The sequence below is a fragment of the Heloderma suspectum genome, chromosome Z (genome assembly GCF_057233095.1).
Source record: "Heloderma suspectum isolate Gila_16-S chromosome Z, 16-S_ref, whole genome shotgun sequence".
In the NCBI taxonomy this organism is placed as follows: domain Eukaryota; kingdom Metazoa; phylum Chordata; class Lepidosauria; order Squamata; family Helodermatidae; genus Heloderma; species Heloderma suspectum.
This window is the reverse complement of record NC_139476.1, coordinates 8288396-8576753: the sequence shown is the minus strand read 5'-3', so window position 1 is coordinate 8576753 and position 288358 is coordinate 8288396. Positions and strand designations below refer to the sequence as shown.

The 288358-nt window shown below is 46.8% G+C and overlaps 2 protein-coding genes across 8 annotated transcripts in view; both read left to right on the top strand.

The window, feature by feature from the left end:
- The first annotated feature begins 58454 nt into the window (after positions 1-58454).
- NFIC (nuclear factor I C) lies at positions 58455-236933 on the top strand. 6 transcript variants are annotated; one of them, XM_084825631.1, is made up of 11 exons: positions 58455-60581; positions 115477-116008; positions 183311-183385; positions 184287-184361; positions 188958-189081; positions 195744-195868; positions 201767-201895; positions 204522-204706; positions 210874-211030; positions 218250-218332; positions 232959-236933. In XM_084825631.1, exons 1-11 carry the CDS (start codon positions 60579-60581, stop codon positions 232974-232976), a joined length of 1506 nt encoding a protein of 501 aa, XP_084681757.1. In that variant the 5' UTR covers positions 58455-60578; the 3' UTR covers positions 232977-236933. The 6 variants fall into 6 exon arrangements, with proteins under 6 accessions (XP_084681757.1, XP_084681759.1, XP_084681755.1 ...); XM_084825630.1 differs by lacking the exon at positions 58455-60581 and adding an exon at positions 60596-66534; XM_084825633.1 differs by lacking the exon at positions 210874-211030.
- A 35202-nt stretch (positions 236934-272135) lies between these two features.
- ABHD17A (abhydrolase domain containing 17A, depalmitoylase) overlaps positions 272136-288358 on the top strand; it is an 18209-nt gene continuing 1986 nt past the window's right edge. For both annotated transcript variants that reach the window (XM_084825860.1, XM_084825859.1), the window contains exons 1-4: positions 272136-272442; positions 276801-277356; positions 286000-286194; positions 287232-287411. In XM_084825860.1, the coding sequence (XP_084681986.1) occupies positions 277043-277356; positions 286000-286194; positions 287232-287411 (689 nt within the window). In that variant the 5' untranslated portion in view covers positions 272136-272442; positions 276801-277042. The remainder of the gene's footprint in view (positions 272443-276800; positions 277357-285999; positions 286195-287231; positions 287412-288358) is intronic.

Here is a 288358-nt window from a genome sequence, read left to right as displayed (position 1 = left end):
GCTTTGATTAGACGGACCTTTGTCGGCAAGGTGATGTCTCTGCTTCTTACTATGCTGTTTAGGTTGGCCATAGCTTTCCTCCCAAGGAGCAAGCGTCTTTTAATTTCATGGCTACAGTCACCGTCTGCGGTGATCTTGGAGCCCAAGAAAGTAAAATCTGTCACTGCTTCCATTTCTTCCCCTTCTATATGCCAGGAAGTGATGGGGCCAGATGACATGATCTTAGTTTTTTTAATGTTGAGTTTCAAACCAGCTTTTGCACTCTCCTCTTTCACCCTCAACAAGAGGCTCTTGAGATCCTCTTCGCATCCAGTCCAGCAACCTCTTTCTAACAGCGGACAGTCAGATGTCCACGCAATAAAGGCAACAACCTTCCTTCATTGCTTGCCCCCCACCCAGCAATAGGTATTCCAGCCTGGAGATGCCACCGGGAGATGCTATTTAGCCACCGTGGCTAACAGCCACTGCTAGACCTCTTCTCAAAATTTGTTTGGCCGTCACTGCATTCTGCAATAGATACTTCTATCAGAGGAGCACATATTGTACAAAGAAGGACTTCCTTTTGGCTGTCCACTGAATTGATATTTTCATTGCTATGGCTAATGTGTAGGGAGGGCCATAGCTCAGTGTGACAGAGCACCTGCTTTGCATGCAGAAGGTCCCAGGTTTGATCCCCAGCTTCTCCAGGTAGGGCAAGGAAAGAATCCTGCCTGAAACCCTGGAGAGCCGCTGCTGCCAGTCAGTGTCGACAACACTGGGCTAGATGGACCAATAAGGCAGCTTCCTCTGTTCCTATGTCTCCTCCATGAATCTGTTGTGCCACAAACAGCTTCCGGAGAAGGACTCATTGTCCTCAACGCTTGACAGCCGCATGTTCAAATATCTTCCTAAAAGGATCAGGAAAATCCATGGAGGAGGCAGGTAGTGGCTGTTAGTCATGATAGCTAAATGGAACCTCTTTCTTCAGATGCAGTCTACCTGACGGCACCAACTGCTGGGCTTCTGGCCACTATCAGAGACAGGATGATGGGGCAAATGGGCCTTTGGTATGATCTAGCATTATGCTCTGAAGAGAATAATTAACAGACCACATTCCCCAAGAAAAGGCCAACCAGCCCAGCAGCTCTTACGCTCCCCCTCTTCATCTAAACCACATCTCTCTCACCACCAGAAATCTACTCCATACCCTCTTATTCATTCAAATATAAACAGGGAGAGGGAAAAGGAAAGAGGCTTCACAAAAGCTCTGAGAAACCAACCATTTAGTATATGTTCTCTTGGTTATTACACCCCCTCAGAGACACAACCTCCGTGTCACACCGCCAGCCTGGATCCTCTGGCCACCCACAAACCAAAACAGGACTACAAAGCCAGTCTCCATCCATTCCTAGGCAATGTCTTTCTTGGTTTGGTTTTTTTTTTTAAACTGCCTTGCTTTTTTCCAGTTTGTTTTTACTAGAAAGCTTTCTAAGAAGCAAAAAGATTAAAAACCCAGGCAGCTAGAATACTCGCAATTAAATTGCAGGCCACTTACTCTGTTATTGTATTATTTAATTTTTGATCTATCCTGCACCATCCCACAACTTGACGATTCACTTGGCTCCACAAAGAGAGCGAGAGAAACCGAAGTCATAGCAATTTTGGTTTTTCTGCCCAAGGATGCTGACTGAAGCCGGCCAGCCGCTAAAGGTGACCTCAAGACCCTCCAGCACAGGGTAGGATTGGTGCACTGGACTGGCCTTCGCCCTGGTTTCATCCAGTGGAATGGAGTTCCCAAGACCCAGTGGGGCAACCGGCCAGACTGGGGAGAGTACTGTGAAATGGCAGCTGTGTTATGACATGGCAGCCAAAACCTGGTGGATGGTGAGTAGGACTGATTTATCTGCAAGGCTGTCGTTCCATGTCGAGAAAAATAGCGTGTGCCGTTTGAATCTAAATCTGGAACGTTTAATGCCAAAAATCAAAATCCATTGATATTTCAGAATTTTAAAAAGGCTAAATGTAAAAATATCCACATGTTCAAATTCTGATTTAGGGGAACTTGTGGAATAGAAGTTAATTCTTAAAACAGATTTTAAAGCCACAATAAGCTTGCAAAATTCAACGCATCAGATCAAGACTTAATCATGCTTAGAGGAGACCCACTGAAATCATGAGTTAATTGTCCCATCGATTTCAGTTGGTCTACTCTAAGCATGACTAAATCTGGATCTAGATTGTTTTATATCCTAAGAGCCCAATCCAAAGAAAGCTCAGTTGTATTTAAATCTCATTAAGATCAATGAGACAAGTTAGTTGCATCCTGTTAATTTCAAAGGAATGTCAGGGTACTTCCAGCTCCCCCATCCCAGAACATGAACCTAACTACAATGCTTTCCACATTTGAAAATGTGTGCTTAAATAAAATAATATATTTTCAAATTTTTGCACACTTATCAGGGTAGGAAAGTTTGTTTGAGAATTCCCCACCCGTATCCCATCATAAAACTATTCAGATGTGACTTGCGTTTTAAACTCTAACTATTTATACAATTTATAAGACAGCCTATAACTGAAATTCTCTGGGTGGTTTACAGGGAAAACCCACAAATCTTTTAAAATAAAAATCTTGCTATTTATAGATATGGGTCTTACCAAAAAAAATTGACTGGCACCAACATTATATTCTTTGCCAAGTTAAAACCCATTTGTTTGCCCAGGCATTTTAAACTGGTTTTATAAGATGGCTGATGTGTCTATTTGATGCATTTCCTACCTTTTACTGCTGAAGTTGATCTTTGTTTTATATTGTATATTGCATTAGGATTTTTTATTGTATAGTGCAGTAGGATTTTCAGATTATATCTACCACACCGATGTCGTGAGATGAAGAAAAAGTGCAAGAATATTTTAAATTCCATTAATTAATAAAAAGATTGGGAAAGGGATAGCAGAGTGTTGGTTTTTTCCCCAGGTGGAAAATAAATATATGCAGAGTATGCAGTCAGGAACTGGGATGGGTTGGGGGAATGCAATTCAATCTGTATTACAGAACATCATCAGGTTAAAGTAGACATGAATGGTAGGCTGAAGATAGGGAAATATTTAAGAGCACTGAAAGGGATTTTAGACAGGGTCCGCTACTCCACGTGTACAGTATCTAGTATACAACATGTAGAATACACACTTTTAGCAGTCTTTAGATATCTAAAGGGCTGTCATGCAGACGATGGAACAGACTTTTTCTCTGTTGCTCCAGATTACAGGACTAGAACTAATGGGTAGAAATTGCAGAGGAGCAGATTTTGGCAAAACATTAGGGGAAGTGTTATAACAGTAAGAGCTGTTCAGCAGTGAAACAGACTGCTCTCCTTCACTAGGTAACCAAGCAGAGGCTGAGCAGCCATCTCTCAGGGATGCTGTAGTTGCAAGATTCCTGCACTGAGCAGGGGGTTGGACTAGATGACCTCCAAGGACCCTTCCTATTCTAAAATGCTATGATTCTTTTGTCCTGTTGTCACCTCTGATTGATACACTTTAGAAGACTTCTAGAAGCACTGCAAAAACCTACCAAAGCTGTTTTACCAAAGGCACTACGAGTTTAAGCACTACTAGCAACCATCCGTATTTCAAGCCACCTTCATCACTTTGGGGTAGGCTGGGATCAGAGATAAGGTGATGCCTCTCTCCCGTCTCCTTCCCCAAGCCCCCAGCATCTAGGGGGAGGAGGTTGGATTGGGGAGGACATTGGGGAGGGGGAGCGACTCAGCCTACAGGGGAGTCCAAGCCTGCATAGGCTGGATTAGGCTCACAGGCCAGAAGTCCCCCCCCCCCCGCCTCGCAAAACTGACACCCAAAACTGTTATTTGATTTATTGCTATTGTATATTTACTCCCAGGGAGACACACTTGCGGGAGTTACTCTGGCAGCATTGCGTACTATGCACCTTGACTGGGGAGAGGAATGCTTTGCAGCTTCAGGCAGGGCTGATCCAATGTCTTAGGGGGGGAAATCGCCCCCACTGCACCACACCCCCTGGGCATCTGTGATTACTTGAAAGAAAGGCTCTTTTTCACGCACAAATTATAACTAAATAATAACTAGAATAAAGTGGCATTCCTCAGCATGGTCGCTCGAAAGTTAATTCCATCACAGTCATCAATAACTTCACAGAAAGTATGTTTAGGATGGGAGCAATAAAGTGAATTAGACCACATTTCTCTTCCAACAAATCTCATATGAGGCCCAATGCTCAGTCTGCCCCCCTCCCCAGAAATGCACCTACCACTTCTCATTTTTAATGGTGCTATATGTTGTCTTTCAGCATGATATAGAATGGGAGAGAAAATGTTTGCAATGGCTTTTAACACTGAAGGATAACATTTCTGTATTGCTGTCAAAAAGTGTGTGCGCAAGAGAGATTTTGGTATCTGCATGTGTGGTTGATGTCTTTTTAAAAGCTTGCCAATTACTTGGTTGATAATTAAAAGGCCCATGATTAATGAACTAAACATTTCTTTAATCAGCAGAGAGTCCAAATGTTCATGGTTATAATCCTTCTTTCCAATTTCTCCCACCTGTGTCTGGTCCTAAGCCCCCTCGCAACCTCATTGTTCCAGCCCTGTCTAACTAAAGATCCTTTTCTAGATTTCACTCTCTTTTCTCTTTCCATTTATTGCTTGTTGATGGATCAGGCCATATGCCTACAGAAACATAATAAAATACCCCTCTTAAACAAAAAGGGATGCCAAAATAAGAAGTATTTAGGAGGGGGATTATGACAAAGCAATTTAAAACATTTCATAGGGGACTATTAAAACCTTTCACAAAGTCTAGGCAATATTTATTGACATTTGGTAATATATAAGCAAGCTTATTCTTCTATACCAGTTGATAGTTTTTGTTTTTCCAAAGCCCGTTGGACAAAGTAGGCAGTCCTATAGGACGTATAGTAGTCTGTGCCAGCCAGTAATAATAGAGTTGTGCTGAGAGAAGATTTGTTACTGTCCCCAACTGTTCAGGGCTCAAGATATTGCTTCCTCAGCTCTGCATACAGGGGACACGCCATCAGAAAATGTGCCATGCCCTCTACCTTGGGACAACCAACTGGGCAGAATCCTTTTGCACCATGGTAGACCTTACGGCATGCCTTTTCTAGATTTCACTCAGTCTTCAACAAGTCTCTAAGCAACATGTTTGGGGATGCGTGGGGGCATTCCCCCATTTGGCTTAAGGCTGTCAGGAAAATGCAAGATGAAATTGCCAGCTGGAACTTTGCATGAACCACTGATCAGCCTTGCCTCTGCTGGGTGGGTGGGTGGGGGGAGGAGAGAAGAGTAATTCTTGCATGTCTCTGTTCTGAGTGCAACTGGATCATTCAATCACAGCCAGCATAGACACATAGCAAAATTACTCCCTCTTCAAGATACTTTTGATATGATACTTTTGATATGATACTTTTCTGGTTTTACCTCCTTGCAGTAACTCATACAGACAGATATGGGAGTGTGGGATGCTCTAAGCATGGGTAATTCTCACTCTTACCTATGCTGCAGTAAATCCATTGGGGTTTCAAAGGCTACAGTGTGCTCTCGCTTTTAACTACGAAAAACAAGAATATGCATTTTGGCTCTCGGACGTTTGGGAAACACTGAGTTAAGACTTTCTGCTTTGGGACTTTCCTGGACTTTAAGGACAATGGAGAAAAAAACAACTACACCCACTTCTCTGCCACAGAAGCAAACAATTTGCTATGAGAGAGGAAGGTTTGTGTGTTCTAATTGCCAGTCTATCAGAGTATGGTCTGTTTAGAGCTCAGCACACAGAAGAGGTCTTGATGGGTGGGCCACGTTCCCGGCTGCTTGACGCACTTACGCCAAGCCAAAACCAAAGCCAAAGAACACCAGACTTGATGGGCACTGCCAGATGCCCCAGCTAAGTGACCCCGAATATCCCAATTGTTTATTAAGAGCATAAGGTGGGTCCTGCTGGAATCATTTCAGTTGTGAGCCTGCGGGCAGCAAATTGTCTTTTTAAAGAATGGACTTGATAGCCCCGAGGAACATTAGGCTCTTTATAAATAAAATACGACATTGATTGGATCCAACTCCCATTTAGTCCAGCATTCTGTCTGTGCCCAGACAAATGCTTCTGGGAAGCCCACAAGGAGGGCATAAAGGCAAAAACACACATCCCAATTATTTCTCTTCCGCCCCCCCCCCCGATCCCCAGCATTTGCCGTTTAGAGATAAAACCTCAATGTGCATATTCAGAGGTGTCTTAAAATAGTCAGTCTGACTGCTCTGTGTGGGGCCAACCCCAAATCAGACCATTTCATATGATCAGAGTCATGGTGACAATCTCCACTGTGCTAAGTTAAGTAAGGAACTGATGTCGCAGCTCCAGAAATGTATCGGTACTCCTTCTTTTTGCACTTTCTGTGGAAAGAAACTGGTGGAACCGCCAGCTGCCTGCCACAAGATATGGAACCACTGGCAGCAAGTTAGGGGGTGATGTCATTAACAGGTGCAAGCTGGAGACACACCATCTTGAAAGAAAGGGGCATATGATGTAGGTATTTTGAAGTGGGGTCTTGGACTACAACTTATTTATTTATTTATTTATTTATTTCAATAGAAATCTATTTATAGATTTCTAAACATATTTTATTGTAACGTATGAATTTTTAAATGCATTGTGGTATGATTTTGGATGAAACGTGCATCAGAAAATTCTGAGAAGTGTGAAATCTGAAGGCTTTCCAACCTGCTATGTTCCAATCCACACATTAGTCTGGGAGGTGCATATCAGATCAGATCAGTTCACAAAGGTTTAATTCCTCAAGCATCCCTAACCAAACTGCCCTTACACAGTTCTGCTGTCTACACCCCGAAATAATCAATAAGCACCCTGGTTTTTTTTAAGTGTTTTTTTAAGAGGGGCCGCGGTGGCTTAGTGGTTAAGACGCTGAACTGCAGACTGGAAGGTCGGCAGGACAGCAGTTCGAGACCCGAGTGCTGCGTGACGGAGTGAGCTCCCGTCTTCAGTCCCAGCTTCTGCCAACCTAGCGGTTCGAAAGCAAGAAATTGCAAGTAGATAAATAGGTACCGCCTCGGCGGGAAAGGTAACAGCGTTCCGTGCACCTCGGTGTTCAGTCACGCCGGCCACATGGCCACGGAAGCGTCTTTGGACAGCGCTGGCTCTTCGGCTTAGAAACGGGGATGAGCACCGCACCCTAGAGTCGGACACGACTGGCTGGGGACACCTTTACCTTTACCCTGTTTTTAGGCTGCGATCCTATACATAAACCTTCTCCATTCTGGTACCATCCAGCAGTGTTAGACAGCAATCCCCATCATCCCCAGCCAGCAAGGCTGGGTAAGACTACTCTACATGCTTAACTGGGAACCACTCTCATACCAAGGCAAAGGGCTGGATGTGCTCGATCTTGTCTAATCTCAGAAGCTAAGCAGGGTCAGCCTTGGTTAGTCCTTGGATGGGAGACCGCCTGGGAATCAGGCTTCCTGCATGGAGCAGGGAGTTGGACTCATGGTCTTGGAGGCCCCTTCCAACCCTGTGATTCTATGATGTCGAGCAAAGGGCTGGATGTGCCCGATCTCGTAAGCTAGGCAGGGTCAGCCCTGGTTAGTCCTTGGATGGGCGACAACCTGGGAATCAGGCTTCCTACATCGAGCAGGGGGTTGGACATGATGGTCTTGTAGGCTCCTTCCCACCCTGTGATTCTATGATTCAGGGGTCTCGCTGCTGAGTATTCATACTGTTATAACTCTGCCAAGCTCTCATGATAAAGTCCTTCAAGGCTTAAGACAAGTAAGAATTAGGCTCCAGAACTTCTCTCATCATGCTGATGGTCACCCCCGACACATGGCTGTTTATAAAGAAACAGGTTCTCTAATCACATGCAGAGTGTCTTTTCCACACCCCAAGACCCACAGGGTTAAAAAAAAAAATTAATTGATTGATTTATTATATTTATATACCGCCCAACAGCTGAGGCTGTCTGGGCAGTTCACAACAATTAAAACTATAAAATACAACGCGATAAAACATAAGACTTTAAAAGTTTAAAAGCGGCATGTAAAGCCAAAGTGAAACCCAGCAGCAGTTACAACCCAGGCTGAATCTACACATAGCAGTTATACCATTATCATATCGTTATCATAACTATTGGTACACATCACACCAATGGGCACCAATAGTTATGATAATGGTATAACCGCTATGTGTAGATTCAGCCACAGGGAAAGCTTGGGTGAAAAGGTGTGTTTTTAGGAGGCGCTTGAAAGATACCACGTTTTCTGCCTCCCAAACTGCACGGGGGATGGGTTTCCAGAGGGCGGGGGCCACTACCAAGAAGGCTGTCTGGGCATTTTGTGGTGACATTCTGTTCGTTTATGAATGACCAGCAGGGCCTCCTCTGATTACCTTACAAGGTCACCTTGGTATGAAGGCGACCTGCTAGGTATGCTGGTCACAAGTTGTTTAGGGATTTTTATGATAATAACATAACCATGTACATGGCTCGGTAGCTAATAGGCAGCCAGTGCAGTTCTTTTAACACAGGGGTTGTGCGGGCATGGCTCCGTGTTCCAGTGAGTAGCCTGGCTGCTGCATCCTGCACTAGCTGCAGCTTCCAAACCTGGCACAAAGGCAGCCCCGCCTGAACGCATTGCAGTGAGGGTACCAGTGCATGGATCTATCCAGGAATGGGCGTAGTTGGCGTACTAGCCAGAGTTGGTAATGGGCGCTCTGGGCCACTGTGGGCAATTCTACACCAGCCTAAAATGGGGCTTTCTGCTTCCATTTTAAATGCAGGATCACAACGACTCCCTTTTTCATGTGCTTCATTTTCCCCCTCCCCTTCCCCCCTCCTCCTCTCTATATCTGAGCCTTCCACTCTCTTTCATGGATCTCGCTCCTCTTCTTGCTGCTTTTCCTCTTTTCACAGAGGGAACTCAAGCGGAACACAGTGGAGTAATTTGACAGCTCACGATCTGTGATCTATTTAAAAACGGAACAAAGGGCATTTTGTGCCAGAGACACCCTGGAGGGTCATGGTGTCCTGTAAAGAGCCTGCAAACTTCCGTGAAGGAGCCATCTCAATCGCAGGATAAAAGCTCCGTGTGATGAAGCCCTGAGTCCATCTGGGTCTCCAGTGATAAAGGTGGATCCAGGAGCACCCCCAAACTACAGACCTGCTTGTTCAGAGGGAGTGCAATCCCATCTAGAACAGGCAAACACCCTAATTCCCTGGGAACTGCCAATTCATAGGGTCTGTGCCTTATCGGGATTCCCCCCTCAGTTTATTGGCCCTCATCCAAACCATAACTGCATCCAGGTTCAGAAGGTTTCCAGCCTTTACAGACCCATAGGCACATCTAGAAAGCTGAGATTCTGTCGTAGGCAACACCCCCACCCCACCCCATGGCTGCTGTAATGTACTCAAGAAACTGAGTAGCGGGCAGAAGTTGGGTTTGGTCCCTAAATACCAAACCATGTATTCGACCCCACGTAGCACAACAAAATACCTGTTTTACAGAAGGCAAACTGTTGATGCTCAGAGAAACATATGTGCATGCCACACAAAAGCCCTAGACAAAACACACACAGTGCACAGGCAACCCCCCACACACACACACACAATCCCTGCCATCCCCCTACACCCAGATCCTACCTACTATCTCTATCTTATTTTTTTTCTTTTTTCTGCGTTGCTGGACATGCTTCACAACACAGGGTTGAGCAGTAGCCACCCGCCATTTTTATTTTATAAATCTCCCTCTGTGGCTCACATGCGACTTAGAGGCATTCTTGAAAATAAAGATGGTGGCAGAGGCTGGTGCTTCACTGGGTGGTATGCTAGCCTCCCAAGTTTCTGTTGGTTTGTTTGCTTTTTTAATTTAAAAGCCAAAAAAATTCAGGAAGGGCAGGGAGTCTGACAGGTTCTATGGGGATACTTGGCTCAATGATGCTACAAGCGAGGAGGATCTTGGAATTGTAGTAAATCACAAGCTGAATATGAGCCAACGATGTGATGTGGCTGCAAAAAAGGCAAATGCTATTTTGAGCTGCAGTAATAGAAGTCTAGCTTCCAAATCCCAGGAAGTACTAGTTTATTTATTTATTTATTGCATTTATACCCTGCCTTTCTCCCTCTCGCGAGGAACTCAAGGCGGCTTACATTATCCTCCTCCTCACCGTTGTATCCTCACAACAACAACCCTGTGAGGTAGGTTGGGCTGAGAGTCTGTGACTGGCCCAAAGTCACCCAGTGAGCTTCCATGGCCAAGTGGGGACTAGAACCCGGATCTCCCGGCTCCCAGTCCGTCACTCTCACCACTACACTACACTGGCTCTGTTCCCCCCTACTCAGCACTGGTTAGGCCTCATCTGGAGTCCTGTGTCCAGTTCTGGGCACCGCACTTTAAGAAGGATGCAGACAAGCTGGAGAGGGTTCAGAGGAGGGCAACGAAGATGATCAGAGGACTGGAAACAAAGCCCTGTGAGGAAAGATGGAATGAACTGGGCATGTTTAGCCTTGAGAAGAGAAGACTGAGGGGAGATAGGATAGCGTTCTTCAAGTCCTTGAAAGGTTGTCCCAGAGAGGAAGGCCAGGATCTCTTCTCCATCATCCCAGAGTGCAGGACACAGAATAATGGGCTCAAGTTACAGGAAGCCAGATTCCGGCTGAACATCAGGAGAAACTTCCTGACTGTTAGAGCAATATGACAATGGAACCAATCACCTAGGGAGGCAGTGGGCTCTCCCACATTGGAGGCATTCAAGACGACGCTGCACAGCCACCTGTCAGGGATGCTCTGACTTGGATTCCTGCATTGAGCAGCAGGGGGCTGGACTCGATGGTCTTATAGGCCCCTTCCAACCCTACGATTCTAGGTGCCAAGAGAGATGACCGTGCCCACGGACATCATGTTGGGTACCCTAGCAGGACAGTTCTTGCATTGCAGCTCTCAAAAGTTACCAGCCATAAATGCTTAACAATGTAGCTTCTGTGTTTGCATTTGCTGGGGAAAGGTAAATAGAGGACATCCATCAGCTTTGTGGGCAAAAACATGGAGTGCACTGGCCATTAGCCACAACACTTAGTGAGAACCTGCAGAAGCATCTGGCTGGCCACTGTAGATGATGGACTGTATGGACCCACCTTGGTCTGTCCAGCAAGACTCTTCACAGTTAAATGGAACCCACATGTTCAGAGATGGTCTGTCTTTGAAGATCAGATGCTAGGGACAAACAATAGTGAAAAAAGATGTTGTCTTCAGGCCCTGCTTATACATTTCTTAGAGGCGTCTCCAGGGTCTCCAGTTTGACAATGTTCTAAATGTGGCACCCCAAATTAGACACAGCTGCATGTAATTCCGTGCAATACACTTTAAACTGGAATGCATCCAGAGGAAAGGTGACCAGGACGGTGATAGGCCTGGAGACCAAGTCCTATCAGGAACGGTTGAAAGAGCTGGAGAAGAGAAGATTATGGGGAACACAGTAACTGTCTTCAATTATCTAAAGGGCTGTCAGGCTGAAGATGGAGCAGAGTTGTTCTCTGTTGCTCCAAAGGGCAGGACTAGAACCAATGGGTTGAGATTGCAGGGTAGCAGATTTGGCTGAGCATGAGAAGTTTCTTAACAATAAAAGCTGTTCGGCAGCAGAACAGACTGCATCATGAGGTAGCAGGCCCTCCTTTGCTAGAGGTATTTAAGCAGAAGCTAGACAGCCATCCATCAGGGATGTAAGGTTCCTGCACTAAGCGGGGTGGGTGGGGGTGGTCTAGACGACCTTCAAGGCACCTCTAATGTCTACAGTCTGGCTGGTCACAGTTGGAGACAGGTTGCTGGAACTGGAGGGCCTGTGTTTGGAACATTTCTTACGTCTGCCTCTCTGGCTTCTCATATTTCCTTCCTAGAACAGTAGTCATACACTGAACCCCCTCCTCCTGAAAGGAGACATCTGGCTTCTGAAAGATAATAGTAATTCACTTTTGCCCTGGGGTGGGTAGAGCAATTGAGGTCATCAAGGCAGTCATTTAATTTTCCAGTGGCTCTCCTGGAGCAAAACCCATCTCTTTGTGCTCCTGTTGAGGAAGAGCCAGGGCATTCTGGGGAACTTTAAATAGGCCCTGAAATATCTGAAGCTTATGTTCCTATTACCCTCTACCTCACCAGCAGTTGCACCAGTAACCTGCTGCATCCTATCATCGTGTGTGTGTGTGTATGTATATATATATATATATATATATGTTTATGGAGTCAAAGCTAATCTTTCAGGGCACTTACTATGACAACGTACAGAGGTGAAGTGCCCTATTAAACCACAGAGGTCTACAGGGAAATGGTGAAAGAACAAACAACAACACTAAACAAAATTCTCATAAGATAAACTTAACACAAAAGAACAAAACCTGAGACAAATTCAGGATGAAAGCTCCGTGACAACCACAATTCATGTAGCAGCCAGAATATTTCCAGTCCTACCTACTAACCTCATTCAGCAGTTTTTAAAGAACCTTGAGCAAAACATGAGGAATTTCCCAGCAGTTTAGAGCTGTTCAACAGTAGAACATATTGGCCCTGACATCACACTAAGCCATGATGGTCAGGAGTTTTGAGCTAACCATGTTGGCTTAGTGTGGTCTCTGAACAGGCATCTGACCCCAACCATGGTGGTTTATTAACCACAGACTAACCACTTTCACTAACCACTTGCTGCAAGATGGTTAGTGGGCTCTACCATGGCTTAGTGTGATGTCTGAACAGCCTCCGTGGTCAGCTGACAGCTGCCATAGAGCTCTGTGGCAACAGCAGCCAAAGAAGGAGTAGCGGCCAAGCACCAAAATGGCTGACAGCACAAAGCAGCCAAATGGCCTGCAACACTGGGCACTAAAATGGCCGACAACACAAAGGTTGCTGGGATGCATGGCTGTGCATCCGGAGGAATCCAGGTTCCTGTGGGAGGGAGGGAGGGTGGCTAGAGAATGGTTAGTCTAACCACATTGCGAAACATGGTTACCTGCACGTGTGGCATGTGTCTGAACAGGGCCATTGACTTCAAAGGTGGAGACCTCTGCTTTGCTGGAGGTATTCAAGCTGTGGCTGGACAGCCGTCTCTCAGGGATACCATACTTGCATCCTGTATTGAACAGGGTATTGATCCAGATGACTTCCAAGGCCTATGATTCCGTATTCCCACTGCACTCCCACCCTAGTTTCCCATGAGCGAGTATAGAGCGGGAGTGTTGAACCTTTCAGCCTGAGGGCCAAATTCCATTTCAGAGACACTCTCCAGGGTTGCATTCCAGTGGAGGCGGGGCCAAAATTCCATTAAAAATTGGGATCTCCTGAATATGGAAGGATCTCCCCGAAGAGGCCTGCCTGGTGCTAACATTGTTATCTTTTCAGCGCCAGGTCAAGACCTTTCTCTTCTTCCAGGCATTCGGCAGCATCTGATGAGTTTTAATCAACCCTGGATTTAATCGACCAGGATTTCAATCAATCCTGGATTTGTCTTACGGTTATGGTTGATTGCCTGAAGTTGTTTTTAGATATGTGTTGTCTTTGTGTATATTGCCTGTTGGTATGTTTTTGTTAAATGGCTTTTAGCCTCTGCATGCTGTATTTTTAATGTTTTAAACTGTCCAGAGAGCTTTGGCTATGGGGCGATATAGAAATATTTATTATTATTATTAGGTTGGAAGGGGCTATAAGACCATCGAATCCAACCCAATAATAATAATAATGTTTTAATTTTAAACTCTTAGGAGAGGCATTCCAAACTTTTAGAATGGGGGGAAAACTGCACAAATCCTGGGAAGCCACCACATGATTGGGGGAAAGGGGGTGTGGACACGTGGGGAGGCCTGGATCAGGCTTTCAAAAGAGAATGGGCCAGTTCATGGAGACGGAGAATTATATGCCCAAGTGCAGAAGGAGCTTGCAGAATTATTTCCAAGTCTCTGTCTGTGAGAATTCCTGAAGGATGGGTGAGGTGCTAGGCAAATGTTGATAGGCAAATGTTGTCCCCATCTTCAGAAAGGGGAAGAAAGTGAATCGGTGGAACTACGGACCAGTCAACCTGACATCAATACTGGAGAAAGTTCTAGAGCAGATTATTGAGAGGCCAGACTGTGAGCGTCTAGAAAATAATGCATTGATTAGCAGGCACCAACATGAGTTTGTCAGCAATAAATCTTGCTGACCAAACTTCTCTAATTTTTTTTAATAGAGTTACTAGGTTAGTGGATTTGGGGAATGCTGTGGACATAGCATATCTTGATTTCATCAAAGCATTTGACAAGGTTTCCCATGATACCCTTACTGACATGTTGATAGAATGTAGGATGGATGCTAGTACTGTTAGATGGATCAGCTTGTGCTAATTAGCACTTGTGCTAATCAATGGCCCGACATCCTCCTGGAGCGGGGGGGGGGGGGTCTTGAGTGGAGTGCCACAGGGCTCTGTCCTAGGACCTGTGCCGTTCAATGTTTTTGTAAGTGTCCTGGATGAGGGTGTAGAGGAACTGCTTATCAAGTTTGTACAGGTTGAAAAGATAGGAGGGTAGTCAACACGATAGAAAACAATCAAGATTCAAAAGTCTCTTGACCAGCTCGAACCACCTTGCTTAGAACCACCTTGCTGAAGGTAAGCGGGTCTGGGCCTGATCAGTGCTTGGCAGAGGAGACCACCTGGGAATCACATGTAGCCACCTTGAGTTCCATGATGGAAGAAAGGTGGGATAGAAATGTAATAAATAAATAAATACGGCATTGTTCCTTCACACACACACACACACTTCCCCCCCAAACCCCATCCATCATACACACACACCTCCCTCCTTCTCCTTCCCCCAACCATCCACCCCTGCTCCATTCTCCTCCACACCCTCATACTTATCTGGCAGTAGCAGGGGGAAAGACATCCTCCCCCCCCTTTCATTTGTTAACATTTTCAGAGGGCAGGTAGGCATGCTGTGACACAAAGTGCCAGCAGAGCCACCAGCCACCCACCATCTTTATTACCCCAGACTGCCTCCAGACGCAGTCCTGAGTAAGGTGCTTGTGTAGGAGCTGTGTTGTTTCAGCAGCGAATAGCATGGAACTGAAGGCTTATGTAGCCTGTTCCTCAGAGAACAGAACCCAGGCCCAGCTGCAACTGTTAACCCAGTCCACCAAGCTTCCTACTCCTGAGGAGCCTGTTTCTTTGGTCCCTCAGGTGCGTGCTTTGCCAACAGGAGGCTGCTGGCGCCTGCATCTTTTGGTACTGATGCTGCCTGGGGCTGGGCGGGGGGTTGCTCGGCCTCCTCCTCTGACTCCAGGGGTGAGATCATTGGGGGTTGGACTTGATGGCCTTGTAGGCTCCTTCCAACCCTACTAATCTATGATTCTGTGATCATCAGGATCCTTGTCCACTGGTGCCTCAAGGACCGCTGTTGCCAGAGAGCCTAGGACAGCCTCTTTCGGGGCGTGAGGGACATCTGCAGGAACGTTGGAGTCGAGGGGTCTCATGGGGCCTTTGGCCTCAGAAACTTCATCAGAGGAGGAGACTTCTCGGCCTGGGCCAGGCACATCAAGCCGCATGCAGCCCCAGAGGCATTCTGCGCAAGTCATGGGCAGCTCGCTGCAGGTGACAAAGGGGGGCAGAGCCCTGCCTAACCGGCCCCATCTAAACTGCTTCCCATCGCTGGTCTCCCAGACCTTGTTTTCCTCAGTGGGATGCAATGCAAAGTAGCCCATGGCAGTAGAGAATGCTGTTTGTTTTTCGTTACTCCCTGTTTTGGCTAGGGGGACGTGCAATACGTCGCACGTGCTCAGAACGTTCCCCCAGGAACTACTGCGCTGGGTTTTCTATGCAAACATCAGTAGGGGGAGAGAAGGCGGGGCCGGGGCCGCCTGTTCTGTCACTGGCCAAAAGCTTGGATTACTCAAGAGCGCTCTCTAGCTGTGAGCTGGAGAGCGAAAACAGATCGGTTGTTCCCCCTCCCTCCGTCTATCGCATGGCTAGAGCGGCGGAGGGGAGCCAGCCCTCAGCCGCTCAGTCTTCTGCAAAATCATTAGGGATGTATGGATGTCAGAGAATTTCACCATGAATCTCAGGGAGGCCGAATGCCAGCGCATTCGCCCCCCCGAAATTTGTGGTGAAATGGTCTCCCCCCCCCCCGGGACAGGACTTACCTTGGGCGAATCCCCCTGGCGGCGGTGGTGGTGGCGGCGGTGGCGGTGGTTCGGCGGCGGTTTGGCAGCGGCGGCTGCGGCGGCTGGTCTTCCGACCGGCTGCCACCGCCGCCATTTCCAGTAAAAAAAACAACAACAAAAAAACGTGATAGGCTACGTAAAGATTTATGTAGCCTATCACGGCTAGATTTTTAAAAAATACCGTGATAGGGTACGTAAATGTTTCTGTAGCCTATCACGGCTGAGGAAAAAAAAAAAAGTGCGTATGCAAATGGCGGCGCCCATGGGCGCCGCCATTTGCATTCCTGATTTTGGCACGTCTAGTCTACGTAAACATTTACGTAGACTATGGCGAAAAAAAGGGGAATGCAAATAGCGTATATGTTTACGTAGACTAGATGTGCCAAAATCAGGAACGCAAATGGCGGCGCCCATGGGCGCTGCCATTTGCATACGCACTTTTTTTTTTTCCTCAGCCGTGATAGGCTACATAAACATTTACGTACCCTATCACGGTATTTTTTAAAAATCTAGCCGTGATAGGCTACATAAATCTTTACGTAGCCTATCATTTGCATACGCGCTTTTTTTTTTTTTTTACTCAGCCGTGATAGGCTACGTAAACATTTACGTAGCCTATCACGGCTGACTGCAGGGACGCAAACAGCGGCGGCTATGGCCGCCGCCTGTTGCAGCCCGGCCGGCCAGGATTCAGGGGGGAGGGACGGAGCGCCTCCCCCCCACCAGAATTTCAGGGGGAAGGACGGAGCGCCTCCCCCCTGACTGCGAATCAAATTTTGTTAAAGGTAAGTGACTTTCGTACATCCCTATAGGGATGTCGGAGAAATCCTCCACAGACCCCAGTGTGGCCGAATTCTATTGAATCCGGCCCCCCGAAGTCTGTGGAGGATCAAATATCTTACCTCCGCCTCCCCGCAAAGTCCTCGCCGGCCGGATCCTGCTTGCAGCTGGCTCCGAAACCCCAGCAATACGGCTGCCGTTGCCATATCATTGGCCGGGCTGCCGGATTGCAGACGCAAATGCTGTCTGCTACGCCATTTGCGTCCCTGCTCTTTGACGTGATAGGCTACATAAATCTTTACGTAGCCTATCGCACGAAGGAACAGGGACGCAAATGGCGTATTTGTGTCCCTGCTCCTTCGTGCGATAGGCTACGTAAAGATTTACATAGCCTATCACGTCAAAGAGCAGGGACGCAAATGGCGTCTGCTATGCTGGATGCCATTTGCGTCCGCAGTACGTCAGTCCAGCCAGCGATACGGCAATGGCGGCCGTATTGCTGGGGCTTCGGAGCCATCTGGCGGTTCTGCGGAATCGCCATGGAGTGGAGCCGTCCAGCGAGGATTCCGGGGAGAGGGATGGACCGCCTCCCCACCGCAGACACACACACCCCGCTGGAACGGCAGGTAAGTAATTCGTACATCCCTAAAAATCACCCCATCTCCATCTTGCCATACCACATGCCTGGAGCGCCATGAAGCCCGTGCAGTGCAAGGTGACGGAGAGATCACAGCCATAACCTCAAATGAGTGCTAGTAGTGTTAGCAACCAGCACCAGTCCAGATGGACCTTTTATTTCAGGAGGGGGAGAAGAGAAGGGTTAGAAACAAGGAAAGACACATTTGCTGAAGGATATGTGCATTGGGTGATTATGTAGCTTACCCAAATCCCCATGGCCATTGAGAGGAAGGGGGAAGTAGGGATATACAAACTGTGTAAAATCGGTTGTGTCTTGTGTTTCATGGAGCCTTTCATTCCATCATCTGCCCGCTGCTGGAATCAGATTTTTTTGTTTCCAAACTTGCGCAAATTTGCATCTGCAAAAATGGGCAATTTCCCCCCAAATATGGATTTTCACACTTTAGACTGTGGGGGAAATGTACATTTTTGGCCAGGTTTTTAAAATGTTGCATATTTTTCTATGACAAAATTTGTGCAAAATTTGGGAAAGTTAGAAAAACTGGTCGGCAAGTTCACAGAATCTTTCCAACAGGGAAAAAGCTGGTCACTATTGGATTTGTGGGTCAGATTCATGAAATCCAAGCTCATTTGGGTCTGTTGCCAGTTTCTCTACCATCCCTAGGGGGGAGTCCTGTGACTTCTGCTTTCGTCGGGGTCTCTTTACGTGGCCTCAGACTTCCCCACCAGCCAATTCCATTCTGTCTCAGTGCCCTTCTGTTGTCGTTGCCACATGCTTTTGCTTCCAGAGTGCCCTTCTGTTGTCTGGAAGTGAGAAATCCTCCTCTTGGTTAGGCTGACCACACGTACCGTTTTAAACGGGACAGTACCGTCTTTTTCACATTTCCCGACTGTCCCGTCGTTTTAATATAAATGTCAATTTTGCCCCGTTTTAATTTTTTTGTAAAAAACGGAACACGTTTATCATAAGGCTCTATGCTAATCAACACGTGCAGTAAAACTACTAGCGGGATGGAAGAAGTTCCGTTTCCTTTATCCACTCAGGGCCAGGCTTCTTGAGCTAGCGACGATCAGACACCGCCCCCTTGCATGTCTGCAGTGGTGGGGAATTCGAGAGGTGGTCGCTCAGCCCCCTTCAGCGTGTGGGAGCCAGGAGGGGGAGTCTTGCTGTTATTTCTACCATCATTCCGCCCATAGAGATTCTTTCTCTAATAAAACTTTTGTTATCGTCTTACCTTTTCATGAATACGGAATATTACATAACCACGTTCCGTTTTTGTCATCCCAATATCCCGTTTTTGTCTCAAGGAAATATGGTCAGCCTACTCTTGGTGAGACATTTCCCTGCACCGATTGCCAAATCCATTACGTCTTAATGTTCTTCTGTTGTTGTTGCATTTTGTATTGTGTTTCTTACAGAACAATCAGCTCACATGGTTTTTACATTTTTCTCCCGAGAGAATACAGCCGATCGACACTCAGAGCAACATGAACGCCGTGGAAGCTCTACAGCAAACATTGTTTGCCAAAAAGTCTCCTGGACCAGGTCACAAATCATCAGTAAAAGAAGGCAATCCCTGCCTGCAGGCTTACAGTCTAAAAAAACACGACGTGCAAGGAAAAAGGAAGAAGGAGGGATGAGGAAGAAAATTAAAATTGCGCCCTAAGTCTTTCTGTAGGGCTGATACAATGGTGCCTGTTCCCCTGTTCATCTCCCGCAGCACAGCCTGCTGGAATTGAATTTTTAGGCCGCCTTTAAAAGTAGAACTTCCACAAGGTGGCGTACGAGTGTTTTTTTTTAAGTAGACAAATAGACAATTTTTGAAAAATGAAAAATTTTCTTCGAACTGTGTGTGTGTGTGTGTGTGTGTGTGTATATATATATATATATATACACATACACACACACACACACACACACATATACACAGAGCGAGTGTCTGGGAGCACGTACACAGTAACAGACACTCATCTTTCTATTTTTATTTTTATATATATATATATATATATATATATATATATATATATATATATATTTAGTTTAGAGAATAATCCAATGCTCCCCTGGCAGCGTCTGGGGTGACACGGGATATTTCGATTTCCTGGCACCTCCCTCACAGCCAGCATGGAGAGAACCACGCTGACTGCTGCTATGAGTGCGCAAACGCGAGCGTGTAGGGGGTGAAAGGGGGCGTTCCCTGGGGCGGGAGGGGAGGAGACTGGGGCATGGAAATAGGAGGTATCCCCAGCTGCCCCCCGCCTCCTTCCCCTCCCCGAAGGCTGCACTAGACGGGCAAAATCGCCTGTCTAGCTTGAATGCAGAGCTGGAGGAGCATTGCACCACCCGCTCTGCACTGGATACTCGCAAGCCTCCGGTCTGGAGGCTTAGGAGTACCTAGAGCGGATCCAATTGGATTGCGCCCTTAGTATTTTAATCCCACTTTCAGTCAAAAAGCCGCCTGGAGCAGCTTACAAATAATCGGTAAAACAGAGCAGTCCCTGCCTGTAGGCTTACAATCTAAAAGGACACGACATGCAAGGAAAAGGGAATAAGGAGGGATGAGGAAAAAAATTAAGGGTACAATCCTTGCCACATTTAGACAGGGAGCAGTCCTACAACTCCCAGCATTCCCCAGCCAGCCATGCTGGCTGGGGAATGCTGTGGGTTGTAGGACTTCTTTCTGTCTAAACATGCCAAGGATTGCACCCTACGTCTTTCAGTAGAGCTGATGAAATGGTACTACTTCTCTCTCTCTCTCTCTCTCTCATTTTTAGGCCGCCTTTAAGGGTGGAACTTTCACAGAGTGGTGTACAGGATACAAAAAAAAAATACAACAGTATAGAAACGGGCAATTTTTAAAAACCAAGAACATATTATTTTTGAAATGTATTATCTTTCTCTAGAAGAAAATGGTGTTTGTTCCAAAGTAAATGTGTTCAGTTTCAGGGCAGGAGAAGCAAATTCCATTTTATTTCTGCAGTCATAATAGTGATATAATTTAAGTGAATTTAGGGAGCAATTCCATGGCTGCTAGTCAGCGGATAGATGGCCATAGGATACATAGGTTTCCAGGAACCGACCTTGGAGCCCATGCTCCAAGGTCAGTTCCCCGAGAAATGACCTTCCCTCCTCTTGCGCTGCCTTGCAGGCACCTTGGAATGACCCTGCTCTCAGAAGAGGAGCATGGAGCAACGAAAACGGGGTGTTCCAGGGGCTGTTCTGGGGCAGGGAAAGAGGAAATGCCAGTACAACACATCCAACGTGTCGTCTGGTATCTACCACCACCCCGCCTTCCTGTGGCTAGATAGCTGAAATTGGCTGTCTACCCACAAGTACAGGGTGGCTGAAGCATGGAGGGGACAATCCCCTCCACGCTTTTCCTGCCCCGCATTGGATAGGTAGTCACCTCCGACTTTGGAGGCGGCCGGCCGCCTATCCCAGCAGGATTGCTTCCTCTGAGTGTAAAACTACACATGCTCAGAGTACTATTATTATTTTAAATCAGGGTCGGCAAACGGTTTTACAGCAGCGGTGGGAACTTGTTCCTGTGTTCCAAAGGCTACTTTTCTGTGTGGCTGTGAGAAGATCACATCTAATCTTAATTATTATCATTATTATTGTTATTATGGTTTGGGGTTTGTGTGTGTGAGGGGCTGCCTGTGTGTGTGAAAGCAGCGGCCTGTGTGTTTTGCAAAGGGTTCCCACTGGCTTCCCAATGGATATAATAATCACCATTGTTATTACATGCAAAGGGCTGACTATACTTTCTCCTGAGCAGTCCAGTCCTTACTTTTTACGAAATATGCATAATCCGGAATTCTGTACTGTGCGGCTTCTGAGTAGGCCTGCTCCGGTGGACGTTTTGTGATGGATATACAAAAGCGTGGATTTTTGGATGGTTTCAGAACTTGTTCCTTTGTTCCGTGTGGCTGATATCACATCTTATTTTTATTAGTATCATTATCGTTGTTATTATGGCTGTGTTGACTCTCCCCTCCCACTCTTCATAGAATCAGAGAATCATAAAAGAGTAGGGTTGGAAGGGACCTACAAGGCCATCGAGTCCAACCCCCTGCTCAATGCAGGAATCCAAGTCAGAGCATCCCTGACAGATGGCTGTCCGGCCTCGTCTTGAATGCCTCCAGCGTGGGGGAGCCCACTGCCTCCCTAGGGAATGGGTTCCATGCTCTAACAGTAAGGAAGTTTTTCCTGATGTTCAGCCGGAATCTGGCTTCGTGTCACTTGAGCCCATTATTCTGTGTCCTGCACTCTGGGATGACCGAGAAGAAATCCTGGCCTTCCTCTCTGTGACAACCTTTTTCAAGTACTTGAAGAGCGCTATCATATCTCCCCTCAGTCTTCTCTTCTCAAGGCTAAACATGCCCAGTTCTTTCAGTCTCTCCTCATAGGGCTTGTTTCCAGTCCCCTGATCATCTTTGTTGCCCTCCTCTGAACCCTCTCCAGTTTGTCTGCATCCTTCTTCAAGTGTGGTGCCCAGAACTGGACACAGTACTCCAGATGAGGCCTAACCAGCGCTGAGTAGAGGGGAACTAGTACTTCCCGGGATTTGGAAGCTATGCTTCTATTAATGCAGAAACATCTTAAAGTAACTTGATTCTCTGTGGAATGGGAGTTGTTGCTGGAACAGGAGGATATGGGTCCAAAGGAGAACATCTGTGTGGTTATGTAATCCCCGCTGTGCACGTTCTGTGCATCAGTTTTCTCTTTCTGTGGTGTAGGTTGCTGATGGTTGGGGATTCAAAGACTGCTCCGCATCTCGTGACCCCATGGCTCCACCTCTCATGACCCCTTGACTCCACTTCTGCTGACCTGCCCTCTACCAGCCTCCATTGGTGCAAATTAAGATGGTGGGAGCTGGTATGAAAAGGTTAAAAGAGCACCACTGTAATCTCAGAATGGGCAGGCAGCAGAGGGGAGCGGCCCTGGAGACACTATAGCAGGTCTCTGCAGGCATTGTATTGGAGAAGCCTATTGCAAGGAACCAGTGAGCAATATTTTTTTCTGTTTAGTCACTGCACTGATTTTAGTTATTAAAAGTTTCATTCTTATATTGACTCATGTGTTATAATTATATTAATTTTGGGTGCAATCCTATGCCTGTTTAGACTAGAAATAAATCCTACAACTTTGTCTAAACAGGCATAAGATTGCACGGCTAGTTACTGGTTTGGAATGGAACAAGTTCAGTCATTTATGAAATTCCTGTTCGTTTGCCACTGATGTCAATGGGAGGCTCAGCCACTCTTTTGCTACCTCTAACTTTGCCATTTTCTGTCCAATTAGCATAATACTTTTACTACCCCTTGAAATTTCAATTTCAGATAGATAGGACAAAGAGTCCCTAATTTACAGGCAATTTAAAAAGATGCCAAGATAATTTGGTTCTTTTTTTTGCAGTGGTGGCCATTTCGATCCTGCCAGCCCACGCATGTGAGAGTGGCACCCTAGCTATTCGACTACAGATTATGAATCGAACTTTTGTGGCTTTGCCACAAAACTACACATGCTCCTTGATGGCTTTGGTTTGATCCTGCAGCGATTTTCTTATGTTCTGTGGGAATATCAGATGCACGGAGTGAACGTTAGAGATAGAGGGAAGGTAGTGGGAAAAGAGAATGCCAGCCAGCAGAGGCCGCTGCTGAATTAGCTAGAAGCAAACAAGGAGACCAACATATGCTGGACCTTGGAAGTATTCGGAATGCAAGTTTGTGTGTGTGTGTGTGTGTGTGTGTGTGTGGAGTTATAGTGATAGCGGCCTAAAGATTAATTCAAAAGAAGTGACCTTCCGCCTAGTTAATGGCAGTTGAGAGATAAAGAGCATTTCTACACCAGGCTAAAATCCCACAACTTTATGGGACTTTCTGCTTCCATTTTAAACAAAGGATCACGACGGGCTCCCTTTACACGCGCTCCCCCCTTTCCCCCCTTATTTGCATGTTCTGTATGTTTCATTATACAGCCACTAGATGGTGCTGTGGTCTAGCACCTCCTATTGCAGGATTTCCTCTTTTCATGTGGGAACTCAATGTGCTGTAATTTGAGAGCTCATTGTCTCCAGCATTTAGCATAGGAGATGCCCTGGAGGTTGACAATGTGATGTAAAGGACCCGCAAACTTCCATGAGTGGCCAATCTCAATCGAAGGATAAAAGCCCTGTGTAGAGAAGCCCTAAGAAGTGAGGGGACAAATATATTCTACTTCATTGGCTATGCACCCAGATGTAGACATTATTAGAATTTATACATATGGACCATTTTTTAATCAAAAGCGGCCAAAACTACCAGAAAGCAGAGATGGGTAACCTGCAAATCAATTTGCACTGATAAGACAACCTCTAAAATCTTATCCAAACAACATCAGGGTTGTAGACCACCAGGATTTTGACAGACCTGTGGGGTCTGAAATGCCAGTTAAAACCCAGATTTGGTCTGACTCCTGATCTACCAGGTTTTATTCCCTAACTACGAGCCAGTTACTCCCTAATGAGCCAGTTTACTCCCTAACTACGAGCCAGTGTCTTGAGAAATGAGTTAACTAAACAATCGAACTCTCTTGAGAGCCCAAGGTATGCCCACTACTCTATAGATGAGTCCTTCCTCTGCTGCCACCTTCCAATCAAGCTGAATAATTCTGCTCTGTCTCTCCATCAGGTGTGACTGGGGCATTCTGTGCAGATATCCAACAAGAATGGCCTGCCCTCAGAGGAGGTTACATGTTGCATCTCTTCATGAGTTACTGCTCTGGCTTCTCCTCCTTCCAATCAATTTCTGTTGGGGGAGGGGCAGTTACTCTTCTATGTTTCTGCATTAGGTGAGATTGATTCCCCCCCCCCCCAAAGGAGAGCTGTGAATAACATAGAGTCTGCCCACTGCATCTCTGTGAGGCACAGCTCTGGCCTTCCCTCCTTTCAGTCAAGCTCTACTGGAGAGAAGGTGATTCTGCCATATGTGTGCTTCAGGTGTAGTTGAAGCCTTTGATCTCCCTGTGCAGAAATCTGGCAGAATGACTTGCTTTCAAGTGAGGCTGCTTGCAGAATCTCTGCAGGAGTGATTGCTCTAGCTTCCCCTCCTTTCGACCACTCTCTGGTGGGGTGGGCAGTTCTATTGGATTGGTTGTGATTGGGCAGGCTTCCTGTCCCCTCTCTGCTTGTGTGGTTGCTCTCTGGCCTCTCCTCTCCTAATAAGCTCAGAACAGCAACTCATGCAGAAGCGCAGGAGGAAGGCTCTTCAGAGAGCTGATTTTTCTTACTCTGACAAACGTTAAACGCATTTTTCCCCGTTGTCATATGCGTGAAGTGGGACTCCAGTTTTAATGCAGGTGGGTGTTGTTAGGGGATCGCAGAGTAAGAAAAGAGTCGAGGGATCAACCTTTTCTTTGCTCGGTTGGATTGAATGAAGAGGAATGCTCCCTTCCCCCTGCTGCTGCATATCCTGTACCACTGGGCACAGCCTCTAAAAACTGGCATTCGTTCAACTTCCTGATGGGAATACACAAAATCCTCAAGTATGACTAGGCCAAGGCCTAGATTGCATGCACTCCTCCGACACGGTGGCCCGCCCCACGCCCCCGGCACACCAATCCCTCCCTCCCTTCCCCTGAAAATCAAGGTTGCTTGTTAAAAAGTATCCAGCAAGATAAATGGTTGTTCAGAGTGTTGCCTCCCCTCCCCTCACATTCGGAAAGAGAGCTTTGAAACATGAACAGCTGTAATTGGAAAGGGGGTGGTGGTGGAAGCCACTGGCGGGGGGGGGTAGAGCGGCGAAGGAGGGAAGTCCGCCTGTTTAATGACTGACAGCTATTGCCAACTCTTTAATCCGTGGAGAGTTTGAGAACAAGCTGTCCTGGTGATTATATAAACCGCCTCTCCTCTGTTTGTTTAATTCAGTGGGGGTTTTAAAAAAAATATTTACCAGTAGGCCAATGGAAGAAGGGGGAGTGGTATAAGGGGGGCAGGGATGGGAATAAAGGGAGCAGCAGTTAACCCCTTTACCTTCCTCTCCTCCCGCCCTCTCCTCCTGCTACAATCTGCTTGTGACCTCTTGTTGCACACTTCCAGGGCTTTTCCACGGAAACCTTGACAGTTCTGTGGAAACCTGCCCTCCCCAGACAATAAACACAGTGGCAGATGAGGGTCATTGGTTTCCCCAGATTGCAACATTTCCTGCCGATGGGGATGGATCCAGATGCAAGACAGCACACACTCGCACACAGGACATTTCAGGGCCTGGCCTCCCTCAAGCATAATCCTGAGAGAGGCTCGGAAGGACATCCATGTTCACGGTGGGCTAAGCTTGCCAACTCTCCCATCCCCATCCCCCCACCTCCCGCTGCCTGGCTCTGCTCCTCCTGGGCATTTGACAACAGTCTGCGGGCATGCCCCAAACAAAACTTCCCCCCTGCTCTCTTGCCTTGCCAGGAAATCATTCCCCTGCTAAATTCCTATGGGAGAAGTTGCTATTCAGTGCAGGACCAGTAAAAACAAGGGGCAACCCGATTTTGCAGCTTGATCCACAGTGCCTATCGCTAATAAGAGAAGAGCTGCCTGGGTGAAGTTAATAAGAATACTGGGTTAATTAACAGGTTTCATCAGGCCCCAAGTTTCAGACAGGTAGTACGAAGAATATTGTTTTTATACTATCGCCCCTGTTCCTGTTTTATGCTAATGTGCTTTGCGTTTTCCTTGCTTGACTTATTTTTACTCTGTTTTATTGTTGCAATCTTTTCCTTGTAAGCTAGACCCAGTTTCTAGACCCATCTCAATCGAGCGTCAGGCCTGGCTTTGGGATGGAAACTGCCTGGGTCACCCTGTGGGATGACCTTTGCTGAGAGAGGGACAGGGAGGGGGGAGTGCGACCCTGTTGATTCTCCTGGACCTCTCAGCAGCTTTCGATACCATCGACCATGGTATCCTTCTGGATAGGTTGCCTGGGTTGGGAGTTGGAGGCTCTGCACTGCAGTGGTTCCGCTCCTCCTTGGATGGCTGATTCAGCTGTGCTATGGGGTTCCACATGCTGTCCAACATCTCTGCTGGGGGAGGTTATCCGGAGGTATGGGCTGAGTTGTCAGCAATATGTGGATGACGCCTGGCTCTGCCTCTCCTTTTCATCCAGTCCAGGTGAGGCTGTTCTGAACCAGCGCCTGGATGCAGCAATGCACTGGATGAGGGCCAATAAATTGAGATTCAATCTAGACAAGATGGAAGAGTTGTTAGTGGGTGGTTTGTCTGCCTGGCTAAGGATCAGGTTCGTAGTTTGGGGGTGCTCCTGTCCAGAGGCACAGATGGACTCGGTGACATAGAGCACCTTTTATCAGTTTAGGATTACTGCAACGTTATACATGGGGCTACCTTTGAAAATGGTCCGGAAACTTCAGCTGTTCCAAAATAGGGCAGCAGCAAGATAGTTAATGGGGACTGGCCAATGTGATCATATTATGCCAGTACTTTTCCATCTGCACTGGCTGCCGATACATTTCCAGGCCTGATTCAAATTGCTGGTAATGCTGGTAATAACGTTCAAAGCCCTGAACAGACTGGATCCAGGTTCCCTGAAGGATCATCTGCTTCCATATATACCTGTCCAGAACCTAAGATCATCTTCAGCGGCCCCTTATACTGTATTTTTAAGCGTTTAAACTTTCATATTATATTTTATCATGTTGTACTTTGTGCTTTTAACTGTGAACTGACCAGAGAGCTTTGGCTGTTGGGCAGTATAGAAATGTAATAAATATCAAATAAGTAAGCTGGTTTGGACAAAAAGATGTTCTTAAAAGTGAGGCATCTATAATAATAAAAGAGGATATATGTCTATCTGTCTGCCCATCCATCCACCATAGTGCGTGTATACTAAAGGGACTCTTGGAGTGTGCACCTCAAGGTTATTTTGTTTTTAAAAATGCATTAATTAATTTTAATTAATTTAAATATGCCCATATGGTTGAAGCCTGCAATAATATATCCAGCCACTGGTGGGGCAAACTTCTTTAGCCAGCACATAACTTTGCAGTCCATACAGTTTGAAGTCAGAGGAGATTAATAGGCTGAGAGACAGAGTAGCATGACTGACCCCTCCCTTCAGGGTCCTATGGGGGTACACTAGTTAATAATTAAAATGGTGATAGTGATAATGCAACAGTGAAACAGCAGCAACAGATGCAACAAATTTATTGGTTTTATCAGAACTCTGTTTCTTTTTAAAAATAGTAATTAATTTAACATGGTTTTTATTCATTTATCCTATCTGCTGTTAACCACTCTGAAATCTTTGGGTGTGGAGTGGTATACAAATATTGTAAATAAATAAAATAAATAAAAAATCATAACAACAAACTTATATAAGAATACAGTAGTGTAAGGCTTATTACTAGAGATCAACCAGACTGATTTTTCTCATTGTTGTTTTAAACTGACGCTTGAACAGTGTAGACATGCAGAAAATTTTGAAACTTCAAAAAAGTTGAAAGCTTGATCCTTGGGCAGTTCAGGAAGGGAGAAGGGAAAGGGATGAGGCAAAGGGGGGGGGTTAATGCATATGCCCCACACTGTGTATGTAATGTAACAAGTGTCACACACTGTGTATGCATGTGTAATAATGCTTACTCCAGTGAGCTCTAAAGTGCTGGGCCAATGAAAGGACAGGCACAGAATGTTGGGAAAGGGGCTAAAGAAAAGCCAGTTGGTGATAGAGGAGGAAGAGAAGCTGAGGAGAAAGAGCTGAAAGGATAGCAGAGGGCAAAGAGAGAGAAAAATCTTACATCACGTGTTTTCAACCTCAAGAAATGGTAAACAATCTCTTTAAGAACATCTTTTTTTGTCTTCCCCTTTGCCAGCCCATTCTTTTTAAAAGTGTAAAGTTGTTCAAGTTGCAAGGGAAATGGGCAAACATATTTTTATTCAATCATTCTCAGACTACTAGCCCCTGTGGCAACATGGAATTTGCAATTATTACTACTACTACTACTACTATAGTTCAAACCCATCCAATCAGTTCATAACTGTGACTTACCCAGAAGTGCTCTACAGACTTTTCCCACTGTACTCTTCAGTGTTAGTAAACCCACATGAATTATCTCAATAACTGATAATCGATACCTGACTACTTATAAGGTAGGTCAGATTGCAGATGGGGAGAACAGAGGCTGGAAGAGAAGAGCTCTCAAAGAAAATACCTGTCTCTTGTATATGCCCCCTGAATCTCTATTATCCCCTTTATTTGGCAATTGTTACTCAGGTCTTTCCTTTCTCCCCCCCCCTCCTTTTCTCATCACTCTGCTTCCCACCACAATACATGCACACGTGGATGGACACACACACACACACACATATATGTTGTGAACTTTTAGGCCATACTTTTCTTGCAGGGACACTCTAAATCACCACATATATATTTCAAAAGTGTTGCATAAAGGACCAATTCCTGAAAGCCATTGTTGATTGCGGTTCTCCTGCAAAGTTTGGTTTAGTTTACGTGCTGTTTTCCCCACAGTGGACTATGTGCCAAGTGGCTTGTAATAAACATCAGTTTTTTAAAATACATCACATTTGAAACAAAGGTATTCTACAAAACATGTCAATAAACTCAAGTAAGACTGCAGAGTAGTCATAAAGGGGTGCTTCAAGCACATGCAGAGTGCCATTCACATACTGTTGAGTAATCTCAGCACCTCTCCCCCGAATCCCCACATCTGAGATTAGGGCTACATGTTTCCAGGCTCAAGGGTGCAGCTTTTGGGGCTAGAAATTCAGCAGTGAGTTTTTCCCCATACCAACTATTTTAGCTTGGCCTTCTTGCCAAGAGCTGTTGTGAGTTACCCTCACTCTTCAATTTCCCCTATCTTTTGATCAGAAAGTTTACACACACACACACACACACCCTTGTTAAAGCCACTATTGATGGAAGTCAAATTTGGAGGCAAGCAGGAGAGGAAATGTTATCCAGGAACTAAGAAATAACTTCCTGCAGTTACAAAATCCACCTTTGTGAAGAGCAGCTTTCCTCAACCTTACGTCCTTCAGATATTTTGGACTACAAGTCCCATCTGCCCCAGTCAGCATAGCCAGTGGTCAGGGATGACAGGACTTGTAGTCCAAAACGTCCTTGTAGTCCAAAACAATCCTTCCCCTTGTTAAAGCCACTATTGAGGGAAATCAAATTTGGAGGCAAGTGGGACAGGAAATGTTATCCAGGAATTAGGAAATAACTTCCTGCAGTTACAAAATCCACCTTTACTTAGAGCAGCCTTCCTCAACCTTATGTCCTCTAGATATTTTGGACTACAAGTCCCATCTGCCCCAGTCAGCATGGCCAATGGTCAGGGATGACAGGACTTGTAGTCCAAAACGTCTGGAGGGCACCATGTTAAGGAAGGTTGGTTTAGAGCACAGGTGAGGAACCAGCTTGAGCTGGGGCGCCCAATTGCCCCCACAGGATCCTCCACAGTTTGGATGAGATCAGCAGGCATGGACACACCCACTGACACCATCACCCTGCCCACCGAGCTCCCAGCTTTATGCAGCATGCGTCACCCCGATGGGGGATGTCTCCTCCTCCCAGCACTGGCTGAGTTCCTGGCTTCGTCCACTCCCACCTATGACCACTCTCAATTGGTAACACCACTTCGACACTCAATTGGAGGAATCACAGACTGGCAAAAACAAGGGGTTTCCTCTTCCAGCCTACTCACCAAGCTGCCCAGTAGCCAAGGCCAGGGGGTGAGGCTTGGGACAGGAAGGGGCCTGTGGAGGCCGCCCAAGAAGAGAATGGCCAATTGTTAGAAATGCTGGCAATTGTAGTCCGAAACGTTTGAAGGGCCCCAGGTTGAGAAAGGCTGCAGCCTTGTTCTTGCAGACACTTGTGCTGCGACCATGAAGGCGATGTACTCTAAACTGGAGCCCATGGAGTTCACTGATAAGGGAAAGGGGGTGGGGTTGCCATCTTGACAGGCAGGCCAAACTGCCAATTTGTTGTTATTATCATTTATTACTTATTACATTTCTATACTGCCCCGTAGCTGAAGCTCTCTGGATGGTTTGCAGAAGTTAAAACATTAAAATACAGACGACAACATTTAAAAGCCATTTAATAAAAGCACACAGATAATGTACACAAACAGCGTATAACTAAAAACAACTTTGAACAGTCAGTTGTAACTAAAGACACATCCAGGACCGATTAAAACTCAGCATGTGCTGCCAAATGCCTGGGAAAAGAGAGAGGCCTTAACCTGGAGCCGAAAAGGTAACAATGTTGGTGGCACCAGGCAGACCTCATCAGGGAGCTCATTCCACAGATGAGGGGCCACCACTGAGAAGGCCCTCTCCCTTGTTGCCACCTTCCGAGCTTCTCTCAGAGGAGGCACCCAGAGGAGGACCTTAGATGCTGAACGTAGAGTATGGGTAGGTTAAGAACATCAGAAGAGCCCTGCTGGATCAGACCAAGGGTCCATCTAGTCCAGCATTTTGTTCACACAGTGGCCAACCAGCTGACCACCAAGAACCCACAGCAGAGCATGAGCACAACAGCACCCTCCCACCCATGTTCCCCAGCAACTGGTGTACATAGGCTTACTGTCTCTGGTACTGGAGGTAGCACATAGCCATCAGGACTATGTTCTCTCTCCAGTACCAGTTCATTTTGGGAGAGGCATGCCATCAGATATTGCGGTCCCAAACCATGTAATTGTTGCTGCTGCCAGAGAAGAAAGTATAAAGGGCTTTTTTATGCTTGTTAATGCGGTCATATTTGAACATCATGCACATGAGAGTCTGCATTCTAAGCTGCATGTGTAGATGACCCATTGCAGGCTTGAGAAGGTGTGTGCATATACTTTCCCTCCTCCTGAGTAGATTGACATGCATATAGCCAGACTCTGGGCTGGCAGCCTGGCACTTGGTCTCTTCCCTTCCTGTGGGTGATAAGGGGAGGGAGGGACTTCTCAGGCTTCTCTTCTCCTTCTAAGCTCAGCTGGACTTCTTACAGCAGCTGCGGGAGAATGGATTTTCCCCAACAACAGTTGTGTGCTGTCTCTGCAATGCAAAGTATCTTAGTGTGGCCTTGTCCCGAATGGCAATGAAGACCCACCAGCTTTTACAAAAGACCTGCTCCCGCTGGAGATGAAAACTGTTAGACTCAGTTGTTGATATGGATGGATGCAGCATTTTTGGACTCTCCTTGCGGGTGTGGCTATGGGGACTGTCGTGAAGAGCGCCCGCACTTCCAAATTTACCACTGCGCCACTGGGCCCACATTCAGCTGTCAGACTTCATGCCATCCATTCGTTTCTCTTCCTGAGCACCCTGCCCTTGATGAGAGCAGCCAAAGGTATAAACTGGTCCCACAGCCATGCACCTCCTCACTGATTTCTGTGAGCATCGAGTTCTGACCCTCAGTGTGTGAACCAGGTCCAAAAGTATATGGAAATCAAGTGACACAAGTGGACTCAGCCTGTTTGAAATATGCATGCCCATGGCTCGATTTCGTATTGACTGGACGCTGAATGGCAGATGGCCAAATTTACTTCACTTACCCCTTTATCCTTCGGAATTTTGCCTGTTCCTCTCCTCCTCGATTTCAGCATGTCTACAGGCGTTTTTGGATGTAGGGCTCCTAGAATTATTGATCAGGAGGTATTGTGCAGCTGTTCTGTCTTTCCCTCCTTAATGTCCAGCCGGAAGCCAGATTCCGGCTGAACATCAGAGAAAACTTCCTGACTGTTAGAGCAATATGACAATGGAACCCATGACCTGGGGAGGCGGGGGGCTCTCCCACACTGGAGGCATTCGAGACGAGGCTGGCTGGACAGCCACCTCTCAGGGATGCTCTGACTTGGGTTCCTGCATTGAGCAGGGGGTTGGACTCGATGGCCTTGTAGGCCCCTTCCAACCCTACTGTTCTATGATTCTGTGTGTGTGTGTGTGTGTTTAATCAGAAAAAGAGAGAGAAGCAGTGGTTAGAACTTGGAAAACATGGGAGGGTTACAAATGGAACATGGGTGGTATCATCTTCTCCCCACCCCTGTAAGATTCTGTGAATGAGACAGGACAATTACACAATAAAAAAACCTCAGCTGAATCCACACATAGCAGTTATACCGTTATCATGCCGTTACCATAACTATTGGTGCCCATTGGTGCCATGTGTACCCATTGTTATGATAATGGTATGATAATACTGTTGGACTCGATGGCCTTGTAGGCCCCTTCCAACCATACTATTCTATGATAATGGTATAACTGCTATATATAGATTCAGCCCTCCTCTGGAAACACCCTATGAGAAAGCCAGAAGTGGAGCATGTGCATTTTGCTGCACCTGTAGGTATCTTCCATGCATCTGTATCTTTGTTCTCTTCTATACCACTGACTCGCAAATCGAACCGGCTTCACGCGGGTGGGGAGAGCCCTTTCATGTTACAGTGAACATGAAAATACAGTGAACTGAATGTTCAGTGAAGGCTGCAAGCAAACTTACACCTGTCGGAGTTGGACACATTGCGCCTGTCCTGGACAGAAGTCTGTTGGCACCTCGAGGCATGGCTCCTGCCATTGTGCACACTTATAACCCCCTGAGGGAGAGGTCTTCTCACTTCATTCCCCATCAGTTCCACTTCAGAAATGAGACTGCGCTGTTCAGATCTGCAAAAATCCTGGGGAGAAATTTGGAGGAGGAGAATTTTGGAAGCATCCCCTACTACAGGGGTGCAAGACCTCAGGCCTGGGAGCCAAATCTAGCCTTCCTGGCATCCCAATCCAGCTGTCCAGTTTTTCTTAAATGGCCACATAACTTTCCTCTTTTCCCCAACCACCAATCATGGTTTGGTGGAGCTTTTGCGGAGTGTTTTTTTTCCCCATTCTAAAAGGTTGAAATGCCTCTCCTGAGGTTTAGTTAATGGCAGTAAGGGCTTTAAGATAAAACAGTCTGGTAGTTTGGTCGGCCCCTTTTGTCTTTGGCCATACCCACCACTGCAATGCAGTAAACCTACTGGATCCCTGATAGATAGGTGGCTACCAACCTCTGCTGAAATACCTCCAGAGAAGGCGAGCTTGCCACTTCTAAGGCAGTCTGTCCCACTATTGAACAGTTCGTGCCATCAGGAAGTTATTCCTAATGTTTAATCTGAATCCCCTTTCTTGTAATTTGAACCCATTGCTTTGAGTTCTACCCTTTGGAGCAACAGTAAACAAATGTGCTCCATCTTCCATGTGACAGCCCTTCAAATATTTGAAAATGACTATTGTATTGCTTCTTAATTGTCTCTTCTCCAGAGTAAACATACCCTACTCCTTCAATCTTTCCTCATATGTCTTGGCCTCCTGTTTTTTTTGGTGTGCCTGTGTGTGTGTGGTCTTTGTTCTGGGAATGGCAGCTCTCTTTCACACATGTGAGTCAACTCAATACCAGATACCACTGTAGTGTGACTGTGTGAGGACCCGTAGCCATCGGAGTGAGACTGTAGTTCAGTGGTAGTAGGAGCACCTGCTTTGCATGCAGAAAGTCTAAGGTTCAGTCCCAGGTACCTCCAGTGAAAAGGGTCAGCTAGCAGGCAAGGGAAAAGGCCGTTCTTTGCCTGAGACTCTGGAGAGGTGCTGCTAGATAAAGGATGAACTAACAGAAGCAGAAGAGAATGGACTCCCAGCTGTCCATGGAGGCTCAGGTGTCAGCTGTGAGCCGGACAGCGCTGTATCAACTCCATCTGATACGGTGGCTGCGCCCCTTCCTTCCTGACCATCTGCTCCCGTCGGTAGTACATGCCCTGGTCTCCTCTCGTTTAGACTACTGTAATGCGCTCTACATGGGGTTACCCTTGAAGACGGTTCGGAAACTGCAGCTGGTACAGAACGCGGCGGCTCGCCTGATTAAAGGCAGCCACTGGCAAGATCACATCACTACAGTGCTGAAGGAGTTGCACTGGTTACCAGTTGTTTTCCGGGCCAAATTCAAGGTGTTGGTTTTGACCTTTAAAACCCTATATGGTTCCGGCCCAGCCTATCTTAAGGAGCGCCTCCAGCAGCACCTGACAGGCCACTTAACAAGATCAGCCTCGGATGGCCTTCTCTCTGTCCCATCAGCCAGGACAGCTAGACTGGTGGGGATGAGGGAGAGGGCCTTTTCTGTGGTGGCCCCCACTCTGTGGAACTCCCTCCCTAGGGAACTCCGTCATGCCCCCTCTTTAATGAGCTTCCGTCGTGCATTAAAAACGTAGTTGTTCAGGCAGGCATTTGGGGTGGGTTAGGGTATTTTAGAAAATGTTTTTATTGTACAATTTTATTGTTTTAAACTGTTTTATTGTATGTTGTACATCGCCCAGAGTGGCTGGGTGACCAGCCAGATGGGCGATTAATAAATTTAATAATAATAATAAGAAGAAGAAGAAGAAGAAGAAGAAGAGATGAGTTCCTGCAAAGAGGATCCTATAATCCAATGTTATTATGTATTTAATGTTATTGTCAGGAGCGCCCTCGCTGCCTCTTGCAGTCCACTCCAATAGCCTACTCAGGACACAGAGGACGAGGATTCTTTCCAAGGCTTTATTCCTTTATTACTTTATGACTCTTTCAGATGCTAATCACTAGACACTAAGCAAGGAACAGCACTGGGGAAAGATAGCAGAGTAGCCTAAGCTCCAGGTAAGACAGTTGGTCCCCGTTTGAAGGAGAAGCGCGGGAAGACTCTGAACTTATGGGCTAGGGAGAGATCCTCCCTCTTTCCCTTGGGTCCTCGGGACGCGACCATTGTTTGCGTGCCAAGCGAGCGGTATGCCCCCTTTCCGCGCCCTCCATCGCTCGTCGCTCCCTGCATTGGCGTCCAGCGCCCAGCAAGCTCCCCTCCAGCACTCTCTCGCTGCCAGGGTCGCTATCCCTCTCAGGAATGCTGGCAGGAGGAATCTCTGCCAGCTGCTGTGCTTGTGAGAGATGAGCGCGCTCCTGTCCCACGGACTGCTGTTCCTCCTCAGAATCAGAACTGCTCTGGGGCTCTGTGGGCTCAGTTTCCACCCTGACAGTTATCTATGAATAGCTTACATTAAAGACATTTCTAAGCAATGTACAAAACTAAGTCTTCATTCAGAGGACAAGATTACTTTCCAGGGAATGCCTGTTGGAAAAAATATGGTTTCACTAGGTGCCAAAAGCCCAGAAGGTTTGGCACCTGCCTAACTATAGTGGTAGGGAGTTCCACAGACCTCGTTTGCATGTAATAACAACCCGGAGTATGGGTTAAGTTTTCAGTTGCTGTTGAATTGTGGGTTGTCATTACATGTGAACCCTGCACTATGCTTTAATTAGGGGTTGTTAACCATGAACAACCCGGAGTTCACAACCCAACAAAAAACCTAACGATTCCCTTCCTGGGTTGTTCATCATTAACAGCCCATTGTTAAACCATATTGCAGGGTTCACACATAATAACAACCCAAGATTCAATGATAACCAATACTCAGCCTATAAGAACATAAGAGCCATGCTGGATTAGACCAAGGATCCATTTAGTTCAGCGTTCTGTTCACACAGTGGCCAACCAGATGTCGACAGGAAACCCACAAGCAGGACACAAGTACAAAAGCACCCTTCCACCCATGTTCCCCAGCAACTGGTGTACATAGGCTCACTGCCTTTGATACTGCAGGTAGCATATAGCCACCAGGACTAGTAGCCATTGATGGCCTTCTTCTCCAATAATTTGTCGAATCCCCTTTTAAAGCCATCCAAGTTGGTGGCCATCATGGCATCTTGTGGAACTGAGTTCCATAGTTTAACCATGCCCTGTGTGAAGAAGTCCTTCCTTTGATCTGTCCTGAATCTCTCACCCATCAGCTTCATGGGAGGACCCCACTGGGTTCTAGCATTATGAGAGAGGGAGACAAATGTCTCCCTATCCACATTCTCCACACCATGCATACTTTTGTACGCCTCTATCATGTCACCCCTTACTCGCCTTTTTTCAAAGCTTTTTTCCAACCCAACCAGAGTGGGCACTACAATATTAAAGACCCTGTTCTGAGCTGTGATGGACCAGACTTCCGAAATCTTGGGTACCACCAGGAAGTGATCTCCTGATGAGCACAGCAAGTTGGCCAATAGGGAATCAGGCGATCTCTGAAGTACCCTGCTTACTGAGTTGTTCACAGCTTTGTAAACAAGAAGAACCAAAATGTCAAACCTGGCCTGGCAGCATATACACAGTTCCCTCCACAAAGGTGTAATATGCCGGTGATAACCCTCTCCCATTACCAACTTGCCCCACACCCCAAATAGAAATCAGCCAAGTGGAAAGAAAATGATAAAGGGAAGGGTGGAAGGCTGATGGTATTGTCAGCAGCTAACTTGCCATTCTCTGCCTAGTTTCCTGAGGGCCTGAGCATGTCATGCCTTGATTAGATTCCCAGGAAACTACATTGGTGACTTACGGCAGGCTTGACATGTTCTGCTGAATTATGGTAGGGATGTCTTAGATGGTCTTGTTCTCTCTCCCACACGCTCACAGCAGCCCATGGAAAAGCAACTAGTTTGGGCCTATCTGTCTTTAGATGAGCTTACCGGTTGTACTTCCTGCACTGGCAGATTCCGCCATTTCTGAATGCTGTGGCAGCTGGCAGCAAAGGGTGGTGAGGAGGGTGGTAGCACTCTCCCTGGCACTGGGTGGGTGCAACTGCTACCCGTTGGCTCAGCGTTCTTTAGATGCCCATTGCTACCAGCAACACCCCTTCTTTCTGGTCATGCCAGGATATCTGGATGCTTGATTTCAGAAGTATTTGCATGTGGTCATGTGGGGTGATCCTGCCTTCCTTCCTCAGAACAACGTGTTCCTTTGAACAGTTTGTGCTACGAATTCCTTGTGTTAAGTAGGAAAATGTTCTAGGTCTGAGGTCCTCAACATGTTGCTCTTCGTTCCTGCCAGAATCCCTGCTCCTCCTCCTGATTTTTATTTTGGTTCTTAAGATTTTAATAAATTATTTATTTATATTTAGTTTGGAGGCTGGCATGCTGCAAAGCAAAGCGTTCCCTTCAAGCATAATCTTTTATCTGGGTTCAAAAGAGTGCTTTATTGTGTTTTAGAACCCAGACCTCACCTTTGCTTCGTACTTAGATTCCTGGCCATGTTAATTTCCTTTTAGTCCCACCATTTTGCCTCCTGGGAAGTGTGTTTCTTGTGACCAGCAGCCGTTTGACGAATGGACAAGCTTCCCTGTAGCAGCCATTTTGTGGGAGCACCCATGACATTCTCAGAATTCTAAATGTGCCCACCAACTCCAACAGTATCATCTGCTGTGACTTACAGAGGCTCTTCAGGGTCTCAGACAGAGAAGGATATTTCACATCTAGGGTGACCACTCATGAATCACTAGAAAAGAGAAAATACATAACGAAAAAAGAGGATAAAAGAGTACTGATATGCATTAAAAATAAGTATGCTAATTTGAATAGGTTGGATCCAGGATATCCTCGAGAGGAAGAGCTCTGGTCACAGAAGGTCCCTTTACCAGATTTTAGGGGATCCCCCCCCCAACACTACAGCTCACCTCATTCAGCAGGGTCTTTTGACTCTCTGTGTTGCATTTTCAGAGGGTTGCAGGACTGCTGTGGGAAGGACAGGGTGGGGACTGACTTCTGTCAGCGCAGTTGCTCCAGCTTAAATCTGGATCTAACCCTATGTATAGATGCAAATTTAGAAATAAGTATTATAATTTAGATAGAAATACAGGATGTCTCACCATAGTGTGGCATACTTAGGGCTTTTCCACATGGGACTTTTTACCCTGCAATTGAGATTGGTCACTCATGGAAGTTTGCAGGTCCTTTACATGACTTTGTCAACCCTCAGGGCATCTCCCATGCTAAATGGCCTTTATCCTGTTTTTAAAAAGATCTGAGATAATGAACTCTCAAATTACAGCGTGTTGAGTTCCCTTGTGAAAAGAGGAAATCCCGTAATAAGAGGTGCTACCCCACAGCACCATCTAGTGGCTGTATAATGAAATGTATAGAACATGAAGATAAGTGGGGGTGGAAAGAGGGTGGCGAAGGGAAGCACATGCAAAGGGAGCCTGTCGTGATCCTGCATTTAAAACAGAAGCAAAAAGCCCCAGGAAAATTGCGTGGTTTTAGCCTGGTGTAGAAATGCTCTATGACGAGGTGAGCTGTGTGTGTGACTTCCTGTTCAGGGTGCCGTTTAGGCACGAACTGTTGATGGACAACATATGTTATGGTTCTTTATCTTTAAACCAGAAGTGGCCAGAACAGCCTTTCAAATAGAGGACTTCAAATAGAGGACGGTCCTCTGCAAAAGAGGACACATGGCCAGCCTATCATCTGTTTACCTGAAATCCTTCTAAGGACTGAACCAAGGACAGGCATGCAAAGCATATGCTCTACCATTTCTCACAGCTGTAGCTCAAAGCAATATCTTCAGATAACGCCAGCATGGCATGGAGGGCGAACACAATTGCTCTTGTCTCCAGTCCAGCTCAACACGCTCTTGGGGGGGGTGTCCAAAAGACCAGAAGCCTAGGGGTGCTGAAATAGGAGACAGATTTTGGAAAGGGGCCAAGAATCTGCGTTGTCATTGGGCTTTTTCCAGTGTCAAACATTTTCAGATGTCTTAGCGAACAAGCGTAGCTGCTAAGAGACTGAGTTACAAATTTTACCTCTGCCACAAACTTACAAAAGGATCGTAGGAAATCCGCCTCCTGTCTCTCAGCTTCAGTCGCTCCATCTGCAATACAGCAGGGATAATAATGCTGGCCTTACAAAGTTATTGCACAACTATAGAACAGAGCACTTGAACGGAGTCCTTGTAAAGTCTATTACATTGCTTTTGATGTTTCATGTGTGTGTGTGGAAAGCACTTTTTTAATAATGTAGGCGTGCAGCTTTATTGATGGATTTTAAATTGCTTAAAATCTTAAAAATTGCTAAAGTGGATGCTTTTTAATACCCTGGGTTTCTCACCCCCTCTAACTCAATCACTTATCCAATTCCCCTTATCCAGTTTGATAGTAAAGCTTGTGAGAAACAGTGATTCAGTGAAAGATTTGTGAAACTGACCAGTAATTTGAGAAGAAATGATCTTGTGAAATGGTTGTCTGTGTGTGCCCCCCCCCGCCCCCCAACACCCACATACACATGCACTGATTCATTTCACTGATTCTTCAGCATATATACTGGGCAGTAGGTCCCATTGAATTTACACAGACATAGGATTACAATGTTAATCTCTGAGTCCCCCCACCCCCAGGAAAAAAGATACAGCATGGGAGGCCTTATAAACCTTCAGGTCTGCTTTCAAATGAAACAACTTTGAACTTTTGCAAGACATTCTTGTTTATTTCATCATTTCCCTGAACAAAACAAATGGAAACAACACGTTTTGATGTGAGTGAAACAGCTTCAGGATTATCATTAGCGTTTTGGACCTAGCCTATAGTGGCTGAAAAGAGATGGGGTTGGTCTGCTTTGCAGGACAGATCTGAGTTTGGGAATTATCCATTGCCTTGAAGAGAGGAGACAAACTGTAAATTTTTATTTTTAAATTTATTTAAGGCACCTGTATGTTATCCCAGGATAAATATTGTGAAGGGCAGCATATAATAACATAAAAGGGTGTCACTAGGAAGGGTGAACATCTTACTGAGCTGGCTTGAGCAGACTTCAGAGTTCAGAGAAAAGATGGGCAGCATTACAGTGGGTAGAGAGTTCTGCAAAAAACCTGAATATAAAATTTAGGGGAAAGTCATTTCCTGCTAAGATACTGGTCCACAAGACAGAATGCAGAATATTGTACGAACTTGAATGTCAGGATCAATTAAGTCTGATCTGTGTTTTGCGTTTATTATATGGCGACTGTCTGAAGCCAAACTCTATCAATGAATTTGTGGGGTGCAACTGTAATTGTGGAATATTACACAGTGCCCTGTGTAGACTGACACACACCCTCACAAAGAGGGGCTATGGACTGGTTCCTAGGAGGAAACAGTCTGCAGTCCTTGCCGAAATCCCCAAATTATCTCCTTAGGGTGCAATCCTATGTATGTTTAGACAGAAAAAAGACCTACAACTCCCAGCATGCCCCAGTCACTGAATTATTGGGGGCATGCAATGCAGTCAGAGATCAGGTCAATTTAAGGTGAGATGGGGTGGGGTGGGGTGGGGTGGGGGAATTGGTACAGGAATGGAGAGATAGTCTGTTTCTGGTTACTGTCAGTTTTCCATGTGTTCAGTCATAGACCCGTTCCATTCCATTTTAAAACTTCTTTTACCTATGAAAGTTCACATTTTTGTATGCATTTTCCTATAAAGTTTTGTACACAATTTCCTCTAAAATATGCATTTTTCTATGCACCCCCCCACCCCCCAAGATACACATTTTTGTATGCATTTTGGAGCCAAGAATTGAATTGCTGGTGTTATATCTGCTGGTGCTATTTTATATGGTTATATATTTTATATTTGACAGTTCAGAGTGTTTTAACTGCTGATGGTTATTCTAAGCCACCCTCTAAGGGCAGACACCATAACAATGTAATCTATACATGCCTACTCAGAGGTAAGCCACACCAAGTTCCATGGGATCCAGGTGTGTGAGTGTAGGGTTGCAGTGTAAATATATTAAATAAAATAAATATATCTTAGGTAGAGTTGAGACACTTGGGAGTAATGAATGGGTTTCCCCACATTCCACTGCTGTATTATCCTGTGGGTTTGTTCTGCCCTGCATTCTGCGCCTCTGAAATTCTAGCTTAACTAGGAGAAACAGGGAGCGATCCTATGACCCCTGGACAGTGTCAGAGGGACCAAAGTATAGTTCGGAGACAGCACTCCCACGTCGGAGCTGGGAGTCAGACTTCCAAAGCTCCTCCACCACACAGCTGGCACAGAAAGAACCATGCCACCTGCCTATCTGAGGTCAGGAATGCGACCTTGGAGAGTGAGAAAATGGGGTGTTTTGTTGGGTGGGGAGAGGCCAGGATACGAGCAATCCTGAGGCCTGTCCATCTTCTTTCTCTCCCTCTCTGAGATGCCCCAGCTAGACGGCGGGGGGGGGAGCATCTAGTGAAAATGCAGGGTGGGGGGACGGGGAGGCATTCCTCCTGCCCTCCATAAGATGAGTGTAAGCTTCCTTTCATTTGAGTGCATCTTCTCCCTCTGTAGGTTACCAATGCACATAAACACTGCAAAACAGCAATCAATGTGATTGTATATATGATTGCATTGAGATCATTGGGGGGGGGTGTTTTACTGACGTGCACATGCACTCTTGAACGTGGGTGGGGGCAGGAACCACATTAAAAAAAAAGAAAGTTGATGCAATCATACCTAGGAGCACACCAAGATTGCTTTTTTTGTAGTGTTTTATCAATGCACATGCATATATAATTTACTTTAGAGGAGGGAGAGGGAAGACACAAAAGAAAGTGAGCACTTTGACAAATGGCACAAGCCAATTTTTTTTAAGTGAAAAAAGGATGCAGTGGGGGATTTCTGATGCATCAGTACCACTTAGTGCAGGAGACCAGGTAACCCTGTGCTCCAAAATCTGGGGAGAAATTTAGAGGAGGAGAATTTGGGGAACATCCTAAGGCTATCCCTCTGAAGCTAGCTGGTGACAAAGGGCTAGGGGGAGGCAATACCTCTCTCTGTGTATTGTCTCCAACCACTACTGCCCCACAGTTTTTCTAATGGAATGGAAGGTGATTTCAGGGTGACAAATTTCAGGACATATAGTATGAAGCTTGCTACCCACCCTTCTGGATGCTACACCCTTCTTCATGGGGCAAGTATGAGGCAGAGACGGCCCTATCCCCACTCCTCCCTCACCCAAGGCCTTGAGTATCTATCAATGGGCGTTTTCTTTCTTGCTGGGGCTTGGTGACTCAACACAAGCCTTGCTGAGTCAGCAAAGCTGCCTCTGGGGTTCTGTGTCAAGACTATGCCTGGGCTGGTAGCAAGTACTTCCTTTCCTTCCTCACTTGTTTCCCTGTGGGAAACATATTTTATTTGATATACAATCAGTTGCTAGGTACCCAAGACAGGGAAGAACTGTGCAATTGCACAGCAACAGCGGGCAAGGATTTGTTCTATCAAAGACAGCTTTATACAGGAGCAGTCTATCTGAGCAGCAAGAACTTGGAATTTCATCACCAGTACCCATACAGCATGTACTCAGAAATAAAATCCCATGCCTGGCACTTAATTCCCAGAAGTTCAATGGAGCTTAATTGCCGAGTTTTCAGTTGCACCCTAACACACAGCACATTCATCTATGCAGTACTGAGATACAGGAGAAAATCAGAGGTACGTGCTGTCTGAAATGAATGGGAAATAGCACCCAGCAAGTGGGGGCAGAGTTACAAAGCTCCCCTTCAGTAGGACCAGTGCATATGAACAGTGAAAAGTTCAGAATTCAGCACCAGGATCTGCCAAGATCCATAGGGGCCATTCAGCGCCATATTCAAACGTTTCGTGGTGAGAGAGCCTAAGGGAAGGAGCGGGAAAGGCATAGCAGAAGAGCCAGAACATAATTACAGGCAGCCTGATATGTTTACAATTATTCAGTTTTATTCAATGTTAATAAAGGAACAGAAGGGGGAAATTGAGAACTTTTTTTCTGCAGTGTTTAACTCTGAGGTTCTCAACAGGCTTCAGCACCCTCCTTATGCCAACGCCCCCAAAACATTCCTGGACAATAAAAACAGTGAGTGGCTAATGCGTCATTCTGAAGTCTGCCAGCCACCCAGAAAAAAGAAAGAAAAAAGTTAAGCTAGAGGGCAGTAGGGAGCATTCAGTGGCGGGGTGGTGGTGTGGGAGCGGTAACGTGGGTTGGCAGGAAGGGACAGGAGAGGTTTTGCCTATGGAGGGTGCTCACCCTGTTCTGGATGGGGTTGCGCTCCCCCCGAAGGAGCAGGTCCGTAGCTTGGGGGTCCTCCTGGAACCATCTTTGTCACTTGAGGCTCAGGTGGCCTCAGCGGCACGGGGTGCCTGCTACCGACTTTGGCTGGTGGCCCAGCTATGGAACAGGGATAACCTGGCTTCAATTGTCTTGTCTATGCTCTGGAAACCTCCAAGTTAGATTACTGCAATGTGCTGTACATGGAGCTGCCTCTGAGGATGGTTCAGAAACTGCAGCTCATGCAAAATGCAGCGGCCAGATTAATAACAGGGACTAGAAAGTCCAAACATGTAAGACCAACTCTGGCCCATTTGCACTGGTGACCTATATGCTTCTGAGCTCAATTCCGGGTGCTGGTTTTAACCTATAAAGCCCTACATGACTTGAGACTGCAATACCTGATGGCACACCTCTCCCGAAATGAACCTACACCTACTCTACATTCAGTACCTGAGGTCCTCCTCCAGTTACCTCTTCTGAAGGAAGCTCAGAAGGCAGCAATGAGGGAGAGGGCCTCCTCAGTGATGGCTCCCCATCTGTGGAATGAGCTCTCCGAAGAGGCCCACCTGGCACCATCATCTTTTCAGCACCAGGTTAAGACCTCTCTCTTTTCCCAGGTATTTGGCAATATGTGATGAGTTTTAATCAGTCCTGGATGGGTCTTTAGTTACTACTGATTGTTCGAAGTTGTTTTTAGTTACATGCAGCCTGTTTGTGTACATTGTCTGTGTGCTTTTATTAAATGGCTTTTAAACTTCATCTATTGTATTTTAATGTTTTAACTTCTGTAATGGCCCAGAGAGGTTTGGCTATGGGGTGGTATAGAAATGGAAATAATAATAATAATAATAATAATAATAATAATAATAATAATAATAGTAGTAGTAGTAGTAGTAGTAAGCAGCAGCAGCAGCAGAAGCAGAAGCAGAAGCAGAAGCAGAAGCAGCATGTTGCATTTTTGGCATGTGTGGTGTGCCTGTGTGCAGCTGTTTCTTTTGTGTGTGGCATTTTCACAAAAAGAACGGACCGAAGGGCCTGAAAGCTGCAGCAAACTGCATGGCGCAGCTTCCGAATTAATTGGAGAAATGCTCCTAATTAAACTGAAATGCAGAAGAGAAACTAAAAGGAATGGAATGCGGGGAAACCCTCTGTTCCCTAGGGGTGAATTTTCAGGTGAGCCCTGGTATCAAGGGTACTGGTTGTTTGGGGAATAGAGTAGTTTTTTAAATGATTTATCTTGGGCCCTGCAATTTATGCTTAGCACGGATAAGCACAAATCGGCAACCCACCCCAGTATTCTTGCCATGAAAACTAAATGGATCAGTACAACCAGAGATATGTCGGTATACCATCGGAAGATGGGACTCCCAGGTCGGAAGATGGTCAAAAAGCTACTGGGGAGGAACAGAGGATAAGTTCAACTAGCCCCAGATGTGATGACGCAGCTAGCTCAAAGCCAAAAGGATGGCTAGCAGCCAATGGTGCTGGTGGTGAACGACAACTCCAATGTTCTAAAGATCAACACACCATAGGAGCCTGGAATGTAAGATCTATGAGCCAGGGCAAATTGGATGTGGTTATTGGGGAGATGTCAAGATTAAATATAGACATTCTGGGTGTCAGTGAACTGAAATGGACTGGAATGGGCCACTTCACATCAAATGACCACCAGATCTACTACTGTGGACAAGAGGACCACAGAAGAAATGGAGTAGCCTTCATAATTAATAATGAAGTGGCTAAAGCAGTGCTTGGATACAACCCAAAAAATGACAGAATGATCTCAATTCGAATTCAGGGTAAGCCATTTAACATCACAGTGATCCAAATATACACCCCAACCACAGATGCTGAAGAAGCAGAAGTAGATCAGTTCTATGAGGATTTGCAGCACCTCCTGGATAGTATGCCAAACAAAGATGTTAATTTCATTACAGGAGACTGGAATGCTAAGGTGGGTAGTCAAACGACACCTGGAATTACAGGCAAGCATGGTCTGGGAGAACAAAATGAAGCAGGACATAGGCTGATAGAATTTTGCCAAGACAACTCACTGTGCATGACAAACACTCTCTTCCAACAACCTAAGAGACGACTTTATACATGGACTTCACCAGACGGTCGACACCGAAATCAGATTGACTACATCTTTTGTAGCCAAAGGTGGCGGACATCTATGCAGTCGGTAAAAACAAGACCTGGAGCTGATTGTAGTTCAGATCACGAACTTCTTATTGCACAATTTAGAATCAGACTAAAGAGAATAGGGAAGACCCATAGATCAGTTAGATATGAGCTCACTAATATTCCTCATGAATATGCAGTGGAGGTGAAGAATAGATTTAAGAGACTAGATTTAGTAAATAGGGTCCTGGAAGAACTACGGACAGAAGTTGGCAACATTGTTCAGGAGGCGGCAACAAAAAACGTCCCAAAGAAAAAGAGAACCAAGAAGGCAAGATGGCTGTCTGCTGAGACACTGGAAGCAGCCCAAGAAAGAAGGAAAGCAAAAGGCAACAGTGATAGGGGGAGATATGCCCAATTAAATGCAAAATTCCAGAGGTTAGCCAGAAGAGATAAGGAATTATTTTTAAACAAGCAATGCGCAGAAGCGGGAGAAGATAATAGAATAGGAAGGACGAGAGAACTCTTCCAGAAAATCAGAAACATCGGAGGTAAATTCCAGGCAAAAATGGGCATGATCAAAAACAAAGATGGCAAGGACCTAACAGAAGCAGAAGAGATCAAGATCTGTATAGGAAGGATAATAATATCGGGGATAGATTTGACGGTGTGGTCAGCGAGCTAGAGCCAGACATCCTGAAGAGTGAGGTTGAATGGGCCTTAAGAAGCATTGCTAATAACAAGGCAGCAGGAGACGATGGTATCCCAGCTGAACTGTTTAAAATCTTGCAAGATGATGCTGTCAAGGTGATGCATGCCATATGCCAGCAAATTTGGAAAACACAAGAATGGCCAACGGATTGGAAAAAATCAACTTATATCCCCATACCAAAAAAGGGAAGCACCAAAGGATGCTCAAACTATTGAACAGTGGCACTTATTTCACATGCCAGTAAAGTAATGCTCAAGATCTTGCAAGGTAGACTCCAGCAATTCATGGAACGAGAATTGCCAGATGTACAAGCTGGGTTTAGAAAAGGCAGAGGAACTAGAGACCAAATTGCCAATATCTGCTGGATAATGGAGAAAGCCAGGGAGTTTCAGAAAAACATCTATTTCTGTTTTATTGACTATTCTAAAGCCTTTGACTGTGTGGATCATATCAAATCGTGGCAAATTCTTGGTGGGATGGGGATACCAAGTCATCTTGTCTGCCTCCTGAGGAATCTGTATAATGACCAAGTAGCAACAGTAAGAACAGACCACGGAACAACGGACTGGTTTAAGATTGGGAAAGGAGTATGGCAGGGCTGTATACTGTATACTCTCACCCTACCTATTCAATCTGTACGCAAAACACATCATGCGATGTGCTGGGCTTGATGAAGCCAAGGCTGGAGTTAAAATTGCTGGAAGAAACATTAACAATCTCAGATATGCAGATGATGCCACTTTGATGGCTGAAAGCGGGGAGGAGCAGAGGAACCTGATGACGAAGGTGAAAGAAGAAAGTGCAAAAGCTGGGTTGCAGTTAAACCTCAAAAAAACCAGGATTATGGCAACCTGCTTGTTTGATAACTGGCAAATCGAGAGAGAAAACGTGGAGGCAGTGACAGACTTTGTCTTTCTAGGCACAAAGATTGCTATAGACGCTGACTGCAGCCAGGAAATCAGAAGACGTTTACTTCTTGGGAGGACAGCAATGACAAATCTTGATAAACTAGTTCAGAGACATCACACTGACAGCAAAGGTCCGCATAGTTAAAGCAATGGTGTTCCCCGTAGTAACCTATGGCTGCGAGAGCTGGACCGTAAGGAAGGCTGAGTGAAGGAAGATAGATGCTTTTGAACTATGGTGCTGGAGGAAAATTCTGAGAGTGCCTTGGACTGCAAGAAGATCAAACCAGTCCATCCTCCAGGAAATAAAGCCAGACTGCTCGCTTGAGGGAATGATATGAAAGGCAAAACTGAAGTACTTTGGCCACATCATGAGAAGACAGGACACCCTGGAGAAGATGCTGATGCTAGGGAAAGTGGAAGGCAAAAGGAAGAGGGGCCAACCAAGGGCAAGGTGGACGGATGATATTCTGGAGGTGACAGACTCGACCTTGGGGGAGCTGGGGGTGGCGACAGCCGACAGGAAGCTCTGGCGTGGGCTGGTCCGTGAAGTCATGAAGAGTCGGAAGTGACTGACCGAATAAACAACAACAACAACGGATACGTTATATGGGGTATGTATATGGGGGGGCACTGCTTTTGGGGTGCAGGATGGTTTAAGGACTGTGAGAGTTTATCAGCATGGCATGAAGAAGGGCTTAAGGGATAGTACTTATAACCTGGTGCCCTCCAGATTTTTGGGATTACAACTCCCATCATCCTTCACCACAGCTGGGGCTGTTGCAAGCTGTAATCCAAGGCATCTGGAAGACATGGGGGGGCATCCTCGTGGGGGATTTACTGCAAATTGGGAACATTTTTCAAGGTCGTTGGTGGCAGATGATGTCGTGGCCAACCCACAGCCACTCCAGAGATTTCCAGTGGAAAAACTAGATTTTCTGAGACCAGCAACCCTTTGCATTTACTTTGGCATGATAGCCCTGCCCAGGGGTGTGTCTTTCACCTGGCCGTGATCTCGCTGAGCCTTTCTGGCCTTCAGAATTGCCCTGCACTCCCATTTTGCCAGTGGGAGTAATTCGCCTCCGTGATGATGCACTTCTCCGATGTTTGCATTATGTCGCTTCTCCACTGTTGCACTAAATCGCATCTCCAAAATTGCATAAAGTCGCTTCTTTGATGTTACGTAAAGTCGCTTCTCTGATCTGGAGAGGTATTGGGCGCCTGTCATTTCAAGCAGGGAGAAAGTGCCCAGAGAAGGTCTGAGAAGGCGGGAACAGAACAAGAAACAAGGGCTTTCAGTTGTGCTGCAGGCACACCCACACACTCAGTGGCAGCCAGCCAGATGTAGGGATTTGATCTGGTTTGGAACAGACCAGGAGGGGTGTGTGGGAGGGGTGTAGCTCAGTGGTGGAGCCCCTGCTTTGCATTCAGAAGGTCCCAGGTTTGATTCCCGGCATCTCCAGGTAGGGCAGGAAAATCTCCTGCCTGAAACCCTGGAGAGCCTCTGCTACCACTCCTCAGTGTCGACAATACTGGGCTAGATGGACCAATGGTCTGACGCAGTATACTATAAGACAGTTTTCTATGTTCCTATGTTCTATTGCTCTACTGCTAAGGACCCTCTGCGGTGCCTTCTTTCACCCCAGCCAAGGACTCAAAGAGGAGTGAGGGGCCTTGCAGAACACACATCCCCTTGCTGTGGAGTCCAGATTGTGTCTCTGTGTGTCAAATGGATATAGCCCTAAGGCCAGAGGTGAACTTAAGTTGCAAAGGAGCTCAGCAACCATTGCTTCCACTCTTCTACCTGTTCTCCCCGTCGCTCCCCCTTTGCTCTTCCCGCTCTTGCGTTCCCCTGTGTTCTGGGCCCAGCTGGTGTCCTGCCCCTCAATCTCTGCTCTGGCCCTTGACAGCTGCCAAGCTCAGCCCGCTGGCTCTCGTGAGGCTGGCCTCAGGCAATCTTCCTTTTGCTTCTCACACTACCAGGGAAACTGGCAGAGTTGTGTGAGGCAGGAGAAGCCTGGTGGGACTCTGCAGGCAGAGTTTGCCGAGCAGACCTCAGGGGAAGGTGTAAGGGAGGAATAGTGGGCCTCTAGAAATTTGGCAAGACTTCAGAACACATCCATTTCTTCCCCTTCAAAAAAAAGCTCCATATGATTTTAATTCTTCAGGCTGGATTTTTGAGGCAATGGCTTTAATCATCAATGATGCAAATGGTTTATCAGTTTGTTTTGCAGTCTATTGGCGCTCCACGGGAGTGGAAGGACATGATGTGCCTGATATTGTCTGATCTCATAAGCTAAGCACAGTCACCCCTGGTTCGTACTTGGACGGGTCGGGAGACTGCCTGGGAATCAGGCTTTCTGCACGGAGCAGGGTGTTGGACTTGATGGTCTTGTAGGCCCCTTACAACCCTATGATTCTATGACGTCGAGCAAAGGGCTGGATGCCCCTGATCTCGGAAGCTAAGCAGGGTCAGCCGTGGTTAGTCCTTGGATGGGAGACTGCCTGGGAATCAAGCTTCCTGCACTGAGCAGGGGGTTGGACTCGATGGCCTTGGGGGCTCCTTCCAACCCTGTGATTCTATGATTCTATGAATCCTTTGCAACACTCCAAGCTCACAAAATGTGCAAAACACTTGTGGGCACTTAAAGCACCGGCTGCCATCTTCACCACCACCGTATCCCCCCCCCCCCCAACATCCCCTGTTCCGTGAGAGCCAAGCCTATCTATGGCAGGAGGGGGGTTGTGTTGAGCACCCAGCTGGAGCAAACTATGTGGGGCCGCCTTTGAGAATAGTTTGGAAACTTCAGCTGGTCCAGAATGCTGCAGCTGGACTGTTACAACAGCTTCACTGGCTACCATCAATTCAAAGTGCTGCTTCTGACCTACAAAGCTTGGGACCAGGCTACCTGAAAGTCTACCTTCTTCCATTACAGCCTGCCTGGGGTTCCAGATCTACAAGGAATGCCCTTGTCTTAGGCCCTCTTTAATCAGAGATGTGTTTGGTGGGGATGCGAGACAGCGGGGCCTTCTCAGGGGCCATTCCTAGGTTTTGGAACTCCTTGCTGAGAGAGGGTCGTTTAGCCCTCTTTCTGTTTTTCTTTCCACCAGCAGGCAAAGACATTTTTCTTCAGGCAGGCCTTCTGCACATACGTTAGTCAGTTGCAGAAGGAGTTTTTAATTGGTTGGGTGCCATTTATTTCTTTGATGGTTGTGTTTTTATTAATTGATTTGTTTTTATACTATGGTTTTAACTGAGTCTTTGTTTTCAATCTGGATTTTAATGCTTGCCACCCTGAGTGCCATTTTTCTGGCAGTGATAAAGAGAAAATAAATACATTCATACATAAATACGGTAGCAAATTGCTCCATGTCAGCTATTCATGGGGCAAAGGTCAGGGACAAGACCGAGGCAGGATACTGGCCGTTCCTGATTCGATCATTGCAGCTGGGGCTGCTTTTTCATTGGCTACAGCTGGGTGTTCCTCCTTGCTCCCCAGTTGACCCTTCCTCATGAGTAGACCCTGGAGCAAAGGGTCTTCTGGCAGCCAGGACGGAGCTTCAGTGATAAATGCCAGTGTCCCACCTGCTCCGTGGCAACTGGTGCTCTCGAGATCCATGTGAGGAGAATCGGGAACCCTGGCAGGACTCAGGATAGGGTTGAAGAGGTTCTTGGTCTTCTGTGGGAGTGGGGTTTCTGGAGTAATCCAGATTCTCCTTCTCCAAAGAGTTCTCCAATGGGCCCAGAGCCTAACAGTGGGGAGGCACCAGAAGCAAAGGTGATGAAGGCGGTGGCAGCAAGACTTCCAGCTCCTTGGCAGAGTTACATATTCCCATTATATATTGCGGGGGTGAAGTTCCCCACCCCTGTAATATATAATGGCAGGATACGAATGAAATTAGCTTAAAGAACCAGTTGAAGCTACCTTTCTCCATCCTGATTCCCACCCAGACTGCAACTCCCATTTCCCCAGCCAGGTGGTCATTGAGCTGCTGGCAGGGATGATGGGAGTTGTGATCCCATCTGGAGGGCAACAAGGCTAACTTAAATAAATACCTTACAAGGCTGGCAGTATGATTATATTTCTTAGACACTGGTTGGGGACAAGCAGCTTTCGCCATCCCATCCCTTTACTGTTCTTCTGCCTTGCATTCCACATCTGGAGAATGGGAATGGAAGCATGCACAGTTTGCTAGAGTTTTCACTTCCCCTAGTTCAGTGGCACCTCTCTCTCCCACCTCCCCCTCGTTCCTGATGCATGAACCCACATGGAGAAAACGCTGCATAAAGAGCATCAGTGGGAGGCAAGATCTTTGAGTTAACATTGGGGCCACATTCAAGTTTAAGCAACCTTGTTGCTGGTGTGTTGTGTAGGAGCCTGCGGGCCAGTGACGTGGGGAGAGAGAGAACGAGAGAGCCTGCATTCAAATTAGCTTGTAAAAATCCAATGTGATTGTGTTAAGATTTCTCCCTCCCATGCGGCAGAACTGGGTGATGCCTTGAAGGATAACCATGCACATTTTTTGCTGAGGCTGGCAATTTGAAAGTTCACGCTAAGTGGTTTGTGTCACCATAAATAAAACTGAAATTCACTCCCCTCTGCCTCTTCATGGTTATTTTTTAAATGAAGTTTTTAACAGATTTATCACTTGGACGACCTTTTCATTTTAATCCGGATGCAAACTTGTTGCTGAAGCAAATAAACATTCACCACATTTCATTTTGCAACTCCCTTTTTTTTGCAAATGTAAACATGTTTACTTTTGCTTTTTTGCACTGATCCATTTCATCATCATCATCATGAGCCAGTGTGGTGTAGTGGTGAGAGTATTGGACTGGGAGCCCGGAGATCCAAGTTCTAGCCCCCACTGGGCTGTGGAAGCTCACTGGGTGGCTTTGGGTCAGTCGCAGACTCTCAGCTCAACCTACCTCACAGGGTTGTTGTTGTGAGGATAAAATGGAGAGGAGGAGGATAATGTAAGCCGCCTTGGGTTCCTTGCAAGAGCAAAAAAGGCGGGATATAAATGCAACAAATAGTAATGATAATGATAATATCATGGCATAAATATCAAATGTTTCAATTGTCATCTTAGCTCCCTAGGTGTGTGGGTATCCTGGATGCATCTGGCTGACCACTGTTGGAGACAGGATGCTGGACTAGATGAACCTTTGGTGTGATCCAGCAGGGCTATTATGTTCTTAATAGAGCACGAATCCCCAAACGTTGTGGGCCTGTGGGCACATTCGGAATTCTAAAAAGGTGCTCTAGGCACTACCACAAACTGGCTGCTTGGGGAGGGGACAGCCAATCCTAAAAATGTTGGGAGCACACCCACCCACTTCTCTATGTTTGTAGTGTCTGTGTTGGGTGGGGGGATGCAAATGTGTGAACCCTCTGTGTGTGGGCTTTCTCTCTCCCTGGCTCTTTTTCTCTCTCTCATCCTGGGTACTCCTTTTCTCTTTCCCCATCCTCCACGCAAATGAATAAAAAAAATGCTTTAAAAAAATGTCTGGAGGAAGGAGGAGCCCTCCTCCTCCAAGGACCCTGTTGGCACTGTTAGGTCATTGGCAGAGGTAGGCTTTTTGGCTTCTCCCTCCTCCAGCTTCTCCCTCCTCCAGCAATTTTGACTTCTCCCTCCTCCAGCAATTTTGGGGTGAGGTAGGCTTTTTGGCAGGGCACCTTTTCCCCTCCTTATTCAAGTGAAAGGAGCAATTCTTCCGTTTACTTCAATACGGAGGGGAAAAGCCGCTGTAAGACGCCTTGGGAAGGCTTCTGCCCTGAAAGACGGATAAGAAATATTTTAAATAAAACAAACAAACAAACAAATGTCTTGCCAAAAAATAGCTGTGGGGGAGGGACAACGCAACATAGATTTATTCAGACGCCAGTCTTATTAGGTACAGTGGAGTGCTGTAACAATCCTATTAAATAAATTTTAATTGATTAACCATATGAATTTTGGTTCATTAATCTATTGATTAGATTGGCATATATTTGCCCAAGGGTCAAAGCAACATTTCCAAAGGAAATTTTAGATACATGCAGGAGGCCTGTAAAAAAAAAAAAAAAAAAGGGAGTAAGGCTTCTTTTTAAATAGGGATCCCATCAAAACGCAAAATTACTTGGTTCCTAGGTCATATCAAGTAGTTTCATAATTCCCCAAGATGTAAAAAGCTTGAACTTTGATCCAACGAACTTTAATACTTTCATAATTCAAACTGAGATTGATTACAATTTATTTCGCTTTTCTGCACTTGCACTGTCTCCATGACTTGGAATGACTTGGACATGAGTACGGATGTACGAAAGTCACATACCTGTTCGCAGATTATGTTGATGGTGGGGGGGAGGCGTTCCGTCCCTCCCCCTGGAATCCTGGCTGGCCGGCTCCGCTCCGCAGGGATTCTGCGGAGCCACCGGCTGGCTCCGCCAGCAGCCGGACATCCAGCCGCTGGCTAGCAGGGACACAAATGGCGGCGGCCATAGCTGCCGCCGTTTGTGTCCCTGCAGTCAGCCGTGATAGGCTATGTAAACATTTACGTAGCCTATCACGTCTTTTTTTTAAAACTGGAAATGGCGGCAGCGGCAGCTGGTCGGAAGACTGGCTGCCGCAGCCGCTGCCACCGCCACCGAACCGCCGCCAGAGCCACCGCCGCCCGGAAGATCTGCCCCAGGTAAGTCTCGTCCCGGGGGGGGGGGCGGGGGGGCAGGTCGTTCCACCACCGATTTTGGGGGGCCGAATGCACTGGCATTCGGCCTCCCTGAGATCCATGGCAGAATTCTCTGACATCCCTAGACATGAGTTCCCTCAATGCCTGCTAGGCTCATGCATCGTGTCTGTTGTTCTTCTCGTTCTGCTTCTGCCAGGGCTGCTGCCACTGTCTCCACATTGCTTGACTATAGTAAACAAACTACATGTGCAAATAACCAATCCTAGAGGGGCAAGTCATGATGCGTGATGTCACGACATGCAGGTTTCAAAAATGACACCACATTATACACCCCACGTATCCAAGATTGACTTTGGTCGCATGGCATGGGCGAAACTTCGGAGGCCCTTCAAATTCTTGAAATAACAGAGCACCATCCGCAGTTTTATTGGGGGCAGCTTTTATTCAATCAAGTTTTTGTTTAATCGGTTAATTAGCAAAATCACTGCAGCCCTAGTTGAATGGGACTGACTCCTAAGTAAGTGTAGTTGGATTGCAGTCGCACTGTTCAATGCACCCCGCATATACGAATTCAGACATTGCTCCCTTACAACTATCCTATAAGTCAGATTAGTATTATTGAGGCAGAGGGTGACTTCGGCTGAGATCATGGCAGCAGCAACATCTGAACTCATGCATTGGCCAGGGGACCCAGGACCACTGGGAGGCCACCCCCCCTTACCTCCCAGAAAGAACAAGGGGGAGACCAACTGCAGCCATCCATTAGCTAGAGAAGGAGCAGCTGCAGGGTGCTTCACCCCTCCAGAAATAACACCTAGAACGAAGACCAGCCTGCCCCCCTCCACCAGCCCAAGAAGGAACTACTGCTTCAAAGATTTCTTTTCTCTCCCCCTCCCTCCTTTTTCCTTCTGTATCTCATCTATTAGAGTCTGATCCTGTGGACAGGGAATGCCGCATTTTTCAACATCTGCGCAGCACTTAGATGTTAGGTGTTTTAGGGAAACTGGCCAATGAGATCACATTATGCCAGTACTTTCCCAGCTGCACTGGCTGCCAGTCCCTTTCTCAGCAGATTCAAAGTGCTGGTATTAACATTCAGAGCCCTAAATGGCTTGGGGCTGGGTTATCTGAAGGATCGCCTCCTCCTATACGTGTGTTCCTGGAACCTTAGATCATGCTCAGGAGTCCTTCTCCGGGAACCCCTGCCAAAGGAAATGAGGCAGTGGCTACCAGGAGGAGGGCCTTTTCTGCTGTGGCACCCCGGTTGTGGAACAAACTTCCTAGAGAGGTTCGCCTGGCATCTACATCGTGCTCCTTCTGGAGCCATGTGAAGACCTTTTTATTCTCCCAGTATTTTAGCATTTTAGCCTCCTAATCTTTTAGCTCTGGTGTTTTTAATGCATTTTAAATCTCTGCATTGCTGCTAGATTTTATTCTGGTTGTACAGTTATATTGTGGTTTTAAACTTTCATATATTGTTTTATGCTGCAGTCTGTGGTTGTAATTTTTGTGAACTGTCCAGAGAGCTTTGGCTATTGCGTGGTATAGAAATGTAATGAAATAAATAAGTAATTTGATAAGTGTTAAATAACAACAACGGGAATTTCCTGATTCCTAGCTCATCTTCTTAAACACTTTGATACACATTGGCCATTTTGTGGAGCCAAGAAGTTTTCTTCTCCAAAAAGCTAGCCCTGTTAACTCCTTGAATTTCATTGAGATGTAATCGGTGTGTTAGAGCCAGAACATTTATACCCATGCCCCCACACCCTGTCATGCTAAATAGAGGTGTACAGTTTTGAGAGAGAGAGAGAGAGAGAGAGAGATTGTAGAATTACTTATCTGATTAAAATCAGAAGACAAGATTTTCCGTTATTTCTTCCTAACGGTTTTCTACCACTAAAAAAGAAAATGATAGGCCTGTTTTTTCAAACTCTTCCGTCATTGCTCTAATTTTTGTTATAATTCATGTTTATTATAATTAGTTGCTTTAGATAATGGGGAAAATCTTAATAATGATGGACAAGGTAGGGGGAGTTTTAGTTTTGCATGTTTAGGATTGTTTGTTTTTAAGCACAGCAAGTTGTGTGAGGTAATTTAACTGTGTAACCCCTGCATACAGGGGACAGGCATAATAAATTTCTCCCCTGTCATCTAGGCATGATGCAGAAATATCGTGAGACAGTATAATCTTATGCATGTTTATTCAGAAGTATGTCCCATTGAGTTCACTGAATTACTTCAAAGTAAGACCCACTGAATACAACGGGGCTTACTTCTCAGGGAACTGATCTCTTAGTCTCTCTTACTATGTATGTATGTATGTATGTATGTATGTATATAGGGCCGCGGTGGCTTAGTGGTTAAGACGCTGAACTGCAGACTGGAAGGTCGACAGGACAGCAGTTCGAGACCCGAGTGCCGCGTGACGGTGTGAGCTCCCATCTTCAGTCCCAGCTCCTGCCAACCTAGCAGTTCGAAAGCAAGAAATTGCAAATAGATAAATAGGTAGCGCCTCAGCGGGAAAGGTAACAGCGTTCTGCGCACCTCGGTGTTCAGTCATGCCGGCCACATGGCCACGGAAGTGTCTTCGGACAGCGCTGGCTCTTCGGCTTAGAAACGGGGATGAGCGCCGCACCCTAGAGTCGGACACAACTGGTTGGGGACACCTTTACCTTTATGTATGTATATAGATACCAAAGGATGGCTTCTGAGGCTTATCCATAAAATGAAACACATTAGGCCCAATTCAAAATGCTGGTGTTAACTTTTAAAGCCTAAAATGGCTTGAGTCCAGGTTACCTATATGTGCCTGCCTCTGCACTCTGCTTCAGAGGCCGTGCTCATGTGCCTGCTGGTAAAATTGGCTAGGCTGGTGAGCACAAAAGACTCATGGTGGACTCAGCCTCTCTAAGCCAGATGGTTTCATATTTAACATCTATATCACACTTTCGAATGCTCAAAATGCTTTACGCACATTTTCTCTTGCAAGCCTTACCATCGCATTGTTAGGTAGGTCAGTAGTAGCATCCCCATAATGAGGCCGAGAAAGAGATGTATATTCCTGATTTATGGCTTAGTCTCCTTGAGACTAAGCTTTGGCAGCTAAGGATAGATGATAATTCCCTGATGGTTGGGAATCTCTCTCTGAATGTTGGAATGGGTTGCCCATCGAAGCTTGGAGAAGGTGATGCCCAACTGAAGAGAGGTGGGTCCATCAAGCAGCTAAAAGGAGTTTGTGGGTGGAACTGAGGGAGAAGAATGAGAGAATATGTGTATGAGAGAAAGCTATGAGTTGGTTGAAGCTGAGGCATCCTTGGGGCGCAGTGGCTGGGGGTCTGATATGCCCTGCTGCTTAATTTACAAATGTACAGGCAGAGCTTATATGGAGTGCTTTCATGTGCAAAGGAAACAAAGGTTGCAGTCCTGGATATGCTTGCTTGGGGAATAAACCCCATCGAACAAAGTTGGACTTAACTTCTGAGTCAACAGAGAGCTTCAGCTATTGGGTGGTATAGAAACGTAGTAAACAAACAAACCAAGCTTTGGGTCTGGATTTGAAGGTGGGGGTGTAATTTGTATGGGTGGACTGGACTATGATTGCTCAGAGGCCCTTTTAGGACTTAATGTGTATTTTACAGTATACCCTCCAGCATTTCAAGGAGAAAAATAAAATAGGGTGACTCTTATGTTCAACATCCTTATTCTTGCAGCAAGGATAATAGCTTAACACCCTGCAGTAGACACACTCACAGACCCCCATTCCACATTGCTAAAGTCTCTTTCTTGCCTGCTGTACATTAAGCTGACCATAGCAATCCTGAAGCATGTTTCAATTGAATATTTCAATACAATATTTAATCTTGCCCTTGGTCTGGCTATAGTACAGCTGCAACCCCAAATGCCAGTCAGGGCACAATCCAATGCATGTTTAGACAGAGAAAAGGCCTACAACTCCCAGCATGCCCTAGCCAGCCATGCTGGCTGGGGCATGCTGGGAGTTGTAGGCCTTTTCTCTGTCTAAACATGCATTGGATTGTGCCCTCAGTTTTTTGCTACCTACACACACAGGCAAGTTATGAAGAGGGGTTGCAAGGGAAATAGTGCCCCGTAATTTACACATATGCACACTAAAGTCAGGATGCATCTCATTATCAGACCCAGATAAAATGTAGACATGTTTTCAGAGAACCAACATTTTCCTCAAAGGCAAAATCAAGATGGTGGTTTACACAGGACAGTTGGGGCATATGCCATACAATTATTCAGGCCTCTCTGGCCCTCGTGTCATTTTGAGGGAGTGGCATGGCAGAGTGGGATGGTGCAGCCTTCTTTGACAAGACTGCTTGTCAAGGTTCCCCTTCTGACCTGGGTCCCCTGAGCAACCCCTTAAGGCTCTCTTGCCTCCTTAAGAGTCCCACCTTCCTTCTTTTATCTTCCCCTTCCCAGTAACATGGGGTTTAGGTTGTACATGTAGGGTGACTGTCACTCTAGACACAGGGTTTAACCACAACAGTTTACTACTAGATTCAAAGCAAACAAATTACAACCAAGGTATTTACACAATAGAGCTAAGTGATACAAACAGCCTTAAGGGAAAATAAAAGTTGCAAAACGCAAGTTCCTTTACCCTTGCTGTGCTTAGACTTCACCAGGCTGCTTCTTCCTGCCCCTGCTTCAGGCTCTGATCTCCCCAACTCTGCTCTGGACTTTCTGACTCTCTCTTTTTATACCCTCCTCCCCCAAAACTGACAGTACTGCTTCAAACCTGAAGAAATGAAACTTAACTGGGGAAATGAAACTGAAACTTAACCAGGGAAATGGAACTACCCATCTCAGGGATACCCTGTCCCAACAAAAAAAACCTCCAGGCCTCTAGACCTGACATTTTTCTTTTCCTTGCCTCTGCAGGCCTCAAACCTTCACGTTGCTACATCATCATCATCTACAGTAGTGCAGCTAGGACTGTACTGCAGGGCCACAATATAGGGCTTCACAACTTGGGGGGGGGGATGACCATTCAGAGAGTGGCAGGTGAAGGGTCCCACACTGCTTGCGCAGTATCCTTATTTATTTTTAAACATGTTATAGTCAGGGAGAGGGCCATGTACATGGTTACAAATGCTCACTTTATTATTTTTTGTATATATACACATACACATGGGACTTATTCCCAAGTAAATGTGAGCAGCAGAAGCAAACTCCGTTTGATTCCTCTAGTCGTAAGGATGCTATGCTTTAAATGAGTTTAAAATGTGGAACTGCACATGCTCAAAGTATTTATTGAATCTGGCTAGGCAAACAGTTCTTTGTTTTGCTTTTCTGCTGTAGCATATCAGGATTATAGAAGCAGTTGTAAAGCATGGAATTGCAAGGGGAAGGGGTAAGAAATGTTAGTTGTATACTTCACAGTTGAAGTAATACATATGGATGTCTAAAGCTCCCCCTCCCCCCTTAAGTCCAGGCTCTAAAATTGTTGATCCATCCACTAATATTTTTCATTGAAACAAAATGTAATTTACATCCTCCCTTTCTGGTGGAGTTTCTTTGTGCACCACCTTTCTGCAAGACTGAGTTTTCCAATCTGGAGATGTTCCCTTGCTCACTCCCTCTCCTGCTTTTACAAAGCTTTTCGCCTCATCCCTGGCCTGTATCTTCTCTCCAGGAAGCTCCCCCCATCCTTCGGCCACCTTTGGGAGCTAGAAGGGGGAGTAGAAGGAGACTCTAAGACTACATCAGCTCCCCCCTTCCCCCCTCTCATTCTAGAGCTGCCAGACGCCTCCAAACAGACGCCTCCAAATTCCCCTCCATCAAGGGGGAGGAGAAAGGGGAGGAGACTGGAGGCTCAGGAGGGAGGGGGAGGAACAGAACGAGAGAGGTCGGTCATGGGTGCCGCTGCAGCCGTGCTAGCCTGGAGGGGGAAGATGTGAAGGTTCCCCCTCCCGTATTTTCTTTGCAAAGGGGAAAAGAAGAGAGATTTTGGTGGTTGTGTATTTGTGTGTTTTCATTTACTGATCAAATCGTCACCACCTCTGTTTTGATAAACAACCTGCTTACAGCTTCCAAGCAGCAAAAGAAGATTTATTTTTTATTTTTTATTTTTTCCACTCTCCCCCACTGAGGGTGGGGCGTCCCAGGAAAAGTGAGGTGTCTCCCCCCCCTTCTCTTCTGCCCCATTTCTTTAGCTTCCACCTCCTCATTATTAAGATCTGTTGTGTCATTAGAGTTACAAGCATCCAGCAGCAGCCCTGGAAGAAGTGAACCACCAACTAACAACCACTGAAGATAAAGGGGGTGGGGGATAAGAAAAAGAAACCACTACCAACCACTTTAAATCTGGGGACCGTGCCAGCGTGATGGGTTTCTAGCTGGGACCAAAACAGGAGCCCTCCTCCCCTTATAAGATGCAAACCCCGCTTGAAGAATGTGCCTGAGAGATGGTCAAACGCTGAAATTGAAACCGAAGACAGCACTATTTTGTCCCCCTTCGTCCTCCATAAATAAATATATATTTTTATTTTTAAAAAACTTGGTGGGACCTTAAAAAAAAAAAAAAAGCACTCTCCTTCTTGCCCTCACCCAGGCTTCCGTTGGCATCAACTCGCTCCTCCGCCCTGCTCAATTTCGTTTGGGTGATGGTAAGTTTCATGTCAGTTTCAATATTTGTGCTTACTTGTTGGGGTGTGGCGGGGGCAGGAGAGGTTTATGGGGTTTCTCGGAGGAGGAGGGGGAAGCCCAAGGCAGGTGGGTTAGGGAAAAAAGGAGGAGACGAGGGAGTTCTGTCAGAAGCAAAACAAGGGGAAAGAGCGGAGACCCTGCGCGCGGGAGGCGATCCATAGTGTGGGGGTGGGGAGATCTACGTGGGGATGCCCCTTTCTCAATCGTGCCCTCATTCGAAGAGGCGTCCCTTTGCCATTGTGCCCTGTATAACTGAAGACACCCCCCGCCCCTCCGCCGCCTTGGTGCAAAGCGTTGGTAATGTCAGAGGCAGAGTTTAAGGGGGGGGGGGTGGAAGACCCAAAGCGCTATACGCCTGCGGAGTGTCTGGGCACTTCGCCTTTCCTGGTGCGCTTTTACGCATGGAATTGGGGAGGGGGGAAATGCGTAAGATCTGCGAAGGGGGAGAGAGAAGGAAGTACGGCAGGTTGGCAGTCGCTCGCTCTGTCAGCAGCTAGCTCAGCAAAGGCTAGATGTAGCGGAAAATGGCCGCTCTGGCGATGAGGGCGGAGGAGGAGGAGGAGGGAGGGCGAACTGAACTTGAAAATGACGCCCAGCGGAGAGCGAGAGTCGCCAGGCCTCCTCCGTGTGCTGCTTTCCTCTTGCCCCGATCCAGCCCTCTCTAGCTCCAGATGAAAATGCACTCCCCCCACCCCACGGAGGGATCCAAGCAGTAACTCCCGCTTCAACCCCCTCCCTCCGCGCCCAAGCTCTCTACGCGTAAAAATTAACTGTCTTTCTCGCTGTTGTTTCCCTCCGGCTAACCGGGCCGGGCCCTGCGGCACGCACAGGCCGCCTCGTCAGCAGAAGATCCCGGGCGCTGCGGAGCAGAAGGTGGACGGCAGAGGGGGAGACCCACATCCCCGCCGCCGTGGCTGCCCCTCTTGCGGCATCAGACCCCCGCCCAGCGCCTTCTCTCCATCCGGCCTTGAGCCTCTTCCGTCCACTTTCCTCCCCGCAGCCCACAGCACATTTCAGATCTAAAAATGAGGAGTGGGGAGGGCTGTTCCATCCTTCTGCTGCAATCTGTCTCCTTGGGAGTAAATCGCATCGAGTTCAAGGGGGCTTCTCGGGAAAGGCGGCTAGAACATCGCTGCTTTTCTCTGGCCTGCTTCTCGAAGACGGATCGCGGGGTTATCAATCAGGACCAATTTTCCCCCATTTTTCTCCCCCTTCCTTTCTTCCACTTCCTTTCCCTCGATACATCTCTAACTTTCTTTTGAAGATCGGCTTCCCCTAGGGTCAAAGGACAACCCAAACCCGTGCGTGTTTACTCAAAAGTAAAGCCTTTGCGTTCAAGGGGAATTGCTTCCAGGTAAATGCGCGCAGGATTGCAGTCGCTGTTTTCAGTAGGACTTCTTGTAGTTCTAGTGAAAGCTTAACGTCAGTTTTTCCCTAGGTGAGGTTCACAATTCTTTCAGACCTCACACTCCAGTCCATTTCTTTCGCCTTCTAAGGCGTTGAGTTCCAATGCACCCTTGGACAGAGAGTAAGCAGGTCCATTTGAAATGAGTGGGACTTACTCCCGAGTAGATATGCCTAGGATCAGGGCTCCCTCCCCCCGCCACCAGGGGAGAATCCCCTGTCCATCGAACCGGAGCGAGAAGCTGGTGCCAATCTTAACAGGGCAGCGGAAACTCTTTTGAATCTACCCTAAAGGGAAAGTGCCGCAGACCCTGGTCTTTAGCGCCTCGGGATGCGCTCCTCGTCCGCGCGCCTTTTCTTTCAGGCTCCTTTCTCCAGACACCTGCGCTCTGCCGAGGTCTCTGCGTCTGCCCCAGGAGACTGCTGGGTTCCCTCCCTCTTGCCTTCGCGCAAACCGAAAGTTGAACGAGTCTCTTTTGAACGCAGCGGCGGCAGCTTCGGAACAGTTTCCCAGTGACTTCGGGAAGTGCCCCGGAGTGCGGTTGAGAGGGGGGGGGGGGAGAGACACTTCTTGAGTTTGCAACAATATGGAATAATAGGAGTTCATGAGGAGGGTGTAAAGAGAAAGGGGCGGAAGCCTGCCTGATTCCTCCCCGTCTCCAACACCCACCCGCACCTAGGAAACACCAAGGTATGATGGATATCCCATGAGGGATATCCAGAAAGACTACCCGAGTCGATTCCCAAAACATATTCACGTGAACAGTGGTCGTCAAAATTCAGGCCTACATCTCACCGGTAGTAGATCTGTATAGCACTTCGGACTAGGGGGCTCTCTCCTGATCGCTGCTCCTCCATGGCAAAAGAAGAAGAAGAAGAAGAGAGAAGATCCCTCCATCTAGTGATCTAGTTTCTGAAGGGGTGGCGGTATTTGTCAATTGCAGCAAATCCAGCAAAGAGTTTTGTGTCACCTTAAAGTCTGACGGATTTATTGGGACAGAAGCGTTTTCAGTCCACTTCAGAAAACTAGATGGCAGAACGAAAGGTTCTGATCCTAACTTTCTCCCTGTCTTGCTACGTTTCTGCATGCAGGATGTGTGTGTTTTCTACCTCCAGTCTAGTGGTACGGTGGAACAACAGACTTACAATGTCAGCTCCTGTTTGTGACAACTTGGCCAAGGAAATATATTGTTCTGCAATCATTTTCCTATTTCCCCTTCATTCTCCACCCATACTTTTTTCGTTGACAGCAGAATTATTTATCCATTCTAAATCGTGGTGGAGTGGAGGCCCTTTTTAAAAAGCCATCCCCTCTACATTTTTTTTAAAGTACACCCGCTTTCTCCGCAATAATTTTACTTGTAGGTACCCCTACTCTTCAGTAAAAATATGGTATTCTATTATGGATTATTACATTTTTCTAGATCCCCTTTTCACTTACGGGTGCCCAAGGCACTTGATAAAGGGGGGGGGGAGCACCAATACCTATTTACTTTAACCTCTGAAGTGCTTACCGTCCGTAACCCATACATTTCTCGTTGTTATAAACAGTACGTTCCTGGTCATGTGTACTCAGATTCAGGCTAAATCGTATTGAGCTCAATGGGGCTTACTTTCACCCGGGAGTAAGCCGCATTGAACTCAGTGGGACTTGCTTCTGAGCAGACACGTACAGGATTGTATTCTTAGGCGCCACATCCCTCGTCCCAGCAGTCCGCTGGTCCTCATGGCGAGCGCATATAAAGATTCCCATTTAGGGCGGGAGAGAATCCAGTAGCCCAGTGATTTAATAAGTATAGCCAGACAGTTCTTTTTCTTCCCACGGAGCAACTGGGAAGGGTTGGCAGTCCAGGGTGAAGGCTTTCGGCATTACCAGACCTCCAAAAATCAGCCTGCCGTTTCTTGAAGAATGCGGAATAGATGAGAAACCATGCGTCTTTGGATGCGTAATGGAGAGCGATGTTATGAAGCACTTTCAATACCCCTCCTCCTTTGATTAACTCCCCCCCCCCCCGGGGAGAAACAGGCGGCTGGTATAGAGCGTTTTGTGTTTTTGAAGTTAGAAGTCCGCTCTGCCTTCTGCTGCAGTGTAAACAGCGACGCATAAAGGCGGGGGCGGGGGGAGAGAGATGAGAAACAACCTGTAAGGAAATCTACCAAGGCTTCTCCTATGTTAATAATCTTTCTTTCCCCCGTTGTAATATGGAGGTGAAATTGACAGACGAAATATAGGTATTTCTTATACCTATGTTTTTAATCACAAATACTGTATGCTATGCCCAGTTGGGGGGTGTATTGAGGTGCGGACCCCAAGACCTAGGAAAAAGCAATGCAAGAATAGGGAATTTTTGAAGAGACCAGTGGAGGGATTTTAAGCACGCGTGTGTGTAAATATTACTAAACGGAGTCTCTGAGATGTGTCTAAGACTTCTGCTTCTATTATTATCTATCCTTTACTGTCTTAGCGCACATAGTTCCATAAAAGTGCCACATCAAGCATACCCTTATTCTCTTTCCAAAGAATAAGGGTATACTTGACGTGGTGGAATACTTGTTGGGAGAAAAAAGTTCTGGCTTTTTTCTTTTTTTTTAAACAGAAAATTTATTTTCTCCTCCTCCTTCCAGGACCTGCGAGAGATGGAGAGGGGAAACTTTCTAGGCTGCAAGTTTTCAGTTCGGATCTATAAAATCCACTAATACCTCCACAACCCCACAATTATTTACCCTAATACATCACGGCTGAAATTCCATGCGCCCTGGTAGCAAGCCCATTTAACTCAATAGGAGTAACCGTACTTAAATCTGAGCAGGAGGGAAAGAAATCAGTTTTTATTTTTCCTAAAATGCCCCTATCATTATGAATACTATTTTACAACAGCATTTTATTATTTTTGAGTACGTGTCTCCCCCCCCCCCCCGGTGAGGGTGGGGTGGGGTGGTGGAGAGAGAAATGGGGGAACTGTAGCTTCTCTGGTCTGGAGAGTTAAAGAGGGTTGCGGAGAGGAGTTCATTGACCATATGGGGAACGTTAACACCCTTACCCTGGGTTCGGTGAGTACCAGGTGTGTGCGTCTACCATCTCTTTTAATTATATCTTTGACAGGAGGAAGATGAATTTGTGAGGGTTTTAGGAGTAGCGATTGCAATAATGGAAGAGAACCTCTCCAAAATACAAGCTGGTGTGCTCCAGCTGCTTGGTATTTTGGAAAGACTTCCTTTATCCTCTATTCTCTAGGGAGGTGACCGTCCCCCGCCCCCGACAGAAAGGTGTGTGTGTCTTGATTGTTGTAATATTTGTTGTAATATTTCCTATAATCCCATCACATCTTGCTTTCTTTCTGGACAACCTTAGCAGATTTCCTCTCTTTCTACTTTGCTCCCTTTCCAGAGGTCTTCCGGCGCAATTTTATATATGTCTATTCAGGAGTAAGTCCCATTGCGTTCAATAGATCTGACTTCCAGCAAAGTGGCTATAGGATTGTAACCTTAGCCTGTTTCTGTGTGTGTGTGTGTGTGTGTGTGTGTGTGTGTATGTATTGGGGGGGGTGTTATATAACTCTAAATGTTTTACCCTTCTGATTTCAGAGTGTGTTCTTTAATTTTAAATACCCTTTGGGGGGACTTTAGGGAGTTTTGTCTCCTAACCCTGGCTTTTGGGGGATTTTTTTTTAAAAAAAGTCTGAATTTGGTTTGTTTTACAGTTTCTATACTTTCAGTTGGTAAACCATTTCAAACTTTTTAAAAAAGTTTGTTGGGGGGGGGAGTCTCCCAACTTTTCTTCTCCCCCAATTCCTTCGTTCCTTCCCCTGAGACGTTTTTTCAACCATTTAAAAACGAATCTGAATTCTCAGGTCCACCTCACCTGGGTCTCATCCCCCACCTTTTAAAATGGGTCTTTTGTGGGAGTTTTTTGGATTTCTTTCGTCTTCTTCCAGAGATGGTGATTAAGCCATTTTAAGAGCCTCTCTCTCTCCCCCCCCCCCTTTAGCGTAGTGTTTTGTTTTGGAGAGCTTCACGTGCTTCCTTACCCAAAAACGTGCCTTGCATTTCATTGGGGTGTGTGTGTCCCCCACTACTTTCCCCATTTTTCTTGAGACGTTGCTTAAATATCTGTTAACCTTAAAATTAAGGTTAAACAAAAATTTGTTTTAAATTAAAATCTTTTGGAAACTTGATGCGCTCCTCGCCCCCCATTTGTTTATTTGAAAGTTGGGTCCTTTAAAAATATTTAAATCAACTTCTCTTTTGGAGGGTTAAGTCTTCTTCCCCCCCCTCCGGTCCCACCCCCTCCCTCCGCCTCTCCCTCCGCCTCTTTCTCCCCTCCCCCGCAACGATCCATCGCCAGGAAAGAGAGAGTGTGAGAGAGGGAGTAAAGAAAACTGTTCCAGCAGCCGAAATGACTCAGTAACTTTTGCGCTTGGATCTGCTTTTTCACCCCCCCCCCTCCCTGTCAACGGTTTGTTCCGCTACAGCTTGGCGATGTATTCTTCACCTCTCTGCCTCGCCCAGGTAATTAAGGCCTCCCCCCCTCACAGCAATCTCCTTTATAATCCCCCCTCCTTCACAGTACACCCCCACCCCTCTGTTTCCTCTTTGCAGCTTGGTTTTAAAATTTATGAATGATGGTGTCATTGCTTTTTTTTTTAAAAGCCCCCCCCCTTTTTTTTTTGCAGGAGAAAAAAAATATTTTTTTCTCCTGCAAGAAGGGGGGGGGGGAGAAAGAGAGAGAAGAGAACGGGCTTTCTGGTTCAAAAGAGGTCTGATTTTTTATTTTTTTTCTTCCCCTTTTTCTGCAGGTCAGTTTAATCCTTGCTAATTAGTTTCTGTTCTCATCTTACCTCCCCACTCACTCCGGAACAGTTATTTCTCTCTCGCTTTTGCGGGTGGGGGTGGATGTTAGTCAGGGTTGTTGTTGTTTTTTAAGCAGGGGGCAGTGGCTGGTTTTTAGGGTGTTCCAAGATGGAAAGATCTCCATAGGGGTTTTCTTTTTCGGTGTGTGTGTCCCCTTGATTAGCATTATTGGGGCACATCCACGCACAAATTCTTTATGGATACTTGAAGGAAATTTGGGAATGACTGATGTTTGCTTTGGCAACTTCTTTTGCCGGGTGCATGTGGGAATCCCCTGACTAGCATCGGGTGGGTGCTGCAAAACAATCAGCTGTTAGGTTTGGAATGGGAGAGGCGGTTAATAGGAACTGGTTTTCCAAAGGCAATCTCTGTGTCCCAAGTTTGGATAACTTCAGATTTCAGGGAGAGTGGGGCGTGCAGGGTGGGGGGATGTGATCGTGTATGCCTGTGTGTGTGTGTATGTGTACACTGAGATGCATAGCAGTGTTTCAGTATATGTGTGTGCAAAAGAATGTGAGTGTTTTGCCTGTGCATGAGAATGTGAGTGCCGTAGAAGTGTTGGAATGTGTTGGAGACTGAACGTGAAAATATGCAACGTTCTAATGTCTTAGGCCCATTGTGCGGCATCCTGCATTAAAGGATGTTTTGGAAACCAATTTGCCTGGGCATGTGTGTGTGAAAATGAGTGTGTGTGCCTGTGCGAGCAAGGAAGTGGCGGTTTGTGTAAGAATGTGCATGGATGGCTGCACAGGACATATATCAGCCATAGTGATAATGTCTGTAGAAGTGTGGTGTGTGTGGTGTGTTCATGACAGTGTGTGAACATGTGTGTAGATGATTGTGCTGATGTGCAGTGCAGCTGAACGGGAGCCAGGTGTGCCAGCACATATTTATGGTGTGCACTGCAGATTGATTCATTCCGGTTGTGTGGCTGTTGCATGCTATAAAATATTCACACACCATGCTGTATGTTTTATGGGAATGACGGTAGTGCTTGGTAACCTGTGCACCTAGTCACTTGATTCTAGTGCATGCATTGAAAAGTTTGAGTGAACACATTTTCTAAAACACATAAATAATATTTTGGGGTTATTGTTTGCTTAAGTTGTGGGATTGTGCGCTGTCCTTTGAATTCTAGATCAGCAGCAAAATACACATTGCAGCATTAGCCAGTTTGGGACGTGTATGTACATACACCATCATAAGCTGATCCACTTGTGTGTATGTGGTGTTGTAGAAGGGATACGTGTTATGTTCTAGATTGCACTGTGTCTGTGGCTTGTGCTGAAGTTTGCCTTGTTGTGTGTTGTACCTGCTAGTTGTTTGGGGGGGGGGGTCACAATTCACTGTGTCTGTTGCATGCACAGGACAAAATGTTCCTCTGTTTTGGCACAGCATTGCAATTTGCACTGTGGACTCTTTCCTTGTGGTATTGCACATTTTGCAGCGTGCGTGTTGTGTTGTCAAGCATTAAGTATTACAGCAGGCTCTTTGAGACTTGTGTAGCATAACTCCAGAGTTTCCGTGGTTGTGTCCCCTGGAGCGTGGCAGGCTGTTCTTTCTCTCTTATCGATTCTTGATATTTTATTTAATTATTGAACACCAAGACTCTTTCCTGGATCTTGTGTAACTCCTTCTTTGCTGTAAACTAAGGGTAAGCCCATGAATATAAGATGTCTTCTAAAGTATATCCCTGTAGAAGTTTCGGTTTGCAGTGCCTCAGTTTCTGGCAGTGCCATAGATGGTAACCACAAAACTGGAGGGGAGGAAGGGAAAAGGGACTGATTGTGATCTAGAGATTTCTTTTCCAGGTTGGGGGTGGGGGAGGATTTAATTCTGCCCACTCCAAAGCATAGTGGAGTATTTAAAAGAGAGAGGGCCTTTTTCATATTCAGGAATATTATTGACACAATCCAGAATGAGGTTTTTGACACTCAATGGCAGGGAAACAAGAAGCTCTGGGCAAACTGAATAAAAATTCATCCCACTTTCAAAATTCAGTGATTTGAATTCTGAAACCTTTTAAAATTGCTTTTGCAATTCCACCTTTTCGAAAGCTTTGAGACTTCATTTTTAAATTTTCTCAATGAATCGAAAAGCCTCCTCCTCAAACTAAAACCACAGTATTCAAAGTCTTGGTATTCAACTCTGCATCTAGCGATTGAGAAGGAGCCTGTACTAAGAAATTGTACACGAATGTGAGATCAGGTCAGAATTTCAGACTTTAAAGTCAGTGTTTTGAGTTTAAATAAGAGAAGTGGAAATTGCAACTTAAATCTTACCCTTGGGCTGGAGTATAATATCAGCTAGCTCAGTAATTTCAAAACTCTTTTCAACAGTTGCAGTTGTGATACAAGAAAAAGATGTTTGAAAAGAATAGCAAACACTCTTGTGAGTTCAAACTGCTTGAGAGGCTGCTCGCTGCAACTCTGTGTGATGTGTTGTCCTGACATCTTCCTTTCTCCCAGTCAGCTCCCAGTGGGCAATGGATGGGTAATTCTGCATCAGGCATTGCTGGATCATTCAGTTGTACCTCAAAGAGAGTCAGAATAGGAGATGCTGAAATGTACAGATGGGATCCTCTGAGGGCGGGTAGCTCTTGCTCTAAAAGAGTGAACTCTGGTTTTAATGCAAGCAAAAAGCAACCCTGTTTGGATCATTTTTACATCTAGTTCCTCCACACACTATCGGGCCTTAAATTCATATATATATATATATATATATATATATATATATACATACATACATACATACATATATATATATTTACAGTTAGGAATGTTTGGATGGGGAAACACCCACCCACACATCTGGAACAAAGGAATATGTTTTTTGTTTTGCAAGCAAGATTCAAGCAAAAGTTTGGCCATTCCTTGAAAAACAATAAAAACAAAATATATTTCAATGCTATGAGACATTTGCGGCCTGGGAAATGTTTTCCTCTTGTTATTGACAAAGGCCTTGAAATTTGCAAATGCTTCGCAGTTGTCCCCACAACAGCCCTGCAAGGTACGGCATGGGGGGGCATAATTCAGCAGGGGAGTAGGTGCTTTGTTTGCATGCAAAAGGTCTCAGGTTCAGTTGTAAGCTACTTAAAAGTCTCTCAGGTACCAGATGGTGTGAAAGGACTCTCTTTGGCAGGGACCTTGAGCAGTTCTTGCCAGCTAGAGTGGAGAATACTGGACTGGATGAACCAATGGTCCGGTTTGAGGCAGCTTCTGTATCCATTTCCCAGGCTAGGGCGCTGAGGCTGAGAAAATGTGGCTTGTCCCAGGCCATGCAATGAGTCAGTGATACAGGTGAGGCTGAAATGCAAATCCATCTGCCTGTTGAGCCACGTTGCACTTGGGCCTGCTGCATGATAAATGCTCCTTCCCCCTGCACCCTCTCCCTCAAAAGCAGTCTGCTGAAGAACTCCATAATGATCGATTAAAAAAAGGTCAATCTGGTGTTTCCAGAAACTGACTGATGTATTGGCGAGGCTCAGTCCTGTTTCTCTCTGCTCTTTCCAGCAAACTGTAATATAATGATGAAGGGCAGGGCCTCTGAGCCATAGCTACTTGGAGATATAACTGCATCCAGTAGGGAAAGCAGGAAGTGCAGCTTTGGAGATACAGGAAATGGATTCTACGGAGGTCTGATTCTCCAGGAATCTTGTATTTTAGAAATTCGCCTCTGGCCCTTTGCACGGAAAGCAAAGAGGGGAGGAAGCACCGAATCATGGGTTGGATCCAGGGTCTGCCTTACTCAAGAAGAAGGGCTCTGCTCACGGAATACCCCTCTGCCCGATTTCTGCGAATTCCCCTCCCACACGGCTTGCTCCATTCGGCAGGGTCTCCTGACTGCGTAGCATTTTCAGGGGACTTGAAGGGCTGCCGTGGGAAGGAGGGGGTGGGGAAGTTTAAATTTGGATCCCGCCAAACATCTTTATTTCCCTTCAAAACGCTTAAGCCTGCATCCATGCTCCTCTCCTTTTGTCCTCACAACTTCCCCATGAGGTTCACTAGGCTGAGAGATGGTGACTTGACCAAGATCACCCAATAGGCTTTGTGGCTGAGCTGGGATTTGAACCCGGGTACAAAACCACTGTACCACACTGACTGGCTGCAACTGCTGGTTTCGTATTGGTAATTGTATGAACATCCTAGCTTCTCCTCCTCAAAAGGCTAGGCTTCTAGCGTCTAAAACTCCATGGGCGTTTGCTGTGTTCTGTGGCCTTTGTATTCCTAAGTCCCAAACCATCTTGATCAGAAGGGAGGCCTGATATTTAGATAAATCGTAATTTGTGCCAGGCAGCTATTTTCAAAAACACCATGGGGATATATATGAAATGAAAATAGTTGAAAATGTCTCTTTGACATTAATGTCCATCAACCAATTAAAGAAATCTTGTGCCATTTAATTGTTTGGGTTTTAGTTGCTTGATCAATTAATTAAATAGATTAAATCAGCATATATTTGCATATGATAAAAAGTAATAATTTAAAGTGGGGAAGTATACTTTATTTTTAGTTGATGCATGTAGGTATAGTTTTAGAAGAGGCAATCCCACCTTCTCTTTCTCACAAGAAGATCGGGGAAAATCCCTCTTCTAGAACAAGCCCCCCCCCCTTTCTTGTAAGAAATGACTCTTCTAAGATCAAATTTACTTTCTATCTGTGGTTTTTATAAGTACTTGTATTTAATTTTTTTAATATGTTGCCTGTTTGAATAGGCAGCCTTTAAAAACAATGATTAAAATTTATTTTAATCTAACCATTCTAACTAGTTCAGTGTTCCACCTCTGATAAAAATAAAAAAGCATTCCTGAGTAGGCGCAGAGTGCATTTCCCTCACCACTGAGACACTGCAGTGGGATTATGATGAAAATCTCAACCAGGCAGTACTTTTTCAAGACAGCCTTAATAGCCCCGTGCATCTTGGTTTTTTTTTCTAAAAAATGAACACCGTGTAAGATTTTTAGGGCACAATCCTATGCATCTTTAGACCGAAAAAGGTCCTACAACTCCCAGCTTTCCTCACCCAGCATGAACTAGAGACATCCATTCTGGATTACTGCAATGCACTGTACATAAGGTTGCATTATTTTAAAGGTGATTCAGAAACTTCAGCTGGTGCAGAATGCTTTGCTGGAGTGATAGTGGGTACAAATGGTCATATTATGTGCAACCTGTACTTGTTGCTGGTGCATTTCCAAGACAAATTTAAAGTACTGGTGTCAACCTTTAAAGCCTTAAATAGTTTGGGGCCATGTTATCTGAAGGACCCTCTTCGCCTGTAACAACCTGCCTGCACTCTGGGGTCATTGCCAAGGCCTTCCATATTTGCCCACCTTTGAAAAAAAACAACATGGACAGGGCTTTTTTGGGAGTGGCACCACACTTACCGAATTCATTATCAGCTGAGGTACATCTAGCTCTGTCTTTGCAGTCCTTTAGAAGGGCCCCTAAAGACACATTTATTCTCAATGGCCTTCCCTGAAGAGTTTTATGGGGCTGCTTGATAGAAATTGTGTTTAGAGCATTATTAATTTTGATTTTTGTATTTGGCTGGTTTCAGTCCGACTGTTTGGCTTTTAGTAGTTATTAAGTAGTTAATTGGATTTTAATGGTGTATTGATTTTTATTAGTTTTGTAAGCTGTCTTGAGAACACTTTTTTGTCCTATATAAACATCCTTATATAAAAATAAATTGCAGATATTGGCTGCTGGCTGCAGAATTCTGCATTCTGCGGAAAATCTCAACTTTCATTGTTGTCTTTAAAAAAGAAAGTTCCTAGGTCCTAAGATTGTAATAACAGGCTTGAAAGTGTGCAGAAAAACACCCAGAGTGCTTGCAATCTAGGATGGGTTGGGAGAGGTTTTTATGAACCAGGGAGGGCACCTGTGTATTGTATTTAGCAGTTATAATTTTTTCTTTATGGAAAAGTGAAGAGAGAGAGAGAAGTTAGGGTGTTTTTAACTTCTTGGTTGTAGTTTTTTGTCTTGTAAGCTGCTTTCAGAATGCTATTTGGTGTAGATATAAAACTTACAAAATAAATAAAACAAGAAACAAATTAAGGAGACTTTGCTTGAGAATTCCCCCCACCCCCCACCCCAATGATTTCAGCTATGTTCTGGGCACAATTCATTAACTGCACCTCTGTGAAGTCAGGTAGCCAGGTCATAAGTTATGCATGTCCCTATTTCTTCTTCTCTAGGCGACAACTCTCCATTTAGAGATTAAACCCTGGCAGGGAATTGTTTAGACACGAATACCCACAGCCTATCTCCAATTTGGGAGCATCCGTCTTCTTGGCGAGGATGTCCAAGTAGCCAGTGCCACTGTAGCAAGAAGGAACCCTCCCCCCGCCTCAGCATGATCCAGCAGACCCAAAAATAGCACTGGCAAACTTTCTTCCACTTCTAGCCAGGACTTCAGAGAGTGACCTGGTTGATTTGCATCCAGGTCCTTTACAGTGATTTCTCACCAGCTGTCTCTCCCCACTCCAGGACTTCCCTCCCTTTTGGGCTCAGCCTTACCGTCTCTAGCCTTGCCTCCTCGCTTGAATTTGCTTTTTAGAAATCTGGACCTTGTGTTCTCCTGTTCCAGTGTTCCTTAACCTTCTGGTAGCTGAACCTAAGAACCTAAGTAAGAAGAGACCCAGAGTCCCGCCAGTCTAGCATTCTGTTCACACAGTGGCCAACCAGCTGATGACCAGGAAACCACAAGCAGGAGATGAGTGCAACAGCACCCTCCCACCCATGTTCCCCAGCAACTGGTGTACACAGGCATACTGCCTCTGAGACTGGAGGTAGCACGTAGCCATTAGGGACAGTAGCTCTTGATAGCCTTCTCCTCCAGGAATTTTTCTAACCCCCTTTTAAAGCCATCCAAGTCGGTGGCCATCACGACATCCTGCGGAAGTGAGTTCCATAGTTTAACTATGCGCTGTGTGTGCATAGTTAAAGAACACATTTTGTTGACTCCTCCTTTTGTTATCTGAATTATTTCTAGCAGCACACTAAAGTCACGGTTTAAATTATGAAGGGAAAGGTTGGGAGGTGGGGTTAAAAAAAATCCAGAAACCCCCACCTCCTTTGTCCCCTAAATTTTAGCCAAATCCTGCCCCCATACTGACAAGTATATGGGGTCTCAACTCAAGCACTGGTCCCACTGCCCAGTTTGGGATTCACTGTTGTATTCACATGAAGCTTATTCGATCAGCAAATACGTTTGTTTGTTTATTCAATTTCTATACTGCCAAAGCTCTCTGGGTGGTTCACAAAAATTAAAATCCTAGAATAAAACATAAATAATATAAAACCTTTAAAAGCTTAAAGAAGAATAAAACCAAAGTAAAAAAAACAGCATAAAGGCCAGCCGTGGTATAAAGATCTAAAAACACAGTGACACATTTAAAAACAAAACAGAAGAGCTCTAAATCGTGGAAAAATAGTAAGGTCACCTGGTGCCGAAAACACTACAGTGTAGGTGTGAGGCAAGCCTCTCTGGAGAGGGCATTCCACAACCAGGGTGCCATCACTGAAAAAGCCCTCTCTTTAGTAGCCAGCCATCTCCCCTCATTTGCGGAGGGCCTCTGAAGGTGATCTTAGGGTCCAGACAGGTATATATGGGAAGAGACGATCCTCCAAGTAATTATTCCTAATAATAATTATTATAGCCTAATTATTCCTAACTCTCCCAGCCCCCCACCCCCCAAACTGAAAGGAGCCAGTTTGAGAACGTGGATGAGCTTCTGGAGGTGGGTCGCCTTGTGGATTCTCAGATGGGGGTGTGACCAGGATAACAACATCCCTTCGAAGAAAGTATTCCTGTCCCTTCCCCTGTTTTCCCTTCAGCCCTATGCACCACTGGAATGTGGACACCAAAATAAAATTCAGTCCTTGGGCTGAAAGAGGTTTTGCACCCCGCCTTAAAATTTATTAGTTAAGGAGCCTTTCTCAGTGGTCTGACCTTGGGCCTGTGATTTGCATAATCTGATACTGCTTTTGATGGTGTTGATGCTGAAGAAGGAAATGTAATTAAAATATAAGTTATTTCCTCCAATTTCTCAGTTGCCTTCCCTGTGCCAGATTTTATATTATAAACCTTGGTTTGTAGAGCATTCTTAAAAAATTTACTGGTCCACAGAGACTCCCAGCAGTTTTCAAGTGGGCAGTGAAAAGATAAAAAATTGAAAATTGCTGGTCTGTTGTGATTGCAAGTGATCTTACGCTGTGGTCCTTCTAGGGCTGTCATTTATGCATTGCCAAAGAGAACACAGATTTGCATAACATTTATATGTGGTAATTTATATGTACAGACCGGCGCTGTGCTGAAAATTTCTCCCACATCTTTTTTCAACCGTTCTCATTCAGTTTGATAGAAAAGAAATTGCTTTTGAAAAGAAATTCAAAGGAGGAGAAATTTCTGAGAAATTCTCATGGGTTGGGTTCGTGGTTCGTGTGCTGATCTTACTTATGAGGTGGCTGAGGAGTGAGCACAAGCATCCTGTCTTTCGTCCTACGGTCATCTCTGTGGCAGCCAGCAGCCTCCTTGGCTTCTCGCACTTCAGTTAAAACCATCCTGAGGAAAACATCGTGAGACAATTCCTCCCATGGGGCATTTTCAGTTCAGAAAGTGCAGATGGCCTGGGAGGCTGCAGAGCAATGGAAAGACGGGTAATAGAGAGGGAGAACACACTCAGCCCCCCTGGCCACCTCACAGTGATTAGGTAAGCTCAAAAACACCACCAAAAGGAATTCAAAATTCTGCCTCAAAGTGGAAGCCTCACCACAGTTGGTGCTGTTGCCGCTTGCAGGAGCAGTGCAAGAAACCAAAAACCCTTAGGGAAAAAAAAAGAAAGAACCTGTGCTACAATCCCCGCCAATAGTGAGCCCTACCTTTGAGGAACGGCTGGAGAATTTCTCCTCCCCTTGGAGAAATTCAGTGAAATTGCCCGCAAATAGGCTGGACAATTTTGAGAGGCCATTTGTGCGCAGCCCTAGTACAGATGCAAATCTGCAGTAATTACTAGAATACAAATAACAGACATCTTGCCCTAATGGGGCACACTCTGACCAGATGACGTGTGTGTGCCTGCTCAGACTAACAACTGTTGAAGGGTAACTTCAATGTCCCTCTCTGCTCAATCTGCTTATGGTTCTTTATCTTTAAGCTGGTCTTGGACGGGGCAGCCCTTCCAGTAGAGCAAGAGTGCTGAACCTCTTTCAGCCAGAAGGTCGAATTCCATTTCAGAGAACCCCTCAGGGGCCGCATTCCGGTGGTGGGAGGTGCCAGAGCCGAAATACTAAAAAATACCGGCATATTTTAGCTTAAAGCTCTCACTGTCAGTAACAAAGCATTCAGAAAGGCATTTCAATCTTTTTGAATGGGGAAAAAGCTGAACAAAATCCACGAAAGCAGCAAATGATTGGTGGTCGGGGTGGGAAAGAGGGTGGGGTGGCCATCTGGGGAGTCTCAGAGGGACAGATTGCATCCCCAGGCAAGCTGGATTTGGCCCCTGGCCCGAGTTTCTGCACCTTGCAGCAGAATGTGGATGTGGAGTGGCCAGTTAGTTACACATTACAGAAAAAGTGGGCATGTGTTGCCCCAGAAAGAGGACACAGGGTTGCACAACAAATTACAGAAGCAAATGTATATGTTTAGATGCAAATTTAGAAATAATTGCTATTATTTAAATAGAAATACAATATTCTGACTGTAGTGTGGAAGACTGTGACCGTGAAACGTCAAAGCCTCTGCTCTCCTTTCTTATGGTTCTTTATCTTTATACCTGAGTTAGACTGGACAGCATTTCAGTTAGGGGACAGGCCTCTGTCAAGAAGGAGATAGGGCCACCCTAGACCCTTCCTGGTATCACCTGAGATGGGGATTGAACCTGGGGCTCACTTATGACTCTAATGCTTGCAAGAGGGTGTCTTAGGACGACTTGGGGAAAGGAAGAGTAGAAGAGGGCAGAGGGATGAGGGAAGGAAGGAGGAAAGACCGGAGGGATGAACCTGTGAGGAAAACCTGGAAAGAAAATGAACAGAGGTGGCCATAGTGTTTTGAAACAACCCGCTGAACCTTGGGCAGCAGTAGGGCATCTTGACGGAGAGCATTTTCCCTTTAATCTATCTGGGACTGAGGTATTTCTGTAGCTGTTGTTACTGGGAAAATATTTTCTAGCTATACTGAAACAAACATGGTGTTGGAAATTATCCTCAACCTCACCTCCAGAATGACCAGGGAATAGAAATAGCGATCAGTGGAGTTATACTTTGTATTCTAGATTCAGGACTAGGCCTTAGCCCTGGAAATTATTATATTTGCTTGATCCTGATGCTAAGTTAACCTTTGCATAACTTCAGTCATTAAACAGCTCCAACTGAAGGTTGTGGAAGCAGACCTTGCAGAATCTCAGGTTCTTTTGCAAAGAAACCGAATCAGGAAAATACGATTATTCTTCTTGGGAATATCTAATACACTTGACTTGCTAAAGCCTAAAACTAAGTGTAACTCACCACTAGACCTCTTTTGTTTACATTACGTGTTTGTAAACCTAAGGTGCTAGGTAGCTCAGCTCTTGGATCCTCTAAGATAAGACCTGAGAAACAAAGCAGGACATTTTGTGGGGGAAGAAAAATCCCACGTTAACTTTCGGTGTGCAATTTTTGGCATAGGAATGCACGGAGATATTCGACTTTTCTTTTTCTTGGTGGCAGGGGGTATTTAAGGTCAAAGTGAGGAGAGCCTTAAAGACTTAAAAGCACACACACATTGATGGATATAAGCGGGAATGGCATTTGTTTGCAGATCTGGAAACAAGAAGGAACATATTCTAATGTAAGGGAGAGAACGAGGAAGGTTATTTGAAAAGAAAGGGCTCAGTGTTTTCTTTAAACAATGCACAGCATCAGACACGAAAGCCGAAAATTGTGCAATCTTATCTTTCCTTTCTCTTGTGTTTTTTCTTACCCCTAGGGGTAACGGGGTGGCAAGAGTGGAGTCAGCTGAAGAAACAGGAGATCTTTGGCTGGGTGTGTGTGTGCGGCCGAGGGTGGCTAACGGCAATCAATAAAAGCAGTATAATCCAAATTGCCCTGAAGGTGATGGTAAAAACAGCCAGTAAAACACACACACACACACACACACACACACACACACAAAACAGTCACAAAAAGCATCTTTAAAATGCCATGAAAACCGCAGGTTTTTCAAGGGCTTTGCTGGTTCCTCAAATCAGGACTTTGCTGGTTCCCCAAAAGTGACGGAAATGGTGTCAGCTGAACATGTCTAGGGGTGTTACTAGAGTGTGAGCAGCGTTGACCAGATAAATATAAATTAATATAATGTATACACACCAACATACACGTATTCATATTATTTATTCATTCAGAAAATTTCTATACCATTTTTCATAAAAAAATAAGATAAAATACTGTGAAACCTTCCTTCCACCTATAAATGCAATCCAAAATAAAGTTGTACCAGGGAGATGTAAGAGCATACTGCAGACCTCCCACTCTCCCTGGGCGGAGAGTTAGGTTCCCCGCAGAGGTCCTCCTTTGACCCGGCAGTGGAAAGTTCCAGTACCTTTGCTGCTCCAATGTTGGTAAGGGCAAAAAAGGGCATTACAGAGATGGAGTGAAAGATCCCCTAAGTCCAAAGCCCCCCCTCATTCTCCAGACATGTTCCTCCAATGGGGGCTGGGGGGTGGGGAACTATGCCAGTTCTGGAGCTGGTGTAGTTTATTTTATTTTTATTTGTTAAAGGATGAAGCAGTGGGGGAAATGGAGGAAAAAATAAGGAAAAAAGCTGTCCCCACCTCTAGGGGTGTCAGAGAAATCCGCAACAGAACCAAATGAGTTCGGATTTTCATGAACCCAACTTCTCGATTCTGCAGCGGACTGGCTTTCCCCTGTCAGGTGGATTCCACAGACTTGTGGAATTTGCACAAAGGCAGAAAAGAAAAAATTCTGGTTCCATCGATGGGCAGACGACAGAGCGAAAGGCACCTGGCTATCTGTGAAAGACAGGTAGAATGGATTTTACATAATTCGTACATTGTTACCTGCTTGCTCTGGCCAGAGCAAGCTAAGCAGTGGGGTTAGGAAGTGGTGATTCCTCTGCCATGGACTCTTCCCACCCCCCACCCCCAGCAGAATTGCTAGAATTCCTCCTTTCCCTTTTTTGACATCAATACAGTTAGTTGGAGCTGTTGGGGACCACATAAAAAGATCCCTTAAGGAGCCTTTCCCATCTTTCAATGTACAGATGAGATACTGAGGCCTAATTAGGTCCAGGGTAACAACATTTGACTAGGCTTTACCTGTTCTTTTATTAAAGACCCGAGCCTAGAACTGAAATGTGTCCTCTATAACAGGGAAGTTGTCTGCAAAATCCAGAGTTTGCTAGCAACAAAGTGCATTGTCTTCTAATATGACCTTTATAAGTGTTATTGATTGTTCGTAATATTTCAGTCTCAGTTATGGAACTGTTGGATTTAATTTACTAGGTTGAGCAGAATCAAGAGGATATAGTATTGAAATTGAACCAGCTGATATTTTGGAGAGGATTAGGGTTCTTAGTATATACCGTGAATATTTGCTAAGTGGCCAGTAATTGGCAACTTGTGTATACCTCGAATATTTGTAGGCCTGTAATTAGCAGCTTCCTTGGTCAGCCAAAGAAGTGTGAGCTTCATTGTGGTGGCACCTAAAACAAATGTTTGTGCTTTAAAAATAAAATCCTGGAAACGTTTCTTCTCTACCTGCTAAAATTGCCAGGGTTTTTTTCTTTCTTTTCAAAAATGAATATTTTTTACATTTTATCCTCCAAACACGTCTGTGAGGTAGGTTTGGCAGAGAGCAGGTGACTAGAACAAGGTGAGTGAACTTTAGGACAAAGTGGGAATTTGAATGCAGCTCTCCCCTGTTCTAATCCAGCGCTCTACCCACTTCCACATTGGGGCTGTTCGCATATTTTGAATATGCCATCCCCACTCAGGGGAGTGTGAACCTGGCAAGCATGGGTTACACGAGGGTCTTGTTTAACCCCCACATCACTTGCACTCACCGGGTTCGCACAACACAGGGGTTGCATATGCAGTGTGGCTTGTTGTGGGTTAAGTAACCCCATGGCAAAGCTCAGCCTGTCATCAGGACCCAGTCATTGTGTGTCTACGCAGAGCTGTGTCGTAGTATTCACAAGCTGTGAAGCTAGAAAGTCTCAGGATGGGTTTCCTGGATTTTCTCTCTCCAATCCAGGTTATGTGACAGAACATAAGAAATTAAAGCATTTTGCTGGACTTTGTAGTCCAACATCCTGTTTCTCGCAATGGCCAACTAGATGCCTCCGGGAAGCCCTCAAGCCCTTCCCTGCTGTTTCCCCTCTTAATTGATATTCAGAGGTAGATTTCCTCTAAATATAGAAGTTCTACTTAGACACCATGGCTAAGAGCCAGTTTTTGTTGCTTTTTATACTCATGGGCACCAGGTCCCTGCTCTGTGGGGCTTACAGTCTATAAATGAACCCAGGGAGACAACTGAGGGAGGGCCGGCAAATGGAGGCAGGGGCGAACACAGAGAGAAGATGCAATTAATGAGGATCTCCTCCTTCTCTATGGATTTGTCAACCCAGTTTTAAAGCCATCTAAGCTAGTTGCTGTTGCTGCCTATTTATTTATTTATTTATTTATTTATTTATTGCATTTATACCCCGCCTTTCTCCCTCTCGCAAGGAACTCAAGGCGGCTTACATTATCCTCCTCCTCACCGTTGTATCCTCACAACAACAACCCTGTGAGGTAGGTTGGGCTGAGAGTCTGTGACTGGCCCAAAGTCACCCAGTGAGCTTCCATGGCCAAGTGGGGACTAGAACCCGGATCTCCCGGCTCCCAGTCCGTCACTCTCACCACTACACTACACTGGCTTCTTGTGGCAGTGAGTTCTGTGAGTTAATTCTGCACTAGGTGATGAACTGTTTCTCCCCCCGCCCCCTGAACCAACGGGCCAGTGGTATTTACAGGTTGGACTGATAAAATATCAGCTGGTTGGCAACCCTATGGCAAAGGGTGTTAAGAATCCATACTTGCTTTTGTGCCACAAATAGATTTATTGGTTAAGTATCCGATATTCTAGAAGTGCATTAATATATTCACCTCCCTGTGTGCCTCCCTCTTTTTCTGAGCCTGAAAACAGTCAGAATTAAAGCCACAAACTGCTCGTGTCTATATTTTTGGGCTGCGTGGTGTGCCTTGAACTCTGATGCATTGCCGTTTAAAAAAATGTGGGGTCATCTTATCCTGAAAGTCTGAAGAAAGTAAGAACAGTTTGTGTGTGTGTGAGTGAGTGTGTGTTGTTAAGCCTGGGCTCACGGAGGCCTGGCCCTGAATCTATTTCACAGGGCCTCGGATCTGTTCCACAGAGCCCTGAGTTTCCACTGGTGTCGATCGAGGGGTTTCCCCCTCAGTTTAATTGCCACACAGAGCGCAGTTTCCAAGGGGGATTGCAGCTGGGGAAAGAAGAATGAACTCTCCCCTTCCCATATACTGCAGCTCAGCCTCCCCGCCCCCCATCTTCCCCTGCATGGCAATTAAGCTTAGAAAAACACTTTTTTCCATTGGGATTATCTGGCTCAGGGTGCAAATTAATGGAAGCGTTTATTTGACATGGTTTGGATAAGAAATGAACTGGCTGGCTTTGCCTCCTGTGAAATGTCAAGTCTTTGTAATCCTGAATTTGTATATGTAGTTAATCAGCATATGCAGACTTTATGTTGATTTTTTGTCGTATGGGCCCATGGCCTGGATCTTTTAAGTTCCTAGTGGTATATGTGTGAATAAAATAGTTCCCCATGCTACCATACCCAAGAGCACCCAGTGAGCTTCATAGCTGAGTGAGGGATTTGAATCCTTGATCCATCAAACGGGTGAGGGCCATCACTCAGTGATGAAGCATGTGCTTTGGATACAAAAGGTTCTGAGTTCAGTACCTAGCATCTCCTGTTGAAAGGATCCTGAGTAGTAGGGCTGGGAAAGATCTCTCTCTCCACCAGAGACTCTGGAAAACCACTTCCAGTTGGAGTAAACAACGCTAGATGGATATAGGTAGGAACACAGGAACTTGCCTTATACAGACTCAGAACCGTGGTCCATGTAGCTCAGCACTGCCTCTATGCTTCCCTTCTCAAACCTGGTGCCCTCCAAGGGTGTTGGACTACAGCCAACACCATCTCCAACCAGCATAGCCACATCTGGAGCACAGCCGGTTGGCAAAGGCCTCCCCTGCTCTCCAGATGCCAGGGGTTGAACCTGGGACTTTCTGCATGCAAGGCAGGCGCTGAACCACTAAACTGTGGTCCTTCCCCTAAAAATAAAGAAAGGTTCCAGCCCTCATGGGTACGAGCATATTTTAGCTTAAAGGTCTCACTGCCAGGAACTGAGCCTTAAGAAGGGTATTTCAGCATTTTAGAAGTGAGGGAAGGGACTGTGTAAATGATTGGCAGTCAAGGAAAGAGTGGGGCTAGGGAAGGGGAACCCCAGAGGTTCAATACCCCTGGTTTACATAGGCTGACACCAGCTCCCCAGGGCTGCAGACAGTAGAGACAATGCAAATAGTCACACAATGACCTGATTTGGTTTACTTGCATACTTGCAAGCATCAGGCCTGGCAACCAATTGCAAAAGCGAGCTGAAGGGCTGAAATGTCTTGGTGAAATGTTGAGGCGTGTGGCGAGGGTGCGGGGGAAGAGGGTGCTTTACACATAGAGTTCCAGTTAGTTGTGCGTGGGCTCCTTCACACGGTATTTCCTGCATGCAATACATGACACCATTGTCCTGCAGCAGCTGTCCCGTGCCTTCCCCGTTTTCCCCTGCTATTTCTGTATGCGGAAAATGCGGTATTATTTGCAGCTGTGCAACAGATCCGCCATCACCTGCCCGTGTATTGCTGGTATTGCGCTACAACACACTTTATGTAGGCGGGTGTTGGGTGGTGCGGTGTTGACGTCACCTAGTGATCAGGTGGGGGTGTCACCCTCCCACGCCTCCCTTGACCTCCAGCCCCTTCACCGTTCCGCTCCTGGGAACAACACTGGGAACTTTGGAAGTGCAGTATAGCAGAGACTGCTGCTGCTCTGAAGGCCCACAATGTTGGAACCCCTTTCCACTCAATCCCCTCTCGTAGTGTATACTCAAACGAGAAAAGAGTTACTGCTTGCTTTTACAGGGACAATACTGACTTGCACACATGGGTGGTGTGGGACAGCAGACGTCTGAAGTTGCGAACATACTGTGGATTGTGTATAGAAGTTGCCAAGGTAGGGATTGGAGGCAGCGGAAGTGAAAAGGGGAGGCAAGGAAGTTGAAATGGAAACATTCATACCGAGAGGGATGAGGTGCTACCCCAGAGGGAGTGGATGGTGGGTGTACAGTGCTGCTGACATCCGATAACATCCCGCCAGGCTCCACCTACCAGTGTAAATGGCAGGTAGCGTTATGCAGTAAAAGAAAAACAGCTGTGTAAAGAACCAATTTAAATCCCGCAAAGAATCCGGAAGCACAAGCCCTGGTATGTTGTAAGGTAAAAAGCCTGATGTGGTGAAGGTCTGTGTTAGATGCTAAATGTGTTACATTTAGAGGCAGTCCTCCTTCCTTGAAGGACCAACTGCTGGGGGCAAAGAACAGGGAAACGATGCCCTGGTCACTGCTTTTGCCCCATTTCAGCTGTTGTGCAGTGATACATGTCTGGGTCACTTCTCAAATAGATTCCTGCAAGGTGCTCTATGTGGGATGCTCCTTGAAGAGTGTTTGGAAACTGCAGGTGGTGCAAAATGCAGCAGCGAGATTGCTTTCTGGTGTGTTTTTCTGACCACGTTACACCAGACATACATCAATTGCATTGGCTCCCGGTTTGTTTCTGGGACAAATTCAAGGCGCTGGTGCATACAGATAAAGCCCTAAACCCCATAAATTCCCTTGCCCTATTTAGCCCTAAACAACTTAGGGGCAGAATATCTGAAAGACCGTCTGCTCCCATATGACTAGATGGACCAGCTCTTAAGATCCAGCTCTTAAGATTTGGGTGGGGAGGTTCATGGTCATAAAAGTGGATGGCAAAGCGATGGGAGCCAGAGTGTGCCATCTGATAGGAATCCAAAGATCCTTCTTTCGCCGGCCGAGACAGTCTGCTCTCTTTACCAGGTCTGGAGTTGTCTAATCGTGAAAAAAGGGCAAGCTTAGCTCATGGCTATAGATAGCTGGCATTCAAAAGCAGCTTCACAAAGAGCCCAGTGCCCCCAGGATGCTCAGAGAATGGCGTCACCAGGCTGTGACTACGCAGGGTTAGAGCCCCATGCGGTGTGGAGGGGGTTCACTGTTGGAAGTGTTCCCCCCTCCAAAAAAGAAACATGAAAAATGCAAAGAACGGACTTGTGGGGGCTTGTCTCTCAATGAGTATCCATCTTTCTCCAGCTCTGTTTTGATTGAAAGCTTTCAAGGCACCCTTCCAAAATAATATCTCACAAATTTTTGGCCTACAAAACATCCCCCCGCCTGCCCCACCCCCCGGCTTCCAGTAATAGTCCTCACAGCTCATAAATGTACCAATCTGTTTCCGAAGATTCTCTTTCAAGGGCTGGTTGAGAATTCTGTTCTTGAAACGCTGCAGGTAAATTTTCCTTTGACCACATTTGGTGGATTTGGGGCAGATGGTGATCTGGACTTGAGATCATAGTTTGATAATTAATCACCACACGGTGGTTTGAAAGTGTCATCTTGAGTGACAGCCTGCCTGGGCTATCAGTGCTCTAACCCCTGGATAAAAACATCAGTGGTATAGTGGAGGCAGAATTTGCAAGGATGCAGTATTAGGACTCTTTGATTGCCAGGGATGCTGATCTCATCTCTCCCCGTCCCCGCCCCACCCTGAATTGAATTCCCTGGAATTTTACAGGAGCTGTGGGGGATATGGATTTTCTCACCAGCAATATCTTGCGTTATCCCTGTTGTAATGCAAACTATTTTGGGGTCACGTGCTTTCCAACGGGCAATGAAGACCCATTCGCTTTTCCAAAGACCTGGTCCTGGGGGAGATAGTTTCAAAATTTTATTGTTTATAGTCAATGGCCATTGCAATATAAACACAAGAAAACATACTGATAGAACACTGAACAATCCATCCGATAAAACACAAACAGGGCCTTGGAAATACAAATAACACGTTTTAAGCATATGTTTGAACAACGAAACTCCCCTTAGCTTTTGTCACTGATGTGATTCAGAAAGGCCACTCCTGTCCTGACTTGGTTGCAGCTAGCAGGAACAGAGCTACTTTGTAACTGACGAATTTGTCTATATCTGCCAGCAGCCATCTGATGTTAAAATCATCAGATAGGCCTTCTAGAGAGGTGTGAGAGAATGAACTTAACCCTAGGTGAATTATATAGAGGGCAGTATAAAATATAGTGCAGTCCATCTCCTGGTGGATATGAAAACTGCTAGAATTGGTTTGTTGATCTGGATCAACAAATCTGCTGCATTTTTGGCCTCTCCTGGAGCCCCGGCTGTGGGGACTGTCACGGTGACCACGTGCACTTCAGAATTTACTATTGCACTACTAAAAAAAGTCCACTTTGCTTCAAACAAAAGTGGGAGTCCATTCGGTGGCTGGTCCTTTGGGCTGGATAATGCACACGCACTGCTTCCTTGGTGCCTGGCACATAGCCATAATGCCGTGCCGAACATTTCTCCCACATTTTCCCCAACTATTCTCGTTCAATTTCATAGAAGAGAAATTGCTTCCGAAAAGAAATCCAGTGGTGAAGAAATGTTGGAGAAATTCTCATGGGTTGGGTTTGGGTTTCTTGGTCTTACCTGACTTAGGTGACCAAGGAAGGAGTACAAGGGTCCTGTCTTTCATCGTACAATCATCTCTCTGGCTGCCTGTGGCCTCCCCAGCTTCCTACCCTTCAGTTAAAGCCCAGTTTAAGGCACCATGAGTAATTCCTCCCATGGGGCTTTTCAGATCAGGACCTGCAGACAGCCTGGGAGGCGAGCTGTGGTTAGGTAAGCTCAAAAACACCACAAAAGTACATTATAAAACATCCTGAATGAGGCAGAACGGAAGCCTCTTTCATGGGGGAGAAAACTTTCAGGAAATTGGAGGACAGATTTTGGCAGAGCACTAAGCCCCCCTCCTCCCTGGAGCTGGACACAACGCTGCCCAGACCTGCACTGTGGTGGATGCAAACGGGGGGCCAGCCTGCCAAGGCAGTGGATGCTGCTGCAGCATGAAGACCCCCAAACCTCTTAGGAGAAAAGAAAGAAGCTGTGCGACAAGCCTTGCCAACGGGGAGCCCTACCTGGGAGAAACGGTTGAATTTTTTTCCTCCTCTTGGAGGAATTTGGTGAAATGGTCTCCCAAATTCCTCTGCCCACAAGTAAGGTGGAGAATTTTGAGAGGCCATCTGCGCACAGCTCTACATGGCCAGCCGCAACACTGATGAGCGAATGGGCTGTTGCTGGCCTGGGACGCCACAAACGAAACTTCTGCAAAACCTTATGGGCGACGGTTTCAAACAGAGCCTGCATATTCCATTGCTTGTTGTCTTGAGGAACCAAGTGATGGATACGTAACCGTGAACCTTGCTCTAGGCCAGGTTTCCGCAAACTGTTGCTCCCCAGATGTTTTGGACAACAACTCCCAGCATTCCTAACCAAGGGGTGTGCTGGCTGGGGCTGAGCAGTGTTGAAGTGCAAAACATCTGCAGGGCACCAAGTTGGGGAAGGCTACACTCCAGATGCCGTAGATCACCGGTCCCCAACCTTTTTGGCACCAGGGACCAGTTTCGTGGAAGAAAATTTTTCCACAGACCGGGGGGGGATGGGTAAATGTAAGCGCATTACATTTATTCTGTACTTTATTTCTATTATTATTACTACCCCCCACCCCCCGGAATCCCCCTGGGATGGAACCTACCTGGTGGCGGCTGGTCTGGGTCCGTTCGCTGCTGTCCACCCACTGCGCCCGGACTGCGGATGCAAATGGCATCCGGCATAGCCAACACCATTTGCATCCCTGTTCTTCAAGCAATAGGCTATTTAAAGATTTACGTAGCCTATTACTTGAAGAATAGGGACGCTCGCCCACCGCTCACCTCCTGCTGTACGGCCCAGTTCCTAACAGGCCATGGACCGGGACCGGTCCGCGGACCAGGGGTTGGGGACCCCTGCCATAGAGGATTCAATCCTGTTGTCAGTGTGGAAGGACCCAAACAGACATTATGTGAAATGTGCATCTATCTGCTATTCTTTCATTTTTACTTTAGCATAGGTGCAGAACCCCCGATCCAGGTTTTAAATGCTCCCCTACCCTCCATGCTAAGGGCCCAATCCCCCTGAGCCTGTTCTAGAGTAACACTGGGGGTGTGGGGAGCCGTAGCTGCTAGACGCATATTTAAAGTAATGTCTGTGCCTTTGATTTAACTTTTGTGAACCGCCCAGAGGCTGTGGGGCCATATAGAAATACAGTAAATGAGATAAATGAAATGATAAATGATAAATGAAAATGAAATGAAATGATAAATGAAATGATAAATGAAAATGATAAATGAAATGATGAATTTAAATTTAAATGATAAATGAAATTTCAGCTACATGGAATGGAGGGGTCGCCATCTTATCCTTTGCATCAGGCCAAGAAATGTCTTGGGCTGGCTCTGCCCAGAAAGTCTCGGTTTCTGTCCTCCTCCCTTCTGATCTCTCTTTCCTTTCGATTTTGTTTTTTTCTTCTTTCCTTTCTTCTTGAGAGAGGGAGGGAGGCGAACTCTTCACCTCCCAGGGATCTAGGGCTTGGTGATTTGTGGTCTCATGACAACCAATCACCTCTGGTACTTGTCTGCGCACTCCCTTGCGAAACAGACCCGGCGCTATTTTTATACCGTGAGTTGCTACTTTCTTAGCGGCCTGGATTTTCACCTCATGGTAATGGCTGGTTTTGCGTGACGGGAGTGAGTGGGTGACGGATGGACATGCAAAAGGTGAGTCAGGGCGGTGATGGCGTGGGCTCAGGTAGAAGTCAGGACGGTGGTTTTTCCCCAGAACGGTGGAGCAGTCTGGCAGGACAATTGCATTTCCTGATATATTTGCTTTCCCCTGTGACTTGCTGGTCTGTGTCACTCTGATCCTGTCGTCTCGGAGCTCGAACATGTGTGTGCGTGTTTAAGAGAAATAGACAATTGCTTCTTAGCAGAGACAATATCACATATTAATTTACAGCACTGTGTCGTTCACCCACTCCTCTGTTATTCTCCTGGGAAACTGCTTTCCTAGGCTTCTAGCAATTTAAAATTTGAAACTGATGTCCAGTACTTAAACCTGGGATCAGTAGTCAGTGCTGGAACTTGTGCAAAGAAAGAGTAATTTGAGCATATGCAGAATGGCTTTCCTTTTCTGCTGGGAAACACAGACAGTTCCCACCCATCTCTGATTATGAGTGAGGGCTTTTGAGTGTGGCTGCTAGGTCTGCTTAAGCATCAGAAACTAACCTCGGGTGTGGGGATCTTCCACACGCCTTTTCTGGAGAAGGGAACCCACTTACAGTTTATCATTGAACACGTGAAAACGTTATGTCAATTTACTTGTTTGTTTGTTTGTTTATTGCATTTATATCCCGCCTTTTTTCCTCTTGCAAGGAACCCAAGGCGGCTTACATTTAAAAGCTTTTATTTATTTAACATTTTAACATTTTAAATTTAAAAGCTGCCCTTGTGAGATAAAATTAATTATTATGATAATTATCATTTATATAGTGCTTCATGTACACTTTCTTGCCAGTTACAACAACCTTGTAAGGTAGGTCAATATATTATTATGCCCATATTGCAGATGGGGACGATTGAGGCGAGGAGAGTTGGTTTTCCTCAGACTTACCTAGTAAGTAAAGGGCAGAGGTGATACTCAAAACTGCGGGCTTCCTGATTTGTAGCCGCTCTGCTCTGCCATCTTTATAGTAGGGTGGCCATCTTTATATTATAATATAAATATAATATATTTATTTATGAAATAAATTTGATTCTAAGAATAAAAGATTATGGCTTTTGTTATTATTAGAACCAAATTTTTTTTTGATAATTATTAATAAATAATATTTCATCCCACTCTTCATCCAGGGAGCTCTGGATAGTTCCCCCTCCATGTTGATTCTCGCAACAGCTCTGTGAGGTAGGCTAGGGTGAAAGATAACACATATTCCAAGGTCACTCAGTCTTATAGCTGGGCAGAAACGTGGACCCAGGTCTTCCCATTTCAGCCTGATGATCTAACCACAATATCACGCCGGAGCGTGTGCATGCACATGTGTGTGAGTGACTGAATGGCTGCTATTTTATCTAGTAAAATGAAAGCACCCCGTGGTCTATTTTTAGCTCTGGCAGCTTGGTAAATCTTGGGTGGGCGCTCAAAGAAGAAAGGTTAATTGTAGCCAGGCTGTAATGGGTTTCTTCCCCAACCTGGCACCCTCCAGGTATGCGGCTCCTTACTTCCAGCTGAGTAGTTCCACCGTGGCAGCCTTTCCCCGCCTGTGCAGAGCTGTGGTTGTATGAGTGCTGTTGCCACTGCTGAGTAAGCAAGCCAGCTCATCCTGGAGGCTAGCGGCTGGTGCCACAGCTACTGAGAGCTCAAGCTGCTGTCCGATGATGCTGACCCTGACTCAGTAACAGAACTCAGGCCTTGCAGAAAGTCCCAGAATCTCTGAAGGGAAGGGAAGAGCGGGTCCACACTAGGGATGCCGGAGAAATTCGAGACAGACTAAAGCGAGCTCGGATTTCTAAGAATCCGACCAGCGGAATCCGCTGCAGAGCGACCCCCTCAGGCCGCATGGAGTCCGTGGATGTTCGGATGATTTTTTTGCTTTCCCGAAATGTTTGCATATATTGCCTCGTAGGAAAATATGCAAGTTTCTGCTGAGGAAAAGTTGATTGGCACTGGGGACTATACATTAAATGTTACGTACTGAGGTAAATGATGTAAATTATTAGGCCAATAGTACAAGGTAGATTTCAAGGTGGGAGGTGTTATGTCTCAGCACATGGTCACTGATGTTGGAAGTCTGAATATGTAAACTTTGATCTTAGGATGTGTTTAAACATTTATAAAAATGTAGGTCTGCAAAAATGTGTTGTAGCTGTAATTCTGTCATGTCCATCAGAAGAGTTTTAAGTTCAGCAGTCTGCCTAGCATTCTAGCTTTACACATACAGGGGCTTTCTGAATTGAGGAAGGATTCAAATCTATAATGCCCTTTGCATTCTAAAGTAGCAGAGCTCCATTTACTACAGAGCTCTGCTCTTACTACAGTTCTGCTGAGTCTCAGTTTCCTGAGTTGGTATCATGAGCTGTGATGTTACACAGCCTGTTTACCCAGCATCTTTTAGTCTTGGAGCAAAGCCTATGTAAAATAGTCAGATGGGATACTTTATGATAGAAGAAGGGGATTGTTAGAAACTAGCAACGTTCCTTATGAATTAAATACCTTGTCCTGGAGGGTGTGTGTGTGTGTGTGTGTGTGTCTGTGTCCCCATGTCCCCACTCAGTGCTGTTTGGGGGGATGCCACAATTTTTGTAAGATTTTTAAATAGAGAAACCTTTCGTTCCTTAGGAGGTAAATATATGGCATGGGCTCCTGGATTATTAAAGGACTAAGTAGAGAGTTTTAGCTTAGACCCCATCTAAATAAAGAGGGTTTGGGGTATTTAATTCATATATGGTTTCTTTTTTCTAATTACGAAACCTCTTATGTAATTATTTGTGTATTTTTCTGCGTGATGGGAAAAAAGAAGTATTCACATCCGTCTGTGAGCGGATGAGGGAACAAAAGGCGTCTGACAGTCCGCAAAACACAGATGGAGCCAATTTTACATACATCCCTAGTCCACACTCGGATCAGTTCATAGCTCTGAGGAGCTGTGTGGGCTGGTAACTGCAAAAAGAGAGGGGAAATTGCAATGTCTTGGTGTCACTGGGCAGCAAAGCGAGGAGCCTGAAAACCACTCTAGGTTGTTCATTGATAGCCGCGACAGCTCAGTGTTAGCTCCCTGTTGAGAGGCAGGCCTCTACGGACCAGCTGCTGGAGGATAAAGAATGTGGGGTGGCCATTCCCTATGGGGGAGCCTGCTTTGCATGCATGAAGTCCCGGGTTCAATCCCTGGTATCTCCAGTTAAAACTATGCGGTTGCAGGTGGTGGGAAACAGGGCGACGTCAAGGATAGGCATGGATGGGCACCTCCCAAGGGCCCACACACGAGCAGGGGCACACTGACAACAGGCCCTTGGAATTACCCCTCCCCTTCACCAGTGCAACCTGCTTGTTCAGCTGCCTGCCATGATGGGGTGGTGAGGAGCAGGAGACGCCACGGCATGCTTGCCTGTCAAGCAAGCCAGTAGCAGTGATGAAAAGAGGAGGAAGAACAAGAGTGGTGGGGACCACGGTGGTGAGAAGGGACCTAGAGGGCTCACCAATGGCTACTAGTCTTGATGGCTGCGTGTTTCCTCCAGTACCAGAGGCAGTGAGCCTATGTACACCAGTTGCTGGGGAAAATGGGCAGGAGGGTGCTGTTGCGCTCGTGCCCTGCTTGCGGGTTCCCAGTCAACAGCTGGTCGGCCCCTGTGTGAACAGAATGCTGGACTAGGTGGACCCTTTGTCTGATCCAGCAGGGCTCTTCTGATGTTCTGATGTTCTTAGAGGTTTGCCTGGTGCCTACGTTGTACTCTTTCCGGCACCAGGCGAAGACTTCTTTATTTTCCCAGGCATTTTTAGCATTTTTAGCATTCCTGGTATTTAGCTCTGCTGTCTTAAATCTGCTATTGCATTTTAACTGTCTGCACTGCTGCTAGGCTCTACTCTGGTTGTATTTTTATTCTGCAGTTTGAATCTATTATATTTTATATTGCATTTTCTCTTGTATTTTTGTGGTTTTTATTTTGTGAACTGCCCAGAGAGAATCATAGAATCATAGAATACTAGGGTTGGAAGGGGCCTACAAGGCCATCTAGTCCACTCCCTGCTCAATGCAGGAATCCAAGCCAGAGCATCCCTGACAGATGCCTGTCCAGCCTCGTCTTGAACGCCTCCAGTGTGGGAGAGCCCACTGCCTCCCCAGGTCATGGGTTCCATTGTCATATTGCTCTGACAGTCAGGAAATTTTTCCTGATGTTCAGCCGAAATCTGGCTTCCTTTAATAGAGCTTCAGCTATTGGGCAGTATAAACATGAAAGAAAGAAATAATAATAAGGGAGATCCATGGAGGGAAGGGGCTCATGGAAGGTGTCTTGCCCTTGCTCAGTCCTGAGCCCAGTGCTCTTCAACATTTTTATTAATGACTTGGAGGAGGAGGTGCAGGGAATGCTGATCAAATTTGCAGATGACACAAAATTGGGCAGGATAGCTAATGCCTTGGAAGACAGAAACAAAATTCAAAGTGATCTTGATAGACTGGAGCGCTGGGCAGAAAACAACAGAATGAAATTGAATAGGGATAAATGCCAAGTTCTGCACCTAGGATAAAGAAACCAAATGCACAGTTACAAGATGGGGGATACGTGGCTCAACAACACTACAAGCGAGAAGGATCTTGGAATTGTTGTCGATCACAAGCTGAATATGAGCCAACAATGTGATGTGGCTGCAAAAAAGGCAAATGCTCTTTTGGGCTGCATTAATAGAAGCATAGCTTCCAAATCCCGGGAAGTACGAGTTCCCCTCTACTCAGCACTGGTTAGGCCTCATCTGGAGTCCTGTGTCCAGTTCCGGGCACCACATTTTAAGAAGGATGCAGACAAACTGGAGAGGGTTCAGAGGAGGGCAACGAAGATGATCAGGGGACTGGAAACAAAGTCCTATGAAGAGAGACTGAAAGAACTGGGCATGTTAAGCCTTGAGATGAGAAGAGAAGGCTGAGGGGAGATAGGATAGCGCTCTTCAAGTACTTGAAAGGGGGTCTCAGAGAGGAAGGCCGGGATCTCTTCTCGATCCTCCCAGAGTGCAGGACACGGAATAATGGGCTCAAGTTGCAGGAAGCCAGATTCCTGCTGAACATCAGGAAAAGCTTCCTGACTGTTAGAGCAATTTGACACTGGAACTAGTTACCTAGGGAGGTGGTGGGCTCTCCCACACTGGAGGCATTCAAGACAGAGCTGGACAGCCACCTGCCAGGGATGCTCTGACTTGGATTCCTGCATTGGGCAGGGGGTTGGGCTCGATGGCCTTGTAGGCCCCTTCCAACCCTATGATTCTATGATTCTAAGGGCCCTCCAAAACCTGGAGCTGGCACTGATGGGAAAGACCATTCTCTGCCAGAGACTCTGGAGTCAATTAGAGTAGACAGTACTGAGCTAGACGGACCAGAAGTCTGACTCAAAATAAGTGATCTCCACATTGCCTTGAAGATTGGTAGCATCTGCCATCATGGAAGAAGCGCTGTGTTCTGAGGCTGTGATAGGAATGGTCAACCTGTGGCACTGCGGGTCTGGGCCATCCCACTGGTGCATGCAAGGCATTGCTGTATGTTGTAGTGATGATGTAACAGATTGTAGTGTCATCTGCAGAGTTGCCCAGGCTCTATAACCTTGGTCCTGCTGGAAGTCGGGCGAGTCGGGCCCTGTCAGCAACCTGAGGGGAGCTGTGATCCATGCGAGTAACCAATAGTCAGGATCAAAGAGTAAGTCTGAAACGGAGGCAGAATTTGGAAGCAATCTTGGAAGTCAGGACAGAAGAATAATCAAGGCTGCAGGAGGGCTCTGGAAGATCTTGCTGGCCAAGCAAGGTGTAACAAAAACAGGAAGCCCATCTAGCTCAGTACTCCTTCCTGCCCAGAAGAATCCAGTGGCCAGTCCTGTGGGTGGAGTCAGTCCAGGGCCTGAAGGTCTTTCACTGAGAAGCTGCCACTGATATTCAGAGGCTGAACGTCATGGGACATCTTCACATAGAGCTCAGCAACTCCTGGCAGGCCTAGGTTCTTTTTGTTCTGCTGCCCCCAACATTTGAACTGTAAACTCAACTCATAGGGAGACATTTTTCTCCCTCTCTCAAAACACTAGAACCCAGTGGGGTCGTCCCATGAAGCTGAGTGGTAAGGAGATTCAGGACAGGTAAAAGGAAGTCCTTCTTCACACAGCACAGAGTGAAACTATGGAATTCGCTACCACAAGACGTAGTGATGGCCACCAACTTGGATGGCTTTAAAAGGGGGTTGGACAAATTCCTGGAGGAGAAGGCTATCAGTGGCTATAGGCTTGATACCTATGTCCAGTACCAGAGGGAGTGAGCCTGTGTAAATGAGTTGCTGGGGAGCATGGGTGGGAGGGTGCTGTTGTGCTCATGTCCTGCTTGTGGGTTCCTGGTCGACAGCTGGTTGGCCCCTGTGTGAACAGGATGCTGGACTAGATGGACCCCTGGTCTGATCCAGCAGGGCTCTTCTGATGTTCTTATGTTCTTAACATTACTTGGGGTGAGTGGTTTTAACTAGGTGAATTTTTAACATTGATTCTGGAATTTGAGCGCATACAGATGGAAGCAGCTTTGGTTCCTTAACATTCGTTTGCATCTCCCCTACTTCTACATTACCGAAGCATCAATTGTTGTTCAGTCATTCAGTCGTGTCCGACTCTTCGTGACCCCATGGACCATAGCACGCCAGGCCTTCCTGTCCTGCGCTCTCTCCCGGAGCGTGCTCAAGTTCATATTCATTGCATCGGTGATGCTATCTAGCCATCTCATCCTCTGCCGTCCCCTTCTCCTTTTGCCTTCAGTCTTTCCCAGCATCAGGGTCTTTTCCAGGGAGTTTTCTCTTCGCATTAGGTGGCCAAAATACTGGAGCTTCAGCTTCAGTATCTGTCCTTCCAATGAGCACTCACGGTTGATTTCCTTTAGGATGGACTGATTTGACCTCCTTGCAGTCCAGGGCACTCGTAAGAGTCTTCTCCAGCACCACAGTTCGAAAGCATCAATTCTTCGGCGCTCAGCCTTCCTTATAGTCCAGCTCTCACAGCCATACGTTACTACTGGGAAAACCATAGCTTTGATTAGACGGACCTTTGTCGGCAAGGTGATGTCTCTGCTTCTTACTATGCTGTCTAGGTTGGCCATAGCTTTCCTCCCAAGGAGCAAGCGTCTTTTCATGGTTACAGTCACAGTCTGTGGTGATCTTGGAGCCCAAGAAAATAAAATCTGTCACTGCTTCCATTTCTTCCCCTTCTATATGCCAGGAAGTGATAGGGCCAGATGCCATGATCTTAGTTTTTTTAATGTTGAGTTTCAAACCAGCTTTTGCGCTCTCCACTTTCACCCTCAACAAGAGGTTCTTTAGATCCTCTTCACTTTCTGCCATTAGGGTGGTATCGTCTGCGTATCTGAGTTTGTTGATAATTCTCCCGGCAATCTCAATTCCGACCTGTGATTCATCCAACCTGGTGTTTCTCATGATGTACTCTGCATATAAGTTAAATAAGCAGGGTGACAATATATAGCCTTGTCGTACTCCTTTCCCGATTTTGAACCAATCGGTTGTTCCATGTCCGGTTCTTACCGTTGCTTCTTGTCCCTTGTACAGGTTTCTCAGGAGACAGGTAAGGTGGTCTGGTACCCCCATCTGTTTAAGAATTTGCCACAGTTTGTTGTGATCCACACAATCAAAGGCCTTAGCCTAGTCAATGAAGTAGAAATAGACTTTTTCTGGAATTCTCTTGCTTTCTCCATGATCCAGCGAATGTTGACGATTTGATCTCTAGTTCCTCTGCCTCTTCGAAACCTAGCTTGTACTTCCGGTAGTTCTCGGTTCACATACTGCTGAAGCCTAGCTTGTAGGATTTTGAGCATCACCTTGCTGGCATGTGAAATGAGCGCAATTGTGCGGTAGTTTGAACACTTTTTGGCATTGCTCTTCTTTGGAATTGGAATGTAAACTGAACTTTTCCAGTCTTGTGGCCACTGTTGAGTGTTCCAAATTTGTTGGCATATTGAATGCAGCACTTTAACAGCATCATCTTTTAGGAATTTAAATAGCTCAGCTGGGATACTGTCATCTCCGCTAGCTTTGTTGTTAGTAATGCTTCCTAAGGCCCACTTGACTTCACTCTTGAGGATGTCCAGCTCAGGTTCAGTAACCACACTATCATGGCTATCAGGGACATTAAGATCTTTCCTGTATAGTTCTTCTGTGTATTCTTTCCACCTCTTCTTAATCTCATCGGCTTCTGTTAGGTCCCTGCCTTCTTTGTCCTTTATCATGCCCGTCTTTGCACAAAACATTCCCTTGAGATCTCCGATTTTCTTGAAAAGATCTCTAGTCCTTCCCATTCTATTGTTTTCCTCAATTTCTTTGTGTTGTTCATTTAAGAAGGCCTTCTTATCTCTCCTTGCTATTCTCTGGAACTCTGCATTCAGTTGGATATATCTTCCCCTTTCTCCCTTGCTTTTTGCTTCCCTTCTTTCCTCAGGTAAAGCCTCATCAGACAGCCACTTCGCTTTCTTGCATTTCTTTTTCTTTGGGATGGATTGAGTTGCTGCCTCCTGAACAATGTTACGGATCTCCGTCCATAGTTCCTCAGGCACTCTGTATATCAGGTCTAATCCCTGAGACTCATATTCTCATATTCTCATATTCATGAATCTCATATTCATGAGGGATATGATTTAGGTCATACCTGAATGGTTTAAGGGTTTTCCCTACGTTCTTCAATTTAAGCCGAAATTTTGCAACAAGAAGCTCATGATCTGAGCCACAGTCAGCTCAAGGTCTTGTTTTTACTGACTGTATGGAGCTTCTCCATCTTTGGCTGCAAAGTACATAATCAATCTGATTTCGATACTGACCATCTGGTGATGTCCATGTGTAGAGTCGCCTCTTGTGCTGTTGGAAAAGTGTGTTTGCTATGATCAGCGTGTTCTCTTGGCAGAACTCTGTTAGCCTTTGTCCTGCTTCATTTTGTACACCAAGGCCATGCTTGCCTGTTATCCCGGTAATTTCTTGACTTCCTACTTTAGCATTCCAATCCCCTATGCTGAAAAGGACATCTTTTTTTGGTGTTAGTTCTAGAAGGTGTTGTAGGTCTTCATAGAACTGATCAACCTCAGCTTCTTCGGCCTCAGTGGTTGGGGAACAGACTTGAATTACTGTGATGTTGAATGGTTTGCCTTGGATTCGTACTGAGATCATTCTATCATTTTTGAGATTGTACCCCAGTACCGCTTTTCCCACCTTTTTATTGACTACGAGTGCTACTCCATTTCTTCTACGGGATTCTTGCCCACAGTAGTAGATATGATGGTTACCTGAATTAAATTCGCCCATGCCTGTCCATTTTAGTTCGCTGATTCCCCAGATGTCGATGTTCAGTCTTGCCATCTCATGTTTGACCACCTCCAGCTTACCTTGATTCATTGATCTGACATTCCAGGTTCCTAAACAATATTGTTCTTTACAGCATCGGATTTTCTTTTCACCACCAGACACATCCGCAGCTGAGTGTCCTTTCGGCTTTGGCCCAGCCGCTTCACTCTTTCTGGTGCTACTTGGGAATTCCCTCTGCTCTTCCCCAGTAGTATACTGGACACCTTCCGACCTGAGGGGCTCATCTTCTGGCGTCATATCTTTTAGCCTAGTGATACGTTCCATGGGGTTTTCCTGGCAAGAATACTGGAGTGGGTTGCCATTTCCTTCTCTAGTGGACCACATTTTGTCAGAACTCTCTGCCATGACCTGTCTGTCTTGGGTGGCCCTGCACGGCATAGCTTATGGCTTCACTGAGTTATGCAAGCCCCTTCGCCACAACAAGGCAGTGATCCATGATTGTCCCATATGATTTCTTTTCATGCTGTGTTTTGCTGATGCACACAGGTGCTTCTGAGCATCAGTGAAACACCATACAAAAACAATCTCAATTCAGCTGTATGTACAATCACATCAAGATTCATTATTTTTCAGTATTTTAGTCAAAACACAGATGCACAGGAGGTCTGGGAGAGGACATGATTGAATCGAATGCTTGTAAAGCTGGCATGCACTGCACTCTGAACAAAATTCAGGATTAAACAATCAAACGATAAATGATTCCTAATGCATCAGTTCTACTTTTGAAAATAAGACCAAGTGATTCAGAACTAGGAAAAGGGGAGAAATTCATCCAGTTCACATTTTAATGTAAACCTACCTAATTTCACACTTTCAAACCACTATGAAAACTGAAACTCAGTTATCTTTCGAAATCTGAACTTTTCTGAATTTTGCAGTGGAGTTCTCCAATCAAAAAATGTGTACAGAAATGTGTATGTTAGAGAAAATAATGTTCATATGTGCATTATATTAGAAACCCATTTGCAAAAAAAAGTGTATTAGGCAAAAATGCATATAAAAATACAAGGTTTAGGAGAAATATACAAAAATGCTTAAGAATTTTCATGCAAACTTCTTTTAAAGAATTATCAACATTTAATATGACAAACTGAGAGAAACAGAAATTGGCAGGTTCACTCATCCCTGTTGAGAACTGCAAAATCCAGGAAGAAATTTGAATGACAAATATTTTAGATGCTCATTCTGTTTGTCTGCTTGTCTGTCCAAAACATTGCAGGATGTTAAATGTTCACTATTGTCTTCCATACAATCCCTCTGTCAGCTCAGTGGAATCCAACAAAACGCCTGGCCAAATAGTCCTGTTGATAGTTTCCTCTCTATCCCACCTCCCACCCCCACTTCATCAAGTCTGGGCCCTCAAAAGCGGATTAACTCGACGTGGCATCTTTGTGCCAGGGATAATCCCTCAGGAGAGAAAGTTGTCAGAGTGGCTGGTCGGATTTCAGGCGCTGTCCTGGTTTGCAGTTCATTACTGATCCATACCTAATCCTAGCACACCCAAACTGGTGCAAAGGCTTCTGCCGGGGACAGTTTTTAAGGCTTCTGACAGACCTGGGAGGGAGAGGATGACAAAGAATGGGTGAGAATTTAATTTCATTCGGTTTTGATAAGAATTTATCAAAATCTGTGAAGTACTTCGCATTTGGAACAAAAAGAATTTGAGATTAAAAATATTCAAATGTGCGGGAAACCAAAAATGACAGATTTGTCCATCCAGGCCCAGGGTTTTGTGTGCTTAGCTCTTAAAAGTCTGGGCTTGAACCTCTGTGAATTCAATCATGTTAGTGCTGAATTAGATTTTAGATTTGCTGCCTGTTTTTTTCTGACAGGCTTTAGCAGCTACATTCCAGGCACAACATGGCTCTCTTCATGCTGGGATTGGCAGTATCTGTTGAACTTGGACAGTGCAGATGGGTGAGGATTTCGTTTCAATTCGCTTCTGATAAGAATTTACCAGAATTTGCTAAATTCTTCATATTCAGGAGAGAAAGAACTTCAGATTTATTTATTTTTTAAAAAAATGAATTCAGGAGAAAACAAAACTGCTAAATTCGCCCATCCCTATGACCAAGTGATGAGCTACAGGTCTAACCGTAGCAGTTTTTAGTGCAACCTCTTCATCTCCTACAGCAGGGGTTGGTAACCTCTTTCAGCTCAAGGGCCATATTCCAGTAGTGGGAGGTGCTTAAGGCAAAGGAGGCAGGGCCAAAAACAAAAGGGGTGGGATCAGAAGTACCCCCCCCCCCCAAGCATATTGTAGCTTATATTGCCAGTAACTAAGTCTTAGGAGAGGCATTTCAGCCTTCCAGAATGAGGGGAAAAACCTGCACAAAAGCCAGGAGACCACCAAAGAATTGGTGGCTGGTGGAAAGGGGTCGAGGCCAAGAGAAGGCACATGGCCTTTTGGGGAGTTCTGTAGGGCCAATTTTGGTCCCTTGACCAGAGGTTCCCCATCCCCGCTGTATGGAAACAAAATCTGAGAAGGTGTAATAATTGGAATGGAAGTGAATCCACCTTCTTTGCCTATTTACTCTCATAATAACACATGGTGAAAAACAGGAATCTTGGTCTGATCTTAAAATGTACTTCAGGAGTAGGCAGCTGTTTTGGGCCAGGGACGCATCTGGCAATTTGAGAAATTGTTCTGAATGAACGAATGAATCCTTTATTGATGGTCAGCCGACCATCAGCAAAAGATATAGAAATACTGAGCAGTAAAATATGTTGTTCTACATCATAAAATTAAGCCACGGTACCCTCCTCTCTGTCCCACCAGCGTGAGACATACACTATGGTGGGATGTGGGAGAGGGCCTTCTCTGCTGTGGCACCCCAGTTGTGGAATGCCCTCCCCTTGGAGGCCTGATTGGTGCTGACACTGGTTTCATTTTGGCACCAACTTAAAACATGGCTTTTTACCAAAGCTTTTGAGGGCTAATTGGATTCCCTGAGTTTGCACACTGTTTTAACTATTTTATTGTTTTAGATTTAAATTGGTATTAGCCAATTTAAATTTTTTTTAGCTAAAAAAAAAAAAAGGTAAAGGTGTCCCCAACCAGTCGTGTCCGACTCTAGGGTATGGTGCTCATCTCCATTTCTAAGCCGAAGAGCCAGCGCTTCCGAAGACGCTTCCGTGGTCATTTAATAAGTTTTAAGATATTTAAATTATTTATTGTTTTATACTGTTTAAATTTATTTTACCTTTATGGAGCCCTGAGATCTTAATGACATAGGGTGGGATGTAAATGTTTTAAATAAATAAATAAAGTAAATAGATGATCTAGTTAAGATAACAACATCCAAAAATTTAGCAACTCTCTCTGTAATTAATCTGTTGGATCCTTCGAGTAAGATACGCACAAGAGATTCTAAAGGCCAGCCTGGAAAACATTGAGGAATTAGAAGTATCAGGGCATCTCTGTCTCCCTGGTAGTAACAGCAGTTGAACAAAACATGTATTACTGATTCTACTTCAGCATTGTTACAAGGGCAACAGCTCTCATTTATTGGTGTTCTGTGCACCACGAAGTGGGAGAAGTTGCAGAGGACAAGTAAGCTGCCTCAAAGACTGAGAACAGTGTGCGGATGACACCAAATTATTTAGGGTGGTTAAAACAAAAAGGGATTGCGAGGAGCTCCGAAAGGATCTCTCCAGACTGGGAGAACCGGCATCCAAATGGCAAATGCAGTTCAATGTAAGCGAGTGGAAAGTGATGCACGTCGGGGCAAAAATTCCCAACTTCAACTATAGCCTGATGGTGGCTGACCAAGAAAGAGATCTTGGGGTTGTGGTGGACAGCTCAGTGAAGATGTCAGCCCAGTGTGTGGCTGCTGTAAAGAAGGCAAACTCCATGTTAGGCATAGTTAGAAAAGGAATGGAGACTAAAACTGCCAATATCGTACTGTCCGTATACAAATCTATGGTGCAGCCACACTTGGAATACTGTGTACAGTTCTGGTCACCACACCTAAAAAAGGTTATTGTAGAGCTGGAAAAGGTGCAGAAAAGCAGAAAAGAACAATTAAAATGATCAAGGGGCTGGAGCATATCCCCTATGAGAGACATAGAATCCCTATAACAGCTGGGATTGCTTCGCTTGGAAAAAAGGAGGGTGAGGGGAGAAATGATAGAGGTCTACAAAATTATGCCTGGTGGGGAGAATGTGGATAGGGAGATATTTTTCTCCCTCTCTCGAAATACTAGAACCTGGGGTCATCCTATGAAGCTGATTGGTGGGAGATTCAGGATAGATAAAAGGAAGGGCTTCTTCACACAGCGCAGAGTTAAACCGTGGAATTCGCTACCACAGGGTGTAGTGACGGCCACCAGTTTGGATGGCTTTAGAAGACGGTTAGACAAATTCCTGCAGGAGAAGGCTTTCAATGGTTACTAGTCCTCATGGCTCCATGCGACCTCCAGTACCAGAGGCAGTATGCCTGTGTACACTGGTTGCTGGGGAACATGGGCGGGAAGGCACTGTTGCACTCCTGTCCTGCTTGTGGGTCCTGGTCGACAGCTGGTTGGCCACTGTGTGAACAGAATGTTGGACTAGATGGACCCTTGGTCTGCTCCAGCAGGGCTCTTCTTATGTTCTTATGTTAACAAAGCAGAAGTGGGGTCCAAGACTCACCACTCTAAGCAATTCCACCAAACCCGCAGTTTTCAGCATCAACAAATCTATTTCACAGCAATTGCAGCTGTCAGTAAGAAATTGTGTTCACTTTTTTCAAAAGTGGGAGGGGGGGGTTCCATGGCGGTCACCATGTTTCCTGCCACTGTCATAATTGCTTCAAGGTTCTTGTTGTGCAATGATGCCCATGTGCATTTTTGTGCATGACTTTTCAGAAACTTATTTATTTATTTAGAACGTTTGTATCCCGCCCTATAATCTTGAAGATCTCAGGGTGGCATACAGATATAATCAATTTAAACAGTATAACTTGACATGATTGTATGTGTAATTGCATCAAGATTCATTGTATGCAGGTGGTGCTTACGTGCACATCAGTAAAACTGCACAAAAAGAATCTTGGTGGAATCATACATACAACTGAGATCACTTTTTTCTCGGGGCAGGAGGAGGGTGCTGTTCTCTCAGTGTGCTTCTTTGTGTCCTTAACGTAGAGGAGTAGGGAATCAAAGATTCCATTAGGGCCAATCCTATCCAGATAGGCAGCTGCCTCCGAACTCAGAGGCGACCGCCTATCCAAAGCAGGGCAGGAGAAGTACGGAGGGGATCATTCTCTCCGCGCTTCTCCTGCCCTGCATTTTCGGTTAGACAGCTGATTGCGGCTGTCTAGCTGCAGGAGGGCTGAGCGAGGGAGGCGGTTTTGGATGTGTCGTACTGGCATTTCCGCCCTCCCCGCCCCAGAATGCCCCCAGACACTCCCTTTTTCGGCCGCTCCACGCTCCTCTTGCGAGCACGGAGGATGGGGTTGTTCTGTCCTGCCTCGGAGGCAGCGCAGAAGTGGGGAGAGGTTGATTCTCCGGGAATTGTCCTTGGAGCGCAGGCTCTGAGGCCAGTTCCAGGAAAACAGGATATCCTTTGGTCGTCTAGCTGCTGTCTAGCAGCCATAGGATTGCTCCCTCTGAGTAGTTTGTAGGCCAGTGGTTGTAACCTGAGGACTCTGGCGTGTTGTAAGTGTGCATACCAAACTCCCTGCACCTCATCAGCCATACTTCCATCTCTCCTACTGCCAGCCAGTTAAGACCTCCAAAATCCGCAGTTGACCCTGAATGGATGTTTTATGGAGCTGGGAGAAAGCCGAAATCCTAGAGATGCAAAGGATCTCACAGGTCATCTAGTCCAGCCCCTGCCAGTGTAGGAAATCTGGTGCTACTGCTACAGCATCCCTTATAGATGGCCATCCAGACTGCTTAAAACCTCCAATGAAGGAGGGTCTACCTCCACCAAAGGCAGTCTGCTCCACTGTTGAGCAGCTAGTACTGTCATGAAATTCATCTTGATGTTTAATCAAAATCCCCTTTCTTGGCATTTGAAGCCACTGGTTCGGGTCTTCCAGATGCTTTGGTAACAACTGTGCATTTGCTCGCAAAGAACAGTGTTCAGTGGGGGGATGAGGACAACTTCATAGAATCATAGAATAGTAGGATTGGAAGGGGCCCATAAGACCATCGAGTCCAACCCCCTGCTCAATGCAGGAATCCCGGTCAGAGCATCCCTGACAGGTGGCTGTCCAGCCTCATCTCGAATGCCTCCAGTGTGGGAGAGCCCACCACCTCCCTAGGGAATGGGTTCCATTGTGTGTTGCTGTAATAGTCAGGAAGTTTTTCCTGATGCTCAGCCAGAATCTGGCTTCCTGTCACTTGAGCCCATTATTCTATGTCCTGTGCTCTGAGATGATTGAGAAGAGATCCTGGCCTTCCTCTCTGCGACAACCTTCCAAGTACTTGAAGAGCGCTGTCCTATCTCCCCTCAGTCTTCTCAAAGCTGAACATGCCCAGTTCTTTCAGTCTCTCCTCACAGGGCTTTGTTTCCAGTCCCCTGATCATCTTCATTGCCCTCCTGTGAACCCTCACCCATTTGTCTGCATCCCTCTTCCTTCTTGCTTATAGTGTTGTTGAGCCACGTATCCCCCATCTTGTAACTGTGCATTTGGTTTCTTTTTCCTAAGTGCAGAACTTGTCATTTATCCCTATTAAATTTCATTCAGTTTTCTGCCAGTGTATCAAGATCACTTTGAATTTTGTTACTGTCTTCCAAGGTATTAGCTGTCCCGCCCAATTTTGTGTCATCTACAAATCTGATAGGATGTCTTATAGGATGCCTCTAGGATTCACCTCATCCTAATTTCTCCTTACAGTTCTGAATCATCTGCTCTGGTTTCCAAAGTGGAACTGACGCATTAGGAAACCTTTACAGTTCCGTTGTAATTTTTTTTTAAATCTGATTTTTTAATACAATGCCAAGTATGTGCAGCTTTTAGTTCCTTTGTGTATTTCCCCACTCCTCTATATTAATAATGTGCTCCCGTGCATTCATGAAACACTACACAAAAGCAATCTTGATGTGACTGCACGTCTGATAGCGTCTCCTTTTTGTGAGGTGTTTTTATCAGTGCTGAGAAAAACACATGTGTATAGCAGCAAAACACAATACAGAAAGAGTCACATGAACATACATACAGCCATATTACAATTGACAAAACACTGCATAAAAGCAAAGCACATAAGGTTAGAATTGTCTGTTCCGGCATGCTAGTTAAACTGAAAGTTTAAAGTTAAACTGAAAGCTGTGGCAATCTCTCATTCTGGAGTTAATTGTAGACGTTCTTCTAGTTTGGAGATAGGCAACATGGTGCCTGTGGGAGCCCACCCAGTCATGTTTCTTGGTACTAATTGAGGTGCCCTACCCCTCTGATTTTTTAAAAAAATCCTTTACTGGCAGCTGAGATGGCTTCAAAGCAAAGTGAAGGCCAACAGCTGCTGTTGTCCATCTTAATTTGCCATGCAAGCCACATGTGTGGCCCAAAGATATCCTTAGGAAATGAAGAAGGCGGGCTGCTGCAGGTTGATTCTTTCCTCAGCACCATGCCGCCAAGCCACCAAGAAAAAGAAGGGGAAGAAGAAAAAGGGACTTCTGTTTAGGGAAGAATGAGCATGTCCTTTCAGTTCACAAATCACTCAAATTCCCAGGTTTGCAATCCCGAATGCAAATGCATTTTCTCCAGAAATGTTCGCAAATTCCCGAACTTGCCTTCACATTCACAAAATGTGTACTTGAAAAGTGCACAGCTTTCTCAAAATGGACAGCTTTCTCAAAATGCACATGTTTTAAATCATCCACATTTTAGTGTATGGGAGAAATTTGCGCAAATTTGGGAATTGTTTGCGCAGCTTTCATGTTCGATAGATGTTTGTTTTGCCCAATTTCCCCGTTTTTGCAAAACAAGCAGCGATCGCAAACGAGAGCACAAATCAAGGAGAGACGAGCAGCGACCTGATGTTCAGAATGAACATGGGTTTGAACGTGGCTCATTCGCCCCTCCCTAATTCTGTCTGGTAAGCTGCTGGGGGTGGGGGGTAAAGATAGCGGGGTGGGGGGCTAGGACGGGCAGCAGTGAGGCGGCTGAACAGTCAGGGAAGGCTTTTGGGCAGGTTATTTTTCCTTTGTGGGTAGCCGTGCGTCCTATGGCAGCCATTTGGTGGTGATGCCCAGTACAGTTTCTCAAATTGCCAAATGTGCCCATGAGCTCAAAAAGGTTGCCTATCCCTGTCCTAGTGAAACTGTAATTGAGGAGGAGGAGCAGAACATAGAGAGCAAAATTCAGAAACAGTAATGGAATGGATGGGGAAAATCTGTTCATTCCTATAGATCAGGGATGTGATTGAACAGATGACCCATCTGTTAAGAATCCTGAGCTAGGGTGTGGTCCTGAGTACAATCCCAGCGATATTTTTGGAACTGCCATGCATTGCAATGGCTCCTGTGTTCCTCTGCCTTTAGCTGCCTTTGATCAGCTCCCAGTGACCAGCTGTTGTGAATTATCGTCTGAACCACTGTGGCCTGGAATCACCTCTTTATTTCTGGTAAATAGAGAGGTTCTGCGGCTTTTGAGTCTTCTCTCGCTTAACTTCCCAAATAACCAGTGGAAAGTCTAAAGCCGATCTTCCGATTCAAAATGTACATTTTCAAACAGACTTTCGAAATTCTGGCTGATTTTTTTTTTTTTAAGTAATAATTTCAGGCCGCCTTTAAAGGTGGAACCCTCTCAAGGTGGTGTACAACATCAAAAACACAAAGTGGATTCAGTGAAAATCAGTAAGAACATATGGAATCAAAATCCATACAAAGATTGTCAGTAAAAATCAATGAAAACCAAATGTACCAATAACACCAGCAGTCTAGACATGATGGTAAGGCCAGAGAAAACAGGTGGGTTTTCAGAGCTGTCTTGAAGACGTGGAAAGAAGGGGCCTGATGAACCCCCAATGGAAACTGATTCCAGAGATACAGGGCCACTACTGAGAAGGCCCTCTCCTTTGAACTCAGCCTCTGCTGATACCCCCAGAGTATGGGCAGGTTGGCATAACAGAGGGTGGTCCTTCTCTCTCTCTCTCTAGTTTGGGGGTGGATTTGAAACTTGGAAGTTTCATAACCAACAAAGTCAGGTCTCTGCCCTGTAGGAGCTTCCTGGATAGAGGGCTGGACTTAGGAGTGTGTGATTTTGCTGTGAGTATCTTTATGTGACTGTGGGCAAATCACCCTGTTTCCTATGTATAAAATGGTGGCCTACCTTTTATTGTTGTGGGTATTGTCATGGTTATATAGTTCTGTCAACCAGTGATTCTTAGACATTTCCGTATTTCAGGCCGCTATTCCGGTTTGCTTGTTTTTTTCATTGTCACCAGCCTCATGGGAAATTTCTTGAAATTATTCCTGCCTAACGTTCTGCTCCTTCTCTGCTCTGACACAGCTGACTTTACTGCAATGTGAATGGAGTGTCGTTGCAAGCATGAAATAATGATACTTTACTTTCATGTTTAAGAACGTGCATGTTTACTTATGTGCACGTTTAATCTTTTTGTTAGTATTGTTTGTATAAACAGTTCTTTCCTGGTCTTCCCCTCCAAAAAGGAATTGCCCACAGCGGCTGACAAAATACAAAAACAAAGCAAAAGTAGAAATTAACAGCAATCCATTTTAAAACCAGATGAAAAGCTTTTTCTGCATAATTCTGCAAATGAATGTCTGGCAGTGTCATACTCTGGACTGAATACTCTTACAGGGCAACCCTTGTTTAGATGGTAACGTGTTTTACTTTACAATGTAGTAAGCCAGGCAAAAGGAGAAGGGGACGGCAGAGGATGAGATGGCTGGATAGCATCACGGATGCAATGAATATGAACTTGAGCACGCTCCGGGAGAGAGCGCAGGACAGGAAGGCCTGGCGTGCTATGGTCCATGGGGTCACGAAGAGTCGGACACGACTGAACGACTGAACAACAACAAAGCCAGTCCTGCTGTGTTTGGGGCACCATCTGCTCCTTCTGTTGAGGGGGCCCCTGGACATCTGCCCCAAAGTCCTTCCCCAAAGGCACCACGGCTTCCAACCTTTGGCAATCTTATTCTGCTGCTTTTTCTGGCATGAGTTTTCAGTGGGCATTCCCTGTGTACTTTGCATTCCTTAGGGCAGAGCTGGCATAGCATAGTTTCTAAGAGAGTGAGCTGAGAAACAGGGATGCTGTAAGGAACGTAACAGATAATTATTTGAACACCTGAAAACACTAAACAAATGTTCATTATTATTGTTGCTGTTTTATTATTATTGACTAGTAACTTATTAGTAGTATTTTTAAAGAAGAAAGCAGATTTTTTTAGCTACCTAGGCCCAATACTCCATTATCTGTGCTTTTATGGATCCTTGGCATAAGAGTGCTGCTTACGTTGCTCTTACGTGAATGATTTCAGCACCATTGGGTAGGTTTGTGGAATGCAAGGACACTCAGCCTTCTGAAGCTGGGAAAAGCAAAAAGTGGGGTGGGTAACAAAGCCCAGGTTGGGTGTGCACAGTTGCTGACGGCTGAAATCCAATCAGGGATTAGCCAAGACTGAACACAGATGTACTCGCCAGCTAATGAATTACTCCCAGTGGAGACCTCACCTGGCTTGACCTCTGCTTACCGTATACCATCATGAGGGAGTAGTGTCCTCTCCTGACCTTGCTTTGGGCTTTGAGACTTTCGGTGCTTTGTAGATGCCTCCGTGAGACCGCTTCCTATCTCACCCCACCCCCAAACTCTCCGCGTTATAGTGTTTCCCTCCTGTGTTGAGCATAAATATGGAAACTTTTGCAAAATCATAAATTTGTGTCTATTAGGAGGGGGTTGTGAACGTGACAAAGGGGGGATGCGATGTTTACCGGGGGTGCTTCCCAAATTCTTCTCTTAATTTCTCCCTGTAGATTAGAACCCCGGAAACGCCTGGTCTCGTTCATTTACAAAATGGAGTGGATGCATTCATAAGTGATGGATTTGGAGCACTAAGCTGCGCCATTTCTAATTTCTGAATTTAGTGTATGTGCAGCTTACAGCTGTTGTTTTCCTTGAGTTCATGAGCATCTCCCCAACCCCAACATCAGTGTGTATTAAAATGCAGCACCTTCTCTATGAAAAAGTCCCCACCCCACAAGCAATCTTGATACGATTGTATGTACTCCAGAAAATTCTTTTCTTCCCAGATTTTTGACTTCCAGATGACCTGACTGTGGGCTAAACTACACAATACTTTAAACAGTAGTATATAGCATACCTCTCTTTCTTACTTACAACTAAGGATTGGGACCACCATGTGTGGGTAGGGAAGCTTTAAATCTTCCCCTCCCAGCCATCCCCCCCCCCCCGCCACGATACATACATGGGGTTAAAGAAAGGATCCATTGGTATGTGGGGTTGGGGGCAAATTTAGAAAAACAAGAGGCTGGGAGGGAAAGGTTTAAACCTCCCTACCTGCACGTCATGGTCCCAATGCAGATCAGGGCCTACATATTTAATGTGTCTTGTAGTTCAGCCCCATGTTTCTGAATTGGATCTAATGCCTTAGGAATTCTCCATTATTTCACTGTTTTATTTCCAAAGCTTGTACAGAAGTGCTGTGCCTGTACCACAACCTTAAGTTCCTTCATAGAGCTGGAAGGAATCCTGGAGGTCTCTTAGGCCCACCATTTGCTCAATGCAGGATGCAACTATAGCATCCCTGACAGGTGGCGTCCAGCATCTGCTTAAATACAGAGAGCCAACCACCTTGGCTGTCTGTTCCGTTATCAAAGGATCTCTTACCATTAGGAAGTTTCTTCTAATGTTTAGCCAAAATCTGCTTCCCTGCAGTTTCCTCCCCTTGTAGTCCTTCTCTCTGGAACAACAGAGAACAACTCTGCTCCATCTTCTGCATGACAGCCCTTCAGATATTGGAAGTCTGCTATCATGTCTCCCCTTAATCTTCTCTTCTCCAGGCTAAACATACCAAGCTCTTTAACTGTTCCCCATTGGACTTTCCCCCTTCTTCACATTCACGATACGCACATGTTAAAATCGATGTATTTATCATTTTATGTTGTGACCTGCCCAGAGAACAATTATTTTGGGCAACCTTATATAAATATAGAAAGTAAATAAACGTGCATTGATAGAACACTTTTAAAAACAAACAAACACAACCCCACCTTTATACAATCGTATATATCACTGCATCAAGATTATTGTTGTATGTTTACCAATGCGTAGGACCCCATCAATAAAAAAAAGCAGAAAAAGTGTTTTGATGCAATCATATATAAGATTATATCAAGACTGTGTTGATTTTTTTTTCAGTATTCAGTCAGTGCACACATGGTAATTGAAAATAGACTGATAGCCCCTTTAGATGAGGCAAACACGCTTCTGGGAGTGGGGGGAGGAAAAAGAGGAGCACGTAACCCCTTTCCCACTTTTTGTTTTTCTGTTACAAATCCTTCCAAACAACCTTCCCCCCTGCAACCACCAAAGGGTTTAATTATTATTTTTAATTGCTGAGTGCACATTCCCCCCCCCAAAAAAAACCTGGTTATACAGATGCCAACAAGGAGGGGGTGAATATGTATTTATTTATTTTGCAATCCTGCATCATTTTATTGAGAGGTTCTGGGATTTTGTTCCCGCCAACTCTGCCGAGACAGGCTTTGTTCAGCCGACATTACACCAGGTTGAATGAGCTGAGTGATGGGTATGGAAAGTGGGGCTGTGTCAGCGTCAAGTTGCTACTTCAAGCCGCAGAAACAGAACTGTTTCCAGTAAATCCACGTGAAGCCCAATTTTCTTGGCACAGGGCTGAAGTGGAGAGGCTGGTTGTCAATAGAATGCTCCGTTACTCTTAAGTGGAACCAGATTTTAAGAAGTAGCATCTGCAACTGCGATGTCCAGGACCAGCCAGCTTTCTTCTGAAAGCTTCTGATTTTCCATTCTCCATTAACAGGCAAGGGAAGTGAGGCCTGTGTGGAACTTCAAAGCCTTGCTTGAGGGTTCAGGCCCCCCCACATGATCCGAATTGTGTGAGACAGATGTGCTGGCTAGCCTCGCACCCTGTGCCCACATCCACATGGCTGCCCTCACTGCTCTCAGTGCATTGGAGGGCAAATGTCACCAGTGGGGAGTCTACATGATGGAGGGCATGGGGTGAGCCAGCACATCCCCTGACTCATTCCCTCATTTTAATTGTAAATGGCTACTAGTCCTCACGGCTCTGTGCTACCTCCAGTACCAGAGGCAGTGAGCCTATGTACACCAGTTGCTGGGTGACATGGGCAGGAGGGTGCTGTTAGGCTCATGTCCTGCTTGTGGGTTCCTGGTGGACAGCTGGTTGGCCACTGTGTGGACAGAATGCTGGACTAGATGGACCCTTGCTCTGATCCAGCAGGGCTCTTCGGACGTTCTTATACTCTTAACTCCCCATCTGTAATTTAGGGGTAATAATACTGACCCACCTTTCATAGTGGGGATGGACAAGTTGTGGTCCTCCAGGTGTTTTGGCCTACAACTCCCCTCAGCATTGGCTAGGGCTGATGGGAGCTATAGACCAAAACATCTGGAGAGCCACAAGTTGCCAACCCCTGATTTCTAGGTTGGTTGTAACCAGTCTAGCTTGTGTAGAGGGTCTCCCACAAATGCCTACTCCCCAGCTGAGGACAGTATTGGACCTCAGCTGAGGAGAAAAGCCCCTGGGGTTAAGCCGTGGGTGTTTGGGGGGGGTAGGACCTTCCCCCAACACCCCAGCATGCCCGTCTTGTTTGTTTGTTTGTTTAATTTATTAATCGCCCATCTGGCTGGCCACCCAGCCACTCTGGGCGATGTACAACAATAAAACAGTTAAAACAATAAAATTCTACATTAAAAACATCATATTTCTAAAAATACCCCACCCCGCCCCAAACACCTGCCTGAACAACCACGTTTTCAGTGTGTGGCGGAAGCTCATTAAAGAGGGGGCATGGCGGAGTTCCCTAGGGAGGGAGTTCCACAGAGTGGGGGCCACCACAGAGAAGGCCCTCACCCTCTTCCTCACCAGTCCAGCTGTCCTGCCTGATGGGACAGAGAGAAGGCCATCCGAGGCTGATCTTGTTGAGCGGCCTGTCTGGTGTTGCTGGAGGCGCTCCTTGAGATAGGCTGGGCTGGAACTGTATAGGGTTTTAAAGGTCAAAACCAGCACCTTGAATTTGGCCTGGAAAACAACTGGTAAGTTGAAGTCTCATTCCAGACTTCACCTCTTTCTCAATGACTGGGGCTGTTCCAAACACACAAATCTGCTACCTAGTTTGGTCCTGACATACACAATTCGGTCTTCATTTGCTTTGCTATAATTAGATCTAACTTCTAATGGACAGAGCTCCCCAATGACAAGCAAGGGTTAAAACCTAGGTATGGGAGGCAACTATAGTCTTTTGGCTGTTTTTTTTTTCTGGTAGCGCTCAAGTTGGATCCTTCCATGTGTCCTACTTTACAGAAGACATTCCCCGATTTGAAGCGCTGTACAGCCCAAGTCCGGTTTAAAGTTAACCCCTAAGAAGGGAGATTGGGGCCTTGAAGTTACCCATCAATATTTACAGGCTGAGCAGGCATGCAAATCACCTGGTCAGAGACTCTTCCCTGCTAGGGTGAGACTATTGTATTTCTATTTAAAATAATTGTCATTATTTCCAAATTTGCATCTAGGCATATACATGAGCATAGGCAAATTTTATGCAAGTCTTCTATGCGACTCAGTGTGAGAGCCAGTGTGGTGTAGTGGTTAGAGCGTCGGACTGGGAGCCGGGAGAACTGGGTTCTAGGCCCTACTCGGCCATGAAGCTCATTGGGTGACTTCGGGCCATTCACGGACTCTCAGCCTAACCTACCTCACAGGGTTGTTGTGAGGATAAAATGGAGAGGAGGAGGGTATGCCGCCTTGGGTTCCTTAAGGAGGAAAAAAAAAGGTGGGACATAAATAAATAAAATAAATAAGTATTTTATGCACGTCTTTTGCAATCCTACCTGAGACCTCTTCCATGGTGAGCTTAGCTACCTAAGATCACTTAGAAACAACTTGCTTCTTCCTGTTCAGTATGAGAAGTAACCTTAAAGCTGCTTCATAGATGGCATCTTACTCCGGTGAAGTCGAGTTTTATGAACCCTTCTTCATTCCGTAATTGTTGGAGAGGATGTATGGAATGCTGGTCCTTCTTTCACATGTGGTGGCTTTGCCCCCACATATCGGATTTTGGGGATCACATTTTTAATCAGATTTCTGTTATTACTAAACAATTAGTTCCCAAAACCCCAGTGGTCGTGCTCCTTTCCCAATTTATAGGTACAAAATTATTACATAGGGAACTTATGATTTGTCTTTTAACAGCAGCTCGACTTACAAAAGCAGGGCGTGTGTGCGGGGAAATCTTCAGATTTTACTTTAGAGATTTGGTACAGTCGTGTATGGAAGCTTGCCCTGGTGGAAAAGCTAACTCACAACTTGCGTATGGCAAAGCGGCATACTCATTGTGAGGCACATGATACCACTTGACTTTCTTTTGCCACCCATGTATCTGAATTCTCTCAATAAAGATGCTAATATTTATTTTTTTAAAAAAAGAAACAACTTGCTTCTATGATACTCTCTGCTGAAGCATGGATTGCCTTTCTGATGCGTGTGTCTGCGTGTGTGCGCACGTGGTTACAAAACACCAGCACATCTCCTTCCCTCCCAGTGCCCACCGCCCTTCCATAAACCTACTGTCCAAGTCAAAGTTGCCAGACGTCTTCTGAGCGGCAAGTTATTTGGGGAGACGTTCCAAGTAGTTCTATTGCGAAATTAAACATTCTTCAGTTTTATTTGGTTTTGGGAAAGGACATGGTTACTGTCCGTTTGCTAACATGGCCTGCTTCAGGGTAAATATGCCACCAAGGCTCCACGGGGTGGTGGTGGTGGGTGCTGTCCATCTCCCTGGTTCAGTCAAGGTCCTTCGCGGGAGCTGTTGCTTCAGTGATGGCACATTTCAGACTGAGGGAATATATAGGAGCCGGAGACTCCATCCCTTCCTAGGTTTCAGCCAGGCCCTCATTCGGGCAGGTGCTCACAGGAGCTTCCCCTCCTTCCGAGTTGATCCACATTGAGCAGGGGGTTGGACTCGATGGCCTTGTAGGCCCATTCCAACCCTACTATTCCATGATTCTATGATTCATATGTTCTTAGTTGGGCACTTTGCCAGTGGCCCAAAAGCTCCTGGCTAGTGCGGTGTCTCTTCTGTGGTGGCCCTCGAGGTGACTGGTGGGTGGGAGGACTCTGAACAGGGGTGCAGCTAGGTAATTTTAGACCCTGGACTGAATGGTCTTATTGGGGGCGGAGGAGCTTTAGATGGCCAGGTGTATTACTTTAATTTATTTCTAGTTTAGTTAGATTTCTCACCGGGCTTCAAGCCCCAGCCAGGTGCCCGAGCCATCCCTATGACCAGATAAAAAAAAGAAATATTCCAAGTATGTGTAGTTTTGCATTTTAAACTCAAATCATAACGCTGTTTCATGGACTGACGGACTTGATTTGATTGTACCCTGCCTTTCTATCAAGAAAATGGCACTCAGGGCGGGTTACAAATATAAATAAAACCTGATTAAAACAATAATAAAGACAACTGCATTAAAACAATTAAAATATAAATAAAACTTGATTAAAACAATAACAAAGACAACTGCCTTAAAACAATTAAAAACACACCAATAACAGAATGAAATTTACATCCAACCCAACAGACCCGGCTATGTGCCAAAGGCCTGCTTGAATAAAAAGGACTTTGCTTGTTGGCGGAGGGTCAGCAGAGGGAGAGCAAACTTAGCCTCACTTTGCAGGGAGTTCCACAGCCAGGGAGCAGCCACCAAGAAGGCCCTCTTTTGCATTGTTCTGAAGGCGGCAATCTCAAAAGAAGGGCCTCTCCAGATCTTAGCAACCAGGCAGGCTCGTATGAGAGAAGGTAGACATTCAGTAGCGTGGTCCCAAGCGGTATATGGGCTTTATAACTCATACCCAGCACTGTGAATTCTGCCGGAAACAGACCAGTAGCCAGTGAAGCTGTCGTAACAAGGGAGTCACGTGCTCCCTGTAACCAGCCCTGGTCAACAGTCTGGCCGCAGCATTCTGGACCAGTTGAAGCTTCTGAACAGTTTTTGAAGGCAGCCCCACGTACAGCGCACATTTAAAGCTTGTTGAAGTTTTTTTGTTTAAAACTGGTTTTTAATAGACATCTAAATGAAAAAAAAAATGGGAGGGAGCTCATCAGATCTTTCTAAGGGAGGGCATGCCACTATATTAGTACCATAGGCCTGCCTTCCTTCCTTCCTTCCTTCCTTCCTTCCTTCCTTCCTTCCTTCCTTATTTAGTATTTGTATACTGCTCCACATCCAAAGCCCTCAGAAAGGTGACAAGCAGACAGGAAAAAGAATAAAAACACCATGTTAAAATAATTTAAAATTGTTTAAAAAGTGACAGAATTCTGAGAAAACCAAGTTTGAGAAACCGAGGTTGGTTACTCGAGGAAGGCTTCCTGAAATAACAATGTTTTCAGGAAGCGTTGAAAGCAATACAACACTAGCACCTGTCTGACCTCCAAAGGCAGGGAGTTCCACAGGAGGGGGGCCACCACACTGAAGTCTCTTTTCCTGATGGATTCCAATTGGGCCATGGTTCCATGTGGAACCACCAGGAACATGCCCTCTGATGACCTCAGTGACCGGGCAGGTTGCTAACGGAGAAGGCGCTCTCTTGGGTATCCTGGTCCCAAGTTGTTTAGGGCTTTGTACGCGAGTACTAGAACCTTAAACCTGGCCCGGTAGCGAATAGTCTTCTACGATATCACTGTTTGTCCATCTTGCCAAGCACTGTCTCCAGGGTTTTGAGCAGAGAGAGGTATTTCATTTCACCTGAGATCCTTCTAATTGGAAATGCCAGGCATTGAACCTGGGACCTTCTGCATGCCAAGCAGGGGCTCTGCCACTGAGCCATGGTCCCTTGCCAAAGGTCACCCCCCCAGTGCCCCATGTCGAATTCACCTGCTCAGGCGTGATGGTGGGACAGAGCGCAGGTTTGTATGGGGGTCAGCGGTTCTTCTCGTGTCCCTCTGTTTGTGTGATGTTGGAGGGTGTTTTCAGCAGGGATCTGTCTCGATCGTCTTTCTCTCTTCTTCCTCGTCTTCAGGATGAGTTCCATCCCTTTATCGAGGCGCTGCTCCCACACGTCCGGGCGTTTGCTTACACCTGGTTCAACCTTCAGGCCCGGAAGCGCAAGTACTTCAAGAAGCACGAGAAGCGGATGACGAAGGATGAGGAGCGGGCCGTCAAAGACGAGCTCCTCAACGAGAAGCCCGAGGTGAAGCAGAAGTGGGCCTCTCGCTTGCTGGCCAAACTGCGCAAGGACATTCGGCCCGAGTACCGCGAGGACTTTGTGCTCTCCATCACAGGGAAGAAGCCCTCCTGCTGCGTCCTCTCCAACCCTGACCAGAAGGGCAAGATGCGCCGGATCGACTGCCTGCGCCAGGCCGACAAAGTCTGGCGCCTGGACCTCGTCATGGTCATCCTTTTTAAGGGAATCCCCCTGGAGAGCACTGACGGGGAGCGGCTCGTCAAAGCTGCGCAGTGCACCAACCCCGTCCTCTGCGTCCAGCCGCATCACATCAGCGTCTCAGTCAAGGAGCTTGATCTCTACCTGGCCTATTTCGTCCGTGAGAGAGGTAGGCTTCCATCCTGATTGTATCCTGGTAGTATTCCGCCCTGCTTTGTGTATTCAAATTCATGGAGCGCTCTACCGGGAGTCCTCAGCCTTAATATTACACGAAGACTCTACAGATAGAGGAAGTGTACCTCTGACTACAATAGGAGAGTTCTGTTACCTTGTGGGCTTCTCAGACAGACCAGTTTGGCAACTGTGGCAAGCAGGAACCTGGGCCAGAAGGACTGTGGGTCTGATCTGGCAGGGCTCTCCTTTTGTTCTTATTAGCCATGCAAGTGAGGAATGCAGCCTCCATGTTCAGAGGTAGTCTATTTCTGAATAAAAAGTTACCGAGAACAGTGAAGGAGGGCTGCTACATTGATGTCCCGCTTATGGGATTCCAGGAGGTCTTGGGGTGCGTACCAAAAAGAAGCAAGATGTTGGCATACATGGAACTTGAGGTGTGATTACAGATGTCCATTGCGGGGAATTCCGGCCTTTGGGGGCATGATAGATCCCCATGACGCCCCTGACCTGGCTTGCACTTGTGAGCCAAGCCATGGCTTAGTTCCCGAAACCTGGGAATTTTATCAGGCATTTCTTTAATTTGCGCTAATCATGGCTGTAAGTAGCACAATTTGTGCAAAAATGCAGGCTTAAAATGGTCTCGTTTGCACAAATTAGACCACGTACGCCTGCAAATTGCGCTATTTACGGCAGCTGTTTTGCACAAATCGTGATGTACACAGATTTTAAAAATGCCTGAAAAACCATGATCAGGGCAGCTCACAGACGAGCAAGCTGGAGTCTGGGGGGCCGAAGTGGTGAAAACTCACCAAGCTGCACCCTCCAAACGGATTTCTCTGACATCTCTAGCGTGACTCAGGAGGGCTGTTAAGCAAACTCATGGAAGACAGCAGCGATTAGCCGTTATAAAATTGTGGTTTCTTAGAATCTTTGTGGGTGTTCCTCAACAATGCCAGTCAATGCCTGTTTTTCTGATAGATGCCTTGACTGTCACTCGTGATCTCGTGCTGCATTGTGCAACGTCAGAGGAGCTTCGAGGGAGCTTTTTTGGTGCACTCAAAGGCATATGTATAGGTGAACTATATGAAGTGGAGCTGTGCGCAAATGGCCTCTCAAAATTCTCCACCTTATTTGTGGGCAGAGAACTTTGGAAGACCACTTTGCCGAATTTCTCCAGAGGGAGGAGAAATTCCCAACAGCTTCTCCCAGCTAGGGCTCCCCATTGGCAGGGCTTGTAGCGCAGCTTCTTTCTTTTTGGGTATGGGTGTTTGGGTTTTTCACGCTGCAACAACATCAACTCTGTTGGCAGGCTGACCCCATTTTGCATCCACCACAATGCAGGTGTGAACCGGGGGGGGGGGGAGCAGTGTCGTGTCCAGCTCCAGGGAGGAGGTGGAGTTAGTGCTCTGCCAAAATCTGTCCTCCAGTTTCTTGAATTTTTCTCCCCCCGTGAAAGAGGCTTCCATTCTTCTGCCTCATTCAGGATGTTTTATAATGTACTTTTGTGGTGTTTCTGAGCTTGCCTAATCACCACCAGGCTCCCAAGCTGCCTGCTCTGAAAAACCCTATGGGAGGAATTACCCCATGATCCCTTCCACTGGGCTTTAATTGAAGTGTAGGAACCTGAATAGGCTACAGGCTGCCTTGGAGGTAATTGTACAATGAAAAGCAGGACACTTGCGCTCCCTCCTCGGCCACCTCCTAAATCAGGTAAGCCCAAGAAGCCCAAGCCCAACCCATAAGAAATTCTCCAACATTTCTTCAGCAATGAATTTCTTTTCAGAAAGCAATTTCTCTTCTGTCAAATCGAATGAGAATGGTTGGAAAAAATGTGGGAGAAATTTTCGGCACAACACTAATATGAACACCTTCGAATGCTCCCTAGAATCCTTTGCTGCTTAAAGTGGTTCTGTGGCAGCATCTCAGCAGGCAAATCGCTGTGGAATAGGTTCCCTGAAGGTAAAAACAAAAAACAAAAAAGTTTGAAAGCCACTGGTTCGTGTCAATGTTCAAAACCCTTTCAGTTGACCATGTACAAGCTGGTTCCAAGGAACTCGTAGCAATGGTTGAACTAAGGCAAACTTTCCTTACTGGAGTAGCTGAATAGCTCAGATCTAAGGCCTTGCAAGCTGTCGTTAATTTATTAGTCAACTGAGCTAAGCTGCAGTGGTTATATTAGAATTGACAAAGAAGGTTGAATAAGGAGGAGAGAGGGCTTACATTTGCAGCCCCCACCATACAGAAAGGTGAATATATTCAGAATGGGACTTCATACCTGTTTCTACCAATCTGTTTCCTTGATTAATTTATCTAATTGCCTTCTAAAGCTGTCAGTGTTGGCAGCCATCACACATCTTGTGGCAGTGAATTCCATAGCCCAATTATATGCTGTGTCGAGAATTTCTTCCTTCTGTCTGCCCTAAATCTCCCATCATTCAGCTTCCTTGGATTACCCCTTTGGGCTTTAGTCTTATGAGAAAGGGAGAAAAACTCCTTCCTATCCACTTTCTCTACACCATGCATAATGTTATATACCTCTATCATGCCCCCCTTGATTCACTTTTTTCTAGGCCAAAGAGCCCCAAATGTTGTAACCTCGTTCTAGCTGCTTGATCATTGGGTCGCTCTTTTCTGCACCTTTCTCAGCTGTTTTGGTGATCAGAACTGTACACATCGGTGATCAGAACTGTACACAGCAATCCAAGTGCGGTGGCACCACAGATTTGTACAAAGCCATTATGATGCTGGCAAATTTATTCTTGATGCCTTTTCTAATGTTCCCCAACATGGCATTTACCTTTTTCACACCAGCCATGCACGGGCAAGGAAGATATTCCACCCTGAAAAGAGGCCTAGAAATAATTTTGGATAGATAGATGAAGGGGGAAATTACAGGGGACTTCTTAATCTTAGTATAGTGAGGAAAGAGCCCGTATCAGTGGTGGGAGCATCTCCAGGTTCAGTCCCTACCATCTCCAGTTAAAAGGCTTTCTAGCAGGAGGCGATGGGAAAGACCCTTCTTTGCTCAAGACTTTGGAGAGTTTCTGCTTGTCAGATGAGAGAATGCTGGTCTATAGATGGACCCATGGTCTGACTCTGTAGGAAGCAACAGAAGGGTCGTAGCTCAGTGGTAGAGCCCTTGCTTTGCGTACAGAGGGTCCCATCTCCAGGTAGAACTGGGAAAACCCCTGTCTGAGACCCTGTGGTGCTGACAGTATTGCGCTAGATAGACCAATGATCTGACTCAGGCTTCCCATGTTTCTATTTAAATCACCTCTTTATTCAGAACCACAAGACTAGAATTTTACTTTTCTTTATGGGAAAGACCAAAGCTCAGGTGTAGAATACCTGTTTTGCACAAAGAAGGCCCCGGATTCAATCCATGGCATCCCAAGTTAAAAAAGGATCAAGTAGCAGGTGATGGGAAAAGACCTCTCTCTCTTTGAAATCTTGGGGAGTTGTGGCCAGCTGGAGTGATCATGGAGCCCTCCAGATGACTTGGACTACAACGCCCCTATGCTGGCTGTGGATTATGATAGCTGTAGTCCAATACATCAAGACAGCACCAGTTTGGGGAAGGCGAGAGTAGACAATATTGGGCTATATGGAACAGTGGTTTGATCCTGTGTAAAGAAGCTGTGGGTGCGAGAGACAAGAGATGCTCCAATCCTTTGACCAGAGGGAAGGAGAAGATGTAAGGTATCGTACATCTGTAAGGTATGTAAGAGCCAGTGTGGTGCAGTGGTGAGAGTGTTGGACTTAGAGTTGGGAGATGTGGGTTCTAGTCTCCACTCGGCCATGAAGCTCACTGGGTGGTTTTGGGCCAGTCACAGACTCTCAGCTCATCCTACCTCACAAGGTGGTTGTTGTGAGGATAAAATGGAGAGGAGGAGGAGGATAATGTACGCCGCATTGGGTTACTTGGAGGAAAAAAGGCAGGATATAAATGCAATAAATAAAATAAAAATAAAAACAAATCCCTGGCAAAGACGACAATTCTGTTGTATCAAATCAACAGTCCTTTAAAAACAACAGGTATGGCCACCACTGGGAAGGCGCTGGGTTCTTTGAAATGCAGCTTAATTTTCTGGTTCATGGTAAAATCTTATTTTAGAACTCTGTGCAGTCTCTGGATGCCAGAAAAGTGAGGTGGTGTGGCTTCTCTCTCTCTTTCCTTCTCTTTCCAGATTCATGCACAGGAGGAAACGCTACTTGAAAAAAATGGGGGGGCGGCAGCTGATGCTGTGTAAGACCTAAACAGGAGGTTATTGCCCTTAGTGCCTTCCACTTCTTTGTCCCTCCCCTTGCCGCTACTCAACCTTGACCCTGGTTGTCTGGGTCTTGGCGGCAGCCTTGAAATCACCTGATCCCTCTAATTGGTAACAAACCCCAGGCAGTAAATATACAGCTGATAAGGGCTCCTTGAGCCTTCACTTTCCCTGTTCCTAATAGAGTTCTTTTTCTTTGTTAAGGTGGATCCTTGCTGCTTTCTAAGGTGGAAAGGGAATTCTTTGGCTGTGGCTTTGGGATGCTTTGCAAACTTCTCCTCGCCTCAGTTTCTCCCCAGGTTCTGGAGTTCGAAGTGAACCGGTGTGAAGCAAGTTTCTGAAGCAAGTGTGGGAGAATGTGTGTGTGTGTGTGTGTGTACATCATGAGAAGCAAAGCCTCTCTCCAACCAGTGGAGTACTAGGACTGGAACTCAGGGCTAAAGTCCAGGCCCCCAGTTAAGTCCCCCCACCCCATGACCATCCAGAAAATGGCAGGTGATGGGGCAATGGCAAACATAATTTTTGTGAACTGCCCAGAGAGCTTTTGCTATGGGGCAGTATAGAAATATAATCACACGTGAGAGGGCCTTCTCTGCAGTGGCCCCACACCTTTGGAATGAGTTGCCATCGAAAGTCCCCCATGCTCTGTCACTGCAAGCTTTTAAGAAGGCCATGAAAACATATTGTTTTACCATGGCCTTCTCTTGATATGACTTCTACTCATAGAATCATAGAAGAGTAGGGTTGGAAGGGACCTATAAGACCATCGAGTCCAACCCCCTGCTCGGTGCAGGAATCCAAGTCATAGAATAGAGTAGTAGGGTTGGAAGGGGCCTACAAGGCCATCGAGTCCAACACCCAAAGTCAAAGTACTGTTGACTTAGTACTGTACTAAGTACGGTCACTGTTACTGCTGTTAACATTGTTGCTGGTTTTATTATTGGCTTTTATTGTTGTTTTATTGTTTTTATTGTTTTATCGCTTTTAATATTTTAACTGTTCTTTATGTATTTTATTGCTATGGGCCGCCTGAAGGGCTTCTGCCCTGAAAGGCGGCCAAGAAATATTTTAAATAAATAAATAATAAATGAAATTAAATGAGAAAGTCACAGGGTTATCCCTTTGGCCTACAAGGGCTGATGTTACTTACCGCAGCATCCTTTATTTTTTATTTTGAAAGACATTTTATGATGGGGTGTGGCAGAGCAGATATGTGCATGGTTACAGGTGCTCTTTTTTTTTTTTTTTTTTTTACAATTATCCTTTTTTTTATCCCTTCCCACCATAAAATGGTGTTTTATTCCCAAGCAAACCAGGGCAGCAGAAGCAAACTCGTGCCCTCATGATTGTGCTATGATTTAAGTGAGTTTAAAATGAAAAACTGCACATTCTCAGAGTATCTGTTTTTATATGAAGGTTGGCAAACAGTTTCTTTCTTTCTCTCTCTCTCACTCACACACACACACACACACACATGCTCACTCTTAAAGGCTCCATCCTGTGCGTACGCGAGGACAAAATTTTACACTGTTGACGCACTTGTTTCTTACTGTGGTGTTCCTGTGCACCATGCTTTGTGCTGAGAAAGCTGTGATGAACTGCGATATTGCGCTTCTGATGTGAAAAATGTACATGTTCTCTTGCTGATAGGTCTCCTGAATAGGGAGCAGCATGGAGGTAGGGCTTCGCTTTCAGCCTCCAAACCCAGTACGCTCCTTTCTGAGTGCACTTCACAGCCAGTGTGTCCCCTCGCTTGCTGCAGTGTCACTTTCTCCCACCCACCTCTATTTCATTTCTCCTGCCAGTCAATCAGGGATCCTATACTAGCTGTGATGACATCGCAGTGCTTAAAAACCAATTGGATGTGCTATGTGAACATAAGAAGAGCCCTTCTGTGTCAGACTAAAGGCCTATCATCCACTTTCTTCCAATGGCCAGGCAGATCTCTCTGGAAAGCCCACAAATAGGACATGAGGCCATCTTTTTTCTTTCAGAGGTAGATCATAGAATCACAGGGTTGGAAGGGGCCTACAAGACCATCGAGTCCAACCCCCTGCTCAGTGCAGGAAGCCTGATTCCCAGGTGGTCTCCCACCCAAGGACTAATCAGTGCTGACCCTGCTTGATAGCCCTGTCCCATTCATGCTCCCCAGTGTCTTGTATTCAGAGGCATGCTATCTCTGTTCATGGAGGTAGCATGTAGCCATCAAGACTAGGAGCTATTAATAGCCTCATCCTGCATGATTTTGTTTCATGCCCTTTTAAGGCCATCAAAGTTGGTAGCCATCTGCTGATGCCCCTAGAAGCAAATGAAGTCCATTTGGAGGGAGGGCAATTCTAGCCAATCAGCGATTGCTCTAGCAATCAAACATTTTCACAGCCATGCCCATGAATGTTGCCAAAAGGGATTGGGGCGGGGGCGGGGGCAGGGGCGGGGGGGCGGACTTGGATGCTGTTGAACATTTTCACAAAATGTCTCCCTGTCATGGCTCAATTGAGAGTATTGCCATTGCTATACAATAGAGGTGTGCAAGCCCTGTGGGGCTAGTGGCCAGTTTCCTCCCCCACCTTCCCCATCACTGTTGAAATTTGGCACTGCAGTGCTAGAACAGCAAAAAAGGGGGCTGATTTCACTTTTAAAGCGAGGACAAACTGGCCCTTTTCTGCTGCCACACCGCTTAATTTTGGCAGCAAACCGCCGCTTGTTTTCCTGAAAAGAAGGGAAAATCGGGTCTTTTTTGCCTCCATTCTGCCAAATGTTTGGCAGCATATTCGACGGTGGTGGTAGTAGGTGCAAAAAAAGCCTGGGAGGCCACAGGTGTTAACCACCCCTGGGATAAAGCCATGACCAAATGCACCGTTAAACCTGCCCCATGGTTTAAATTCAATAATGTGTGGTCCGCCTTTTGGTGATATCTGTGTAGCTCCTCATTAGGGATGTACGGACTGTGTAAAATCCGCTCCGTTCGTGTTCTGCAGATTGTCAGGCGCCTTTCCTTCCATCATCCACCCACAGATGGATGCGAATATATTTTTTTCCTCATGCGGAAAAATACAGAAATAATTGCGTAAACATTCACGTAAGTATGTACATAATTTTCCTCAGTATGTAACATTTAGCGTATTGTCCCCCATTCCATTCAGCGTTTCCTCATCAGCAACTTACGTATTTTTCTATGGATTTATATGCGTAAATTTCGGGGAAGTAAAAAAATCATCTGGAAGTCCACAGACTCCACATGGCCTGAGCGGGGCGCTCCGCAGTAGATTCCGCAGGTCGGATTCTTAGAAATCTGAGCTCGTTTTAATCTGTCTCAAATTTCTCCAGCATCCCTACTCCTCATCCCGAGAAACTTTCTTTGATCTGCATTGTTGCCCAACCTGAAGACGGAGGTCCACCCTGGTTCTTGGGAGATGGGTTTCTATTAGGGCCTGAGGTGAGAATGGTTGCTTCTTTAGCATTTTATTCCTGTAGAGGAGGGGAAAGAATCACAGGCCTGTCGCTGGAGCCGTGTGGGGTGGCTGGCTGGCAAGTGGGTGAGTCATTGTTAAGATGCTGCTGCTGTTGTCTCTGACATTATCAGTCTGGAGCCGTTGCAGCTTCTCCCCTTCCCTGCCCCCTCCTTGTGATAATGCTCTTTTTTTCCCCTGGTGTCAGCAAAAAACATTCTCTGCCGTTTTCTCTGCAACGGGCGACCCCGGAGCAGGAACAAGCTACGTGCCAGACCAAGGCTCATTGCTCCTTAGCATCTCAAATCAGGCACCACTCCCTGCTGACTGGCTTTACTGGCCAGAATAGTCATAATATTACATAAGCACCCCTATCCTTGAAGGTCATCTAGCCAAGCCCCTTTGCAGGAGCAAAGACATCCCTTGGCATGTGTTCCAGACCCCCATACTGCCACAGCCCTAAACATTATTAGCCTGTGCTAAGAACGCATAGAATAAGGACATCCACTTCTTTTTCTCTCCCACCCCTCAAATATTGTGCATCGGGTCTGGCATTGTGACTGCAATGGGGGAAGCCTGGCTGGGGGTGGGGTGGGGGGATGTCTTTTCACAAGCCTTGGTCGGTTGCAGAATAGGAGGTCACTGGTGAAAGTCAAAAGCATTGCAGCGTAATGGTAATCAATCTCCCACCATCGATCAAATCGTATCGCACCTCCATTTAGCACTCTGGCAAGAAAATGTCCTTCTGAGCTGCTGTGGGGGAGAGACGGGTGTGTGTGGGGAAGGGGGGGTTGTTGAGATGGGGGTGGATAGAAAAAGATATTATTTAAAGAGCTACTGAATTGACCACAGTAACTGGATAGGCTTGCTTGCAACAATAAGAGGCAAATTACTCTTGAGTAGGTTTACTTGCCAGTAGGTGCCCCCGCCTACTGTATTATCATCATCATCATCATCATAAACAACAACAACATTTTTATACTGCCTCACAGCCAAAGCTCTCTGGGCAATTTACAAAGATAAAAAAAATACAAATACAATATGCACAATGTAAAAACATAACAAAAACATACAGCAGACAGTATACACAGAGACAACATATATCTAAAAACAACTTTGAGCAATCAGCAATCAGCCAAACCATAAAACCAATCCATGATTGATGAAAACTCATCACAGGCTGCCAAATGCCTGGGAAAAGAGAAAAGTCTTGACCAGGCACCGAAAAGATAATAATGTTGGTTCCAGGTGGGCCTTGTCAGGGAGATCATTCCAAAATTGGGGGGCCACCACCAAGAAGGCCTTTGCCCTTATTTATGTTAGTGAGCCAACACCAACCCCAAGCCAGTCTCCTAGGTTCCTGCACTGAGTGACAGGCTGACAGCCTTCAGTAGTGGGTCTCCTCACAAGTAACTGCCCAATGCTGCAAATTTAGGAGGCCTCTCACAGATTGAGGGGGATGTTTTGCTTCTTGTTTTAGAAGGAAATCAAAATGGACACGACATTGGGTTCAGTCTCATGATGTACTTTCTTGTATCTTGTAGGGATTGGGCAAGGTGGGGTGGGTCAGTGGGGCACCTGTTCAGTGGGTCAGTGAGCTAGTGGTTAGAGTATTAGACTAAAGACAGGGAGACTTGGGTTTGAAACTTGCTCTAGGCCACAAACGCATTGAGTGATCTTGGGCCAGTTGTTCTTTCTGAGCCTCATGTACCTACCTCACTGGGTTGTTGTGAGGATAGACTGGAGGGGGACGAACGATGTACACTGCCTCATTGGAGAAAAGGTGGCATATAAATGTAACAAATAAATAATATAAATAATGTTGAGGAGCAGCTGTGATCTTCCAGATACTTAGCAGTGGAGGAAGGGGGAGCTTCATAGCACTCTCTCGCTCTCGCTGTGGGATTGCACTGAAGATAACATTTCTTCAAGGAAGGAAGGCCAAATGAGTGAGCAAAAGGAGAGACAGGGACCCAGAAGGAAAGTCTGCATCAGGGACTAGATGTGCCCCCATCGCCCCTGCCCCCATACAACCTATGTGTAAAAATGAGCTGCTGCAGACAAGCCCTACACATCCGACATGCATGGCATGAGAAAGGTTTGGGGAGCTGGCATCTATTGTGCATGTTTCCCCCCCCCCCCAAACTGGCAACTAGCTGCCCACATTTACCAGCTCGACTCCCTAGAAGGTTGAAAAGCAGGCAGATGGCAGTAATCTGCCAGGTTTTGTTGTTATGCCAGGCACTGTGTCTGTGCCAGCCTTGGAGAGCGATACTGATCGCTGGTATATTTTGGGTTCTTGCCTTCTGCGATGGCGTGGCTGCCAAGAAGGCTCCCATTGCTGTGCTGGAAGGCCCTAACTCCCCTGCCCACCAAATTTCAGTGCTCCGCCTTTCTGTGGTTTCTTCCTTTTAATGCCAGTAAGGTTAGCATTCTGTTTCTGGCCCCATATCTCCCTCCAACACATACGCATGCGTGCACATACATCTGGCACCCTGGATCACACCTAATGATGTAAGCATGTCCAATTCCACCCCACCCCACCCTATCAAGAAAGTTAGCCAGTCTTTATCAAGGTGGCTTGATTTAAATCGGGGTGATTTAAATCAGTAAGATTAAAACCACTCTTTTAAATCAAGTTTCCCATTGAAACTTTTCCCTATATTTCGTGAACAGTGGTGCAGATCTGACCACTGAGTTGTGTTAATTTACAACCAAGGGCGCAATCCTATGGCCTCTAGACAGCATCTAGACGGCTATAGGATTTTTCATTTTCTGGGAACTGAGCTTGGGGCCAGCGCTCCGAGGTCAATTCCCAGAAAACTGTCTCCCCCGCACTCCTCATCATAGGTGACATGGGTCGTACCCTCCTCTGTGCTCGGAAAGGCAATGCAGAGCCGGGGGGAAGGTGGTGTGCCTAGGGGTGGGGAGGGGGCGGCGGAAGCATGGTTACAACACCTCCTGTGTGCTGTCTGGCCTCCCCCCCTGCTCTGAGGCTCCCCAGCTAGACAGCTGAAATTGGCCATCTAGCTGGCCTCCCCTCCGTGCTCCGCCCACCCTGCATTGGATAGTCGGTAACCTCCAGGTTTGGAGGCGGCCAACTATCCCCATAGTATCGTGCCCTAAACAGAATATTATTTACACTTTCTGTTCTTACAAGCCAGGATTTGCATCTTTGTGCCACTGTATGTATTTTGCACGCTTCCCTTTTTACCTATAGTGGAAACGTCTTTAAAATATTCCCCTATAGCTTCACATTTATCTCCTTTGAGAAGTAAGTTCCATTGAGTTCAATGGGGTTGACTCCCAGGTAAGTGGGTGCAGGGTTGCAACCTTAGTATGAGAATACAGGGAGAGGCACACTGGACAGTTCTTGACTTCTCTTTTTCTTTCCAACGTTGCTCCTTTCCGCTTCACTCTCTCTTGGCCCAGTCCTTGCCCTCACAAAAAGCGAAGTAGCAAACCAAAACGCCTTGCTCATGACTGATAGGTCAAAGCAACGTTTGATCACTTCTGGGCACATAACATCCAACTTCAAAATTTTTAAATTTGTTTTTTTAATTTTTTAACGCATCAGTTTTTATCCACCCTGCTATACCGTCTTTCGGCCTTAACTAATTCCTCTGCCTTGCTTGGCCCAGCTCCGCCGCTATACAGAACAACAGCAATCCATCTAGCCCGTATCTTTGCTCATGTAGCCAGACAAACTGAAAGCGCAGAACTTTCAAGAAGCAAGAGCTGGTAGTTTATGTAGTTCCCATGACAGTAAACCATCTTGGGTGCCATTTTCTTGGTAGAAAGGCGGGGTACATAACAAATCAATAAATAGTTAGGCTGGACAGAGCCGTTTTTGTGAGCTGAAAAGCTGAAATTAATGCCCATTTCTGATTGGTCGGTAACTTCATTTTATGAGACTGTGGGTTCAGCAAGTTTATGACAAGATTTAATTGTCATGAACAACGATGTATTTTTTTTTTAATGAGAGAGAAATTTGGTATTTTATTTATGTTTTTAAAATTCTATCCACATTTTAAGAAATCAATTTAAATGTTAAAAATCCGTGTTTTAAATTATTAAACATTATTTTAAAATGATTTTAAAAAAATGATTTATTTTACCATTTCTTGAATTTTCTCTATGTTAAGATGAAACTCGTTTGGCTTTCCTCTGCATTCATCAGGCATTTTTGCCAGAGAAGATCACTCGAAATTTGCCTCGAATTTTGAGTTCTTAAGAGAAAGGGCAGAATACAAATCTAATGAAAATGAAACGGGGACAGTGTTTTAGCTAGTTGGCTTAAGTTGTTGCAAATGAGGCCAAATATTCCAAATTTGGCTAGGATTTTTCTTTAGGAGAAATTCATGTCAACCCATGCTGAATCTTGCTGCTACGTTTAGATAAATAGAGCTAGTTATCAAAACTTATTTGAGCTTCTTTCAAAATTCCTCTGATGTTTTGCCCAAAGAGCCCCCGCCCCCACCGAAATTGCTTTAAGTCTTGCTTGAGGTGAAATCCAGCATGACACTTAGGTCATCCTTCCCTAACCCGGTGTCCTTCAGATTTGTTGGACTACAAATCCCAGAATCCCCCAGCCAGCTAACCCTCCTACAAAGCTTTCTGGGACTTCCTAAAATGTTCCACCTGTGGAGAGACCCTTCCTCCCCACCCACCCGCAACAAGCATGGTTCTAATTTCTCTTTAACCCCTTCATGGATCACTGCCTTGTTGTGGCGAAGGGGCTTCCTAAAGTAGGAAGTCAAGAAATCACCGGGATAACAGGCAGGCATGGCCTTGGTGTACAAAATGAAGCAGGACAAAAGCTAATAGAGTTTTGCCAAGAGAACATGCTGATCATAGCAAACACTCTTTTCCAACAGCACAAGAGGCGACTCTACACATGGACGTCACCAGATGGTCAATATAGAAATCAGATTGATTATGTCCTTTGCAGCCAAAGATGGAGAAGCTCCATACAGTCAGTAAAAACAAGACCTGGAGCTGACTGTGGCTCAGATCATGAGCTGCTTCTTGCAAAATTTCGGCTTAAATTGAAGAACGTCGGGAAAACCACTAAACCATTCAGGTATGACCTCAGTCATATCCCTTCTGAATATACAGTGGAGGTGAGGAATAGATTTCAGGGATTAGACCTGACAGACAGAGTGCCTGAGGAACTATGGACGGAGGTCCGTAACATTGTTCAGGAGGCAGCAACAAAATCCGTCCCAAAGAAAAAGAAATGCAAGAAAGCCAAGTGGCTGTCTGAGGAGGCTTTACAAGTAGCTGAGGAAAGAAGGGAAGCGAAAAGCAAGGGAGAAAGGGGAAGATATACCCAACTGAATGCAGAGTTCCAGAGAATAGCAAGGAGAGACAAGAAGGCCTTCTTAAATGAACAATGCAAAGAAATCGAGGAAAACAACAGAATGGGAAAGACTAGAGATCTCTTCAAGAAAATTGGAGATCTCAAGGGAACGTTTTGTGCAAAGACGGGCATGATAAAGGACAAAGAAGGCAGGGACCTAACAGAAGCAGATGAGATTAAGAAGAGGTGGCAAGAATACACAGAAGAACTATACAGGAAAGATCTTAATGTCCCTGATAGCCATGATAGTGCGGTCACTGAACTTGAGCCAGACATCCTAGAGAGTGAAGTCAAGTGGGCCTTAGGAAGCATTAGTAACAACAAAGCTAGCGGAGATGACGGTATTTCAGCCGAGCTATTTAAAATCCTAAAAGATGATGCTGTTAAAGTGCTGCATTCAATATGTCAACAAATCTGGAACACTCAACAGTGGCCACAAGACTGGAAAAGGTCAGTTTACATTCCAATTCCAAAGAAGGGCAACGCCAAAGAGTGTTCAAACTACCGCACAATTGCGCTCATTTCACATGCCAGCAAGGTGATGCTCAAAATCCTACAAGCTAGGCTTCAGCAGTATGCGAACCGAGAACTACCGGAAGTACAAGCTGGGTTTCGAAGAGGCAGAGGAACTAGAGATCAAATCGCCAACATTCGCTGCATCATGGAGAAAGCAAGAGAATTCCAGAAAAACGTCTATTTCTGCTTCATTGACTACGCTAAAGCCTTTGATTGTGTGGATCACAACAAACTGTGGCAAATTCTGAAAGTGATGGGAGTACCAGACCACCTTACCCGTCTCCTGAGAAACCTGTACGAGGGTCAAGAAGCAACAGTAAAAACCAGACATGGAACAACCGAGTGGTTCAAAATTGGGAAAGGAGTACGACAAGGCTGCATATTGTCACCCTGCTTATTTAACTTATATGCAGAGTACATCATGAGAAATGCCGGGTTGGATGAATCACAGGTCGGAATTAAGATTGCCGGGAGAATTATCAACAACCTCCGATATGCAGACGATACCACCCTAATGGCAGAAAGCGAAGAGGATCTCAAGAGCCTCTTGTTGACGGTGAAAGAGGAGAGTGCAAAAGCTGGTTTGAAACTCAACATTAAAAAAACTAAGATCATGTCATCTGGCCCTATCACTTCCTGGCATATAGAAGGGGAAGAAATGGAAGCAGTGACAGATTTTACTTTCTTGGGCTCCAAGATCACCGCAGACGGTGACTGTAGCCATGAAATTAAAAGACGCTTGCTCCTTGGGAGGAAAGCTATGGCCAACCTAGACAGCATAGTAAGAAGCAGAGACATCACCTTGCCGACAAAGGTCCGTCTAATCAAAGCTATGGTTTTCCCAGTAGTAATGTATGGCTGTGAGAGCTGGACTATAAGGAAGGCTGAGCGCCGAAGAATTGATGCTTTCGAACTGTGGTGCTGGAGAAGACTCTTACGAGTCCCCTGGACTGCAAGGAGGTCAAATCAGTCCATCCTAAAGGAAATCAACCCTGAGTGCTCATTGGAAGGACAGATAATGAAGCTGAAGCTCCAATATTTTGGCCACCTAATGCGAAGAGAAAACTCCCTGGAAAAGACCCTGATGCTGGGAAAGACTGAAGGCAAAAGGAGAAGGGGACGGCAGAGGATGAGATGGCTAGATAGCATCACTGATGCAATGAATATGAACTTGAGCACGCTCCGGGAGAGAGCGCAGGACAGGAAGGCCTGGCGTGCTATGGTCCATGGGGTCACGAAGAGTCGGACACGACTGAACGACTGAACAACGAACAACAATTTCTCTTTAAAGTGGAATCTGATGTATATGAAGTACTAGTTCCCCTCTACTCAGCCCTGGTTAGGCCTCATCTTGAGTCCTGTGTCCAGTTCTGGGCACCACACTTGAAGAAGGATGCAGACAAACTGGACAGGGTTCAGAGGAGGGCAACAAAGATGATCAGGGGACTGGAAACTAAGCCCTGTGAGGAGAGACTGAAAGAACTGGGCATGTTTAGCCTTGAGAAGAGAAGACTGAGGGGAGACAGGATTGTGCTCTTCAAGGACTTGAAAAGTTGTCCCAGACAGGAAGGCCAGGATCTCTTCTCGATCATCTCAGAGTGCAGGACACGGAAGAATGGGCTCAAGTTACAGGAGCCCAGATTCCGGCTGAACATCAGGAAAAACCTCCTGACTGCTAGAGCAATACGACAATGGGACCCATTACCCAGAGAGGTGGTGGGCTCTCCCACACTGGAGGCATTCAAGATGAGGCTGGACAGCCACCTGTCAGGGATGCTCTGACTTGGACTCCTGCACTGAGCAGGGGGTTGGACTCGATGGTCTTATAAGCCCCTTCCAACCCTACTGTTCTATGATTCTGTGTGGGGGAGGCGGAGAATAAGAAGCACCCTGATGCTTAGTGCAATTAATCTTGCTTCCTTCTGAGATTTGTTTTTAGCCCAAACCACAGTCTGCAGTGGTGAGCTTATTACTTATTTATAGGTGATCCGGGGTGTGCTTGCATGCGCATAGTGACCACAAGCCTGCAGAGCACCGTGTGAGAGAGCTTTAATGCTTTGCTGGTTTGCTTTGATTGCACTACAGGGTGGAGTTATTATTATATATTTTTTAGCAAATTTAAATACTAGAGAGTAAGTGGTCCAGAGGCAGCAATCCTTTTACTGCTCTTAGTGTGTACAGGCATGTAATTTTTTTTTTAAAACCTTTTAAATAAATCATAGAATCATACAATTGTAGGGTTGGAAGGGGCCTATAAAACCATCGAGTCCAACTCCCTGCTGAATGCAGGAATAGGCGTCATCTGGAGTACTGTGTCCTGTTCTGGGCACCATATTTTAAGAAGGAAATTGACAAACTGGAGCGCGTCCAGAGAAGAGTGACCATGAAGAGAAGATTAAGGGGAGACATTTTTATTTACTTTTATGTATTTACAATATTTGTATACCGCTCCATATCCAAAGATCTTGGAGCGGTAAACAGCAGACAGGATAAAAGAATAAAAATATCATATTAAAATAATTAAGCATTTTTTAAAAGAAACAGAGTTCTGACAAACCAAGTTTTGATAAACCGTGGTTGGTCACTCAAGGAAGGCCTCCCGAAATAACAATGTCTTCAGGAGGCACTGGAAACAACACAGCATTGGTACCTGCCTGACCTCCAAAGGCAGGGAATTCCACAGGAAGGGGGCCCCACACTGAAGGCTCTCCTCCTCATGGACTCCAGCCGGGGCATGGGTCCATGTGGAACCACCAGGAACATGTCCTCCTCAGTCATCAGGGCAGGCTGGTAAGGGAGAAGGTGCTCTCTCGGGTATCCTGGTCCCAAGTTGTTTAGGGCTTTGTACACTAGTACTAAAACCTTAAACCTGGCCCGGTAGCAAATAGTCTTCTACCATATCATGATGGCAGTCTTCCAATATCTGAAAGGCTGTCATGCAGAAGATGGAGCAGAGTTGTTCTCTGTTGCTGTTGAGGGAAGGACTAGGAGCAATTGCAGGGAAGCAGATTTTGGCTGAACATTAGGATAATCCTAAGGGGAAGAGCTGTAGAAGAGATTGCTATTGGACTAATTGTCTTCCTTGTGATGTCCCACCAGCAGCTGGTTGGACACTGTGTGAACAGAACGCTGGACCAAATGCTGGACCTTGGCCTGATCCAGCATGGCTGTTCTAATGTGCTTATGCCTTGGAAGGTGGTGAATTCTCTTTCACTGGAGGCATTTAAACCAAGGCTGGGCAAACAGCTTTCAGGAAAGCTGTATTGCAGACCCTGCATTGGGTGTTTCGGACAGAATTGGGATTGTGTTGGTGTATCGCCTGCCCTGTGGCTCAACAGTCTCCTTCCTGAGCTAGCTGAGGTGGTCTCGGGGTTGTGACCAATTTGTGCGACACTTTGCTGATAAAATCGGTCATATCCATGTCGACTTGTATGCCGTAGTTGATACTGGATGGATGTAACTTTGGCTGTTGCATGTAGTTGAAACCGGTGTGGCTTTTGGCTCTTCCTTGTCCAGTTATAATGGATACTTTTCAATTTGTGCCACCTGAGGATGAGGACAGGATCCTTGTGGAGGAGAGGCCTGTCGCTTGTGTGCTGAATCCTTGCCCTTCCTGGGGTATAAAAGCAGCCGGGGGGACTGGCTGAGTGGGTAAGGCTAGTGGTGAACTCCTTTTTACGGCAAAGTGTGATTCCATCTTGCCTAAAAGAGGCACTGGTAAGACCTTTGTTAAAACAACAACAATGTATGTGGATTAGGCCAAACTGAAGATGTAGTACGTTATATTTTATACTTCCATCTATATAATTCACCTAGGGTTAAGTTCATTCTCCCTTTTCAGTCCTTCCTAGAAGGCCTATCTGATGATCTTAAGATCAGATGGCTGCTGGAGGACATAGACAAATTTGTCAGTTACAAAATAGCTCTGTTTGTGCTAGCTGCAACCAAGTCAGGAGTGGCCTTTCTGAATCACATCAGTGACAAAAGCTAAGGGGAGTTTTGTTGTTCAAACATATACTTAAAATGTGCTATTTGTATTTCCAAGGCCCTATTTGTGTTTTATCGGATGGATTGCTCAATGTTTTATCAATATGTTTTCTTGTGTTTATATTGTAATGGCCACTGACTATAAGCAATAAAAGTTGAACCTCCACGTCAAAAGCAAATGAACACCCCTTCCTGAACCCCACCGTATGGGGTAATTTCTCCAGTATTCCATTTTGGGGCAAGGTGCTGGAGCGTGTGGTGGCTTCTCAGCTCCAGGGATTTCTGGATGAGACGGATTATCTAGATCCATTTCAAGCTGGCTTCAGGCCTGGTTATGGGACAGAGACTGCTTTGGTCACCTTGGTGGGTGATCTATGCAGGGAACTGGACAGGGGGAGCGTGTCCTGTTAGTTCTGCTGGACCTTTCAATGGCTTTCGATACCTTCCACCTTCGTATCCTTCCGAGGCGTCTGTCTGAGGTGGGACTGGGAGGCCCTGTTAGACAGTGGCTCTGGTCCTTCTTGGAGGGGCAATTTCAAAAGGTGGTGCTGGGGGACTCCTGTTCGACACTCTGGCTGTTGGCCTGTGGGTCCCCTCAGGGTTCTGCCTTATCCCCCAGGCTATTTAACATACACGCAAAACTGCTGGCAGAGACTTCCAGAGTTTGGGGGGCTGGTGCCTCCAGTATGCTGATGACACCCAACTCTGTCTCCCCTTTCCATCTAAATCCAAGGAAGCCGTTCTGGTTCTAAATCGGTGCCTGATGTCAGTAACGGGCTGGACGAGGGCAAACAAATTGAAGCTTAATCCAGACAAGACAGAGGTGTTTTTGGTCAGTCGAAAAGCAGGTCAGGGAATAGAGATCCAACCTGTGCTGGACGGGGTTACTCTCCCCATGAAGACTCAGGCTCGCACTTTGGTTGTACTCTTGGAATCAGCCCTGAACCTGGATGCCCAGGTCTCAGCGGTGGCCGGGGGGGGTGTTTGCACAGCTGAGGCTGCGTCTGCTCCTACAGACATCTGATCTGGCCATGGTCACGCATGCCTTAGTTACATCCCATTTGGACCACTGTAATGCGCTGTACATGGGGCTGCCTTCGAAAACTGTTCAGAAGCTTCAATTGGTCCGGAATGCTGCAGCCGGACTGTTGACCGGGGCTGGTTACAGGGAGCACGTGACTCCCTTGTTACGACAGTTTCACTGGCTGCTGGTCTGTTTCTGGCAGAATTCACAGTGCTGGTTATGACCTATAAAGCCCTATACAGATTGGGACTGGCCACCTGAAAGGCCGCCTCCTCCTCCCATACGAGCCTGCCCAGTTCTTCAGATCTTCTTTAGAGGCCCTTCTTTCAACACCTTCACCTTCAGAGGCGTGTTTTGTGTTGAAGCAAGAGAGGGCCTTTTTGGTGGCTGCTCGTAGGCGGTGGAGCTCCTTCCCAAGGGAGGCTAGGTTCACTCCCTCTCTGCTGTCCTTCTGCTGGCAGGCAAAAAGACCTTTTTATTTAAACAGGCCTTGGTGTGTAAGCAGGTCTGTTGGGTTGGATGTTTTTATTCGTTTATTGTTGCATTTTTAATTGTGTTTGCATTTGTATTACGGTTTTCATCAATTGTAATTGTGTTGTAAGCCACCTTGAGTGCTGTTTTTTGGTAGAAAGATGGGGGCACAAATCAAACAAATAAAGAGATATGGGAGGAAATGTTCTGCAGGTAACCTGGCCCCAAACTAGCAATGTTTGAGAGCCGTGGCTTTGGAAAACGTCATCTCATTCTGTTCATCAGTAGGTGAGTTTGGAATGGCGGGGCAGGGGGGCTTGGGCACCTGGCTTGGGGGAATCTGTTGTCAGGGAAGGCCCTGTTCTCCATTCAGGATTTCCCTTTGATGGCAACATGGAGACGAGTCTTCTCTGTGCATTTTCCCGCCCCATGGAATGATCTCCCCTCTGAGATAGATCAGGCCACAACGCTGGTGTGCTTCGGGCATTTACTGAAAATGTATCTGTTTACTTTGGCTTCTCCCAGCCGTGCACTATCTTGGAACCAACCCCTAACACAACACTGTTGTGTATTGGGGTGGGGGGTATTCCTTTGCTTCGGGGTTTATTCAGTGACAAGCGTTATATAAATATTACTGATAACGACAACAACGGCAGCAACAATAGGTGTGAGCATGAAGAGGGACATGGTCCATGGCGTTTGGCAGGCTGAGGCCTGATGCTGGGGGCATCTCTGTTGCAGAGAAATCCATGGTCCCCACATTGTGTGGGAGGGGATGCCTCTCAGCTGCTCCCTTGCTTGCTCTTTGTGGCTGATGAATTAAAGATGAGAGGAGAAGTCTGGCATGCACCTGTCCCCTCCCTTCCCTCCTCCCCGCTTTGGCAACCTCTGTACCCTCTAATGGCTTTGCAGTTACCCGGTTGGCAGGATGCCCGCCTTCATTCAATGCCACGATGGCGGTAGCTGCTGGTGCTTCCCATCCTCCCCCCCCCCCACTCCCCACACACCTTCATTCCTCCCTGCTTCATCACACAGATTTTCCCTGCCAGGAAGTCCATTAGAAATCACTCATCCTGTTTTGGCAGACAGAGGGATGCCAGCCTCGAAGTGGGGAGGGGCAATTGATGGGGCACATATAAATAATATCTCTTGGGAGGTTGCTTTCGAACATAAACAGCTGTGGGTTTTGTGGGGGAGGTAGCTGGGAGGGGGATGTCCACACAGCGGTAGCCTGAGGTGGGTGGGTGGGTGCAGCAGGGAGGCATGCACAAAAGGGATTTCCTCAAGAGGACCGATGGGAATGCAAGAATTGCCATGTTGCATCCTATCATAGCCCATTTTGTCCAGCATTCTGTTTCTGACAGGCTGACCAAAGTGCTGTTGAACCAAACTTGCATCATGTTGGGCCTGTGTTTATGCCCTTTTAAATCTGGGGTGTCTGTCTCTGTCTGTCTCTGTCTCTTTCTCTGTCTCTCTGAGCATATATAGCATCTGAGGTTTATTCATTTTCATAGTTTAAAATGTTTAGGTTGGGCTCGATCCAGACTTAGCTATGGATGAATCTGTTGGTTGCTGTTTCTCAATTTTCCGCTCCTCAGTTGGTTCCGTCTCATTTCTGCATTTAGTTGCGGAAGTTTTTTTTTTTTAACAGCCTACATGAAAATTCATATGCATTCCATGTGCATTTCTCCTAATATATGTATTTTTGTACCTATTTTTACCTAATGCTGTTTTACTGTTTTATTGGGGTGGTGGTTAATTGGTTTTATTACATTTTGTTATGGGGGGGGTGAACCACTTTGGGATTTTTAAAAAATATACACATTTTCTGACATAAAATAAATAAATAATATATGTATTTTAATTTTTGCACTGAGGTTTCCCTTGAACCAGCTTTCCCCAACCTGGTGTCCTTCAAATGTTTTCTACTGTGACTCCCATCATTCTGACCATTGGCCATAATGACTAGGGCTGATGGGAGTTGCGCTCCAGATATTTTTGATGACACCAGGTTGGAGAAGGTTGTTTTAATTACTTTACCATACTGGTGCTGCCTTAAATGCTACCACCACCACCACCACCCACCTGCCTCAAGCTTCCAGAAATGACTTGCACGTCCCAGCCTCAACTTTCTTGTTGGAGAGCTGACCAAAAGAACTTTAGGGCTTCTTTCTCTCCCAGTTTCAGTGCTCATCTTTAAAGAATCTCCCTGCATTATTATTATTATTATTATTATTATTGATTACATTTCTATACCGCCCCATAGCCAAAGCTCTCTGGGTGGTTAACAGAAGTTAAAACATCAAAATACAATATGCGGTGTTTAAAAACCATTTACATAAAAGCACATGGGCAATGTGAGAGCCAGCGTGGTGTAGCGGCGAGAGTGCTGGACTGGGAGCTGGGAGATCCAGGTTCTAGTCTCCACTCGGCCATGGAAGCTCACTGGGTGACTTCGGGCCAGTCGCAGACTCTCAGCCCAACCTACCTCACAGGGTTGTTGTTGCGAGGATAAAATGAGGAGGAGGATAATGTATGCCGCCCTGGGTTCCTTGCAAGAGGAAAAAAGGCAGAATATAATTGAATAAAAAATAAAATAAAATAAAATAAACGTATAACTAAAAACAACTTTGAACAGTCAGTCATAACTAAAGACTCATCCAGGACTGATTAAAACTCATCACGTGCTGCCAAATGCCTGGGAAAAGACGGCGGTCTTAACTTGGCACCAAAAACATAGCAATGTTGGTTCCAGACGGGCCTCATCGGGGAGCTCATTCCAGTGTAGTAAATTAGGGCACTGTCATGATGCACGAGTCTTCTTCCTGCAGGGAGACAAAGTGTTTTTTTTTTTAATGTGAGAAGCAGCATAACGCTATGCTTTTTTCCGATATCCAAGTTCAATACTGCTGCTCAGCCACGGAGCATGCAAAGCGAGAATGCCTCTGAGGACGTGCAAAATGCATTTCCTGCAGGTGAAATGTCATCAGCTCGTGTTGATTTCCATGGCAGTTTTTCTGAGTGTGCAACATGCAGGCTCATTTGGGCCCAGTTAAAAGGCTGTCGGCGGCAAGGTTTTGATCCTGGAGTGCCATCGTCAGTTGCACTGGTCTAGTTTGGGGGGTATGGACAGGGGGTCAGATCATAGAATCATAGCGTCAGGAGGGGTCTTGGAGATCATGTAGTCCTACCCTCTGCTCAGTGGTGCATCTGTAATACAGGTGCACCTTACAGCATCCCTGACAGATGTAAGCCCAGCCTCTCCTTAAATACTTCCAGCCAAGGAGAGTGTACCACCTCCCAAGGCTGTCTGTCACTCCACTGTTGAACTATTCTTACTATTCGGATGTTTCTCCTCATGTTTAGCCAAAATCTGCTTTCCTGCAATTTCCACCCATTGGTTCTAGTCCTGCCCTCCGAAGCAACCAAGAACGATAATCCAAGCCCCCCCAATGGCATCTTTTTTTTGTTTAGGCACAATACCCAAGAACATTAAAAGCAAAAACAAAAACACACCCTTCCAGAGTGGATTGGACCACGGGTAACCTCATCCCATAGGCAGCTTGTGGTAATTTGCAAGCATGACGGTTACAGCTGCCTCTTATCTATATCTAAGTCTGGTTCACTAAGTCTGAACCACTTAAGAGATCTTGGGAGATTAAGTAATATAAAAGCAGTATAAATAAATAAAGTTCCCAGTATGAAATTACTTTGGGGGGCTGGTATTGTCACCCGCAGCGACCCTGTGGAGGAGTCTGTTTCGTTTATTGTTTCTAGTTTGAGACTGTGCACTCTTTGATATACAGAATGATGCTGTACAGCCAAATACACCCTTCCCTATTCTTCCTATAGAGTCTGAATCCAGAATTGACCGTATCCCCTTGGTTCTTTCCATTCCACCTGCTTTCCATTATGCCTCCTCTATCAATGTTCTCCCTTAAAACCAAGCATTCCAAATCCAACTCCATTTTAGCTTGGGGGCTTCTAGCATTAGCATAGAACTGCCTGTACACGCTGGCCCTCTCCAGATGTCTCTGGCGTGTGCGTTTTCTGCTATGGCCCTTTGACTATCATGTTTTACAACTATCCTGTTTCACCGTGTGCCCATGGCCTATTTCCTCCTCATCCCCACTTGTGCAAATAGAAACATTCTCACTGTCGCCTCGTAGGGGTGATTGGATGCTTCCCAGCTCCTGTCTAGACATTCTTTCAGGATTCAGTTTAAAAACTACTCTGCCACCTTTTTTTATGGCAAACACCAGCAGTCTGGTTCTGTTCTGGTTCAAGTGGAGCCTGCCCCTTCGTACTGGCCCTGCTTCATCTCAAAACCATTCCTCGGCACCTAACAAATCTAAACCCCCTCCTCCCTGCACCATCGTCTCATCCATGCATGGAGACGCCTTAGCTGGCCTTGCACATGGAATTTCAGAGAAAGCAGAAAAATTGGCAAGGGCTTTTTTGGTGGCCCATTTTCCCAGCAGCAGCAAAGCCACCATGGCTTTTCAGATGGCTGGGGATCTTGGGGGATTGTACAGAAAGGTTTGGGGTGGGGTGGAGCGGGGCTGCCTATGGTTCTAGACCATACTGACAAATTAAAAACAACCAATTCCAGGTGGTATCCATCCTAGCGTTCTTAAAGAACTCAAATGTGAAATTGCTGATCTTCTAACAAGAATATGTAACATTCCTCTAAGAATGGCCTCTGGAGAGTTGCCAATCTTCAAAAGGAATACAGGGGGGATCTTGGAAATTACAGGCCAGTTAACATCTGTTGCAGGTAAATTGGAGGTAAGAGTTATTAAATATAAAATACTCAAGCATATAGAGGGACAAGCCTTGCTGAAAAAGAATCAACATGGCTTCCACAAGGTATGGCCTGTCTCACTAACCTTTTAGAATTCTTTGAGTGTGTCAGTAAAGATGTGGACAGGCCTGATTCAGTAGACACTGTTTACTTGGAAAGGCTTTTGACAAAGTCCCTCACAAAGACCCCTGAGCAGACTTAGCAGTCACGATGACAGGAGAGGTAACTGGTTAAAGAACAGAAAGCAGAGAGTAGGAATAAATAGTCAATTCATTTCTCACAGTGGAGGAATGTAAACAGTAAGGTTACACAAGGATCTGTATTGGGATTAGTGCTTTTTAACTTGTTCTTAAATGAACTGGATTTGGGAGTAAGCAGGGACGTGGCCACTTTTGCTGATGACACCAAATTATTTAGGGAGGTTAAAACAAAAAGGGATTGTGAGGAGCTCCAAAAGGATACCTCCAAACTGGGGAAATGGGCTTTAAACTGCAAAATCTAGTTCAGTGTAAGCAAGTGTAAAGTGATGCACATTGGGGCAAAAAATCCCAATGTTAGCTGTATGATGATGGGATCTGAGCTGACGGTGACTAAACAAAAAAGAGATTTTGGGGTTGTGGCAGATAGCTTCATGAAGATGTCGACCCAGTGTGAGACTGCTGTGAAAAAGGCAAATTCCACATTGGGCATAATTAGGAAAAGAATAAAAAAAATAAATTGGCCAATGTAATACTGCTGTTTATACAACTCTACTTTGTGACCACATGAAATATTGTTTACAGTTCTGGTCACCAAACCTCAAAAAGGATATTGCAGAGTTGTTAAAAGTGCAGAAAAGGGCGATGGCCCATATGGTTAAGGGTCTGGAGCAATTCCCCTATGAAGAAAGGTTATCATGTTTGGCACTGTTTAGCTTACAAAAAGGGTGAGTAAGAGATGACATGATAGAGACACACAAAGTTATGCGACAGTGTGGAGAAAATGGATAGGGAGAAGTATTTCTTCCTTGTAGCAATGGGGCCATCCAATTAAGCCGAATGGTGGGAGATTTAGGACATATAAAAGGAATACTTCTTCACATAAACACATTGTTAAACTATGGAATTTGCTGTCACAAGACATAGTGATGGCTATCTTACAGGGCTGTTGTGAGGATAACAGGGGGTAGGTAGAAGGCCCTCCCCAGAAAGGTTCACCTGGTGCCTAAGTTGTGGTCTTTTCAGTGCCAGGTGAGCATCTTCTTTATTTTTCCAGACTTTTTAGTCTTTTATGGTGCAATCCTATGCATGTTTAGACAGAGAAAAGTCCTACAACTCCTAGCATGCTCCAGCCAGCCATGCTGGCTGAGGCATGCTAGGAGTTGTAGGGCTTTTCTCTGTCAAAACATGCATAGGCTTGCGCCCTCAGTTTTAAAAATGTTGATTTATAATATCCTTGCACTACTGTTGTCATAGAATCATAGAATAGTAGGGTTGGAAGGAGCCTATAAGACCATCGAGTCCAGCCCCCTGTCCTTGACTGTTGGCTTATTCTGTGGCTTTTAAAATTTGTTTTACATTTTACATTATGTTTGTGAATTTTCGTGAACTTCCTACATGGCTAATGAGTGATATAGAAATGCAGTTGATCAATAAATAAAACAAAACAGGCAAATAAATAGAATTACAGTACCTAGAAAGTATGCTCAGGATTGCAAAGTGAGTCGCTTCCATTACCCAGCGGCTAAAAGGAGTCGTCTGTGGCACAAACAGCTGCAAGTTCATCTCTGATCCTTTTCATGTTAGAAACTGGAATTCTAGAATTTTTTCTAGGTGCTCATGAGACTGGCTGCGCTGTGTCTCGTGAGCCAAAGGAACCTATTTTTTCAGCCAGTGCGTTGTAGATACAGATCTGAGCTGCTAGAATTCTCTTCTCGATCATCCCAGAATGCAGGACACGGAAGAATGGGCTCAAGTGACAGGAAGCCAGATTCTGGCTGAACATCAGGAGAAACTTCCTGACTGTTAGAGCAATACGACAATGGAACCAATTCCCTAGGGAGGCGGTGGGCTCTCCCACACTGGAGGCATCAAGACGAGGCTGGACAGCTACCTGTCAGGGATGCTCTGACTTGGATTTCTGCATTGAGCAGGGGGTTGGACTCGATGGTCTTATAGGCCCCTTCCAACCCTACTAGAGAGCGCAGGACAGGAAGGCCTGGCGTGCTATGGTCCATGGAGTCACGAAGAGTCGGACACGACTGAACAAAAATGAAATGTTATTATCTATTTGTTATGAACACACTTACCCTAATCCAGTGGGTGCACCCTGCCTTAAAACACCTTTTTAGTCGGTGCTTTTTATAGGGGTGATTCCAAAAAGAAAAAAAAATCTAGTTGAGGGGGCAACTGTGTGGGCCATCATTTGGGAGAGCAAGGACTTCATCTTTGCTATATAGGAACTTTAATATACCGTGACTGAAAGTTGGGGGAGTGAATTGGATCACTGCAAATATTTGGAGCAGCACCCATTTCTTCCCTTTGGGTTTTTTTTTAAAGGTGGGTTTTATTTAAAGGTGGTTTGAGATCAGTAATCGTACTATTAGTAATGTCCTAAAGCCATACTGTGTCATTTGGTTAGCCAGCAATCTGCACCACCCACCCCAACAAAAAGACTTCTTCTCTGTTTTCCTCTCTCTCCTTCTTGGGGGGGGGGGGACTCGATGGTCTTATAGGCCCCTTCCAACCCTACTATTCTATGATTCTACTATTCTATGATTCTCTTGGCATGGCAGAACACACACACACACACCCGCCGCCTGCAAGGGAAGGGGATCTGTTGCCTGCTGTTGGCATCCTTCTGTGCCACCTTCTTCAAAACAGGCAGACAGACGGCTGCCGCTTGGAGTGACCTGGCCTTGGTATCTCCGCCAGCCGAGGAAAACCCGACAACAGCTGTCGCCCTGGCGCTTGCAGGCATCCCAGTGACAAGATAGAGCAGATGGCAGCGCCAGCTTTGGGCAGATGGGCGGCAGGTGGCAAGGCGCCCCCAGCCCAGCCCCCAACGGGGGAAGAGGGCTGGGTGGTGGGAGAAAAGGGTGGTCCTCCTCTTGTCTTATTTGCGAAATAAATATGGGGTGTCAGTAGGCCACAGATGGTTGCTCTGGGCAATTCTGCCTGCCGTGAACTGGTGTGGCCTCTTTTGTGGCATCCTGGGTAGCTGCACGGTGGCAGTAGGTGTGTTTTGGTGTGTGTGTGTGTGTTAGCATGAGCAGCTAAGTAACTGAATCCACACAGTGAAGGCCTGGCAAAGCAGACTTTGCTTGATTATAAAAGACATACAAAATGCAGAAAAGAAGAACAAACGTTTATATACAAGAACAGAGGTGCAGCTAGGTCATTTTAGACCTCAGACCTACTGGTCTTATACAGACCCCCTTTAGATGGGAGGTGTATTCCTTCGGCTATGAAGCACACACAGAACATATCTCTTTGCCCCCAGCCACCATTCCATGTTTCACAACAGCTTCTACATTCCTGATATGTTAAGAGCACAGAAGAAAACAAATAATGTTTACCATCCCTGATGAAAGACACTCTGTGCGTGTGCAGCTTTGTATTTTAAACTCAGGTTAATCATAATGCTGTTATGGCTACAGGAATAAAATACAGTCTTGCTTCTGCTGCCCTGATGCTCAACACATTTAGCATCATTTTGGGAATGTGGGAATTAGCATCATTTTGTTGTACAGAAGGAGAATATATATTTAAAGTAAAAATAATAAATTGAGCATCTAGCCATGCACATGCACAGTTGGCTGACCTTAACTCTGATTTGTTCTTAAAAACGAGGAGAAAGGATGCTGCAGTGAGCAGCATCAGCCCTTGGGGGTCCAAGTGATGACGCTGTGCCTGTTTGCCACTGCCCCATCAACTGCTGCTCTCTGGATGGGCATCTCCCTGGACTTCAGGTACCCTGGATTTTGGTGCCAAGGCCAAGCCCTAGCTATACAAGAAGCCCAGCTTAAGAGACAAACGTCCTCGGCTCCACCTCGCTCTTAGGCAATATCCCCCACCCTTTTGGCCCCTTTGTGCCCAAGGGACCCGTGCATCCAGGACAGTTAAATTGCTCTCCACCCTGGGTGACCCCTGCTATTACATCTTTAGAACTCTGAGAACAAACTGACCTCGTAGGTGCATCTTTATCCTGGGTTCAGTCACTGGCTGCAGCAGCGGCTTTCCTGGGCTCTTAACCTCGAGGCAGGAGTGCAGAATGCCATTTTGCAAAAGGTTTCAGGGGCCACATTCTTTTCCCGAAGGCAAAAGAGGCAGGGCCAAAAACATTTTCGCTTAAAGCTCTTACTGCTGCTAACTAAGCCTAAGAAGAGGCATTTCCTCCTTGCAGAATGGAGAAAAAAATGCACAAAAGACAGGAAACCGCCAAATGATCAGGAAAGGGGGGTGGGGCCAGGACTCCGAGGAACCCTGAAGTGCTGGCCTGGGACCCCAGCAGTGCTAGATTTGGCCCCCGAATCTGAGGTTCTGCACCTCTGCAATGGAGGAATGTGCAAACAAGGTGATATCAACATGCCCCGCACAAAATGAAAACGCAGATGCTGCGTCAAAGCCGAAGCAACCTGAACTCCACTACCAAAGACCACCCAAAAGAGAGCCGAGCGCCCACAGTGACCTGTGTGGACTCATGAAGATGTTGACCCCTGCCAGGAACAAGTACTTCATAATAGAGCTGTGCACAAATGGTGTCTCAAAATTCTCCAGCCTGTTTGTGAGCAGAGAAATTGGCGGCGGAGGGTGGGGGACACACAATTTCACTGAATTTCTCCTAGGGGAGGAGAAATTCTCCAACAGTTTCTCACAGATAGGGCTCAGCTCACTCCTGGCAGGGGTTGTAGCACAGCTTCTTTCTTTTCTCTTGAGGGTTTTTGGTTTATTGCGCTGCTTCTGTAGGTGGCAACAGCATCAACGGTGGTGTTGAGACTTTTGCGAATGCGCATATTTGTGTATGCACAAAAATGTGCATTTTAGCAGTTGCCATGTTATTTTTCAAAAAATGGCTACTGTGGAGCTTGACAAGGCTGCCAGGGTGAGTGCGGGCTGCTTGCTGAGCATGGGAGGGGCTCGAGCAGGGTCTGGGGACTGGCGAGCGGGGGGCAGGGGCTGGGCGGGCACCCAGAGAACCCGGACGGGGGTGGATTTGCACATCCCTAGGACAGGGTAGTGGACAGTGTGCTGGCAGGGTACCGTGGACAGGATAAAGCAGGGGTGGGGAACCTCTTTCAGCCCAAGGTCCGAATTCAGTTTTGGAGATGCTGTCGGGGGCCACATTCCAGTGGTGGGCATGGAAAACAGCAAAAGGGTGGGGCAAAAACATCAAACATAAGAGCTTAAAGCTCTTCCTCCTGGTAGTTAAGCTTTAGGAGAGGCATTTCAACCTTTTAGAATGGAGAAAAAGCTGTGCAAAAACCAGGAAACCACCAATCGGTGGTGAGGTGAAGGTGGGTTTGGCATAGCCATCTGGGGACCATGGAGGAGGTTCCCCACTCCTGGTATGAAGGGCACAGAATCCTTCAGCCGAAGCCGTGCAAAATCATAGCAAGCTGCAGTGTTTACTTTGATGAGAGCTGGAGCTCAAGCACTATGAAACCAGCCGCTCGTGCTCATGGGAGGGTGTGTGTGTGTGTAAAACGGGGAGGGACCTGCTTTAGAATGAGTGATGATTATAAGCTTTCCCCCGTTCCTGCCATTTCTTATCCTCTTTAATTTAGCCGGCTGGGGGCAGGGAGGGAAGGAAGACAACAAGTATGCTACAGTTATCCAGGCTCTGATCACCTCTCATCTGGATTATATGGAGGGCTGCCTTTGAAAACGGTCCAGAAACTTCAGCTGGTCTAAAACAGGGCAGCGAGTTTGTTAACAGGGACTGGCCAACGAGATCACATTATGCCAGTACTTTCCCAGCTGCACGGGCTGCCAGTCCCTTTCCGGTTCCAATTCAAAGTGCTGGTATTAACATTCCAAGCCCTAAACAGCTTAGGGCCAGGTTATCTGAAGGATCGCTTCCTCCCATATGTACCTGCCCGGACCCTAAGATCATCTTCAGGAGTCCTTCTCCAGGAGCCCTTGCCAAAAGAAGCAAGGCAGGTGGCTACCAGGAAAAGGGCCTTTTTTGCTGTGGCACCCCAGTTGTGGAACAAACTCACTAGAGAGGTTTGCCTGTCACCTATGTTGTACTCTGTCTGGCACCCAGTGAAGACCTTTTTATTTTCCCTGGCATTTTTAGCATTCCAGTTTTTTTAGCTCTGTTCTCTTACTGCTGTTGCATTTTGAGTATCTGTACTGCTACTAGGTTTTACTCTGGCTGTATGTTTTCTTCTGTAGTTTTAATCTGTTATATTTTATATTGTCTCTTTGTGGTTTTAATTTTGTGAACCGTCCAGAGAGCTTTGGCTATTGGGCAGTATAAAAATGAAATAAATAAAATAAGAATGAGAATAACTGCTGAGCATGCCTATTTGAAATTGGCATCCCTTTGTTGTGATGAATGAACTTATAGAAAATGTTCAGTGTAAAAATATATGGAAGTCTATATGGAGCCTCCATATTCAGAGGCAGTGTATCGGGGAAGCAATGGTGAAGGACTGCTGTTGCCTTCAGGACCCACTTGGAGGGCTTGGTGGAAACATCTGGAGCCACTGAGCTTAATGAAACCTCCATGTTCAGTGGCAGTCTACCTCTGCAAACCAGATGCTGGGGACACATAAGAGGAGGCTGTTGCCCTCCAGCCCTGCTTGTGAACTGTTTGGAAGCATCTGCTTAGTCACTGTTATATCCAGGATACTGGACCAAGATGGATCTTTGATCTTATCCAGCTGAGCTTTTTTCCTTTCCTTTCCTTTTCTTTCAGTTTCTTTTTGCCTTTTTTTTTTTCCTTTCTTTTTTCCTTCCAATTCCATTTAGGCATATATTATTACATTTTATAAGCTATCAGGTATTGCATACCATTCCATGTCAAATGTTGTCAAAAAGTAAACCAAGTACTGTGTAGCGATTGTGTGGGGGAGTGTTAGGTTCAAGTTGCACACTCTTGGCCCACCCTACCTCCCAGGGTTGTTGTGAGGATAAAACAGGGTGACCTTGTTTGCCAGCCTAAGCTCATAAGAGGAGAAGCAGGATTGTTGTTGTTGTTGTTCAGTCGTTCAGTCACGTCCAACTCTTCGTGACCCTATGGACCATAGCACGCCAGGCCTTCCTGTCCTCCGCTCTCTCCCGGAGCGTGCTCAAGTTCATATTCATTGCATCGGTGATGCTATCCAGCCATCTCATCCTCTGCCGTCCCCTTCTCCTTTTGCCTTCAGTCTTTCCCAGCATTAGGATCTTTCCAGTGACTTTTCTCTTCGCATTAGGTTTGAGCTTCAGCTTCAATATCTGTCCTTCCAATAAGCAGTCAGGGTTGATTTCCTTTAGGATTGACTGATTTGACCTTCTTGCAGTCCAGGGGACTCGTAAGAGTCTTCTCCAGCACCACAGTTCGAAAGCATTGATTCTTCAGCACTCAGCCTTCCTTATAGTCCAGCTCTCACAGCCATATGTCGCTACTAGGAAAACCATAGCTTTGATTATACGAATCTTTGTCGGCAAGGTGATGTCTCTGCTTCTTACTATGCTGTCTAGGTTTGCCATAGCTTTCCTCCCAAGGAGCAAGCGTCTTTTAATTTCATGGCTACAGTCACCGTCTGCGGTGATCTTGGAGCCCAAGAAAATAAAATCTGTCACTGCTTCCATTTCTTCCCCTTCTATATGCCAGGAAGTGATGGGGCCAGATGCCATGATCTGCGTTTTTTTAATGTTGAGTTTCAAACCAGCTTTTGCACTCTCCACTTTCACCCTCAACAAGAGGCTCTTTAGATCACTTTCTACCATTAGAGTGGTATCGTCTGTGTATCTGAGGTTGTTGATAATTCTCCCGGCAATCTTAATTCCGACCTGTGATTCATCCAACCCGGCGTTTCTCATGATGTACTCTGCATATAAATTAAATAAGACAATATACAGCCTTGTCATACTCCTTTCCCAATTTTGAACCAATCGGTTGTTCCATGTCCGGTTCTTACTGTTGTTGTTGTTGTTATTATTATTATTATTATTAAATTTATTAATCGCCCATCTGGCTGGTCACCCAGCCACTCTGGGCGATGTACAACATACAATAAAAACAGTTTAAAACAATAAAATTCTACAATAAAAACATTTTCTAAAATACCCTAACCCACCCCAAATGCCTGCCTGAACAGGCTTCATTTCCCTCGTACAGGTTTCTCAGGAGACAGGTAAGGTGGTCTGGTACTCCCATCTCTTTCAGAATTTGCCAGAGTTTGTTGTGATCCACACAATCAAAGGCTTTAGCATAGTCAATGAAGCAGAAATAGACTTTTTCTGGAATTCTCTTGCTTTCTCCATGATCCAGCGAATGTTGGAGATTTGATCTCTAGTTCCCCTGCCTCTTCGAAACCCAGCTTGTACTTCCGGTAGTTCTCGGTTCGCATACTGCTGAAGCCTAGCTTGTAGGATTTTGAGCAACACCTTGCTGGCATGTGAAATGAGCGCAATTGTACGGTAGTTTGAGCACTCTTTGGCGTTGCCCTTCTTTGGAATTGGAATGTAAACTGACCTTTTCCAGTCTTGTGGCCACTGTTGAGTGTTCCAAATGTGTTGGCATATTGAGTGCAGCACTTTAACTGCATCATCTTTTAGGAATTTAAATAGCTCAGCTGGGATACTGTCATCTCCGCTAGCTTTGTCGTTAGTAATGCTTCCTACGGCCCACTTGACTTCACTCTCTAGGATGTCCGGCTCAAGTTCAGTGAGCGCACTATCATGGCTATCAGGGACATTCAGATCTTTCCTGTATAGTTCTTCTGTGTATTCTTTCCACCTCTTCTTAATCTCATCTACTTCTGTTAGGTCCCTGCCTTCTTTGTCCTTTATCATGGCTGTCTTTGCACAAAACGTTCCCTCGATATCTCCGATTTTCTTGAAAAGATCTCTAGTCTTTCCCATTCTGTTGTTTTCCTCGATTTCTTTGCATTGTTCATTTCAGAAGGCCTTCCTGTCTCTCCTTGCTATTCTCTGGAACTCTGCATTCAGTTGGATATATCTTCCCCTTTCTCCCTTGCTTTTCGCTTCCCTTCTTTCCTCAGCTACTTGTAAAGCCTCATCAGACAGCCACTTGGCTTTCTTGCATTTCTTTTTCTTCGGGATGGATTTCGTTGCTGCCTCCTGAACAATGTTACGGACCTCCGTCCATAGTTCCTCAGGCATTCTGTCTATCATGTCTAATCCCTTAAATCTATTCCTCACCTCCACTGTATATTCATAAGGGATATGATTTAGGTCATACCTGAACGGTTTAGTGGTTTTCCCGACGTTCTTCAATTTAAGCCGAAATTTTGCAAGAAGCAGCTCATGATCTGAGCCACAGTCAGCTCTAGGTCTTGTTTTTACTGACTGTATGGAGCTTCTCCATCTTTGGCTGCAAAGGACATAATCAATCTGGTTTCGATATTGACCATCTGGTGATGTCCATGTGTAGAGTCGCCTCTTGTGCTGTTGGAAAAGAGTGTTTGCTATGATCAGCAAGTTCTCTTGGCAAAACTCTATTAGCCTTTGTCCTGCCTTATTTTGTACACCAAGGCCATGCTTGCCTGCTATCCCGGTGATTTCTTGACTTCCTACTTTAGCATTCCAATCCCCTATGATGAAGAGGACATCTTTTTTTGGTGTTAGTTCTAGAAGGTGTTGTAGGTCTTCATAGAACCGATCAACCTCAACTTCTTCAGCCTCAGTGGTTGGGGCATTGACTTGAATTACTGTGATGTTGAATGGTTTGCCTTGGATTTGTACTGAGATCATTCTGTCGTTTTTGAGATTGTACCCCAGTACTGCTTTTCCCACCCTTTTGTTGACTATAAGTGCTACTCCATGTCTTCTACGGGATTCTTGCCCACAGTAGTAGATATGATGGTCACCTGAATTAAATTCGCCCATGCCTGTCCATTTTAGTTCGCTGATTCCCAAGATGTCGATGTTCAATCTTGCCATCTCATGTTTGACCACCTCCAGCTTACCTTGATTCATTGATCTGACATTCCAGATACAAATATGCTTAATGAAATGTTTAGAGTGCCATTAATAATCATCTAGGGAATGAAGTCAGATATCAACTGTCACAAATCTCAGATGACTAAGTCTTGCATCACGGGATGTCAAATACAGATATGGACTCTCTGCAAATATTTGAATATGTGCATTTGCTTCGTTGTGCATACGCACTGATGATGCTTGAAAGGCACAGTGGCATGAGAGAAAAATGAATAAATATTGATTGATAAATGAATGAATTAAAGGTCCCTGCAAACTCAAAAGTAGTCACCTATTAAGGAGCTTCCCTGCTCTAGCTCTGTGTGAGTCACTCCTCTGGGCTGCCTCCTTCAAATGCACCTTTTCTGGGAGCAAGTCATTCTACTGCATCTCTGCAACAGCTGTGATTTGGACTATTCAGTTGCTCCCGAAAGTGTCTATCCAAGGAGTATTTTTCCAAAGAGGGCACTCCCCACTGCTTCTCTGTGTGAGTCACTGTTTGGGGACCTCCTCTTCCAGTCAGCCTCTGTGGGGGGAGTATTCACTCACTCCTGATGCAACAGGACTAACTGTCCTGGGAGGAGGTTGTCCGTTGCTTCTCACGTGTTGTGTGTGAAGTGTGTGTGTGAGAGAGAGAGAAATTTAGACACCCTAAAACTAGGGGTGGTTTTGGTGGAGGGGCCTGAAATTCTTCAGACACTTCTGGGGTTTACCACTTGTGGATGCAGTCCTTTGGTTCTTTTCTTTCTCCAGTATATGTTAGGTCTGCTGCTGTGGTGGAAACTCTCTCCTCAGCCACCTTTTTCCCCGGAATGCCCTGGAATGATGCAGCAGCCGATCATTCTGGGGAGAAAATGGCAACTGCCAGCCAGTATCCACAAAGATATTGGCGAGAGGGGGGTGAGATGGGTGCCGACTGAAATTTTTAGCAGAATTGTACGAGGCCCCACAGAAAAATGGCCAAAGTGACTCCCTGAAATTCTCCGCCTGTGAATGGAGTGGTACATTTGTGGCGGGATTTAATATCAGCCCGCGTCTTGCTTTTTCCCTTTCTCTCTGCGTTCGGCTTTTCCATCTCGGTTCCTGGTTAGCTCCCTCGCCCTGGCCAGGAATGTGGGTCAGGCCCGCCCATGGAAGGACTGTGATTGCTGACATCCATGCGCCGGGGTCAGCTGAGGACGAGGCTCAGCAAAAGCTGCACTTAAAGGCACAGCCGCCACAGTGGCGGCCGTCCCACCAGCCCATCTGCCTGGCTCTGCCTCTCCCTTCCCCACTTAGCTAGCGTAGCCCTGTCTGGCAAGGTCTGCTCCCTGGGATCTGCTCTCCGTCACCGCTGGCCTGACTGACGTGGCTTCCCGGCAGCGGGGCCTCTGGCTGCTTTTGCAGGCCTCGGCCACACCGACGCACACACACAATTGCCCCTGTGCAGGTTGCGTTAAACCAGCGTCCAGTTTCCTTACTGGCTGCCTGCCACTACCCGGCTGGGCTAAATGAACAGGAGAGCCTCTTAAAGGAGAATATAAAGAGTTTTATTGTTTAGCCAAGAAATAAATGACTAGTTGGAGTGGGTCGAGATATTAGCATAAATACAGGTGGTCCCTGTTTTGTCCAGGGTGGTCCTGATTTTTTGTTTCTTGTCCCAGGTAATTTGTTGTCCTGGCTTTTTTGTTTGTTACATATATATTCCGCTCTTCTCTGTGGAGCACAGGGTGCCATATGTGGTTCTCCCTCTCCTCCGGCCCAACCTAATTTTATGCTCACAACACCCCTGTGAGGTAGGCTGAGAGAGGTGGTGACTGTCTCAGGGTTACTTTCATGGCTGAGTGACTATACAGACACACACTCTCTCTCTTTCTCTCTGTATTTTGGTGTATGCTTTGTTAAAAATTTTTTTTAGCATATGTACGCACATCTGCTTTTACACCCTCCCTTGGGAGTTTCTATTTATTATATTTCTCCCTAGTCCATTGCTCGAATTATTATGGAGGGAAAGATATAGTGCTCTTAACAAAACCTTCAAGCCCCCCACTCCCGTTTTAGCCAAACTGAGGCCTACCCTGAATGCTGAGGCTCATCCTGCCAAAGGGAGTGAGGGGTGTGGCTGCCAGGAGGGCCTGTTTTGCTGTGGCACCCCAGCTGTGGAATGAGCTCCCTAGAGAGGTTCGTTCGCCTGGTGCCTATGTTGTACTCCTTCTGGCGCCAGGTGGGGACCTTTTTATCTTCCCATTATTTTAGCACTCTACTCTTTTAGCTCTGCTGTTTTAAAACCTTTATCTTCTCCCGGTGTTTTAGCATTTTAGCTTCCTAGTCTTTTAGCTCTGTTTTAAACCTGTATTTTAAATCTCTGCATTGCTGCTAGGTTTTCATTCTGGTTGTACGGTTATATTGTGGTTTTTAAGCTTTCATATTTTATATTGATTTATGCTGCACCTTGTGGTTTTAATTTCTGTGAACTGCCGAGAGACCTAAGAGGCGGTATAGAAATGAAATAAATAAATGAATGAATGAAATCCTTCTTCCAAAAAACTTGGGATGGTTCACTCCTTATTTTATCTTCCCAACAAGCCTATGGGAGCGACTAGGTCTTCAGACACAGCGACCTCAAAAGGCTACCAGTAAGCCTCAATCCTGAGCTGGAACCTGAAACCACATCTCCTTGCTCAAACACTCTGCGGACTGTACCACACTAACTCTAGAATTTAAATGTTGCAAGAGCGGGCTGTGTGGGAGGAATACAGAAACAGGTGCTTCTTATCTCTAGCAAACATATATGCAATTGCACATGCAGAAACTCTACAGTGCAGAGCTGGACAATCACGCAGATATATAACAATCATAAATTTGTGGCAGGGAAACAGGGATCTTGGCAGCGCCCGGATTGCTGCAGTGGGGAGGTTAATGCCTGCCCCCCCCACCCCAAAAGTAGGGATGCACGCATTATGTGAAATACATTCTGTCTGTATTTCGTGGATTCTCAGGTGCCTTTCATTCCACTGTCTGCCCACCCATGGAATTAGATTTTTTTGTTTCCGAATTTGCGCAACTGCGCAGTTGCACAAACGTGGACGCGCGAAAAATGCACAAATCCCCCTGAAATTGGCATTTTCTCAATTTAGCCTATGGGGGCAATGTGCATTTCTGGACAGTTTTTTAATTATCATTTTGTGCATTTTTCCACGATGAAATTTGCACAATTCGGGAAAGTTAGAAAACTGGTCCTCAAATCTGCAAAATCTGCCCGAGAAGCCAGTCCGCTGCAGAATCCATGGGTCAGATTCATGAAAATCTGAACTCATTTGGTTCCATTGCAGATTTCTCTGACATCCTTATACCCCGGCAACCCTGACTGGGATCACTGAGGGAGGTGGAGGCAGCTCCAGAACAGTAGTATTTTCCCCGCTGCCCAGCTGATTGACTAGGCTGCAGGCAAAAGTGGGTGGGACTCCCCAGGCTTCAGGAGGAGCGGCAGAGGGATGCATGCCCCTCCCCCCAGTGTAGTATTTGCCAGTTCTCACATTATAGCATCTGGTCAGGTTCACTTTGGTTGTTGATAAGGCTCTGCTTGTGCTGCCCTGGAGGAATGTGGCCCGTGGGGCTACCCCATGTGGCAGAGCTGATTCGGTGGTGGCACCTGGGCTACGTTGCTTCCAGTAGAGATTCGGCTGTCCCCAACAGTACTGACCTTCTGGGGCCACCTAAAGACATTTATCTATACAAGTGTTTGGGGTTTAGGCAAGTCTTTTGTCTGATTTAGTGACAGTTTTACTGTAATTTATTATGTTTGTAATCTTATGCTTTTAAAAGCATTTATATATTGTATTGTTTTATCTGTGTTGTTAGCCGCCCTCGGGTCCTTATGAGAAGGAGCGGGATATAAACAAACTAAAATAAACTACAACAATTTGTATGGTATATTTGTAACCAAAAGAGCAAACACCTTCTTGGCTTTTAAATTTGTGCAGGAGAGACTTTTGCAAACGAAAGGAATTCTGCAGGTGAAAAAGAGCCTTGAACTGGGTTATTTATAGATAGATAAATAGATGTTAAGAGTGCCCCTTTATCTGGGTTTGTATATGCATGCATGAATGTGCACCCTGTGTGCGTGCTGCTACCTACTCTAATCTCTGTCTCTGTGTGTGTGTGTGTGTCTGCCTCTCTCTCTCTCTCTGGCTATTCTTTCTGGCTTTCTTTCCTTCCTGTCTCTCTGGCTGTCCCTTCCTCCCTTCCTCCCTTCCTTCCTTCCTTCCTTCCTTCCTTCCTTCCATTCTCTCTCCCGCTCTGGCTCCACTTTCTGTCTGTCTCTTTTTCCGGTTTCTCCTCTCCTCTCCTCTCCTCTCCTCTCCTCTCCTCTCCTCTCCTCTCCTCTCCTCTCCTCTCCTCTCCTCCCGCCCCAGTCTCCTTCCTTCCTTCCTTCCTTCCTTCCTTCCTTCCTTCCTTCCTCCCTCTCTGTCTCTCTCTGGTCCCTCCCCCCTACCAAGGACCCAGTTGCCCCAAGGGCCCTTGATGGCGGGGTAGACTTCACCCCCTCACCGTTTAACCATTTTTTGGAAGGGGGCTTTTTTGCTCCCTGTACAAGGCTATGAAGAGTCACTCCACAGGGCCCATATAGGGAGGGGAAAAAGCCTGGCCTTTTCTGTGTTTTTGGCAGTCAGCCTTCTGGGGTCACCTCTAGATCAGAAGAAAGCACATCCAAAGCAGCAGCACAAGCAGAAACACATCAGGGGACCTCCTCCAGCATGAGGTTAATTATGTTTAATGGCTCTGTGTGACCGCCAATAACAGAGGCAGTAGGTCTCCGTATCCCAGTTGCTGGGTAACTTGGATGAGAGGGTGCTGTTGTGTTCATGTCCTGCTTTGGGACATCCCATTGGGGCTTCTGGTTGGCTGCTGTGGGAAAAGAGTGCTGGATTAGAGAGGCCTTTGGTCTGATTCAGCACCGCTCTTCTTATCTCTGCGTTAGGACTATACTGTATGCAAAGTCCTGGCATAATCACCTTCCTTCCCCTCCCAAGCAGAGGCAAGGCCCAAATCATTCAGAGAGGCATTGAGCACCCTCCTCTTCTTGTCTGAGCTCATCAAATGTTACATCTGCTACAGCAACCTTCCCCAACCTGGCACCCTCCGTACGTTTTGTACTACAACCCCCATCACCCTTGACCACTGGCCATGCTAGCTAGGGCTGATGGGATCTGTAGTCCAAAATATCTGGAGGCCACCAGGTTGGGGAGGCCATGCTGCAGGCACATTAGAAGTTCAGGACAGTCTCTGGAAATCCTTAGGTGCTGTTAAGGCACAGGAGTTGGTGAAAAAGTTGACAACCCTACTGCCTATACAATCCCAACACCACCCCCTTCCCTCCCCCCCCCCCCAGCCCTGAAACCTTCAGGCTCCATTAGCCACACCAGCTCTAGCAAGTTCAGCCAGGATTTGCAGCGGGAACGAATTGTTTCATCGGGGTTATTATATAACAGGTGATTATACAAGTGGAACTGTTCCGGGTTTTATGTAAAGGGCTGCTCTGTCTGTCTGTCTGTCTGTCTGTGTTCAGGTACAGACCAACAACAGAGCTGCTTAAAATGTGGACTTACCTCTGACGCACATATACTTCTGCAGTTCTGATTTTCTCGGTCTTTCTGCTACCTTGCTGCCCCTGTTTTGTCCCTCCCTACCTGCGCAAAGCATTAAAAAACACACACCTGCCACCTGCAGTTTGGAGTGGTATAGTCCAGAATTCGACCACCTAAGCTTTATGCAGCCTCATCTTGTGCCGTGTGTTATATTCATGGCTTTAATTTTCCATTCAAGATAGGAAGAGAAGATCTTGAAATACTGTAGCTAAATCCTTGCCAGTAGTAATGAGCAACCTGGTTTCTGCACACTGAATGGTCTTCTGACTGGGAAGAGAATCTCTCGTTTCCAGAATAGTGGGTGGCATTTTCCCTGGGTCAGGAGGTTGATTTTGGCGGGTGCATTATTAAAACATCAGCATGTTGCCTTTTTGTCAGACTTCTGCTCCCTCCCTTAGATATCTATAAATTCAATTTCTGATTGTGGGGTGGATGTGTTTGGACTATAGTGCCAGGTGGACATGTAATGCATGCACAGGAAGTAGGAATGAATGAATCTGCCACTTTTGCATTCCCTCGGCTTCTCATTTTTCCAATCTTTGGTTCACCCCAAATGTTGAGATTTTTTTAAACAGCTTGTATTAAAACATATAAGTATTTTTGTGCATAATTTCTCCTAATATATGCATTTTTGTATGCATGTTTGGCTAGTATAAACAATTTTACAGCAGTTTTCCTAATATTGTGCCTATTTTAAAAAAAAATTTCCCTCAATATACACCTTTTTGTATGCCTTCGTTGATTGGAGAACTCTTTTGCAAAATTCGGAAAAGCGACAGTTTCAGTTCACATACTGATTCGAAAGGGTGAAATTAGGTAGGTTCGCATTAAAAAGGGGACTGAACAAATATCTCCCCCATCCATCACAGGAAGGAACACAGAAGTGCCATCAACCACCAGACCTCGCTTATCGCACCATAAGTGGTATAGTTTATTTTGAAGTTGTGATAATGTAATATGGCACAGTTTTAATCTCTCCCCTTATGCACACACAATATATCTTTCACCCAAGGAACAAATGCCTTCCTTACTTTAAAAAAAAGTGGGGGGGCATAGGACAGGGTATTGTGGATTAAATGAACAGAGTGAGTTGGGGGGTGGGGGTGGAGCTCCCTGTAATTGTTTGTTCTTAATTGCAATTATTTATATATATCCTAACCTATTCCGGCCGAACATCAGGAAAAACTTCCTGACTGTTAGAGCAATACAACAATGGAACCGATTACCTGGGGAGGTGGTGGGCTCTCCCACACTGGAGGCGTTCAGGACGAGGCTGGCTGGACAGCCACCTGTCAGGGATGCTCTGACTTGGATTCCTGCACTGAGCAGGGGGTTGGACTCGATGGTCTTATAGACCCCTTCCAGCCCTACTCTTCTATGATTCTATGATCTTTTTACTGAAGCTTGACTAGACATGGTTCACAATTTAATTTTTTTTTAAAAGACGACAAAACTAGAAATGAAACAGACAATAAATGATAAAAATGGCAGCTGTTAAAATGTGGTAAAGAGGCAGTCATTAACTTTAATGAAGCTGAATTGGATGGTGGGAAGCTTAAGCCAACGTGCCTCCAAAGGGAAGGGTCCTAGCATGAACCATCATAAACCAAATTGTGCAGCAAGCCATTGTACAAAAAAAACCCTCCTGTTTTTTCCTTAATGTATTTTCTGCAGTAAGGAGCAAGATGGAAGAAGTGGTAGGAAAATACAGGAGGGTTATGAATGGAAGACGACAACATCTGGACCCCCTGTGAAATTCTGCGAATGAGGCAGGGCGATGGCATTGTAAAAACCTCATTTGGAAGCGTTCCTGGCTCCTGTTATAAGAACAGGAGTGTTACACCTGAATTATCCTTGATATTTATCTGTAACCTAGGCAAGAGCACCTGTGTAACGCATGTTAAGAGCCGCATTGTTGGCAGCCCTCAAATCTGGCCACATGGAGATTGTCTGTGTGAATTTTGGCTCTACGCACCGAATGTTGGGATCAGGCACCAGGGGACGTCCACTTAGTGTGGCTATTTGTGCATCACCAAAAAAGAGGAAACTCAGGAGGACAAAAGACAACACGCCTTTGCATAAAATCTGCATCTGTGAATGTATATGTGCAGATGACAATTTAGAAATACTTACTATAATTTAAATAGAAATAGAGTGCCTTTGACCCTAGTGGGGAAGTTGCTGTCCCTTGTTATGGTTCTTTATCTTTAAAGCGGACTCGCATTGGACAGTCCTTCAAATGGAGGATATGCTCAGAGGACGGTCCTCTGCAAAGTAGGACACCTGGCCACCCTGTAACTATTCTTTTAGAGGACAGGCATTAGCGGAGCTGAGTGGTAAGAGTGCAGACTTTGCATGCAGAAGGTCCCAGATTTGATGCCTTTCTGCTTGGAGACCCTGGGGAGCTGCTGCCAGTTAGAGGAGGCAGTAGATGGACCAGTGGTCTGAGAAGCTATAAGGCAGCTTCATATGTTCCTGTTACTTTATTTGTGGGCTTACCATTGGGGGGGGCACCGCTGGAGATAGGATGTCAAGCAAGGTGGTCCCTTGCAGTGGGGCCCATGCACAAATATTTTTATGGAGGGCAAGTCTGCCAGTGGCTATTCAGCAATGGAACCTCCATGTACAGCAACAGTCTACTTTTGAATAACCATGTGCTGAAGAACAAAGGTTGTGTGGGGGGGCGGGGGCAGGCGGTGGGCAGGGTTGTGGCTTTCCATTGGAGCATCTGTCTGTCCACTGCTGGAAACAGGACGCCAAACTAGATGGACCCCTTGGCATGACCCAGCAGGGCTGCTTTTACACTGTTAATTTTTAAAATTCAGTTCTTAATAATCCATTTATTTCTTTATTTTAGATCCTACTTTTCAGCCTGCAAAAGGCACTCCCCCATCCCCACTGGGGTAACCAAGCTAAAAATCCAACAAAATAGAGACTGTGCTTTCAGACAGAGAGCTTCTGGTGCTAATAAGCAAAAGTCATTGTGCAATAATCCCCCCCCCCTAATTTTTCTTTGGAAAGGAAAGAGACAGAAGACACACTGGGAAAACACAGGAGGGTTACGAATGGAAGATGTCTTCTAGACCCTCTCCTCTGCACCCATAAAATTCTCTGAATGAGGCAGTGCAATTGCATTTTGCACAATAAATGCCTCCCATTTTAAAGCAATATGACTCAAAAAGAAAAGTGGCTCCAAAATCGATATTACCACAAATTCAGCTATCAAAGGCAAGGCCTATATAGCTCAGGGGTAGATAATGTGCTTCGCCTGGTGAAGGTGCCAGATTCATTACCCAGTTTTAAAATGCAGAAGCCAAATCTTGGGTTGTTGTTCTTCAGTCGTTAAGTTGTGTCCGACTCTTCGTGACCCCATGGACCATAGCACGCCAGGCCTTCCTGTCCTCGGCTCTCTCCCGGAGTGTGCTCAAGTTCATATTCATTGCATCGGTGATGCTATCTAGCCATCTCATTCTCTGCTGTCCCCTTCTCCTTTTGCCTTCAGTCTTTCCCAGCATCAGGGTCTTTTCCAGGGAGTTTTCTCTTCGCATTAGGTGGCCAAAATATTTGAGCTTCAGCTTCAGTATCTGTCCTTCCAATGAGCACTCAGGGTTGATTTCCTTTAGTATGGACTGATTTGACCTCAGTTCAGTCCAGGGGACTCGTAAGAGTCTTCTCCAGCACCATGGTTCAAAAGCATCAATTCTTTGGCGCTCAGCCTTCCTTATAGTCCAGCTCTCACAGCCATACATTACTACTGGGAAAACCATAGCTTTGATTAGACGGACCTTTGTCGGCAAGGTGATGTCTCTGCTTCTTACTATGCTGTCTAGGTTGGCCATAGCTTTCCTCCCAAGGAGCAAGCGTCTTTTAATTTCATGGCTACAGTCACCCTCTGCGGTGATCTTGGAGCCCAAGAAAGTAAAATCTGTCACTGCTTCCATTTCTTCCCCCTCTATATGCCAGGAAGTGATGGGGCCAGATGCCACGACCTTCGTTTTTTTAATGTTGAGTTTCAAACCAGCTTTTACACTCTCCTCTTTCACACTCAACAAGAGGCTCTTGAGATCCTCTTCGCTTTCTGCCATTAGGGTGGTATCGTCTGCGTATCTGAGGTTGTTGATAATTCTCCCAGCAATCTTAATTCCGACCTCTGATTCATCCAACCCGGCATTTCTCATGATGTACTCTGCATATAAGTTAAATAAGCAGGGTGACAATATGCAGCCTTGTCGTACTCCTTTCCCAATTTTGAACCACTCAGTTGTTCCATGTCTGGTTCTTACTGTTGCTTCTTGACCCTCATACAGGTTTCTCAGGAGACAGGTAAGGTGGTCTGGTACTCCCATCACTTTAAGAATTTGTCACAGTTTGTTGTGATCCACACAATCAAAGGCTTTAGCGTAGTCAATGAAGCAGAAATAGACGTTTTTCTGGAATTCTCTTGCTTTCTCCATGATGCAGCGAATGTTGGCGATTTGATCTCTAGTTCCTCTGCCTCTTCGAAACCCAGCTTGTACTTCCAGTAGTTCTCGGTTCGCATACTGCTGAAGCCTAGCTTGTAGGATTTTGAGCAACACCTTGCTGGCATGTGAAATGAGCGCAATTGTGCGGTAATTTGAACACTCTTTGGCATTGCCCTTCTTTGGAATTGGAATGTAAACTGACCTTTTCCAGTCTTGCGGCCATGGTTGAGTGTTCCAAATTTGTTGGCATATTGAATGCAGCACTTTAACAGCATCATCTTTTAGGATTTTAAATAGCTCGGCTGGAATACTGTCATCTCTGCTAGCTTTGTTGTTAGTAATGCTTCCTAAGGCCCACTTGACTTCACTCTCGAGGATGTCCGGCTCAAGTTCAGTGACCAGAGCGTCACTGGCTATCAGGGACATTCAGATCTTTCCTGTATAGTTCTTCTGTGTATTCTTTCCACCTCTTCTTAATATCATCTGCTTCTGTTAGGTCCCTGCCTTCTTTGTCCTTTATCATGCCCGTCTTTGCACAAAACGTTCCCTTGAGATCTCCGATTTTCTTGAAGAGATCTCTAGTCTTTCCCATTCTGTTGTTTTCCTCAATTTTTTGCATTGTTCATTTCAGAAGGCCTTCTTGTCTCTCCTTGCTATTCTCTGGAACTCTGCATTCAGTTGGATATATCTTCCCCTTTCTCCCTTGCTTTTCGCTTCCCTTCTTTCCTCAGCTACTTGTAAAGCCTCATCAGACAGCCACTTGGCTTTCTTGCATTTCTTTTTCTTTGGGATGGATTTCGTTGCTGCCTCCTGAACAATGTTACGGACCTCCGTCCATAGTTCCTCAGGCACTCTGTCTATCATGTCTAATCCCTGAAATCTATTCCTCACCCCCACTGTATATTCATCAGGGATATGATTTAGGTCATACCTGAACGGTTTAGTGGTTTTCCCTACGTTCTTCAATTTAAGCCGAAATTTTGCAACAAGAAGCTCATGATCTGAGCCACAGTCAGCTCCAGGCCTTGTTTTTACTGACTGTATAGAGCTTCTCCATCTTTGGCTCGAAAGGACATAATCAATCTGATTTCAATATTGACCATCTGGTGATGTCCATGTGTAGAGTCGCCTCTTGTGCTGTTGGAAAAGAGTGTTTGCTATGATCAGCGTGTTCTCTTGGCAAAACTCTATTAGCTTTTGTCCTGCTTCATTTTGTACACCAAGGCCATGCTTGCCTGTTATCCCGGTGATTTCTTGACTTCCTACTTTAGCATTCCAATCCCCTATGATGTAGAGGACATCTTTTTTTGGTGTTAGTTCTAGAAGGTGTTGTAGGTCGTCATAGAACCGATCAACCTCAGCTTCTTTGGCATCAGTGGTTGGGGCATAGACTTGAATTACTGTGATGTTGAATGGTTTGCCTTGGATTCGTACTGAGATCATTCTGTCGTTTTTAAGATTGTGCTCCAGTACTGCTTTTCCCACCCTTTTGTTGACTGAGTGCTACTCCATTTCTTCTAAGGGATTCTTGCCCACAGTAGTAGATATGATGGTTACCTGAATTAAATTTGCCCATGCCTGTACATTTTAGTTCGCTGATTCCCAAGATGTCGATATTCAATCTAGCCATCTCATGTTTGACCACCTCCAACTTAACTTGATTCATTGATCTGACATTCCAGGTTCCTAAACAATATTGTTCTTTACCGCATCGGATTTTCTTTTCACCACCAGACACATCCACAGCTGAGTGTCCTTTCGGCTTTGGCCCAGCCGCTTCACTCTTTCTGGCGCTACTTGGAAATACCCTCTGCTCTTCCCCAGTAGTATATTGGACACCTTTGACCTGAGGGGCTCATTTTCCGGCGTCATATCTTTTAGCCTTGTGATATGTTCCAGGGGGTTTTCTTGGCATGAATACTGGAGTGGGTTGCCATTGCCTTCTCCAGTGGACCACGTTTTGTCAGAACTCTCCGCCATGACCTGTCTGTCTTGGGTGGCCCTGCACGGCACAGCTTATGGCTTCACTGAGTTACGCAAGCCCCTTCGCCACAACAAGGCAGTGATCCATGAAGGGGGTGGTGATCTTAGAGCCCAAGAAAATAAAATCTGTCACTGCTTCCATTTCTTCCCCTTCTATATGCCAGGAAGTGATGGGGCCAGATGCCATGTTGTTCAGTCGTTCAGTCGTTTCCGACTCTTCGTGACCCCATGGACCATAGCACGCCAGGCCTTCCTGTCCTGCGCTCTCTCCCGGAGCATGCTCAAGTTCATATTCATTGCATCGGTGATGCTATCAAGCCATCTCATCCTCTGCCGTCCCCTTCTCCTTTTGCCTTCAGTCTTTCCCAGCATCAGGGTCTTTTCCGGAGAGTTTTCTCTTCGCATTAGGTGGCCAAAATATTTCAGCTTCAGTATCTGTCCTTCCAGTGAGCACTCAGGGTTGATTTCCTTTAGGATGGACTGATTTGACCTCCTTGCAGTCCAGGGGACTCGTAAGAGTCTTCTCTAGCACCACAGTTTGAAAGCATCAATTCTTTGGCGCTCAGCCTTCCTTATAGTCCAGCTCTCACAGCCATACATTACTACTGGGAAAACCATAGCTTTGATTAGCCGGACCTTTGTCGGCAAGGTGATGTCTCTGCTTCTTACTATGCTGTCTAGGTTTGCCATAGCTTTCCTCCCAGGGAGCAAGCGTCTTTTAATTTCATGGCTACAGTCACCGTCTGCGGTGATCTTGGAGCCCAAGAAAATACAATCTGTCATCACTGCCTTGTTGTGGCAAAGGGGCTTGAGTAACTCAGTGAAGCCATAAGCTATGCCGTGCAGGGCCACCCAAGACGGACAGGTCATGGCAGAGAGTTCTGACAAAATGTGGTCCACTGGAGAAGGAAATGGCAATCCACTCCAGTATTCTTGCCAAGAAAACCCCATGGAACGTATCACAAGGCTAAAAGAGATGACGTTGGAAGATGAGCCCCTCAGGTCGGAAGGTGTCCAATATACTATTGGGGAAGAGCAGAGAGTATTTCCAAGTAGGGCCAGATGCCATGATCTTAGTTTAATTTTAATGTTGAGTTTCAAACCAGCTTTTGCACTCTCCACTTTCACCCTCAACAAGAGGCTCTTTAGATCCTCTTCGCTTTCTGCCATTAGGGTGGTATCATCTGCGTATCAGAGGTTGTTGATAATTCTCCCGGCAATCTTAATTCCGACCTGTGATTCATCCAACCCCGCGTTTCTCATGATGTACTCTGGATATAAGTTAAATAAGCAGGGCGACAATATTCAGCCTTGTCGTACTCCTTTCCCAATTTTGAACCAGTCGGTTGTTCCACGTCTGGTTCTTACTGTTGCTTCTTGACCCTCGTACAGGTTTCTCAGGAGACGGGTAAGGTGGTCTGGTGCTCCCATCTCTTTAAGAATTTGCCAGAGTTTGTTGTGATCAACACAATCAAAGGCTTTAGCATAGTCAATGAAGCAGAAATAGACTTTTTCTGGAATTCTCTTGCTTTCTCCATGACCCAGCGAATGTTGGCGATTTGATCTCTAGTTCCTCTGCCTCTTCGAAACCCAGCTTGTACTTCCAGTAGTTCTCGGTTAACATACTGCTGAAGCCTAGCTTGTAGGATTTTGAGCAACACCTTGCTGGCATGTGAAATGAGCGCAATTGTGCGGTAGTTTGAGCACTCTTTGGCATTGCCCTTCTTTGGAATTGGAATGTAAACTGACCTTTTCCAGTCTTGTGGCCACTGTTGAGTGTTCCAAATGTGTTGGCATATTGTGTGCAGCACTTTAACAGCATAATCTTTTAGGATTTTAAATAGCTCAGATGGAATACTGTCATCTCCACAAGCTTTGTTGTTAGTAATGCTTCCTAAGGCCCACTTGACTTCACTCTCTAGGATGTCCAGCTCCAGTTCAGTGACCGCACTATCATGGCTATCAGGGACATTCAGATCTTTCCTGTATAGTTCTTCTGTGTATTCTTTCCACCTCTTCTTAATCTCATCTGCTTCTGTTAGGTCCCTGCCTTCTTTGTCCTTTATCATGCCCGTCTTTGCACAAAACGTTCCCTTGAGATCTCCGATTTTCTTGAAGAGATCTCTAGTCTTTCCCATTCTATTGTTTTCCTCTATTTCTTTGCACTGTTCATTTCAGAAGGCCTTCATGTCTCTCCTTGCTATTCTCTGGAACTCTGCATTCAGTTGGATATATCTTCCCCTTTCTCCCTTGCTTTTCGCTTCCCTTCTTTCCTCAACTTCTTGTAAAGTCTGATCAGACAGCCACTTTGCTTTCTTGCATTTCTTTTTTTGGGGGATGGATTGAGTTGCTGCCTCCTGAACAACGTTACGGACCTCCATCCATAGTTCCTCAGGCACTCTGTCTATCAGGTCTAATCCCTTAAATCTATTCCTCACCTCCACTGTATATTCATGAGGGATATGATTTAGGTCATACCTGAACGGTTTAGTGGTTTTCCCTACGTTCTTCAATTTAAGCCAAAAGTTTGCAACAAGAAGCTCATGATCTGGTCCACAGTCAGCTCTAGGTCTTGTTTTTACTGACTGTATAGAGCTTCTCCATCTTTGGCTGCAAAGTACATAATCGATCTGATTTCGATACTGACCGTCTGGTGACGTCCATGTGTAGAGTCGCCTCTTGTGCTGTTGGAAAAGAGTGTTTGCTATGATCAGCGTGTTCTCTCGGCAAAACTCTATTAGCCTTTGTCCTGCCTCATTTTGTACACCAAGGCCATGCTTGCCTGCTATCCCAGTGATTTCTTGACTTCCTCCTTTAGCTTTCCAATCCCCTATGATGAAAAGGACATCTTTTTTTGGTGTTAGTTCTAGAAGGTGTTGTAGGTCTTCATAGAACTGATCAACCTCAGCTTCTTCGGCCTCAGTGGTTGGGGCATAGACTTGAATTACTGTGATGTTGAATGGTTTGCCTTGGATTCGTACTGAGATCATTCTGTCGTTTTTAAGATTGTGCCCCAGTACTGCTTTTCCCACCCTTTTGTTGACTATGAGTGCTACTCCATTTCTTCTAAGGGATTCTTGCCCACAGTAGTAGATATAATGGTCACCTGAATTAAATTCGCCCATGCTTGTCCATTTTAGTTCGCTGATTCCCCAGATGTCGATGTTCAATCTAGCCATCTCATGTTTGACCACCTCCAGCTTACCTTGATTCACTGATCTGACATTCCAGGTTCCTAAACAATATTGTTCTTTACCGCATCAGACTTTCTTTTCACCACCAGACACATCCACAGCTGAGTGTCCTTTCGGCTTTGGCCCAGCCGCTTCACTCTTTCTGGCGCTATTTGGAAATTCCCTCTGCTCTTCCCCAGGAGTATATTGGACACCTTTGACCTGAGGGGCTCGTCTTCCGGCATCATCTCTTTTAGCCTTGTGATACGTTCCATGGGGTTTTCTTGGCAAGAATACTGGAGTGGGTTGCCATTTCCTTCTCCAGTGGACCACGTTTTGTCAGAACTCTCCGCCATGACCTGTCCGTCTTGGGTGGCCCTGCACGGCATAGCTTATGGCTTCACTGAGTTATGCAAGGCTCTTCGCCACAACAAGGCAGTGATCCATGAAGGGGAAATCTTGGGTAGGAAGGGAGAATTCATGAAGGGTTTAAATTGGTGGTGTGTTTGTGTGTGTGCGTGTCGGGGGAGAACCAAAGCTTAATGGTAGAGCATGTGTTTTGCATGTGAAAGGTCCCAGGTTTAATCTCCAGCATTTCCAGGCAGGGCTGGGAAAAAATCCCTGCCTGAAACCCTGGAGAGACACTGCTAGTCAGTATTAGTAATACTGGTCTAGATGGAGCTATGATTCAGTATAAGGAAGCTTGCTATATCTCTGTATTGCTATGAGTTATCAGTGTTGGGCTGGGTGACCGAATAGACTAACTCCTCAGTAGGGATGGGGAAGAAATTTGTTCAGTTTGCATTTTAATGCAGACTTACCTAATGTGGCATTTTTGAACCACCAGATCAAGCAAAACTCAGTTATCCTTTGAACTCCGCACTTCTCTGAATTGTGCAAAGGAGTTTTCCAATCCAACAAATGTGTAAAAATGTGTATATTACAGGAAATAATGTTTAAACCCAAATTATATTAGGAAAACCACTTGCAAAAATATTTTAGGAGATCTGCACAAAGAAGAAGCTTAGGAATTTTCGTGCGAACCTTTAAAAAATAATTTTCAAAGTTTGGGATGAACCACAGTGAAGACTAGAGTAATTCTCGGGGTCTGAGATAAATCTGCCCTAAGACTGGAAAAATGGGCAGCTGAGAGAAACTGAACCTGGCACATTCGTCCATCTCAGAATAAGGCAGCTTCTTATGCTTAAGTGGAGGGCCAGGGCTCAGGGAGTGGATCCCTTAGGTTACATGCAGAAGGTCTCAGGTTCGGTCTCTGGCATCTCCGTTTAAAAGGATCTCAGGTGATGAAAAAGAACTGCTGCCGGTTGGAGCAGACAATACTGCGCTAGAGGGACCAATCTCCTGACTCGGGTTTGTACGATGATAAAATACATCCTGACCACAAGCGGGATTCATCCACTAGGCCGAAGGAAACCCCTTCTGGAGGCAGCAGATCAGGGGGGAGTGTCCCACCTTAAGAAACTCGAGTCTGTTCCCCTCTCCCTGTTCGTTCGCTTACTTTTCTTCCTGCACTTTCCTCTCTCCTCTCTCCACCGTGGCCCTCCCCGCTCTGCTCTTGATGGTAACTGGTGCCCAACTTACTGTAATTGCCTGGGCAGCTGGCCAAAGCACAGAAAGCTCTCCCTGGCTTCAAAGAGATCCTTTTCTGTCTTGCAGCAGCAAAGCCTAACCTCCGAGTCGCTCCCAAAATCAGAGATGGCAAAACGGCGGCCCTCCTCTGCTCACGTCCAGCCTCAGACGACAGATGGTGTTGTTTGGGGCTCATATCACAAAGGGATCAGCCCCACGGTCTCTTTTTTTCTAATGCCACTGTTGAGCCTCTGAGCATGTCAGGAATTAATAATCAAGCAAACTCCTCTGAGCATATGCAGAAAGCCTTGCCCTCAAAGCATGGGGCAGGCTTTGGAGGAGAACCTACAGGCCTGTCACCAGAAACAGTTTTAGTACAGGAATCGTCACACAACAGCCAGGATGTAAATGCAGGTCACCTGATCTGTTTGAAAGTTATTTAATTGCATCCAGCTTTAATAAAATTAAAATGTAATTTATAAAACCGCCACACCTCCTATCGGGGCTGCAGCCCTAGGAATCTGGGAACTTGTGGGCGGAGCTTGACAAAACCTAGCGTGTTAGACCCGAACACAGAACATGGGTCTACTGACAGTGTAGAGTAGTGGTTAGAGTATTGGAGTAAGACTAAGGAGACCCACATTCAAATCCCCACTTCGCCACAAAACTTACTGGGTAGCCTTGGATTGGTCTCTCTCTTTCTCTCTCAGCTTAACCTACCTCACAGGGCTGTTGTAAAGCTAACATTGCAGCGGGATCGCCAAGCGCTGTGCTTAATTGCCAGCACCTCTGTTTAAGACATCTCGCCAACAGGGAAACTGAGCGGAACAAAACTCTTCTTTCCCTTCCTAGTGGGGCAATCATCAAATTTCAAAGCAGCAGAGAAGAGAAAGAGGAGGAGATGGGCCTCAAAATGGCAGGACAAGCCTATGCTGGTTACAGGCAACGTGTGTGTTTATAATATCTGCTGCTCGATAACGGGTGTTGCCAACGAACCGTTCAATCGGTGGCTTTGTTCCAGCTTGTGAGAGACAGGCCTGGGCAGGCCACTGGGGTTCCACCCCTCCTTTCCCCTTACCACCACCCCCGGCCACCCTTTTCTATTTTTATAGAAGAAAACAATGTATTGATTTTGTTTGTTCGGCCATTTATATCCCTTCATCCATCCGCCTGCCCCCACAACATGTGCGTTTAACCCTTTTCTGCCGTTCTGCCAGTGGGAAAGTTGCCAGTGTCTTGACAGAGAATAATCTGGCTCTTCCTCCTGCACCTTTAACAGAAACCTTGAGTGGGAACTCATGAAAGGGCCTTTTCTGTTGCAGTGCCTGGAATGTGGGCTCCCTGGTCTGGCAAGATACATTGACCTCCTGTTTGTTGAGCAGGGTTGGTGTCAAAGGTAGGCATGGCTGGGCACCTGCTGAGGGCTGACAGCCCAGCACGGGCCCACAGATAAACAGCCCTTCTGGAGTTACTCCTCTTCTTCATCAGGAATGTATGAGAATTTCATTTCAGTTTGCACATCACTCGAAAACGCCCCATTTGCAATCCCAGACGCAAACGGGAGCGCATTTTCTCCAAAAATGTTTTCAAATTCCTGGACTTGCGTCCACGTTCACAAAATGTGTACTTGAAAATGCGCAACTTTCCCCAAGATGCGCAACTTTTAAAATCACCCACGCTTTAGTCTATGGGGGAAATTTCCGCAAATTTTTTTTGGGGGGTTGCACAACGTTCGTGTTCGATAGCTGTTTGTTTTGCGCGATTTTCCCGTTAGCGCAAAACTAACAGTGATGGAAAATGCGAGCGCAGATGGAGGAGAGACGAGCAGCAAGTGGCTGTTCGGAGAATCTTGGTGAACTCAAACATGGCTTGTTCACTCCTCCCTTCTTCTGTCCCCTTTGCCACCTGCTTGTTCACCTGCCTCTCGCCCTGTAGTGGTGAGAAGGAGGAGCAGGAGATGCCATGGCCCGCTTGCTCCCTGGCTCTCTGCCTGTCAAGCAAGCAAGTGGAAGCAATGATGAGAAAGAGTGGGAGGAGCAATCATATGAAAGTGGGACATTTGCATGTCTTTACTTTAAAATGGAGAATATGCAGTGTCCCCTAGAATGTTTAAGGTATTTCCAAACCAGCCAGGAAGCTGAAATTTGGTGCACCTCTGTAGCCCCACTAGGGCTGCAACTTTTAATTTATGAATCAGTTTAAGTTGGCCTTCCCAACCTGGCGCCCTTCAAATGTGTTAGACTACAACTCCCATCATCCCCAGTCATTGGCCGTGCTAGCTGGCGATGATGGAAACTGCAGGAGACCAGGTTGGGGAAGAATGAGTTAGATTAACTGAGTTAACCAACTAAAAAGCATCCCTGAATAATTGGGCAACATGTTTTCCTTTCTTTTTTTTTATGTTATATTATGTAAAACTTATAAAAACAGCCAAGAGGAAGCACCATCTCAGAAGAGACATATCACCTTCACTCCTATGCAAGGAAAAGCCTGCTTCCAAGATGGCAACTGCTGCATCTAATATTTGCAGCATCTAACAATGAATATTTCTCCCCCCCCCCCCTCGCTTCAAAACTACTTATGCAGATTTAGGTTGCAATCTTATGCCCACGTACCTGGGAGTGACCCCATGGGTTCTTATTTCTGAGTAAACTTGCATAGGATTGCTGTATGAATTAGCTGATTCATCAGTGGATTACAGCTAACTTGATTCTGGGAGATCACCCAGATGTCTCTGCAATTATGTTCTGTAGCCTTGAAAGCCATACGCCCACGGTGAAGCTGTTCTTGGAGAAGGGTGGCCACTGACTTTACACATCACCAAAGAGGCATCACCGCCCAAAAGAGGACACAGAGTTGCATAAAAAATGCATATGAATTGCTGCTGCCTGTTGACTGACAAGTTCAAGGCCCCTGCCCTGCTCTCCCTTCTTGTGGTTCTATATCTTTAATCCAGACTTGGATGGTCAGTCTTTCAAATAGAGCAGGGGTGGACAGCTTGTGGTCCCTCCAGATGTTGGGCCTACAGCACCCATCATCCCTCATCATTGGCTATGCTGACTAGGGCTGATGGGAGTTGTAGACAAAACATCTGCAAAGCCAAAAGTTGTCCACCCCTGAAATAGAGGACTGTCACACGGCCACCCAATCCTGGAGCAGTGTCTGAATTTAACCTTAATTTTGTATTTGTATCAGCTGCTCTTTTCTTTGTTATTTGATGATTGACATGTGGCTGCCTTCGGTGTTAATGTGTGAATTAGAAAGGCAGAATAACTAGCTATTTAAATTAAAAAAAAGAAAGCCAGTGCCAGGAGTGTCATCACAAGTATGTTCATCCAGGCTTCCCCACCATCGCTACTGAAAATCAGCAAAATGGCCCCCTCCAACTTTGCTGCTTCCAAAAGGAATGGTGAAATTGGAGGGGGTGAGGGGAGACATTGTAACAGATTAACTAAAACCTGATAACACAGAGAAATTTCGCAATTGAAGCTTTTCCCAGAAAGGAAAATGTATTGTGTGTGTGTGTGTGTGTGTGTTGTGCTATATAGAATAACAACCAGAAAATGGTTCCCTGCCCCAAGCAGTTTACAGTCCTGAATTACTGTGTGTCAGGCTGCCGTTTAAGGAGTGGAACAGTGCCAGAAAGAAAAGAGCTGGCAACCTGAGCAGAACACGACCAGACTTCTAAGGGAAAACTTCTTTCTGTCCCCAAAAGCTGCCTCAACTCTGCCCTCGCCTTACTTCAGCATGTTTCTGGCCCTCAGTCAAGGTTAAAAGACTAATAGAAAATGGCTGGCAACTTCTGGCAGTTAGAGAGACTCTGTGTGTTCAGACATCACGATAAATGATAATTTACTCTGATGAAAATAAGCCTCCCTCCCAAATGCTCTGGTGTGGCTACGAGAAGATGTTTGGAATCATTTGCTTCCACTTTATCACGTTATGTCATCTGAATGTGAAAAACCGTGGCTAATATTAACTATGGTTTGTTTGAAACAAACCAATTTCAAACCACACATTAGGAAGCTGGTTTGTTTCAATACACGATGGTTAAGATTAACCACAGTTTCAGGTGTGTGCGACATGCTTTGTTGTTGTTGCTCAGTTGTTCAGTTGCGTCCGACTCTTCGTGACCCCATGGACCATAGCACGCCAGGCCTTCCTGTCCTCCGCTCTCTCCCGGAGTGTGTGCGACATGCTACACTGCGGTTAATTTAAAATGGAAGTGGACGTTTCTGATATCTGCCTTGTGCTATGTCAGAGGAGGAGAGGATTGTTGGGACTGTGTAAGCTGGGGTGGGGAACTTTGCTCGTTCCCATCATGATATAAACTATGCTTTATAGTGGTGTTCAAATGCAGCAGTGTGGTTGCAAAAGGACAATCAGGGTTTAGGAGATAAACTAGAAGTATCTACACTATTGGTTTAATTGTCCGTGGCTTTCTCCGAGGAATCCTGGAAATCGTAATGGTAGGGGAGGTGCTGAGAATTCTGTTAAGGAATTCCTAGTCCTTTATTGAGCAAATGAAAAGGTGTATAAGAAAGAAGAGAGGGGAGTGGAGAGGGCAAAGAGGGAAGGGGATGGGTAAATAGAGAAGGTGATGGGAAGAAAGTACAAAGGTATTAATGAATAAACAACACTATGGATTCCAAAATGATTTGCATCTCAAAGTCTGCTGGGCACCTTAATCTGGGCAGCTCCAGACTTGTTAATCCCAAGCAAAGGATCCTACAAAACGCACCTCGCAACTTGGCAGAGAGAGCAAGTGGCATAATCTCTGTAATGCTGCAGACAGCAGATTAAAGGGACCTCAATGAATAAATGGAACATCTGTCACGTCCAACGCATCTCGCTGTATTCTGACGAAGAAGACAGGGTAACGATTTCAAGCCGCAGGGACACCGCAGCAAGGATGTTGTCAGGTGATTGGATGGATCTTCTCTGTAACCGTTGCATCACTCTGCGCTGAAATATATGGAGTGCTTGGGATATATTACGTTGCTCACTCTGCGTGTGTGCGTGTATAAGCAATTGTTCCACACCATTCAGAAAGCTGAAATGTGGTATGTGCGTACTCCAGTGCGCTAGATAAGGTCCCTACTAGATAAGGTCTGAAAATGGGGCAAAGATTTATATGTTCTCCCCTAGAAATGGGGGATATGAAATATATCTTACAAGGATTCGACAACTTCCACACCAGCCAGAAAGCTGGAATTTAGTGCATGCATATATAGCCCAACAAACCATTCTGATTATTACAGATATCAGGAAATGGGACTCCTGCGTCACTCTCGTAATGTGTGACCCTGACCCAAGTCAGGATTAATTCACACATATATATCCAACATTGTGTCAACTAGAAGAGCTATTAAACCGACATGCAAAATTGTAGTAGTGGATTTCCTGCACTGGGGAGGGTTGGACTTCGAAGTCCCTTCCAGCTCAGGTTATTCTGCCATAATGCAGTGGCTATTCTCCCATAAATCTGCCAATAGTACCTGTTTTTGCTTGGTGAACCTGGGACCTTCCGCACATAGAGCAGGTGATCTACCACTGATCTATAGAGTGATTGTCATAGTGCTTCTCCAAGATCCACGGTTGCTCCTCCTTTTTAAGTATCTGAGGGGGCCAGGAGCTGTTTAGAGTCTAGAATGATATAGGGCTGAACTTGACATGCTCCTTCCATTTCAACATCCCATTTGCAGGCAGCAAAGGGGGGGGGGCATTTTTGGTGAAATGTGGGAGCTTGCCAATAGCAAGCAGAGCTCTTCCCAGAACTCCACCCCCCCCAGAAATCTACCTGGGAATGATGCTACCTAATGACATATAGTTAATAATGCCCTTCTAAGAGGACTTCTAGGAAAAGAAAATGGCAACCAGTGGCCATGGGGTAGAGCCGTCCTTGCCACTTCTGTGAAAGTGATGGTAGCGAAGATGGCAAGGAAAAGGAAACAAGTTCTCTTTCTTATTCATTCATTCATTCATTCATTCATTCAATTTATAACCTGCCGATATACAAATACTCAGGCAGCGAAAAAGTTAAAAACGATTTAACAAAAAACCCAGCAATAAAAACAACACAGCATAAAAACAATAAATAGCAGTCGACAAAGAGGAGTGAGAGTTCTCAAAAGGGAAGGCCTGCTGGAATAACAGTGTCTTTAATTCCCACTTAAAGACCTTCAACGAGGTCAGCAGGTGCATTTCAACCGGCAGGTCATTCCACAATTGAGGGGCGGCGAAGGAAAAGTTCCTCTGGCGTGCGTGGCTGCCAGTCTCACATTAGGGAGCATTTTTGCCCCCTCTGGCACATTTTGAACCTAAAGTTCTGGCTGAGAATTTTCAGCTCGTCCGTACGTATTTTTAGTTTCATTCTATTGGTCTTTCTGCTACGGATGCTCATATTAATATCCCTCCTCAGCGTTGAGGGAGGGGAGTGGGCTTGCATCTCCCAGCACTGCATGCTGCCACACGTAACACACGCGCACACACACACACACACACACACACGCCCTGGCTGTATGTGTTGCAGCTGTGTGTAGTGGCCCTATGCATGTACAGATCTACGTGCGTAGAATTCCATCATGTGAGGGTAATCCTGATTTATCCGTACATATGTACATCATACATATCATGCATATGTATATGTTTATCATGCATATATGCATATGTTTATCATGCATATATCCCCTTCATACTGGCACTGAACACATGGCCAGCGCAAGTGTTGGGACGGATGGGGTGTGGCTAACAGGCATGACTCCTCTGGCCCCTCAAGCGTTTGTGGGGTGCAGGGGGAGCACGTGTGATTCTCCGTCATGTGGCCTGTAGGTTGTTGTTCCTACTCTAAACCACTCCCTCTTCCCCTGTCTCTTAAGTCGAGGATCCTGGATTCACAGCTTCCTTCCTTGCACTAACTGCGAAACACCGCCAAGTCCCTGGACTGCAAGCTTTGGCAGACGTCCTTTGCCAACAACCTCCAGAAAAGCCGGGGGTGTTAAAAAAAACAACCACCACTAAAAACTTTTGCAAACAGCACCAGGAGGAGGGAGGAAGCACCTGTCTGTGCGTGCGTGCCTGCATGCGCACGCATGACAGCAAACCTCTTCCCACCTTCCCCTCTCTTCAGAAGTCCATTCCCTCTCCATCTTTTCAATTTCTCTCTGGATTTAAGTAGCTCACACTCTGGCGTCTGATATTTCTGGAAGTCTCCTTCTCTCTTACTCTTTGCCAGCGATAGTGGCTCATTGCTAAGTTTAAAAATAAAAAAGATAGGGCAGGGGAGAAACGCCACCCACTGCCCTCTTGTAGCCTTGGCATCTTTTCCTTTCCTTGGCTGCGATGCCTCTTTTCTCTGGGACAGCGGGAGGAATTTACAACACTTTAAGAAAAATGGCTGCCAAAGGGGGAAGGAGGGGGGAAATAAACTTTTTGGAGCGAGAGAGTGCGGTTAACTGTGCTTTTCTGCCTTCAAAATGGCTGCTGGTCGTGTGTGTGTGTATGTGTATGTGCAGTGTGCGTGGTGGTGGTGGAGTTGTGGAAAAGGAGCAGCCAGGGAAAGTTGGGGGCCTGGAGAGGATTTTTTTTTTTTTTATGACGAGATTCCACTTCCAAAATAAACAGCCTGTGAACCGTGTGTTATTTTCTTTCGTGTTCCATTGCAAACCAAGCATTTCTCTTTCTTCCTTTTCCATTTTTTCCGCTTCTAATTTTAAAAACATATTTCTTGCCAAAATAAAAATGGATACAAGAAGAAGACTGGATTTGCGTGGGGGGCGGGTGCATGGGCAGTTTGCATACATTCCTCGATGTTTGTTTTTACGTCGTGGGTTATTTCTTCAGTTTCAGTGCAATTTTTGTGCAGATTTCTTTGCTTGTTTGAGACCACTGGGGAACCAAGTTCTTGGTGGGGTGGGGTGGTGGGAGGGATGTGATGGAAAGGAGTTGTTAAAAAAAAAAAAAAGCATGTATTCCAGCGTTGGCATAGCAAACATATCATTATTTTGGAAAGACATGAGAGAACACAAATTTAGGGTTGTTGTTTTTCCTGCAAGCCTCAGGGATCTATTCAGTAACTTCCCTCACTGGGGTTCCAAACTCGGCACAAAATGGCCGCACGGGGGAGTTATGTTGGCAAGCAGAGAAGGGGGGGAAAACACAAAATGGCTGCCCATGCCTGCTGACGTTCATCCGAGAAGCACTGCCTTGAAAAACATTCTTCATGGGCTCCTTGCCGTTGAATTCCCATCCTCCCCCAATGTAATTAGGATGAATTGTCCATGCATATGCTGGCGTATGGTGGGGATAAGGTGTGGAGGGGGAAAGCTCCCACTTTTTCCCTTGCAGTAAAGCAAAAGTGTAGCAGCCGTTTCCAAATCAATCTTTTGGGACAGCATGCGAGAGAGGGAATGCAGGAATGCCGCTGGGCTAGTTGGCAGGCCTGGAGTTCTGTGTTTTGACTGTGGTGGCTTGGATCCTCTTCGCTTTCGCTCCGGGCCCCCTGCCGGTTGCACAACTGGTCACAACATTGGACAGAGGCTGTGAAATGAAATGCCAAAGGCCGTCCTGGCAGGAAGGAGTGGGTGATGGCGGCGCGGGGGAGACGTGCAAGGGGGGGAGTGTGAGTGTGCATGCGTGTGTGTGTGGGGGGTTGAGACACACACAGTGCGAGATGGAAGGAGATAGGAGAAAAGTATTTGGCAGGGAAATATTTGGCTTGGGCCCAGTTTCTGAGGCCGAGCGTAGGCTGGGACAGAGAGAAACAGCGTGCCAGACTTTAAGGGAAAAGTTAGAACAGCTGCCATCACGAGCAGGCCAAGAACCATCTTTTTAGCTCGTGAGCCCAGCTGGGACACCACATCCACAATCCCTTCCAAGCAATGCTCTTAGCATTTATTAACGACGATTTCATGCGGCTGCCATTTGCAGATGAACCTGTTTGCTTGTTTTTGGTTTTAATGAACGCTTCCAGAAGCATTCTGGTTGCTACATTGCTTTGCAGGGAGCTGGGAGAAACATTTCCAAATCCAGGCCTGGAGGAGGTGTTCCTCAACACAAGGGTGTCTGATGACAATGGCTGGAGCACGCTCTCTCTCTCTCTCTCTGTGTGTGTGTGTGTGTGTGTGTGTGTGTTTTAATCCAGAGCAAGTTTTTGAGCTGGAGCTGTGACACGTAGCAAGCTATAGGTGCAGAAAAGGGAAACGAAAATTATCAAAGTGACAGGAGTAACTCCCCTAAGAGGAAAGCTTACAACTGGGACTGTTTACCTTAGAAAAAAGATGATAGAGGCATACAAAATTATGTCTGGTGTGGAGTGGGGGGGGGGACACCTTCAGCCCACAGGTCTAATCCAGCCCTCCTCTCAAGCCCCACGTCCTTGTCTGGGGATCGGAATCACAAGAGGATGAGCCTGCACTTAGCTGGGGCTTGGAGGATACAAGTGTGGTGAGAAGCAGGCGCTCGACTTGGCCAGTCTTCTGACTTCGTGACCTCCACATCACCAGTGCTTTACACAAGCTGGCTCCTTCCTGCCCTGACTGGGACACGAGCTTCAAGGCACATGCCCCGATCTCTCCCCACCAACAGCTCTTTCTTCTTGCTTGAGGAGCAAAGTCTCCCTGAGCTCTGGCATGGTCCTGCATCTGTGGTTATTCTTTGGTCCCGGCTCGCTCCTTGACTGCCTTCTGGCTTGCTATTGGGTCCTGACTACTGGCTTGGCCCATGGCTCCTGGGTCCCAGCTTGTCTCTGGCATGGTCCTGCATCTGTGGTTATTCTTTGGTCCCGGCTCGCTCCTTGACTGCCTTCTGGCTTGCCATTGGGTCCTGACTACTGGCTTGGCGCATGGCTCCTGGGTCCCAGCTTGTCTCTGGCATGGTCCTGCATCTGCGGTTATTCTTTGGTCCCGGCTCGCTCCTTGACTGCCTTCTGGCTTGCCATTGGGTCCTGACTACTGGCTTGGCGCATGGCTCCTGGGTCCCAGCTTGTCTCTGGCATGGTCCTGCATCTGTGGTTATTCTTTGGTCCCGGCTCGCTCCTTGACTGCCTTCTGGCTTGCCATTGGGTCCTGACTACTGGCTTGGCGCATGGCTCCTGGGTCCCAGCTTGTCTCTGGCATGGTCCTGCATCTGTGGTTATTCTTTGGTCCCGGCTCGCTCCTTGACTGCCTTCTGGCTTGCTATTGGGTCCTGACTACTGGCTTGGCGCATGGCTCCTGGGTCCCAGCTTGTCTCTGGCATGGTCCTGCATCTGTGGTTATTCTTTGGTCCCGGCTCGCTCCTTGACTGCCTTCTGGCTTGCCATTGGGTCCTGACTACTGGCTTGGCGCATGGCTCCTGGGTCCCAGCTTGTCTCTGGCATGGTCCTGCATCTGTGGTTATTCTTTGGTCCCGGCTCGCTCCTTGACTGCCTTCTGGCTTGCTATTGGGTCCTGACTACTGGCTTGGCGCATGGCTCCTGGGTCCCAGCTTGTCTCTGGCATGGTCCTGCATCTGTGGTTATTCTTTGGTCCCGGCTCGCTCCTTGACTGCCTTCTGGCTTGCCATTGGGTCCTGACTACTGACTCCAGACTTAGCTGCCCAACACAGGAAGGGCCCAGAGGTAGATCCAGGTGGAGACTCATTTGGATGAGAAGAATTTGAGGAGCCTTGCTAATTGACGGAGGGTGTAATAAACCCTTTTCACATGTTACTCACATTGATAAGGAAAAGATGGTGAAAGGGAGAGCCGGGCCATGTATTTAGCCCTGTTCCCAATATCACTCTCCCTCCACTCCTGCTGTCTGTGTTGAGCATAACTTCTGAAGCCAAGTTATGGAGGTTCCTGGTGTGTTTTAGAACCCTGGTGACAAAGGTGTCCTGGTTGCGCAGGGGTGAGGGCTGGAGGAAGCTCTAGTGAAGAATCAAGAGCAGTCAGGTCAAACCTCAGGGTTCACATAAAGAGAAGAGTAACAGGCAAGGGTGAGTCCAAATGCAAAGCCATAGAGAGCAGTTACAAGTTCAGGCCAGCAAAGTTCAGATACAGAGTACAGTACCAGGCAAGGAAGAGTCCAAACACAAAGTCACCCAGGGTCTACACACAGGAGGTCCAAAAGAGGGTGGGTTAGGCATCACAGCAAGAAGAACCAGAGCTGGTGTAAAGATGCTGTTCCAGCCGCCCATCCTCCTGAGGACTGATGCTTATAAGCTGGAGCTTCCAGAGCCCCACCCAGCACTCAGCTGCAGTACATCAGAGGCTTCTGGAAGAAGTCCTCCTCATGAGGAAGGTCCTGCCTATGAGGTGCCTTTTACTCATGAGGAGCCTTTCTCTGCAGCAGGGCACTTCTGCTTATAGTTACAGTTCTGGCTTGTCTCTTGGGATGGCCCCGCTCTTGTGGGGTAGATAATCACTTAACCTCTGTCTCAGAAGCAGACCTCCTTTTGGGATGAACCCACGGAGGACCTAGATCCTCCTGGTCTGGCTCCTGTTCTCATGGCATGGGTTGCTCCTTGCTATGGTTTGTTTCCAAGAGGTCCTCCGGCAGGGACATGACACCGGGACCATGAGAGCAGAGTTCTAAATCCATAAGAGCTTCTCTCCCTTCTGACTCCCCCCCCCCCCCCACACACACACTGTTTCAGACATTATGCAGAATATGGCAATGACAGAGGCAAGAGTGCTGGCACCACTTTGGAGGCATGCCTAAACATGCTACCCTTTCGCTAAATTTCCCTATTTGTGTGAGTAACGCAGAAATACGGTTACGATGCTGCTGAGCGAATAGGTGGTTCTGTCAGAGTTCCCTAATGTAGGAACAGGGGCGTTAAAAATGCATGAGTGTTTGTGCCTCCCTGCCCCTATTTCCACATGCCACCAATATTGCAGAAATGAAATGATGGACACATGTATTTCTAACACCCCTATTATCACCCTGCTAGCAGAGGGCACCGCTGCTGCACTCGTACGTATTGCTAAAGCCTCCTCTTACACGTTGTACTAATTACGTCACCTGTCCTTTACTAGTTTCTGAAGCAAGGGGGTGTTAGGAAATAGACCACTTCCTAAGATTAAACTCAAAATCACCATAGCCACACTTCCAGTTCTATTTGTTCGCTAAGAAGTGGTTCCCCACCACCTCCAAAACAAACAAACCTGGAGGCAGTTTCAGGGCTTAGAGTGAAATCGTTCAACTATTTTGGCTGCCCTGGGGGGTTTATTGTGGTGGTGGCAGGACAATATCCTCCCCCCCCCCCCCCCGCCGCCGCCTAATCCTGTCTGTATTCCTGTTTGAAGAGAGGGAATAACAAAAATACTGAAATGTATCCTAAAAGGTCTCCCCCTACCTCCTCTGGCAATACTGAGTGTGTCAACCAATGTCCCTTGGTCACACTACAGTAGGATGGCAACTATTTAATAGCACATCGGTACCTGCAATTCAAACGATGTTTAGTTTCTGACTAGGCAATAGTGTCAGCATGGAGGGGAAGGGTTCCACTGCAATTTTATGCCCATCTCAAGTCATGTTCCCCACCACCACCATGCCCACTAACTTTGTGAGACCTGTGGGAGGTTGGCTGAAATTTGAAGAGCTTAGGTGTGTGCTTGCCGCTAACAAAAGAAATGAAAAGGCAGTGCCAGCATGTCCATCGAAGACAAAACGATAACATTTTACTAACTCACTTTAAGTGAGCTTTTTCTGTAGGATCTTGGTTTTATCATTTGCTCTGCTGCTTTTTTCAACCGTTGTTTGATTTGTTGTTTAGCTTCTGGGTGTTTTGTTTCATTTTGTTTTTAAGGTTGTGTTTTTGTATTGCTTTTGTATTGTGTTACATATGCTGCTGTGGGTACTTTTCTTTTGTTAAGGCAGGGTAGGTGAACAAGTGAGAGCTGCAACAAAATCTTGCAGTGTGGGGTACTCTTCAGGGTTCCCATCATCCAGCCATGCCTTCTTTTAGGATACCTTATTCCAATCCATGCCCCCACCCCGACACTCATTACACTGTCACTGAACACACTCAGTCATCATTTTTTTTTAGTCTTCTGCTTAGTTGTCATCTTTTTCTTAGTCGTAGTCTTTTTTCTTTTTTATGAGCATGGTTAGTCATCATTTTTTCCTTAGTCTTAGTCTTATGCTTAGTTGTCATCTTTTCCTTAGTCTTAGTCTTATGCTTAGTCATAATCTTTTTCTTAGTCTTTTTTCTTTTTTCTGAGCATGCTTAGTCATCATTTTTTTTCATGCTTGGTTGTCATTTTTTTCTTTCATACTTCTGCAAACCTTGGGATTTTCCCAAGCCTACTGGTACCTCCCTCTAGTGTGTGAATGGCACTGTTTTGACTGCATAAGGATAGCCAGACAGAGAAATGAGTTTGCTGTTAATGAAGATGATAGGGGCAGGTTTCAGACTTCTGGGACTAGCCTGGGTAAATCAGGAGCATCCCAGTTAAATTGGAGCAGTTTGAGCATCTCTCTGTCTCTCTGTCTCTGTCTCTGTCTCTGTCTCTCTCTCTCTCTCTCTCTCTCTCTCTCACACACACACACACAAACACAAACAGCCTGTCTGTTTGGGACACAACAGAAAGACACTTTTAAAATGTTCGGGCATCAAGAATATGCAGGGATGTGCAGATTCTAGCCAAGCATTGCTGCATAAGAAAGTGAAGGGGTGTGTGTGTGTGTGTGTGTGGAGTAAGGAGAAGTAGTAGAGAGTCTGGGTTGGAAGGGGGAGGGGGAGGCTGGCTAATCCAGGGTGGTGGTAGAAACCTATAATGCTGAGCTCAGCGTCTGCACCGAGTGCCCAAAGAGCCTGAATATTTTTAGATAAGATGGAAAGCAGAGAACGAGGAGTTCTGGGCTGCAGCCCGCGTGAAGCGTGAGTTGTATTTCTGATGAGGAACAGAAAGCAGGAGGCGAGGAGTGGGGAGAGGAGAACTGCTGCAGTGACTTTTCCTTGTGTGCAGTTTTGCTCTCTTCACATAGCGAGGCCCTGTGGCTTTTCCCTCAAGAAACAGAGAAACCCAGCACTTGTACATACCGCAGAATAAGACCATCAAGTTAGAAAGAACTTACATGGTCATCTCCTTGACCACCCTCCATCTATGGCTGCCAAAATATTAAAAAAAATATATTGTGACACCTTGGCTTGAATGCCTCCGAGCACCTGCAGGGTTCTGAAAAAACACTTTTAAAGGGCCAAAGGGCTCCTGATTTTGTGCAAAGTGGTTTTCCTTTGAGAAGGGAACAAGTGGAAACTGTAACAAAATGTTGCAGTGTGGAATGCTCCTTGTTCGGTAGAGTGCATGCTTTGCACAGGTTCAGTCCCGAACATCTCTTTGTTTGGTGGGGTTTTGTTTTTTTTAAGGATCAGGTAACTTTTCTGCCTGAGACCCTTGAGGGCTGCTGCCAGATGCAAAGAGAAAAGTCATTGGAAAAGACCCTGATGCTGGGAAAGATTGAAGGCAAAAGGAGAAGGGGACGGCAGAGGATGAGATGGCTGGATAGCATCACCGATGCAATGAATATGAACTTGAGCACATTCCAGGAGAGAGCGGAGGACAGGAAGGCCTGGCGTGCTGTGGTCCATGGGGTCACGAAGAGTCGGACACGACTGAACAACAACAACAAACATTCTGGAAAAGAAACTCACTGGAAAAGACCCTGATGCTGGGAAAGATTGAAGGCAAAAGGAGAAGGGGACGGCAGAGGATGAGATGGCTAGATAGCATCACTGATGCAATGAATATGGACTTGAGCACACTCCGGGAGAGAGCGCAGGACAGGAAGGCCTGGCGTGCTATGGTCCATGGGGTCACGAAGAGTCGGACACGACTGAATGACTGAACAACAACAACACATGACAAATAGCTTGACCTGGTATAAAGCAGCTCCCTTTTCTGCAAAGAAAAAAAGAAAGACCTATAATAAATACTGGGAATTACTATGGTGCAGGTCTGGCATGATTCTTACATCATGCCAGAACGGATGGCATGGGTGTGGGATCTGCAGTGGCGTGGCGTGGCGTGGATGGCGCCCACAGGGTGCTGAGGTCAGGCGTTGCGTCTTTTTCCTGCGCCTGGGGAAGGGAGGCGGGCCAAGAGGCCGCGTCTGCGGCTGGATAATCACCACGCGGGCAGGGAAGTGAGTGCTGTTGCGGGAGTGAGAGTAGTCTTTACTGCAAAAATTTATATGACATGGAGTTAGTGTTCAGCGGCTGCCATAGCAAACCAGTGTGCCCTAGTCTTGTGGTCAGGCACTGCTCATCTTTACCTCCTTGAGGAAGGGCCGGAGATCTGAACTGTTGCCACATTCCGCCCACCCCGACCGGGCTCCTGTGCTGTCCACAGCCACGTGGCAGGCAGAACTATAGCTGGCATATCTCCAAGCTAGCAGCACTCTGTGTGTGTGTGTGTGTGTGTGTGTGTGTGTGTATGTGTGTGTGTGTGTCTGAACTGACCCACACACCCAAAGATGTTGCAGGCAAGGAGGGATGTGTGAATTTCCACCCACCCCAAGACATTTTCGCACTTCTGTATCAATGCTTTTTTTGGTGTCCTTGAAATTTGGCAGGTGTTTCTCCTTTGGGAATACGAACCGTCAGGTCTGCTTTTGATATTGTGTTGGGCAAAATCCAGGGCTGATTCCTCCTCCTCATTATTATTATTACTGCATTTCTATGCCGCCCCATAGACGAAGCTGGCTGGGTGGCTTACAGAAGTTACAGACCCAGGCCCATTTCTCTCCTATCTTTTCATTTTTATTTTTATTCACTTAACCCCCCACCTTTCAAAACAAAAATCTTGCTGAGGTGCTTTACTATATAAGCCAGGGGTGTTGAACCTCTTTCAGCCTGAGGGTCAAATTCTATTTCAGCAAAACTCTTGGGAGTCACATTCCACTGGTGGCCAAAAGGAAAAGGGCTGGTGTCAAAATACCAAAATACCAGCGTTACTTTAGCTTAAAGTTCTTCCTCCTGGTAACTAAACCTTAGGCTTAAGGTTCTGCACTGTTGCCCTAAATGCTACCTTTATCTCTTTGTTCCTCTCATTTGTATGGAGCAGGGAATGGGGGCTGAAATCAGGAAAACTAGAAGGGGTGGTGAGTGGGTCACATCTGCCCCTGTTAAAATGTCCCAAATGTCTGGGGTGATTTCAAGTGGGAACAGTTGTGCTTCCCCCCCCCCCCAATACACCCCTGGGATTCTGTCATCTGTTGTGGGTCGGAGCTGGCCCTGGACTCAACTCTAGACCTCCTCTGTTTTAGATTTTTGAAAAGTGGTCCACTCATACCAATGAAAGGCCCAATTTTACTGTTCTTGTATTATATTGTTTTTATAATTTTATGTGCGCCACCCTGGGAATTCCTTTGGCAATGAAAGAACAGTATATAATGTTTTTTGGAAAGAAAATGTGTTGGCGCATGGCCAACTCCTACAATGGTAAAACTTACACATGCTTCTTTTCTTTTCTTTTCAGATTCAGATCAGAGTAGCAGCCCAAGGACGGGAATCAGTTCTGACCAGGAGGACAGCAAACCCATCATCACTCTGGGTGAGCAAGGGGATGTCCAAATCCTGAACAATAAAACTCTTGTCACTCCTACCCAGTGATGAGGGATAATGCGGGTTGCAATCCAGCAATATCTGGAGGACCGCAGCTTGCCCATCCTTGATGTGGAGGAATCTATCTGTAGCTCCTGGACCTCTAGTGCAAACCCAAGAAGAATCGGGATAGAGTTGGGATGGAGCTGTGGAGCAGATCCACCGGAAGATGAAAGCCAAAGAATTGCTGACCAAGGGCTGAGTTAAGAGGATAATCCAAAGAAGGGATGGATCTAGAGATGATGGGGCAAACACTCCCAGTCAGACTTGGGACTGGGTTTGGAGATACATAGCTCCCCCTGCCCGCCCCCCCAAATTTGGAATATAGCTTGGCTCTCTCCAAACCTAGATTGGACCCTGTTACAGCCCTGACGATGATATAATGGGGAAGTCTTCATTCCCATTCCCCAGTCTTCCCCCATACACCTCTAAACCCCCTCCTCTCACCTGTTTGATCCTGAGTCTTCTGCAGGATCAGAAGTGTCATCTCTTCTGCAGGTTATTCTTTCTTTTTCCCCCTTATTTGATTTCATTTATTACATTTCTATACTGCCCAATAGCACAAGCTTTTTGGCGACCATCACAATTATAAGTTCCTGGTGACAATCAGGAGTATAACAACAGTTGTTGTTGTTCAGTTGTTCAGTCGTGTCCAACTCTTTGTGACCCCATGGACCATTTTGGAACATTTAGCATTGCACATTGTTTGCCCAATTTAAGCTTAAGAAACTTTATTCTTCTTCCAAGTTGAACTTCAGTATCCAAACTGTTAAAAAATTCCAGAAAAATCCGATCAGGCAGTCATTGACATGGCAGCAGATTCTGAATGTGTGTAAAATCTCTCTTTGCAGATGCAACAGATTTCCAAGAGAATTTCGTCACGTCGGGTGTGTTCAGCGTCACAGAGCTCATCCAGGTTTCCCGGAGTGAGTAGCTCCTGGCTGCTTTTTTCTGTTTAGTTCTTGCTTCTGTCAAGAGCAGCTTGCATACTCCAGGGGTGAGGGTGCAAGGTTTTGTGATGCACACAAATACAATAATTTTTAGACACCTTCCCTCAGCCCAGACTACCTCACAGAGTTGTTGTGTGTGTGGAGAAAAGAATCATGCACACTGAGCTTCCTGGAGGTAGAAGGGAAAAAAATAAAATAACCAACTATAATTAAAATAAACACATTCAGGGCACTGCTGTCCCTTCCACTTGCCCCAACTACTACAAATCCTATGCAGCCAACCCTCTTGAGCTTCTGCAATTTCCAGAGGCATTGCCCACTCATTTTCAAGTATACTTTCATGCCCATGAGGGCTAGAAACTTGGAGTATGTTTTTTTTAATTATTTTCTCAGCTGAATTCTATACCAATTTAACAACATCCTTTTTCTGCCCTCCCATTGAATATTTATTTATTTATTTATTGCATTTATACCCCGCCTTTTTTCCTCTTGCAAGGAACCCAAGGCGGCTTACATTATCCTCCTCCTCTCCATTTTATCCTCACAACAACAACCCTGTGAGGTGCGTTGGGCTGAGCCCTGTGACCACCATTGGGACAGCTTTGCCAGCGTTTGATTAAAACAAATATTTGCCTCCGAGGAGTTGGGGGTAGGCCAGTTATGATGGATCATAATTGGAGGTTGGTGGAATCTGGTGGGTCTAGGTGGAGTGGAGACTAGTGGTGTGTGGCTGTCTCTGAAGCTTATAGCATTTCGGACTCTGGTAATAGTTACCATCCAGATGGTAACAATATTAAAGTACAATATTAAAAACCCAGCATTAAAAACACTTCCAACTACAGTAAAAATAAATAAATCAAGGAGCAGTTAAATGGAGCAGCATAATTGATTTACTTACAGCCCAGGGAAAGCCTGGGTGAACTGTTGTTGTTGTTGTTGTTGTTATATTTTTACCCCGCCTTTTTCCCAGTACTGGGACACAAGGTGGCTACAAAAATTAAAACATATACAATTGAAACATATGAAAATATACAAAAGTTAAAATATAAATTAAACAATATAATTAAAATTATATTAAAACATTAAAACAGCATTCTAAAACAGCATTTTAGCAGCTTATCCCCATGTTCCAACTATGTCCCAAAGGCCTGCTGGAACAAGAATGTTTTAGCCTGCCTCCGGAAACACATCAAGGAGGGAGCCATCCTAGCCTCCCTGGGAAGGGTGTTCCACAGCTGTGGGGCAGCCACCAAGAAGGCCTTCTCCGGGTTCCCACCAAACGTGCCAGTGACAGAGGTGGGACTGAGAGAAGGGCCTCCCCAGAAGATCTCAGGACACGGGCAGGTTCGTAAGGGAGCATACAGTCTTTCAGATAACCTGGACCAGAGCCGTATAGGGCTTTATAGGTCATAGCCAGCACTTTGAATTTTATTTATTTATTTATTTATTTCATTTCTATACTGCCCAATAGCCGAAGCTCTCTGGGCGGTTCACAAAAATTAAAACCAAACAACACACAATAAAACAATTTAAAATATACAGAACATTAAAACCACAATATAACAATACAACCACAATAAAACCTAGCATCAGTGCAGGAGTTTAAAATACAGATTTAGAACAACAAAGATAAAAATTTAGAAAGCTAAAATGCTAAAATGCCTGGGAAAATAAAAAGGTCTTCACCTGGCGCCGAAAGGAATACAATGTAGGTGCCAGGCGAACCTCACTAGGGAGCTAATTCCAGAGCCGGGGTGCCATAACAGAAAAAGCCCTCCTCCTAGTAGCCACCCGCCTCACTTCCTTTGGCAGGGGCTCACGGAGAAGGGCCGCTGATGATGATCTTAAGGTCCGGGCAGGCACATATGGGAGGAGGCGATCCTTCAGGTAACCTGGCCCCAAGCCGTTAAGGGCTTTGAATGTTAACACCAGCACTTTGAATCGGGCCCAGAAATGGACTGGCAGCCAGTGCAGCTGGAAAAGTACTGGCGTAATATGAGCTCGCAGGCCAGTCCCTGTTAACAATCTTGCTGCCCTATTTTGGACCAGCTGAAGTTTCCGGACCGTTTTCAAAGCAGCCCCACGTATAACGCATTGCAGTAATCCAGACGAGAAGCTATCAGAGCATGGATAACTGTAGCTAGGCTATCTCTGTCCAGATAAGGGCGTAGTTGGTATACCAGCCTAAGCTGATAAAAAGTGCTCCGTGCCACTGAGTTCACCTGTGCCTCAAGTGACAGTTCTGGATCCAAGAGCACCCCCAAACTACGAACCTGATCCTTTAGGGGGAGTGCAACCCCCTCCAGAACAGGTTGAATATTACCTAGCCTGGCAGACGAACCACCCACTAACAGTACCTCCGTCTTGTCTGGATTGAGTTTCAGTTTATTGGCCCTCATCCAGTCCATTACCGTGCCCAGGCACTGATTCAGAACAGCCACTGCCTCACCTGGTTTTGATGAGAAAGAGAGGCAGAGCTGGGTGTCATCTGCATATTGATGGCACCTCAGCCCACACCTCCGGATGACCTCCCCCAGCGGTTTCATGTAGATGTTAAACAGCATGGGGGATAAAATTGTGCCCAGAAACAGACTGGAAGCCAGTGAAGCTGTTTTAACAAGGGAGTTGTATGCTCCCTGTTACCAGCCCCAGTCAACAGTCTGGCAGCAGCTCTTTGGACCAGCTGCAATTTCCAAACACCCTTCATAGGCAGCCCCACGTAGAGCACGTTGCAGTAATCCAAACGGGATGTAACTAAGGCATGCGTCACCGTGGCCAGATCAGACATCTCCAGGAACAGGCACAGTTGGCGCACTAGTTTTAACTGTGCAAAAGCACTCCTGGCCACCGCTGAAACCTGAGCATCCAGGCTTAGGGCTGAATCCAGGAGCACCCCCAAACGGCGAACCTGAGTCTTCAAGGGGAGCGCAACCCCATCCAACACAGGCTGAATCCCTGTTCCCTGGTCTGCCTTTTGACTGATCAGGAGCACCTCTGTCTTGTCTGGATTAAGTTTCAATTTGTTCTCCCTCATGCACAAGTGTGTTTTCAGGAGGCGTTTGAAAGATGTCACGTTTTCTGTTTGCCAAACTACACGAGGGAGGGTTTTCCCGAAGGTGGGTGCCGCTACAGAGAAGGCCCTCCATCTGGGCATTTCACGGTGACATTTGGAATGACCACCAAGGCCTCCTCTGCTCATCTTAATGGTCATCTTGGTATGTGCAAGGGAAGGTGGTCTGCTAAGTATCCTGGTCCCAAGTTGTTTAGGGCTTGGTATTACAACAACATAACCTTGTACTTCGCTCAGTAGCTAATAGGCAGCTAGTTCAGTTCTTTTAACACAGGTGTTATGTGGGCATAGGCAAGTGTTTTATCTTTTTTCTGGTATTATCATGATGGTTTTATTGTATTTTATTATGTATTTATAATTTTAGAGTTATGATTTTAACAGTGTGTATGCCTTGTATTGTTTTTATAAGGGTTGCTAGCCACCCCGGACTCCTCGAGAAGAAAAGCAGGATATAAATAAAGGAAGCGCCATATTCCCTGCAGAATTTATTTCTTTATTTCTTTACAATATTTGTATACCGCTCTACATCTAAAAAAGATTTTGGAGCAGTGAACGTAAAGGGTAAAATAGTAAAAGAATAAAGAGATGAAAACACTATATTACAATTATGCCTTTTTAAAAACAGAATGCCAATAAAACCCGTGGCAGGTCAGTTAAGGAAATCCTGATAGGACAGTGCTTGTCAGGGTGGACACTGAGCCCATAGAATCCCAGAGTAGTTCTGATTCTGAGGAAGAGCAGTCGCTCCTGGGAGAGGAGCGCGCTCCTCTTTCCCAGGACCAACAGCTGACGGAGATTCCTCCCACCGGCATTCCTAGTTTAGTTAGCAGTCCAGGGAGTGACCAAGCACAGATAGCAGACTTGGTGGATGCGCGACGCAGACGCAGAGAGCGGCGCCAGATGGAGGGCGCGGAAAGGAGGCGAAGTGCGAGGTTGGCGCGCAAACAACGGCTGCGCCCAGAGGATCCAAGGGAAAAGGGGAGGGACTCTCCCTAGTCCTTAAGTTCAGGGGTCTGCCAGTAATTCCCTTTCAAACGGGGACCAACTGTTCCAACTTAGGGCATAGGTACTGTGCTGCTCAGATCTAGTTGCAATCGGTATAGTTGTTAAGTTGTAAAAGAAGAATAAAGCTTTGAAAGGAATTCCTTTGTCTGTGTCTGGACTTGGCTACTGGATTAGACTGAGAGAAGCCTCCAAGGAGCCCTTGACAGCGCTGTTTTCAGGAGGCACCAGAAACAACACAGTTTTGGTGCCTGCCTGATCTCCAGGGGCAGGGAATTCCAAAGAAAGGGGGCCACCACACTGAAGGTTCTTCTCTGGGTGGGCTCCAGTTGTGCCATAGGTCTATGTGGAACCACCAGAATCTCTGTGCGGGAAGACTGAGCCGCTCCAGTGTTGGGAACTGAGCTTTCCAAAAAGCACATATCATCGCCCCCATGTACACCATGAGTGAGCACCTTTCCTGCTGTCCATGACTCTTTCTCTGTCTGTGTCTTCTGTAGCACCTGTGGTGACTGGCACGGGGCCAAACTTCTCCTTGGGGGAGTTGCAGGGGCATCTAGCCTACGACCTGAACCCCTCGAGTACGGGGATGAGGCGGACGCTTCCAAGCACTTCCTCCAGTGGGTAAGTCCAAGCTTCGTGGTGGGTACTGCTTTGCCAGTTCAGCTGGTGTGTTTGGAAGGTTGTCATGGCTAGGGGTGCACGAAAGCCACTTACCTGGTCTCGCAGCTTGCTTCGCGGTGGGGGGGGAGGTGCTTCGCTGCTCCCCCCGAAGTTCAGGCCGGGGGGGGGAGGCTTCCCTCCTCGCCTGGCCGAAATTCAGGCCGGGGGGGAGGCTTCCCGCCTCACCCGGCCGAAATTCAGGCCGGGGAGGAGGCACCTCGCCTGGCCTGGCCGCGAAATAAAGTTTTAAAAAAAAAAACGCCCCCGTGGTAGGCTACATGACGATTAACGTAGCCTATCACGGCTAGATCTGTAAAGTCAGCCGTGATAGGCTACGTTAATCGTCACGTAGCCTATCACGGGTGACTTAAAAAAAAAAAAGCGCGTACGCAAATGGCGGCCCCCATAGGGAGCCGCCATTCACGTTCCTTATTTGGTCACTGTAGTCTACGTAATCTTTATGTAGACTACAGCGATCAAATAAGGAACGCGAATGGCGGCTCCCTATGGGGGCCGCCATTAGCCGTACGCGCTTTTTTTTTTTTTTTAAGTCACCGGTGATAGGCTACGTGACGATTTACGTAGCCTATCACGGCTGACTTTGCAAATCTAGCCGTGATAGGCTACGTTAATCGTCACGTAGCCTATCACGGGGGTGTTTTTTTTTTTTTTACTTTTCTTGGAATGGCGGTGGCGGCAGCTGGTCGAAAGACCGGCTGCTGCCTCTGCCCCTGTCGAAGACCTGCCGAACCGCCGCCAGGACCCGCCGCCGGGAGGGACATTCGGGAAAGGTAAGTCCCATCCCGGGGGGGTGGGGGGCGGGGGGGCAGAGAATTTCTCCCCGAAACTACTTCGGGGGGCCGAATACGTTCGCACTCGGCCCCCCGAAGTTTCGGGGAGAAATTCTCCCCCATCCCTAGTCATGGCAGGGCTTTACCTGAGCTGGGGCTGTGCCCTAAAAGCAGTTCTTCAAGAACTCTTAGGCCAGGCATTTCTGCAGACCAAGGGCCTCTGAACATGTGTAGACAGTGTTTTATATTCTTCTGCTTGGAAACTATTTTATTCCCCCACTGAGAAGACACATAGGCAGCCGTAATTTTAACAAGCATTGCGTCTTCCTCCAGCTTAGATTAAGGTGTTTCCAGGTAGGAAAATTTAAATTTATGCTCTGGTACCACTCTTTTTAAAGAACCCGGATGCACGATCCCAGTTTGGTAACCACATCTCCATGTCCCAAGCATCAGGCATTACTGGGGGCTGGGGTGGGGAATCAGGTGGGCTTTGTCTCATAACCAGTTGGTGTAGTGGTAAGTTCTGAAGTGCAGATGTTCATCATGACAGTCCCCACAGCCACACTTTCAAGGGGAGTCCAAAATGCAGACACCTGGTGGTGAAAAGAAAGTCCGATGCTGTAAAGACCTAATGCGAAGAGAAAACTCCCTGGAAAAGACCCTGATGCTGGGAAGGATTGAAGGCAAAAGGAGAAGGGGACGGCAGAGGATGAGATGGCTAGATAGCATCACCGATGCAATGAATATGAACTTGAGCACGCTCCGGGAGAGAGCGCAGGACAGGAAGGCCTGGTGTGCTATGGTCCATGGGGTCACGAAGAGTTGGACACGACTGAATGACTGAACAACAACAACAACAACAAACATTCTGGAAAAGAAACTCTCTGGAAAAGATCCTGATGCTGGGAAAGACTGAAGGCATAAGGAGAAGGGGGCAGCAGAGGATGAGATGGCTGGATAACACCACCGATGCAATGAATATGGACTTGAGCACACTCCGGGAGAGAGCGGAGGACAGGAAGGCCTGGTGTGCTGTGGTCCATGGGGTCACGAAGAGTCAGACACAACTGAACGACTGAACAACAACAAAATGTTCATCCATATCGAGAAACCAATTCTAGTAGTCTTCATCTCCATGAGGAGCAGGTCTTTTGAAAGCTATTGCGTCTTACTTGCCCCTTCAAGACAAGGCCACCCCAAGATACTTTACATTACAATAGGGAACAATTTATTGTTGCTCGGAGAATTAATCACACACACACACACACACCCCTGCTGCCCCCCAACTGTGAAGATTGCAGCCAAGTTCTGAAAAACAGGGAATTCTATCAGTGGTGGTGTAGTGGTGAGAGTGTGGGACTGGGAGTCGGGAGATCCGGGCTCTCATCCCCATTTGGCTGTGGAAGCTCACTGGGTGACTTTGGGCCCGTCACGGACTCAGCCCAACCCACCTCACAGGATTGTTGTTGTGAGGATAAAATGGAGGAGGAGGAGGGTTATGTGCACTGCCTTGGGTTCCTTAAGGAGCAAAAAAAGATGGGATATAAATGTAATAAATAAATTAATTAATTAAATATCAGGGGTGGCAGATGATCTCAGTGTCTCTGCTTATAAAAAAGTACCAGTGCTGCATACCTCCGAGCCCTGGCTCCAGTACACCACTGCCCATAACATACAGATTGGCAGGTAGAGCCCCCCCCCCCCCCATCCAGGCCCTGAGGCATACAGCTTGCTTTCCTCCCACTGTCGGCCCAAAAGCAAGAGGGGTGTGTGAAGGGACTGGTGCCAGTTAGGGATGGGAGAGAAATTAATTCAGTTCAGTTTTTGATAACAAAACTTGCCAGAATTTGGCGATTTCTTCATAAACAGGACAGAAAGAACATCAGATTAAATGATTTGAATGTGGGAGAAAGCGAAACTGACGTTCGTGCATCCAGGCTGACAGGTTTGAGTGCTTAACTCTTAAAAGTCAAGATTTGAATCCCTGGGTATTCAGCAACGTGTGTGGTGCTCAATTAGGGCTGCCGCATCTTTTTTTTCTGACGACCCCCTCATCTTTAAGACCTACATGGCAGGCAAGTGCAACATGATTCTCTTCATGGTAGGAATAGCTGTGCCTATTGAATTCAGCCTGGTGTAGATGGCCGAGAATTTCATTCGGTTCGTTGTTAGATAAGAACTTACCAACATTCTCACGAGTCTTCAGAAACAGGATGGAAAGAACCTGGGATTTTAAAAAAAAATCAAACACGGGAGAAAGGAAAACGGGCAGGTTTGTCTGCCCCCTAGTATCAACAGGGGTCCATTTCATAGGATAGGATTAAGTCTTACCCTATACACCTCGAAGGACCATAATCATAGGCGTGCGCAGCACTTTTCATTAGGGTGTTCTCCCGGGGAAATTTATTTATTTATGTATTTATGTATTTATTTATTTTAAAAGTGAACATGTATTGAATACTCACTCATAAAGGATATTATTTTTATTCAACAAACAAACTAAAGAAACTAAACTTTACTGAAAACAACTAAGCTTTACATAAGAAATAAAAACTTAAAAAATAAGAGACAAAACTCCTGTTCTGTGTGTGTGTGTGTGTGTGTGTGTGTGTGGCCGCTTATATAGGTGAAAGAATTTTCTGGAATAGTTGTCGGAGGGGGCAGTGGCAACACGGCACCACAGTAGTGGGGACGCATGCTGCGAGCGAATGCAGGCTCCCTATACATTTCTACCACAACTATATTATGCAGTTTGGCACTTACTGCATAATACAATAATCTATAATTTAAAACTAAAAGAGCATATCATGCGATTAAATCAAAACGCAACGCCGCATCTCAAACAATGTGAGCAAACTTAAATCCTAAAAGATTAAAACCTGGGCACACCTGACATACCCTGTACGCACGTCTATGACCATCATGACAAGAGGTCATCTCATTTACAGTTGTGCCACTACCTACTTGAGAAGGAGGGGGTGTCAGGGTGTTTTAACAAGCCACCGTGTGTCTCCTGGGCACTCCGCACACTTTAAGCATTTCCACGTACTGGAAGGAATTTCTCTCCACCCCTGCCGCATCTCCTTAAGACCAGGCCCAAGAATCACCGCCTCATGTTGGAGAGATAGCCAGCTCGTGACTCACCAGCCCAAAGCACTGATATCTGGTCCTGTGGGAGTGCTGCCAAATTTTTAATCAGAGGACAGGAAAAGCTTTGCTTGCTATTTGGATCGCGATCTGCCAAAATCATAGAGTCATAGAATAGTAGGGTTGGAAGGGGCCTATAAGACCATCGAGTCCAACCCCCTGCTCAGTGCAGGAATCCAAGTGAGAGCATCCCTAACAGGTGGCTGTCCAGCTTTGTCTTGAATGCCTCCACTGTGGGAGAGCCCACTGCCTCCCTAGGTCATGGGCTCCATTGTTGTCTTGCTCTAACAGTCAGGACGTTTTTCCTGATGTTCCCATTATTCTGTGTCCTGCACTCTGGGAAGATGGAGAAGAGATCCTGGCCTTCCTCTCTGGGACAACCTTTCAAGTACTTGAAGAGCGTGATCCTATCTCCCCTCAGCCTTCTCTTCTCAAGGCTAAACATGCCCAGTTCTTTCAGTCTGTCTTCATAGGGCTTCATCACTCTCATCTCTCAACACTCTTGAGTTCTGAGCATGTCAATCCTGTCCCTTACATCCCTACACTAGCTTCTTGTCCTCTCAAATCCTGCACAAGCCTTTCACCCTTACCTTGAAAGCCCTCCATGATCTTCGCCCCCCCCACTTATCTGTCACCTCTTGTATCATCCCTGCCTGAGACCTTTGCTCCACTAACTTCCACCATTGAAAGGTCTCCTGTTCCCCTTTAAGTCTCCACCCTTATTCCCTTGCTACCTGTTGTGCCTGGAACCATCGCTTTGGATTACTGAAGTGTGCTTTGCTAGGGGCTACCCTTGAGGTCTAGAAGCTGCGGCTGATGCAGAAGGCCGCAGCCAGATTAGCTTATTGCCATCATATCACACCTGTGCTGAGGGAGCAGGTTTAAGGGTTTGGTTCCTGTTTACAAAGACCTAAACAATTCAGCACCAGAATACTTAAGAGATTGCCTGATCCCCTACTGGTCTACATGGTTGCTGGCCTCCTGGCAGTACTGAAGATTTCAGAGGTTCAGTCCACAATGGTTCAGAATAGGGGCTTGAGTGTGATAGCAACCACTCTCCGGAAGCCCCTACCTCTACAAATTAGGCAGGCGCTAACACTTCTAAGTATTTTGTGTCTACTGCAAACATACTTTTTTCCAAAACGCATTCCCAGGAAGATAATACGTTCTTCTGCATTTGTTGTTGTTCAGTCGTTCAGTCGTGTCCGACTCTTCGTGACCCCATGGACCATAGCACGCCAGGCCTTCCTGTCCTGCGCTCTCTCCCGGAGCGTGCTCAAGTTCATATTCATTGCATCGGTGATGCTATCTAGCCATCTCATCCTCTGCCGTCCCCTTCTCCTTTTGCCTTCAGTCTTTCCCAGCATCAGGGTCTTTTCCAGAAAGTTTTCTCTTCACATTAGGTGGCCAAAATATTTGAGCTTCAGCTTCAGTATGTGTCCTTCGAATGAGCACTCAGGGTTGATTTCCTTGAGGATGGACTGATCTGACCTCCTTGCAGTCCAGGGAACTCGTAAGAGTCTTCTCCAGCACCACAATAGTGCTATTGGGTATTTAATTATGATATGATACTGTATTGTTTTCTACATCACTTATGTGTAAATTACTCGAGTCGAGCGATAAGCAGCAGCTTGCGTCAGTCGTTAAATAGTCCAAAGTTGAGAAGCCTTTGTGAATTTTTTTTAATTTTTGTGAACCGCCCAGAGAGCTTCGGCTATTGGGCAGTATAGAAATGAAATAAATAAATAAGCCAGCCAGCCAGCCAGCCAGCCAGCTAGAAGTATCAGGCAGAAGCCAAGGAAAACAGAACCAGATAGAGGGATGTGCGGAAGAACAGGTGGAGTGGTTCTGGGTTCAAGAATAATCAGAGCGGGTCCAGGAGCTGGCAGGAAGGTTTTCTGCTACGGATGAGCATCAACCATTGCTTCCAGCACCTGAACTAGGTTTGAGGCTCCTCTTTTATGCGGAGGCTGATTGACAAGTGAGGCCAGCTGGGCCGAGCTGCAGAGGTTTCCGCTGGCCTGTGTTCTGGGCCCCTCCCCAAACACGCTCAGGCTGAGGCGTTCTGTGTCCTCCTCCATCCCAAACAGGGGCGTAACAACTTAGAACCTTTTATTAATGTAAGCGATTTGTAAATATTGTTAAATAAATAAGTAAATAAATAAATCACCCTACAGAACTTCTCTCGCTTCCTTCAAATCCCTCCTCAAAACTCACCCTTTTTCCTTTTCCTGATGTAACCTAACTCAGCTGAAGTATATGTTAGTGGAATACTCACATATTTTTCCTCTAGTTCACCTTAGATGTCTCTTCTCTTCTCCTTTTTGTCTGCCCTGTGTCATATCACAGAATATAAGTCCCTCAGGGCAGAGACTTGGTCCCCTCGTACATTGTAAAGCAGAGTGATGGAATATAAGAATAAATGAAAAGGAAGATACTGTTTTCAGAACTTGCTTTGCCATGGCTTCCTCTGAAGAACCATTGTGGCGCTTTGGGCGAACAGGGGGGGATGTGCCAAGCATTCTTTGATAGTTGTTGTTCTTAAGCAATTGTTTTTATTGGTTGCTATCATGGTTAGACTAGTTTGGAAGCTGGTTCAGTGTGTAGCAGGTATGTGATTAAATGGGCCAATATTCTTGGACAGAAGTGGGTGCTAACCATGCCTCCCCTTCTTTCTCATCTAAGGAGTAAGCGGCATAAATCAGGTTCCATGGAAGATGACCTGGATGCCAGCCCAGGGGGTGAATATTATACATCCCCTAGCTCGCCCACGAGTAGCAGCCGCAATTGGACAGAAGACATGGAAGGGGGTAAGTGTGCATGACTGGGGCCTGCCCTCTGGTCCCCCAGTCTCCAGCCTTCAAGAATTCAAGAATCTCTGACTTATATTGGGCAGTTTGATTGCACCACACATACTCATGACCCTGGAAGCCGTCATAAATAAGGCAAAGAGAGTAATTTTTGCACAATTATGTTTGAACTTACAAATATGGGTGTATTTTTAAAAAATCAGATGAGCAATTGTGTTGAAGTGGTACAACTGGGAAATGGTCAGCCTCCAAAATGGCAAATATGATGATGACTTTATATTCTCAGGAGAGTAAAGAAGAGCAGATTTCCTTCCATTTTGTCCCCCTTTTTTTTTTTTTTGGAGTGTTGCTCTCCCCTGTGTTCTGTTTCTCCTTAATTCTAAAATAAATCCCAGAATTGGAGCATGTGAAGCTACTTTCATTCATTTCCCCTCTTTCCCCTCTTCCTTGTTACTGATCAACACACACACACACATTGAAAAAATACCTGTGGGGTGGGAAGATACAGTCATACATACGATTGCGTCAAGATTACTTTTGTGCAGAGATTTACTTACGTGCATTAGAAAACACTACCAAAAAAGCAAGCAAAAATAGCAACCAAGGATGCTTTCTGGGTGGTGGGGAAGTAGCATTTTAGCAATGCGCACAAGACCACATTGTAAAGGGGGAACAGTGTCAGGAGCGCCCTAGGTTCCTCTTTAAGTCCCCTCCAATAGCCAACTCACGACACAGACGAAAGGGATTCTTTCCAGGGCTTTATTCCTTTACACCTTAATGACTCTTTCAGATGTTAATCACCAGCGACTAAGCAGGGAAATGCACTGGGGTCGTTAGCAGAGTAGCCTAAGCTCCGGGTAAGGCAGTTGGTCCCCGTTTGAAGGGGAACCGCGGGAAGACCCTGAACTTACGAGCTAGGGAGCGGTCCTCCCTCTTGCCCGGGGATCCTTGGGACATGACTGTTGTTTTAGCGCCAAGCGGGCAGAGTGCCTCCTCTCAGTGCTCTCCATCTGGCGCCGCTCCCTGCGTCTGCGCCAAGTGTCCAGCAAGGCCCCTTCCCCCGCTCTCTCGCTGCCAGGGTCACTATCCCTCTCAGGAATGCAGGCAGGAGGAATCTCTCCCTGCCGCTGTGCCTGTGAGCGATGAGCGAGCTCTTCTCCCATGGGTGGTTGGTCCTCCTCAGAATCAGAACTACTCTGGGGCTCTATGGGCTCAGTATCCACCCTGACAAACAGCTGCAAATAAAGGGACTAAAAGGCTGTGTCAAATGATATGTACAGCACACTGTACAAATTTTGGAAATTAAAAAAATAAAACAGTGAAGGAGTCTTAATTAGTGATGGGCTAACTGACCCCATCATAATTTATAATGTGCTTGCCGAGTTGTGAATCCAACATTACACCTTCGGACAGAAGTTCTCTGTTATTACAAGTTTTCAAATTATCTCCAAATTTTTATACATTTGCATTGCTGTAATGCCTCATGGGAACATGGTGTATGTAATATGATGTTCTTTTCTACCTCACACATCCTGATATAATATGTCTCAACACATTCTTCTCCGATTGGCAGTTATCACGTGTGTTTGTTTACGGCGATCGACCTCTGAGCATGTGCAAAGATGGTACAGGTTGGATGCTTAGTCATCAGAACGCTCATGAGCAGAAAATATAAATGAGCTCATCATCAATCTTAGTTTGAATTGCAAAATATTATAAAGTTTGTTGGAATTAAGCTCATCACACATTCAAGAATTGCAAACCTTCTAGATTTGGCTTCTGAACTGACTAATTTTAAGTTTCAGCAGCATCACTAGTTCTAATGAGTCAGTTTCACTTTGGAAACAAGTCCAGGTGACTGGGTCCTTTAAAATCCAGGGAGCAATTCTGAAGAAGGGGGATTTCAGAAGCACCCTTGCTACAGCAGTTAGAATAGTTAGGGGTGGTTAAGAGTGAGCTGTAAGTCAGGCTGTTCGTCGTTTCAGCCCATTTACTGTTGGGCGCACGCTGTTGTTGGCTCTGTTTAGAATCAGCTTGGCATTTCTTAGCTTTCACTAGAGCAGTTTAGAGAAAGCGTCTCTGTTTTCTGCAAATCCTCTGCTCAATCGTAACTTTGGAACGTGTGCACAGATGGTGTCGTGGTGGCACGTATGCATTATTTGTACCCTGGGAATAATAGTTTGGTTTCACTTGCCTCCACCAACCCACAGCACCAGCCATGATGGAGGGCTGCTTAATTAATTCAGCTGAACCCCACCCCCCCACACGTACTAGTACAAAAGAGGGCTTTCGATCCGGCTGGGGGAAACAACCACATACACTTGTTAACAAGAAACAGGCTTTGGTCATTAGCCTGCTTACTATGGATGTGCAGGGCCTTGCTTAATGTTCCAAGCCTGAGAAGATGCCATTCAATTTGTAATATAACCAAGTATTCTGAGCTGGGCATTCTAAACCAGGTAGTTACGAATTTCAGCAATATCACTATTGCTCCCTCGCTAAACCGAGGACCAGGAAAAACCTGGTGCCATCACAATTTGAGTAATTCCTAATGTGTTTTGATTATCTTTGTCAGGGGAAATTGATCAACAGTTTAAATAGGCACAAAGCTTCCTCTCCTTAACGGCATCGTTTATGGCTCGTCTGCAAATGGAGAGCTAGAAAGAGAAGGAACTTTGTGAGCGTCTCTACACCATGTTTTTATCCCACAACTTTACCGGGGCATCTGCTTCCAGATTCTTTGCGGGATCAAGATCAGCTTCTTTACACATGCTTCCCCTTGCTTTTTTCCAGGGTATTTCCTTTCTCTGCAAGTTCTAAAAGTTTCATTAAACAGCCACTAGGTGGCACTGTGGTATAACACAATTGCACACTTTACACATAGCAATACCTCACATCCCAGATTTAATACCACATTTTCCCCATTAAGGGAAAAGCCGCGATATTGGTCACAAAGGATGGGAGAAGCTCTGGAGGTTGACGACATCATGTAAAGGACCTGCAGACTTCCGTGAGTGATCAGTCACAAGTGCACAATAAAAGCCTTGTGTAGAGAAGCCCTGTGTCCATTTAACTGTTGAAGAATTTCCTCTGTCAAGGATTGAGATTATCTATTGAGTGATTGTTGCTCCTAATTGGCTTTGTTTGTTATATTTGTCCTGCTATTGGTGCAGCCCCCTTCCATTTCCTTAAATCTTTCCCCAGTCCTAAATTCTCAGCTGCCTTAAGCAAGCTACCATTCCCCTCCCTACAACATGGGGATTATAATACTGATCTGCCTTACAGGGCTGTTTGTAATGACCACTGAGATAATGTATGGGAAATATTCTATAAATGTTGTTGTTGTGGCTGTCACTCAATTAAAGAAATCAGTGTCAATTAATCAATTGATTACATTTTCATGAGTAAAAGAAACACTAGTTCTGAAGCAATATTGTCTATGTTTTTAGAGGATGCATGCATGGGAGGCATCCTCTTAGAAGAGGCATCCCTCTCCTGTGTACAGGAGAAGACAGCACCTCTTTCACGATGGTGCTTGCATACTGGGATTAAAAAAAAATCACCCCTGCCCCAATTTAATGCCAATAAAAATGGCAATACAGTGCCATTCTAGTCGATCAAAAGTGTTTCTTTGAACTGAATAAACATTGCAGCTGCCATTATCATCATCAATATTCCTTCTGTCTGGGAATATTCTGCCTGGAAATCTGTCTCCAAAAGCCAAGTACAGAGTTCCCTGTCCCCTACCCCACCCTTCCTTGCTCGAGTAGAGACATGTTCAGAACACTTTGTGAGAAGAGGTTTATTTCAATCCTGTACCGGATGTTCTGCAAAATCCTCCTAAATGAGTGACTGAGAAAGGACTAAACCCTTTAGTGGCATTGCCTAAACCAACTGGCCCAGATAAATCTGAGCCGAGAGGTTGGGAGGGATTAACTCTCTCTGCTTTGTGCTGCATCCCCATATCGCACATGCAGGCACAGCAGCGTGATGGCACAGCGAGCAACTCAGCCCCCAAATGTGCCACAGGTAGACAGCAGATGGCTCCAGATGACAAAAGCTTTGAGGCGAGCCATGCATAATAACATCTAAGGCAGCTGCTATAATTCTATCCCGTTTGGACTACTGTAACATGCTCCACATGGGGCTGCTTTTGAAGACTGTTCAGAAACTTTAGCTGGTTTAGAATGCTGCAGCCAGATGGTTGACCAGGGCAACTTACAGGCAGCACGTGACACCCTTGACAACTCCCTTGCTACCTGTAATTCCGGGCACAATTCAAAGCACTGGTAATTCTAGAGAAGTTAAGGCTTGGGGGGCGGGGAATGGAAAAGGGGGGGACCGTTCTCTTTGCCACCCTCAATTGTCAAAAAATCAACAATCCCAGGAAAAAATCATCCTGCGGCATGCATGCATTTTTTGTGTCTCCCCCCCCCCCCGGCCTTCATGTCTTGTGTTTTTGTGCCCCCCCCCCCACAGTTCTTCATGTCTCTCATTATGAACGATAAAGCCCCATATGACTTGGGACCAGGCTATTTCAAAGACTGCCTTCTCCTGTATCAGCCTGCCTGTCTTTAAGATCTTTGGGAAACATCCCTCTGTCAGTCCCACCACCATCAGAGGCATGTTTGGTGGAGTCGCAAGAGAGCTTTCTCAGTGGCTACTTCCAGGGTCTGGGGGCATCTCTACACCAGTCTAAAATCCTGCATTTAAAACGGGGCTTTCTGCTTCCGTTTTAAATGCAGGATCACAACAGACTCCCTTTACATGTGCTTCCTTTCCCCCTCCCCTTTCCCCCTCCTCCTCCCTGTATCTGAGTCTTCCATTCTCTTTCATGGATCTCACTCCTCGGCTTGCCGCTTTTCTTCCTTTCACTGAGGGAACTCAAGCGGAACACAGTGGGGTAATTTGATAGCTCATGATCTGCAATCTATTTAAAAACGGAACAGAGGGCATTTAGTGCAGGAGATGCCCTGGAGGGTTATAGTATCCTGTAAAGAGCCCGCAAACCTCTGTGAAGGAGCCATCTCAATTGCAGGATAAAAGTTCTGTGTGAAGAAAGCCCGGAACTCCTTGCTAAGGGAGGCCAGGTCGCTCCAACGCTATTGTCCTTCCGCCAGCCGGGAAAGACATTTTATTTAGGCAACCTTTTGGCTAAATAAATACACTGATGGTCATCTGAGCTGATGTGCTACTGAAGTAGGTTTCAAAATCTTTGATGCTGTTTTTTCCCCTTTTTATTAGTGTTTTTTATTTGATGATTTTATTGGCATGTGTTTTATTTATTGATTTTAAAGTTTTCATTATCACTGTTATTTTATTGGTATTGTTAACCACCTTGAGCATGAATTTTAGCAGAAAGGCAGGATATAACTTTAATAAATAAATACTATGGGTGTGATCCAGATTTAAGCTAGATCAACTGCGCTAACGAAAGTCAACTTCCACGCCCCCTCCTTCCCACGGCAGCTCCTGCCGCTCCCTGAAAATGCTACACCGAGAGCTGGGAGACCTTGCTGAATTGAGGGGAGCTGTGCTGGTGTGGGAGGGGGGAATCCCCCGAAATTGGGTGGAGGGATCTTCTGCAATTGGAACCCTTCCTCCCATGGAAGTCCCTTCTTCTCATGGAAGGCGGATCCTGGATTCACCCCAATATGTTGCATGCACACCACCTGGAGGATATTTTACAGATGGAGATCACTGAGGCACTGCAATCAGTTGGACTAATTGGGAGGGTGGCATTTCTCTGCTGGACAGGGCTCTGAAAAGCATGGCAGTCTGGACTGAGATGGGACAGCTGGAGGGTAGGGAGATGGGACAGTTGGAAAGCACGCTGTTGCCAACAACCTTGTATTGAGACGGCTCTGTAAAATGCCACCTCCTCCAACTCTTCTCCAGGCATCTCTCCAACTGTGAAAAAGACAGAAATGGACAAGTCTCCTTTCAACAGCCCGTCTCCGCAGGACACTTCACCCCGGCTGACCAGCTTCACCCAGCATCACCGTCCTGTCATTGCTGTTCACAGTGGTATGCCCGCTTTCACTGGGGAGAGCCGAGAAAGAGCGAACTCTAGACTTAGACCAGGTCGGCACATTTTGGAGAATGAGGTGGTAGAGTCCTGAGAAGATGGAGTGTACTGTAGCACTTCAGGTGTGTGGGTGGTGGGGGCTGTCACATTTTTAATACTCCTCTGTGTTGTCGTCGTTGTTCAACTCCTTGCAAGCAGAAAAATAGCATGTCAGAAAGAGAATGGCTCTAGTCCACTCCTTACTGTGCTACTTTTCACAAAGGGGACCATTCAAAAATGTGATTTTCTCCCTTCCATTTGCAGTCCGAAATGATACAGTCTGTTCCACCACCTCATTTTGACAGCCATGGGACCCTGGGCCTTAATTGTGCAATTCTGCTAGTGTGGTGTATACACAAATAGCATGGTGTGTGTGTGTGTGTGTGTGTGTTTAACAGTCATTCCTTCTTCCTGAGAATTGTGGTCCCCAGCGGGGGAGGAGTATTCTAAAAATCTCTACCGTCACCAAACTTTAATTCCCAGAATTATTTTTTGCGGGGTGGAAGATTTGGCAATTGTGGAAGCTTCTGGAAAAATTATGTTAAGAGTCCTTACATATCTGCTAAGTAATATACAAGATTTAGCAGTAAAGGTAGCATGGATTCTGCCCCCACACACACACACACACACCAGAGGAGTCTGTCTTGGTTAAGATAGATGTAACTCTTTAGAGCAGAAGATTGCCTTGGAAGCACCCTTGGTGAGAATCAACCCAAATGTACGTATTCCTCTCTGGGGGCACTTTCACGGGGGTCAAGCGCCAGGGGGTTTGCTATTTGCAGAAATAGTTCTGCAAATTTGTAAGAGAAGCCAGCCAGACACACAGCACTGACTGGCAGATGCTTGTGATGTCACCAAGAAACCTCCTATCCCAACCCCCCAGAATTTGCACTTTAAAAAAAATGAAAATCTCATAAGAAAATTAATAAGGCTATGAATGGACAGAATGTGTGCCTGTCTATGCAGCACTTTTATGCAGGTCTATCAGTTTTGTTGTGAAGCTGAGAGGAAGCTGGAATTTCCTTGTAGCTGAGGGATGCTCTGTGACCATTCCCTTTTTTTTATATTGCATCTGTCTTCTCTCTCTCTCTCTCTCTCTCTTTCTGTTTTTAAATATTACATCTGTCTTCACCCTTTGTGATCGACAGTATCAGACTGCAGGCCAAATGGAATGTAACTTTTCTTATAGCTAGAGCTGAAACAAACCTGCATGGCATATGGGACTATAACTCCCATCATCCCCAGCCAGTATGGCTGTTGCTGGCTGGGGGTGATGTGGATTGCAGCCAAGGGATCTGCAGGACACCAGGTTCAGGAAAGCTGCCATATGCCGTGTAGGTTTGTTTCAGCTCTAGCTATAAGAAAAGCTACATTCCAGTTGGTCTGCAGTCTGAGACGGTCAATCAAAAAGGGTGAAGGCAGACGTAATATTTAAAAACAGAAAGAGAGAGAAAAAAAGACAGATGCAATATAAAAGAAGGGAATGGTCACAGAGCATCCCTCAGCTACACGGAAATTGCAGCTTCCTCTCAGCTTCGCGACATATGGCATGGGGTTGGGGGGCATTTAGAAAACAATAGGAGTTTTAAAACGTTGAATATAGCAAGTGACATGGATAGCCCTGAAAGTTTAAATGTTTGTTTGCTTGTTTTTAAAGAGTTACTTTAAAAAAAAAAAAAGGAAAGAAAGGCTTGGATTTTGAATGTTAAGGGCGGGACAGCCACATGCTTAAACATCTGGACAAATATTCCAATCAGTACTTTTCGGCTAGATGTTTGAATGCATTTGGGGTCCTAGTGTTCATGGGATGTGAGGTCCTGGAATAGGGGTGCAGAGCCTCAAAAGTAGGTGCCAAAACGTGGCCCCCATCCAGCCCTTCTAACTTCCCCAGATGGCCCCATCCATTCCCCTGCCCCCCTCTTGCCCCCCTCGACCATCAATCATTCGGTGGTTTCCGGGCTTTTGTGGAGTTACCCCCCACCCCCATTCTAAAAGGTTGAAATGCCTCTCTTTAAACTGCGCTGCTGGCAATAAGAACTTTAAGATCCGACGTGCTGGTATTGGGGGTCTTTGGGGCCTGGCTCCTTTAGCCTCTGGCCCGCCCCTTTAGCCTTCAGCCCACCACCAGACTGCAGCGCCCAGGAGCGCCTCTGAAACTGAATTCCAGCTGAAAGAGGTTCAACCCCTGCTGTGCTAGACCGTGGCCCCGTTGTGGGAGGGGAGAGCGATTTGGGCATTGGTGCCGAAGGGCAGACACTGCTGTTCCCACTTCGGCGGTGTCAGTGCCAACTCGACCAGCCCAGGTGTAACGCTTAGGGGTGAAAAAAGGGGGAGTTAAAGATTCCCGAAGGATCTGTTGACTTGCCCAGGGAGCGGGAGAAGATGGTGCATATGGACGACCAGCCTTCGCTATTTGCTTGCCCCAGGAGGAGGAGGGGGGTGGAGGAAGGCCACGCACGCCGGCTGGGGCTGCTCTGCCGCCCCGCCCCGGTGGTCTCTGCAGAGGTGCCCAGGAGCAGGGGGGCTGGGTGTGCACTGGTGACGAAGACCGCCCAGTCTCCTCTCTGCCTCTCTTGCCCCCTGCAGGTATCGCCCGAAGCCCCCACCCCTCTGCCACACTGCACTTCCCCACCACCTCCATCCTGCCCCAGACGGCCTCCACCTACTTCCCGCACACAGCCATAAGGTACCCGCCTCATCTGAATCCACAGGACCCTCTGAAAGATCTCGTCTCGTTGGCCTGCGACCCGTCCAACCAACAACCCGGACCGGTAAGGAACTGCCAGGGTTGCATCTCCTGATGCCTCTTGCACTGCGGGGGCGGGCCGGCGGGAGTCCAGGCCGCCTCTGCCCAGCCCGACACATGACTCAAAGGGGTGCTTGGAGAGACAGCACGGCAGTCAAGCTGGTCCTTCTTCCAGATGCCCATACAGCCAAGTGCCCCCAACCCCACTTGCTTGTGGGCCTGTTCTCTGCCACGATGAAAACTAGAACACTGGGTTGTTGTTGTTTTTATGGTAACCTTTCCAAACGACATGCTGAAGTTGTTCTCCTCGCCCGGATTTCTCTCTGGACTTTGGAGCTCCAAATTTCCCAGTCTTGTTTCCAAAGTAAAACTGATGAATTAGGAATACTCCATCGTTTGTTCTTAATTTTATACAGCGTGCTGCTGGTATGCAGTTCACAGCAGCTTTCAGTGCCTTTGTGCATCCCCCCCCACACACATGAAATGATGTGCTGGGCCAAAAGTTCTGGAAAGATTATTGGGGCAGCATGGGTGGGGAGAGGAGTTGACGACGTAAGAGGGGACCTAACTGCCTTCCCTCTGTCAGGGGACAGAGGAGGCCAAATGCCATGGTTTGGGGTAACACCAGTGCTGTATGTTTCCTTTGGCTGCTGGCATCCGTTCAGTAATTTATTATTTTTCTATATTGCCGCATAGCTGAAGCTCTCCAGGCGGTTTACCATTAAAATACATTCTATAAAGTATAAAACCATTCACATAAGGGCATAAAACAAATAGCACACACAACAACAACATATATCTAAAACAAGTTCAAACCGATCAGCCAGAGACAATCAAAGGGACTCCTTATAAGTTGCCAGATGCCTGAGAGACGAGGGCAGTTTTAACCTGGCGCTGAAAAGATGACAATGTTGGCATCAGGCGGGCCTCATCAGGGAGTTTATTCCATAAATGGGGGGCCACCACTGAGAAGGCCCTCTCCCTTCCTGCCACCCTCCGAGCCTCTCTCAGAGGAGGCTCCCGGAGGAGGGCCTCGGATGCAGAGTGTAGTGTATGGGTCGGTTCATGCTGGGAGAGGCGTTCTGTCAGGCAATATAACCCTTGAAATCCCCCTACCCCTGGCAAGTAGCCAAAATGCCCTCCTCTGCTTTTTGTGGGTATGAACGGAGTTCAAAACAGCCTGGGCAGGGTTTTCGTTCAGCCCTGAATCCATCAACCCTCAGTATACAGATAATAATTGTACGTAGCTTGTGTGTATCACAGCCCAGGTATGTTTATTTGGGCAAAGGCAGCTGGGGACAGGGGCTCCTGAAGGGAGGGGTGGCGGCTTAGAGACAAGTGGCACACTCTGAAGTAGGACTCACCAAAGCGGAAGTGGGGAGGTCTACTATTGCAGCCTGTGTTACCCATGGCGGGGCAGTGGTGGTGGTGGTGGAGGAGGAGAGAGACTGTTGACCCACACGAAATGCAGTCCCCATGTTTATCAAGGTAGGTGCCCACAGCAGTTCCAGAGGTTAGGGGTGGGGGAGGCAGGAGAGGGTTCGAGGCAGAGTCTTGGCAAAACTTTTAAGGTCCACAGGTAGCAAAGTCAGCTACAATCTTGTTGAAGACTCAGTTCCGTTCCCCCCTTCTCCTCTGAAGTGGGTTAGATAATATCACAAAAGAGACATGTTGAGAGTTACTGAGACAGACAGGAGAGGGTGCAGAGCCAGAATGGAGAATTCAAAATGCTTTGATGTTCCACTGGGCTTCTAGTGAAATCCACCCCGTGTGTAGGGATGTACGAAACTCACTTACCTTTTTGCGGAATCTTTCGTGGTGGGGGGGGGAAGCACTCCGTCCCTCCCCCCGGAATCCTCGATGGGGGGAGAGGTGATCCGGTCCTCCCACCCGGAATCCTCGATGGCTGGCTCCGCTCCGCAGCCAGGCCACGGAGCAGCCAGCCAGGGCCGTCCGCAGCCAGATTTCAGGCCGCTGACGGGCTGCTGCGAACACAAATGGCGACCGCCATTTGCGTCCAGCCAGGCAGCCATGATAGGCTACATAAGAATTTACGTAGCCTATCACAGGTAACCCCCCCCCAAAAAGCGTATGCAAATGGCAGCGGCTACGGCGGGGAGTGGGCGCTATTTGCGTTCTTTTTTTTCCGCCATTTTATCCTACGTAAATATTTACGTAGGATAAAACGACGGGAAAAAAAGAATGCAAATAGCGCCCACTACGCTATTTGCGGTTCCCTTTTTTTCGCCGTAATTGCCTACGTAAATAATTGCCTATTTAAAAAATATTTACATCGGCTAGAACGGTAAAAAAATAGAGAACGCAAATGGCGGCCGTCGTAGCCGCTGCCATTTGGGTACGCTGGTTTTGGGGGAGGGGTTAGCCGTGATAGGCTACGTAAATTCTTATGTAGCCGCATCTGCCGCATCCACCCCAGGTAAGTTTTATCCCGGGGCATTCTGCAGGGGGGCGCGGGGGGCAGGAGGCTGTTCCACCATGGATTCCGGGGGGCTGGATTCTTTAGAACTCACTGCAATCCGTGGCAGAATTCTCTGCCATCCCTACCCGTGTGGCCATAATTTCCCCCTGTCCAGCCACCACGTGTACACAGACAACTCTACTGTTTGATGTACAGCTTGGTTCTCTTCCCCTCCACCGTGGTTCATTGCCCATCCTGGCAGGTGATACCATCAAAGGGCTACCTAATGCACTGGCTACCTGCAAGGCACATGGTAGGAGATGCTGTATTTCCAGCACCTCACATACACATACACACGCACACACACAGACACGCACACGCACACACACTGCATGTGGAAGTTAGCATTGCTTTCTAATAGTTTTGGTTACTTCTTCACTGCCACGCTGTATGCCCCGGCCGTGGGCTGCTAAGGATTGGAGGTGCCACAGAAGTGATAAGCCAGACCCAGGTTTGCTTACAAGGAGCCTTTATTGAGTACTTACAGCACAGAGGCGTACCCAAGGGTTGGATCAGACAGCTTCTCTGAACCCAGAGCCATGGGGTACAATGGGTTTTATACCATACATGTCAGCAGTGAGGCAGCATGACAGCAGCAAGTGTTAATTAGCGTTCATCTGCAGCTTTCCCAGCACAGGCTAACAGTGCTTGTTCATAAGGAAAACCATCAGAACTTTCCCAGCACAGACACCTGTAGCATGGCATAAACAGAGCCTCACTTCTCAGGCCCTGATCAGATACTAGCCTTCATGAGCGTGGAATTTGGTGAGGCCGTGCTATCGGCCTTTGACTCATCTCACATGCTCAGAGGCCCACTAGCAAGGAAATTGCTCCAATAACGAACCTAAGCCAAGCATTATGGACCTCTAGGCACCTCTAAAACGATAGGTGACTTGATTACAGGCGCCAATACAGACGCCTCTCCCCTGAAGCTGAAGAATTGGGCTAGAGCGGAAGGTGTCTCTACTAGGGATGGCGAAGAATTCCACCACGGATTTCAGTGAGGCCGAATGCAATGGCATTCAGCCCCCACGAAACCTGTGGCAGAACGGCCTCCCACCCCCCGCCGCCCTGCGGAATTCCCCCCGAGACGAGGCTTACCTGGGGCGGATGTTCCGGTGATGACGGCTCTGGCGGCAGCAGCGGCAGCTGGTCGCTCGGCTGGCTGCTGCGGACTCAAATGGCGGCCACCACGCCATTTGCGTATCTGCCTTTGCCGTAATAGGCTACGTAAATACTTAGGTAGCCTATCACGGCAAACAAAAAAACCAAAAACAAACAGTGTATGCAAATGGCGGCGGCTATGGCAGCCGCCATTTGCGTTCCCTTTTTTTCCGCTGTTTTAGCCTACGTAAATATTTACATAAGCTATTACAGCAAAAAAAAGGGGAACGCAAATAGCGTAGTGGGCGCTATTTGCGTTCCTTTTTTTTACCCGCCATAATAGCTTACATAAATATTTACATAGGCTAAAACAGCAAAAAAAAGGGAACGCAAATGGCAGCCGCCGTAGCTGCCGCCATTTGCGTACGCGGTGGGTTTTTTTTCCGGAAGGCTGCCCAGCGGCCGGATGTCCGGCTGTGGGCGGCCCCAGCTGGCGGCTCTGTGGAATCTCCCGCAGAGCGGAGCTGGCCAGATTAGGATTTTGGGGGGAGGTGCGGAGCGCCTCCCCCCCACTGCAAATCACCCTGTTGAAAAGGTAAGTGACTTTTGTACATCCCTAGTCTCTACACAGGCAATGTTGAGTGTAGGTGATGCGCTATAAATGTTTCCAAAATTCTCCTCACCTGGATTTGTCTCTAGACTCTGGAGTTCCAAATTACCCAGTCCTTTTTTCCAAAGTAAAACTGATGAATTAGGAATACTCCACTGTTCGTTTTTAATTTTATACAGAGTGCCACAGGTGTGCAGTTCACAGCAGCTTTCAGTGCCTTTGTGCGTCCTCCCACCACCACCCCGCCTGCCCATCCTCTACATGAAATGATGTGCACCTGTAAATTGATAAAACACTACAAGGAAGCAGCCTTGATGCGATTCTATAGATGGTCACACCAAGATTCTTTTTGTGCTGTGTTTTGCCAATGTTCAGGAGCACAAGTGTGCATCGCTAAAACGCCAACAGTTGCATTGAGATTGCGTTTTTGCAGTGTTATCCAGGTGCACATGGATAACAGTGGGGTGGAGGCTGCAAATTAACTGAAAGCTGTATCAAACTGCTCAGGCTCCAATTCCAGAAATAGTTTTACAAAGTCTTCTGGTTAAACCAGAGTAGTAGAAGAGAGGAACACAGCACAGAGCAACATTGTGAAGCAAGAAAGGCACAGAATGGGGGGAATCTGTTCATCCCTGCTGCACGCACAATCCATAACACTCTCTGTTTACTGGGTTTTGTAGCGCTTCCAGGACTTCCAGGATTGAGCAGAGGAGCTAGCAGGAGAAAAGAATCGTGCCTCTGCCATGGGGAACAATTCCTTTATCATGCCACTTTCAATTCTGTCTTAACTATTGTCTGTCTCCAAAGGCCATTCCATACATTGCAGCTTTCTTCTTTTAAGTGCACACCTGAGGCTTTCTTTTGTTTTTTAAGTGTACACGTCAGTAAAGTGTGAATGTGTTTGTGTAGGCTTCTCATACACATATCCTCACCTGAGATCTGGGAATAGCTGCAGCTATTTGTCAAGGGGACATCGGTGAGAATCGCAGACTGCTGCCATTTGAATGTGTGAATTGGTCCTTTTTGAGTTTTTTCAGTGCATTGGAAATGGAGAGTCACTGCTGCTGCGCGGGAGTTTAATGCACAGCCCTCCCATAGTATCCTTGGTCTCTTTCAGACTTTTGCAACTCCAACCCACCCCTCTTGCTTCGGCTGACCCATAAAAAATCATTAGTGTATAGATAATTATACCTAGAATGAGCTATTTGAAAATGCCATTAGAAAACACATTTTAAAAAAGCTCAAAAGAGTAAACTCAAGTTGTCTAACAATATCCCTAAACTTAAACTATTCCTACTACTAAAGTAAGCCTGTGATCCTAAACATGCTTATCTAAGAGTCGGCTCCATTGAGCAAAACAGGGCACACTTCTGAATAAATACGCGTAAGATTTTACTGTAATGCTACTTACATTAAACACACACGGAGGCATCTTTTCAAGTTGTTTTAGAAATGTTTGCACCTTGCTCATCTTCGCCCTGCCTTCCCCAGCTTTGGATCTATTATTATTATTATTATTATTATTATTATTATTCTGCCTTTTTCTCAATACTGGGACACAAGGTGGCTTTACAACATTAAAGTCTATTTAGTGGTGCGTAAAAGAAACAGAAATTTACCACAACTGTTTTAAAGAATAATACATTCTGGCACGAGTAGCGGCAGTGTGCATGGGTCCCGTGTGGGTATGGCATGGCTTGAGGTCAGTGACCAAATATGGACACCGTAGGGCTGAGACTGAATTGCGGGGTGGGGCTGAAAAAAGGATTAGGCAGACAGCACACCAGAAGGCCCCCTCCGTGGCTCTTAGCCGTGATGGTTTGATGGGACCTCCATGTGTGGAGGCAGGTGACCTTGCCCAAATTCCCATGGTCTCCAGAGAAGCCCGCCCGACATCCCCCCTTTGAGGTTGTAAGTTCCCCCAGGCAGGCAGGCAGGCAACTCCTGTGGGCGGTGCTAACAGCTTGCTCTGTGTTTTTTGTGTGTGTTGTGTCCCTAGTTAAATGGAGGTGGTCAAGTGAAGGTACCTGGACACTACCTTCCCACCCAGATGTTGGCGCCACCGCCCCCGGGCATGCCCCGCCTGGCAATCTCACCTGACACCAAATCTACCACGACAACGTCCGAGGGAGGGACCATCTCACCGACGTCTCCCAGTAAGCAAGCTTGCCCACCCACCCACCCACCCCGCACCCACCCACCCGCTCCCCAAGGGCCCGGCCTTGCCCACCTGCCTGCCGCCCAACACCAGTTTCCCTCCTCTCTGGCCATATTTACCCAGACTGCCCTGCAGACCTGCTTACGTGTGCGCCTATGCACGAGTGGTGTGCATGTGACAACTTTCGGTGAGGGGATTTTCGGATGAGATGGCAGCAGGGTGCATGGCTTTAAACTGAGGCAGTTTAAGTCATTCATTTAAATCACCAGGGAAAAAGGGCTGATTTTAAATCATTGCTTTAAATAAAGTCCCAAACAAGTATCCATGTCATTGGTTGCTAAAACAGTAATAAAACACCCGTTTGCAACTAAATAGGGCCTTTGTAGCTGCCTTAACACTAAAGAAAACCCCCACAGTCCTTCCATTTTGGATCCTTTCCGCGTTTACCATGCGCTCCCAGACAGAGACCATGTGATTGCTGAGAGAGGAAGCTTTTGATTTTCAAGGTTCCATAGAACTCAATGAAACAGCACCATCTAGTGGCTGTTTTAATAGCATAACATTCCAACTTTAGAAGGTAGTTCATTAGTTCCAGATCTTTTTGAGATGGAATGACCAGGAAATACCTCTGGATGTGTCCTGGAGGTTGACAACATCATGAAAAGGACCCGCAAACTTCTGTGAGCAAGCCATTTCAATAGCAGGATAAACCTCCGTGTGAAGGAGCCCTGTATCACCCAGGAGCATCATTCGAAACCTCTCGCATGCCTATTGCACAAAAGAACCTCTATCTCCTTAGAAATAGGGGTGCATATAGAACGAAGGTTTCCCATTTAGCACTCTCTCGTTCCACGTGTAAGGACACTGAGTAGGATCACTGCCTTGAAGACTAGCGCGCTCAAATGTTCCTTAAGCAAAGGCTTGTCACTGCATGGCAGACGGGTGTTTCTGCATGACTTGGAAACAGGGCTGGCATGAAGGATTGGCATAGTGTGCCAAGGGCCTCTGCAAGCTGCTTGTTCACTTTGCTCTGGCTCAGCAACAGTGGTGGTGTCAGGGTTGTTTCTGAGTGCGGGGAGTGGGATAGCAGTTCAGATTCTGAAGGAAAACTGCCAGACATCGGAGAGGTGTTTTCCCAGGCGAGTCCAGACATGACTGGCCCAGCTTCTCAGGTTACAAACACCCAGCTGGCTGAGGACGAGGGTTCCTCTTCACACACCCCTGTGAGAGACAGTGAACAGGAGGAGGCGGGGTTTGGAGAATCTGATCTAATAGACGCCAGGCGCAGGTGCAGAGCAAAGAGAGAGAAGGCCAGGGCAGAACTTAGACAGTCTACCCGATTGGCCTTGCGTGAGAAGCTGCGCTCAGAAGCCTCACGAGAGAAAGGGTCCTCCCCTGCTCAAGTTAGGCTAGTGAGACCGCCTTTCCCTTCAAACAGCGGGCAACTCTCTTAACTACCTATTGAAGTCCCCTGAGGGCATTCCTCTGTAGACGGAGAGTCTCTGACGATTTGCATCTGTATGACCCTGCAAAGTAATTGGATTAAAAGCTGTAGACTGAAGCCTCTTGTCTACGTTTGTCTTCTGCATTGAAATAAAGTGGGGGCTATCCTGACAGGTGGTGGTGAGAAAGGAGGAGCAGTGGGTATGGCTGCAGACTTGCTCATTGGTTCCCTGCCTGCCAAATGGGCAAGCCGGCGGCAGCCATGACGAGAACGAGGATGAGGTGCCATAGCAGCTGGTGACCCTTCTGGTGTCACTGAGCTGCTCACTGAGGGAGGGGCCCCATGGTGGTGGTGGGGGGTTGTTTGTTTGTTTGTTCGTTCGTTTACTTTTTGTTGAATTTATATCCCGCCTTTTTTCCTCTTGCAAGGAACCCAAGGCAGAGGGTCCTTGGGTCTTGCCCAAGACCCCTCCAAAACCCGGCTCTGTACAGAAAGTCATTAGCCGTGTTGCTTGGTTGATCGTCTCATTCAGAGGTGTTGAATCTCTTCCAGCCCGACGGCTAGAATGCATTTTCGGGGAAGCTGTTGGGCCCGTGCTCCGGTGGCTTTAGAATGCGGGGGGGGGGGGGGGAATGTACAACTGTCGGGAAACCACCGAACTATTGCCGGTAGGGGGAAAGGGGGGCGGGCCCTTTGGGGTCCTCAGAGAGCCAGATTGAGACCCCAGACGGCCGGATTTGGCCTGCCGGCCTGAGGTTCAACAGCCCTGATCTAAATACTCATATCTTGCACAACAAAAAACGGTAGGACAGGGCAAGCATTCTAAATATGATACAATAAGGCCACAGTCACTCCAGACAGTTAGCAGCCTCCTCTGTGCTCCAGCTGCCCTGCATTTTTGGCTAGACGGTAGCTTTAGGAAGGGGAGGGAAGGAGGCCGCGTGGCGCAAAGGAAGCTGCATGAAGCGGCATCCGCTGTCTCCTCCCCTCCCCGCCCCTGGGACTGCCGCCTTTTCCCCATCTCGGTGCTCCGTTTCCTAGTGCGGAGTCATAGCCAGTGCAGAGAGAACCGCGTCAGCTATGAGGGGGAAGGGATGGGGAGTGTGGTTTCTGGGAACCACGTTCAGAGCCCTGGTTCCAACCTCAGTTCCCAGAAACCAAAAAATCCTAGGGCTCTCTAGATAGTGTCTAGTGGCCATAGGATTGTTTCCTCCTGTCATATAGGTTCTCTGTTGTGGAAATTATGAATAATTAGACGGTCAAAAGCGTGGGTGTCTATCCTCCATGTCATGAAGAAACATTGTTCTCCTGTGGACCTTCTGGTCAAATATTACTATCCGAACCCCCCCCCCACACACACACACAGTTCCTTCATTCGTTTTACACAGTTTTTAGCTCAATGTGTCCAATAGAGTGTCATAGATTGAGTTTTAAGAGCATATGAATGTAGACTTGAATAGGTTTGCATTGCGCTCAGATATCATTTTAAACCAATACAGCTGATTATTTTTAAAAAACCGATTTACAATATTAAAAACCTTCACAATCTTAAATTACCCTTTTTAAGCACATACACATCCCCAACTAGAACACCCGATACACTTAGAGACCTCAATCAAATTAGGTTTGGTAGCTTGCCAGTAATATTGCTAAATATCTAATAACAACATAGAATCCTACAATAGTAGGGCTGGAAGGGGCCTATAAGACCATCGAGTCCACCCCCCTGCTCAATGCAGGAATCCCAGTCAGAGCTCCCCGGCAGATGGCTGTCCAGCCTCGTCTTGAATGCCTCCAGGGTGGGAGAGCCCACCACCTCCCCAGGTAATTGGTTCCATTGTCGTATTGCTCTAACAGTCGGGAAGTTTTTCCTGACGTTCAGCCGGAATCTGGCTTCCTGTAACTTGAGCCCATGATTCCGTGTCCTGCACTCTGGGAGGACCGAGAAGACAACCTGGCCTTCTTCTCTTTGACAACCTTTGATGCTATATAATGCTGTCTTTTGAGGAACTGGCAACCTTTGTTTCATTCACATTGTGGATTCTGAGTCTTAACAGACCGGAAGGGAACCTGCCATACATACCTTGTCTCAGTTTCATTGTATTGCAGGGGAGCTTGGCTTTGTTTTAATGGGTTTGGCGAAGTTATTTTGCTTATCCCAACTTGCTGAGGAGCTGAAGTCTCTCACAATATGCCTTCTTTTAACCAGATGTTCATGTGTTTGTTTTTCTTACTGCAATATGCATGACATTCTGCTTTGCTTTAAAAAGGTTCGGGGGTTACGGGGGTTGGTGGTGGTTAGCAGGGCTTGTTTTAGCGAGGGAGATATCTCCAGTCGCAGAGGAGCAAACGTTCTGTTGCAAGGAGCATATTTAGCTGTTTCTTAAGCATACCTAACCTCCTGCCAAGTTGAGGTTAACTCTTGGTGCATCTGACGAGCTGGACAGTGTCCCCAGAAACTTGTACCAAAATAAATGTGTTTGTCTTTAAGGCGCCACAAGACTCTTTGCTGTTAAGCCTTCTTTGGTGTGAGGAAGATAATGGATGTAGCAGTGTAATGATTAAGAGTGTTGGACTGGGATTCGGGAGACCTGGGTTCTAGTCCCCACTCGGCCATAAAGCTCACTGACTGGCTTTGAGCAGGTCACTGACTCTCAGCCTAACCTTCCTCACAGGGTTGTTGTGATGATGAAATGGAGAGGAGGAGGATAATGTAAGCCGCCTTCAGTTCCTTGCAAGAGGAAAAAAGGCAGGATATAAATGTAATAATAAATAATAAAGCCATCTTAGGAGACTTTAGATGGGACCCAATTCGAAAGTGGTGTCTCTTTCTTAACCTTGTTAATCTGTTAATTGCAGGGCTAAAAGGTTTGGGAGGGGGCACCCTTTCACCTCATTCTAATATTTACGAGCACTGGTTATGTTTGGTGTTCATTCCCAGCTGCTTTCCTGGGATGCTTGCTCTGCCTGCCATTGTCAGCTTGCTCTTCCTTTGTGTTTTGCATATGGGATGTTGGGGGAATCCCAAAAAACTGGAGTTAAACAGGTGGCGAGAGAGGCGAGGTCAGTGTCTCTCAGGTCATGCTGCTTATGATGTGTACCTATTTGCAACACGTGTGTGTGTGTGATAATAACACTGCATTTGGAGGATAATGAGAAGGGAAGACAGCATACAACGTTTCAAGGGGGACAGAGTCATTGGGAGCAAGGCTGATAGTCCACCAGATCTAGTTTCTGCTGCCCGAAGAACATTTGCTTTAATGCCTGAGCAAGTTCCTAGCTCTCATAGCTGCACAGAATAAATGCGTTGGCAAAAAAAAAAAAGGCTCTGATACTCTCAAAAGCTCAGTTGCTATATTTATTTATTGCACTTTTATCCCAATTTTTAGACAATTATTGTTTCCCAAAGTGGCTCGGCTCAATCAAAAAGAAATACAGGCTTTTCCATCAGGTTTACTAACTAAAAAGACAAGACACACCAGGGAAGGGAAGGGGAGTGGAGGGAAAAGGAAGAGGAAGATCAGTTTTTCAAGGCCCAAGCAAGGTGGTAAGGTAGATGCGGGCATTGCAATGCACTTTGGGCCATCCTTGATGGTCTTTCTTTGTGAACAGCAATTGGTGGCTCTTGTTCCTTTGACCCATGGATGGGGCTGAAGAGTTCTTTCCCCTTCCTTCTGCAACCCCAGCAGGGCTGCTGTGCACTGGAGCTGAGTGTTCCTTCTTGCAGGGAGTGAGACGTGAGCTCCCTGCCACTGCTTCTTCTCTGGCTGATGGTTGGATCAAATTGGTCTCTCCCTTGGCTTGATCCTGTTTGCTTATACCTCCCTCATAACCTGCACCCAGATGCCTCCATTAATTCCATCACCTCTCACTCTCTCTCTTATCACACATACATCTCCTTGCAAACGAAACATTCTTAACTCTGTCTTTTTTAAAAGTAAAGTTTCTATCTCTCACGCGGAGGGCATCACAAACTGGGGCCGTCTGCATGCAGGAACGAACCAAAGTTTCTGTCTCTCATGCAGAGGGCATCGCAAACTGGGGCCGTCTGCATGCAGGAACGAACCAAAGTTTCTGTCTCTCATGCAGAGGGCATCGCAAACTGTGGCCGTCTGCATGCAGGAACGAACCAAAGTTTCTGTCTCTCATGCGGAGGGCATCACAAACTGGGGCCTTCTGCATGCAGGAACGAACCAAAGTTTCTGTCTCTCACGCAGAGGGCATCGCAAACTGGGGCCGTCTGCATGCAGGAACGAACCAGAGTTTCTATATCTCATGCGGAGGGCATCACAAACTGTGGCTGTCTGCATGCAGGAACGAAGCAAAGTTTCTATCTCTCACACGGAGGGCATCACAAACTGTGGCCTCCTGCATGCAGGAACAAACCAAAGTTTCTGTCTCTCATGCGGAGGGCATCGCAAGCTGGGGCCTTCTGCATGCAGGAACGAACCAAAGTTTCTATCTCTCACGCGGAGGGCATCGCAAACTGTGGCCTTCTGCATGCAGGAACGAACCAAAGTTTCTGTCTCTCATGCGGAGGGCATTGCAAGCTGGGGCCTTCTGCATGCAGGAACGAACCAAAGTTTCTGTCTCTCACGCGGAGGGCATCGCAAACTGTGACCGTCTGCATGCAGGAATGAACCAAAGTTTCTGTCTCTCATGTGGAGGGCATCGCAAACTGTGGCCTTCTGCATGCAGGAATGAACCAAAGTTTCTGTCTCTCACGTGGAGGGCATCGCAAGCTGGGGCCGTCTGCATGCAGGAATGAACCAAAGTTTCTATCTCTCATGCGGAGGGCATCGCAAACTGTGGCCGTCTGCATGCAGGAACGAACCAAAGTTCCTATCTCTCACGCGAAAGCCATCACAAACTGGGGCCGTCTGCATGCAGGAACGAACCAAAGGTATATTGATCTGCTCAGCAGTGGAAATGGATTCTGTTGGTAGATTCAGACATGGTTCCTGTGATCCTATGGGAAGGTTGTGTTCTGTGACCATATGAGTGGGGGATCTCTGGGAGATCCAGTGCTGCGAGCTGAGAGATCCCTTTAACTTTTATTTTTAATCCAGATTGTAATGTTAGCCTCCTTGACTGAAAGGTGGAATATGGGAGAGACAGAGAGAGAGAGAGAGAGAGAGAGAGTCAGCGAGGGAGATGCTGGGGATTGAAACTGGGACTTCCTGTGTATGAAGCTCTACTCCAAAGCTGTGACAATTTTTGGTTTGTACCAGACGTTCAGGCTGTGTGTAAGGCTTAGTTACTGTCGGTGGGAGCTTTAAACTAAAATATGCTGGAATTGGACCCTCAGATTGTAAGAGGCTTGACACCCGTGATGTACAGTCATAGAATCATATAGTTGGAAGGAACCTAACATCTAGTCCAGCCCTCTGCTCATTGCAGGATCTACAATGCAGCAACAGCGTCCCTTGATGGAGTGGCCTCACTCCAGCACCCTCCTTTGGCCAGAGCTGGATTGAGGATACATGTGCTGAATTCTTCAGGCCACCAGTTTGAGACAGTTTGTGGAACTGGCCCTCCTCTTAACAAGGCCACTTGGTCCCTGTGGATTTTACAGTGTACGCACTTCAGTCTGTGGTGGGGAGCTGGGAAGATAGGGTCACAAAGGAAGGGATGATGGAAGGTTTCTCTGGAGCAGGGCAGGTGGGAATTTGTGGCCGGGGCACGGGGCAGTGGTTTGATTGTGCTTTTAAAATAGTGGTGTTTTTTCTTCCCTTCTTCCCTTTCTGTCCTCTCCCCTCTGCCCCCACCCCAGCCTACTCCGCCCCAGGCACACCCCCTGCGAACCGCTTCGTGGGACTAGGACCACGGGATCCTGGCAGCATCTATCAGGCACAGGTGAGTCAGCAGAACTGGTCATCGTGCTGCCAGGGAGGGAGATCCACAACAGATCTCGTCCCCAACAGCAGCCAGCTTGGGTGTTGCAGGGAAGAGAATAAGCAGAGCATGAAGGCAGCTGCCTTCCCGTGATGGCCCCCAGCAATCGTTACTCCAAGATAGACTGCCTCTGAGCATGGGGGCCCCATTAAGCTATAAGGGATAATATATGAACATAGGAAAAGCCCAAAGATCTATCCTTGGCATACACACGCGCGCGCGCGCACACACCTTTTTTGAGGCCCTCACTGCTCCCTGCTGCTGCTGCATTTCCTGCTGTGGCAGCAAAAAAAGACGTTGATTTTGCTTGAAAACAGGGACTGCAGGAGCATGATTTTGCTTCCAAACAAAGCGTGCACTGTCTGTGCGCCTGGGTCACAAGCAAAATCACCTGTTTTGTCATTGCAACTGCAATTTCAGTGGTGGCAGGGTGATGCCGGGTGGTGGGTTCCGTGGGGGACAATGTGGCCTCCCAACCCCCAAAAGTTCATTATTGCTTTCTCATGGTGGCCAAACAGATGCCTCCAGGTAGCCCACAAGGGAGGGCATGAAAACAGTAGCCCTCCCATTTTGTTTCGTCACCAGTGTCCAGTAATCCCAGTTAGACTGGCTTTGAACAAGGAGGCTCCACTGAACAATCCTGGTTAACAGCTGTTCATAGACCCATCCTTTCTCTGATTATAAAAAGAACCTTGCTGGGTCATCAGGCTGAGAGTAGTTGAGGGCTAGAGCATCTGCTTTCATTGTAGAAGATCCTGGGCTCAATTCCCGGCATCTCCAGGTAGGGTTTAGAAAGACTGCTCTGTGAGACCCGGGAGAGGTACTGCCAACTTTGGATGGGAGACCGCCTGGGAATCAGGCTTCCTACGTTGAGCAGGGGGTTGGACTTGATGGTCTTGTAGGCCCCTTCCAACCCTATGATTCTCTGAATCATTTATTTACGGTCAACCGACCACCAGCAAAAAAATACAAAAATACATAACAATAAAATATGTGGCTCTAATCTTAAAATTAAGTCGTAGTGCCATAGAGGATCTAGTTAAAATAACGTTCACAAATTTAGGAACTCGCTCAGTAATTAATCTGTTGGATCTTCCAAATAAAACACTCATAAGAGATTCTAAAGCCTGACCTGGAAAAGATTGCGGAGTTGGAAGTATCAGGGCATCTCTGACCCCTGATAACAACAGCAGTTGTGAACCACCCAGAGAGCTTTGGATATGGGGTGGTATAGAAATACAATGAATGAATGAATGAATGAATGAATGAATGAATGAATGACTGCATTGAAGAAACATGTATAACAAATTAGACTTCAACATTGTTACAACGGCAACATCTCTCATTTACTGCTGTTTTGGAAAATCTGCCATCTAAGAGTTTAGAGGGTGAGACATTAAGCCAGCCAAAGAGAATGCTTTCCTATATTTAGGGATTGATTAGCCAGTTTAAATAAGCCATTCCATCTTTGGAGAAGGTGCCAGCAAACCCAAAAATCTGGGGGCACATGGGCCCTGTGCTGCATAGTATTGCTCTTGGAGGTCACTGTCTTGCAATCTCTGTTTAACTAGAAATTTTGTGCTATCCCAGTCAATGTAGACAAGACTGAACTAGAAGGACCAAAGGGTCTGACTTGGCATAAGACAGCTTCTGATGTTCCTGTGTTGCCATGTCATCTAACATTCTGTGTCCCATAGATGCCCAGATAAGCCCGTAAGCAGGGCACAAAGGCAACAGCGTTCCCCCATGGTTTGTCCCGCAAATCTGGTAATCAGAGGTAGACTACTTCTGAATCCGGAGGCTCCATTTCTAGCTATTATAGTTAAGAGCTGCTGATAGACCCAACTAGCCTGTGTTTGTCTAAAAGTCTTTGGAGAAACACAACTGGAGCCCTGCTGGATCAGATGGAAGGTCCATCTAGTTCAGCATCCCGTTTGCAACAATGGGTGAGTAAAAATGCCTCCTGGAAAGGCCACAAGCAGCCACAGACTCTAGTCTGTTGTTTGGGCCTCTGTATTGGGTAGACTGCCTCTGAATATGGAGGTTCCGCCATCCCCGGGGTTGTTTCCAGACCCTTAAAAGCAACGATCCACTCACCTACCCCACCTTCATTCCCAAATTAGTTCCCCTTCTTGTCCCAGATTCTGTTCTCTCTTCCTTGGCTCTGATTCTGCGTGCCTCACTGGCACCTCCTGCCAAGATTCTGCCTGGCACCTTCCCAGCACCCTGAAGGAAAGCTCTGTGGTTTAATGCCTCTGGAAAAGCAACAACAACAGACAGAGAACCTTGGCAGGAAGTAAGTTCAGAGGCTGAATCTAAGCCCAGTCTCCATCCGCCCTCCCCATGCGATCACCCCGCCCCGACTCCAGTCCCTGCTTGGCCAGATCGGCACGGCTGCCTGGCGCTCTTAGCATGATGGCTGCCAGCCAATGGAATTCCTTTTCCTTCCCCTCTGGTGGTGCTGGCATACGGCACCAGCCATTAGGTGTAGCTTTGGTTGAAGGTGTTCCAAGGGCTTCTGGGTAGCAGAGGCAGTCTCTCTCTCCCCACCTCCTGCCCCACCAGGAACTCACTCACATACTATCCTCTTCAAATGCGCTTAAGGATTCATTCGGAATTAACTTTTGTTCCTCTCCTCTCTCTGGCAAATGGCCTGCCGTGAACAGGATGTAAGAAACATTACACCATACTGGAAAATGCCACGGGAAGGTGTGCTTCTGAGGGATCGAACCGGGGTCGCTTCGGAAAAAAAGGCAGAGGGAGGGTATCAAATAATATCCAGACCCTAATGTAGCTGGACCCTGCATGTTTCACAGGCCAAAATGAGCTTTCTCACACATATTCTCCCACCCATCTTTGCTAGAGGAGTGTCCATGTTAGACCTTTGCAGCAAAACGAACAAAAAGTCTTGCGGCACCTTAAAGTTGAAAGCTTATTCCATGGGCATTTCTACAACAGCCGAAAATCCTGCATTTAAAACGGGGCTTTTGGCTTCCGTTTTAAATGCAGGATCACCACTGACTCCCTTTACACATGCTTCCTTCCCCACCCCCCTTATCCCCGTATCTGAGTCTTCTGTTATCTTTCATTGAACTCACTCCTCTTCTTGCTGCTTTTCCTCTTTTCACAGAGGAAACTGAAGCAGAACACAGCTGGATAATTTCATAGCTCGTGATCTGCGATCTATTTAAAGATGGACCAAAGGGCAGTTAGCACAGGAGACGCCCTGGAGGGTCACGGCATCATGTAAAGGACCCGCAAACTTCCGTGAGGGAGCCGTCTCAATCGCAGGATAAAAGCTCCGTGTGATGAAGCCCAATGAGCTATCAAATTACCCCGTTGTATTCTGCTTCAGTTACATCTGTGAAAAGAGGAAAAGCAGCAAGAAGAGGAGCGAGATCAATGAAAGAGAATGGAAGATATTGGGGGTGGGGAGGAAGGGCATGCCAAGGGAGTCTGGTGTGATCCTGCATTTAAAACGGAAGCAGAAAGCCCTGTTTTAAATGCAGGATTTAAGGGCATTTCTACACCAGCCTAAAATCCTGCATTTAAAATGGGACTTTTTGCTTCCGTTTTAAATGCAGGATCACAACAACTTCCTTTTTCATGTGCTTCCTTCCCCACCCCCCTTATCTGAGTCTTCCTTCCCCACCCCCCTTATCTGAGTCTTCCGTTATCTTTCATGGATCTCACTGTTCTTGCCGCTTTTCCGCTTTTCTTGGAAGGAACTCAAGCGGAACACAACAGGGTAATTTGACAGCTCATGATCTGCGATCTATTTAGAAACAGAACAAAGGGCATTTGTGCAGGAGACAGCCTGGAGGGCCATGGCGTCATGTAAAGAGCCCGCAAACTTCTGTGAAGGAGCCGTCTCAATTGCAGGGTTAAAGCTCCATGTGATGAAGCCCGATGGGTGCGCAGACCTGCAGCCTGGCTTCACATGCAGCTCTGAAAGGCCTTTACTGTGACCTCCCAAGGGTGCCCTGATTACCCCAACTACCACCATATCCTCCCCGCTCCGCTGCCCGTTTCCCCACTGCTTATACACCACTGCCTTCCCCAGATATCCTCATAGAAACCACTCTTTCCCTGCCACTGCTAGCAGCGAGGAAGAGTGCTCTGTATTAGGACTGTGTGTGCAGCCCACAACCCCCAGGTCAGCATCACAAGAGACCCTTGGGGCCACAAAGGTTGCACGCCCCAGCTGATGCCATAATAAATGTGTTCATCTTTGCCACGTTTACTAGTTATTGCTGGGGTGAGGGTGGAAAACAAAGGGGGTGCTCCAGTTTTTTTTTTTAATCAGCATTTTAAGGCTGCTCACACCTTAATTGTAGTATGTTGGGTCCAGCTCAATGAGACTGTGAGACATCACCCTGTGTTGGATTTCCCATTGCTTAAATGTCTTTGAACAGAAGTTGCAGTGGAAAATTGATCAGGACCACGGTGCTGAGGGAAGCAGAGAGTTTAACCCTACCCACATGCTCTTTCCTGATGTAAATCACATGCATGCACACACACACACTTGTGATTTTCCCTGTTAGGTAAAATATATAGGTAGTCTTCTGTTTTCCCTGTGGGGCTAAACAGCAGCTGTGTGGATGGGGCTGATTTACATCAAGCAGTTTTTTTAAAAAAATCCTTGTGTAGTACCACACTCCAGATGCAATTCCAATTGCACGTCTCCACGATCTCCTCAAGTTTGGCACATCCACTTTTATATAGTGCTTTTATTTATTTATTTAGAATATTTCTGGGCCACCTTTCAGGGCAGACACTCTCCCAAGGCGGCTTACAACAATTAAATACATAAAAACGGTTAAAATATTAAAAGTGATAAAAACAGCAATAAAAGCCAACAGTAAAACCAGCAACAACGTTAACAGCAGTAACAGCAAAAAATAGCAGTCATATCAAGAGAAGGCCAAGGTAAAATAATATGTTTTCAAGGCCTTCTGAAAAATCTGCAATGACGGGGCATGGCGGACCTCCAATGGCAGCTTGTTCCAAAGGTGTGGGGCCACTGGGGAAAGGCCCTCTCTTGAATATTCAGTCCTTTGTTTACATCATCTTGGTAATTCTTACAACAACCTTTGTACAGTAGGACAGTATGATTCTCTCCATATTGCAGAAGGAGAAGACGGAGGCTGAGAGAGAGAGAAACTCGATTGCCTAAACCCATCTTAAGAGTACGTAATTGGCGAGATATGAAACTGGGATTTCGTCATCTCTTAGCCACTACACCACACCAGATCGTAGAATAGGTGAACTGGAGGAAATCCAAAAGAGCCATCTTGCCCATGGCTTCTCACTCTGAGGCATGGGTCCCATTAGTTAGGGTGTTGCACCAAGATCTTGGGGAATCCAGGTTCAAATCCCCACTGTGAGGATAAAATCAGGAGGAAGAACAAAGTACATTCTGAAAATACATTCAGTGTACATTCAACTAGGGCATTATTGTTAAAAATGGAATGTCTGTGCTTATTTACTTATTTCATTTTTAGACCGCCCAATAGCTGATGCTCACCGGGCGGTTCACAAAATTAAAACCACAGAAATACAACAGAAAAGACAACAGAAAATACAATAGATTAAAACGACAGAATAAAAATACAATCAGAGTAAAAGAGAGGTATTTAAAATGTAATAGCAGATTTAAGACAGTAGAGCTAAAAAAACTGGAATGCGAAAATGCCTGGTAAAATAAAAAGGTCTTCACTGGGTGCTGGAAAGAGTACAATGTAGGTGCCAGGCAAGCCTAGGGAGTTTGTTCCACAACCAGGGTGCCACAGCAGAGAAGGCCCTTTTCCTGGTAGCGACCTGCCTTACCTCTTTTTGCAGGGGCTCCTGGAGAAGGACCCCTGAAGACAATCTTAGCTCTGAGACTCAGATGCAAGAGCTGTGCTGGCTCCACGTTTTAGGGGACTCCTGGGCGAGATGCCCTCAGTTACCCCCATCATGAGCTGTTGCACTCACGTCCTGCATGTGGGTTTCCCGTGGGCAGCTGAATGGCCACCGTGTGAACAGAATGCTGGGCTAGATGGACCCTGGGTCTGATCCAGCAGGGCTCTTCTGATGTTCTTATCTGAATGGGCCCTCCTCCTCTTCTTCAGTATAGTCGTCACTGTTTTCCTCTCCTATGGGTCCCAGTCTCCTCATTCCTGCTGCCGCTTATATGCTTGGAGGCAGGTGAACAGGGAGCTACAGCGGGGAGGAGGGAATGGAGCAGGGCCAGGAGATTCTGGGGTTCAGCTGTGGGCTTCAGCAGGTACCTGATGAGGCCAACCCCTGAAGCCAGCTTTGTGCAAGGGTCGAATAACGATGAGTGAGCCTTTCAGCCTTTTATGTGCTGCTCTTGTTGTAAATGGCAGAACAGGGCCTCTGACCTTCATGGCTAGGCCAGTGCATACTGATGGAGGTACGTTTTGCATCAAAAAATAAAATAGAAATCTCAGGCAAGGGGGTGGTACATCCATTCAGGCATCTTTTAACCACATGCTTAATTGTTGTGCGGGTTGAATCTCCCAGAGGGGAGAGGAAAACACATCTGAATGCAGAGGGACCAGGTGCAAAGTGGCGTTGTCCGCTGCGGGCAGGCTGCGGTTGCATGGTTCGGAAGGATCAGAGAGAGAAAATCGCTCTCGCCGGTGTGGTGGTGCTGATTCTGCAAAACGCTGCATGAGTGCTGCAAGAATTGTAGTGCAGTCTCCAGACCGCCATCATGAAGGATGGCATGCAGCTGACTAAATATGAGAGCAATGCAGCTAGGTCATTGTGGTGGTGGGTGCACGCTGTGTTAAGAATTAAAATTCAGCACCCAGGCGATCCAAATTTTTGCACCAAGAAAAGTCAGCCTTCCACTCACTGTATAAATTGCACTTCTTGGCAGGCAAAGTGGTGCAGTAATTAGGGCTTCTGGGAGCTGGAGTCCAAAACATCTACAGGGCACCAGGTTTCCTATCCCTGTTTTCAGGTATCTGACAGACTTGGATTCGAATCCCCCACTCAATGCTAAACTAAAGAGTGTGTTGAAAGTATCTAGCAGAGCCTACTTTTTAAAAAACACCTTATGGTAAGTGTGCAGGGCTTCAATCTGGACCACCATGCACAGATGGGAGGGGGTTAAACCTTCCCAACCAGTTGCTCTCCACCCCCTGACCCCCAAATTCACACCCTTCTTGCGCAGGTGCTGAAGAAAGGGGTGGGGGAAAATGCCCTTGGCTGTGCTTGAGGCTGCACATTGAAAGCATAATCTATTTTAGCCCCTGGCCTTGAAGCTCAGTGACCTTGGGCCAATCCCATTTTCTCAGACTAAGATAAAGTGACAGCAAAGAGGCTTGCAGCACACCACAGTTTAGCTCCTTGGATGAAGGGTAAGATAAAAAATCTCCTCCTGTTTTGCAAAATTTATTCTGTCCTGTAGTAGTGTTTAATTTCATAAGGGCTGGAAACCTCAGCAATAAAAGCAGAGATTCTCAGACTGAATGCGGTCGCCAGTATAAATTAATATTCATAATTTTATTCTGGTAGCACTAGTCATGGGTAGGAGCAAGGAGCAATACCCCTAATCATTGGAAATCTTATTTAGGACTAGCATCTCCATAATTTTTTTTTAAAGTAAAAGCTGAAAGTGTTGAAAGGATGGACTCTGGATGTCTCTACATTAAAGGAAATTCCGCAGCATTTTGCTTCCATTCTCTCAATGAGGGTGTGCTCTTTTCACAAGGCAGAAGTGAAAACGCTATTTCCTGGGGACTGTGCTAGGCAGGGCAGGCAGGCAGGCAGGCTTCCCATCGTTTGTAATGGAACAGTACCATCTAGTGACTGCCGAAAACCTGAGTTTTGTTTTTTGTTTTACTTCCAGCTTGCAGTGGGAAGGAAATCATTTAGACCAGCTCTAGGGCTGGTGTAAAGGTTCCCCTGTGTTGGGGCAGTGAGTGGGAAGGCAGATCATAGAATCATAGAATAGTATGGTTGGAAGGGGCCTACAAGACCATCGGGTCCAACCCCCTGCTCCAAGTCAGAGCATCCCTGACAGATTGCTATCCAGCCTCATCTTGAATGCCTCCAGCATGGGAGAGCCCACCGCCTCCCTAGGTAATTGGCTCCATTGCCATATTGCTCTAACAGTCAGGAAGTTTCTCCTGATGTTCAGCTGGAATCCAGCTTCCTGTCACTTGAGCCCATTATTCTGTGTCCTGCACTCTGGGATGATCAAGAAGAGATCCTGGCCTTCCTCTCTGGGACAACCTTCCAAGTACTTGAAGAGCGCTATCCTATCTCCCCTCAGTCCTCTCTTCTCAAGGCTAAACATGCCCAGTTCTTTCAGTCTCTCCTCATAGGGCTTTGTTTCCCTGATCATCTTTGTTGCCCTCCTCTGAACCCTCTCCACCTTTGTTGCCCACCTCTGAACCCTCTCCATCGTTGTTGCCCTCCTCTGAACCCGCTGCCCCTGAGCTTGTGAGGCTCAGGGGCAGCAGGAGGGCAGACTAGGACTGTGGACCATCCTGTGATTGGGATAAATAGGCTGCTGCCTAGGCTGCTGAGCATAAATAGTACCAGGGCACTTAATAGGGGAAGGGTTTCTAAAGAGGCGGTCCTACGGTCCCCAAGGCCTCCGTCATCCCCATCTCTCGGAAGGGGAGATCCAGTCTCAGATGCTCCCTCAGAAAGATCTGTGCCTGTTGCCCTCTAAGAAGGATGCAATCAAGCTGGAGAGGGTTCAGAGGACTGAAGGCGTCCAGACGCCACACTGGAGGCGTTCAAGAATCAAGACGAGGCTGGACAGCCACCTGTCAGGGATGCTCCGACTTGGATTCCTGCATTGAGCAGGGGGGTGGACTCGATGGCCTTGTAGGCCCCTTCTAACCCTACTATGAAGGGGCCGCGGTGGCTTAGTGGTTAAGACGCTGAACTGCAGACTGGAAGGTCGGCAGGTCAGCAGTTCGAGACCCAAGTGCTGCATGATGGAGTGAGCTCCTGTCTTCAGTCCCAGCTCCTGCCAACCTAGCAGTTCGAAAGCAAGAAATTGCAAGTAGATAAATAGGTACCGCCTTGGCGGGAAAGGTAACCGCGTTCCGTGCACCTCGGTGTTCAGTCATGCCGGCCACATGGCCACGGAAGCGTCTTCGGACAGCGCTGGCTCTTCGGCTTAGAAACGGGGATGAGCACCGCACCCTAGAGTCGGACACGACTGGCTGGGGACACCTTTACCTTTACCTTTTTAACCCTACTATTCCATGATTCTATGAAGCTGAGTATGAATTTGCCGCGTTTCAGTTCTCTCCCCCACCCCATCCCCACCTTGGCCCTGTTGCATTAATAAAGGCCCCCATTTCAGATCTTACGCTCCCCCCACTATTCCACCCCTCTGAGAATGCCTTGCTGAAGTTTCACGGAAGCCCTGCCCGCCCGCTTGGAGAACGAGGGGTCAGGAGGAGATTCAGTGGCTCCTGCCTCGGACTCGTCATGAATAATCTGTGGCACCCAGTGCTGTCTGTTTTCGAGCCATACGTGTTCTGCATGTTTATGCCATCCCCTCGCCCAGTCAGAAGGACAGAAGTAAGGTTGGGCCAAACATTTACAAAGGGGAGCTCCGACTGAATTCTGGGGAGGGTTCGAATTGACTGTCCATTGGGGGCAGGGGGCAAAACTCGCTGGTCCTGATCCATTGCAGCTCACAGCAGCCCTGACTAGATGCTGTCACTGTGAGGGGGGCTCCTGAATAAAAAACTTGGTGCTCCCTAGCAAAGGGTTTTGGAGGCAAGGAATGGGTTCAGTTAGTGCTGTGCACAAACAGCCTCTCAAAATCCTCCACCTTGTGGGCAGAGAAATTGGGGGGACAATTTTGCTGAATTTCTCCAGGGAGAAGAAATTCTCAACAGTTTCTCACAGGAAGGGCTCCCCATCAGCAGGGGAACCAAATTTCTTCTTGAAAGCAATTTCTCTTCTATCAAATTAAATGACAATGGTAAAAAAAATAAAAAAAAATGGGAGAAATTTTTGGCACAACGCTAGTTTCAATTAGTAGGTTCCTGTGGGGCTTGCCAGACAGGCCTCAAAGCTTCCAAGCAACACACGTCCCTTCTCTTAGCTGATGATCACATCTCTCAAGCCCAGTTGGTTGGTTGCCACACCCATGGTGTGGCTTCTGTGGGCTGCTTGCGCGGTCAGGACACCAGCAACCTTTAGCTGATTCTCTTCTCCCAAAGTAATCCAGCAAATTAGAAGGCACCATTCGGCAGATCAGAGGAGCAAATTGAGGGCTTTGCTGATCCTTCGCCTCTCCTTGGCAGAGAGCAAAGGAAAGCCAAGGGGATCTATAAAAGTTCGTGCCGTTTTGTTGTTTACCAAGCTGAGGGGCATTACGGGGACAATTCCGATGGGATCTCTGTCTTGCTGGTTGTGCGAGGAAGTATGGAATTAAAGAGCCTTTCCCCAGGGTCTCTGATAGAGTCATAGAATCATAGAATAGTAGGGTTGGAAGGGGCCTATAAGACCATCGAGTCCAACCCCCTGCTCAATGCACTTCCTCTGATGAAGTGCATAAGAAGGGGGGATTCTTGGGAACAGGAGCCAGAGGAGAAACCCCTGGGCAGTAGATTCGACCGCCACACTGTGACGATGGCCCCAAAGGCTTTTAATTTGATGAATTCGAGGAGGAGGTTGTCTTGTGATGACTATCACATATATCAGTGGCACACATCTTCTTTCAATGCGATGGCCGAAGTACGTTTCAGAAAAGCTTACGGGGGGGTGTTCTGCTTATGCGTGGGGCCAAAGGCAAAAAGGGCAGGGCCCCAAACCAGCCTGTTTTAGCTTAAAGCTGTTACTCCTGGTAACTAAGCCTTAGGAGAGGGATTTCAACATTTTAGAATGGGGGGAAACTGCACAAAAACTGGAAAACTATCAATGATTGGTAGTTGGGGAAGAGAATGGGGCTGGGGGATAGGGGGCAGAACCCTTTAGGGATTGGGGCCAGAGCCTGAGGGTCTGCATCCCTGCTATAGTAATCTGATGGTGATGGTGAGATTATGTACTCGCCGTAGGGAAGGTGTTTTCTCCCCCCTAATTCCCCCATTACTTTCTTCCTCTCCCATTCACTGCAGTTCTCCTGTCGAAATGGCTCCATCCGTACAGGCTTAGTTTGCAGAAGTATAACAACATCTTCAGGGGAAAAATGCTATGGGGGAGCCCAAATCAGGGGGCAGGCCTATAACTCTCTGCTATTAGTGGGCTGCCCACTATTAGTGGAGGGGCAGCCCACTAATCTCCCCTGGCATCAAACTGTATGGATCTCAAAGCTATTTGCTGGTTAGAGACTTCTTGGTTTAGTGGTTGAAGGTGTTACTGCAGGCTTCGTTCGCAAGGAACCATTAAAATAAATTTAAATTAATCTATTTTAAAAACAAAATAACCCCGAAGCGTACACCTATAGAGTCCCTACGGTATGCATGCCGAGTCTCAGGTGTCTGGGTTTCACAGTGTGGGAGCTATGGTTTGGACAGACAGAGAGACTGACACACATCCTGTTTTATTTATTTATTCATTTCATTTCATTTCTATACTGCCCAATACCCGAAGCTCTCTGGGCGGTTCACAAAAATTAAGACCAAAAAGCGCAGGGAAAAACAATATAACATATAAAAGCATTAAAACCACAATATAACGATACAACCAGAGTAAAACCTAGCAGCAATGCAGAGATTTAAAATACAGATTTAAAACACTAAAGCTAGGAAGCTAAAATGCTGAAATGCCTGGGAGAGTAAAAAGGTCTTCACCTGGCGCCAGAAGGAATACAATGTAGGTCCCAGGCGAACCTCACTAGGGAGCTCATTCCACAGCCGGGGTGCCACAGCAGAAAAGGCCCTCCTCCTAGTAGCCACCCGCCTCACTTCCTTTGGCAGGGGCTCGTGGAGAAGCGCCGCTGAGGATGATCTTATGGTCCGGGCAGGCACATATTGTTCTAGATAATGGCTATACAAGTCTTCCAGGCTCAGAGGAAGTGACCTCTGAATACGAGTTGCAGGGGAAAGGATAGGGGAAGCTTATAATCTTCATGTCCTGTTTGTGGACCCTCCAGTGGCTCCCAGCTAATGGTTGTGGGAAACAGAATACTGGGCTGAATTGGTTTTATTTTGCTCTGATGCAGCAGAGCAAATAATGACAGGCCAAACTCCCCTTGGTTTGATTTGGCATCGGGATTAGCAAAGTTATCAATTCTTCGAAAGAAAGAAAGAAAGATTAGAAAAATAGCTCAGTTTATTCCAAGTTCAATTCCGAATGTCAGACCCCGCCCCTCTCACTGCCCAAGACGTCCATGACATGGTGACAGTTTCCCCAAGGCCTGTCTGCCATGAAGCATGTGCAGCAGTATCCCAGGGTCCAGGAGCATGCCACACTTTGGACGGCACCATTGCAGCAGGAGGGAGGAGGTTGGCTCACCAGCTCGGGCTGTGATCTGAGCCAGAGAAGACCTTTCAGGGGTGACAACTCTTGCTTCATAAGAGGGATGGCCATTACAATCTGGACATGTCCTGTTCTGACCCAGATAAACCATCACTAAAAACCCATTCGGAGTGTTCTTAGAATCCTAGAGTTGGAAGGGGCCATATAGGCCATCGAGTCCCAACACCCTGCTCAGTGCAGGAATCCGGTTTCAAGCATCCCTGACCGCTGGCTGCCCAGTCTGTGCTTGAAGACCTCCAGTGACAGAGACTAGAGCTGTGCGCAGAGGGCCTCTCAAAATTCTCCTTTTTTGTGGGCAGAGAAATTTGGGACATAATTTCACCAAATTTCTCCAGGGGGAGGAGAAATTCCCAACAGTTTCTCCCAGCTAGGGCTCCCCATTGGCAGGGCTTTTAGCACAGCTTCTTTCTTTTTGGGTATGGGTGTTTGGGGGTTGTCGTGCTGTAACAGCATCTGTCAGGATTAGATAGCATCTCAGATTCAGAAGAGGAACAGCCAGAACTGGGGGAGGCATTTTCCCAAGCCAGTTCAGATATGGGTAGGCGTGCTTGTCAGGTTACCAGCTCCCAGATGGCCGGGCCTGAAGCCCCCCACCCCTTGCCCCCCTCTGTGAGAAGCTGGAATGAGGAGGAGGAGAGTCAGGGCTGTGACCTAAGAGATGCTAGACTACGGTGCAGAGCTAAGAGGGAAACGTCGGGGTGGAGCTCAGACGGTCGACCCGGTTAGTGATGCGTGAGAGGCGACGTAGGGAAGCCTCACTGGAAGGGCGGGACATCCCTCCCTAAGTTAGTCTAGCCAGCAAGCCTCACGTCAAACTGCAGGCAACGTTGCTGTTCCCATTTGAGTCCCCTGGAGGCATTCCTTTGTAGTCTGAGAGTCTGGGAGGATTTGCATCTGTCATGAACCTGTTGATAATGAATTAAAGGCCTGAGACTGAAGCCTCTCTATTTGTGTGTGTGAGTGCATCGGGAAAGCGGGGGCCCAAGGGAAACGTGACAGCATCAACTGTGTTGGCAGGATGGGCCCCCATTTTGCATTCATCACAATGCCGTTGTGTGTGGGGGGGCTGTGTTGTGTCCAGCTCCAGGGAGGAGGTGGAGTTCACGCTCCGCCAAAATCTGCCCTCTAATTTCCTGAAAGTTTTCTTCCCCCATGAAAGGGGGGGGGGGTCTGCCTCATTCTCAGGACAGTCAGTAATTTATGTTGAATTTCTTTTGGTGGTGTTTTTGCGCTGACTGCCAACCTCCCAGGGGCTGCTGGCACTTCCTGATCTGAAGAAACCCTAAGGGAGGAATTCACTCATGATGGGCTTTGGTTGAAGTGTAGGGAGCTGAGGAGGCTGCAGGCTGCCAAAGAGATAATTGTACAATGAAAAACAAGACACTTGTGCTGATTTCTCGGCCACCTTCTAAGTAAGGTAAAGCCCAAGAAACCCAAACGCAACCCTTGAGAATTTCCCCGACATTTCTTCAGTACTGAATTTTGTTAGGGGCATTGTTAGGGGGCACAGTAATGAAAAACAAGACACTTGTGCTGATTTCTCGGCCACCTTCTAAGTAAGGTAAAGCCCAAGAAACCCAAACGCAACCCTTGAGAATTTCCCCGACATTTCTTCAGTACTGAATTTTGTTAGGGGCATTGTTAGGGGGCACAGTAATGAAAAACAAGACACTTGTGCTGATTTCTCGGCCACCTTCTAAGTAAGGTAAAGCCCAAGAAACCCAAACGCAACCCTTGAGAATTTCCCCGACATTTCTTCAGTACTGAATTTCTCTTTGGAAGCAATTTCTCTTCTATCAAATTGAATGAGAACGGTTGGAAAGATGTGGGAGACATTTTCAGCACAGTGCTAACGGAGATCTCCCTAGGCAGTTGGTTCCATGGTCTGACTGCTTTGACCGTTAGGAAGCTTTTCCTGATGTTCAGCCAAAATCTGCCTTCCTGTAACTTCCTGTATCCTTGGAGGTATTTGTAAGGAGGCAGGAATCCTTGCTTCGCAGACATGGTTGCATGGATGCTCCTCTCCCCCACCCACACACACTGTAAGTAAATGTTTGGGCTGGGGTCTAGGGTTGCTTCCCACTGAGTAATTTTCTTTTTTCAATCTTCCCATCAGTCCTGGTATCTAGGTTAGTTGCAGCTTCCATCTGTGCCGTCATCTTCCTTCCCTCCCTCTGGGCTTTGGGCTTCCTCTGAGGAGAACGATGCAGCCCTCGCACCCCCGGCCCAACCCTTGGGGGGGCAGCATGAAGAACGAAAGAGAGAGAGAGACTTAATGGCAACATCAAGAGACACCACAGAGTGACAGAAGGAAAGGGGGAAAGGCTCAAACTTTTGAAGGAGATTGAAAAACAGAAACGAACGGCACCCCGCCCTCCCGACAGCGTCCTTCCTCCCCCCCACACCAAGCAGGCCTGAGCAGGCAGCTGTCAGATGGGCTTTTGGGCTGGAAACACTACATGCCTTTCAGAGGAGAACGGGTCTCCCCTCCATCCAGCAACCCCGGCCAGCTGGAATCGCGCCTGCTGCATTCTCGAAAGGGATGTATATGCAAAAGCTTCTGATTACTTTTCCATCTCTTGTGAGTAAAACAAAAGAGAGAGAATTTAACCTGACCTGCTGCAGCCCTCCCCCCCTTTTTTTTTCTGTGCCCGACTCAGTCTCTGTTCTTTGGGGATGTATGTTGGCAGCATGACCAAGAGACTGTGCTGTGGATCACCAGGACTGGTCAAGCAGCTGAGGTCAGGCCTACATTGAGGTGCAGAGTTAGCAGCTTCCCTCTCCCGAGAGAGAGAGAGAGAGAGAGAGATATGCTGGGCACCTTCTAAGCTACAGACAGGGCTGCTTGCAAGACTTCTTTGGTGGAGAAAGGGCATGTGGCTCCCCCCCCCCCCGGCCGCCTCCTGTACTGTCCCAGAATGCTTTATGCATCTCAAAAGATGCAGTCTTTGGAAAGAGTTGGTGCCGTGGGGCTGCTGAAGTGGCGGCTGGAGATGGGTTGGTCCGTCAGAGACTGGTATTGTGGGAGAAGGGAACCAATTCAAGCCAGCTAAATTTAGTGATATAGTGCAATCCTGGACCAGATGGTTTGGAATGATGGTCTTCTGCTGGTGGTGGTGGGTTTTGGGGAGAGGGGAGCTGCTAAAACGTGGCTGTGAACTCTGAAAACAAGCAAGTTTTGTTAGGTTAGCTGGGAACGGAAGGCAAGCTGCAGAAGGTGTGACATTTCTTTAAGGGCGATGGCAACATAATTGGCTACCAAGCTGTGTTTAAACAGCATCACACACATAACACACGCACACACACTGTGCACCTGTCACAACCAGAGGTCTGTCTTTAATCCTTGCCTTAAAGTTGGACCTGAGATGGAGAGATGGATTCCTTCCACTCAGCTTAGCCTGTATGGCATCCGTTTGCCTGTTCTCTTGTGGAGGGGGCGGGGGGGAATTGCACTTTTTATGGGGGGGGATGCTATCTCCAGCCTGCAAGCTGGCGCTCTCTCTCTCTCTCTCTCTCTCTCTCAAAGCTTCCTTCTGCCCAGCTTTCACATCCTGTCTTCAAAATGGGGGCAGCTAGTCAGATGAGAGCTGAGAAGGCTTTCATCTTGACTGCAGCATCTCTGATCGGGAGGGGAAGGGGTCGACGTGGGCACTGCGGGTTGGTGGACCCTCCCTTCCTTTCCCCCCTCCCATCTCTCAACCTCGTGTACAAAGAGCTATGCATGCCATAGTAGACCAGCTATGAGATGACGGTAATGATTGCTAATACGGATTGCACTTTTTTTTTTGGCTAGAAAATGCACTTTGAAGAGGAGGAGGGAGGGAAAGCAAAAAGTAATGTGAGGGCGAGGAGCGTAAGGAAGGTTGTACCCCCGTACCATTTTTTGTTTGTGGGGAGGTATATCATGAAGAGACACTCCACCAACAGGAATGAGGTGGTGTGAAGGTGGGGACCTTAAGTGGAAGTCTTTCAGGACACGAGAAAAAGAGCTAGTCTCAGCAGGAGGGAGTGTGTGGGGTAGTTTTATAGTTGCCCCCTTCCCATAGGACTGTAATCTCTCCCTGACCACCACCACCCTCCCGCAAGCCCCAGAAAAGCCATCCTGGACTGGTTCAAGTGCCTACATTTTAATGCTCCAGTCCTTGCTGGGTTACAGAGAATGGCATTACGCATGATGGAGACCCCCACGGGGTAGGCTGAACAATGGAGTTCCGACCACGTCACCTTCATTCCCCTTATTCCTAGCAAACACCAAAGCTTTAAAACGCCATGGATTGGGCTTCCTTCATCCCGGTTGTCCCTGGGATGCCGGAATATGGCTCAAAGTCCTCTGCGATGGATAACAGATGAAGTGAAGAGCACGTTGGCTTCCGAATGATCCTTCCCCTCCGAGGATGGACGCAGCTAATTCCTTACATCAAGACCACCTGGAAAGTTTCGCTCCCCTTGTGCCAAAGCGTCAAGACTGAGGAGGAAAACAGTAGAGGAAGAGAGCATTCCTGTCCCAGAATCATCTCCTGGAGTGGATAATCTCCAAACAGTCCAGCTGTCAAGACCGATTGGGCCAATGAGTTACAATGAAGAACCCTTCCTCAGGAAGCTCAGGAGAGAAACTTGGCGAATTGTTTAGGCCACACGTTGGCCTAGATTACACAACAGCCAACTTCTACTCCTTGGAATGCCATGAGAGCTTAGTGTACATCCCTAACGGAATCTGGCTTAAGAGTTGTTCCCTTTTCCTGGGGAACTCTGGCAAATGGTGGTTCTATGAAAGGAGCTCAGCATCTTTCCTTGCCTTCTCCAACTACAGTTGCCAGGATTATTTGCAGGAGAAGCCATGACAGTTTTTAAGTTGATAGAAAACTCAGACGTACGTACTGAAGATATACACCATGAGATGTCCAGAAGAGATTATCATCCCCTCGAGGGTGAAAAGGTGACAGAATTTGGGGAACCGACACTAAGCTCCGCATCTCTGCACCTTGATACCTTCCTCTGGACACAGAGGAAACTTCCATTCCTGATATGTGTACGTCCAATTCCGTGTGTGTGGGTGCCCCCAGAAGCACACAGACACAAGTCCAGAGTCAGTTCCTGTCTCCTATCAAAGAGATCCCATTCTGGGACCAGTTGCTGGGGGAGCTGATTTTTACCACTGTGTCCAAACTGGATTGTGCTGCTCCAGATCTTCATCCTGTTATCCGAGAGTGGCTGAGCCTTCTTCAGAGGAGCAAATGAAGAGGGATGAGATTCAGGGCTTCATCACACAGGGCTAAAAAATTCCTGCAATTTACCAGGGCTTCTGCTTCCAGAATCTTTGTGGGATTAGACCAGGTCCTTTCCACGTGGCTTTAAAGGTCTATGTGTTTCATTACAAAACCATTAGGTGGCAGTGTTGTTTAATTTGCAATAAGGCGACTTTAAACAGTATACCCTCATTTACATCGACTCCGTGGCGGGAAGAGGGAAAATGCCGGACTTTCATTGTCATGGAAGACAACGCAATAGAGCTCATAAAGAGCGGGAGGTGCCCTACAGGAGGGCTGCATAGTGTACAGGACCCGCAAACTTCTGTGAGCAAGCAATCTCCATATCAGGATAAAAGCCCCGTGTGAAGGAGTGAGATCCCCATGAAATTGGCGCCCCAACCTTAAACAGCAATGGTTGTCGTGAACCTTTTGCTTCCCATGACAGAAACTGGTCTCTCCTGTAGCTCGACAAATCTCTCTCAGGCAGTTTGCCGTGTTCCACAACCTTCTGTCTTCAGTACAACTTTGCAGCTGAAAAGTTCCACTTGCCACACTTCCCAGAACAAGTCACTTTGCCTGTGTACTTGGTAGTCATTTGGGGCTTGCGTTTGCATATGCAAAACCTCCTCCTCGCCTGCTCCTTCCCACCAAGGCCAAGAAGAGGGTGAGGGAAGACTTCGCTAGAAAGCCGAGCCCCCACCTTGAATTTGGCACGGGGGGCGGGGAGTTTCCAGCAGCACTTGCTTACATCTTTGCACCTTCACAATGGGAAATGTTGATGCCAAGTTCAACCGTTTGTAGATGGGAACTGGGCAGAAAAGCAAATGTCTGCCCTGCCCCCCCCCCCAAAAAAAACCCCTGAGCTGTACCACGGGGGCAATGAGGGACTTCTTGTGGGAGGCTGACCCAGAATTACTTTACAGTGAAAATTTTAAAATCTGCAATTGGTGGAAAGGAAACGTTTTAAGAAAAAAACAAACACAAAGATTTAACCCTTACAAATATAGAATGCATGGTGCTTTTAAACAGGAACTCATGTGACCTAGCTCAAACAGCTGGCTGAGAATGTGCATGGCAATTATACATAAAGGCTCTCTTTCTTCACCCACCCCTTCCCTCCTCTTCTTTTTCCCTTCGGTCCGCATCTATGCTGAGGAACAAAAAAGAAAAAAAGAAAATTCACATTTTTCCTAATTTGCACGAGAAAAAGAGAATACGTTTTATACCACATAATGTGCCTTGCCTTCTATAAAAATATGTATTAACTCTGACAAGATCACTGCACAGATGTTGCTGCATGCTTTTGATGCGAGTATGGGGGGAAAAGAGGGAGGGATAGAAAGAAAAGGGGTCAGGGGAGGTAAAGGGGTGGGAAACATATTGCCATTTTTAAAAAATAAAAATCAGCATTATGGACGGGTGCATGGGAGTGATGGGGTAAGTTGCAATGGGGGAACTGAAGTAGGATTATTCTGTTAATTTTAGCTACAAATTCAGAAGCTCTGTAATAAGGATCTGTACTAAGGGGGTCAGGGATGGAAGAGATGCTTTGACAGCTCCTGGGCAGTGTCTGCTCTTGGCTCATACATCTTAAATGGCACATTTGCACAACAAATTGTCCACAGCACGCACAAGGATGTAGGCCTGGGGATCTCAGTCAGATCAGTCCCTGCTTCTAGACAGTTTTTCTGGAGTTCCTCACAGAGAACGCCACGATGGGCTGGAGACCAAGAGCTGAAAGCGATTTGAAGGAGAGCTGTGAAACAGGTCTGGAAGGTTTTTGTATAGGAGTGGAGGAAATGGAGGGGGTCAAAGAAAAACACATGGGAAGTGGAACCTGTCAAATCGCTTTTAGTCCTCTTGAGAGCCACCTGTTGTCTGTCTCCACTGACAAGGCAAGCCCATTTTAAGTTTGCCGTGTACGTGGGGCTCTCCTCAGGGGGACTGAATTTCTAGGACTTGATCCTCTGACTGTTACTACCCATATTATCATGCCAAACCTTTTATCAACACCAGCTTGAAACAATCAATTGGTTTTTTAAAGGCGGTTGTGTATGTTCTGGGTATGGGTGTGTCTACACGATGAATGTAAGCTGGCTTTACTATTATGGCTCCTCTCCTCCCAAAGAATTGTGGGAAGTGTTGTTCTGAAAGAAGGCTGGAATCTCCAAGAGAGTCCTTCATGCCACAGGAACAGAAGAACTACCTTGTAAGATTAGACCAGGAGCCTGTGTAGTCTAGCGTCCTCTTTCCAAAAGTGATCAGTCAGATGCCTCCAGAAACCCGCCAGCAGGAGAGCCCTTCCCTGTTGCTTGCCCTCAGCACCTGGGATTTGGAGGTAGACTACATCTGAACCTGGAGGTTCTTTTTCGCTCTCATGGCCAACAGCCGTCACAAACTAAAATACCAACGTTTGTTTGGGGAAAGATAGATAGGGACGTTAATTGGTTTTAAGCTATTGTGGAGTAGACATTCCCCAGGGAATCAAAGATTAGAATTCGAATCCTGCATTGCCCTGGCCCATACCATGAGGGCAGATATGATTTCCACCCCATCCTTAAGCCAAGTTTCTGTTTTTCTTCCTCTCTTGGTAAGAGGCAATCAGGGGTGTCTCCTGCACTACCAACTCACCCATTCTAGGCCTCGTCACATGTCTTCCAGGTATAAATATAAACGAAAATGAAGTTTCAAATATGCAACGCACCCCAACCTTAATTAATATCTCTTTCGCAAAATGAACATCATCTCGCCAATCAAATGCCCATGGAGGAGTTTGGGGTTTCTGGGTTTGGGGAGGCTTGGATTCTGGAAATCCAGGCAAACGGGCTCGGTGGACGGCAGGCTGCTTTTGGCCTCAGCTCTTGCCAATCGGTGGCAACGCTGCTGTCTTTCTGCCCTTGCATTTGGTCAGATCGTTCCATGCCCAGACTCAACAGAATTGGCAGCCCACAGAGGAGGCATGTTCAGGAGAGGGACTTGCGCAGAGAGGCTCCTTTGAAGACAGGTCACTTTTGCTCTTTATCACGCCCTAAACGTTATCTTTTGGGGACATAATTTAATTTTTTTTAAGGAATTATATTTTATTATTATTTTTCCAAATAGTGTATCAAAGCTTTTTGAGAAACAAGGATTTATGCTTCAGCCACAAGAATCTGCTCATGCAGATTCCTTCTGACAGTGTTCAACATGGAAGGGTAAGGCAGTTTTCTGTGTGGGGTTGTGAATAAGCACAGGGGCAGATCTCCATCCCACCCTTCTGACTCTTGCTCAGACCAGAGCGTCCTGACACTGGACATACCCCATGCTGTATCCCACCCTCCCCGTCAAACAAGGACATTTCCCAGACTAAGGGAGCAATCCTATTCAGATAGGCAGCCGCCTCCGAACTCGGAGGCAACCGCCTGTCCAAAGCAGGGCAGGAGAAGCGCAGAGGGGATCGTTCCCTCCGCACTTCTCCTGCCCTGCTTTTTCAGCTAGACAGATGATTGTGGCTGTCTAGCTGCAGGAGGACAGAGAGGGGAAGGAGGCTGCTGTACGTGTTGTACAGGCAGCTACGCAATCCCCACCCCAGAACGCTCCCAGCCACGGCCCTTTTTGGCCACTCTGCACTCCTCTTGCGAATGTGGAGGACAGGGCTGTTCCGCGCTGCCTTTGAGGCAGCGCTGACTGGGGAGAGGTTGGATCTCCAGGAACCAAACTCGGAGCGTGGGCTCTGAGGTTGGTTCCCGGAAAACAACATATCCTATGGCTGTCTAGCGTAGCGCCCATAGGATTGCTCCCTCCGTTTTTTAAGGCAGAAAGCACGAGGGAGGTGGGAACAGAAGAGAAGAATACATTAATAGAGTTGCTGTCTTTCTATAATCATTTTTGTTTGCTTTTATTTGGCTGATAGGTAGAGGGATGGCAGGGATTTAATACTTTATAAAAAGGACGGGGGGGAAGGACTTCCAAGGCAGTGGCTTACGGGCAAGTCCCAAAGGAAGTGAATGCTCCCACCATCCCATAATGTTTTCTGCAAAGCTCCCTCACCACCTTCAAGGAATGTTGCTAAATTCTCTTCCATCAAAACTCCTTGAATATCTGACCTGAGCAGGGGACCCTTAAATTCATCATCAGGAGCACTTTATTCGTGACTCAGCTTCTCAAGTATCAAATTTGCTAACAAATTTGAAGCCCAGCAACTTCACCTCACAATTTCTACCAAAAAAAAATCTTCAGTTGTTGCCTTTTTTTCTTTCTTTCCATGTGTCTCCTTGGTCATAGGGGTATACAAGGAAAATAAATAATTTAGTTGCTCCATTTTTAATTGTGAAACAGTCAAAAGCTCCATTATGCCTACACTTGCTTTTTCATTCATTTTCATAACTGGTTTATTCATTTTCATTATTCCTATTCATTTTTCTTTCCAGTCACTTTCAATGGGAGACTTAGCCAGTAGTCTGGTGCCTGTGATTTTGGTATTTTCCATCCAAATGGCATGATGTTTTTCAGGCATTCTAGTACTATTTCAAGGCATCAGGCCTGCAAATTTCAGGCAGACAGGCCAAGGACTCCCCATTATATATGCAACATTAAATGGTGCATATCTTCTAATGTTCCCATTTCTTTCAATGGGAGATCCAGCTTCTCATCTCTTGCTTTTAATGTCTGTATTTTCTGTGCTCACGTTCTCATCCCACTGATGATTTGGGTGGCTTCCTTACTTTTGTGCCGTTCTTTTCCCTTTCTAAAAGATTGCAGTGCCTCTTCTAAGTTTTAGTGACTGGCTATAAGAGAATTAAGATAAAATAGGGTGGCATTTTTTGTATTTTGGTCGTGCTCTGTTTGCCTTTGGCCTTGCCCTCAAAAAGCTGCTCCAAAATGGAATTCAAGTCTTAGGTGGAAAGAAGTTCAACACCCCTGCTATAGCCTTTCTCTGACCTGTACAGGGGCTCCAATCTTGTCTCAATTTTTCTTCCCAAAAGAAGTAAATGGATTCATTTCCTCTGCCTTGCTCAGCTGGCCCTAACCCTAACCCTTTCTGGGGCAAAACAACCAGCTTTTCATACCACATTGAACAAGAGCTGCCTGCCAGAAGGAACCGTTTTATGGGGCAGTGTTCCCATCCTCCTGTCCACGGAAATATTTACTTTGTCTTGTGAGAAAACAGTTGTGTCCAAAGTGTTATGAGATGTGTAGGGATTTGGTTTGTTTCTTCTTTTTTTAAAAGAGTATTTTAAGCTTGTTTTGGGGAGAGGGGGCTTGACAGCAGCTAGACGGCCATAGGATATGTTGTTTTCCGAAGCTCCCCTTGCTTCTTTGCTCTGTGTTTGATATTTTTGTGATACTGATTTTATTTGTGCTGGGTTATTAAAGTGGGATGTGAGAAGACACTATCCCAGTTTGGGAGAGCCACAAAGGAGTCCTTTGTGGCAGGTAACAGTACTGATAGGGATCAGAAAAAACAGCTATAAGGCTGGAAACCAAAATAAAAAAGGAACAGCTGCACCAATTGAATTCCCAGCGCGTTTTGACACAGATCTTTATCAAGGGAACAGCTCTTAGAGACTTTTCTGGAGGATTCCCTCACTTCTTCTTTGGACACATTGGGAATTTAATTGGCGCAGCTATTCCTTTTTTATTTTCCTTTGTGGGAGGCCCTGTTGTGCAAAAGTGCAATGGTGCCGAGGGCTCTTTGTGCAAGGACCGCACATGGCAGATAGACTTTGGAGAAAAGGATGTGAGAACACAGGTACTTTTTTTTTTTTTTAAGGGCAATGATCTAAAGCAAATCTACAGACCTGAAGCAACGTATGAAGGCCAAGCAAAGTGGCAGGGGGCTTACTGAGCCATATCCAAATCCAGATCTTGAGGGTGTGCTCCCCAGAGCAGGGTTCCCCAACCTCTGTGGCTTGAGCTGGGGAAGCTGCAAAATCCAGAACAGGGATGAGGAACCTGTGGCCTTCCAGATATTGTTGGACTACAACTGACCGTTGGCTGTGGCTGATGGGGGTTGGAGGGCCATGGGTTGCCCACCCCTGATTTATACTTACAAAATAACTTGCCAAAAACAGAAGGCCAGTCTCCTAGCATTTTGACTAGGCCTGGTCAATCCATAAACTGCAGACTACTTGCTGATCACAGACACCAATTTTGCTCACTCCTGTCCCCTCCTTTGTCTGAAGAGGGTGGTAAGGACGCACCCTGCAACTTGTGCACCCAGCTCAGGTGGTTCCTGGCTCAAATGTGGCGCAATGAAAGGAAGTTGGCAGGAGGTAGCACAGCTCCTCAAGGGTGTGTGGCAGCCATGGTAGTGACCGTGCACTTCTGACTCAAGGGATGTCTGCAGCAAACACTTGTTACAGAAAATAAGGGTCTGAGGCAAGGGAGTCAGATGGCTTTGGGTGTCCAGCGTTGCTGTCTTAGCACATGCACATTAAACCCAAAGTGTGGGAAGTATTACAGAGCATCTCCCTCTTCTGTGGGGTGTGCTCACCCCCCGCCTTATGTGGTGTGGCTGGGCAGGGATAGATGAGGAGACGCACGTTGGGTTCAGAGTAGGGATGTACGAAAGTCACTTACCTTTTCGACGGGTGACATTCGTGGTGGGGGGGAGGCGCTCCGTCCCTCCCCCCGAAATTCTGGCCGGGGGGGAAGGCGCTCCGTCCCTCCCCTCTGAAATTCTGGCCGGGGGGGGCGCTCCGTCCCTCCCCCCCGAAATTCTGGCTGGGGGGGAGGGACTCCGTCCCTCCCCCCCCAAATCCAGTCCAGCTAGCTCCGCAAATGGCAGTGGCCGTAGCCGCCGCCGTTTGCGTCCCTGCAGTCAGCTGTGATAGGCTACGTAAATGTTTACGTAGCCTATCACGGCTGCTTTAAAAGAAAAAAAAAACTTTTTTTTGCTTTAAAAGAAAAAAGACGCTACGCTATTTGCGTTCCCCTTATTTTCGCCGTCTTAGTCTACGTAAATGTTTACGTAGACTAAGACGTGCCAAAATAAGGAACGCAAATGGCGGCGCCCATGGGTGCCACCATTTGCGTACGCGCGTTTTTTTTTCCTCTTTTAAAGCAGCCGTGATAGGCTACGTAAACATTAACGTAGCCTATCATGGTGTTTTTTAAAAATCTAGCCGTGATAGGCTACATAAATCTTTACGTAGCCCTATCATGTTTTGTTGTTGTTGTTGTTTTTACTGGAAATGGCGGTGGCGGCAGCTGGTCGGAAGACCGGCCGCCAAAACGCCGCCGAACCACCGCCGGAGCCGCCACCGCCAGGAAGATTCGCCGAAGGTAAGTCCCGTCCCGGGGGGGGGGGTGGCGGGGGGGTGGCAGACCATTTCGCCACTGATTTCGGGGGGCCGAATGCGCTGGCATTCAGCCTCCCCGAGATTCGTGGCGAAATTCTCTGACATCCCTAGTTCAGAGAGGCATCTCGGGTTGGCTCCAGAGGAAGGTACAGCTGAACATTTGCCAGCATCCTGAAACCGGTACCGTTTATACCACATCAAAATTGCTGTTGGGCCAAGCCCAGAATGCTGAGAGGTGCTGTTAAATCCCCAACTCTAACAATGCTGTCGCCAAGAGATGCTCGCATTGGGGAGGATGGAAACTCTCAAACAAGACAGTCCCAAATTATCAAATTTGACTCCAGTGTCTGGCAAATCTAGATCATGTTTACACACATGCACAAGTTGGCCACGTTGCTTGTCCTGAACTGGCTCGAGCGGGTTGCCTGAGGATGCAGGAATCCACATCGCCAGCATGATTGCAGATGAAGAAGAAACATCTGTTGGAATTCTCTCCCGCCCCTTCCCCAAACTCACCAGCTCTTGAAAGTAGTGTTTAATATGGGTCTCCTGGTTTACGGGCCGGCAACCAACAGAGGAAGAGTCTAAAAAATGAAGCATCTTAATAACAATTGCCAGAGGCAGTGAGCCTATGTGCATCAGTCGCTGGGGAACATGGGCAGGAGGGTGCTGTTGCACTCATGCCCTGCCTGTGGGCTCCCAGTCAACAGCTGTCTGTCTGCTGTCTGAACAGAATGCTGGACTAGATTGACCCTGGGCCTGATCTAGCAGGGCTCCTCTGATGTTCTTATGTTCAATCCAGCCATCTTGCTACAGTTCTCTTAAGTTTTTCTTCTTCATCTACCATCTTCAAGATGGTGCCAGTGGACGGAGCCAAGTCTTCCCCACTCGCCTTCCTCGTTCCTTAAGGGAAATTTGACGTGTTCTCTACATACCAAGACCATTCTCAGCTTTTTGGCCTCATGTCTCCCTCTCAGCCGTGGCAGTCCCAGGAACACCATCTAATTGCTTATGGAAAAACAGAGAAGTTACATGAGCATTAAGGCCATGCCTTTGTTGTAGTCATTACAGTGTAATGGGATCTTTTAAACTCACTGCAGATTTGCTGGCTGCCTTCCACCAACCTGATCACCTACCTGCAGGCACATTGTAAACATTGGTCTTTGTTGTTGTTCAGTCGTTCAGTCGTGTCCGACTCTTCGTGACCCCATGGACCATAGCACACCAGGCCTTCCTGTCCTCCGCTCTCTCCCGGAGCGTGCTCAAGTCCATACCCATTGCATCGGTGATGCTACCTAGCCATCTCATCCTCTGCCGTCCCCTTCTCCTTTTGCCTTCAATCTTTCCCAGCATCAGGGTCTTTTCCAGTGAGTTTTCTCTTCGTGTTCGGTGGCCAAAATATTTGAGCTTCAGCTTCAGTATCTGTCCTTCCAATGAGCACTCAGGGTTGATTTCCTTTAGGATGGACTGATTTGACCTCCTTGCAGTCCAGGGGACTCGTAAGAGTCTTCTCCAGCACCACAGTTCGAAAGCATCAATCCTTCGGCGCTCAGCCTTCCTACAGTCCAGCTCTCACAGCCGTACATTACTACTGGGAAAACCATAGCTTTGATTAGACGGACCTTTGTCGGCAAGGTGCTGTCCTATGCTGTCTAGGTTGGCCATAGCTTTCCTCCCAAGGAGCAAGCGTCTTTTAATTTCATGGTTACAGTCACCGTCTGCGGTGATCTTGGAGCCCAAGAAAATAAAATCTGTCACTGCTTCCATTTCTTCCCCTTCCATGTGTCATGGAAGCTGTAGTCCAACCATTTGGAGGGCACCAGTTTGGGAACGTTGTTCTAGGTGATGGGCTCTCTATCCAGCTATTGTCTCTGTAGGGCAGGGGTGGACCCAGGAGTCAACCCAGCCCTCCAGGTCTCCCTAGATGGCTGTGCCCCCTTGCAGCCCCCCCCCCCCGCAGCTTCTCCAGAATGGAATTCAGCCCTCAAAAGAGCCCCCCCCCTTCTGTACAGCATCCACCTCCCCGCTCAACCCAGCAAACGGTCCTGTGACATTAGCAGCTCTGAGACGGGCATTGCTTCAGCTGGTGCAGTTCCCTCCCCCCCCCCAAATTTCAGACAGTTTTTAAATGCTCAGGAGCGTCTCTACCTCTCTCGTTTTTTGCTCAGCCTTGAAAAATGACATGCCGAGATGTAATCATCTTTCTGAAGTCTCCTTACCCAAATTTCTCTCTTGGTTTTGACCTCCTCTTGTTTCTGAAGTGGAACTGGTTGCATTTGGAATCTTCCACTTTCCACATGGTTTCTAAATATACTGAGCATTGCACATGCAGCTTATGGCAGCTTTCTGTTCCTGCTCCCTACTTTATACCTTTATAGTATGTCTAGCTCTGTATTGCCTGTGGTGTAGAGTGGCACCAGCAATCTAAGGTGTCACGCACGTTTCTTTCCCACCCCTCCCTCGAGATGTCAGGGATCGAACATGAGACCTTTTGCATGCAAAGCAGGGGCTCTACTGATGAGCCATGGCCCTTCCTACATAGGTAAAAGCACCACAAATAATAAACTTGATGTGTTGCATCAGTTGCATCAAGATTCAGTGCTCAGGAGTGCTTGTGCACATCAATAAAACCTTGCTGCAATCATACCTATGCAGTTGCATCAAGTTTGCTTTTCTTTTCTTTTTGCAGTGCTTCATCCTTCTGCAAGTGTTACCGTATGACAGGGGTCCCCAAGGTTTTTCAGTCAGTGGGCACATTTGAGAGCAGCGTGGGCACTCTCACAAAATGGCTGCCATGGGGCGTTTGCCCATGCATAAAATGCCTGCTGTGGTGGGCATGGCCAGTCACAAAACACTCATTTCCCAAAAGGCAAACTGGTGAAACTAAAAGGGAAGTAACTTGCCCAAGAACCTAAGTACAAGACAGTGGAGGGCGGGGGGCTGAGTTCCAAAACACAAAGCCACTCTTTGGAACCCAAATAAAGGTGGTGCTTTGCAGTACTGCAACTGCCCCCATTTGAAACAATAAAGAAAATCTTAAATAAAATCAAGAGGGGAAGGAATCCCAGTGGGTGCTAAGAAAGGTGTCTGTGGGCACATTGGTGTACCACATTGGAGGCTTCCGCTCTATGGTAAAATTGAGGAAATGGGGAGGAACGTACACCTGCAGGAAATGTAAGCTGCCCCAAACTGCACATCTTCCAATTGTGGAGTTCATTTTAAATTGCCAGCTAGAAGAGTGGGACAGAGCAAATCCACCGAATCAACTAAAGAACTGAACTGGGGAAGATCTGTTCATCCCTACAACTGGCCTAAAAGCAAGTCATACATTTTTTCTAAAAGTTCCCTGCCTGGTTGCCTGGAGGAGTTTCTGTGTCACCCCAGGCAAACAGCTCTTCTCAAGAGTATTCTAGACAATCAAGAATGTTTGGATGTGGGGGGAGGACTACCATTGGCAGCTTTTGTCTGCAGAGCACGGGATGGGCAATAACAAAGGCATCCCGTTGCTCCAAAGAGTCCATCAGTGGGACTTTCAGCTACTCGCTTCACCAGAAGATGTGGAAAGGCTTCCCACCCACCCCACCCCAAGCCAGGCGAAGCTTGGCTCTCGCCTGCCTTTGTCATGCACTACAGATTTCCCTAAGAATGAAAAAAAAGACACTTTAAAATATTTTTTTTAAGGGCCTCATGTTATAAATAGGCAGGGGAAAGTGTACATATTATATTTAAATATATGGTGCTACTGGGATATTTCTCACGACTTGGGTGACTCAGTTACCCAGGTCTGATGTATAGTTCACATCTGTGCCCTCCCCAGTGCCCCCCACAACAAAGTTATGACTTCATCAAAATGAGGGACCTTCTTTGAATCGTCCTAGCAAGAGGGAGGTGCGGGGAGGGAAGGGGGCAAACAGTCTGAATGAACAATCCTTCCTTTATGGCCAGGATAAGCTTGCAATGTGGGAGTTGAGGAGTGGGGGTGGGGAAAGAAATGTATATTTTAAAAAATACGTTTGCAATATAGTTTAATTCAGTTGCTGCTGCTTTGAAAACAAAAACAAAAGTCCCTTTTAATTTGCACATAGTTGATTGTGGATTTTGGGTTGTGTGGCTTGTATTTTTCATGGGATGTGACAAGTGGTACACAGCAAAATGATGTAATCTAAATTCAGAAATGTAGGGATTGGTGGGACCTAAGACAGTGTAGGGATTCTGTTGTCCTTAAAACTGGTTTGAGGCACGTGGAGCAGCATGAATGTCTGCACCCACGGCCCCAACAAAATATTGGTGAGATGCTAAAGGTCATAGTTCGAAGGTCAGACTTGAGATTGTCAAATGAGGCAAGGGAGATTGTGTGCAAGGAACAATCTAGAACTTCTGTCCCCTAAATTTGTTCTTTTGGAAGAGACCTAGGGTAACCTTATTCCCAAATTTATCTTGACACCAGCCTTCTTCCAAATTGAGTACTTTAACTGTCTTTGCAGCCCAGATTCAGTTAAGTTAAATGTGATGGCTTTCCTGAAGGAACCCTGAAAAGAGTAATTTTGGAGGGGCACCAAGAATCCCAGAATGTGTGTGTATGTTTGCCTGCGTGTGTGCGTGCATGTGTGAAGTATGAAGGGAAGCCATCATATTAAACCAGATTCAAACCAGTTGAGAGTTTCATTGTTCATTCTCTAGGCTTTCCAGAGGAGTTCACCACCAGGTGAGTGAGTGCTCAGATGATTCTGAAATTCCTAGTGGATATAGCTTTTAAAGCCCTTTCAGCAGGGCAGTCAACAGGATGTTTGGGGCGTGTGCGTGTGTGTGTATTGTGTTTGAAAGGAAGGTTTTCTAGGAAACAAAACGCATATGGTTTTCCCTAACACTTCCTCGCTAAACGTGCAAATTTTCCCATCCTGCCTCAAATTGGAGGAGCGCTTTGAGTTTGGGATGATTTCCAAACCTTCAAGGTCAGATTTACTTAAACTCACCTTTAAGTTTAAGTTTACTTAAACTCACCTTAAACCTTCAAGGTCAGATTTACTTAAACTCACCTTTAAGTTTAAGTTTACTTAAACTCACCTTAAACCTTCAAGGTCAGATTTACTTAAACTCACCTTTAAGTTTAAGTTTACTTAAACTCACCTTAAACCTTCAAGGTCAGATTTACTTAAACTCACCTTTAAGTTTAAGTTTACTTAAACTCACCTTAAACCTTCAAGGTCAGATTTACTTAAACTCACCTTTTTTGATAATCATTGTGTCTACACCCCCCCCCCCCCCAGGAAGAGAAGCCAGCAGGAGTATGAAATACATGAAATACCAAAAATATAACTTAAGCTGTGCCTATGAACTTTACTGCTGGTTTATGTTTCCTTTTTCTTCTTCTCCCCTCCCAAGTTCCGAGCTGTGGCATTTTTCTTCTAGCTCAAAAGGACCCCATATTCAGACCTGGGAGGTTGGGTTGGTTCCCAAGGTACCTTTCCAGCAGGTTGGGGCAGTGCTGTCAGGACTGGTGGGGTGGTGGTGGTGGTGAGTGGGTGGAGCTTGATAGGCAGGGTTAAAGATAGTTGCCATGCTCACTATTCATTTTTACGTATTACTACTCTTGCCCAGTTAAGGAGAATGTGCAGAGCAGTGCAATGACTCAGAACGAAGTCCTCCTATGCATACTTGCATAAAAGTAAGCTACCCGAGGCTTATTCCCAGTTAAGCATGCATAGGGTTGCAATATAAAGCTGCAGTCCTATGCACTCACAGGTAGTCTTACTGAGTACAATGGAGCTTACTCCCACGTGAATGCTCATAGGATGTCTATGTTCTCAGGTGGAGGTATTTCTTGTGAATCCTTGATGCCCATTTCTGAGGAAAGATGCAAAATGTTTTCTTCACTTTTCCCGCCCTGAAAAACACTGCCACCTTAGGTCATTGAAGCCGAGAGTTTTGGAGAGGAAGACAAAGAGAGTTCAGTCTCTTTTAATTGGAATCTGAAATGGGGGAATAATGAGAGTGGTGCATCTGCACATCAGTGGAATGGGCAGGGCTTCCTTCCTCCCATTTGTGAACATTTGGATGACAGGTGCTGAAACCTGATAGGCCAAGGAAGTGAGGTTCAGGTGAGCCTTGAAGTTAAATATCATTTTTCTCTTTGGACCCTTGCATGGATGTGACTTGTAGCCAACAGGGTGTGAGGGATCCGTCCTCCCTTTCTCTGACAGCACTGCCCAACCAGGACAGCAGCCTCCACTATATCTCCATATACATTACCTTGAGCAGCCGATGTTCAGTTTGGGAAACGTCTCTTCTCTTTAGGTTTATTTTTGTTGTCATTGTGCAGTCTTGAGGACAAGGAAGAGGATGAGGGGGTAAATTAATTAAGGGGGAAATCAAGGCAGAACTGGTTTCCCAAAGTTATACCGAGATCCAAGTGGCATGTTTCTAATGTCCTTTCTATTCCCCGCCTCCCTCCCCTGCTCTCTATCTCTCTCTCTTTTTGTATTTCTAATTTGGAGTAGTGCATTTCTTCCCCAGGTACACACACACACACACTTTGTCATTTATATTTTACAGATGTTACAGTAATAGTTTATGCTCTGTCTTGCTTCTTGCTTGCTACATCACATTAACACACACACACTGATGCACCAGGGAAGAGGGAGCTGAAGATCTCCAAGGCCTAAGATGTGAAGCTGGCCTCAGAGAGGCACATCTACACCACAGCCTTAAATTGGTTTAACTGTCATTATCTCTCTGTAGGCAACTTTAACTCCACCAACTACAATTCCCAGGATTCACTGGGGGGGGGGAGCCATGAAAGATTTTATATCAGTTTTAAAATATGCAGTGTAGACATACCAGAAATGAGTCAAGCAAACGCAACTCAAAAACCTCATTATCCAAAGCAATTTTCAGTTTGGTCCTCCCAAATACAGCAACCCCACCCCTCTCATTTCAACAAGGCTATATCTGGCCTCTCTCCTACCCACGTCCCCCCCCCCCAATAGCTCGCTTCCCTGGTGCTTTCATAATATTTGATTCTAGCATTTGTATGCATACTGTTAGCTGACGCGCCTACCTTTTATGTACCATTACCTGAAAGCCAAGTCCGGTTTTCTTATCTTTTTAATTTTTTCCCCTATGCAAAAGGAAAAAAAACCCAAAAGGACAATTAAAAAAAAAAGAAAAAAGTGGAAAAAAGAGAAAAGAGGAAAAAAAGAAGAAAAATGTATAAAAAAATTAAATAAGCTATGCTTTCAACCGTTGCACTGTCTCTTGTGTCTCATTTGAAAATCTATAGATACGTGGTTTTGCAAGACTGTGCACAATTCTGGTAAACCCTTCTCTAAAAGAGCATTGTGGAACTGGAAAAGGTGCAGAAAGAGGCAACAAAAATGATTAGGGGGTTGGTAGAGCATGTTCCCACAACTAAGACATTTGGGGCTTTCCTAGCATGAGAAAAAAAGGTGCCTACAGGTGGGGACGAGATACAACAGAGCAGTGGTGGAGAATAATCTACAACCAGACATCCATGTTCCCTTGAGGGAAACCTTCTGGAGGCTGCCTACCAATGGTGCATGGACCTAAAGCCCTTTCACACACTCATCCTTACCTCCACAAACATGAATGGTAGTAAAATGCCAACACAGGTCGTTGTCTCTCGTAATACTAGAACTTGCAATCACCCGATAAATTGGGTTGGTGGGAGATACAAGACAAAGGAATTCAGTCAATGCAGAATTAATTGATGGAGTTTGTTGCCATGAAATCTGTTGATGGTCACAGGTTTACACGGCTTTAAAATGGGATTCGATAGATTTGTGGAGGAGAGGGGAGGAGGAGATGCCTGTAAACGTGTATTAGTCCTGATGGATCTATATCTGGGACCTGAGGCAGTCTAACAATGGCCTCCAGAGCTCTGAAGCTCCAGGACAAGCCAGCTTGTAGATAAGCTGCCTAACTTCCAAGGAGGTCTGGATCTCCCTGAAGCAGCCGACTCAGTTCAGGATTTATCCGAAGGGGATATACACCACTCCTGTGGCCTCCAAGCCCTGCTTGTGTGCTTCCTGGACTGACCGCTGGGAAAGAAGATACTGGACTAGACAGACATTTCGGGTGCTTCCAGATGAGGCCTTTATGGTGTCATCGCCCTGCCTTGTCCACAGAATTCTAGTGGGGTGAGGATGGGGGTCAGGTCTTCAGCATCTTCCACTCATACCTCTTCTGTGTTCCCACCAGTTCTTCCGTCTTGTGGCTTACCACAAAAAAATCTGTTAAGGGAGAAAAGCTGCACAATGCGTCTGATAGTTCGTGCTCAGAGCCCTCTTACTGGCAGCACCCTTAGTCAGATCCAGCAGGGCTCTTTGCAGGTTGTTTTGAAAGTTCTGGAAATCTCATAGTTCTGGCAACCATCAACTCTTTTTTTAATCAATTCTTTATTGTGAGTTTCAACAAAACAAAAACGTGACAAAACCAAAAAACTGAAAATACAACAACATACCCTGAAGTCCTAAAATATTACAATATTCTAGGGGCAGGGGGGAGAATAGATTAGACTTAAACTTCAGTAAAAGCAGACCCGATAGTCCATTTGCAAGTGACACCTATATACCACTCTTTCAAATGTTGCTAGTGTTGTTAAGTCTTCAATCCATCACATTATAGGTGGTGAGCTTTTATCTTTCCAGTATTGTAGTATCAGTCTTTTAGCAGCCAAGAGGACGCGAAAAATCCATTTACGCTGACCGTGTGTTACGTTCCAAAAAGCAGGTAAATAGTTTAAGAGAACATGTACATCAGTAAATATTAAAGAGCTTTCCAATGCAAAGTTTATCTGTGCCATCAACTTGGGAGCTACAGGAACAATGTTATTTATTTTTGTGTTAACTTTTATATCCTGCCTTTCCTCCAAGGAGCCCAAGGTGGCATATATGATCCTCCTCCTCTCCATTTTATCCTCATAGAATCATAGGGTTGGAAGGGGCCTACAAGGCCATCGAGCCCAACCCCCTGCTCAATGCAGGAATCCAAGTCAGAGCATCCCTGACAGGTGGCTGTCCAGCCTCATCTTGAACGCCTCCAGTGTGGGAGAGCCCACCGCCTCCCTAGGGAATGGGTTCCATTGTGTGTTGTTGTAATAGTCAGGAAGTTCTTCCTGATGTTCAGCCGGAATCTGGCCTCCTGTAACTTGAGCCCATGATTTTTTGTCCTGCACTCTGGGATGATGGAGAAGAGATCCTGGCCTTCCTCACTGGGTCAACCTTCCAAGTACTTCTCAAGGCTGAACTCAAGGCTGAGTTCTTTCAGTCTCTCCTCATAGGGCTTTGTTTCCTCAAAACAACCCTATCCGGTGTGTTCGGCTGAGAGGCAGCAACTGGCCCAAGGTCACCCAGGGATCATGGCACCCGTAGTCCAACGCATCTAGAAGGCACCAGTGGAGGAAGGGCACTGTGTCTGTGCCTTGCATGGGGAAATCTGGGCTGGCTTGGCTTGGGCGGGACCTGCAGCGCAAGGCAACTGTTTGCTGAAGAAGGTAGGTTTTTCACCTTAACTTTTGAGTAGCAGTGAGCTGAACCAATCAGAAGCCCTTTTGCTGCTCTTGTGCCATTATTGGTCATGCTTCCCCACTCCCATAGGCAGTGTGTTCCACTTACTAGTGAGAGGAGGGGGAGCTGCCATCAAGCTGACCCCCCCCCCCTGTAACAAAGGAAGGGCTGGCAGGATGGCCCCCAGGAAAGCCACTTGCTCAAGGGCCCTGCAAACCTACCAATGCCTCTGGGAGCAGCCTGGCCATATGGGACCCCCGGGGTAGCAGCAGTCAGTGTAGCAGGTAGCTGAGAAGCAGATAGCTACCCAGATGGACCCAGCCTCGGAGGCCAGCACCTTCGGATGCAGCTCAAAGCTGGATGGAGCTCTGTGCTACCGGAGCAGGGCCTGTCAAGCCAGCCAAGCTCCACCACCTCAAATGGTCCTGCTCGGGCCCCTGAGTCTTGCATTCACACGGGACTTGGAGACCTCTTGGGGGCCCCTCTGGTGAATGGGGCTATGGAACCAGGGTCTGCAGGGAAGGGCGCACTGCTGGCTCTGGGGCTGAAGACTAAAGACACCGTTCCCCCACCCACCCGATTGGTTCGGTGGCACTTAGTCATGATGCTGAGTAGAACTTACAAGTTCAGAGGCCTCTGAGTGTCAGCCAGCTTCTAGGAAGCGACAAGATGTGCTCCCTTCTGGGTTTCCTAGAGGCGTCTTGTTGGCTACTGTGACAAGCGGTCCGCTGGCCTAGGGCTTGCTCTTATGTTCTTATGAGAGAGATCTCCTCCATTAATTTGTCAGATGCTTTCCCCCTGCTTTTTAAAAAGCCATCTGAATTATTAGCTGTTGCCTTGTTTTAGCAGGAAATATTCGTGTGTGTGTGTGTGTGTGTGTGTGACAGAGAGAGAGAGAGAGGTGCACCCATGCATGCACACTGCTGCCTGTCAGAATACCACATAAGAGCCCTGCTGGAAGGGTTCAGACGAAGGGTCCATCTAGTCCAGCATTCTGTTCACACAGGGGCCAACCATCTGTCAACCAGGGACCCACAAGCAGGACATGAGCGCAACAGCACCCTCCTGCCCATGTTCCCCAGCAACCGGTGTACATAGGCTCACTCTCTGTGGTACTGGAGGGAGCACATAGCCATCAGGACTAGTAGCCACTGATAGCCTTTTCCTCCAGGAATTTGTCCAACCCTCTTTAAAGCCATCCAAGTTGGTGGCCATCACTACATCCTGTGGTAGTGAATTCCATAGTTTAACTCTGCGCTGTGTGAAGACGTCCCTCCTTTGATCTGTCCCTAATCTCCCACTAATCAGCTTCATGGGGTGACCCTATTGGGTTTTAGTTTTATGAGAGAGGGAGAAAAATGTCTCCCTATCCACATTCTCCACACCATGCATACCCTTTCCTCTACTCCCTGCTTGAACATCATGACACCAGCTATCCCATTTAAGGGTGGGGGAATCAAGACAGGTCCACATCTATTTTGTGGCGGGGAGGTGGAGAGAGACAACATTTCCAGCAGCTAAGCTAGCCTTCCCCAAACTGATGTCCTGTGGAGGTGTTATACCAAAAATTCCCATCATCCAAAGCCTGCATGGTCAATAGCTGTGGAGGGTACCAGGTTTGGGAAGGTTAACCTAAGCCAATAATGTTTTCTTTCCAACACCTTCAATAACATACAGATGAAAGAGGAATGTGCCTACTTGTAAAACCATGCACACCGCACACATTGCTGAATGCTCTGTTCCATCTTCATCATACAGTCTTTATTTCTCTTCAACTATTTTAAAAACAAAGGGAGTATTTGTTCTTTGTTTTAAAGGAATATTAGGAAAACTTTGTCGTCCTAACACCCTGCCTGTCAAGAGCCTTGCCAGCATTCTTGAACATGCATTTCCATTTCCATGCATGTTGCATTTGAGACCAGGTGTGTCCACCCCCACACCCCTGATGCAGAGATGTTAAGTTCTGGAGAAATTTGGGGAGGCAAAGAAGTGATGCCTGAAGAATGACGATGCTAGCAAACCTTGCAAAATTGTAATACGACAACCCCCAAAGGCAAAAAAACAAAAGCAGGGCACTGATTTATTAGAGACAGAGACCTAGGGGTGTACGAAACACTTACCTTGTTCCACTGGGGCCATCCGCGGGGGGGGGGGGAGGCGCTCCGTCCCTCCCCCCCAGAATCCTCCCCGGCTGGCTCCGCAGCAAGTCCACGGAGCCGCCGGCCGGGGCCGCCCGCAGCTGGACCTCCGTCCACTGCTGGGCTGCGGCCATTTGCATCCCTGCCATAGCCGTGATAGGCTACGTATATATTTACATAGCCTATCATGGCAAAAGGCAGGGATGCAAATGGCGGCCCTGCATTAGCCGTGATAGGCTACGTAGATACTTATGTAGCCTATCATGACTTGGCAGGGACACAAATGGCGGCCAGCGTAGCAGCTGCCATTTGCGGTCACAGCCCGGCAGTGGCTGGAAGACCTCCAGGTAGGCTCCATCCCGGGGGGATTCCACAGGGTGGTGGGGAGATCGCCCCGTTCCACCATGGAGTCCGTGACGGAATTCTCCAACATCCTTACAGAGACCCAGAGATCAGGCCAGTCCCTTCTAAATAAGGCCAGTCAGAGTGTGTGGAACACTACTATTTCTTTGGTGAGGGGAGAGACGGTCTGCACGCTTCTAGATCCAGGCCTCAGATTCCCCCAAGGTCACCCAGGAAAGAAGAACAGCCCCCCCGCCCTGCCCCAGCAACCTCAAGCCACAGCGTGCTTCTGTCGCAACGCGTCCTCTAAAACGCTGATGCTGCACAAGACCCGTGCATGGGCTGCCGCTGCGGATCTGTGGTTCTCTGCAGATTCTTTCCTGCTTTCCCCATCATTTCAGTTAAAGGCCTTCTGTTTAAATGGGGAGGGTTTCACCCCTATCTCCTCTCTCAAATGAAAGGCGAGGCAAAGCGTGGTGTGTGTGTGTTTTAACAACCTCACGATCAATAGGATTGTCCCGGGGATGATTTATGCAGAATGTCTCACTTGAATCCCATTGTTTCCTCGGCGTGGTCCACAGCAAAGCACTTTCCGAAAGAAGGCTCCGGATCCCTTGTCATCGTAAGTTACCCCGTATTTTATTACAGGGGTGTTGCGCCATCCATGCCTCCCCACAGATCCGTGCTTGCCCTCTGAATGCACTGGTAAAAATTGTGTATGGGTGTGTGCCTTGATCTTGCACATACGTGCCCCATTCTCACAGGGCTTGCACAACGTCTGATCTCGGAAGCTAAGCAGGGTCAGCCCTGGTTAGTACTTGGATGGGAGAGCGCCTGGGAATCAGGCTTCCCGCATGGAGCAGGGGGTTGGACTCATGGTCTTGGAGGCCCCTTCCAACCCTGTGGTTCTATGATGTCAAGCAAAGGGCCGGATGTGCCCGATCTCGTGAGCTAAGCAGGGTCAGCCCTGGTTCATACTTGGATGGGAGAGCGCCTGGGAATCAGGCTTCCTGCATGGAGCAGGGGGTTGGACTCATGGTCTTGGAGGCCCCTTCCAGCATAGTGGTTCTAAGATCAGCATCAGCACCAACACTAGGCATTTTGGGGGTACCTGCCAGGACCCCAGCAGGGCCCACTGCTGATGCCTGCCTTGCACACACACCCCAAATAAAAGAAATCTGACCTAGAACACACCAGGTGGCTGGAAGTACTCACTTTTTCCATTCCCCATAATGCCCCATAGTTCTGGGGCACTATGGGCTGGCTAGACCCAAGCTGTTCAGAGAGTTGCCACCACAGCTCGGTAAGACCATCAGGTCCCACGGACAGAGGAGGGGCCTTCCGGAGGAAAATTTGCCCAGGGCCCCTGCAGACCTGGACCATCTTGCACCTGTTTTCTACACTATGGCAAGTGAAAGGACCCCAAGCAGCCCTCTAGCGCAGGGAAAGGAAAGGGGAAGTGGATGGAGAGGTGCTGCGCAGGCTCCTGCAACCGAAACCAACACAACTCACCTCTTGAAGTTACTACCACCCTCTGCCCCACCACATCCCAAGTGTCTTAATAGTTGAGGTAGGCTTGTTTTTGCATCAAAACAGGAGGCTCCACCCCACCCTCACACACACGCCCCAAGGTTGGCTTTTGGTGTGTGCGTAAGGATGACTTGTCCACAGAAGAGCCTTGTGTTTCTGCATGAGTCGCTGTTCTGGGCAGCAACTCATGCAGAGATACAACAGGCAGCCTTTCTTTGAGAGTGGGCAGCTCCGTCGCATCTCTGCATCAGCACTGATTGGGTTCTCCAGCTGCATCCAAAGCAGATGGACCAAAATTATCCATCCTGAGCAGAGGGGGAAGGCAAGACAACAACAGGGAACCTTGCAGAGAGGTAGCGAGCAATCTCCTTGGGCTCACAGGCGAACATCTAATCAGGGAGAGGGAGCTCGTGGTCCTCCAGATGATGCTGGGCTTCAGTTCTCTTCATCCCTGCCCATTGGCCATGCTGGCTAGGGCTGATGGGAGTTGGAATCCAACAACATCTGGAGGGATGCAGGTTCCCCACCCTGCTCTAACCTCTAGCAACATCATTAGAACTGGGCAGACCTGCATTAGATATTTTTGTGCCCAGTGCTGCTGCTGTTGCTTCTACTCTCATTAGTTAATTAATTAATTAATTAATTAATTCTAAAACAATTAAAGACATTGGTCATTCTCAAATACAACTCCCCCTCCCCTCCAATGCCTCATTGCAAATGTTTTTTAAACTTAAGGGACTCCATTTGCAATATAATAGGTGCAGGGGGGAGAGGGAATCTATTCTTCCAATTTATAAAAGCTATGGGGGAAAAAACCAAGTCTTTGGATGCACCTGTGTGCCCCTGCTATTATATAGCTCTGTGAGCAAGTGAGAAGTTCCAGGACTGCAGCACCTGTCCAAGTTTGGTTTACTTTGGAAGGAGGCCAGTGGAAGGGCGCTGGTGTTTTGTAACATTTGCATCTATTTACAGGGTGAGCAGAGGTTGGAGGCACAGGTTTGAAATGCCCCAACGGGCAGCCAAAGTCCACCCTCCCACATCCAGCTCTCCAGCCAAGATGTAAGCAAAGAGGCTTACCAGGCCCAGACTCACCTCTCTGTATCTCTCTGCCTCAAAACTGCAGCTTGTCCTTTACACACAGACCCCCACCCCTCCATCCCCATCACTTCAACCTCAGCTGGGCTGGGGAGAGAGACAGGTATCCCCCTTTCAGGTATTTCCCAGCCATTGAGAAGTCCTGCTATTGACAGCAGACACCCTAATCAAAGGAAGGTACTTGGCACCTTTCCCAGGACTGTTAAGGTAGCTGTCAGCTCCATTAACCCTCTCCTGTCCAATCCCCCCCCCCATCTTACAACAATATTTTGATAGCACCACTCATGACCAGCAACACAGAGTAACTTATGCAGAAAAGCAACTCAGGTCCCTGTCCTCAAAGAGTTTACATTTTGACAGTGAGGAAAGTGACAGAGAGGTAGGGGAGAGCAACGGAAAGAGGGGTCTATGGAAGAGGCAGAATAAATCAGGGATGGATGCAAGGAAGCAAGCAGGATTGTTTATTTTAGCAATTATTTCTTTAAAATATTTGGACCCACAAGGCAGCTTACCGAGGAGGAGGGGGAGGAAGAGAAGAAGAGCCCACAACTCAGCTTAAAAAGGTAAGAAATATACACTAAAAAGGCCAACCTGCAACGGAACAAAAATCTACTACATCAAGAAGGAATTGTCTATCTGTCTGCCTGTCTGTCTGGGTAGTGAGATTTTGGTCTATGGGCACCACCTGCTGGTGAAACAGGTGAAGTATCCCCCCCTCCCCATTCTTCAAAAGCAAGGATGGATAAAGCTTCCCATGTTGGATTTCTGCCTGACTGGGGCTGGGAGCAATGGGGCAAAAAAGAGAGGGGAAAGGAAAAGGAAGGGGGAAACAAAGAATCCCAGCTCCACATAAACATGATGTTGAACTGCCTGACTTCCTGGAAACACATTGAGGGTTGAAAAGTAGAATATAAATTTAGAAAGGCAGAATAAAAAATTCAGCAGTGACCCAGAGAATGTAGAAGACATTGTTGAGATATGCACAGGCCTCAAGACTGTTGAAGGCTATGCATATTGACCAGAGAATGTGCATATTGGCTGGACAATGTACAAAATTGTATGCTTTTGTGTAAATGGCTTTTAAAGTTTGTATATTGTATTTCGATGCTTTAACTTTGGTAAACCGCCTAGAGAGTTTCGGCTATAGGGCAGTATAGAAATGTAATACATAATAATAAATAAATAAAATGCAGTCGAGATATGCACATTCCTCAAGGTGTGTTGCAGAGTTTGCATATTGTCCAGACAATGTGCAAAATGTAGTCAAGTTATGCACATCTCCCAAAGCCTGTTGGAAATTATGCACAATGGTGGGAGAATGTGGAAAATGCAGTCAAGAGATGCACAGCCCTCGTGCACATTTACCATGCCTCATGGAGAATGGTCATGAAGAGGAAATTGCCCACATTCTCTGGCCATTATGCACATTAACTGTTCAACCCACATTTGCCCCAACATATATACTGGTAACTCTGCATAACACTTCAGGACTGTTTGTTATTTTTTCTGCAACGGGTTAACACAGCTAAAAAAAAAAAACGGTAAAGGTGTCCCCAACCAGTCATGTCCGACTCTAGGGTGTGGTGCTCACTCTGGAAATCACTATTTTGTAACTTTTAAACACTGGGTTGGGTCTTAATAAAGGAATTTCCCTACTATAGATTGAGATCCCCCCACCCTCCGTGGACCAAGATGGCTGCCTCTGGTTGTTGCATTCAACTTTAGAGTTTATTTTAACACAAATGCTTTGCTCTGATTTTTTTTAAAAAACTGTGACAAATATTACGTGAGCGTATGAACATGTCTGTTAGAAATTCTGATTTATATCCTTTTCTATGCTGAAATAATGGCATATTACAAAATAGGAAGCAGTTTGTGAATTATTTATTTAAAGTTTTTTTTTTTATCTCACTCCTCAATTAAAATGCCTCCTGGAGGGGCTTACATATAATATGTAAAAGAAGCCAGCCACTGCCCACCAGCTTACAATCTAAAAGGACACAACACAAGGAAACGGGAAGGGAAGAGGGGAGAAAACCCTTCAGTGGGGCAGGCGGAATGGCTCTTTTGTGCTTCTCTCATCTCCCTCAGTACAGCCTGCTGAGCTGTACAAAGGCCATAAAAAATAATAAACATGAATTGCTCTAGGGTTCAGTCCTACAGCCAGCATTGAGATGGTTGAGGGGTTGTTGGTATCTCCACAAAATGCCTAGACACACGCCTGAAAAGGGACTCAAATTACACCACTCCTGGGGGTAACATAGTAATTTCCCTCCCATTGGAGTCATTGGGAAGAGAATGGGGCTCCTAAAAAAATCTGTCCTATGGTGATTGCTGTGCTATGGATTCCACAGGGACACACAAGGATTGCTCTGCCAATGGTTAAACTGAACGATCGGTAAGATAGGTCTTCAAGGAGATTAACAGTGCAGTCCTATGGATGTCTGTTCAGAAGTAGGTTCCATTGAGTTCAATGGGACTTACTCCCAACTAAGTGTGTACAGGAATGCAGACTTTTAAAAAAATCAGAAATAGAATTGGAGTCTCTGCAGCAGCTGCTACTGAAAATGGCACATGAAAAATGATGAAAGATGAAAAAGATGAAAATGGCACATTTGAACACGGTTCTCTCTTGTGACACATGGTTTGGGCCACGGACTGCAATCCTTCTTCTTCTTGGTGCCGTCTCCTATCGGAGGCCAGCTATCATTACAGCTATTTTTGTTTCTGCCACTGCCACTCTAAATAGTTGTATAGAAGTACAGCTGAACCATTCCCTCAGATCCTTTAAACATGACGTTCATCTTCTTCCTACTGATCTTTTTCCTTCCATTTTCTATTATATAGTAAGTTGGAATATGGGGTATTTTTTGCCTCAGATAATATGAGCAAGGTACTGTAACTTTCTTCTCTTGATGGTCTTTACCAATTCTGTGTGTTTGCTTACTCTGCATAGTGCGTTCTCATGTGTCACTCGATGAGTTCTCAGTATTTTCAGTTTGCACAGCCGTGTCCACAGGTTACGGGATAGTGGAATGATAATCAGATATGATGGTTAGCTGCAATGGCTGGACGTGCCCGATCTCCTCTGATCTTGGCAGCTAAGCAGGGTCAGCCCTGGTTCGTACTTGGATGGGAGACCGCCTGAGAATCAGGCTTCCTGCATGGAGCAGGGGGTTGGACTTGATGGTCTTGTAGGCCCCTTCCAACCCTGATGTCAGGGTTGGAACTGAGCCCATAGAGCCCCAAAGCAGCTCTGACTCTGAGGAAGAGCTACATCCCGTGGGAGAGGAGCCCGCTCGTCTCTCAAGAGGCGCAGCTGCAGGGACAGGCCCCCCCGCTCGCATTCCTGAGAGAGATAGTGACCCTGGCAGCGAAAGAGCGGGAGAGCGGTTGTTGCTAGACGCAAGGCGCCGGCGTAGAGAGAGGCGCAAGGTGGAAGGTGCCGAGAGGAGGCGCTCAGCCAGCTGTCAGGAGCACCCCAGCTGCCTCTTAAAGTCCCCTCCAGTAGCCAAAACAAGATGCAGACAAAAGGGATTCTTTCCAAGGTTTTATTCCTTTACAACTTAATGACTCCTTCAGATGCTAATTGCCAGTGACTAAGCAAGGAACTGCAAAAGGTATCTTAGGAGGGTAACCTAAGCTCCATGTACACAGTTGGTCCCTGTTTGGAGGAGAAGGGCAAGAAAGCTCTGAAATTTATGGGCTAGGAGGGGAGGCTCCCCCCCTTACCCGTGGGGCGTCAGGGCGCAGCCGCTGCATAAGCACCAAGTGGGCTGAGCACCTCCTCTCGGTGTCCTCCACCTCACGCCTCTCTCTGCACAAGCGCCTAGTGTCTAGCAACAACCGCTCTCCCGCTGTTTTGCTGCCAGAGTCACTATCTCTCTCAGGAATGTGAGCAGGGGGGGCCTCTCCCTGCAGCTGTGCCTCTGAAAGATGAGCGAGCTCCTCTCCCATGGGTTGTAGCTCTTCCTCAGAATCAGAGCTGCTTTGGGGTTCTATGGGCTCAGTTCCAGTCCTGACACCTGTGATTCTATGACATCAAGCAAAGGGCTGGATGTGCCCGATCTCGTGAGCTAAGCAGGGTCAGCCCTGGTTAGTCCTTGGATGGGGGACCGCCTGGGAATCAGGCTTCCTGCACTGAGCAGGGGGTTGGACTCAATGGTCTTGCAGGCCCCTTCCAACCCTACGATTCTATGATTCTATAAGCAGATATTTCTGATGAATAAGCTGTCGCAGATAATTCAACAGCAACAATAACGGGATGTAGTGGCTACCTCAGGAAATGCTACAAGTCCAAAAACGTTGTTGTGATGTGATGAGTTATGCCGCCACTAAACTATGAACGTTTATTAGGAAGTACGGCCCATTGAAATGACTGTGGGTAAGGAAGAAGAGACTGTGCTGTGACACCGTCAAGGGGCTGGAATATGGAAGTGTTTGAGGCTAAAGTGTTTGGGGCTTTTTCAGTGTGTGTGTGTGTGTGTGTGTGTGTGTGTGAGGAAAGACTACTAAAGGGCTGGGGGCGGCGGGGATGATGGAGGTTTAAGCAAGTCTGCGGAGGGAGAATGGATAAAGAGGATTGCTGGGATCTAAGAACAGCCCTGCTGGCTCAGACAAAGTGTCCTTTCCTACAGTAGCCCAGCAGAGGTCTTCAGGAAGTTCAGAGATAGACTGCCTCTCGATCCGGAGTCTCCATTTTGTGCTCATCATGGCCGAAAGCCATTAACAGACCCAGAATTTTCAAAGGGACAAAGGCCTTGTCCCTTTGAAAGCCATCTATGTCAGGAGCCATACTATGCTTTCTAGCAATGAGCTCCGTAAGGTAATAATGCATTTTGCAAAGAAGGCCTTCCTTCCATGTGTCCTGGATTCAGAGCTCTTCCATTTCACAGGGTGACACTGGTCTTGTCCAGACATAACGGTAAGCCATGATGCTCAAGCATCTTCAGCTAACTAGGATGGCTTAGCATGCTGTGCATGCGGTGTTTTCCCTAGGGGATCTCTGCACCTCACATTTATTGTTGTTGGGGGCGTGGTCATGATGCCGAAGGTGGTGCGGAAGGTCTGATGGGTGTTCAGCCTTCCCGCTCCTGAGCCATTTTGGCTCCTCGCCGTTTTCAGCCTGCCTGTTCAAAACAGAGCGGCGGAACGGCTGAGCCGCAGGGGCTGGCCAAAAGCACTGAAGAGGGAGATCGGGGGCCTGAGGAGATCGGTGGGGGGCTGTCCGTGTGTCAGTCCCCATCCACCAGTAATGTGCAAGGGGAGGGAAAGGGGCAGGAACCCAGGAGCAAGTATCGGTGAACCTGGAGCATGTGGAATGCCTCTTTATGGAGACATAACGCCATCTACAGAGCAGGAAGCGCGTGTAAAGGGAATCAGTGGTGATCCTGCATTTAAAACGGAAGCGGAAAGCCCTGTTTTAAATGCAGGATTTTAGGCTGGTATAGAAATCCTCCTAACCACAGTGGCTACATAACCACGGTTTAACCACGCTTACTGACCACGTGCTGCAGCAGGGTTAGTGGCCCTAACTGTGGCTCAGCATGATGTCTGACAGGCCCCCATGGTTATCCGAGTGCTGCTGCAGAGCTCTGTGGCAAGAGCGGCCAAAAACAGCCCTGCCACTCCCGCCAGCATGTGAGATCTCCATGGTCAAAATCTGCCTCGGCAGAAACACCCGTGTCTGCCGTGAAGGGAAAATATCTCTGCCCGCCTGATGGCTGGCCAAGCAGCCGCATCCCTGCCTTTAATGGCGCCCCTCCCCGCAAAACTGTAGCGCCCTGCAGACCCCAGTGCCGCAAAGGTAAAGCCCCAGTATGCGAGCAATGTCGCTCCACTGCGCTGCTGCGGGAGGGACAGCTGGCAGGCAGCGTCCAGCACAGGAAAGACAAACCACAGCCTGCGTGTATGCAGGCGGCAGGATGTGCCTAGTGGGGAGGCAGCTGTTGCAGCGCTGACCCCCGAGATGTCCGCCCATGGCAGCTGCAGCCCCGAGATGGCCGCCCGCTGCTGCTTGCCCCGCTGGGATGTGTGGGGGAGGACAGCGGGGTTTTGCAAGGCAGAGGGTGGTTATGGAGTGGTTAGGCTAACTATGCTGCGGGCTGTGGTTAGGAACAGAGGAAGCCTACGTTTCTCTGAGGCTATAGCCAGAAGACTGAGGGGAGATGGGGTAGCGCTCTTCAAGTCCTTGAAAGGTTGTCGCAGAAAGGAAGGCCAGGATCTCTTCTCGATTCTCCCAGAGTGCAGGACACGGAATCATGGGTTCAAGTGACAAGAAGCCAGATTCCAGCTGAACATCAGGAGAAACATCCTGACTGTTAGAGCAATGCGACAATGGGACTCATGACCTGGGGAGGCGGGAGGCTCTCCCACACTGGAGGCATTCAAGAGGAAGCTGGACAGCCATCTGCCAGGGACGCTTTGACTTGGGTTTCTGCATTGAGCAGGGGGTTGGACTAGATGATCTTACAGAACCCTTCCAACCCTACTGTTGTTTTGTGATTCTCCAGGGTAACAGGCAGGATCCTTTCCTCGCCCTACCTGGAGAAGCCAGGGTTTGAACCTGGGATCTTCTGCATGCAAAGCAGGGGCTGTGTCACACTGAGCTTTGCATGTGCAGTGGGGCACGTGGAGTGGTTAATGGCAACCACCACACACTGTGGTTAACCTAACCACCCTTCCTGTACGAGGTACACTTTCCTCTTACAACTCCAAAGATTTTACTTCTAGCATGTGCAGGAATGGCCCCACCTGCAAAAGTCGCCCCTGTGTTTTTTATTTATTTATTTATTTATTTACACGTATTTTTAGGGCACCTTAATGGGTTTTCCTCATGAGTCACTGATAAGGAGGCAAGTGGGAGAGCAGTAACTCACACAGAGATGCAATGGGGGAAGCCTTCTCAGAGGGTGCGTAATGCTGCAGCTTCAGCTTGATGGCTGCAATTGGTTCCCTCAACTGCTCCTTGGGCAAAGCACTGGCAGAATTCCCAGAGGCACAATGGGAGTACTCCTGCAGAAGGAGTCAGAGCAGGGACTCCTGCAGAAATGTAACGGGCAGTCTTCTCTGAAAGGGTAGTTCTACTGCTCCAGTCAGCAGCATAAAAAGGGAACGGGGGCATAGGGAAGGGAAGAGCACAGCTCTGGCACTTTTTTCAGCGCAGGAGCGATTACGTCATCTGTCAGACCGCCAGCATAATTGACGGATCTTCCTTGCTCTGTTGAGTGAATGACGTAATAATGAGGCTCTCCAATTTTATTAGTGTTTGTGACTGACTGCATAGAGGAAGTCAGAAAACGAGAAAATGAATCAAACAGATCCTGCATACTGTTTTCCTCTTTGTGGATTTATTGATTTGATTTGTACCCATGCCCCTTTCTACCAAAAAATGGCACTCGAGGTGGCTTACAAGCACAATTACAATTGATTGAAACAATAAAATAACACTAAAATGCAACAGAAACATAACAATTACAGAATTAAAAATAAAATAAAAAACACTGCCCAACCCAACAGATTCACTTGCAGGCCAGAGGCCTTCTTGAATAAAGTGGTCTTTGCCTGCCGGTGGAAGGACAGCAGAGAGGGAGCGAACCTAGCCTCCCTTGGGAAGGAGCTCCACCGCCTAGGAGCAGCCACCAAAAAGGCCCTCTCTTGCGTCAACACAAAACACGCCTCTGAAGGTGAAGGTGTTGAAAGAAGGGCCTCTAAAGAAGATCTGAAGAACTGGGCAGGCTCGTATGGGAGGAGGAGGAGGCCTTTCAGGTGGCCAGTCCCAATCTGTATAGGGCTTTATAGGTCATAACCAGCACTGTGAATTCTGCCGGAAACAGACCAGCAGCCAGTGAAACTGTCGTAACAAGGGAGTCACGTGCTCCCTGTAACCAGCCCCGGTCAACAGTCCGGCTGCAGCATTCCGGACCAGTTGAAGCTTCTGAACAGTTTTCGAAGGCAGCCCCATGTACAGCGCATTACAGTGGTCCAAATGGGATGTAACTAAGGCATGCGTGACCATGGCCAGATCAGACGTCTGTAGGAGCAGACGCAGCCTCAGCTGTGCAAACACCCCCCCGGCCACCGCTGAGACCTGGGCATCCAGGTTCAGGGCTGATTCCAAGAGTACAACCAAAGTGCGAGCCTGAGTCTTCATGGGGAGAGTAACCCCGTCCAGCACAGGTTGGATCTCTATTCCCTGACCTGCTTTTCGACTGACCAAAAACACCTCTGTCTTGTCTGGATTAAGCTTCAATTTGTTTGCCCTCGTCCAGCCCGTTACTGACATCAGGCACCGATTTAGAACCAGAACGGCTTCCTTGGATTTAGATGGAAAGGGGAGACAGAGTTGGGTGTCATCAGCATACTGGAGGCACCAGCCCCCCAAACTCTGGAAGTCTCTGCCAGCAGTTTTGCGTGTATGTTAAATAGCCTGGGGGATAAGGCAGAACCCTGAGGGGACCCACAGGCCAACAGCCAGAGTGTCGAACAGGAGTCCCCCAGCACCACCTTTTGAAATTGCCCCTCCAAGAAGGACCAGAGCCACTGTCTAACAGGGCCTCCCAGTCCCACCTCAGACAGACGCCTCGGAAGGATACGAAGGTGGAAGGTATCGAAAGCCATTGAAAGGTCCAGCAGAACTAACAGGACACGCTCCCCCTGTCCAGTTCCCTGCATAGATCACCCACCAAGGCGACCAAAGCAGTCTCTGTCCCATAACCAGGCCTGAAGCCAGCTTGAAATGGATCTAGATAATCCGTCTCATCCAGAAATCCCTGGAGCTGAGAAGCCACCACACGCTCCAGCACCTTGCCCCAAAATGGAATACTGGAGAAATTACCCCATACGGTGGGGTTCAGGAAGGGGTGTTCATTTGCTTTTGACGTGGAGGTTCAACTTTTATTGCTTATAGTCAGTGGCCATTACAATATAAACACAAGAAAACATATTGATAAAACATTGAGCAATCCATCCGATAAAACACAAATAGGGCCTTGGAAATACAAAATGGAATATTTATTATTATTACACTGATATCCCACCTTTTTTTCCTCTTGCAAAGAACTCAAGGTAGCTTACATGATCCTCCTCCTCCCAATTTTATCCTCACAACAACCCTGTGAGGTAGCTTAGGCTGAGAATCAGTGACTGGCCCAAAGTCACCCAGTGAGCTTCATGGCCGAGTGGGGACTGGAACCTGGAACTCCCCAGTCCAACACTGTAACCACTACACCACATTGGCTCTCAGTGTGATGGGGATCTTACTTCATGAGAACAGTTTAAATGGCAACACTTCCTTGCGAGATTTGTTTGCATTTCTAATTCAAAGCTAAAGATTTTTAATTAATTCATTAATTTGAAATATTTCTTGGCCGCCTTTCAGGGCAGAAGCCCTCCCAAGGCAGCGTACAACAATAAAACACATAATAAAAACCGATTCAATATTAAAAAGCAATAAAAACAATAAGGACACAATAAAAAACGATAACAGCAAACTGATCAGGGGAAAGCCAGAGTAAAATAGTATGTTTTGCAATGATGGAGTCTGGCGGATTCCCACTGGCAACTTATTCCAGAGGCATGGGGGCCACTGTGGAAAAGGCCCTCATGTGGACGCCAACCTAATTCCTCTAGTTGTTGTTGTTCAGTTGTTAAGTCGTGTCCGACTCTTCGTGACCCCATGGACCATAGCACGCCAGGCCTTCCTGTCCTGCGCTCTCTTCCGGAGTGTGCTCAAGTCCATATTCATTGCATCGGTGATGCTATCTAGCCATCTCATCCTCTGCCGTCCCCTTCTCCTTTTGCCTTCAATCTTTCCCAGCATCAGGGTCTTTTCCAGTGACTTTTCTCTTCGCATTTGGTGGCCAAAATATTTGAGCTTCAGCTTCAGTATCTGTCCTTCCAATGAGCACTCAGGGTTGATTTCCTTTAGGATGGACTGATTTGACCACCTTGCAGTCCAGGGGAGGCTTAAGAGTCTTCTCCAGCACCACAGTTCAAAGGCATCAATTCTTCAGCGCTCAGCCTTCCTTATAGTCCAGCTCTCACACCATATGTTGCTACTGGGAAAACCAAAGGTTTGATTATACGGACCTTTGTCGGCAAGGTGATGTCTCTGCTTCTTACTATGCTGTCTAGGTTTGCCATAGCTTTCCTCTCAAGGAGCAAGCGTCTTTTAATTTCATGGCTACAGTCACCATCTGCGGTGATCTTGGAGCCCAAGAAAGTAAAATCTGTCACTGCTTCCATTTCTTCCCCTTCAATATGCCAGGAAGTGGTGGGGCCAGATGCCATGATCTTCGTTTTTTTAATGTTGAGTTTCAAACCAGCTTTTGCACTCTCGACTTTCACCCTCAACAACAGGCTCTTTAGATCCTCTTCACTTTCTGCCACTAGGATGGTATCATCTGCGTATCTGAGGTTGTTGATAATTCTCTCGGCAATCTTAATTCTGACCTGTGATTCATCCAACCCGGCGTTTCTCATGATGTACTCTGCATATAAGTTAAATAAACAGGGCAACAATATGCAGCCTTGTCGTACTCCTTTCCCAATTTTGAACCAATCGGTTGTTCCATGTCTGGTTCTTACTGTTGCTTCTTGACCCTCGTACAGGTTTCTCAGGAGACAGGTAAGGTGGTCTGGTACTCCCATCTCTTTAAGAATTTGCCAGTTTGTTGTGATCCACACAATCAAAGGCTTTAGCATAGTCAATGAAGCAGAAATAGACGTTTTTCTGGAATTCTCTTGCTTTCTCCATGATCCAGCGAATGTTGACGATTTGATCTCTAGTTCCTCTGCCTCTTTGAAACCCAGCTTGTACTTCCGGTAGTTCTCGGTTCACATGCTGCTGAAGCCTAGCTTGTAGGATTTTGAGCATCACCTTGCTGGCATGTGAAATGAGCGCAATTGTACGGTGGTTTGAACACTCTTTGGCATTGCCCTTCTTTGGAACTGGAATGTAAACTGACATTTTCCAGTCTTGTGGGCACTTTTGAGTGTTCCAAGTGTGTTGGCGTACTGAGTGCAGCACTTTAACAGCATCGTCTTTTAGGATTTTAAATAGCTCAGCTGGAATACTGTCATCTCCGCTAGCTTTGTTGTTAGTAATGCTTCCTAAGGCCCACTTGACTTCACTCTCGAGGATGTCTGGCTCAAGTTCAGTGACCGCACTATCATGGCTATCAGGGACATTCAGATCTTTCCTGTATAGTTCTTCTGTGTATTCTTTCCACCTCTTCTTAATCTCATCTGCTTCTGTTAGGTCCCTGCCTTCTTTGTCCTTTATCATAGCCGTCTTTGCACAAAACGTTCCCTTGAGATCTCCGATTTTCTTGAAAAGATCTCCAGTCTTTCCCATTCTATTGGGAGAGCCTCTCTTGCTGACCTTAAAGTGCAGGCAGGCTGATATGGATGAAGATGGTCTTTCAAGAAATTTGGTCCCAAACTGTTTAAGGCTTTAACGGTCAAAACCAGCACTTTAAATTGGACTCAGAAACACACCAATAACCAGTGCAGTATAGGCATCATATGATTGAATCGAATCACCCCCATCAGCACTCAGCTGAAGTTTCTGAACCGTCTTCAAAGGCAGCCCCATGTACAGCACATTACAGTAGTCCAGCCTAATGCATGGATAACTGAGGCAAGGTTCCTCCTCTCCAGATAGGGCTGCAGCTGGCGTACCAGCTTAAGCTTGTAAAATGCACTCCTGGCCACTGCAGCCGCCTGGCTTCCCCAGTTAGCGCAGAGTCCAGGACTCCCAGACTTGGTCTTTTAGGGGGAGTGCAACTGCATCTAAGACCAGTTGTAAACCTCTATCCAGAGTAGTAACTCTGTCTTGTCTGGATTAAGTTTCAGGTTGTTTACCCTCATCCACCCCAAAACAGCCTTCAGACACACTGGTTCATGAGTTCCACAGCCTCCCTGGGATGTGAAGATAGAAAGTGAATATCATCTGCATACTGATAACACTTCACCCCAAACCTCCTGACAACTTCCTCCAATGGTTCCATGTAGATGTTAAAAAGTATGTGGGGCAGTATGGAACCTTGTGGTACCCCACTGGCTAAGGGCCATGGGGTAGGACAAAATACCCCCAAGTACCACCTTCTGAGGCCGCTCCTCCAGGAAGGACCACTTTAAAACCATACCTCCCAAGCCCACTCCTGATAAACGATCCAGAAGGATACTATGGTGGATGGTATCAAAGGCCTCAGAGAGGTCCAGAAGAACCAACAGGGCTGCACTCCCCCCATCCATTCCCCGGTGTAAGTTATCAACCAGGGCAACCAAGGCTGTTTCCGTCCCATAAGCAGGCCTGAAACCTGATTGGGATGGATCTCAGTTATCAGTTTCATGCAAAACAGCTTGGAGCTGTGAGGCCGCCACACACTCCAGCACCTTGCCCAATAATGGCAAAATTGAAACAGGGCAGTAATTATCTAAAACAGTGGTTAAGACGCTGAACTGCAGACCGGAAGGTCGGCAGGACAGCAGTTCGAGACGCGAGTGCCGCGTGACAGAGTGAGCTCCCGTCGTCAGTCCCAGCTCCTGCCAACCTAGCAAGAAATTGCAAGTAGATAAATAGGCACCGCCTCGGCAGGAAAGGTAACCACGTTCCGTGAACCTCGGTGTCCAGTCATGCCGGCCACGTGGCCACGGAAGCGTCTTCGGACAGCGCTGGCTCTTCGGCTTAGACATGGAGATGAGCACCACACCCTAGAGTCGGACACGACTGGTTGGGGACACCTTTACCTTTTTTTTTTTTTTAATAGGATCTAGATTTAGTTTCTTTAAAGGGGCCTTACCGCTGCTTCTTTCAAAGCTGTGGGAACCTCATCATCCCTCAAGGAGGCATTAATCACCTCAGAGGTCCAGCTACCCAGACCCGCTCTGGCAGATTTCACAAGCCAGGATGGGCAAGGGTCTAAAGAGCAAGTAGTAGGCCTCCGTCCTCCAAGCAGTTTGTCCACATCCTCAGGCGGCACAAGCCGAAAGGTATCCATAAGATGACCAGATAGTGCACCAGCTCCGTCCATCTTGGACCCTGTCAAAACAACAGCATCCAAGCTGGCACAAATATAAGTGACTTTTCATGCAAAATGTCCAGCCAGTTGTTCACAATGGGCCTTTGGGGGTTTGAGTTGATCTCTTCCAAGCTGACACACAAGTAGGCCGGTAACCACCTGGAAGAGCTCCGCTGGACGACACTGAGCAGACGCAAGAGTGATGGAGAAGTAAGATTTCTTCGCTGCCATCACCGCCAAAACCTGAAGGTTTCAGCCAGCTCTTTTGGTTTGAAGATCTTTGGTTAAAGCTTGATGTGCTTTACAAGTGGAACATCTGGAGTTAGAAGTACGCACTGACTGCTTACAGCTGCTTACAGCGGAGTCCAACAGAGCTCATGCCCCTCATAAAAACATAAGAGCCCTGCTGGATCAGGCCCAGGGTCCACCTAGTCCAGCGTCCTGTTCACACAGTGGCCAGCCATCTGTCACCCAGGAACCCACAAGCAAGGCACGAGTGCAACAGCACCCACCAGCCCATGTTCCCCAGCCACTGGTGCACATAGGCCCACTGCCTCTGGTACGGGAGGGAGCACATAGCCCTCAGGCCTAGTAGCCACTAATAGCCTTCTCCTCCAGTAATTTGTCCAACCCCCTTTTAAAGCCACCCAACTCACTATGCATAGGGTTGTGGGCATCCTGACCCTAATAAACTGGGTATTATGTACTGCTGTTCTTGGGGGCGGGGAGTGAATGCACGCTCTCCTGTTGGGCTTCTGCATGGCAGATGCCCCAGGACACCACTGACTCTCGGATGGCTCCTGCCGTCCAGATGTGGCAAACTGCGGTAGCTTGACAAAGGCAAGGAGATGCTCATGCAGAGACGCAGCGGGCACCCTCCTGCGACCGCGGCACAGTGCTTTGGGCTCACGGCGGGCTCCAAACCCGTGCCTTTTTGCGCAGCGCCCAGTTTGGGGACGGCTGTGCCCGTGTCAGGAGGCAAAGGACAGCGGAGGGGGAGGCCGGCGGTCTCTCTCCCTGGCTCCCTCCAGCTTTCCTCGGGCTCCTCCTTACTCCTCCGTCATTTCCAGTGCGGTCGCCGCTGTCACATCCGCCTCCTCGCGGGAAGGAGAAGGAGGAGGAGAGGCTGGAGGGGAGGTGCAGCGGCGCACCAGCAGCCGCTCCAAGTTGCAGGCCCGGCGCGTAATGCGGAGCGCAGCGGCCCCTGGTTGCGGTGCCCGGGCAGGGGGCAGGCGGCGGATGGGGGCCGGGCAGCGGCTGGACGGCTGAGCGAAGCGGCAGGGCTGGGACCGCAGCCTCCGGAAGGCGAGGAGACGGGGCGAGAGGGAGAGGCACGCGCCCTGCTTGCCAGCACCAGCTGCCCGTCGCGGAGCCCGTGTGCGCCCAAGGGCCGCTTTGGGGACTTGGAGAGCGGGTACGTGCGAGCGATGGGCGAGGAACGGGCTCCCCCCGGGCGTGCGAGTGCGTGCGCCGCCGGCCCGGACCCTCCTCTCCTACCTCGGCGACAGAGCAGAGAGTTTGGGTCATCCAGTGTCTGGCGTTGTGTGCTTTTCCCTGGTGCGCGCGTGGATTTGCCCGATGCGCGCGTATTTGCATGTTTGCATTCGCGCGGTTTACAACCCTTGATCTTTTTCGTCCAGCTCTGCAGAGGATAAAACTAACGAACTGCGGGCTTGGGGGCTATGTGTGTTTCTTCTTTCCATGTTTGTCTACGTTTGTTTTATATTTTTATGTTTATGTATAAATATATTTTTCTATTTCCGTATTTATCTCCTTTTGCCTATATTTGCTTGTTTTGGGGTGTTCTGCAAGCCTTAGTCTTTCTTTCCCACCTTCGCAGAGCACAGAATCGTGGCGTGGCGTGGTGCGTTTCCCTGGTGCTGAATGTTTTCTGTCTTGTGTGGATTTGTGCGTGCATTTTGCTAGCTTTGCTCCTGATCTCAACCGTCGGCAGAGGACAGAGCCGCAGTTGCGCCTCGTGCTGTGTTTGTGCTTCTCTACTTTTGTGTGTTTGTGTTTCTCCTTGCTGTGTGTTTGTGTTTCTCCTTGCTGTGTGTTTGTGTTTCTCCTTGCTGTGTGTTTGTGTGTGTGTTTCTCCTTTACCTGTGTTTTTGGGTGCTTTCCTAGCCAGTCTTTATAGAGGACAGAGAAGTATGGTTGGTATATGCCTGGTGTAGGGTGTATGTCTGTTTGTGAATACACATGTGTCTATTTACTCAGAAGTAAATCTATTGAGTTTACCCCCCTTTCCCCTCCCCCATGGATATGCCCAAGCAAACAAATGTACAACAAATTGCTTCTTTCTTCTTTTTTTTTTAATTAAATGCCAACATTCAATGATGTCATGTTGTTTTTCTTTCAGTTTTGGCATATGTTCATTATGTTTGTTTATGTGGTTCTGTAAAGAGCTGTGTTGATTATTGATTATGATCACTGAGATGAACTCAGATGTTATTTTCAGAATTTACAGTGACTGGAAAGCCAGCCTCCTTAAGCTGTTTGGCTCTGCTCTGACCTGTGAAGAATGTGTGTGTATATGTGTATGTATTTGAAAAATTAAAATTGGTCAGCCAAGAAGACCACATTCTGAATTTTCCCCGTTACAAGTGCCATCCGCCAGTTGTCAATCTGTTATCCATACCTTGAGTTGTTATGTGTTTACGTAGAGGCTGTTTGTGTGCGTGTGTGTGAGTATTAGAGGTTGGGGTTTTGTGTGGCTGGGGAGGTTGTTGATTCTGGAGTGTTTGGTGTGGCTGTAAGGGTGCATGCTTTGCAGTGAGCAGATATGCTTTGCTTTGCAGTGAGTCATGTGGCTTGGCAGAGATGTGACAAGGGGAGATACGTGGCTTCGGGATGTCTGTGTTACTCAGCGGGCTGCAGTGTGCCTGGCACAGGCGGAGAGTTCTGTAGTGGTGGTGCTGAGTCTCTCCAGCTGATGGGGGACGTGTGTGTGTGTCAGGGGGGCATCAGGATTGTATGTAGACAAGTTTGACCCAAGTTCAATGTTTTCTGTTGGGTCAGCTTCTGTTGTTGTTTTTAACAAACAAGTTGCTAGTTAAAAACAAGTTGTTTTTAACAAACAAGCCACCCTTGTGGCTGGGGAAAGAGGCTTGAAAGTGTGAACTCTAGTGACAGAATGAGCAAGGGAGTGCATGTCGGTGCGAGACACAGCACAAACATCTCTGGCAAGCAGAGGAATGGTAGGACAGGGTTGCTGGATCAGGCCAAGGGCCCATCTAGTTCTGTGTTTTGTTTGCAATGCTAGCCAGACAAATGCTCCTCAACTTTTTAAAGGTTTTGTATTCTGTTTTATCATGTTGTCTTTGGTATTTTAAAATTTTTTTGTGAACTTCCCAGAGAGCTTTGGTCTGGTGGGCGGAATAGAAATACAGTGGAGAAGATAAATAAATAAATGTGAAGTTCACAAGCCAGTTGTGGAAGATGGCCATCCTCTGTTTGTCCCCAGCACTGGTAACTACCTCTGAATATGGAGGTTCCATTTAGCAACAGTCACCGACAGATCTCTGTTCCGTGAATTCATCAGATCTTTTTTGAAAAGAACAAAAGAAACCTAGGTCAGAGCAAAGCGCCTTCAGCATCCTGCTTTCTACTGGGGCCAGCCAGATGGCTCCAGCATCCTGCTTTTGGACTTCCTGGAGGCAGCCGCCCCCCTCTTTTTTCTGCCCCCCAGCAAACTGGCATTCAGCCATCAACATCACTGGCTGTCACCCACTTGATTCAGCAAAGGCCTTTAACTTTTGCCTTCTCTGAAATGCTGTGGTTCTAAGTTCCTCGGGGGTACTAGAGTCGAGGAATTAGACCAGGTCCTCGAGCCCTGACCAGTGAAAGCTTATCGAGCCAGCCCCTGAAACATATGCTTCTGCTTATCTTTGCAACAAGGAAAGTGAACTTCTGGATGGTAGGCTGTGTGTGTGAGCGTGTGCACAGGAGAGGGGTGTGTTGATTCATGGTCTTCGGGTCACATTCTTCATGGGAGCAGGGACCTTGCCATGAGAGGTGTGTACACCTTCTGATGTCTGGGGGTGGGGTGGGGTGTGAGTTGCCTTGCAGAGGCCTCGTTTTGTGTCCCGCCACAAGCAGAAGTGAGGTTGGTAGTGACACGGGGGCCTTTTCACCTGGCTTATGGAATGCCAAATCCCTGTAGACTCATTTGGGCTCAAACAACAAGCTTTCAGACGACTGGTTAAAATTGTTCTATTGTATTGGGCCTCCATAGTTTTGAGCCTTATTGGGTCAAATGCCTGTATATATATAAGCCCTTTTGTTATATTTTCATAGTTGGAGGTTGTGTCGCTATTGCTTGCATTGTTAGTTTTCCCATTCATTTATTTTATCACTTTAATCCTGTATTGTGTGTGTGTGTGTGTGTGTGTGTGTGTATTTTTAGGGTGGGGGCCAAATCGTCTCTGCAGGCTGGAAGACATCAGTGGGGTGTGACCACTGATGTCATGACCAAACTCTGTCCATTTTGCCTTTCTTGGTGCTGGGGACTCGACCAGCACTGGGAAGAGTGGATCTGCCAGCACTGGGCCAAGTCAGGTGCCTCCTTCATGAGCATCTTCTGAGTTGACAAGAGGTGCGCAAAAACGACGAGCCAATGCAAAGAAAGACCATCCCAGTTCTCCTCTCAGCTCTGGCAGACCGTGTATGCGCCGGCTGTGGGCTGCTAAAGTTTGGAGATGCTGAGATAATGATAAACCAGACCCAGGTTTGCTTTCAAGGAGCCTTTATTGAGTACTTACAGCACACAGGCGTCCCCAGTGGTTGGATCAGACAGCTTCTCTGAACCCAGAGCCATGGGGTACAATGGGTCTTATACCATACATGTCAGCAGTGAGGCAGCATGACAGCAGCAAGCATTAATTCATGTTCATCTGCAACTTTCCCAGCACAGGCTAACAGCGCTTGTTCAGAAGGGAAACCATGAGAACTTTCCCAGCACAGACACCTGTAACTCAGCATAAACAGAGCCTCACTTCTCAGGCACATCCTAGGCCATGATCAGATACTAGCCTTCGTGAGCGTGGAATGTGCTGAGGCCGCGCTATCGACCTTTGACTTGGCTCACATGCTCAGAGGCCCACTAGCAAGGAAATTGCTCCAATAACGAACCCAAGCCAATTATGGACCTCTAGGCCCCTCTAAAACTACAGGTGACTTGGTTACAGGCCTGGGGCCAATACAGACGGTGAGGGCACCTGTATTCCTGCTGTGACCTCTGGGAGGGTGCACTGCTCACCCTCCCATATTCCTTTTGGGGGCAAGCCCTGCCCCCTGGAAGAATCCACGTCAGCTCTGTGGGCGTGGGCTGAAGGACACCCATCTCTGTTTAAGCCTGTAAACCATTTTTCATTGGCGGATTAGAATCAGAGAGTTGGAAGGGACCTGAAAGGTCACCTAGTTCAACTCCCTGATGATGCAGGAAGTTGAAGAGGTTTTTATACCACCCTTAGATCTACTGATTCCGGGGCAGCTTATGATAATTTTAAAAAATGCAACCGAGACCCATTTCAAACAACAGCTGTAAAGTGAAACACTCTGAAGGCCCTTCAGCAGAAAAGTGGCCTAAAAATATTCATATAAAAAAATAGTATAAATGTGCACATTGTGACATTGGGCTGGATCCATGCTTAGAGTAGACCCACTGAAATCAACCTTTGGTAAACAAGATGTTTCTGAGGAACATACATAAACGACTGTGGAATATTCTTTTTAATAAAGCTTTTCCTCTTTTTCTTTTTTGGTTTTTAGGGCCCCGCGTAGTGAAGTACATGTACAAACAGAGACTTTGGGATTCTCAACCCCTACGCCGGAATGTGGGAGACCCCTAATGCAGTTGTTCCGGCTGGCCATGTCATAAAGACTTCCTCTGGCTCATCGGTGGCTGAGATGTTTTCTTAACTAGTTGGTTTCCCTGATATTGTTTGGGGCTCCTTCTCCCCAACCCCTTCCCTGAAAACCACCTGATACCCAAATTCTCTCCGGTTTCTGCCATGAACGGGCTCTCAGTCAGCGAACTCTGCTGCCTTTTCTGCTGCCCGCCTTGCCCTGGCCGGATCGCCGCCAAACTGGCATTCCTACCCCCGGAGCCCACTTACGCGATCGTCCCAGAACCAGATCCCGTCGGGAGCACCGGCAACACCTCTCCCTGGAGCAGTGCCATGGCCCGCTGGAAACTCCATTTGACGGATCGAGCTGATTTCCAGTACGCCCAACGGGAGCTGGACACCATCGACGTGTTCCTCACCAAAAGCAGCCGGGGGAACAGGGTGGGCTGCATGTATGTCCGCTGCGTTCCTGGTGCTAGGTGAGCGAGGTCAGAATGTCAGGAAGCAGCGGTGGGGAGAGGATGTTTGGGATCTGAAAGATCAGGTCGTCCCCAAGCTGGCTGGGTGTGATTGGAGTTGTAGAACGACCATCTGGGGGCACTGGGTTGGGGAAGGCTTAGACCCAGTGGATGGGTATCTATGTCTCCCATCCCTCACTGGGGGTTGCGGAAGTGTTCTGGGGCCCCTGAGTTTATACCCGATGCTCAGCAGGTTCTTCAGTTGGGGGCCAAAAGTGTGTGTTGTCCAGTTACTCCACTTAGTTATTTATTTAAAACATTTCTTGACCGCCTTTCAGGGCAGAAGCCCTCTCAAGGCAGCTTACAGCAATAAAATACATATAAACAGTTAAAATATTAAAAGCGATGAAAACAATAAAAGCCAATAATAAAACCAGCAACAACGATAACTTCAGTGGTCAAGAGCATTTGCAATAGTTTGGTCAGTTTATAGGGAGTGGTGCCTTGATTTATATCCCCATACCTCTTCTACTTCCTACAACGTCATGCACACAGAAGGCGTTATATCAGAGGTGGGCAGACTTTCAGATTGTGGGATCTACCCCTTTTTCAGTGGCACTCTGAGGTCCACCAACTGGAGCCTGGCGCAAAACTGTACCTCAAGAAAGCGGACATAGAACTGAGGGACAAGGTCTGGGGCATGCTAAGCTCAGGGATTTGTTTTCAGTACTAGAATTGCAGCTTTATTTTATTCATTCATTCATTTATTACATTTATTAATCGCCCATCTGGCTGGCCACCCAGCCACCCTGGGCGATGTACAACAACAGAACTGTTTAAAACAATAAAATTCTACATTAAAAACATCATATTTCTAAAAATACCCTAACCCACCCCAAATGCCTGCCTGAACAACCACGTTTTTAATGCGCTTTCATGCTCAAATCCCCTGCTTCTCCCCCTCCAAGCATGTGTTGTTGCTGTTTTTAAACCGCTAGGAGTCAGAAAGCCTCTTTGATCTACTTGGAATCACCTGGCGATCTACCAGTAGATCCCAATACCTTTGTCCCACCCCTGCACCATAAGAATGATTATGATGATGATAATAATAATAATAATAATCTGGTGTGATCCTCTCCCCACGAGGCAATTCCTTCTTAGTGGTGCCAGGGTTGGTGGGGAGGAAATGTGCTGTCCTAGTTCCTTGCAACTACCTGTAGCAGGCCAGGCACCTTTTGGAAACTGACCTGAGAAACTTTGGGACTCTTGCCATCCTCCTATTGACACTTGAAACGAAGTACCCATGTACACACACACCATAAACTGAGCACAACCAGAACAACACAGAAACACCAGCCCAGCCATTGCCAGCATGAAAGCCGCTTCATTCAGTTAATCCAGTGCTGTTACCTGGTGTCTAAACACTGCCAAGATGGTGTCTAAACACTCTCTCTTGTTAGTCTGGGGACCATTTTGAGTAACCACACGAGGAGCTGGCAGGGAGGCTTGGCTGGATTGAGCCGTAGAAAACCTGTGAGGTGCAGAAATGAAAACCAGCCAAACCTGTTGAAATCTTAAAATACCATGCTTTATTTTGCCAGAGAGGCTGGGGTTTTGTTCCGTGGGATAGAAAATATCAAATGAAGGTTAATTTAGGTTGTTTGGGATGTGGTTAAGGAACAGCAGAGCAAAATCCCAAATGACCCAATTGTTGGTGCCTCATTCCTCGCATATGAACTGTGGGTTCACACCTTGCCTTTACCTCTGTAAAACGTTCTCTCATCTCTGCCTTGCTATTTGCAAGATCTCTGTCTTACTTCTGAGTAAACGTACATAGGATCGGGCTATGAGAGAGCATCTATGTGAAGCTGAAACGCTTGTGAGATTTGGCAAGCAGGCAGATTATAAATGCGGCATATGAAGCAAAAGAATGTGTATGTAAATATTGATTTGCTGCTTTTCGGCCCCATATGTGGGCCCGCAAACTGGCATACAAGCAAAATAAAACAGTAGAAATGAAATCAATTTAAAACAAGCAGCAAATATGCACATAACCTTGAAATGTCTACATTAAAAGCTGCTTATTATTAACATTGTTATTGCTTAAAAGTTATAACGAATAATTGTCAAAAGTTATCTTTATATAAAAGAATTGAGTGTGGCCTTCCCCCTCGCAGCACGACAGTGGGAGGAGAAGTGGCATGGGGCAAAATTCCCCCTTCTGCGCAATCCTTGAAGGCACAGGAGCCTTTATAAGGCCCAGGACTAGCTACCCTGGGTATGGCTGCTAGAGTTTAACTTAAATGCTTTGCCAGAAGCAAACTTGCATTTGCAAACTTGCAAACTTGCATCTGCGAACTTGTACAAGCGCTAGCTGGCCCAGTGATGGGTGTTCAGGTGCGGGCAGAGGAGTAATGGGGTCTGTTATTGTGGCAAGCAGAGAAGGGCAGTGAGAGATGTCAACCCTACAGCTGTTTCCTTAGCTCTATGGATACACGGAGGCTCCGAATAAGTGTGTTCCCTGGTTGGAATTTCCTGCCTTCTTTGTAATTGGTGGATGCAGCATCCGGGCTGAGCCATACATCCACAAGGGGGGAAAAACCTGTTGTATTGTAATAGCTGTACGCAATTCCTTGTTTTGAGGTATTAAGAAGTTTGTTTTCATGACAATTTGATCCCTGATCATCTCCTCTGCAAAGGTTGGAAAAGCTCATTAAGCACTCAACTCAAGCAGAGCATAGCGGCCAACGGGCTCCTGGGGTAACTGAGATCGAGAACAGAACTTGGAAGCATTCTGATACAACATTCAGAAGCGTTGTAGGCAGGAAGAATGGTGCAGGTGGAACCTGTGACGTGGTGAAAATTTTCTAGAGAGGCCTGCGCTCAAACCCTGGAAGAGATGGGAATTTTATAAGCAGCACAAAAGGAGGCACTGACTGGTGTGTGTAATGGTGAAGACTTGCAACCACGCCAGGCAAAAAGGAGAGTAAAAATTGCATGCAAGCTCACAGGGTCCAGTGTCTCGTCGCCAAATCGTTTCGTATTTTCTTCTCAGTAAGGAGGATCTAGAAACAAGGTTTGGATGTAAACAGAACTTCACTTTATTTCTAAACCTTAAATTTCTATCTGTCATTTTTCCCTCACATCCTGCTTCCTCCCCTTTCTCTCTCCTCCTTCCTTTCTTCCTCCTCCTGAGACCCTCCAGGGACATGCTTCCTAATAAGTCAAGACAAGGAGGTGCAAACAAGTATTTGTTGTTGTTTATTCGGTCAGTCGCTTCTGACTCTTCGTGACTTCGTGGGCCAGCCCACGCCAGAGCTCCCTGTCGGCCGCCGCCACCCCCAGCTCCCCCAAGGCCGAGTCCGTCACCTCCAGAATATCGTCCATCCACCTTGCCCTTGGTCGGCCCCTCTTCCTTTGGCCTTCCACTTTCCCTAGCATCAGCATCTTCCCCAGGGTGTCCTGTGATTATGTGGCCAAAGTACTTCAGTTCTGCCTTTAATGTCATTCCCTCAAGCCAGCAGTCTGCATTTATTTCCTGGAGTATGGACTGGTTTGATCTTCTTGCAGTCCGAAGCACTCTCAGAATTTTCCTCCAGCACCACAGTTCAAAAGCATCTATCTTCCTTCGCTCAGCCTTCCTTATGGTCCAGCTCTCGCAGCCATAGGTTGCGAGATATGTATATGTATGCATGTATGTACAGGATATGTAAACAACTATTACAGTACGACAAAACCCTTTTTGTGATCAGAATGACTTGGCATCTCTTCTAGCCCTTTAGCATATGCAGAGCGTTATACTCTCAACAACCCTATAAGGTAGATCAGCATTTCGAGATCTGCCGACTGGTGATTAACTGTAAGTGGAACCTCTTTGTTCAGGAGCAAACTACCTCTGCATGCCAGGTGCTGGGGAGAAAAGCGATGGGAGAAAAGGGCTGGTGCAATCCAAGTCAAAACCAGGCTTGGAATACAAAGGAAGGGGGAAGATGCAAATCCCACCCCCTGCCCGTGTTTGGCTGGATTGTATGGCATTGGTGAAATTATCAGAGCTGGAGGTGTTGAGAGCATGTGCTGTGGACTGTATAGACCCTGGCTTAAATCCCCGCTTGGTCATGCTCACCAGGTAGCCTTATGCAAGCCTCCCAGGCCCTCTGGTCCTCAGTAAACATGCTGGCCTGCCTAGGAAGCGGCTTTATACTGAGCCAGATCATTGGCCCACACAGATTGGCAGTACGGGGATTGAGGCAGGCGTCTTTCTTTCCCTGGAGTTTCCAGGGATTGAACCCAGAACCCTTCTGCATGCAGAATATGTCCTCAACCACTGAGCTATGTCACTTCTTCTAAAAAATAAACTGAGGTTCCAGGCCTCATGGTTCTGAATGAAGGGCTGATGTAGATAGCAACATAGGAACCCACCGTTGGTCCATCTAGCACAGGGGTGCTTATGCTGACTGGTGGTGGCTCTCCAGGGTTTCTGACAGTTTTTTTCCCAGCTGTTCCTGGAGATCCCAAGGAATTGAACCTGGGACACTTTGCATGCAAACCATATGCTGTAGCACTGAGCTACAGCCTTCCCTTAAGTTATTAACAACCGTAGAAGGATTTGAACCTGGGACACTTTCCATGCAAAGCATATGCTGTACCACTGAGCTACAGCCTTCCCTTAAGTTATTAACAACCGTAGAAGGTTGTTGCATGGCAGGGGTGTTGAACCTCTTTGACCCTGAGGGCCTGATTGCACTTTGGAGAGCCTCTCAGGGGGCGCATTCCAGTGGTGGGTGGGGCAAAAATACCAGCTGAAAGCTCTTCCTGCCAGCAAGTAAGCTTAGGAGATGTATTTCAGCCTCTTAGAATGAGGAAAAGACCTGCACAAATGCCAAGAAACCACAAAATAACAGGTGGTTGGTGGAAGGGGCCATGACCTTTCGGGGTACCCCAGAGAATTGGATTTGAACCCCGGGCCTGAAGTTCTGCCACTCCTGCTATATGGATTGCAGATATCCTGTACACAACAGGGTTTGACCACTCTTAGGTACCCGATAAATGCCAAATACTGTTTTTTTGGCATTCTCTGTCGTTCTTCCCCTGCTGTCAGTTTTAAGATTATAGGCTCCTCGGGGGCCGAGACTCTTGTCTACTTTTTTCCTGTTGACACTCGGCCAATGAATAGAATAATGAGGAATGAATATAATAATAAGGAGGCTGCCTTATACTAAGTCAGGTTCTCAATCCATCCAGGCCCGTACTGTCCACTGCTGCCTGGCAGAAAGTCTCCAGGGTCTTGGGCAGAGAAGATCTTCCCTAGACCTGCTCTCTGATCCTTTCAACTGAGACTGTAAGCATCTTGGGGGCGGAGAAACTGTTCAACATCTGCTGGGCCTACGTGCTAAGGTTGTTGTGAGGATAAAATGGGGAGAGAAGGTTCCACAAATTCTGGCTGATCCCCAAGAGAGGGATCCAGTCAGCTTCTCCCTGCTTCCCAGCCGGTTCTGCATCTTGGCTTGCAGCTGGCATCGCAAAGGGGTTTATCGGGCCCTTAAGGAGATGAAAAGACTTGGCCACCTGCTGTGGCTGGCTCCTGGCAAGGCCACCCTTGCGGTCTGGCTGCAGACGACTTGTGCTTGGAAACACAGGCCTCCATCGCTCCCAATCTCTCCCCCTTGTGCCCTTCCCTCAATTTCCTAATTGCTTTGAGCTTTGACGTATTATATATATTCTTACCAGTACTACACAAGGCACTTGACGAAACCTCATAAGGAAAAAAAGTAGACAGGGTCCCTGCCCCTGAGGAGCCTACAATCTTAAAACCAACAGCAGGGGAAGAACACCCGTGTGTTCCACCGGTCAGAGCACTGGGCAAGGAGTGGGGATGTTCAGGTTTAGCCATGAAATCTTCCAGGTGAGCTTGCTCTGGCCACTGTATATCAGCCCACTCCACAGGGTTCTTGTGAGGATAGAAATGGCCAGGGTGCGGAGAAGCGTGCATGGCACCCTTAGCTCTGTGGAAGAAGGGGAAAAACCAAGTGTAATCAGTTTATAAAACTAGTAAATAAATAGGGCAGAGGAGAGATGTGAGCAAATGCTGAGGATGTATGTGTTTTAAAACCAAAGTCTTTTGTGGGAGAGGCAGGATTTGAAGGATGGGGCGGTATGCTCAAGTATTTTGAGACCCATCCAAAGTAGAGTTCACCCCTATAAAATACCATCCCCCCAATGCAAATTTAACCCTAAAAAATACAACTTTGGGGGGGATGAATGTTATTGCAATCTGTATCCATTACCATGTCAGTTACAGTGCAAATAAAAGTAGTTTGCAAAGCTGTTGCTGAGAATTTCAAGGTACAAACTAGGGATGTTGGAGAAAACGAAATGAGTTTGGATTTTAATGAATCCGACCCCTGGATTCTGTAGCGGACTGCTTTTCCCCTGTCAGGTGGATTCCGCGGATTTGCAGACCAGCTTTCTGACTTTTCTGAATTTTGCACAAATTTCATTGTTGAAAAATATGCAAAATTAAAAAACCCAGCCAAAAGTGTGCATTTCCTTGATAGGCTAAAGCGTGAAAAAGCGCATTTTGGGGGGATTTGCACATTTTCAAACATGCAAATTTGTGCAGTTGCGCAAATGTGAATTTGCACAAATGCGGATCACCAGAAAAACCCTGATTCTGTCGATGGGCGGACGACGGAACGAAAAGCGCCAGGCGATTTGTGAAACACAGACAGAGTGGATTTTACACAATCCATACATCCCTACTGCAAATTCACTTGTGATGGATGCTGCTCAAGAGCTATTTGAGGGTGCGAAGGGGGAGAATGGCATATCTGGGAGGGAGATTTAGCATAGCCCTCTCCCTGAATAACTAGCTTATTGCATGCAGTGTGTGTGTGGTGTGTTTCTTTAATTCTCTTTATTTTAATAAAATGTTTCATTTATAACAACAATGGTACAGTACAATGCCCGATGATATATAAAAGGGACACTTAAAGTTAGTAAGTATTGGGCAGAGGAATCCTTTATTTTAATTAGGGCTGTGCAGGGACCCCTGATCTGCCTTAGAAGCTGCTTCAGGGCTTCTGAGGTGGGTCCCATCCGTTTTGGGCTGAGTCGGGGAGGGCCAACCCGCTTCGGCCTGCAGAGCCAAAGTGGGATTTGGATGGCTGAATTCCACTTTGCCACCCCCCCAACGCCCCCGCTGTGCAAGCCCCCAGCTCCTTACCTGGGCCCTCGGGACGTGTGCTGGCAGCCATCTTCTTGTTCCAGGGAGTCACCATGTTTAGACAGAAAAAAGGCCTACAATTCCTAGCATGCCCCAGGCAGTTGCTTCTTTTAGGGAGGAGGTTATTATACGGATAAATTTTCTACTGGAACAATCTTTAATATTCGCTGATGTATGTGCCTTTAAATTATCTACCTGCTTCTTGGAAAGTAATGAATGATCAACGTAAATGGATTTTTCATGCTCTTTTGATGGCTAAAAGACTGATACTACAACACTGGAAGGAGCAACGCTCACCTCTTACAATGCAATGGATTGAGGATCTTACCATGCTTTCAGTATTTCAGTGGGTGGCACATAGATGCCACCGTTGAATGGGTACTTATTTGGATATCTGGTCTGCTTTTTTGAAGCTTATGTATAATTACTAGAAAGTTGTATTTTCACATATATGCATTTCATATATATTCATTGATATGTATATATACAAATGTAGGTATGTATACAATATTTTATCTCTCTTTTCCCCCCTCTTCATTCTTTTTATGAATTTTTTGGGATGACATTTTACTATTAAAAAATGAATTTTAAAGAGAGAGAGATATATGTCCCAAAAATCAATTTCCTGCAAGTAGAGAGCTAGCATAGTAGGGAAAAGGGTTATTTCTCAGCCCTCTTGCTACTCTGCTATTTTTCTACTTGGAGGCCGCTGCTGTTCTTACATAGGGAAATATTTGAAAATATACTCCCTCCCCACACCTGCATTCTGAATCAGTATAGTGCATTCTACATCTTCTGGAATTTATCACTGTGTGTGTCAGGATTCTTTTTGCCCTCACTTAACTTCAAACTCTGAAACTAACACAGACGAGAGGCTTCAGTCTACAGCTTTTAATCCATTACGTCACAGGGTCATACAGATGCAAATTCTCAGTGACTCTCAGTCTGTAAGGAAATGCCTTCAGGGGTTCAAAGACAGTTATGAAAGTTGCCCATTTGAAGAGGAAGACGGTCTCACTAGCCTAACTTAAGGGTGGGAGGGAGCGCTCTCTCTCTCTCTCCTGTAAGCACAGCTTTTCACGCAAGGCCAATTGGGTAGACCGTCTAAGTTCCGCCCCTGCCTTCTCTCTCTTTGCTCTGCGCCTGTGCCTGGCGTCTGTTAGATCAGACTCCCCAAACCCCACCTCCCCCTGTTCATTGTCTCTCACGTGGGGTGTGTGTGTGAAGAGGGACCCTCATCCTCCGCCAGCTGGACCTTTGAAACCTGAGCAGCCTGCCTTGTCATGTCTGGACTCACCTGGGAAAACACCTCCCCCATGTCTGGCGGTTCTCCTTCAGAATCTGAACAGCTGTCCCACTCCCTGCACTCAGAAACACCCCTGACAGTGTGGGGACATGGCGTGACCCTGCCGTTTCTCACTGAATCTCTGCCTCTCCTCCAGGTTCACAGTTCTGTTCTCACACGGCAATGCTGTGGACTTAGGCCAGATGTGCAGTTTCTACATCAGCCTGGGCACCCGGATCAGCTGCAACATCTTCTCCTACGACTATTCAGGCTATGGTGTCAGCACAGGGAAGCCCTCGGAGAAGAACTTGTACGCCGACGTCGATGCCGCCTGGCAGGCGCTGCGCACCCGGTGAGCCTTGAGAAGGTTTCTAATATCGTTTAAAAGGTGTTCTGTGATGCTTGTCCTAAGTGCTGCAGGGCTTTTCAGAAGAATGTTTGAACTGCTGGATCAGATGATGAGGTCCATCTAGTCTAGGTAACCAGTTTCTGACAGGGACCAGCCAGATGCCCCCAGGTAGCCCACAAGCAGGACACAACGGTCACAGCCATCTCCTGCTGTTTGTCAACAGCATCCGCTATTCGGAGGTAGACTGCCCCTCAACATGGAGGATCCATTCTTAGCTCTCGAGGTTGATGGACCCACCTTCCATTAGAACATAGAAGGACACTTAAAAAGAGAGAAAGAAAAGAACAGTGCCGAAGGCCTTTCTAGCTCCTCATTCTGTTCCCACAGTGGCTTACTAGATGCATCTGGGAAACCTACAAGAAGGACATGAAGACAACACCTCACCACCACCTGCACTTTGTCCCCTGGCAGCTGGTAATCTGCCTCTGCACTTGGAGGTTCCGGGTCGCTCTCCTTGAAGGGCACTCGGGACCTCTGAATGGGTGACTAATTTTTGTGAACTGCCCAGAGAGCTTCGGCTATTGGGCGGTACAGAAATGAAATGAAATATAAATAAATAAATAAATAAATAAATAAAGGGTGCACAGTTCTGTCTCCAACAGTAGCCAGATACCTCCCGAAAACCCACACAAAGGAGAGTACAATGGAACCTGCCCCTACCTGCCCCGACATCTCGTACCCAGATTTAGGCAGCCCCCCAGACGCAGAAGTCCCATTCCATACTCCAGGTGACTACTCACTGCTAGCCCCGTCCTCTTCCATGGTGTTGTCTAGTCCCCTTTTAAAGCAGCAGCTCTTGCCTCATCTCGGAGCAGCAAATTCCATAAGTGATTTTCTCTTCCAGGTGAAGAAGCAGGTTCCTTTTCAGGAAGGACTTGCTTTAGCAGTCTTGCAATGTTGTGGGAGTTGTTCAGTGTGTAATCGTGAACGTATTTGCCTATGGCTCTTTCCTCCTCTCTCCTGCCCTGTCTGCCGCCTAGATACGGGATCAGTCCCGAAAATATAATTCTGTACGGGCAAAGCATTGGCACAGTACCCACGGTGGATCTGGCCTCTCGCTACGAATGTGCAGCAGTCATCTTGCACTCACCCCTGACCTCAGGCATGCGCGTCGCCTTCCCAGAGACCAAGAAGACCTACTGCTTTGATGCTTTCCCAAAGTAAGTCCTTGGGCTAGTAGGAATATGGCTTTTATATGGGTGAGGGCAGGATTTGGGGTAAGGGCCTTGGCCAAGTCTCCTGTGGTTTGCATGTTTCCCTAGCCCAGCTCAGCCTAGCCCGCCTCCAAGTTCCTTCAGAAATTTAGTTTGTTTATTCATTCATATGCATGCCCTGCCAACACAGCTCAACATAGCAGGGCGAGGGTTGCAATTGTTGATTGTATTTGTTGCTCAGAATGGAAACTGGTGGCCAAATATTTGGTCAGTTATTTCCAGTTTATTTTATTCGTACGCCCAGGTTTTGCCCAAGGTTGGCTCCCAAAGCAGCTTAACAATTAAAAGGTAAAAAGGTGTCCCCAACCAGTCGTGTTCGACTCTAGGGTGTGGTGCTCATCCCCGTTTCTAAGCCGAAGAGCCAGCGCTGTCCGAAGACGCTTCCGTGGCCATGTGGCCGGCATGACTGAACACCGAGGTGCACGGAGCGCGGTTACCTTTCCCGCCGAGGCGGTGCCTATTTATCTACCTGCAATTCCTTGCTTTCGAACTGCTAGGTTGGCAGGAGCTGGGACTGGAGACGGGAGCTCACTCCGTCACGCGGCACTTGCGTCTCGAACTGCTGTCCTGCCGACCTTCCGGTCTGCAGTTCAGCATCTTAACCACTAACCCACTGTGGCTTAACAATTACAGGCCATTAAAAACGCAATGATGGAACTTGCTGGGGGGTTTCCTGGCGGTCTTTTTCCTGGCAGGCAATGATACGGTCTAGGTACCAGCTCCTTGTTCCATTGTGAAGCTGCCATAAGGAGCTGCAAGTGGACTCGGGTAAATTGGCGGTAAAGATACCCACCATAGCTCAGCGGCAGAGTCCCTGCTTTGCGCGCAGCAGGTTCCCCGTTGGGTCCCCACCATCTCCAGGTAGAACTGGGAAAGGCCCATGTCCGAGGCCC

What these genes read in the sequence shown, in the direction of transcription:
- NFIC (XM_084825628.1), top strand. Translation starts at nt 66,505, where the DNA reads ATGTATTCTTCACCTCTCTGCCTCGCCCAG. An exon ending in CTATTTCGTCCGTGAGAGAG is followed by an intron (nt 116,009 to 183,310) that starts GTAGGCTTCCAT and finishes TTTTCTTTTCAG; the next exon opens with ATTCAGATCAGAGTAGCAGC. An exon ending in CCAACCAACAACCCGGACCG is followed by an intron (nt 204,707 to 210,873) that starts GTAAGGAACTGC and finishes TTGTGTCCCTAG; the next exon opens with TTAAATGGAGGTGGTCAAGT.